This window comes from Hypanus sabinus, chromosome 3 (assembly GCF_030144855.1).
Source record: "Hypanus sabinus isolate sHypSab1 chromosome 3, sHypSab1.hap1, whole genome shotgun sequence".
Lineage (NCBI taxonomy): Eukaryota > Metazoa > Chordata > Chondrichthyes > Myliobatiformes > Dasyatidae > Hypanus > Hypanus sabinus.
Window position 1 is genome coordinate 102,438,140 of NC_082708.1, and position 213,436 is coordinate 102,651,575.

A 213,436-nucleotide genomic window follows, 5' to 3' on the forward strand; every position below is an offset into this window, starting at 1 on the left:
GTGGTGAAGAAAGCTTTTGGTATGTTGGCCTTTATAAATCAGAGCATTGAGTATAGGAGTTGGGATGTAATGTTAAAATTGTACAAGGCATTGGTAAGGTTGAATTTGGAGTATTGTGTACAGTTCTGGTCACCGAATTATAGGAAAGATGTCAACAAAATAGAGAGAATACAGAGAAGATTTACTAGAATGTTACCTGAGTTTCAGCACATAAGTTACAGGGAAAGGTTGAACAAGTTAGGTCTTTATTCTTTGGAGTGTAAAAGGTTGAGGGGGGACTTGATAGAGGTGTTTAAAATTATGAGGGGGATAGATAGAGTTGACGTGGATAGGCTTTTTCCATTGAGAGTAGGGGAGATTCAAACAAGAGGAAATGAGATGAGAGTTAGGGGGCAAAAGTTTAAGGGTAACACGAGGGAGAATTTCTTTACTCAAAGAGTGGTAGCTGTGTGGAATGAGCTTCCAGTAGAAGTGGTAGAGGCGGGTTCGGTATTGTCATTTAAAGGAAAATTGGATAGGTATATGGACAGGAAAGGAATGGAGGGTTACAGGCGGAGTGCGGGTCAGTGGGACTAGGTGAGTGTAAGCATTCGGCATGGACTAGAAGGGCCAAGATGGCCTGTTTCCGTGCTGTAATTGCTATATGGTTATATGTTTCACTCCTGGACAAGCATTCCTGGTGAGAGACGACAGAGGTGACCAAAATTGAGTACTTGGAAAGATTAGGGACAGAACTGGACCACTCTCCTACACAGTGGAGGTTGTGTCTGGTGTCATTTGGGGATGACATGTTGATAAGTTGAGGAGAACAGAGTCAATTGTTCGAGAAAGAAAGGAAATCAGAGCTAACAGAACCACTTCCTGCAGTTCCAGAGTCAGCTCCTACGATCACTACAGAAGAGGCCTCAGAATGTGAGATTGTTTCACACCCACAAATCTCACTGGCCAAGCAGAGTGAACCCCCTTGTCAGGAAAGATGTTATCCCATAAAATTAAGAAATTATCCACAGCAATTAAATCTTTAGTCCTGAATGGAAACAATTTAAAATTTACTATGTTGTGGCTGTCTATAAGTAGTTTAATTATATAGTATACTGTGTACTATATATAGTTGAGATGCATTTTTATATTCAGTTTTTTACCTACCTCGTAATGGGTTGAAAAGGACCAGCAAAAATGGACACACATGGAGTCTGAATCTTCCGTTATAAACACTGTTTTATTAGAAACTACAAGATAAAGTAATATAAAGCAAGATAAGGTAAACAGATTAGCAGAGTATATGCATATATAAGTGAGTAATAAAGTTCCCAAGCTTCCCAGCTCAGGAGGTTTGGGGGTATAGTCTTACGGTGGTATGGTAAGAAGTCAGTTCAGTTCTGGAATTTGATTTGAGAAGAGTTGGAGAGAAAGAGATAGAGTGCTGGTTTGTCTTCCAATGCCGATGCTGATCCTCCACGTCGTCCTCCTGTTCCCAAAACTTATTTTAAAGTCACCAAATTGTGACCACAAATTGAGGAATGCTGGTTTTCCGCAGTGAGCTATCAACCCAGGTGAGGGTTAAACACACCGATAGCTCCCCACCAGTCACTTCTTTGTCCACACTAAGAGCAAACACCCCCACCCTTGTCGCGGGCACGCAAAGCTCACCAATGTCCTCCTTGCCTTTGGTGTCATGTGTCTGATTAAAAAGTCAACTGACCTTGTATATATCTCACTAGTGCGGAACACCAGCTGTCTATCATATCGCTCAGCCTTTCAGTTTCCAAGACAAATCACAGACTTTCTCTCTGTCTCTGCTGAAGTAGCACACAAGTGGTTCGCTCCCTCTCTCTCTCTTGTTAAAGGAACAGTCCACTTTAGAATAATCCTTCAGCTGTCATCACAAGTTGGAATTTACAGCTAAGCAGCAAGAAATGTTGTGTATTTCAGTAATATTTGAGTGATATTGTAAATATATCATTATATTAAGCATTCCTTGTTTGGTTAAATAATTCATTACAGGTTAAATGTAACAGTATGTGAATGGCATACATCATTGTGCTACTAGGTCGTAAGTGCCTGACTCATTTAAAGTAAAAATGAAATTTGCATGCATTTAGGCTCCTGTGTTTTTCTTTCAATCAGTTCTATGTTTTGGAGTCACAAAACATCACAGTTCAAGCTGGCAGGAAGGCGACACTAACTCAAATAATCACATATTACAACAGTGCTGTACAGAAGAGCATCCGTAACTGCACGACATATTAAACGTTAAAGTTGATGAGCTACAGCAGCAGAAAATCATAAACATACAGATGTATAATCAGTGGTCATTTTATTAGGTAATTCCTGTATTTTTGCCACTTGTGATACTAAATTTTAAAAAAAACTTTGTTAGAAATTTTGATTTAGATTAGAATTGTGCACAATTAATTATTTTTCATTCTTTCTCAGGGTAGGATCTGTAGATTTCTTTGGTATTTGTTCCTGTACAATCAGGCAGCTTTGGTAGATTAACAATAAAACAACTTTTATTGGAGATTGCTGTTTTCATAATACATGACAATGTCTGCTACAATATAGTATCAAAATCATTCTATTCAATTTTTAAGGGTATTCACATTCATATGTATATATTTCATGATTGACTCTTTAACCAGAAATAATAGACCCATGAAAATGATCAATTATACAGAGACATATCCGTGGGGGATTGGTTCCAAGACCCCCCGCGGATACCAAAAAAATGCAGATGCTCAAGTCCCTTATTTAACCTGGCTCAGTGCGGTGGTCTTTAGGACCCAGTGGAACCCCGGACTTTATTTAACATGTTTCAGCGCGGTAGACATTAGGACCCAGTGGTTCAGCTCTGAATCCGCAGTGTTTCTGTTCACGAAAATAATCATGATCATGATTGAAAATAAGGTGGAAGTAATAAAGCAATCAGAAAGAGGTGAAACGCTATTGGCATTTAGAAAAGTGTTAGGCTACAGTCGGTCAACGATTGGAACAATTTTAATGAAGCATGTGAAAGGCCCTGCCCTGATGAAAGCTACAAATATTAAAAATGGTTTAATTATTCAAATACGTATGTTACTTAAGTGTTTTATCTGCATAGAAAAGTAAAATATGTACTATATTCTAAGAAAAACGTTTTACTGATGCTAAATAATACCGGATGTACCTGTTCCGACTTCAAATCCGGTTGCTAGAAGCCACGCATGCGGAATTCGCGGATAAGAAGGGCCGACTGTATATATTTTCTAACTTCCTTAGGCTCCATACAAAGCTCTTCAATGCACATAGTGCTTCACATCACTGAAGTTATCTATTTCAGAAATCAGTGATTCAAGTAAACCATAGTTTCATGTATTTGGTCTAACAATAATTGTCAATACCTTCTTAACTGAGAGTGAATTGTGTGCAATCCATACGTTCTGAAAAATTTAGCAGAAACATTAGTAACTAAAACAATCACAAGTTATACAGTGTATTTGACAAACTGTTAAATATCTTAAGCTTGAAAAGTCTGTACTATGGAGTTCCTTTGTAACTCAGTTTTTTAATGATTTTATTATTTATATGCTTGTTTGTTCGTTTATTCATTTTATTTGGAGATGTAGCATGAAACAGGTCCTTCCAAGCCACCAATTTACCCCTAGCCTAATCACAGGAAATTAACTATGACTGATTAACCTACAAACCAATAGGTCCGTGAACTGTGGGAGGAAACCAGAGCATCCAAAGGAAACTCATATGATTCATGAGAAGGATGTACAAACTTTCTTACAGAGGATGCCAAAGTTGACCTGAAAACTCTAATGCCCTGAGCTGTATGTAGTAACATCACACTAACCACAATGATACTGTAGCACCCTATCTTCTTCACTTAATTTTCATTTTTAGAATCTGTTTTTTTTTTGCATTTTCAAATCAAAACATTCTCTGCTTTGAGCTGATTTTCATTTAAAGCTGCTAACATGCTGGAACATTGTCAATGCTGGCATTCTGTTTGCACTTGTCACACAAATGGCACCTAACAATGGAAATAAAGTGAAAATAAATTCATACCCCTTTGTTATGTAGAAACAGAGATGATATCATGGTGTTGAAATTCAGAGAAAAAATCTTATTTTACTAAACATTTTTAGCTTCAAATGAACTACTTCATATGAAGTTGGAATGTCTTGAGAACAGTTCACAATCTTAAGGGTAAGAGCTCAAGTAATGATTCCAAGTTATGTAAGCACACATGCTTTGCCTGATAATCTTGTGACTGGACAAAGCAACGTTATATGAATTTATTATGTAACTGTATTTCCTGGTGTCCATGTTTTGAACAAAACACTCAGGCCTGAGCCATGAGGAATTATTTTCAACATTTAAAATTAATTCAGACTTTCATTCTCCTGTACTATTTCCTAAATTGTTTTCTCACTTTATTTCCTTTTTCAGCTTTTCCCCAATAGCCTTCCACTCTTTTCCTTGTGGAGACATAATTTGGACTTTGCCTCCACTAGTGGCTCCATTTCTTACTGAAAGAACTCGTGGCCCATTGGTTGCTTGGGACATAACTCCTTCCTGGATTTTGAATTAAACTACTTGGTCTAACTTTGCATGCTACTTCTTTTGTGGATTAATTGTATAACTGATTAAAATTTCCATGAGTATCTCCAAACAGACATATGCAGCAAGTAAACGGAATGGTGGGAGTTATGGTCTATGTTCTCATTCTCAGACTCTTGCTTGCACTGTTTTGTTTTCATCAACTTCTTTCTCATCTTGTGCCATCAGAATCATCATCTGTAAGTGTTGTTATAGTTCATAAAGGAGAACATCATTTTTGCATTAACATTATGCAAAAGTTTATTCCTGATTATTGGTATAGTGTTTGGCCAGCCTTAATAATCATGGAATGCTTATTTGATACTAATCTCCTTGCATACTTTAAAACATTTTTCACTCATGTTGTATATAATTATTGGATATTTTACATGAAAGTCTAGCTACATATATTCATTATTTTTAAGAGTGTATAACTTACTGATCAAAAGTTTGCTGCATTAAGTACTTGTGGTATTTTTCTGATCTCTCTGTTTTACTTTTAAGCAACTGTACGTGTGAGTACTGCCCAATGAAGCACCCAGAACTTCAACTCTATAATCTGACTCCTGTGTTCAGTTGAATGGAGTTTGGTTTAATACTGAATTGTGTATTTTCTACTTCACACACACGGAGAGCAGTGCAGTGAAAAGACTGGAAGACAGCTGGCCAAATAGCATATGAACAGTCAGTGGTAGTGAACAACTTGCATTATGGATGAGAGGTACTCAAACACATACCACAGGAAAGAGAAGGCAAGTGAGACAGAGCTCTTATCCCAGGTCTTTGTCATTATGCAGATCATCAGTAGATGCTGTAGCAGCACTAGAGAGAGTGAAGGCAGAGGCTCCGCGAGCACGTTGCACATTGCAGAGAGGGAGATCGACATAAGGGCAGATAAAGCTCAGCTAGAAGCTAATTTGGAAGCCCTGCATCTTGAAAAAGAGGATGTAGCTGCTATTGCTCAGGCAGAGGTATTGGGGGCAGGTGCAGGTCAAGAGGGTGAGGAGCTTTGCAGTTAAAAAAAAGCCGCCCAGCAACAATACAGGGCACACATGAGTGTGTGAGCAAATATATATCGAGGACCGAGCCAGATGTCTTAGCCAGCAGTCCGAGTCTGCCTGCTACACAACACAGGATCAAAAGTCACAATACTCCATTCATTTGACCTCTCACACTGTAACGTTCTCCTTCGGGTGTAACGAAACGCCGAATTTAACGTCCGGATAAACCACAGTTAATAAGAACCAGATCGCAGTAAGATTAACCATTTACTGTTCACTCTTCACATTAACATATGGTGAAAACTGTTGATAAAACAATACAAGATTGATACAGTATTTGTTCCTTCCTTAATATCACATTTCAAGTGTAAATACTTGCAAAGGTGACTATAACTACATTACACTAAGGTGCAGTATACAGGGAGAGTTTACCTGCTCCATTGACTACTTTAAATACACTTCCATGCAAACTATCCGCGACTCTTTAACTAACGAAAGCATAAACATTATCTACCGTCGTTACCTCTAACAGGATCAGCATTAACATCTTAGTTCAATATATCGATTATCTATTAACTTACAGCGTTGCTCTCACTGTGATTTCTCATGCCTGCAAAACTACTTCTGCTCAGGTGAGCCTCGTGGAAAGCCCCCACCCTCGCGCTAATTTCAAACCGGTGTTTTCCCACAAGACGCGGCGAAACCGGATGTGACGTCATCGCATGCCGATATATTTTACATGCAATGAATATACTTTAAACACTTCTAATTCTAACTAGAAAATACTATTGAATGAATTACTAAACGAAAATATTATAAACTAAATAACTGTCGTAAAGACAGCACACTCCCCGCTTGACCTTCGTAAGGTCACAATGAGCAGAGTACAAAGCTTAGTCTCTTAATCAGTCATTGGGTAGAAGTAGAATAACTTCTGTAACTGGCCCTTGGTAAATTTTCACATCGCCTTGGTCGGTAGTCTTCAATTCGATCTTCCTGACATGTCCATCCTCGCTAGGGAATGTAACAGTGATTCTGGCCGTTGGCCAGATTCCTGTGGGGTTCTGTCCACTTTTGTCTCTGTTGCAACAAAGGTAGATATTTTTGTCTCCAGCGAGGCCAGAACTGATTTGCCAGAGCCTGGACTTGTCTCCATTGCTTTGTGCACAAATCCTTGTCTGAGAAGTCTCCTGGTGGAGGAGGTGCTCCTGCCTTCTGCGTAAGGAGCGTTGATGGCGAAAGTATAAAGGGGTTTTCTGGGTCAGAAGACACAGGTAGGAATGATTGTGCGTTTATAATGGCTGTGACCTCTGCCATTAGGGTGCACAGTACCTCGTGAGCCAATAGGGTGTGTTGCTGCATCTCAGGTTTCCTTTTCCGGGTTTTCCGTAAGGACGTGAACTGTTTGACTGCCTGCTCTTTGTTATCTGGTGAGTGCTGGCATGGTTCTCTGATTGGCAATGGGGCAACCCCATTATTTGCTTCATCTCTGAAGACCTTGGTGTCTTTGGGTTTTAAAGAAATGGTATCTTGAGCTGATTGTGCAAGTTTGTTTCCGTGCTCGGTTTGAACGAAAACTGACTGACCTAGCGTCTCGTCGGTTACTTTACGCTTGGTAATGTCTTGTTGTGCTTCTTTGATGCACGGGACACTCGGGCAGGGTTGAAAGATTGAATGGCGGCCACTCTCTAGCACATTGGTCTTGAGTGTGTTAACCATCGGTTTGTGTACGTCACCGAGACACACCTCTCCTATCACCACCCAGCCCAGATCCAGACGTTGCGCGAAGGGGGCGTTGAGTGGTCCATTGATCTGCTGCCTAACCTTGTGTACCTGGATAACATCTCTTCCTAATAGCAGGAGTATTTCCGCTTTCGGATCCAGCTCTGGGATGTGTTTGGCGATGTGGTGGAGATGCGGCTGGTGTAGCACCGCACTTGGTGTCGGGATCCCAGCGCGGTTATTCATGATTTCATTGCACTCTAAGAGCGGAGGGAGACAGATGACGACTTTACCATCCAGGGACTCGATCTGGATGCCTTCTGCCTTCCTTCCTTGGGTTTTCATGTTGCCTGAGCAAGTTTTGAGGTAGTATGGGAACCGCTCACTCTCAATGTTGAACAATTTAAAGAACTCTGGACTGACTAGTGAACGATTGCTCTGATCGTCCAGAATCACATAGGCTTTGATGGCCTTGTCTTTGGCTCCTTTAGGGTACACCTTAGTGAGGCAGATCTCGGAACAAGAACGGCTTGACTGAGTTTGACCGCAAACTTCTGTCCAGTTCGAGCTGACAATTGTTGTCCCGGAGTGAACCTCTCCCTCCCCGCCGTCCTGTTGTGGGGGTGAAGGAGCGTTGACGGTTCTTTCATTCTTGACTTCATCACGGAGCCGTGAGGGTAAATTTCCTTCCTCGTATGGATGTGGTGCAATCGTGACTCTCTGAGGTTCCTCGTAGCTGGGGAAGTTATTGAATACGTATGGAGAGGGGAGACGAGCCTGCCTGTCTATTTGAGATTGTACATAGTCGCTTGTGCGTTCCAGTCTGGTCCTTTCTAAAGTAGATCTTACTGCGGTCAGATCACGCGACCCTTCAGCTTCTTCTATGTACTTTGCTTCCGCCATGGCAGCTTCTTCTTCTCTTTCTAGCTGCAGCACTTGCAACTCTGTCGATATTTTTGCCATTTCCAACTGGATTTCGGCTTCTCTGGCGGCCTCTTCTCTTTGTCTGGCAGCCTCTTCTCTTTGTCTGGCAGCCTTTTCGGCTTCTCTGGCGGCCCTTTCTTTCTGGATTTCGGCTTCTCTGGTGGCCAGTTTCATTTTCAAAACTGCTTCTTGTTTGGCGTAATTCAGTCGCACCTTGGCGGCTTCTGCCTTGGCTCTTGCCTGGGTGGACTTACTTGATGTCGGTTTACTGCCCCTGTCGCTGGGCGGCGTCGACTTGATGCTGGATTGAGCTGACATTGCAGCACTTGAAACACCTGATAATGCCGCTTTTTCACTGTAACGTTCTCCTTCGGGTGTAACGAAACGCCGAATTTAACGTCCGGATAAACCACAGTTAATAAGAACCAGATCGCAGTAAGATTAACCATTTACTGTTCACTCTTCACATTAACATATGGTGAAAACTGTTGATAAAACAATACAAGATTGATACAGTATTTGTTCCTTCCTTAATATCACATTTCAAGTGTAAATACTTGCAAAGGTGACTATAACTACATTACACTAAGGTGCAGTATACAGGGAGAGTTTACCTGCTCCATTGACTACTTTAAATACACTTCCATGCAAACTATCCGCGACTCTTTAACTAACGAAAGCATAAACATTATCTACCGTCGTTACCTCTAACAGGATCAGCATTAACATCTTAGTTCAATATATCGATTATCTATTAACTTACAGCGTTGCTCTCACTGTGATTTCTCATGCCTGCAAAACTACTTCTGCTCAGGTGAGCCTCGTGGAAAGCCCCCACCCTCGCGCTAATTTCAAACCGGTGTTTTCCCACAAGACGCGGCGAAACCGGATGTGACGTCATCGCATGCCGATATATTTTACATGCAATGAATATACTTTAAACACTTCTAATTCTAACTAGAAAATACTATTGAATGAATTACTAAACGAAAATATTATAAACTAAATAACTGTCGTAAAGACAGCACACTCCCCGCTTGACCTTCGTAAGGTCACAATGAGCAGAGTACAAAGCTTAGTCTCTTAATCAGTCATTGGGTAGAAGTAGAATAACTTCTGTAACTGGCCCTTGGTAAATTTTCACATCGCCTTGGTCGGTAGTCTTCAATTCGATCTTCCTGACATGTCCATCCTCGCTAGGGAATGTAACAGTGATTCTGGCCGTTGGCCAGATTCCTGTGGGGTTCTGTCCACTTTTGTCTCTGTTGCAACAAAGGTAGATATTTTTGTCTCCAGCGAGGCCAGAACTGATTTGCCAGAGCCTGGACTTGTCTCCATTGCTTTGTGCACAAATCCTTGTCTGAGAAGTCTCCTGGTGGAGGAGGTGCTCCTGCCTTCTGCGTAAGGAGCGTTGATGGCGAAAGTATAAAGGGGTTTTCTGGGTCAGAAGACACAGGTAGGAATGATTGTGCGTTTATAATGGCTGTGACCTCTGCCATTAGGGTGCACAGTACCTCGTGAGCCAATAGGGTGTGTTGCTGCATCTCAGGTTTCCTTTTCCGGGTTTTCCGTAAGGACGTGAACTGTTTGACTGCCTGCTCTTTGTTATCTGGTGAGCGCTGGCATGGTTCTCTGATTGGCAATGGGGCAACCCCATTATTTGCTTCATCTCTGAAGACCTTGGTGTCTTTGGGTTTTAAAGAAATGGTATCTTGAGCTGATTGTGCAAGTTTGTTTCCGTGCTCGGTTTGAACGAAAACTGACTGACCTAGCGTCTCGTCGGTTACTTTACGCTTGGTAATGTCTTGTTGTGCTTCTTTGATGCACGGGACACTCGGGCAGGGTTGAAAGATTGAATGGCGGCCACTCTCTAGCACATTGGTCTTGAGTGTGTTAACCATCGGTTTGTGTACGTCACCGAGACACACCTCTCCTATCACCACCCAGCCCAGATCCAGACGTTGCGCGAAGGGGGCGTTGAGTGGTCCATTGATCTGCTGCCTAACCTTGTGTACCTGGATAACATCTCTTCCTAATAGCAGGAGTATTTCCGCTTTCGGATCCAGCTCTGGGATGTGTTTGGCGATGTGGTGGAGATGCGGCTGGTGTAGCACCGCACTTGGTGTCGGGATCCCAGCGCGGTTATTCATGATTTCATTGCACTCTAAGAGCGGAGGGAGACAGATGACGACTTTACCATCCAGGGACTCGATCTGGATGCCTTCTGCCTTCCTTCCTTGGGTTTTCATGTTGCCTGAGCAAGTTTTGAGGTAGTATGGGAACCGCTCACTCTCAATGTTGAACAATTTAAAGAACTCTGGACTGACTAGTGAATGATTGCTCTGATCGTCCAGAATCACATAGGCTTTGATGGCCTTGTCTTTGGCTCCTTTAGGGTACACCTTAGTGAGGCAGATCTCGGAACAAGAACGGCTTGACTGAGTTTGACCGCAAACTTCTGTCCAGTTCGAGCTGACAATTGTTGTCCCGGAGTGAACCTCTCCCTCCCCGCCGTCCTGTTGTGGGGGTGAAGGAGCGTTGACGGTTCTTTCATTCTTGACTTCATCACGGAGCCGTGAGGGTAAATTTCCTTCCTCGTATGGATGTGGTGCAATCGTGACTCTCTGAGGTTCCTCGTAGCTGGGGAAGTTATTGAATACGTATGGAGAGGGGAGACGAGCCTGCCTGTCTATTTGAGATTGTACATAGTCGCTTGTGCGTTCCAGTCTGGTCCTTTCTAAAGTAGATCTTACTGCGGTCAGATCACGCGACCCTTCAGCTTCTTCTATGTACTTTGCTTCCGCCATGGCAGCTTCTTCTTCTCTTTCTAGCTGCAGCACTTGCAACTCTGTCGATATTTTTGCCATTTCCAACTGGATTTCGGCTTCTCTGGCGGCCTCTTCTCTTTGTCTGGCAGCCTCTTCTCTTTGTCTGGCAGCCTTTTCGGCTTCTCTGGCGGCCCTTTCTTTCTGGATTTCGGCTTCTCTGGTGGCCAGTTTCATTTTCAAAACTGCTTCTTGTTTGGCGTAATTCAGTCGCACCTTGGCGGCTTCTGCCTTGGCTCTTGCCTGGGTGGACTTACTTGATGTCGGTTTACTGCCCCTGTCGCTGGGCGGCGTCGACTTGATGCTGGATTGAGCTGACATTGCAGCACTTGAAACACCTGATAATGCCGCTTTTTCACTGTAACGTTCTCCTTCGGGTGTAACGAAACGCCGAATTTAACGTCCGGATAAACCACAGTTAATAAGAACCAGATCGCAGTAAGATTAACCATTTACTGTTCACTCTTCACATTAACATATGGTGAAAACTGTTGATAAAACAATACAAGATTGATACAGTATTTGTTCCTTCCTTAATATCACATTTCAAGTGTAAATACTTGCAAAGGTGACTATAACTACATTACACTAAGGTGCAGTATACAGGGAGAGTTTACCTGCTCCATTGACTACTTTAAATACACTTCCATGCAAACTATCCGCGACTCTTTAACTAACGAAAGCATAAACATTATCTACCGTCGTTACCTCTAACAGGATCAGCATTAACATCTTAGTTCAATATATCGATTATCTATTAACTTACAGCGTTGCTCTCACTGTGATTTCTCATGCCTGCAAAACTACTTCTGCTCAGGTGAGCCTCGTGGAAAGCCCCCACCCTCGCGCTAATTTCAAACCGGTGTTTTCCCACAAGACGCGGCGAAACCGGATGTGACGTCATCGCATGCCGATATATTTTACATGCAATGAATATACTTTAAACACTTCTAATTCTAACTAGAAAATACTATTGAATGAATTACTAAGCGAAAATATTATAAACTAAATAACTGTCGTAAAGACAGCACACACACTTCACCTCATCTTTTGAAAAAAGAAGCAATCAGCAAGCTGTAGCCAATGATCACCCTTCAGTACGTTGCTTACAGCAAACCTTAGAAAACTTAATCCACTACATACATTATACAACTCCTATTTACCTGGCCAGAGACAAATAAGGAATCCTCAACTGCTGAAATAATGCCAAGATAATGCCAAAATTTGACAGTAACGATCCACATTAATAGCCATGGTTTAGCAGCCTTAGTATCAAGGCAGTTTACCAGTAGGCAAACTGAGTCTTCAGTCATGATGGGTACGGCAAAGTAACAGCCACACACAGTGCTCATGAGCACCAGTCTATCACACTTTGATAACCGTCCAGTAAGTTATAGAGCATGGAAATCATTCTATTAATACAATCAAAGACCTGGATCTTCAAATTTCAAATCACAAACAAGACAAAATCTGTATTTGCTGGAAATCTGATCAACACACAACATGCTGGAGGAACTCAACAGGCCAGGCAGCATCTATGGAAAAAAATACAGTGAACGTTTCGGGCCAAAACCCTTCAGCAGGACTGGAGGAAAAAAGCTAAGGAGTAGACTTAAAAGGTGGGGGTAGGGGGGAGCGAACCACCAGGTGATAGGGGAAACCTGGTGGGGGAGACCATAGCTCTCCATACCCCTACCAGCCATGTACCTATCCAAACCTCTCTTAGAAGTTGAAATTGAGCTCGCATGCTCCACTTGTGCACCCCATCCATGCAGGCATCTCATTCCACGCTCTCACAACCGTCTGAGTGAAGAGGTTCCCCTCCTGTGGAACAACGCAAGGCATGATTAATAGAGAAAAATAAATAAATAGTTTGATAGTTCTATTTAGCAGTGGGCTAAGCACACATCCCATATGGTGCGCCAGTGTTGATCATCAGCAAGAAGGAGGTGTTATTACCTATCTGCACAGATTGTGGTCTTCCAGTTCGAGGATTCAGAGGGTGGTATAGAGGCCCAGATTCTGCAGATTTTTGATCAGAACTACAGGAATGATGTTAAACACTCTCCTGTAGTCAATAAACAGCATCTTGACATAGATATTTATATTGTCCAGGTGATCCAAGGCCACAAGTAGAGCAAATGAAATTGCATCCATCGTAGACTTATTGTGGTGTCAGGCAAGTTGCAATGGTCCAGATCCTTGCTGAGGCAGGAGTTGGTTCTAGCCATAATTAAACTCTCAAAGCACTTCATCACCGTAGATGTGAGCGCTGCTGGATGATAGTCATTAAGGCAGGTCACGCTACTCTTCATGGGCCCTTTTGAAATAGGTGGGAACTTCTGACAATATCAATGAGAGAGTAAATATGTCTTTGATGAATGCAATGACAACAGTTACTGTATGCTGCAGCCATACATTGAAAACCTTGTGTATATCCTAAGTTTTAGATCGCACTTAGAGCACAGTGGTGAGGAAGAGGAATAAACTTTGCAATCTGTGAACTCTGTATACACAAGAGTTCTGTAACAGCACTCTAGTCACAAAGTCCTGTTCCAAGGTATACTTAGTTAAAGTGCATCCAAAAGGGCAATGAGAGAAAGTTTTCAAGCTGTACGCCTTGCTCAGTGACCAGAGCAACAGATTATTAGTCTGGTAGGAGTTGTTTGGCATCCCATCCATGGTGATTTATCATCCTACATCTTGAAGGCCTGTGCTGGCGTAAAGGAGAGATCGGGTAGATGAGTGACACGTTAGCAGATTGACGCCTGGAATGGTAGCATTACTCTTACACTTCCAACACTAACTGAGTGTAATAGCATTCCAGACAATGGCCAGGAATACCAACTCCTGAGGCTGCTCTCCATCACACCCACCACAAGTGTTCCACCTGCAGATGATAAAGCCCAGGTCCTACTTCGCTTAGGAGAGACTTCCTCACAACACATAAGGTCAGGAATCATATCAACAGTCCTGGTAATGCAACGTCTCACAGAAGCTTGACCTAGGATGGATCCTTCTTGGTGATACAGTCGGCCCTCCTTATCCACAAGTTCTGCATACGCAAATTCAACCAACCGCGAATCAAGAAAACCCAGACGTTCACTTCCAGCACTTGTTGTTCGAGCATGTACAGACTTTTTTTTCTTTTCATTATCCCTAAACAATGCAGTATAACAACTATTTTACACAGCATTTACATTGTATTAGGTATTATAAGTAATCTAGAGATGATTTAAAGTATATTGCTTCCGAGCGCGCTCTCCATCCGTGCCGGGTTGGTGTGGAGGATCAAGAACCCAAAACCCCAAAACCCAATAATTAAACCATTGTGTTGATTAGTAATAATTGTAACTTTCATCGGAGCAGGGCCTTTCTCACTTTATCCTTTAAAATTGTTCCGATCAGCGACCGACTGCAGCCTAATACTTTTCCAAGGACTGATGGTGTTTCACCTCTTTCCGATCACTTTATTATTTCCACTTTATTTTCAATCCTGATTGTGATTATTTTCATGAACAGAAACACTGCGGATTCAGAGCCCCGCCGCCAGGTCCTAATGTCCACCGCACTGGGACACATTAAATAAGGTCTGGGGATCCGCTGGGTCCTAAGGTCCACCGCATTGCGACAGGTTGAATAAGGGACTTGAGCATCCATGTTTTTAGGTATCTGTGAGGGGTCCAGGAACCAATCCCTCACGGATAAGGAGAGCCAACTTGGTATGTTTCGAGAATGTCCACAGGCCTGCTATTCACAGCATTAAGACAAACATTCTGGAACACTGGAGGATTTCATTGTTCAGCCCTTGCATACGCTTAAAGAAAAGATCAACACTTCACAGACACAAAAAGGTCTCTCACAAAGCGTCAGTGTCAGAGCAGATGATCAGGAAATTGCTTCACTTGTTGCTGGAAATCAGTCACAAGATCTATCCAATCAAAATCCTTCAGAGAAGGCAAATGAGGAGCCGGAAGTGGCTTCAGAAAATAGTGACTTTACTGAGAGATGAGATACAGAGAACAGAACATTCCAGTATAACCTGCCTCCTGAGCAAGATGTAGCAGACATAAACCTGTGCAGAGAAAAGACTTAGCTAAATGCAGTTCCTCTGGCCAACCCCCAATTGCTAGGCAAAATCACAGGGCAAATCCAGAGTATAGTGGAAAATCTCCAGAATCTAATGAAGCATGTCCCAGAAGCAAAAAGACATCTGGGCAACCAGCAAGAAATAAAAGGCATGCAGAGAAGCAGCAGTGAGATCAGACAGCAGTGAATGGAGGGGTGTATTGTGCAGAGTGCGTAGTTCCAAATGACCCAGCAGCTGTGAAGGACACATCAAACTAAAAGATGGAAAAGGATGTAAAATCTGGTATGAAAAGCCAAAAGAGAAGATTGATACTTTAGCACAGTTTGATCTAAATAAATACACAAGCATAGTGTTTACTGATGATCACCCATCTGTAGCTAAGGAAGAGCAATAGTCCATGTCAACTGTAAATGATGGTTTTACTGAGGATATCTCTGAAAAGCACTGTTGTTTGAAGAAGAGTGTAGGAAGAAAGAGAAAACTTTGCAGGAACCTAGAAAATCACAGGACGAAAAAAACTGGAGATCTTCATCCAAGTTTCCCTCTCGTTTTGTTTAAAAGTACAAAGATTTGAGCAAATCAGAGAAAACCCCATTATTTGCCTATTAGGTATCACATCTCCATGTAGCTCATTTGCTACAGTCCTGAAGAGGTGGAGTATGAAGGACGCACACTCGTGGAAGGAGACTTCAGAGCTGCAGTTATATGACAAGAGACGCTTACCTTACAGTTTCTATGGTTGTGCCACTTGTCACAAGCTGCAGGGCAAACAATGTCAGACTTGCCAGAGGACCAACTAAACATCTCTCCACCCTTCACATACACTGGTCTGGATGCCTTTGGTCCTTGGACTGTGGTTAATAGACGTAACAAGAGGAGGTCTAGCTCACAGCAAGCGATGGGTGGTGTTCTTTACTTGCCTGAACACTCAAACTGTTCACATAGAAATGATTGAGTCCATGGATACATTTAGCTGCATTAATATACTGAGGTTTAAATGGCACTAATGAGACACAGTGACTCTACTGGCAGCTATCAAATCAACTAACTACTCCTTTTGAGAACAATAATCACTGCAATCAATAGCCTGTCACTTCCCTTTCGGGATTGTGCTTTGAAATGCCTGTATGACCTGGCATTTTTGTGGTGTTCAATGGGACTCAGTGAACTGATGTCTCAAAGGTGCAGTGCGGCAGAGTGGCAGGTATGGGACAAATCAGAGCGGCAAGTCCTGGGCCCAAGAGCAAGGAACAACGGAATGAGCCAAAGTTTGCCCCTGGCTGGAGCAGACACAGTTAAATTGAAGCAGCAGAAACCTGGGTCTGAAGTAGAGAACAAGCCGATGTTCAGCTGATTTAAGTGCAGAGCTAGATTGAAAAAGTCAGGGCGTCAGAGTCAGAGTCAGATTCATCTGAGCACTGAACTGAGGCTGTGGCCTGCAATTGACAGGCTCCTAGACCAGCTGCAGCGATGAACTCATTTCATTGCTGTGGACTCACTTTTGTAAACTTTAGTTGCAAGCTAATTGCAAGCTTCCTGAACTTATTTACAATAGTGCAAATCACTAAAGCCCATAGTTGCCTGGATTGCTGTGTGCCAATTAACACAACCCCATTGTCTGATGCAAGTGCAAATGTCTTCTGGTCACCATTTTGCAAATTATATCATAGTCTGTGGTGCTTAACTTCAGTTCACAGCTTTCAATTTACAATAAAAACTAAAGACTAATTGCAAGCTTCCTAAACATTTACATTTTCAATAAGAACTGAAGCCTGGTTCTTGTTTGAATTAACATCTGCTATATTTACATATTGGGTGGTGGGGTGGAGATACATCTCTACCAAAGGAGGTTGAAGGAGCTCCTTCCTTCCGCTAGCCTGCAGGTCAGCCTTGCACAGGGTATAGCACCTGCTTAGGCATGAAACCTTGGGAGTAGGTGGTGAATGGCCCAATGAGCAGCTGGTGCATATCACTTGTCGTGGTTACTGTATGTAATCACTGATGCCAGGCAAATAATCTCTGAAGTGTATTGATAATGGCTGGGGTCATTCATCTTGCAAAGACACTGCCCAGAAAAAGGCAATAGCAAGCCACTTCATTATGCTGATGAGGATATTCACATAACTGCAGAGTACTCCCTCCCTAACACAGTCTATAAGATCTCCAGTGCAATGATATACCATGATCTTCATTGTCATCATTATCTCTTACGTTCCCACTATTCTCTGGTCAGGATGATGGTTCTGGGCTGGAGTAAAGCAAAGGGCTTCACCTGCATGAGATTTGTCTTGTGGAATCATACAGAATCTGTTTTAGGCTTTTGTGAACATGCTCCTAACACGTTTGCAAATTGCATTTTAGACAGTTTTCATGAACATTTGCATGGGAGCCATGTTCTAGGGCAACAAATGGATGCAGTTCAATTTATAGGCAATGGTTTCACAATTTTCATTTAAATATAAATACAATGTGATTCAGTTTAATTTATTCTACTTTCTATTGAGGACATTTCAAAGCAGAACGGTTTAAAATTCAAGAACTGGTAGCAGCTGCATAAAAATTAACAGGACATTAGAAAAGAGCAGCTGAGTAGATCTAATTAGATAGCCCTTCTAAGATCTAATACCGACACTGTAAATTGAATACACCTTCAATATTATAAGATTCAATGATGATGATAATGGAGCTGGTCCAATCTTCCTAGGCATAGTTAAGAAGGCAACAATGAATTAATCATATCTGTCTAGAGCTACAGGAAATAGTGCCAGGGTTCAAGAGCATTGAGTATGCAGATCTCTACCTGGATTATATTAATGATGATCAAAAATAGGAACTACCATTATTATATTTTTAATAATTGTTAAAGGTGCAAATGGGGGTTTTGTTTATCGGAAGCAATAGTGAATTGGCAGTCTTTTTTGTAATTCAATCAATTTTTAAATTTAATAGGGAAGAAAAGAGTATAAAGCAGGTTGCTATTTTATTATAGCCTTCTTTGTTCTTCCAATGAACACAAAATTGTACATATTTCTTTTAGCTTGTCAGTTTAATAACTTTAGAATTACATTAGTACATAAATTTTAATTGACTTTGAAATGAGATTGACATTCCCCAGCTTTACATTTTGCAGATTTAAACCCAAAATGAGACACAATCTTTCCCTTTAAATTTATTTCTGTTTACTCTATGTATCATGCCTATTTTTTGTTCTTTATTCCTGCATCATTGTTTGTTGGGCCTTGGTGAATTTGTGACTAGTACTTCTGGGATGTTAATTCGAATTGAACTCAAGCTGATGACATAGATGTCTGTTGGGAGAGAACTTTTACGGGAAATTATCTCAGATAAACCCGTTTTAATACACACGATCAACCACACAAAATCGGATTCGCGTTGGTTTGGTAGACATGTAGATGTAGGTGAGATACGTATCAGCTATAATAGGAAAATAACTTAACCATTGTATTCAAGGTGACCTGGGGGCAGATAATATCAGACCAATGTTAGATGTCTATATAACAAATTATTTCACTGTTTATTTGAAGTAAATGCATATCTCTTCCATTTATTTTATTATCATAATGTTGCAATTTTCTTACCTGTTCCAACAATATATTATGATAATTACTTTTACAGGCTTACTGATCCTGCATTCATTCAACAGTATTTTAATAGTGTTAGATATGTGAGAGTGCTATCACCACACAGACTGCAGTGATTCAAGGGAAAGACCCACAGCAACACCCCTGAGTATCTAGGGATTGATTATAAATGCTGTTTGTCAGTGATGCTTATATTTCCAAATTAGTGCATTGAAACACCATAACAGCATGGACATTAAATTCCACAGAGATCCTGTTAGATTCTCCTGCCATAACTCCAGCCTGACACTGGCTGAATCTCTATTGCATTGCTGGGCTCATATATCAGAATAAAAATACTCAGAGAAGGAAAATATAGCTTGTTATGTCCTTGCTTTTTTCAGGACATGGAACTGTTATTACATTGTTATTACACTAAAAAGATTAACTGTTCAATGGAAATGAAAATTTTGAGAGTGCAATATCTTGCATTGCATGGCTTCATACAGGCTTTTCCTGCTCACCTAATACTCTTTCTAAAGCCAATATGGCATTCCCTTGGGCATATACTCTATAGTATTGAAATGGAGGAGCAGAAGGAAGAAGAGGAGGAGGGGTGGAGGAGGAAGTGGAGAAGGGGAGGAGGAGGATGAGAAAGAGGGAGAGTAGCAACAGATATATGAGAGAGAATAAGCAAGCTTGACAAGGTTGGAAGGTCCAGCTGGGTCATTCTCTACATAACAAGGATGATATATCCCTGATGATGCTGATAATCTGTTCCTTTTATTTCAGTTTTTTCAAGAGAACTAGGCAGCCTCCCCTTGTGATATTCATATCTCTTTTGCTCTGCATTGTCCCTTTACAATGCTTCTAGGGGTACTATTGGCCTAAGACCATTCAGGATTCAGGCAATTGAGAGTGGATGCCTCTAGAGATATAATAAGAACCAAATGAAAGAAGCATATAGCCATTTATTTCTCTTGCTGCCTTAAGAAGGTAACACAATAGTCACTACATAGAGGAAGGCCATCCACCAAGTGAATCTGTTCATCTCCATGTAAGAACAACCCAGCTAGAGCCACTTACATTCTCTCCACATTGCCATGGAATTCTTACCCTTTAGATATTTAAACTTTTAAATGCTTCCAGTAAATCTATCTCCACTGTTACCCCAACAGTGTATCACTGACCCTAACTAGTTACAATGTAAACAGGTCTTTTCCTCATGTTACTCCAGCTTCTTTTGCCAGTCACTTCCCAATCTGTATTTCTGATTCTTTATCCCATTCACTATTGTTTTTTCTCCATCACTTTGTCTCTACTGTCTGAGATTTAAATATCTCAACCCTGGCCCATCCGGTTTGTCTACTTAACCAAAATTCCACAGGAATTACTCTAGAAAATTACCTCTGCACCTTCCGCAAAGCCTTTACATGTTGACCCATCTTGGTACCCAGAACTGGACATGGCCAAACTAGTGTTTGATAAAGATTACAATCACATCCTTACTCTTGTGCTCTTTTCAGAGGATGTTTGCAGAATAGCAATACTGAAGGTTTACCAGAGCTGCTCTGAGATAACCCTGGTTTCAAACTGCTCATTATATATATTCCACCTCTGTTTGCTCCAAGTAGAGCAAAGAGCATAGAGCGTCCTCTGCTGGTGAATAGCATAGGCTTCAAACGGTCCAAAGAAATTCAGACCCACTGAATATTAGGAAAGAACTACTGTATGTAATTCAAGCAACATTATCAAATTAACAGTAATTTTTGATATTTGCATTATGATATTCTTCCAAATTCTTCAACTAATTCAACTAATTTGTCGAACATTTATACTAAAAGTAAGCAATATTTTGAATCAACAAAAATTAGATTTATGCAGCCTTAATTAATATGCTGAGCATTATAACTTGCATGAAATTCCATAGAGTTTCTACCTGTCTTCTCTTGCATGTCTAGCAAACACATATGGTGAAATACTGCAGCTGTGAAAGGTCCATTGCTGCTCATTCCCTGAAGGTCAGTTGCAATGGGAGACCGATCTCTTGTGGAATTTCATGTAGATGTCCCTCAGTTATTTTACTTTAATTAAATCTTCCCAAGCAAGTTAAGAAGTAGCATCAATTGGGTGATTATTAATATCCAGGGTGTCCGGTGCTATTTTCCATTCTAATTTACTCTTCTGAAGTAGGGTAATTCTGTTTGTAAATATGGAGACTGGAGTCCATTTATAATATCCAAACCTAAATCTGGTTTGCATCGAGAAGGTACTGTGACAGTGAAGACAAATGGGAAGTGACCTAAACAGACAGCATTAAGTTTTATGTGAGATAAGGTTATGGAGCCAGCATAAGTTTATGTGTCGGTATCTTACCTAAGGATCACATCAGAAATTATAAATCTCTTTTTCTCTAATTTGTTTTGCAAAGCCTTTTTTACAATTAACCTGCCTTGCTTCCTGTTTCTTTAGTATCATCTAAATCACCCTATCCCGACACATCAGCCAACTTGCCAGGCTCCACTGGCATTTCGTCCATTTCTAATCAGACTGCAAACTAGTAGCATTCCAGTGGAACACTATTTATAAAATTGCCTGACCTTCAGGCATGTTTACCAATCACCTTATTCAGTCCCACTCAAATCCAAATCATTAGCATTTTCACTCAAAGTTGGATTTCTAAGGTGAAGTAACCATTGAAGAAAAGCTTATTCACAATTAGGAATATTCTTGTACCTTTAGGCCAGAGCAAACTTAGGAAAATGGAAATATCCAGAGTAACATGGGACTGACTGCATTGGTGCACCTGTGTACAACTCATCCATTTTATCTCCTTCTTTACCAACTTCTGCTCTGACCTGACATTCACATAGACCATTCCTGACACCTCTCCTCTTTCTCAATCCCTCTGACTCCATAGCAGGAGACAAATTAAACAACAAAATTTACTAAGACCCCACTGACTCCCAAAGTTATATGGATTACATTTTCTCCCATTCTGTCTCTTATAAGGATACCATTCATTTCTCCCAGTTTATCTGTCTCCACTGCATCTGCTCTCAAGATGAGGTCTTCCACTAGACTAGAGGATATCTGGGAAGTCCTCCTTTTTCAGAAGTCAGGGTTTCCTTCCCACTGTTTATCAATGGAGCCCTCACCCACAACTCCTCTATTTCCCACATTTCTGAATTTATCCCACTTCCCACCAGACAGGGACAAAATTTCTCTGGTCCTCAGAGCCTATGCATCCAGCATATCATTCTTCAAAGTTTCTGTTAGCTACGATGAGATCCAACACTAGCCATTCTTTCCCCTCACACATCTTTCTGCTTTCCACAGAGACCACTCTTCCTGTTTCCCCCAACCTTCCTTACCCACCTGTCCTTCCCTTGCAGGAGACAACCACAGGAGGTGTAACTTGTCCCTACACCTCCTCCCTTACCACTTAAAAAGTGGTTCATTGCATCCAGTGCTCTCAATATAGCCCGAGCTCCATCTGCCATGCCCCCCCAGAGCTCATGGGTGCTAACCATTTTAATTGCTCACCCCTTTCCTATGGAGTTCTGCTTATCCTCAACCTACTCCGCTACCAGATTGAGACTAAATACAAACCGTATGTTCCACCTGGATAGTCTACAGCCTAACACCATAAACACTGAGTTCCAGGGCAACTCCTGTGCGCAGCTCTGATGGAACCCATCAAGCACTCTGCTACAGCTGAGAACCACAATGACATCCGAGGTCTGTATGGTAAGTAACATTGTTTTAATGCAATTAAAAAATCTATCACTACTTAAATTCGACAGAACTTGAATGCCATGCTTTCCCTTTATGACTGCAGAACTGGGGATGCCTATCTGGATTAAAAGTTTGCTTAAGGAAGTGTGGGTTTTGACTCCCAATACCAACAATCTTTCTGGCAAACATATAGACTCTAGTATTGAGGACCTCAGAGCTAGGGTGCTGTACCAGACAGACATAAGGACCACTTAACTGTTTTCCTTTCTTGGTTAACCCCTTCCATCCCATACACAGTGATTCAGATTGATGGGTTCCCTATACTCAGCCAAGGTAGGACTGCTGAGTCTTTCAAAGGCAGGGGTGGAGGAACATGCTTCGTGACCATCTCCTCGTCGTGTACAAACATGTTCACCAGACCTGGAATATCTTACAATCAAGTGTTGTCCATTTTATCTACCGTAGGAGATTTCAGCCATCATCTTGTGTACATCCCACCTCAGACTAGCAAAAAACAAGATCGAGATCAACTAAGGGATGTAATCAGCAGGCACAAAACAGCACATTCTGATGCCTTCCCCGTCATTTAACCAGGCCAGTTTGAAAAGTCTTAAAATACTTATTCCCAGCAGATCACTAGTAGCACCAGAGGAACCAACACACTAGACTACTGTTACACCACCATCAAGAGGTCTTACCTTGCTATTCCATACCCTCACTTCGGAGAGTCTGATCACCTGGCTATACTTCTACTCCTTGAGTCTAGGCAGAGACTGAAGACTGCAAGACCAGCAGTGAGGTCCAAGAAGGTATGGACAAGGGAGGTGCCAGAGAGCTTACAGGACAACTTTGAACCTATGGACTGGACCGTGTTCAGGGATTCATCTTCGAGTCTGAATGAGTACACCGCAGTTGTCACTAACTTATTTAAGACCTGAGTGGATCAATGTGTGCCTACAAAAACTTACTGTACATACCTGAATCAAAAATCGTGGATGAACCATGAGGTTTGTAGGGCTGAGGGCTTGATCTGTGACATTCAACTCTGGTGACCCAGTCTGTACAAGAAAACCAGGCAAGACTTACGGACTGCTGCTTGAAGACCCAAGGAAAAAGCCTGAGTGAGGTTGGGGACAACATTAGATGCACATCAACTCTACACGCCATTACTTCCTGCAAAGTGAAACTCAACATCATGGATAGCAGTGATGCTTCGGTGCCAGATAAGCTCAATGCCTTTTTTGCACACTTTGAAAGGAGAATAAAACTACAGCTATGAGAATCCCTGCAGCACCCATTGACCCCGTGATCTCTGTCTCAGAGGCTGAAGTCAGGCTGTCTTTCAAGAGGGTTCATCCTTGCAAGACAACAGGCCCAGACGGTGTACCTGGTAAGGCTCTGAAAACCTGTACCAACCAATTGGCAAGGGTGTTCAAATCATTTTCAATCTCTCATTGCTACAGTCAGAAGCTCCCACCTGCTTCAAAAGGGCAACAATTGTACCAGAGCCAAAGAAGAGCAGTGTGAGCTGCCTTAACGACCACCATCCAATAGCATTCACACCTATGGTGATGAGTTGTTTTGAGAGGTTGGTTATGGCTAGAATCAACTCCTGCCTCAGCAAGGACCTGGACCAACTGCAATTTGCCCATTGCCACAATAGATCAACAGCAGACGCAATATCATTGGCTCTCCACACGGCCTTCAATCACCTGGACAATGCAAATACCTATGTCAAGATGCTGTTTATTGACTACAGATCAATGTTTAACATCATTCCTGCAGTTCTGATCAAAAAGCTCTAGAGCCTGGGCCTCGGTACCTCCCTCTGGATCCCTGGACTTCCTAATCGAACCTGGACCTAACTTATTGATGCAACTACAAAGAAGGCATGACAGCGGCTAAGTTTCATTAGGGGCTTGTGGAGATTTTGTATTTCACCCAAAACACTCACAATTTTCTACAAATGTACCATGAGAGCATTCTAACTGGTTACATCTCTGCCTGGTATGGGTGGTGGCTATGGCACAGGATCAAAATAAGCTGTGGAGAGTTGTAACCTTAGCCAGCTCCATCATGGGTGCTAGCCTCCATAGTATCCAGGACATCTTCAAGCAGAAATGCTATAAAAAGCAGAGTCAATCATTAAAGACCCTCATCACCCAGGACATGCCCTCTTCGCATTGCTACCATCAGGAAGGAGGTACAGAAGCCTGAAAGCCCACAGGTCAATGATTCAGGAACAGTTTCTTCTTTTCTGCCATCCAATTTCTGAATGGACATTGAACTTATGAAGACTACCTCACTACTTTTTTTTATTTCTATCTTTTGCACTACTTATTTAACTATTTTTTATTCACAGGCCTTTTTCTCTATTATAACACATTATACTGTTGCCACAAAGTTAACAAATTTGAAGATTCTGCTTCTCCAGTTTCAGGTAACTTGCTTTCATTCTGACCTTTTCTTCCTTATGATCTACCCAGTTCTTTCCACACACATTCCAACATCCCCATCACCCCATTTCTTTCACTTATTCCACCCCTTCCATGGGGTCTCTCCCCTCTATGGTTCCATCTGCCCATCCCACATTCCTCACTTGATTTCATGCTCCACCTGAATTTCCTCTCAGATTTCATCACCTGCAACCCTTTGTTGTATCCCCGATCACTTCCCTGCCTCAGTCATTACTACACTTTTCCCTCCTCCATCTGCCTATCACCCTTCCTCAGATGAATCTGCTATTGCTTGCCATCACTTGCTTCAACCCTCCCCAAACCTCTTTAGTCTAACTATTCCCTCTCTGTCTTTCATTCCAGATGAAGTGTCTTGACCTGAAATGATACTTATCCATTTCCTTCCACTGGTGCTGCCAGACCTATTGAGTTCCTCCAGTTTGTTGAATTATTCAAAAAGTCTGATTCTGTGTGTGTGTGTGTGTGTGTGTGTGTGTGTGTGTGTGTGTGTGTGTGAATATTTAATCATTGTAGATGACAGCTCAATTTTTTTAGCTCAATAAGTTAACTGATATCAAGAGTTTGAATGTGATTGTGCATTATAAGTAGCAGTTTGTGTACAGTCTTCCAAATGAAGAAGTTGCAGATAATGAATCCCAGTATGTAAGGGTTCAGGAATTGTTATAGATACAAACACACTTTATTTCTAAACTATTCATGCTCCAAATTATATCCTGCAAAATTTATAACAATGATAATTTCACAAAGTATAATGCAAACATTTTGATCTATCAGTTTAATGTTCAATTTTTGAAGAAACTGTTCAGTGTCCCAATTCCTTGTCACTTACCTGTTATTTATCTTTAATTTTAAACAATTTCAATTTTTCTCACTGCAATGGATTCTCCTTCCACCAGTGTTTCTGACAGAATAGTCCTCTTAACTCATTTTATTAAAAGGAAATATCTCTTAATTCCTTTTTTTTTGTTCTATGACTAATAATCATAAGTTTGATGAAGTTTAAATGAAAGTCCAGATGAAGGGTCTTGACTCAAAATATCAACCTGCCATTTCTCTCCTCTCCACAAATCCTGCCTGACCCATTAACTTCCTCCAGCATTTTGTTTGTTGCTTCAACTTTTAACATCATGTTTTGATCAGAGACCTCCAGGCTCTGTCACTCCTCCTCTCCTGAGTATTAGTTGGTTATTTTCACCCGTGTCTTGTCTTAGTTATCAATGCATCTGTGCCTTCTTTAGTTTCTCTAATTAAACTTCCTCTATTATGTTTGTCTTTCCTGTGTTTTGAGTTTACCTGCCCTGTGTGCAATGATCCATGATTCCTAGCTGTTGTTCTCTACAAACCAAACCTTAAATGCAGATTCTTCGTTCAACTCCATCTTCATCTCTGCTCTCCACTACACTTGGGTCTACCTAGTCTACATCACCCCTTGTAGTCCACAGGTTAAAAATACAAGAGCTTTACTATAATAAGCCTAATTCAACCCAACCTGGAACCAATTCCATTACATCCAACATCTGTAGCCTCTTGTATCCCAATCATAAATGTATATCATTTCGTTACTGATTCAGTCATAGGTAAAATAATTTTCCCTAACTTTCTTTACCATATTCATTGAAAAATCATTATATTAACAATAAGATTCAAAATGTTATTAATCTCCTCTTATAAATGTAATACCCTGGTTCACATCTTTACTGTTATGCTGCAGGTATTTCATTTAATAGTTCCGTAAGGGCAGTCTGTTCTGCTTTCAGCCTGCCTGGGTTATTGTTGAAAGTAAGGGATGATGTGGAATGTGTGTCATTCAATTAGGGGGAGGTTTTCTTGGTGAGGAACTCTAAGGTTGGACTTGGGTTTTTTTGATTCTGTGGGCAATGAAGAGGGAAGATGCTGGGGAGAACCAGTGGTAGGATTTGATCCAGCGGGAAAGCCGTTTGTTTGAGATCGACTGCGAGTGATGTTCCAAAGGTGTTGTGTGCTGCCACGTCAACCAAGGGCCCAGTACATGTGTGACAGAGAAGTTCATGGTGAGCTCCAACTTATGCACATTTGACTGTTTAATTAAAATAGACCTGTTTCTTTTTGTTTTTCTTTACTAACCTTTTAGTTAAGATTCAAAAATATAATTCCTTTAATTGTATGCAGTGTACTGTCTGTTATTTTGTGGCACTAATTTGCAACAAGGTGGCAAATTACACAGCATCCACACAAACTGGGGTTTGGGGCAGTCTCACCGGGACCGGAGAGTATTTTCCCTAGATTTACACAGCCAAGAAAACAAGAGGGTTTCATAACTCAGCCTTCTCATGTTTCAGTACTGGAAGCTAACTCAGTCTTTCCATTATAAGATGACTTCAACTAGAAAGTCTTGATGGTGGGATGAATGAAAAGGATCACACTCTATTTCAGTGATGAAGAGGCTACGACAGTTTTGATGGCCCTACTATATCTGGTCGGTAGGTGAGCTGCAGGTTCGTTTAACTGATGCCCCAAGATTAAGCTGGCACAGCCATGAACAAGATTGTGAGGATGCCGGAATAACAGGAATTATTATGGGCTGTGGGGGAGCAGAACTATTGAGGAAATGCAAAACAAACCAGAAGCGATTTGCTTGTGTTGCTGCTGGAACAGGTTGGCATGCACACCAACTGGCTCTGATGGATCATTTGGCACTAATTTCCAACTTCTACATTGATATCCTGCTTACAACAAACTTGCAGAGAGATGTTCAGTTTTTTCTGTTTTTGTTGGGGACTATTTTTACCAAAAACAACTAGCAAGCCAAAATAAAACAGCAAAATCTCTACAACATGCCAGTTTATTGGTTTACCATATTGTTGAATGTTTTTCCATGTTCTCTTGGCCAACAAGCAAACTTCACATCATTGACACCTGGCCAGGGAGATTGTCATATGTAATGATTACAAATGAATTAGCAGTCTAAATTCAACAAATACATACCGAAGTACCAATATGTCTGGGCAGATTGTAGAATACTGGGTTGCTCTGCATGGAATGCAGGGGAGCCGATGGAGGTATTTAACATCAGGAAGGGTAAAGAATAGATTGAAAGAAACTTTTGGTTTAAGTAGAGGGAGTAAGAACTAGAAGACATGAAATGAAGATAATTGACAAAAGAACTAAATATTACATGATATATCTTTTGCTAAAGATTGAGTTGTTACAGCTAATACAGCAGATTTATATATAACATTTAAAAAGGGCTTTTCCTTCTTCCTGAATTATGGGTTATGTGTTTTTTTAACCTTTCATGATATATACAATTAATATTAGCACGATGGATAAGTCTATTAATTTTATTTCTTGGAATACTAATGGTTTAAATCATCTGATTAAATGTAAAAAAATATTTAAAGTATTCCATAGACTAAATGCTAATATTATCTTTGTACAGGAGACCCATATTAGGAGGGAGGATAATCAACACTGTTTTAGGTTCTGGAAGGGTCAACAATTCCATTCGAATTGTACTGCTAAAATTAAGGGTGTGTCTATTTTTATAGACCCCTCAATTTCGTTTATACATCATGAAATTATATCTGATCCACAGGGCAGATTTTTGTTGATTACTGGTTCACTTCTTAACCGAAAAGTGGCTTTAGTTAATATTTACGCTCCAAATTTTGACTGCCCTGATTTTTTAAACGTTTATTTACTGCCCTTCCTAATCTAAATGAATATATGTTGATAATGGGTGGAGATTTCAATTGTTGTTTGAATCCTTTGATGGATAGATCTAAACCTATTCGAACTCTTCTGAATAGATCAGCTTTACTTATTAACTCTTTTATGGTTGATTCGGGAATTACTGAAATATGGCGGTTTTTGAACCCTAAAGATAAAGAATTTTCGTTTTTTTCACATGTATATCATAGTTATTCTAGATTCTGATTATTTTCTTATTGATCATCGTTTATTAGCAGATGTTATTGATTGTAAATATGATTCTATTGCTATTTCGGGTCATGCACCTTTGAAGTTATCTATCAAGATTTCGGATCTTTCATTAATACTAGATCTTGGAGACTCAACGCTACTTTGCTTCAAGATCCAGAATTTATTACCTTCATAAAACAGCAAATTGACTTATTTTTTTTCAACAAACTATACCGAAGAGGTTGACAGAGGAATACTTTGGGACTCTTTTAAGGCTTTTATTCGTGGACAAATTATCTCATATTCTGCTGGTAAAAGAAAACAAAGATATTTAGATATATTGGTGGATAAAATTAAAGAAATTGATCAGATTTATTTTGTTACTCCTACCAAGGAACTTTATAAGAAGAGAGTTGAACTGCAAATGGAACATAGCTTACTGTTATCTTCTTCAATTGAGAATCAATTAATTAAGACCAGGGCTCAATTTTATATCCATAGTGATCGAACTGGTAAATTGTTAGCTTATCAATTAAAAGCTATTTCGACTAAGCGACAAATTATTAAAATTCGTAAACAAGACGGTAATCTGACTACTGATCATAAAGAAATTAATAATACTTTCCAAGATTTTTTATAAATCTTTATATCAATCAGAATTTGATGGTGATCTGTCTATGATGGATAATTTTTTTAACAATTTGAAAATTCCCAAACTGACAGATGAAGATCGAAGTTTATTTGATGCTCCTATTTCTATGGCTGAGGTAGAAGAGGCTATTTCATCGATGAATTCAGGGAAAGCTCCTGGCCCTGATGGTTATATTATAGAATTTTTTAAAACTTTTTCTTCTTTGCTTTCCCCTTGGCTATGTGAAATCTTTAATGATGCATTTATTAAGAAGAGACTACCCCAGTCCTTTTATGAAGCTACTATTTCTTTAATTCTTAAAAAAGATAAAGACCCTACTTTATGTGCATCTTATCGCCCTATATCGTTACTAAATGTAGACTCTAAGATTCTTACAAAAATTTTAGCTATTAGGTTAGAAAAGGTACTATCACAGATTATTTCAGGTGATCAAACTGGTTTCATTAGGAACCGATACTCCTTTTTTAATGTTAGAAAATTGATTAATATAATTTACACTTCCTCACCCACAACCCCAGAATGTGTTATTTCATTAGATGCTGAAAAAGCTTTTGATAGAGTTGAATGGACATACTTATTTAATGCCTTGAAGAATTTTAATTTTAGTTCTAATTTTATATCATGGATTAAATTAATATATTATAAACCTGTTGCTTCTGTTCTTACGAATAATTATAGATCCTCTTTTTTTCAATTATCTCGTGGTACGAGACAAGGTTGTCCCTTAAGTCCTTTATTATTTAATATTGCATTAGAACCTTTAGCCATTGCTATTCGTGAATCCCCTAATATTTTTGGTATTACCTGTAATGAGAAATTATTATTGCTCTATGCTGATGACTTGTTGTTATATATTTCTGATCCTGATAATTCTATTCCCACTATTCTATCCTTGTTGATTCAATTTGGTAGTTTTTCTGGTTACAAATTAAATTTGGATAAGAGTGAACTCTTCCCTTTAAATGCAAAAACTTTACTGAATGACAGGATACCATTTAAAATTGTTACTGATAATTTTATTTACTTAGGTATAAAAATTACCAAGAAATATAAAGATTTATTCAGATTGAATTTTTTACCTATGCTTCATCAAATTCAACAACTTACTACTAGATGGTCTCCTTTATCCTTATCATTGGTTGGTCGGATCAATGCTGTTAAAATGCTGATTTTACCGAAATTTTTATATTTATTTCAAGCCTTACCAATTTTTATTCCTAAGTCTTTTTTTGATAGCATTGATTCAAAAACTTCCTCATTTGTGTGGCAAAATAAAAACCCCAGATTAAGTAAAAGACAGTTACAGAAATCTAAAAAAGATGGTGGTTTAGCTTTACCCAATTTTAGATTTTACTATTGGGCGAATAATATTCGGAATTTATTATACTGGAAATTAGATTTAGATTTACCATTGTGCCCACAGTGGGTAAATTTAGAATGTAATGGTACACAAATATATTCTTTATTTTCTGTTCTTGGCTCTTCTCTCCCTGTTGATTTAGTTAAACTTAATAAACAGATATCTAACCCTATTGTCAAACATACATTACGAATTTGGTTTCAATTCCGTAAATTTTTTACTCTAAAAAACTTCATTCTTGATAGCCCTATCTTACTTAATTTTTTCTTTAAACCCTCTTTAACAGATCAAGCTTTTAGTATATGGAAAAGGAAAGGTATAATATGTTTTCGCGATCTTTTTTCTGAAGGTAGTTTGATGTCTTTTGATCAACTTTCTAACAAATTTAAATTACCTAAACCTAATTTTTTTAGATATTTACAAATTAGAAACTTTTTGTATAAAGTTTTACCATCCTTTCCTAATTCAACTTTGATAGATTTTTCAGATATGATTTTTACTTTAAATCCCTGTCAGGAGAGATTAATGGCTCTTATTTATAATATGATTATGAAGATACAACCAGAGATATCAGGTAGAATTAAACAGGAATGGGAAAAAGAACTTCAATACAATATTTCAACGGAAAAATGGGAAAAAAATTTACAAATGGTTAATTCTTCTTCTATATGTGCTAAACATGCTTCAATACAATTTATGGTTGTACATAGAGCTCATATGTCTAAAGATAAGCTTGCTCGATTCTATTCTCATATTAACCCTCAATGTGACAGATGTCATTTAGATGTGGCTTCATTGACCCACATGTTTTGGTCATGTCCCACTTTACATAATTATTGGAAGGACATGTTTGCTACCATTTCCTCAATTTGGAATATTGATTTACAACCTCATTTTATCACTGCAATTTTTGGTATACCAAATGAAGATGATAGTCGATTCTCCCCTTCAATTAGACGAATGATTGCCTTTGTAACATTAATGGCCAGGAGATCTATATTACAAAATTGGAAAGAAGTAAATCCTCCTACCACATTTCAGTGGTTCTCTCAAACTATTTCTTGTTTAAGTTTAGGAAAAATTAGAAGTACTATTTTTGATTCATCAATTAAATTTGAAGAAACTTGGGGACCGTTCATTCGACACTTTCATATGAATTAATTTGACCTCTTCCAGACCTTTACACTTATTATTCTTGTTCTGGTATGGAGTTCCGGAGTTTTTGGCACTATCATATACTTATAAACTATTATTACTGCCCATGTTAGTTTAGGTTTTTTTTATTATTTCCTTAAATATACATTTTTTCTTATATTTTACACTTTTTTTCTTTTGATGATTATTTTTAAACTTTTCATGTATAATCAATATAGATTAGATTGATATTGTATGATCCTTTTTCGCCGATAGTTTAATAAGATATTGTTATCTTGTTACTAACTTAATTTCAAATCTATTGTATTCATAACCTATTTAATATAATATTGTTATGTTCTTTTTTTAAAAAAAAACTAATAAAAAGATTGAAAAAGAAAAAGAGCTTTGAGTACATACCTGAAAAAAAAAAGTAGACAAGACTATGAGGATATGGGTCTAGTAGAGATGGAACAGAAAGAAAGAGTGAAGTGGCTTCTCTCCATTCTAACCACTTTTGTGATTTGTTAAATAATTAGCTGCTTATATTACAGATTTCACTTATTGGTCAGGAAGTGACTTTACTATAATGACATGAAAAGGATTTTCAGAGAATTTTACAGTGATCCAGAGAAACAAGTACTTTGTTACAGTAATGTTACAATAGTCATGAGGGATTTCAATATGCAGGTAGATTGGGAAAATTAGATTGGTGCTGGATCCCTAGAAAGAGAATTTGTAGAATGCCTACAAGATGTTTTTTTTTCAAGCAGCTTCTAGTTGGCCCTGCTAGGGGAAAGGCAATTCTAGATTGGACTTTGTGTAAGGAACCAAATTTGATTAGTGAGCTTAAGGTAAAGGAACCCTTAGGAAGGAGTGATCATGATATGATAGAATTCTGTTGGACAGTGATAATGTAAGTTGCCTGTTATCATTGTCTGGTGGAGGAACAGTCAACATGGGAGCTGTGTAGCCGCATTTGTAGTGAGGAATTAAGCCTCAAGCCTCAAGCCTCAGACTTGCCTGCTGCTGTAGATCAGATGAGAGATGTGGAAGCACTACAGCTTGGTTGAGCTCAGCTTGTGCCTGACCTCTCCCATCAGCGCTGCCCTCTTGTGTTCATGTGGTGGGATGACAGGCTGGATTTCATGCATCTGTCCACTGCCAGGAGACTGTACCATCAATTGCTGGACATTGTCATTCAGGATCTTGTACTATATCTGTTGTTTTATTTTTGAGAAAATATGCTTGTTTACTTGATAGTTTAATTGTTTCTCCCTATCTTTGAATGTTTGCTTGCTATTTAGAATGTTTTGCACCTTGAGCCCAGAGGAACAATGTCTCATTCAGCTGCATCTATGTATGGTTTGAATAATGATTAAATTTGATTTGAAATTAATTCACCCTGCAGTTTGAGAAGGAGAAGAAAGTCAGATGTAATCAGTATTACAGTGGAGAAAGGAAATACAGAGGCATGGGAGAGGAGATGGCCAAAGTCAATTGGAAGGGGATACTAGCAGGGATGATGGTCAACAACAATGGCTGGAGTTCCTAGGGATAATTCAGAAAGCACAGGATAGGTACATTCCAAAGGGAGGTTAAGGCATCCATGTCTGATGAGGGAAGTCAAAGACAGCATAAAAGCAAAGGAGAAGGCATACAATATAGCATAACTTAGTGGGTAGTTAGAATATTTGAAAGTTTTTAAAAAAAACAAAAGAAAGCAACTAAAATAGCCATAAGGACAGAAAAAAATATGAAACTAGCCAATATCATAAAAGAGGATACCAAGAATTTTGTTCAAATACATAAGCAATTAAAGAGATATGAGAATGGATATTGGACAGCTGGAAATAATGCTAGAGAGGTAGCAATGGGGGACAAAGAAATGACTGATGAACTTAATAAGTATTTTATGTCAGCCTTCACTATGGAAGACATTAACGGTATGCCAGAAATTCGAGAGTGTCAAAGGGAAGAAGTGATTGTTGTTGCAACTACTAAGGAGAAGGAGATTGGGAAGATAAAAGATCTAAAGGTGGATAAGTCACCTGGACCAGATGGACTATACCCCAGGGTTCTAAAGTGGTAACTGAAGTGATTGTGGAGGCATTAGTAATGATCTTTCAAGAATCACTAGATTCTGGAATGGTTCCAGAGGACAGGAAAATTGGAAATGTCACTGCATTCCTTAAGAAAGGAGAGGAGCAGAAGAAAGGAAATGATAGGCCAGTTAGCCTGACTTCGGTGGTTGGGAAGATGTTGTCCATTATTAAGGGTGAATTTTCAGGGTACTTGGAGGCACGTGATAAAACAGAGCAAAGTCAACATTTTTTTCTTAAAGAGAAATCTCGTCTGACAAATCTGTTGGAATTCTTTGAGGAAATAACAGACGTGATAGACAAAGAAGAGTTAGATTTTCAGAAGACCTTTGACAAGGTGCCACAAATGGGGCTGCTTACCAGGAGCCCATGGTATTATAGGAAATCGTAGAATGGATAGAAAATTGGCTGACTGCAGAGGGCAAAGTGAGGGAATAAAAGGGGTCTTTTCTGCTTGGTTTCCGGTGTTCTGCAGCAGTCAGTTTTGGGACCATTTCTTTCACGTCATATTTGAATGATTTGTATGATGGAATTGATGGCTTTGTGGCCAAATTTGCAGCCAATATGAAGATAGATGGAGGGACAGGAAGTGTTGAGGAAACAGAGAGTCTGCAAAAGGAGATTGGGAGAATGGGCAAAGAAGTGGCAGATGGAATAAAGTGTAGAGAAGTGCATGGTCATGTGCTGTGGTAGAAGGAATAAAGGTGTAGTCTATTTTCTAAATGGGGAGTAAGTTCAAAAATCAGAGGTGCAAAGGGACTTTGGCATCCTTATGCAGAATTCCCTAAAAGTTAACTTGCAGATTGAGTCAGTGGTAAGGAAGTCAAATGCAAGATCAACATGCATTTCAAAAGGACTGGAATATAAGAGCAAGGGTGAAAAGCTGAGATTTAATACGGCATTGATCAGACCGCAGTTGGAGTATTGTGAGCAATTGTGGTCCCGCACCTCAGAAAACATGTGCTGGCATTGGAGAGAGTCCAGAGGAGGTTCACCAGAATGATTTTTGGGAATGAAAGGGTTTAATGTATGAATGGCTCTGGACCTGTGCTCATTGGAGTTTAGAAGAATGAGGGAGGATCTTACTGAAGCCTATTGAATATTGAAAGGAATAAAAACACAAAATGCTAGCAGAACTCAGCAGGCCAGACAGCATCTATGGGAGGAGGTAGTGGCGATGTTTCGGGCCGAAATCCTTCATCCGGGTTTCGGCCCAAAACGTCATCACTACCTCCTCCCATAGATGCTGTCTGGCCTGCTGAGTTCTGCCAGCATTTTGTGTTTTTATTTATTTCCAGCATCTGCAGATTCACTTGTGCTTCCTTTGAATATTGAAAAGGCTGGATATAGTGGATGTAGGAAAACTGCTTCCTATATAGTGGATGAGTTTAGGACCAGAGAGCACAGCCTCAGACTACAGCGATTGTCATTTACAACAGAGATGAAAAGGAATTTCTTTAGGCAGAGAGTAGTGAATCTGTGTAATTCATTGCATTAGGGGCTGTGGAGACCAAGTCAGTCAGTATATTTAAAGTGGAGTTTGATGGTTCTTGCTTATTCAGGGCATCAGAGATTATGGGGAGAAGGCATGAGAGTGGGGTTGAGAAGGATAATTAATCAGCCATAATGGAATGGCAGAGAAGACTAGATTGTCTAAACAGCTAATCCTGCTCCTATGACTTATGGTCTTATGGAAATATTTTCAATGCATCAGATTTTCCAAGAACTAGTTAGAAATCTTTGAACCACACTTACCAGTCAAATGTTGCCCTGTGCATTTGGATGTTCCCAAGCTCTGTAGATGAATAGCTGACAAAGGGAAATGATCTTTACTGTTGTAGTCTGGACAAAAGCTTTGACACTGGACTGTTGAGCAGAAAATCATGTGGGAAACACATGCCAGGCCCACAGCAGAGCCTGTCCCATGTTTCTTCCATTTACCCTAATAGAACATATTCCTTTGATTAACTGAGGGATGAAAAGAAAATTAAATAATCTTCCATGGATAATTTCCTCCTCTGTGCTCCAGTTAAGTGATGCCTTGCATTTTAAAAAATAAAGATGAAAACCTACCATGTGACTCCTATTTAGAAATTGTTCTTGTTTTGCTTCTGCTGCTCAAATACAGGAGAGACTTCACGGCACCTAGTATTTGTGTTAACACGGCAAAAATATGATGTAGCAATTAAAAAGAAAATGTAGTTCGGGGTGACAGTTGTAAAGATCTGTCACCATTAATGCTTGTTAAGGATAAATGGTGAACTCTTTTGTGATTTATTCCTCTTCAGGAAGTTGGTTCTTCAGGCTGTTAGTAATCCAAATCAGTCTCACTGCTGCAACCGAGAAGGACTTCTTTACACAAAGGAACAATAATCAGTCAGACTGTAAAAGCAGCTGCTAAAAGCTGAGAAAAATTTCACTTGGGGTTTAATTTTATCGATTCTTTGGGGATTATGAACAAGAGCAATAAAAAGTTCCAATTTTTAAATGAGCCTTGGCTCCTGTTAAAATTGACAATAGGAAAAAGCTGCACATTGATGAATAAATATTTCACATCATTCTTTGATGTAGGCTTGCCTATCAGAAAGTTTCATATAGCTCAGAGGGATCTGTAATTTATGCATAATTCCTCAGATAGTGCGATGCAACATGGACCCAAATTTGGAACAATGTGACCAGATGTAATGGTGGAAAAAATGTAACATGTAGTTTTTAAGACCATTAACTTGATCATGGTATTTTCATCAATTCCTAGTTCAATATACAAAACTAGTAGCCTGACTTTGACAGTGCAGTAGAACACACTCTAGATAGACCTCAATGAGGGGTCAATGGTAGAAAAGGTGAGCAGCTTCAAGTTCCCGGGTGTTGACATCTCAGAGGATCAACGCTTTGATATGGTCATGAAAGAGACGCACCAGTGGCCACTTGGAGTTTGAGGAGATTTGGTATGTCACCAAATACTCCTGCAAATTTCGACAGATGTATGTTGGAGAGCATTATGACTCTCTGACTGGTTGCATTACAGCCTAGTATTGAGCCTCCAATGCACAGGATTGCAAGAGGCTGCACAGCATTGTAGACTCAGCCATTTCCATCATGGGTACAATCCTCCTCACCATCGAGGACATCATCAAGAGATAGTGCCTTGAGAATGCAGCATCCATTATTATAGACTCTCATGCCCTCTTGTGTGCTCTTTGCATTACTACCATCAGAGAGGACGTACAGGAGCCTGAAGACCACACATAATGTTTTAAGAAACAGCTTCTTTTCCTCTACCATCAGATTCCTGAATGGTTTGTGAACCCATGGAAACTACCTTATTATTTGTCTTTTGTACAATTTACTTATTTTTGAACTTGCAATAAGTTTTGTCTTACATTCTATGTTGCCAAGAAAACAAGTTTCATGTCATACGTCAGTGATAATAAACTTGATTCTGATTCATGTCATAGCTGATCCTTTCCTGAGCAGATGAAAGATTGGATTTTTCTCCTGTCTATCAAAGAAGATGAAACTAACTTTGGAAATAATAAAATGCTGTGGTTGTAAGAGTTCTGGTAATTTAGAAACATCAGGGGCAGCATGGTTGAGTAGCATAATAGAGTAACACTATTTCAATGCCAGCAACCTGGGATTTGGGTTCAATTCAACCACTGTCTGTAAGGAGTTTGCATGTTCTCCCCATGGCCACATGGGTTTCCTCCGGGTGCTCTGGTTCCGCCCACATTCCAAAGATATACAGGTTAGTAGGTTCATCGGCCACTTGGGTGTAATTGGGTGGCGTGGAATTGTTGGGCCATCAGGATCTGTTGCTGTGCTGTATCTCTAAGTAAGTAAATGAATAAACAGAAGATTTATAAGCATTTGAGATCCTCTTTTCCAAGACGGTTAATATCAATTTTGTGTACTCCCTCAATAGCATGAATATCTTTCCTCAGATTTGGAGACCAAAACTGTACATAATACTCCAGGTGTGGTCTCACCAGGGCCCTGTACAACTGCAGAAGGACCTCTTTGCTCCTATACTCAATTCTACTTGTTATGAAGTCCAACATGCCTGCTGTACCTGCATACTTACTTTCAGTGACTGATGAACACCTAGATCTCATTGTACTTCCCCTTTTCCTAACTTGACACCATTCAGATAGTAATCTGTCTTCCTGTTCTTGCCACCAAAGTGGATAACCTCACATTTATCCACATTAAATTGCATCTGCCATGCATCTGCCCCTCACCCAACCTGTCCAAGTCACCCTGCATTCTCCTAACATCCTCCTCAAATTTCACGCTGCTGCCCAGCTTTGTGTCACCTGCAAATTTGATGATGTTACTTTTATTGTAGCTATATAAAATTTTGTCAGGTTGCATTTATGGAACTGTGTGCAATTCTAGTTGTCCCATTACAGGAAAGATATTGAGGATTCGGAAAGGGTGCTAAAGAGGTTTAGCAGGATGCCAAGTGCATTAGAGGATATGAGTTGTAAAGGGAGTTTGGAAAAACTTGGTTTGTTTTCTCTGCAGTGACAGAGACTGAAGGAAAGCCAGATTGAGGTTTATAGAATTATGAAGGGCATAGATCTACCCTTTTTCCCGGGGCAGAAGTGCCAAGTACTAAAGGACATGCACTTAAAGTGAGAGGGAGAAAGTTTAACAGAGATGTGAGGGGCAACTTTCAGACAAACTCCTGAGAAACTTTAGAAATGCAGACTGAAATTTTCAGGTGAAGGGTCTCAACCGAAAGTAGCTCTATAGACACAGAGTTCTTCCAGCAGTTTGTTTTGTTTTGTCTGGGACAGTAGTTAAAGCAGATGCAATAGTGGTATTTAAGAGACCTGTACATAGACAGATGAATATACAGGGAACAGAGAGAAGTAGTCTATGTTACAAAGGCAATTTAGTTCAATTCAGCATCATGTTCAGCTGAGGGGCCTGTTCTATGTTGTATATGTTCTATAAATTGTTGTAAAATAAAATAATTTGGCTTCCAAAGTTTGTATTCATTTGCAAAACAGATGACAATTCCCCTTAGTTTCAGTGTGGATAAGTTGCTAAATCCAACTGCCATGGAGTTTGATTTAGAGCAGCTAAAGTTTGCATTGATGTTTGTGGTTAGATTGGTCAGCTGTTGTACCTGAAGAGTTATCACATTCCCTTTTCATTTTTCCAGGTGGCAAACTGTCGGCTGATAAATGACAATGAGGGAAATTCCAGAGACATGAAAACCTGCAGATGCTGGAACCTGGAGCAAAAGAAGCAAACTGCTGGAAGAACTCTGTGTCTATAGAGTCACCTTCGGTTGAGATCATTCATCTGGACGTCACCTGAAAATTTCAGTCTGTATTTCTTAAGTTTCTCAAGAGTTTGTCTAAAAGTATGGCCTACACATGGACATGGCATTGGAGTGGGAGTGAATGTGGAATGGAAGAATGCAGCAATGGTGTAGGGTAGCGATGGTATGGCACATTCTGCACCCATCTCTACAAATGAACGGGCGACCATGAGAAATTTGGGCTGGGACCTTTTCTAGTATCAGTCATTCAAAGACTCTGTTGGATCTCTGTTTAATTTCTGATTGTTCGTGTTTTTCTGGAAGTCAAGAACGATGAGCAGTCTTAATTCTAAGATTTCTGTCTATTTTAGAGTACAAACAACCATACAGGTACTAAGCAAACTAATGGGAAATGATGCTGAGAGATGTATAGACAAAAGAATAAAGATGGCAGTTCTGAAAAACCTATCATTTTTATAGATAAAATAAAGAAATTCCTTAGATAGAGGTAAATTACTTAATAGGTTACATAATTAAAACAATTAAATCACCTGGTTAATGTGCTAATAATTAGCCAATGAAAAATGAGGAAGGTGATAAACCATTAGTTCAGCTGCTATACTGCTTTCTGCCAATGAGTGTGAAAAATATGTGTTTGTTAAAAAGTGCAAAACTTATAAAAAGTATTAGTCTAACAAAACAGCAGTTTCCAACAAATCAAAGATTCAAAGTAGATTTATTATCAAAGTACACATACAATATACAACCCTGAGACAGTCATAAAACTAAGAAAACCATGGAATCTGTTCAAAGAAAAATATACCAAAAAAAACAAATTGTGCAAACAGGAAAAAACAATGAGTGAAAAGCACAAAATATAAATCACAACATTAAAAAAAATCCAGGCATATTCAGTTCCGTTCAGTTCTAGTTTAATCTAGCACAGTGTCATTCATTATCTGCAAGCTGCCCCAACAAGAATTGCTCAAAATAGCAACAAAAGAAAAGAAGTGGCTAGAAACCAGAAACATATCCTAACATGTCCTAGACAACAGTATTGTGTTGACGTGCTGGCATTGGAAGACGAGGCTAGGTTGAGTAATTGCATATCTTTGACACCAGGTCTTCCAAGTACGAGGCACAGTAGCCACTGAAAGCAGATAATCATTAGTCATTGCCAACTAGAAATATTGGAGTGAGAGCCAGAGTCAATCTTTCATTAATATCTCAGCAATCTTTGAACTTACATTGTAGCTGGTTGAGATGAAGCTGAATTACCCCTCCCTTTCATTCTATAATATGCAGAATTATATCACAGACATTTCAGTACATGCAGTTCATAAACAACAAAAAGCGAAATATTTAAAATGTAGAACAGCATCCTATTACTCTTTTGCACTATTTATTGATTGTAATGTGTAGAAATTCTTATGTATTGCATTGTACTGCTACCACAAAACATCAGATTTCATGACAAATGTTGGAGGAACTCAGCAGGTCAGACAGCATGTATAAAAATTAATAAGTAGTTGACATTTCAGGTCCAGGCCCTTCTTCAGGACAGGGAACAAAGGGAGAAAATGCCAGAATAAAAAGATGGAGACAGGGAAAGGAGGCTAGCTAGAAGGTGATGGGTGAAGCCAAGTGGGTAGGAAAGGTAAGCAACTGGAGAAGAAGGAATCCTATAGGAGAGGAGAGTGGACCCTAGGAGAAAGGGAAAGGGGGGTGGATCCAGGGGGAAGAGATGGGCAGATAAGAAGAGGTGAAAGGCAAGTGTGGAGTAGAGAAAGAGGGGAAGGGGAGGGAAAAATACCAGAAAGAGAAATCGATACCCCTGCCAACAGTTTGGAGGCTACCGAGATGGAATATAAGGTGTTGCTCCTCCACCCTGAGGGTGACCTCATCATGGCACAAGAAGAGGCTATGGTCAGAAAATGAATGGGAATAAGAATTAAAATGTTTAGCTACTGAGAAGTTCCGCTTTTGGTGAAGTAACGTGCTTGATGAAGCAGTGCTCAATTTACAACCTTATTCTCAATGCAGATTGATCCTGCATGGGGAGCCCCAGACACAACAGATGACCCCAGCAGATATTTTATGATATTTCATGTCAGTGATGTGTGGTGTCAATATATCCTTAATACCAAAACCATAACTTCACTACCTGGTCTCAGCACTGAAAACACACCGATATTTAAGGAATCATTTAAATTTCACAGAAGCATAAAATGCAAGCAAACAATGATTTAAAAGTCTTTCACAGAAAGTTAAATGAATTGCAAAGTAAAATGTATGCCTTATATTGTCTGCATTGATATTTTTTTGCTGACTGCTTTTTAGCGGTGACTGTATTTCTTTACTCAGATGGACTGTTGACAGTCCTTTTGTGTGGTGTGACTACGGAATGTAGTTCTGATAGTGTTACCATGAGCCTGTCTCATTCAATAGTGATTCTGTGTGTCGTTAGTCTGCTTCACCAGCTGTAGAAGTTTTAGCATCAATCAAACTTCAGATCAGAAAAGCCAGACAGTCCACAACTTGGCATCTCTAGTCCTTGATGGATCTGTAGACAAAGTCAATATTGACTGTAGTGGCAAATTATTAAATTTTTGAACACAAAATCTTCAATTAAAATTACAGAAAGCCAGCCTGTAAATGGCACTATCTGATATTGACATTGAGAAAGAAAACCAATTAAAATGACTGATGTACTGATCTCTCTGAAATAATGCCTGAGTAAAGCAGTGGATCATTTAAGTGGCCCTTTTCAATTGATCTGACTTTTCAAAAGTAAATACTTCTCCAAATACTTTAATTGTGTTCTGCTCTTTTATTTGCTGTCAAAGGGGCCTAATAGGTTTCATGGGTTAGGATGTATTATTGCGGATGCTGCAGGAAATCAAGCATGACACTTTTGGGAGTTGACTGTCATCACAGACTCACTGATACAGGTAAATACAATGCATGGATGTCAAAAGTTTCAATGTAAACAAGTCCAATAAATACGCAACAGAGAACGTATTGGCTCTGCTAATAGACTGTTAGATTTGGTTACTTGAAATTTTATCAAGTTGTGAAATTAAGCTCAATGTGTATGCAGAAAATAAAATTATAAAAATTATTGTTTTTGAAGAACTTGCTATTCATTTCTCATCTCAGAATCAGAAACAGTTTTAATAATATCACCGGCATGTGTCGTGAAATTTGTTGTCTTTGCGGCAGAAGTACAGTTCAATGCGTACTAATAGAAAAATTATATTAAAAATTGTAAATATGCAAGTATTATTTCCTTAGCCCACTCTGCAGACTCTCCACACATGACCCCTGTCCACCTGTACTTAATCTGACCAGAGACATGCGGATGAACTAGTTGACGAGCATCCTTAGATTACACCACACCCACATCATCTACGACCTAACAACCATCCCACATCCCAGATTACACCACACCCACATCCCAGATTACACCACTCCCACATCATCTACGACCTAACAACCATCCCACATCATCTACGACCTAACAACCATCCCACATCCCAGATTACACCACTCCCACATCATCTACGACCTAACAACCATCCCACATCCCAGATTACACCACTCCCACATCATCTACGACCTAACAACCATCCCACATCCCAGATTACACCACACCCACATCCCAGATTACACCACACCCACATCATCTACGACCTAACAACCATCCCACATCCCAGATTACACCACACCCACATCATCTACGACCTAACAACCATCCCACATCCCAGATTACACCACACCCACATCATCTACGACCTAACAACCATCCCACATCCCAGATTACACCACACCCACATCATCTATGACCTAACAACCATCCCACATCCCAGATTACACCACACCCACATCATCTACGACCTAACAACCATCCCACATCCCAGATTACACCACACCCACATCATCTACGACCTAACAACCATCCCACATCCCAGATTACACCACACCCACATCCCAGATTACACCACTCCTACATCATCTACGACCTAACAACCATCCCACATCCCAGATTACACCACACCCACATCCCAGATTACACCACACCCACATCATCTACGACCTAACAACCATCCCACATCCCAGATTACACCACACCCACATCATCTACGACCTAACAACCATCCCACATCCCAGATTACACCACACCCACATCATCTACGACCTAACAACCATCCCACATCCCAGATTACACCACACCCACATCATCTATGACCTAACAACCATCCCACATCCCAGATTACACCACACCCACATCATCTACGACCTAACAACCATCCCACATCCCAGATTACACCATACCCACATCATCTACGACCTAACAACCATCCCACATCCCAGATTACACCACACCCACATCCCAGATTACACCACTCCTACATCATCTACGACCTAACAACCATCCCACATCCCAGATTACACCACACCCACATCCCAGATTACACCACTCCTACATCATCTACGACCTAACAACCATCCCACATCCCAGATTACACCACACCCACATCATCTACGACTTAACAACCATCCCACATCCCAGATTACACCACTCCTACATCCCAGATTACACCACACCCACATCATCTACGACCTAACAACCATCCCACATCCCAGATTACACCACTCCTACATCCCAGATTACACCACTCCTACATCCCAGATTACACCACACCCGCATCATCTACGACCTAACAACCATCCCACATCCCAGATTACACCACTCCTACATCCCAGATTACACCACACCCACATCATCTACGACCTAACAACCATCCCACATCCCAGATTACACCACTCCTACATCCCAGATTACACCACTCCTACATCCCAGATTACACCACTCCCACATCATCTACGACCTAACAACCATCCCACATCCCAGATTACACCACACCCACATCATCTACGACCTAACAACCATCCCACATCCCAGATTACACCACTCCCACATCATCTACGACCTAACAACCATCCCACATCCCAGATTACACCACTCCCACATCATCTACGACCTAACAACCATCCCACATCCCAGATTACACCACACCCACATCATCTACGACCTAACAACCATCCCACATCCCAGATTACACCACACCCACATCATCTACGACCTAACAACCATCCCACATCCCAGATTACACCACACCCACATCATCTACGACCTAACAACCATCCCACATCCCAGATTACACCACACCCACATCATCTACGACCTAACAACCATCCCACATCCCAGATTACACCACACCCACATCATCTACGACCTAACAACCATCCCACATCCCAGATTACACCACACCCACATCATCTACGACCTAACAACCATCCCACATCCCAGATTACACCACACCCACATCATCTACGTCCTAACAACCATCCCACATCCCAGATTACACCACACCCACATCATCTATGACCTAACAACCATCCCACATCCCAGATTACACCACTCCTACATCACCTATTACCTGAGAACCATCCAATGAAGTGGTTGAACTTCATTAAACCATGACATTGAGCTCTTTTTCTACTGCCTCCATCTCTGTGCCTAGTTCTTTAGCAAGGACTCTCCAGACCACACCGATGACTCTTCCTCCTGTCTTCAACTCTCCTTCTCTTCCTGGACATCCTGCTCTGGTCTTATGCCTGTCTGGATAATTTTATTGCTAACTGCCAATGAGACATCAACCATCTCAACTTTACCACTCCTCTCTCCAACTCTAACCTCACTCCTTCTGAATGCACTGCTCTCCACTCTCTCTGCACCTAATTTCAGCCTCACCATCAAACCCGCAGATAAGGGGGCGGGGGGTGCTGTAGTAGTCTGGCGGACTGACTTCTACTTTACAGAGGCCAGGCAACAAATCTAAGACACCTCCTCTTACTTACCCCTTGCACAGGACACCACTAAGGAACACCAGGCCAGTGTCTCCCACACTATCATCAACCCTACTAACTCTGGAGATCTCCTATCCACTGCCACCAACCTCATAATTCCCTTACCTCACATCTCCTGTTTCTACCTCAAACGCAGATCTATAAACCTGCCTGTCCAGGCAAACTCATTGTTTCTTCCCTGCTCCTGTCCCACTGAACTTGTGTTTGCATTCCTTGACTCTGTTTTATCCCCTCTGGTTCAGTCCCTTACTACCTCTATCCGTGACAATCTTGATCTTTTCAATGATTTCAACTTCCCTGGCCCCCATCATCTCATTTTCACTATGAATGTCCAGTCCCTCTACACTTCCATCTCCCATCACAGGGGCCTTAAAGCTCTCCTCTACTTTCTGGACAACAGACCCAACCAGTTCCCCTCCACCACTACTCTCCTCCATCTGGTGGAACTAGTCTTCACCCTCAGCACTTTCTCATCCAGTTCCTTTAAGTTGGAAGTGTAGCCACAGGCACTTGTATGGCTCCTGACTAGGCCTCCCTGTTCATCAGCTATGTGGAACAGTCCATGATCCAAACCTACATTGCCATTGCTCCCAAACTCTCCCTACGCCATCAACAAGTGCATTGTTACTGCTTCCTGCACCTATGCTGAGCTCGTTGATTTCATCAACTTTGTCTCCAACTTCCACCTTGCCCTCAAATTTACTTGGTCCATTTCCGACACCACTCTCCCATTACTTGATTTCCCTGTCTCCATCTCTGGAGACAGTCTGTTGACTGGCATATTTGATAAACCCACTGACTCTCACATCTATCTGGACTATACCTCTTCCTACCCTGCCACTTGTGAAAATGGCATCCCCTTCTCGCAGTTCTTCCATTGCTGTTGCATCTGCTCTCAGGATGAGGCTTTCCATTCCAGAGCAACTGAGATGTCCTCCTTCTTCAAAAAAGGGGCTTCTCTTCCTCCACTATCAATGCTGCCCTCACCCCATCCTCCCTCTGCCACACCGGGGATAAGGTTCTTCTTCTCCTTGACTACCACCCCACTGGCTTTATGTCCAGCGCATCATTTTCCATTGCTCCTGCCATCTCCAACAGGATCTCACCACCTCCTTACCCCCCCCCCACCCCACTTTCTGTTTCCCACAGGGATCACTCCCAATATGACCCCCTTGTCCAGTCGTCCTTCCCCACTGATCACCTGCCTGGTACTTATCCCTGCAAGTGAACCGAGAGCCACCCTCTCCTCCCTCACCACCATTCAGGACTTCAAACAATCCTTCCAGGTGAGGTGACATTTCCCCTGTGAGTCTGTTGGGGTCATCTGTTGTATCCAGTGCCACCAATGTGGCCTTTTGTATATCAGTGAGACCCGACGTAGATTGGAAGACCGCTTTGTCGAGCTCCTTCGCTCTGTCTGCCACAGAAAGTGAGATTTCCCAGTGGGCACCCATTTCAATTCTACTGCCCATTACCACTCCGACTTGTCAGCCCATAGTCGTCTCTGCTGCCACGATGAGGCCACACTCCGGAGGGAGAAACAACCCCTGCATGTTCTGTCTGGGTAACCTCCAACCTGATGGCAGGAACATCAATTTCTCAAATTTCCAGTATTCCACACCCCCACCCCCCACCACCACCATTCCCCATTCCTGTTTTCTTCTCACTTTATCTCCTTCGCTACCTATCACCTTCCTCTGGTGTTCCTTCCCCTTCCCTTTCTTCCATGGCCTTCTGTTCCCTCCTATCAGATCTCCCCCTATCCAGCCCTTTATCTTTTTAACCAATCAACTTCCCAGCTCTTTTTTTCAGCCACTCCCCTCTCCCAGTTTCACCTATCACCAGCTACCATGTACTTCTTGCTCCCCTCCTCCCACCTTTTTATTCTGACTTCTTTCCCCTTCCTTTCCAGTCTTGTTGAAGGGTCTTTTCCCAAAACATCGACGGTTTACTCTTCTCCATGGATGCTGCCTGGCCTGCTGTGTCTTGTGTGTGTTGCATCCAATGAAGTGGAGTAAACTCCAAGTAGTAAGGAGGCATCTGGGGTTATACTGTGGGACTCTGTACCTGGAATGCCCTGACTGCTCCAATCAGAATCTGAATCAGATTTAACGTCACCAGCATATGTCATGAAATTTGTTGTTTTGCAGCAGCAGAAACTCTAAATTTCAATGTATATAAAAAATAAATAAGTAGTGTGAAAAGAGAGAAAATAAAAATACTGAAGAAGTTTTCATGCATTTATTGTCCATTCAGAAATCTGATGTCAGAGAGGAAGAAGCTATTCCTGAAACATTGAATATATGCCTTCAGGCTCCTGCATCTCCTCCTTTACGGTAGCTATTGAGAAAGGGCTTGTCCTGGATAATGGAGGAACTTAATGATGGATGAGTTCTGACTGCGGTCTCCTGATGAGGAAGTCAAGGATCCATTTGCAGAGGGAAAAACAAAGGCCAGGTTTTGGAGCCATAGAAAGTGAGATTTCCCAGTGGGCACCCATTTCAATTCTACTGCTAGAACTGAGAGTATGATGTGTTGAATCAGTAAATAGCATCATGACATAGGTATTGCTGTTATTCAGATGATCTGAGGCCAATTGGAGGGCCAGTAAGATTATATCCACTGTAGGCCTATTGTGGCAATAGGCAAATTGCAGACGGTCCAGGTCCCTGCTTAGACAGCAGTTGATACTGGCCGTGACCGACCTCTCAAAGCACTTCATCACAGTACAGCTGGGTGATATTCACTGAGGCAGCTCACCCTGCTCTTCTTGAGATTGTTACCTTTTCAAAGCAAAAACATAGCACAACACTATTTCAGATGCAGAGCTGCAGCACAAGGACTTCATTATCCACCGCAAAGACGGAACAGCTGAGTCTTTTAAAGGTCACGGAGACAATGTGTTTCAATTGTGGTGCAGATCTGTCTCAGTCCTGCTCATCCAACCTAGAGCACCTATCAGTTAAGTATCATCCTTTTTATCTGCCGAGGTTGTTTCCCTCATGACAGTCTGGTATAGAGGTACCACTGCATAGAAAGTTGCAAACTCACCAGCTCCATCATGGGCAATAACTTCTCCAACAAGAAGGATATCTTCAGAAGGCAATGTCTCAAAAATGCGGCACCGATCAATAAGGAACCCCACCCCCACCCCATTGCTCAGGGCCAACCCTCTTCTCATTGCTACCATCCCAGGGGTGGGGGGGGGGGGGGTATTTAATTATTAATTGAGATACAGGGTGGAATATGCCCTTCGAGCTGCACTGGCCGGCAACTCACCTATTTATCCCCAGCCTAATCACGTTACAATGACCAATCAGCCTACTAACCTGTACATCTTTGGACTGTGGAAGGAAACTGGAGCACCGATAGGAAATGCACGCGGTCATGGGGAGAACACACAATCTCCTTACTGACATTGGCAGGAATTGAACTCATCTCACTGTTACTGTAAAGCGTTGTGCTAACCACTGCACCACCATGCTGGCCTTGGAGTTACAAGAGCATAAAGACTTTACTTTATTGTCACCAAACAATTGATACTAGAGCGTACAATCATCACAACGATATTTGATTCTGCGCTTCGTGCTCCCTGAAGTACAAATTAAAGTAAATATAATAAAAATTTAAATTATAAAACATAATTTGAAAATAGAAAAGGGAAAGTACGGTAGTGCAAATCAGGTCCAGATATTTGGAAGGTACGGCCCAGATCTGGGTCAGGATCTGTTCAGCAGTCTTATCACAGTTGGAAAGAAGCTGTTCCCAAATCTGGCTGTACGAATCTTCAAGCTCCAGAACCTTCTCCCGGAGGGAAGAGGGACAAAAAGTGTATTGGCTGGGTGGGTTGTCTCCTTGATTATCCTGGCAGCACTGCTCCAACACCGTAAGGTGTAAGGTGAGTCCAAGGATGGAAGATTGGTTTGTAAGGTGTGCTGGGCTATGACACACAGTGTTTTAGGAACAGCTTCTTCCCCTCTGCTATGAGTGGCCAATGAACCTATGTACACTACCTCACTATTTTCCTTCTCTTTTTGAACTTCTTAATTATACATGTATATATTTATTTATTATTGTAATTTATAGCATTGTTATTACATATTTTACTGCACTGCTTCCATAAAATAACAAATTTCACAGATATACCAGTGACATTAAACCTGTTTATAATTTTGATTTTGACTCCAATCCCTATCCAAGGCTGTAGCACAGGTCGGGGAGTTGTGGTCATTGTCCACCCTCTGAACAGTTTCAATGCCTAGTATGGCCTCACCTCTAGTCGGCTTGTCCACGTACTGTGTCAGGAATCCTCCCTGGACATACTTAACAAATTCCATCCCAAATGAACCTCTTGCACTGAGGAGTTGTCATTCAATATTAGGGAAGATGAAGTCATCACAACAACAACCCTGTTATTTTTGTACCTTCCCAAACTCTGCCTTCTGATGTGCTCCTCAGTATAGAAGTGGGGTGGGCTGAGGGATAGGGAGTGTCTATAGAATATTCCCAATAGGCTGATTGCTCCCTTCCTGTCTTTGACTTCCACCCACAGTGACTCCATAGATGAACCCTGCACAACATCCTCCCTTTCTGCAGCAGGGATACTGTCTCTGATTAGCAAAGCCACTCCCATTGTTTTATTTCCCTCCTGTCCCTTTTGAAACATTTAAACCCTGGAGTATCTAGTAGCCATTCCTGCCTTTGTGACAGCCAAATTTCTGTAATGGCCATGATGTTATAGTTCCATGCACTAACCAAAGCTTTACTCTTGTTCTTGATACTTCTTGCATTGAAAAAAGATCAGTATTATGCTAGCAGTTAGTAATGAATAGCTCTGGAATAGGCAATAGGTCAGAGGGAGGGGTTGGTGTATATGGGGAATTCTGATAATGGGACTAAGAGTTCACAGTCTTGGGTGACGATTCATAGCCAAAATATGAGTGTAGAAGTAAAGATGTTGGAAAAAGAGTTCAACTATAAGTTTAATTGTCAATCAACCATATATGAATACAACCAAACAAAACAGTGTTATTCCGGTGCCAAGATACAAAACATAGTACCAACAGTCACACATGGCACAAGGCACATATAGCACATATAAGGTAGCAAGCACATATATGTAAAATACATTCACACAAAAATAGTAGTCCGACCCTGAGTCCATGAATTTTGCAGCAATCTGCAGTTTGGCATGTCTTCTGCCAAATGAACACGGGGGGGCAGCACTCACTCCAGCTTGGACATACTGCCTCTGGTGGAACGCATTGACTCTGATGCCTCTTTCCTGGGCAGCAGTAAATAAGTGACACCACTGCTTGAGGCCTAGTCCTTGCTATGACTGAGGCCATGCAGCTCCCCCTATCATCGGCTCCTGTTGGCCACCAATAAATCAGTGAATCAGACTTGCAGCATTCCACATTAATAATATCCAACAGGTCTTATGATCCCAAGAAAAGCAACTAAGATGATCACCTGTTGTTAGGCTGCATACTGCCTTCACACACCGACTCCTCTGATGCCTCTTTAATGTAGGCGGCAGCACGATCCACACCAAGTCCAGCTCCCTCAGTTTCTTGCAAACAGGCAACTCGCTGATGGGGTAGACCTAAAGTACTTTAAGTTCTGAATGTCCAACAGGGTCTTGTGATTGTAAAAGAATACATTTAAAAATGGCAATAACATGCTGTAGAAGCTGTTGTGATTGAATGAGTCACCAGCTTGTCAGTAATTCAACATCGTGCCAGATGGCTTGGTGAAGGTAGCAGAACAGTTAGTGTAACATTTCACAGCACCAATGAGTTTGTATATTCTCCCCAGAACGTGTGCTTTTCCTCTGGTTGATTCAGTTTCCTTCCACATTGGAAAGAAGTACAGGTTAGGGCTAGAAAGTCATGACAAACAAAGCAAACCTAATCTCTAAATCTTTCGGCTCAGAATTCATTGATAAGGTGACTTAGGTGGCTTGGAATTACTGTGCAATAGCTGATCAAAACAGCTAAAAACCGAAGAAGGCAAGATTGGTCTGAAGACAGTTGCCTTGGAAGAGTCCTCTTCACAATGCAGAACTCACAGAATCATATCTATACATACTTTCCAAGCACATCACATTCCATTCGTTAGACAGATCAATTAGAGCAGGCATTACAATCAAGAAGGAACAGAAAGGGGGGGTGGAGGTGTGATAATCAAAAAGATATATAAAAACAGAAAATACTCAGCAGGTCAAGCTGCATCCTGGGGGAAGGCAAACAGAGTGAATATATCAGGCTGAAGACCCTTTGTCAGAACTGAAAAAGAGAGAAGATGCTTCTTAAGCGGCAAGTTGGGTGGAAGGGGGACATGCCTCTGATAGGGTAAAACCAGGGGCAACCATGGCAATTAGCTGTAAAAAATAGGTTTTTGTGTCATATTAAAATTTGTAAAACATTGAATGGATGTCTGAATGGTTCAAAATGACGATTTAATTTTTTCTGGACCCTTAGCATGTAGGGTGTGGATGTCTGTTAATGCGTAATATTTGTGAAGTGTCTGTACGGATTAAATACTATTAATGTCTAATGTTTGCTAATAGCAGCTGAATTCTTTTAGTCTCAGACATCATTAAAATGCCAATGTCTGTCAAATTGGCTTGATGGATTTCTTGGGGAGTTTGGGCTTATCATTTATATGTAATATTTCTGTTCATTAATATTAGACTATTAAAATCTCTAACTGAGGGTATGATGAACATTGTGTTAATGAACACGGGATGTAATTGAAAGAAATCATGCTGTGCTGATCAGAGTTTGTGTGTCTCTGTGTGTCCCTCTTATAAAACTCGTATTTATTGGGGTGCCCTTCCTGCGTTCGTTGGACTTCAACTAAATAGTGCCAGAGTTTGAGCCAGAGTTGGTTTCACGAGTGAGTCAGAATTCAGAGCTCCCCTGACAACAGTAACAATCAAGTGGTGACCAAGAATCGTCAGCCCTGAAATCTTTGTGGAAATCCTTTTGACTTACTATGTAGTATTTTATGGTTTATTTATGCTTTGTATTTTATGATAATAAATTAGGCTTAGGTTACTTTATAGTGCTTGTAGACTTACGAACACATCTCCTAGACACTGAAATAGTTTAGGTCTGATCCATTACAGTTTTATGGTGAGTAAGTAATGAGAACATAGATAAATAATGCAGGAGGACACAATGCAGATCAGGAAGACATGCCAGACAGTACTGGGTAAGTGTGTCTTCCACTCCCAGGACTAGAAAATATGTGGGGTAATATCACACATGGATGACTGATACAAATGGAAATATTAAGTTATAGAGTCCAGAAAGCTGTAATGTGCCCAGACAGAAAATGTTCCACAAGTAAGCCTCATTCTAAGAAAAGAAGTGGCCACCAACCAATTGGGGATGGGGGATGCAGGATGCAGTGAGTGAGAGGTGGACATAGTAAAGTGGGAGAAAAGTGCAGTGGGCAGAGAGAAGGCATTGGAGAGAGTAGGGAGGGAGGTTGAAGAGGGAAAGAAAGGGATAGGAGAGATGAGGAGGAGGGAAGGAATGGGATATGGCAGGAAAGGAAGGGAAGAAATAGGGAAAAACACAGCAGAAGGGAATAAAATGAGAGGTAGAGGAAGGGAAGAAATGGGGATAAGGAAGAGAGAAAAGGCAAAACAAGAATAAAGGAATAGAAAGAGATTGGAAACAGAGAGGCCGAAGAAGGTGCGGGTGAAGAAGGGAGAGCAGAAAAATGGATTTCAGGAATGGAAAGAGAGGACAAGAGGAGGATATGAGTATGTGGTGGATAGTAAATGAGGAAATTAGGGTAGATGGAGAGAGGGAGGAGAAATAGGAGAGTTGCTAACAATCCAGCATTGGCCTTGCATCGAAATGGAATAAGAACTTTGCTGTTCATGGTGCTTTCTTTCTCATTTAATTTTCCTGACTTACAAAGCATGTGTCTCAGGCTTTGTCTCAGAAGTATCTGCCCTAGAATCAGTCTAAGACAATAGTCTGGAATTCTAATTAACACTTGCCTTGGATTGTTCCTTCCAGCAGGAATTTCTCGGAACCTCCTTAACTAAAGGGAAGCCAGCCTACCTGCATCAAATCCATCCCACAATCTCTTCTTTAGTTTTGTAGCACAGTATTGAGAATCATGGAAGTGGTGGCATCAAGAAAATTATGGCATGAACACAAATCTTAAGTTTCAGCAAAACTGGAAACAATAAAATAGGCTCTAAAAATGTCTGGAAAATCCAGGTTAATAAAGTGATAAATACTGTCGGTGACACATGCAATAGCACCTGGTTGTTATTGGATTTTGAAAAATGCAGTAAAGGGACCAATGAGACCAAAAACAACATGGCTCCTCAAGGCTCTTCCTCCATTCAATAAGATCATAACTAATCCTGAGCCTGCGCTTCTGGAGGCTCAGGAGAGGTTTTACAAGCCTATTAAATTGTGACTTACCTGTAGTTAACCATTTTCCGTAAAAGACTAAACAAATCCATTAATGTCTATTGCCAAATAAATTATGTGTAATCAGTGAAAGAGAATGAGATGCACCATCTTCCCTTGTTTAATTAATTCTTAGCTATTGTCATCCATTCACTTTAGAATTCATTTCTGAGATAGAGAGTTCATGTATTTACTTTCCAAGCCTGAATGATTGGATAGGCTCAAATGTTCATGACTTGCTGAAGAACTAACAATTAATAGATTAACATTATCCCACAGCAAGTTCACATGCTGATACAAAAGCAATCACAGTTCAGTATGCTGTTCAGTAATTGGGAGGTCTGCAGCAGAAAGACTCAATTGACTATAATCCAGCCACAGGAAATGTTTAGGACTCAACTTTAATCCCGTTTTGCTTGTTGTGCTTCTGGAAATCACATTAGTCAGAATTGGAAAACCTGACTCATAGTGTTTTGAACAGCAATCTCAAGGCAAACCAAATCCAAACAATTAGGAATTCCTATAAGGAAAAACAAAATAATTATGAAAGTATGACAGGCAGAGTTTGTGGAGAGGGAAATAGGTTAATATTTAAAATTGATGATCGCTGCAGAGTTATTATAAATAGCTATCAACCAAAATATGTTAATTCTACCACCAATCGAAATTCTGCCATTACTGCTAATACTGACATTCTTTGCTGATGCTTATCCATAATATATATTCATTACTACATACAATTTTAAACAGATTTACTTCAAAGGAAATAATTGATTCTTTAGGCACCCAGTTATATTACAAGAATTGACAGAGAGGCATAGAGAGATTCCTTATTTACTGACAAATAACCTTTATTTTTCTCAACTAAAAAGCACATGGGTTCACAAAATAACTACCGGTGTGCACAGCCACGAGAATTCCCTGACCTTCCACAAACAGTCATTGAAGAGAAAAAGTATTACCAGGAAATCAAAACACAGAAATGCAAAGGGATTTGGGAGTCCTTGTGCAAGATATCCTAAAGGTTAACCTCCAGGTTGAGTCAGTTGTGAAGAAGGTGAATGCAATGTTGGCATTCATTTCTAGAGTTGTAGAATATAAGAGCTGGGATGTGATGTTGAGGCTCTATAAGACACACGTGAGACTATACTTGGAATATTGTGTGCAGTTTTGGGCTCCTTATTTTAGAAAGGATATACTGACATTGGAGAGGGTTCAGAGAATATTGACAAGAAAGATTCCAGGAATGAAAGGGTTACTGTATGAGGAATGGCTGGCATCTCATGGGCTGTATTCCCTGGAGTTCAGGAGAATGAGGGGGGGATCTCAGAGAAAAATTCCAATGTTAAAAGGCTTGAACAGGTTAGATATAGCAAAGTTATTTCTCATGGTAGGGGAGTCTAGGACAAGAGGGCATGACTTCAGGATTGAAGGACGTCCATTTAGAACAGAGATGCGGAGAAATTACTTTAGACAGAGGGTGGTAAATCTGTGGAATTTGTTGCCACGAATGGCTGTGGGGGCCAAGTCATTGGTGCATTTAAGGCTTAGATAGGTAGTTTCTTGATTAGCCAGGGCATCAGAGGGTATGGGGAGAAGGCAGGGGAGTGTGGATGACTGAAAGAATTGAATCAGCCGAAAAAAGCCCACAGCTCGATGGGCCGAATGGCCTACTTCTGCTCCTATATTTTAAGGTCTTGTGGTCTTATGGAAAGGAGTCTATGCTGGCCTGGATTTCCTCTGGGTCCCAGTCTCCACTTGCCCATGGGATCTTCCTCATCCGAGTTGGTTGGTCTCTGGTTGCTGGAGAGTTATCACCGTTAAATATTTGGAGCTCCTGACTCTTATAGAATGTATACAATATACAACCTGAAATTATAGGGGAAAAGCTACAATTGTAGCAGTCTGGATTTCTAATACAAGTACCTTTACATTTTCACTATATTTAATAAGTCAAAAGTAATTAATCATAGAATATAATAGTTCATCACAGGCACTTGGCAGGAAAACATTGTATCAAACAACAGGCACTCTGTTTCTTTTGAGATGCACAAATGCAAGCATCAATAATTGCTTCTGTGCCACCAGGCAGTTTGCTAGGATAGATAAAGCATAACAACAAGCCATTTAGTCATTGAATCTTCACCAGATTTATGTACTTCAGCAAATCCCACTCCCCCACAATTAAAACTTTCTTTTCTTTCAAATATTTACTCAGCTGCATGCTGCAAGCTACAGTTCAGTCTGGTCTTTCCTATCTTCCCTATACATTTCTATAATGTAACAGCCAAAACTGTTACTATAGATGTTAAGTTTCAAAACCATAAACCCATAAGACAAAGGAGGAGAATTACTCATTTGACTCAGAATCTGCTCTGTCATTCATTCATGGCTGATTTATTATCCCTCTCAAACCCATTCTCCTGCCTCCTCCCCATATCCTCTGATGTCCATACTAATCAAGAACTTATCATCCTCCACTTTAAATATATCCAATGACATGACAACCACAGACGTATGTGACAATGAATTCCAGAATTCACCACCTTCTGGTTAAAGAAATCCCTCATCTCTGTTCTAAAGTCTTGTACTTCTATTCTGAGGCTGTGCCTTCTGGCCCTAGACTCTGCCACTACAGGAAACATCCTCTCCACATCCACTATCTAGGCCTTTCCTCCTCTGAACCCTCTCCAATGTCAGCAGAGTCTTCCTCTGATAAGGGGCCCAAAATTGATCACAATACCCAAGTACAGTCTGACCAATATCTTATAAAGCCTCCACATTATATTTTTGCTCTTATATTCTAGTCCTCTCGAAATGAATGCTAACCTTGCATTTGCCTTCCTTACCACTGACTCAACCTGCAAGTTAACCTTTAGAGAATCCTACACTTGGACTTCCAAGTCCCTTTGCAACTCTGAATTTTCTCCCCATTTAGAAAACAATATACACCTTTATTTCTTCTAACATATTGAATGACCAAACATTTCCCTACACTATATTTCATTCTTTGCCCATTCTCCTAATCTGTCGAGGTCCTTCTCCAGATTTCCCAACAGTCAGTAACCATCTTTCACAATGAATCGCTCTGTCTCACCAAACTACCCAAAAATATCTGGTACTTTACCAAAACACACATGCACACACACCACACTTTTATATCTACTGGTTCAGCTCTCTGACCAGGCTCTTTAGTACTTTGCGATCCTGTGGTTGTTGACCTGGGCTTATCTCAGTGGTGGTGTTACTCTTAAGAATACAAACCCCCTTAGACTGCTTAAGTCACTGACCACACAGTGAGTCACGATCGTTTCCTGGATGAACCCCCAAATGTTGTAACTGTGTGCTGAGTCACTGGAGAGACACTGATGATCTCAAAGTATTTATTCATCACAAACGGGCACTTTTCTGGAGACACTCATGGTAGAGTCTCACAAGCCTAAAAGTACATCACATTTTTATACCTTAAGGTCAAAGGTAACAAAGGCCAATTCAATACAATTTCAATCATTATAATCACATTATTTGCTTCAATATGTTGGATTGACAATACTTCCTTTGAATTGCATATCTACAGAGGGAGACAGCTCTGAATCTTCAAATACCTTTTCTAATTGCAAGCTTGCCTGAACTTACTTACAATGGTGCAAATTACTTAAACCCATAGTTGCCTGGTTTGATGCAGGCCAACTAATGCAACCCCATTGTCTTATCATTTGGCTAATGCATATCCAGACACTTTATGGATATGCAACTGTGGGCCAGTTTATCTTCAATTTACTGCTTGAAATTTGGAATTTATACCTTATTTGCCCGCATTGAATCCGAGCTTGTTTTCTGTGATCAATCCATACTTGCTCAAGTGACTGTTAATTATACATCTAATTTTTGCTTTCAGAACATTTCTTGCCACGAAAATTAATATGACTTGTCAGTGGCATTGCAATTGTCCTAGCTTTAGTTACTATCCGTGAAGGTAATAGTCAGGTCTCTGCAATTTCTTCATTTACTTCTCCCAATAGCAGTTAATGAATTAATTAGTGTTAACCTCTCTATTACTAATCCTTGCTTGACCAAGTCAGCTTTTGTTTTGCTCGATTATTATTTCTAGAACCTTCTCTAGCAACGGCATTACTGCAGCTGCTAGATTTAGCTTTCAATCGTTCTGTTTTATTAATGAGCATGTAATACTTACAATCCTCTAATCCTTTGACACCTTTGCTGTACAGAGGATTGGAAAATTATGCCAACAACTGCATAGTATTCTCCTTTATTTCCACAGCAAACTCAATTATTCTGAAGAGGTCCAGGCAGCTTGTCAGTTTTGAATCAGGACTGGAAAATGTTCAAGTAACAGTAGTTCATTGTAAATGTTCACAGAAGAAGAGAAACAAGAAAGGAAGCAAAGGGAAGAGCAAAACAGGATATCAGAGATGGTTTGGAAAGTAGGAATTACTGGGACTGACTGAAACAGCCACGCAGAAGCTAAATCCAGAAATATAAGTCTTTATTCACAGCAAACTCTCAGGAGAGAGAGGGACCAAGAGAATCCGAGAGAATCTTACTTCTCTGACACAATATTTTTTACTTCTTCAGTACAATGATAACAATAAACAATTAACTACAGTTCCAATCATCATCATTATCAACATAACTTTAACATTTTGAATATATTCAGATAATGTTGCAAGGATGTGGCTGGGGACAAACCCAAGTTCAGGACACAGGTGCAGAGACAGATTCATGAGGCATTAGCACCATTGCAAATGCGGAATAGGTATCCAGGAGAGTCTTCACACAGAGACAAGGTTTACATAGAATATCCAGAAAACAATTCAGAGCTTAGAAGTGCCAGTCCTAAGGAATCAGGAAACAAGGTTCACTCACACTAGATTCAACCAACAAACTGGCAGCCCATTGCTGTGACTCCAGAGTTCTTATCCTGTGTTCACTGATGGAAAGCAGCTGTGCTGTAATTAATGGAGCTGGGAACAACTGGGAATCAAACAAGGGGACTAAGGCCCAATCAAGGAGATAATAGCAAGCTGGAAGATTGCCGGACAGGACCATGACAGGTAAATTTACAGAATTACAGATTAACTTCTAAACTTGGACCTTTGTACCTCCCTCGGCAGCTGGATCCTTGACGTCCTCATCAGAAGAACACAGTCATACAGATCAGAAATAATATCACCCGCTCACTGACATTCAAGACAGATGCACCCTCAAGAATGCGATCTTAGCCCGCTGATCTACTCCCATGACTGTGCAGCTAGGCACAGCTCAAACGACATCTATAAATCTGCTGATGACATGGCTGTTGTTGGCAGAATCTCACAAGGTGATGATGAGGAGTCTTACAGGTGTGAGATAGATTGGTTGGTTGAGTGATGTCGCAACAACAATCTTGAAATCAATGGAATCATTGATCATGGAATCTATCGTGGATTTGAAGAAAGGGAAGTTGGAACATACACTAATCCTCTTCAAGGAGTCTGCTGTGGAAACGCTGAGCAGCTTCAAGCTCCATGGTACATCTCTGAAGTATGCTAGTGGCTTTTTTAGGAGTTTGAGGAGATTGGGTATGTCACCAAAGATTTTAGCAATTTTCTACAGATGTACCATGTAGAGTATTCTGACTGGTTGTAGCACCATCTAGTATGGAGGCTCCAGTGAACAGGATCAGAAAAAGCTGCAGAAGGTTGTAAACTCAGCCAGTTCCACCATGGGCACTAGCCTCCTCAGCATCGAGGAAATCTTCAACAGAGAAGCCTCATGAAGGTGACCTTCATCATTAAGGTCCCTCACTATCCAGGACATGCCCTCTTCTCATTACTACTATTTGTGAGGAGGTATTACAGCCTGAAGACTCACACTCCATGTTGTAGGAACAGGTTATTCCCCTCTGCCATCAGATCTCTGAATGGGCGATAACCCCATGAACACTACCTCTATTTTTGAACTACTTGTTCATTTTTTAATATTTTTATTGTAACTTAAATGTAACTAATGTATTGCAATGCACTGCTGCCACAAAGCAACAAATTTCATGACACCGATCAGTGATGAATAGAACCTGACTCTGATTTTGATTCTGAATACAATGGCAGTACATCCCAATGAGCAGAACCCCTTTGAATACTCAATACAGGTGTCTGTTTCGAAAGCCTTTGAGTGCAAACTCTAAACATCCAACATGCACCACTTTTATTGCTTTGTTGAAGGATGATTCCATGAGCATACAACAAATGATTAGTCATGTGGGGCAGCATGGTAGCATAGTAGTTAGCATGTGCTATTACACCTCAGGGCTTTCTGGAGTTCGGAGTTCAATTCTGGCGCTGTACTGTAAGGAGTCTTTGCAAGTCCATGTGCAATGCATAGGTTTTCCGTGGGTGCTCTGTTATCGTCCCACAATCAAAAGATATATAATTGGTTATTGTAAATTGTCCCATGATTAGGTTAGGGTCAATCAGAGTTGTGGAGTTGCTGGGGTGCCTGGCTTGAAGGGCAAGAAGGACATACTCTGCTCTGTATCACTATATAATAAATAAATAATCAGTAGGTTAAATGACAAAACAGGTATTTCCTATACTGGGCATTAAGTGGCAGGGGTCCAACTTCAACAATGTGCTAAGAGCACAAACGATCATCTGCTGTCTTCCTCCATGTAGTTTCAATGGGACAGAATTAGAATGGCTCACATCCAACAATTGTTTTCACTAGTCACAAAGCATCAGCTAAAAATTAAGTTGTCTACAGGTTTTATTTCCTGAAGTCTGATTCTCATTCTAGTTAATCCATAATTATGCAACCAGTAATGTAATAACTCCAGATTGATGCCTAACAGGAATGACTACATGGCAAAGGATGATGAACTGAAAAGTGGTGGTGATGGTTTCAACTGAAGAAATTAACTCGATGAATGGTAAATAAAAGCACCTGCCTGTGGAGAAGTGGAAAATGGCTATGATTTCAAAGTATTGAACTTACTGTGAATAGTGGATACTGTAATGAGTTTTATGGAATGCTGAGGTCTGTTTCTCATGCTAACTAGTTATGTCTGACAAAGGTCAGTGAACTAAAATGTCTCAGTTTTTGTCCCTACAGCTATAGCTGCTTATCCCTTACTGCTGTGTACTTCCAGAACTTTTTGCCATTCGGAGTGTCATTGACATGCACTCATTTGCAATGGGGAAAAAAATTGTTAACTTTGATGCTGGAAGCTATTTCTCACTTAGTCATAGAGACATAGAAAAGTACAGCACGAAAGCAGGTCATTTGCCCATCTAGACCACGCCAAACCATGTAAATACCTACTCCCATCGATCTGATCCAAGACCACAGCTCTTGGGGACCATAGCTCCCCTACCGTCCATGTACCTATCCAAACTTCACTTAAATGTGGAAATTGAGCTAGCATGCACCTCTTGTACTGGCAACTTGTTCCACACTCTCACAACCTTCTGAGTGAAGAAGTTTCCCCTCATGTTCCCCTTAAACTTTTTACCTTTCACTCTTATCCTATGATGTCTAATTGTAGACTCCCCAACCTCAGTGGAAGAAACATGATTGCATTTACCCTATCTATACCTTCCACAATTTTCTATTCTTCTATCAAATTTCCTCTCAATCTTCTATATTCTAAAGAATGAAGTCCCAACCTACTCAATCTTTCCTTATAACTCAAGTCCTCCAGTCCTGACAACATCTTTGTAAATTTTCTCTGTACTCTTTCAACCTTATTTACATCTTTCCAGTAGATAGATAATCAAAACTGCACAAATGCTCAAAATTAGGCCTCAACAATGTCCCTAAGATATAGGAGCAGAATTAGGCCATACAGCCCATTGCGTCTGCTCCGCCATTCCATTACAGCTGATCCCAGATCCCACTCAACCGCACACACCTGCCTTCTCGCCATATCGTTTGATTCCTGATCGTTTGATCAGGAAACGATCATCTTCTGCCTTAAATGTACCCATGTCCCCTCTAGACTTGGCCTCCAGTGCAGTCTGTGGCAGTGATTTCCACAGATTCACTACACTCTGGCTAAAAAAAAGTTACCCTTACATCTGTTCTAGAAGGTCACCCTTCAACTTTAAGGCTGTGCCCTCTATTTCTGGATACCCCCACCATAGGAAACATCCTCTCCACATCCACCCTGTTTAGTCCTTTCAACATTTGGTAGGTTTCAATGAAATTCCCACGCATGTATTCTTCTAAATTCTGGTGAGAACAGACCCAAAGTTGCCAAACTCTATTCGTAAGTAACCCCTTCATTCCCAGAATCATCCTCGTGAATCTCCTCTGGATTATCTCCAATGACAACACATCCTTTCTGAGATATGGGGCCCAAACTGTTAACAATACTCGAAGTGTGGCCTGACTAGTGTCTTATAAAGCCTCAGCATTATCTCCTTACATTTATATGCTATTCCCTGGAAATAAATGCCAACATTGCATTTCCGAATCAGGTTGATTATCACCAGCATGTGTCAAGAAATTTGTTAACTTAGCAGCAGTAGTTCAATACATAATATTAAAAAAAAAGAAATAAAATAGTAATTATACTAAATAAATAAACAAATTACAGTTTACATCTATTGAATAGATTAAAAAACATGCAAAAATCAGAAATAATAGAAACATACAAACATGGAAAACCTACAGCACAATACACAACCTTTGGCCCACAAGACTGTGCCGAACATGTCCTTACCTGAGAAATTACCTAGGGTTACCCATAGCCCTCGATTTTTCTGAGCTCCATGTACCTGTCCAGGAGTCTCTTGAAAGACATTCATATCTGCCTCCAACACCTTCGCTGGCAGCCCATTTCATGCATTCACCACTCTCTGCATAAAAAAACTCATCCTCCATCGCTCCAAGGAAAAAAGGCCAAGTTCACTCAAACTATTCTCATAAGGCATGCTCCCCAATCCAGGCAACATCCTTGTAAATCTCCTCTGCACTCTTTCTATAATTTCCACATCCTTCCTGTAGTGAGGAAAACAGAACTGAGCACAGTACTCCGAGTGGGGTCTGACCAGCGTCCTTCATAGCTGCAACATCACCTCTCGGCTCTTAAGCTCAATCCCATAATCGATGAAGTCCAATGCACCATATGCTTTCTTAACCACAGAGTCAACCTGCGCAGCAGACTTGAGTGTCTTATGGACTCAGACCCCAAGATCCCTCTGATCCTCCACACAGCCAAAAGTCTTAGCATTAATATTATATTCTGTCATCATATTTGACCTACCAATGTGTCATTCATAATTTAAAGTTAAGATGACATGTCAGTCCTCTGCATGTGATCCTAACATTCAGGCTGAACAATCAAACAGCTGGTATCCTTTTTTCACAAACCTGGCCAGCAGGAGCCATCTCTGCTCTTCAAGACTGCTTTGAGCACACTGACTGGCACATGTTCAGGGAGGCTGCAACCGATGGCTACTCTACCAACTTTGAGGAGTACACAGCATCAGTGACCAGCTACATCAGCAAGTGCATTGATGATGTTACTCTGTCCAAGACCATCACTATATGTGCCAACCAGAAGCCATGGATGACCGCAGAGGTGCGTGCGCTGCTGAGGTCCCGCGACTCCGGCTTCAGAGCAGGCGACAAGGCAGAACTAATAACAGCAAGGTCTAAGCTGTCACGAGCCATCAGAGGGGCAAAGCGTGCACATGCCCAGCTAATCCACAGTCACTTCCAGGACAGCGGTGACACGTGGCGCATGTGGAAGGGCATCCAGGACATCACCAACTACAGGACAACATCACCTGACTGTGCAGGTGATGCCTCCCTCCCAGATGTGCTGAACAAATTCTATGCTCGTTTTGAGGCAGAAAATGACGTGGCAGCGAGGAAGTCCACCCCTCCTCCAAATGACCAGGTCTGTGTCTCACCATGGCCGTTGTGAGAAGAACCCTGTGCAGGGTCAACCCACAGAAGGCTGCTGGACCCGACAATATTCCTGGCAGAGTGCTTAGAGGATGTGCAAACCAGCTAGCAGATCTTTAACATCTCCCTGAGCAGCGCTGTCATTCCAACATGCTTCAAGGCCACCACCATCGTCCTCATGCCGAAGAAGTCTTCAGTGTCCTGCCTTAATGACTACCGTCCCGTTGCACTCACATCCATCATCATTAAGTGTTTCGAGAGGCTCGTCATGAGGCATATCAAGACCCTGCTGCCCCCCTCACTGGACCCCCTGCAGTTTGCGTACCGTCCCAACCCTTCAACAGATGACGCCATTGCCATCACCCTCCACCTAGTCCTAACTCACCTGGACAAAAAAGACACATATGTACGGATGCTGTTCATAGACTTCAGCTCAGCATTCAACACAATCATTCCTCAGAAACTGAATGGAAAGCTGAGCCTATTGGGCCTGAACACCTCCCTCTGCAACTGGATCCTAGACTTCCTGACTGGGAGATCTCAGTCAGTCCGGATCGGGAGCAGCATCTCCAACACCATCACACTGAGCACGGGGGCTCCCCAGGGTTGCGTGCTCAGTCCACTGCTGTTCACTCTGCTGACCCACGACTGTGCTGCAACACACAGCTTGAACCACATCATCAAGTTCACCGATGACACGACCGTGGTTGGTCTCATCAGCAAGAACAACGAGTCAGCATCGAGACGAGGTGCAGCGGCTAACGGACTGGTGCAGAGCCAACAACCAGTCTCTGAATGTGAACAAAACAAAAGAGATGGTTGTTGACATCAGGAGGTCACGGAGCGACCACTCCCCGCTGAACATCGACAGCTCCTCAGTAGAGATCGTTAAGAGCACCAAATTTCTTGGTGTTCACCTGGCGGAGAATCTCACCTGGTCCCTCAACACCAGCTCCATAGCAAAGAAAGCCCAGCAGCATCTCTACTTTCTGCAAAGGCTGAGGGAAGTCCATCTCCCACCCCCCATCCTCATCACATTCTACAGGGGTTGTATTGAGAGCATGCTGAGCAGCTACATCACTGCCTGGTTTGGAAATTGCACCATTTTGGATCGCAAGACCCCACAGTGGATAGTGTGGTTAGCTGAGAAGATCATCGGGGTCTCTCTTCCCGCTATTACAGACATTTACACCACACATTGCATCTGCAAAGCAAACAGCATTGTGAAGGACTCCACACACCCCTGCCACATGCGCAAGAATTTATTTGTTTTTCATGCCACAAGTTTAAAACATTAGCTTTATGATCAAGATGTATTCACAATAAATCCCTCAACATAACTTTTTTGCTTTGATATGCTATATAGGAATATATTCATCAATGCTAGGTAGAGCAATGAAAATGCTCATATTTACTCCAATGAATAGCTTATTTTATCCCAGAAAGTAGAAAAAAATTCTCATTACATCACCAACAAAACACAAGGACTGTCTGAATGGTCAATCTCTTACAGGTATCAAAATTAGAATCAAAATATATATTAAAAGGTGAGGTAGTGTCCAAAGCTTCAATATCCATTTAGGAACCGATGGCAGAGGGGAAAAAGTTTTTCCTGAATCGTTGTGTGTATGCCTTCAGGCTTCTGTATCTCCTACCTGATGGTAACAATGAGAAACAGGCATGCCCTGGGTGCTAGAGGTTCTTAAAAATGGAAGCTGCCTTTCTAAGACACCACTCCTTGTAGATGTCCTGGATACTTTGTGGCCTAGTACCCGAGATGGAGCCGACTAAACTTACAACTCTCTGCAGCTTCTTTTGGGCCTGTGCAGTAGCCCCTCCATACCAGTCAGTGATGCAGCCTGTCAGAATGCTCTCCATGATACATCTATACTGTAAAAGTTTTTGAGTATATATGTTTGCATACCAAATCTCTTCAAACTCCAAATGAAGTATAGCCCCTGTCTTGCCTTCCTTATAATTGTGTTGATATTTTGGGACCAAGTTAGATCCTCAGAGATCTTGACACAGGGGAACTTGAAACTGTTCACTTTCTCCATTTCTGATCCCTCTATGAGGATTGGTATGTGTTCATAGAAACATAGAAAACCTACAGCACAATACAGGCCCTTCAGACCACAAAATTGTGACGAACATGCCCTTACCTTAGAAATTACCTACGGTTACCTTTAGCCCTCTATTTTTCTGAGCTCCATGTACCTGTCCAGGAGTCTCTTAAAAGACCTTATCATATCCGTCTCCACCACCGTCGCCGGCAGCCCATTCCATGCACTCACCACTCTGAGTAAAAAACTTACCCCTGACATCTTCTCTGTACCTACTTCCAAGCACCTTAAAACTGTATCCCTCGTGCTAGCCATTTCAGCCCTGGGAAAAAGCCTCTGACTATCCACACGATCAATGCCTCTCATCATCTTATATGCTTCTATCAGGTCACCTCTCATCCTCCATCGCACCAAGGTGAAAAGGCCAAGTTCACTCAATCTATTCTCATAAGGCATGCTCCCCAATCCAGGCAACATCCTTGTAAATCTCCTCTGCACCCTTTCTATGTTTTCCACATCCTTCCTATAGTGAGGCACCAGAAATGAGCACAGTACTCCAAGTGGGGTCTGACCAGGGTTCTATATAGCTGCAGCATTACCTCCCGGCTCTTAAACTCAATCCCACAATTGATGAAGGCCAATACACCATATGCCTTCTTAACCACAGAGTCAATCTGTGCAGCTGCTTTGAGCATCCTATGGACTCAGACCCTAAGATCCCTCTGATCCTCCACACTGTCAAGAGTCTTACCATTAATACTATATTCTGCCAACATACTTGACTTACCAAAATGAACCACTTCAGACTTATTTGGGTTGAACTCCATCTGCCACTTCTCAGCTCAGTTTTGCATCCTATCAATGTCCTGCTGTAACCTCTGACAGCCCTCCACACTATCCACAACACCTCCAACCTTTGTGTCATCAGCAAACTTACTAACCCATCCCTCCACTTCTTCATCCAGGTCATTTATAAAAATCATGAAGAGTAGGGGGTCCCAGAACAGATTCCTGAGGCACACTACTGGTGACCGACCTCCATGCAGAATTTGCCTCCTGTGGGCAAGCCTGTTCTGGATCCACAAAGCAATGTCCTCTTGGGTCCCATGCCTCCTTACTTTCTCAATAAGCCTTGCCTGGGGTACCTTGTCAAGTGACTTGCTGAAATCCATGTTGGCAGAGACTGAAGACCACAGCACCAGTAGTGAGGATCAAGAAGGTATGGATGAGGGAAGCACAGGACCGCCTACAGGACTGCTTTGAATCAGTGAACTGGACAGTATTCAGGGATTCATCTTCGCACCTGGATGAGTATGCTGCAGTTTTTATCGACTTCATTAAAACCTGTTCCTTCATCTTACCCTTCCTGAAGTCCACAATTTGCTCCTAATGTTGAGTGCAAGGTTTTTGCTGTGACACCATATCTTGCTCAAGTACACCCTCTCATCTCCATCTGAGATTCTACCAACAATGGTTGTATCATCAGCAAATTTATAGATGGCATTTCAACTACCCTAGCCACGCAGTCATGGGTATATAGAGAGTAGAGCAGTGGGCTAAGCACACACCCCTGAGGTGCACCAGTGTGATCGTCAGTGAGGAGGAATGTTATCACCAATCCGCACAGATTGTGGTCTTCTGGTTAGGAAGTCAAGGATCCAATTGCAGAGGGAGGTACAGAGGCCCAGGTTCTGTAACTTCTCAATCAGGATTTTGGAGATGATGGTATTAAATGCTGAGCTACAGTCGATGAATAGCATCCTGACATAGGTGTTTGTATGGTCCAGGTGATCTAAAGCCTTCTGAAGAGCCATTGAGATTGCATCTACCATTGACCTAAAGGGCGACAGGCAAATTGCAATGTGTCCAGGTCATTGCTGAGGCAGGAGTTCAGTCTAGTCATGACCAACCTCTCAAAGCATTTCATCGCTGTAGATGTGAGTGCTACTGGGTGACAGTCATTAAGGCAGTTCACATTATTCTTCTTAGGCACTGCCTTTTTGAAGCAAGTGGGAATTTCTGCCTGTGGCAGTGAGAGGTCAAAAATGTATTTGAATACCCCCGCTAGTTGGCTAGCATAGATTTTCAGAGACTTACCAGGTACGCCTTCAGGACCTTCCACATTGCGAGGGATCTCAGGGTCACCAGGAGAAGCAGGGATCTCCACAGCTGTTGTTATATTCTCCCTTTCAAAGTGGGCATAGAAAGCATTGAGTTCATCTGGTAGTGAAGCTTCGCTGCTATTAGGTTTTGCCTTGCAGGATGTAATGTCTTGCAAACCCTGCCAGAGTTGTCGTACATCTGATGTTGCCTCCAACGTCAGTCGAAATTGTCTCTTTGCTCTTGAAACAGCCCTCTGCAAATCATACCTGGTTTTCTGGTACAGGCCTGGGTCACCAGACTTGAATGGCACAGATCTAGCCTTCAGCAGACCATGTACCTCCTGGTTCATCCATGGCTTTTGGTTTGAGAATGTACAGTAAGTCTTTGTAGGCACACACTCATCCACACAGGCTTTAATAAAGTCAGTAACAACCGCAGCATACTCATCCAGGTGCGAAGATGAATCCCTGAATACTGTCTAGTCCGCCAATTCAAAGCAGTCCTGTAGGTGCACCTGTGCTTTCCTCGTCCATACCTACTTGGTCCTCACTGCTGGTGCTGCAGTCTTCAGTCTCTGCCAATACTAAGGGAGTAGAAGCCTTCTTTTACCACGGAGTCAACCTGTAAATTAACCTTCTAGGAATCATGCACGAGGACTCCTAAGTCCCTTTGCACCTCTGATGTCTGAGCCTTCACCCTAGTTAGATAATAATCCACACTATTGTTCCTTTTACGAAAATCATTATCAAACACTTACCAATACTGTAGTCCACTTGCCACATTTTTGCCCATTCTTCTAATTTGGTTATGTCCTGCTGCAATCGCATTGCTTCCTCAGTGCTACCTACCCTTCCACCTATCTTTATATCATCCACAAACTTCGCCACAATCCCATCAATTCCATTATCTAAGTATTTGGCAAACAATGTAAAAAGTAGCGGTCCCTCTACTGACTCCTGAGGAACACCTCTAGACACTGGCAGCCAACCAGAAAAGCCCCCTTTTATTCCCACTCACTGCCTCCTGCCTGTCAGTCATTCTTCTATCCATGCCAGTATCTTTCTTGTAACACCTTAGGATTTTAACTTAAGCAGCCCCATGTGTGGCACCTTGTCAAATGCCTTCTGAAAATCCAAGTAAATGACATCCACTGTCTCTCCTTTGTCCACATTGCTTGCTACTTCCTTGAAAAACTCTAACAGATTTATCAGGCAAGATTTCCCTTCACAGGAATCATACTGACTTTGACTTATTTTATCATTAGTCTCCATGTACACTGAAACCACATCCTTAATAATAGACTCTATCACTTTCCCAACTGCTGAAATTAGGCTAACATGTCTATAATTTCCCTCTTTTTTGCCTTCCTCTCTTCTTAAAGAGTGTCATGACATTTGCAATCTTCCAGACCTCCGGGACCATGCCAGAATAAAGTGATTCATGAAAGACCATGACCAATGGATCCATTATCTCTTAGGCAACCTCTCTCAGGACTCTAGACTGTAGTCCATCTGGTCCAGGTGACTTATCCACCTTAAGACCTTTGAATTTGCCTTGCACTTTTTCCTTTGTAATGGCAATAGCATTCACTCCTGCTCCCTGACACTCACAGACCATTGTCACACCGCAAGCATCTTCCAGACTGAAAAGAGATGTAAAGTACCCATTATTTTCATCTGCCATTTCTTTGTCCGCCATTACTACCTCAGCATTATCACTTTCCAGTGGTCTAATATCAACTTCCCACTCCCTTTTACTCTTTATATAACTGAAAAAAAAACTTTTGGTATCCTGCTTTATATTATTGGCTATTCTGCCCTCATATTTCATCTTTCCCTTTGTATAGCTTTTTAAGTTGCAATCCACTGGATTTCAAAAGCTTCCCAATCATCCAACTTCCCATTTACTTTTGCTAACCTATATGCCCTTTCCTTGGCTTTTGGGCAGTACTTAACTTCTCTTGTGTCACAAATCAACAACAATGAATATATAATTGAGGCAGGCTTTTTATAACAAATAAACATTTATTAAATGCTGCTAAACAAAACCCAAAAGTAAGCAAAGGACTAACTTAACAGGAAGTCAGCTGCTGTGCAGCAGCTCGAACAGTTCTTAAAGTGGTAATGCGAAAACATTCTTAAAGTGATATGCGAAGGTCCAAAGTTTTACACAGTCAGTTAAAAGAAGAGACTTCTTGAAAGGTGTTAAATTCTCTTTTGTCGCGTTACTGCAGTATGCTTTTCCCGGAGGATTTATGATCGAAGGAAATAAACAGCTTAAAAGGCACTGACCTTTCTTTGGCGAAAACTTGTATCCAACTTACTGTTCCTTTTTGGCAAAGCAGGAATTATCACGGACACAAGTTACTACTTCCTCATGTGAAGATTAAACAGAGGTCGAATCTGTTTCATCGTCGACATTAACTTTCCAAATCCTTCAATATGTCCGAACACTGACGAATCTTCACTCTCCACTGACTTTACTGGCAGTATTGTAGCGAAACTGCCAGCAATAACCTTTGAGACTTAAGGCAGAAAATAAAGCTCCACTTTAAAATAAACCTGTGTCACAACATTGGAATATGCAGCAACGTAGAATCACTAGTGAAATCATCCACTGACTGCCCTGCGTCACAGGAAGGGGTTCTCCTTTTATACCTTGTTGAAAAAAACTATCGCATGACCTCTCACTGGCAGGAAAATGACATCACTCCCCCCTCACGAGACCATTACCTCATCTGCAGTACAGCCTCAATTACATCACGGTGACGTGACAGGTACAAGATACCCATGGGTACGTAACACTTGTTAACCATGGTTGCCTACCCCAGTCACTTGAGAACAACTTCTTCTGTGGGACATATCTATCCTGGACCTTGTGAACTGGTCCCAGAATCTTCAGCAATCTCTGCTCCACCATCATCCCCTCCAGTATCCTCTTCCAATCCACATGGACAAGCTCCTCTCTCATGCCTCTGTAATTCCCTTTATTCCTTTGCGATACTAATACGTGTGACTTATGCTTCTCCCTCTCAAACTGCAGTATGAATTCAACCATATTATGATCACTGCCTCCTAAGAGCTCCTTTATATTAGCTCCCATATTAGATCTGGGTTACTACACAACACCCAGTCTAAGAAAACATTTCGCCAAGTAGGCTCAAGTACAAGCTGGTCTAAAAAGCCATCTCATAGGCATTCAACAAATTCTCTCCCTTGCAATCTGATTTTCCCAATCCCCTTGCATATTTAAGTCCCCATTACACTTGTGACATTACCCTTATTACGTGCCTTTTCCAGCTCCCTTTGCAATCTCAACTCCACATCTTGGCTACAATTTGGAGACTTACATATGATTCCCATAATGTTTTTTTCACCCTAGCAATTTCTTAACTCTACCACAAAGATTCAATATTCTCTGACCCTATGTCACCTCTTTCTAAAGATGTAATTCCATCTCCCACCAACAGAACCACACCATTGTCTATGCCTTCCTGACTGTCCTTTTGATACAAAGTGTATCCTTTGAAGTTAAGCTCCCAACTATAGCCTGCTTTCAGCCATGACTCAGTAATACCCACAACGTCATACCGACCAATCTGTAATTGTGCTATGAATTCATCTACCTTATTCCAAATCCTATGCACATTTAAATGCAGCACTTTCAGTCCTGCATTCTTCGCCCTTTTAAATTTTGCCTCTGTGGTACAATTTAATTCTTTGCTCTGTCTGCATTTGTACCCAGTCATTGGCTTGACTTTCCTTGCATTCTCGTTACATCCATCAACTGCTTGTAAGCTTGCTGGCTCATCCTCAGCTCTACCATACTGGTTCCCATCCCTCTGTCATATTAGTTTAAACCACTCCCAACAGCTCCAGTAAACCTGCCCACAAGGATATTGATCCCATTCAGATTCAAGTGCAGCCCATCCCTTTTGTACAGGTCACACTTGCCCCCAGAAGAGGTCCCAATTATCCAGAAATTCAAATCCCTGCCCCTGCTCCAGTTCTTTAGCCTCGTATTTATCTGCCACCTCATTCTATTCCTATCCTCACTGTCGTGTGGCACAGACAGTAATCCTGAGATTATGACCCTTACAGTGCTGCTTCGTTCCTAACTCCCTGTATTCTTTCTTCAGGACCTCCACCCATTTTTTTACCTATGCCGCTGGTACCAATATGTACCACGACTTCTGGCTGCTCACCCTCCCCTTTCAGGAAATTGTGGATGAGTTCAGAAACATCACGGACCCTGGCACCTGGGAGGCAAACTACCATCCGTGTTTCCTTTTTGTGTCCACAGAATCTCCTATCTGTCCCCATAGCTATAGAATCCCCTATTACTGCTGACATCTGCTTCAGTTCCCTACCCTTCTGAGCCACAGGGCCAGACTCAGTGCCAGAGGCACGGCCATTGTAGCTTCCCCTAGGCAGGACCCCCCAGCAGTACTCAAAATGGAGTACTTACTGTTGAGAGGGACAACCACAGGGGTGCTCTCCACTATCTGACCTTCTCTCTTTCCTCTCCTGATGGTCAACCATTTATCTGTCTCCTGTAGCCTAGGGGTGACTACCTCCCTGTAGCTCCTGTCTATCACTGCTTCAACTTTCCCTAAGAAAGCCAAAGGCCATCGAGCTGCAGCTGCACTTCCCTAACACGGTCTCTCAGGAGCTGCATCTCAATGCATCTGGTGCAGATGTGGCCATCGGGGAGACTGGAAGGCTCCCAGATATCCCACATCTGACATCCAGAGCAGAACACTGGCTCTGTAGACACACACCTTATTCTCTCAGGGTTTAAATAAGAATTAAGGATTGAACTTATGCACTTACTTTTCCTCCATCTGTCCTTGCTGAAGCTTTGTCGAGCCAAAGCCTTACTACTCTGACTCAGACTACTCCAACGATGACCACTCCAACCACGACCACTCCGCTAAGCAGTACCTCTCTTTTATAGAGACTGGGTTTTTAAAACTCTTCACCGACTGTCTGGGAATGCTTCTGTTGTATCAGCACGGTACTCCTATACAATTTCAACGTAACATCCCACCTCCTATACTTAGTACCTTGATTGATGAAAGCCAGTGTGCCAAAATCTTATCTACCTGTGATGCCACTTTCAATGAATTATGGACCTTCTTTCCCAGATCCCTCTGTTCTACTGCACTCCTCAGTTCTACTCTTCACTGTATAAGACCTGTTCTGATTGATTCTACTGAAGTGCAACACATCGCACTTGTCCGCATTAAATTCCATCCACCATTTTCTGCCCATTTTTCCAGCTGGTCTAGATCCTACTGCGAGCTCTTATACTACACCCACAATCTTGGTGTCTTTCACAAATTTGCTGATCCAGTTAATCGCATTATTATCCAGATCATTGATACAGATGACAAACAACAATGGGCCCAGCACCAATCCCTGTGGCACTCCACTAGTCACAGGCCTCCAGTCAGAGACGCGACCGTTTACTACCACTCTCTGGTGTCTCCTACGAAGCCAATGTCTAATCCAACCTGTTACCTCATCTTGAATGCCAGGAAAATGAACCTTCTTGACCAACTTCCCATGCGGGACCTTATCATATGTCTTGCTAAAGTCCATGTAGACAACATTCACTGCCTTGCCTTTATCAACTGTTAACTTCCTCAATAATGTCTATAAAATTTGTTAGACACTGTGTGTTATGCTCAAAGCTATCCTGACTATCCTTATCTGTCAATATCTATCCATATCTATCCAAAGACCCACATATCCAGTCCTTTAGAATATTTTCCAATAAGTTCCCACTACTGTCGGTCTCAGTGGCCTATAGTTTCCTGGTTTATTTTTAGAGCTTTTCTGTCTAAAATGTGCCTTTCCTCATTTGTGACATCTTCTGTGGCAAGTTTCTGATTGTTCATATTTCTCCCATGCCCTTCCTCTATTTCTCCAAATAAAACAACTTTAGTCAATCCACAACTATTTACTATGAAATGATAAAGCAACTGGCCCTTGTAAATAACTTGGCTTCATTACAAAAAGCAGGATTCATTCTACTGATGAAATATCCTCCTTGAAATAATTTTTCTTCTCAGGTTCTGACAATTGAATTTGCAAAAATTTTTATGTTTTTATACAAGGATTCTAAATACAATAAAGTTATTTTTCTCATGTTATTATTTTTATTTTGTTCATTTGATCTCAGAGCAAATAGTTAAATAAATGGTACTGAAGCTGAATGACAGAAGTGAAGAGGTGGCACCACTAAAGAAAGATTGTATCTCAGGGTTATCTGTAATAATTGAGCAGGAGCTTTAATTGCTTTTTTTTTCTCTGAAAAACTAATTTCAAGGTTGCAGAATGTCTATAAGTCAGTCAAGCATAATTATTATTCCACAGCATGTCCAGAAGCTCTTCAATTATGAACTATAACTAGTGGACTTTTTCACTGCATGTCACAGAATAATTAACTTAAGTATTACATTGAGATGCTGGAATTGACTCACTGCAACAATGAACCTGTGAAAATGGGTAAAATGCAGACAGATATAAATTAATGCAACCATTTTTTTGAATAAGACAGTGTACGTTTAAAGTCTTAGTTTATAAATTATTTTTTGTGCTTCTGCTGGTGGAGTTGGGGTGGGGGGGTGGTCACTGCTTTTGCTAATGCTTGTGCAAAGGCAGGGAGTAGGGAGGCTTCGATGCTTCTGTTGTTCTATGGGGTTTCTTTGTTTTGTGGGCCTCTGTTAAGAGGTCCCTATACTGTATGCCTGCTCTGATATTAAATGTACTTTGAAACTTTGGTTTATCACACACTTGTTCTTTAAAAATAAAATGAGGGGCACTTTAGAAACATTAATATACACACCCCATTCTCTCAGGGTCTATTGTATCTTTCTTGGTATGAAATTAACTTCAGTATGTTTTCGTAATATAAGCAATCCCAATGAGTCAAAGTTGATTTACTTTTATTAGATTTTGTGGGATTTAAGGCCAATTTAGGAACCATAGACTCTTCCATAAATGGGGCCTTTAGTGGCCAATAGAGTGGATGTGTGGTAAGTCCATGAGGGGGTGCATTCTCTCCACTTCTTTCACAGGGTCTCTATGCATTCCTGATGTTCTCAATGTCATCTTAAATGCTTCTTCTCCATGTTCAGCAATCATGGTGAGAAAGCAGAGGGGATGTTGTATTTCTTCAAGGACACATTGAGAACATCTTGAACCTCTTTCCCTTTCTGCCTGGTTATCCCTTCCTGTGTCTGCATGTGAAACCCAGTGCCAGCCAGGAAAACCTATATGGCCTACCCTAAGTAACCAAGCTCCTGTGCCTTATTTGAGCCCATTAATTCTTGGGGGAGAAATTCCTTGAGAAGCCTGGGTGGGTAAATTCCAAAATGGAGGGAAGAGAAGATTTTGCTAAGGGTGAAAATTAGGTGTTGAACGTAAAGCAGGTGAAGTGATTTGAACCAAAATATCAAAGTGATAAAAGTAAACATATGAACAAACAAAATAGTAAATTTTAAAAGGAATAAAATCTGGCAAATATGGGAATTATGATGGTGTGTGTGTATATATATATAATGATGGGACAGTTTATATCCTCTATTTCAACATCTGTTTCATTAAGTCCAGGGCTCTCGTGCTAGATGTAACCATATAAACAGTACATTCCTTGAGCATAGGATCAGGCTTACTGTGTTTTTCAAAATTGTATTTAGAGATATAACCTGGTAACAGCCCAATGAGTCCACACTCACTGTATCCAAGTAACGAATTAACCTACTAACTTAGATGTCTTTTGAATATAGGAGGAAACTAGAACACTCAGAAGACACCCATGCAGTTATGGGGAGAATGTAAAATTCCTTACAGACAGTGGTGGGAATTGAACCCAGGTTGCTAGCGCTGTCATAGAGTGATGTGAAACATGACACTACCATACCATACCACAAATAAATAGATAGATAGATAGATAGATTAATTAATTAATTAATTAATTAAGCTTTTTTTGAAATAACAATATAATGTCACACAATGGACTTCTTCGGTTATCCTGACTTAAAAGCTGCAGGAAATATAAGCACAAACCTCTCATCCGAATTCTGTCCCTCACTGTACTTTATCCATGTGCTTTTCTCTTTTCAGGTAACTGAAAGTCCACAACTAGCCAGGCAAAAGGACTGAGTAGCAAGTAATAATGAACAATGTGTTCTCCCACTCTGTCTGAACTTTGCAATCCCCAGGATAAAAGTGGCATTTTAGAGAATGCAAAGGTTACCTTGTAGGTGGGATCAGCATGTGGTAGATCATAAGGCATAAGTAGGTTGTGGCCATGGCAGGCATAGCACTTGTGTCAGCTCCACAGTGAACTCAGATGAGGTCTTCAATGGAACAGATGTGAAAACTATTGGATGTGTACAGCAAAATGTTTGGTGTTGCAACAGGTCTACCAAAAATATAACATAAAATATCAAGGGTATATTTCATGGGACTTGAAGCTCAGGGTCCATCTGATCTGGAATGGAAATGTCCAGCTACATTTCAGGATGTCCTGCCTTAATCATCAATGAGTGTCACTGTACAATATCTCAGCTTCTATTGTAGCACAGGAAAGAGCCAGCCAAAGAGACTGTTGCAATAGAAACCTAGCATCACAACCAGGTAGCAGTGTTTATAAGGCATTGGTCAGACCACTTGTGGAGTATTGCGATCAGCTTTGGGCCCCATATATAAGAAAGGACTTGCAAGCATTGGAAAAGATCCAGAGGAGCTCAACAAGAATGATCCTGGAAATGAAATTGTTAACATAAGAGGAACTTTTGATTGCTCTGGGCTTGTACCCAGGGGAGTTCAGAAGAATTGACAGGGTGTGGGGAACAGGGTGGAAATCACAGTGAAATCTGAAAATTGAAAGGCCTGGTGTTACGCGGACATGGCAGGAAGAATGAACCCAAGTGCAGGACTCTGACACGGAGGCAGGATCAGGAGGCAGAATCTCCGTAGTGAGTGCAGATTCAAGACCAGGCTGAGTCAGGACTAGGGAGGCTTGATTCACAAAGAGATACAGGGTTGAAGACTTGAAGCTAGGTTCCTCTCTTTCTGAGAGTCAGCCAACAATCTGGCAAGGGCTGATTGGAGCTGTCAGGGTCTTATCCTCCGGTGGCTAATGGAAACCAGGTGCTCATGATTGAGAGGAATTGGGAAAGATTGGGAATCAAGCATGGGGATGAAGGACCAATTAGGGAGGAAAGGGAAAAGGTGGGAATTGCCAGCCAGGACCATGACACCTGGATAGAGATGACTAGGAGAGGATGTTTCCAGTAGAGAGAGGGCACAGCCTCAGGACAGAAGGATGTCCTTTTTGAACAGAGATGAGGAAGAAGTTCTTTAGCCAGGGGCTGGTAAATATGTGGAATTTAGTTCCACAGATTGCTGTGAAGATTACGTCATTGGGTTTTTTTAAGTAGACTTTGATGGTTTCTTGTTTAGTGAGGGCAGAGAGAGGCAGATTACAGAGAGAAGGCAGAAGAGTGGGGTTGAGAGGGAAAATAAATCTGCCATGATTGAATAGCAGAGTTAGTTCAATGGGCTAAATTGCCTTATTCTGCTCCTATATCTTGTGGTCTTATACAAAGGGGATTGGTAGCTGAAGTAGCTCTCCTCCGCCAATGGGGTTATTGTCACATTGTTTCCATTTGAGGATCTATTACTCTCCCTCAGGATTCAAGTTTCTACCATTGTTGCTTTGCATATGCACATGGTATTGTCCTTCAGCTGCTCTTGGTGAGAAGCCTAGACTTTTTGGTCAATCCCAAAAAGCAATTAGTAACTTCCTAGACCACAGCTCAGTGACCTCAGCAGTGTGAGGCGCTGGTTATACCATTGTACTACTGAATGGATCTTTCCTGAATGTTAAGTTACTTTGGTTTTATAAACAGCTGCACACACGATTATCAAGAAGAAAGCAAAGCTTAGCTTTATTTTATCACGTTTATGCAGTGAAATGCACTATCTGTATTAATGACCAGCACATTCTGAGGCCAGGCTGAGGACAGCCCACAAGTGTCACCATGCTCCCAGCACCAGCATGGTATGTCCACAACTTACTAACCCTTACTAACGCACCTTGAGGAAACTCACACAGTCACGGGGATAATATACTAAGTCCTGTACAGACAGCACTGGGAATTGAACCCAATTCCTGGTGCTGTAAAGTGTTATGCTAGCCACTATGCTACCTTGCCACCTGAAAGGAAATTTTATTGTCACATTTGAGTCATGATGAATTCTCTGATTTTCATTTTGAAAATCATTAAAATACAATGAATTGTAGTTCTTCAAATCAGCTGTGAGAGATAATAGACACTTAATTAATCCCAGCAGAAATTACAGAGTCACAGAAGCATTACAGGTGGACAGCTAAAAATATTAGATGAGAAGGAGGAAGAATAAAAAAGTAACTTACCACAAACAGTCTAACAGGAGGGGGTCATCACTTCCCCGGCTTTAGGTTGAGTCATTATAGAGCCTAATGGCCGAGGGTGAGAATGACCTCATATCGTGCTCTTTAGAGCAACACAGCTGTCTTATTTCTATGATTGAAAGTGCTCCTCTGTTCTGCCATTGCCCCAGCACACCAACGCAGAGAAGATTATACTGAAGTGAAGTGATTTACTGCTTGTACTCATTGGATCCAGGTATTGGTTGGATTTTGCTGAAACGCTATCTGGAGGAAAGCCTGATATATAATCCATTTGACTGGAAGCAGGGAGAGCAGTGTGACTGTATTTTACTGCCACCTTATATGTGCTTTGTGCTGTGTGTGACTGTTGGTACTCTGTTTTGCACCTTGGCCCCAGAGTTTAGATGTATTCATGAATATTCATGTGTGGTGAATGACAATTGAACTTGAATTACTGTGAGAAATGTTATGTATACATCTACTCCTTTCAGATTGACTTGGAGCTATTCCTGTACAATACCAGTGCAGTTTACTGTCATTTTCATATTTCTACCATCTGCAGATCATGAAGCAATTTAACGACTGACATAGACATAGTTAATTCTTACTCAGGGATTAAAAATGTTTATTTTAACTTGTTTACCAGAAAGCCTTTAGAAGGTATCATAATTTCACTTTGTCAGCCTCTCTCTGCTCATACGTATTCTGCCTCTACATGGAGATCACTCTGACTGGATGCACAATCACCTGACGCAGCGACTCCAGTGCACAGGATCATAAGAGGCTGCAGAGGGTCGTAGACTCAGCCAATTCCTTCAGGATCAGAATCAGGCTTCATTTCATTGACATGCGTTGTGAAATTTGTTGTTTTGCAGCAGCAGTACATTGCAATACATTAATAATACTATAAATTACAGTAAGAAATATGTACAAAAAATTAACTTAAATAAGTAGTGCATAACAAGGACAAAATATTTAGGTAGTATTCATGGGATGGCTCATTGACAGTTCAGAAATTGGATGGCAGAGGGAAAGAAGCTGTTCCTAAATCATTGAGTGTGTGTCTTCAGGCTCCTGTACCTCCTCATTGATGGTAGGAATAAGAAGAGAGCATGTCCTGTGTGATGGACATTCTGTCACCCAGGAACTTGAAGCTGCTCACCTTTTTTACTGCCAATTCCTTCATGATGCCTTTTTGAGGCATCACCATTTGAAGAAGCTCTTGATGCTGGGCAGAATAGTACCCATGGTGGAACTGGCTGAGTTCACAACTTTCTGCAGCTGTTACCAATCCTGTGCAGTGGTCCTTCCATACCAGGCAGTGAGAATGCTCTCCACAGTACATCTGTAGAAATGTGTTAGTCTTTGGTGACATAGCAACTTTCCTCAAATTACTAATGAAATATAGCCACTGACATCTTTGTAATTGACCTAGTTTAGATCTTCAGAGGAGTGGACGTCCTGGAATTTGAAACCGCTGATCCCTCAAATTCCCTTCACAAAGTCCTCAGTCAATTCCTTGATCTTACTGATGCTGAGTTGATGTGACACCACTCAACCAGCTGATCTACCTCACTCCCATTTGGCTCCTCATCATCATCAGAGATTCTGCCAGCAACAGCTGTGTCATCAGCAAATTTGTAGATGGCGTTTGAGCTGTGCCTGGCCACACAGATATGGGAGCAGAGAGGGCAGAGCAGTGGGCTAAGCACACATCCTTGATATGAGTCAGTGTTGATCGTCAGCGAGGAGGAAACCCTACACCCTGCACCAATTCTGCAGCCACAGATTCATCTGCTATATTCTTACCCTCAATGGCATGTGGCACAGGCAGCAATCTGGAGATTAATACCCTGGAGCTCCTGCTTGTTAGCTTCCTACCTAGCTCCCTATATACTCTCTTCTGGACTTCATCCCCTTTCTACCTGTGAGGTTAGGTAGTGGACAGGGCATAAATCCAGCTGGTTAGGTGTGTTGAAACATTTAATATTCAAATAGATTCTGCTCGTTAGGAAGTGCTACCATTGTAAAAATATAATTCTGTAAATCTGCGCAGTTTATTCCAAATGCTAAATTTAAGTAGGTGCTGACGGCAATTGAAACTGTAGTAGATCATTTATTGCTACCTTTGTGTTGAAGAAGTATAAAATATTGTGTCAGGAGAGTGAGATTCTCTTGAATTTTCTTGGACTCCCTCTCTCTCTCTCCTGGAGGTTTGCTATGTGAATAAACATTTTATATTTCACAGTTATCATTTCCTTGTGGCTCAGTTTTAGTCAGTAACAGCATTTGGAGGCTCCTCCAGGATATCTTCATAACTCACTACGTTCTCAGCAACCTCAGCAGTCTAACTGGCTGAAGTGTAGCACTGCACACTTGGATCTGCACAGGTTAATGACCAAGGAATCACAAAGTATCAAAGAACACACCAGAGAGCTGAAATATGAGTGAGAGAGAGAGAGAGAGAGATAGATAGATAGATAGATATCGAGATCAGCTATCAGGTAGTATTGAGTAGTTTGGTGGGACAGGGCCGCCAGTTACAAAAGGTGGTCACTGACCATTCAGGGTGCCAGATTTTTGTGGCTTTGGAAACCGGCCGATTCGAGCTGCTGCCTGATGTGCCATGGGAGTACACGGAAGATTGAAATCAGCAAGCTGGCTGCTGGCTGTTTGCCCAAAGACCCGAGTTCCTTGGGCACAGAGCTCAGAAAATGCGATGCAACAGAGTTTTAACACCATAAATCAGTGAGTTGATTTGTTACGTCTCCCCTCTCGCTGTGAAACTGAGGGAGAGAGAGAGAGCCTGAGGTGTGTCAAATCACTGAACGAGTCGTCTTTGGGGTACTGTAAGTCTGTGTCTTTATTGATGCCTTGCTGCACGCTTGAGTGCTCGGTGGGGGGTGCCGATGCTCTTTGCCGGTGGGGGAGGTGGGGTCATTGTTTTCCTGGTGCTTATGCATGGGAGGGCGGAGTTGGGGGTGCCTTGGGGTTCTAACATTTAACTGTCATTTATTCTTCGGGGCACTCCTCTGTTTTAGTGGATGGTTGCAAAGGGAAGGAATTTCAGGATGTATATTGTATACATTTCTCTGACATTAAGTGTACTTATTGAAACCTATTGAATGTATATGGGAAAATGTAGAGGTTTTTTTTTATATAGAGGGTGGTGGGTGTGTCAAATGAGTTGCCAGGGGTGATGGTATAGGCAGATCAATTAAAGGCATTTAAAAGACTCTTAGATAGGCACACAGATGAAAGAAAAATGCAGAACTACAGTAGGCCAGAAGGAGGATTAGATTGATCCTGGAATATGTTAAAAGATCAGCACAACACTATGGTACAAGGGTTTGTACTGTGCTGTCCTGGTCTCTATTCTATGTTCTATGGCAGGAATACAGATGACACAAAAACTGTGGATAACGGTTGCCAAAGAATTCAGCAGCATAAACCAGAGAGCTCAGCCGGCTGTACAATGAGAGGGAGTTGATTTAAAAGAGATCAACGAGTCCTGTTCCTTTGCACAAAGGCCGGTAGGTGCCTGGAGCATGCCGCAAGGAAGCAGTGGAAGCCAGTTCTACTGTGACATTCAAGAAGCATTTGGACAGGTACACGGACAGCTAGTGAATGGAGGAATATTGACCACATGCAATGAAATGGGATTGGTTTGGATTGACATTATGATCCAAATGATTGGGCAAAGAGCCTGTTCTGTGCTGTGCTGTTCTACACTCAGCGGTCACTTTACTAGGGGTATCTCCTGTACCTAATAAAGTGGCTTCTCTGCGTATATTCATAGTCTTCTGCTTCAGTAGCCCATCCACTTCAAGGTTTGTCATGTGTGTTCAGAGATGCTCTTCTGCACACCACTGTTGTAACTTGTGGTTATCTGAGTTACTGTCGCCTTCCTGTCAGTCTGGTATTTTCCCTCTGAACTCTCTCATTAAGAAGATGTTTTCAACCACAGAACTGCCACTCACTGGATTTTTTTGCTATCTGCATCATTCTCTGTAAACTCTGGAGACTTGTCTGTGAAAGTCCCAGGAGATCGAGGTTCTGAGATACTCACACCACCCTCTTTGGGACGAACAAACATTTCGTGGTCAAGGACACTTGGATCACATTTTTTCCCCCATTCTGATGTTTGCTCTGGATAATAACTGAACTTCTTGGCCATGTCTGCATTCACTTATGCTTCAAATTGCAGCTACATGATTGGCTGATTAGATATTTGCATTAATGAGCAGGTGTACCTAATAAAGTGGCCACTGGGAGTATGTTCTTTGCTTATGTTCTCTGTCCTCTCAAACTGGAACAACAACTTTAAACTCTGGCTACCTTGTCTTGTAATTCAGCCCATCTATTGCTGAAACCTCTTTCTTCTTAGGAAATTACTAATCTGACACTTGCATCTGACATCTCCCATCCTCCATGCTCGATGAAGTGAATGATGTCCCATGCTCTCCAATGACACATGTTCTGATATTGGCTAGAATCACTACAATTTAAAATAAATCCCCTTCCACTCTTTGTAATACTTCAGCCTCTGTGCTTCCTCAATTCTTGCTTTCTATTACCCAGTTCAGTATGATTTCTCTGACTTGACTGCACTCGTTGCAGCAATGGCTTCTCTGTCCTTTGTTGGAAAATTGTGATTTTAGAATCATTCAGTGTTTTGCTTATTCTCAACATAACACAGACTAGAATGATTTTAGTCATTGACTCAACCTGACCAATATGTCTAGAGCTTAGAAGGGTGACGATGTCTAACGGCTCTCCCTTGCTTGCATCTTCAGAAACAGCTTTATTGCTATCTTTGATACCTCTTTTTTTTCTTTTGGTTCTTTTGAAGACCCTGACCTGGAGTTACACACTGACTTCGGTTCTTTGCTGAAATGGGACCTGTTCTCAGGGCCTCACAATCAGCCGCTTTTCAATATGGTAATGATGCGGCCTGGAAGACTAGTGTGCCTTCAGGGTGCTGGATTTTTGAGGCTCTGGAGCCGGGCAGATTCAAGGCCTGCCTGATGTATCATGGGAGACGGAAGATCGAAAGCAGTGAGCTGGCTGCTGGCTGTGTGCCCAGAGACCCGAGTTCTTCAGGCACAGAGCTCAGATAAAGCGACAGAACAGACTTTTAACACCATAAATCTGCAAGTTGTTTTGTTATGTCTCCCCTCTCACTGTGAAATGGTGACACCTCTTCTTTCCTTATTAGGTAGAGAGAGCCTGTGGTATGTTGAATACCAGGTGAACGAGTAGTCTTTGGGGTACTGCAAGTCTGTGTCTTTATTGATGCTTTGCTGCACACTTGAGTGCTCGGTGGGGGGTGCCAATGTTTTTTATGGTTGTGAGGGAGGGGTGGGGGTTGTTGCTTTGCTGCTGCTTATGCATGGGAGGGGGCAGTTGGGGGGCTTTGGGTTCTAACATCTAACTGTCATTCATTCTTTGGGACACTCCTCTGATTTCATGGATGTTTCAAAGAAAAAGAATTTCAGAATATTGTATATATTTCTCCGACATTAAATGTACCTATTGAAACCTGTGCCAGAAGCTTTCTATTCAATACAAGTAAGTAGCTGACAATTCCAGCTTCTTACTGCCTTCTCCCCCAGCTAATGTGGTAATAGAATGTGTTCTGATTTAGCATGTTCAACTACTCTCAATCCAAACTTACCACTGTTTTTTAACACTTTTTATAAGATTTTTTGTAAGATTACATTATAAGACTAAAGTCATAGTTTAATCATAATCTGCACTTCTTTAACAAATTCATGTATTTTTCACAGTACTTGATATCTTGTCCCCACTTGTAGGAAGTGGTATAGCAGTTACATAATGGTTTATCACCATTCTCATTTTTCATCCGTCAAGTGTTAGCACGTGACCCACGTGACGTAATTGTGTGACTGTTGATTGGTTTATTCTTCTAACAAAATTCTCTTCTTCAGTCCTAAAGGTGATGGACTTTTCAGAGGCAACACCTTCTCTTTCTCTTTCCTTTCACCATCTTTGATTTTCATTGAATCTCTGCTTTGCTTCTCATCTCTTCACTTAGTTTCAAATGTCTGTATCTTTGCATAAACTTGAAAATAAATGATCATAACTACTCTCCATTCTTAACCCCTGAAAAACAAAGCAATTCAATCCCTCGCCTAAAACATGGTGAGCAATGAACCACCTGAGGAAAAAGACATGTTAGCATTTCACTGCGGACCTTTCAGAATCAGGTTTATTATCACCAGCATGTGATGTGAAATTTGTTAACCTAGCAGTGACAGTGCAATGCAATGCATAATCTATCAGAGAGAAAGAGAAAAAAAATAATAATAAATAAAATAAAACATAATAAATAAACAAGTAAATCAATTATATACATTGAATAGATTATTTTTTTGAATGTGCAGGAACAGAAATACTGTATATTAAAAAAAAGTAAGGTAGTCTCCAAAGCTTCAATGTTCATTTAGGAATCAGATGGCAGAGGGAAAGAAGCTGTTCCTGAATCGTTGTGTGTATGCCTTCAGGCTTCTGTACCTCCTACCTGATGGTAACAGTGAGAAGGACATGCCCTGGGTGCTGGAGGCCTTTAATTATGGACGCTGCCTTTCTGAGACTCCACTTCCTAAAGTTGTCCTGGATACTCTGTAGGCCATTACCCAAGATGGAGATGACTAGCTTTACAACCTTTTGCATCTTCTTTCGGTCCTGTGCAGTAGCCCCTCCATACCAGTCAGTGATGCAGCCTGTCAGAATGCTCTCCATGATACATCTTTGAGCATGTTTGTTGACTTGCCAAATTGCTTCAAACTTCTAATAAAGTATATCCATTATCTTGCCTTCTTTATGACTACATCGACATGCTGGGACCAGATTATGTCCTCAGAGACCTTGACACCCAGGAACTTGAAGCTGCTCACACTCTCTACTTCTGATCCCTCTATGAGGATTGGTATGTGTTCCTTTGACTTGCCCTTCCTGAAGTCCAAAATCAGCTCCTTTGTCTTACTGATGTTGAGTGCCAGGTTGTTGCTGCAGCACCCCTCCAGTAGCTGGCATATCTCACTCCTGTACGCCCTCTCGTCACCACCTGAGATTCTACCAACAACGGTCTGCAAATTTGTAGATGGTGTTTGAGCTATATTTAGCCGCACGGTCATGTGTATACAGAGAGTAGAGCAGTGGGCTAAGCACACACACCTGAGGTGTGCCAGTGTTGATCATCAGCAAGGAGGATATGTTATCACCAATCCGCACAGACTGTGGTCTTCCGGTTAGGAAGTCAAGAATCCAATTGCAGAGGGAGGTACAGAGGCCCAGGTTCTGCAACTTCTCAGTTAGGATTGTGGGAATAATGGCATTTGATGCTGAGCTATAGTCAATGAACAGCATCCTGACGTAGGGGCTTGTGTTGTCTAGATGGTCTAAGGCCGTGTGAAGAGCCATGGAATTTGCGTCTGCCTATTGTGGCGATAGGCAAATTGCAATGGGTCCAAGTCCTTGCTGAGGCAGGAATTCAGTCTAGTCATAACCAACCTCTCAAAGCATTTCATCACTGTTGATGTGAGTGCTATTGGGTGATAGTCATTAAGGCAGCCCACATTATTCTTCTTTGGCACTGGTATAATTGTTGCCTTTTTGAAGCAAGTAGGAACTTCTGCCCGTAGCAGTGAGAGGTTGAAAATGTCCTTGAATACTCCCACTGTTTGGCTGGCACAGGTTTTCAGAGCCTTACCAGGTACTCCATCGGGATCTTCTGCTTTGCGAAGGTTCACTGTCTTTAAAGACAGTCTAACAGCGGCCTCTGAGACAGAGGTCACAGGGTCATCAGGTGCAGCAGGAATCTTCACAGCTGTAGTTGTGTTCACCCTTTCAAGGTGTGCATAGAAGGCATTGAGTTCATCTGGTAGTAAAGCATTGCAGTTGCCCAATTTTGTTCTATAGCAATCTAAAGAACTACCCTTACATGTAATATAAGCAAGCAATAATAGTTGTGGAAAGCAGTTAAACAAAGGAAATTGGTTCACCTATTCAGTCAAAACCTAATATCCAGACTACTTCATCAGTATAATGTGCAAGGATTTTTAAAATGATCCCAAATAGTCTCTGGCTAATTAAACAATGGCCTGACATAGTCATGGTCACAATTCTATACCTTGCAATTTTCCAGATTGTTCTCCAAGGGACCATGGTAAGTCAGATCCTCCGGAGGGGGCGGGCATAGGGGTACACAGGAGAGAGGGAGTACCCCTTGGACTGCCCAGTATTGACCCCAGACTCCTTAAATTCATACAGCATTAGGTCAAACATGGGCAAAGAAAATTTCTGATTATTAATGACTATCCTCTCTCAGTTGATAAGTTAAGTCACCTCCATGTTGAAAACTTGGAAGAAGCAAAGGCTCAAAATGTATTGCAGGTAGGAAACTTCAATATTCATTATTAGAGTTGCTTAGTACTTAGAGTTATTTCAGGTTTTAAACAAATAATGAGTGAACCAACAAAAGGGTTAACCATACTTGATTGTGTCCTTATCAAACCACCTGTGGCAGATGCATCTCCATTGGCAGAAATGGCATCCAAACACTTCTTAAGGAGATACAGTCACATTTTCACAGCAAGAATGCCCACCATCAACACTTCAAACATGCTAAATGGAACATCTGTTAGCTCAAAACTATAGTGCTGTGAAGCACCAGCAGTAGCAGAAATGGCTTGGCTTTTCCCTTCCTTTGGAATGATTTATGATTTATCAGGCCAGAGATCAATTCTGATCCAATGAGGTGTGTTGAAAGTTATGCTGAGATCAGCATCAGATATACCTAAAACTGATGAAATAATACAGGACCACATGTGGCTAAAGATCACAATGGACAGGGTTTAGTGTTTTCATAAGCAAGTCACAGCTCTGCAGTCCTAACATATAATCCTGAAAGTTGGTAGCTAACAGGAGATGATAGTTCCAAAAATGTCCCAATCCTCACTGATAGTGGGACCAAACTTCTAAGTGCTAAAGAAAAGACTGAAGAACTTGCAAGCAAATGTAGTCATAGGTGACAAATAAAGTTCAAAGTGAAGTTTATTATCAGAGTACATACATTTCACCACATACAACCCTGAGATTCTTTTTCTTGTAGGCATACTCAATCTGAAGAATATTAACTGTAAACAGGATCAATGAAAGAGCAAGAACAGAGAAGACAATAAACTGGTGAAATGCAGCTATAAATAAATAGTAATAAATAATGAGCACATGAAATAATAAGATAAAGAGTCCTTGAAGTGAGAACATTGGTCGGGGAACATCTCAATAAATGAGTGTAATTATCCTCTGTTCATCAGGAGCCTGATGGCTGAGGGGTAGTGACTGTTCTTGAAGCTGGTGGTCTGAGTCCTGAGGCACCTGTACCTTCTACCTGATGGCAGCAGTGAGAAAAGAGCATGGCCTGGGTGAATAGGATCATTGACGATTGATGCTCCTTTCCAACAACAGCATTTGATGAGTCCAGGACAGATCCTCTGTGATGGTGAGAGCCAGGAATTTGAAAGTTACTGACCTAATAAGGGAACAGCTATAATTATGGGGGATTTTAACTTTCATATTGACTGGACTTATCAAGTCGGACACAGCAGCCTTGAAGAAGAGTTTATTGAGTGTATTCGGGATGGGTTCCTTGAACAATACGTTACTGAGCCGACAAGGGGGCAAGCAATCTTAGATCTGGTCCCGTGTAATGAGACAGGACTAATAAAAAATGTCCTAGTAAAGGATCCCCTTGGAATGAGTGACCATAACATGGTCGAATTCCATATTCAATTAGAGGATGAGAGGGTTGGATCTCAAGCAAGCGCACTGAGCTTAAATAAAGGAGAATATGATGGTATGAGAGCGGAATTGCTTAAGATGGATTGGGAAAATAGATTAAAGGGTAGATCGGTACTTGATCAGTGGTGTATATTTCAGGAGTTATTTTACAACTATCAAGAAAAATATATCCCACTGAAGAAAAAGGGTGTAAAAGAAAAAATAGTTATCCGTGGCTAAGAAATAAAGCAAAGTATACGACTAAAAAGAAAGTTATATAAGGTAGCTAAATCTAGTGGGAAGATTGAAGATCGAGAAACTTTTAAAGATCGGCAACAAATAACAAAAAGATTGATTAAGAAGGGGAAGATAGATTATGAAAGTAAATTGGCGAAAAACATAAAAGCAGATAGTAAGAGTTTTTATAGTTACATGAAAAGAAAAAGGGTGGCTAAAGTAAATGTTGGTCCCCTAGAAAATGAGACTGGGAAATTAATGGTAGGGGACATGGAGATGGCGGAAACGCTGAACAAATATTTTGTATCGGTTTTTACAGTAGAGGACACTCAAAATATCCCAACACTGGATAAACGGGGCTCTAGGGGGAGAGAAGCTAACTACAATTCAAATCACCAAGGAAATTGTACTTGATAAATTAATGGGACTGAAGGTGGATAAATCCCCTGGACCAGATGGGTTGCATCCTAGGTTCTTAAGGGAAGTGGCGGTCGGGATTGTGGATGCATTAGTGATAATTTTTCAAAACTTGCTGGACTCGGCAATGGTCTCGGCAGATTGGAAAAATGCTAATGTAACTCCTTTATTTAAAAAGGGCAATAGACAGAAGGCTGGGAATTATAGGCCAGTTAGCCTAAAATCTGTGGTTGGCAAAATGTTGGAATCGATAATTAAGGAACAGTAACAGGGCATTTGGATAAACATAGCTTAATAGGAAAAAGTCAGCATGGCTTTACAAAAGGGAAGTCATGTTTGACAAATTTGTTGGAGTTCTTTGAGGACATAACATATAGGGTAGATAAAGGGGAACCAGTGGATGTGTGTATTTGGACTTCAAAAGGCATTTGACAAGGTGCCACACCAAAGATTATTACTTCAAGTAAAAAATCATGGGATTGGGGATAATATTCTGGCATGGGTGGAGGATTGGCTTTCGAACAAAAAACAGAGAGTTGGGATAAATGGTTTATTCTCAGTTATGGCAGTTGGTGACTAGTGGTGTTCCGCAGGGGTCGGTGTTGGGACCCCAACTCTTTACAATCTATATTAATGATTTGGAGAAAGGGACTAAGTGCAACGTATCAATGTTTGCTGATGACACAAAGATGGGAGGGAGTGTAATGAGTCCGGAGGACATTGAAAACCTGCAGGGGGACATAGATAGGCTGAGTGATTGGGCAGACATTTGGCAGATGAAATATAATACTGACAAGTGTAAGGTCTTGCACTTTGGCAGGAAAAATAATAGAGCAAGTTATTATCTAAATGGAGAGAAACTGGGAAGTGCTTCTGTGCAAAGGGATCTGGGGGTCCTGGTGCAGGAAACACAAAAAATTAGTATGCAAGTGCAACAGGTGGTCAAGAAGGCCAATGGAATGCTGGCTTTTATTGCTAGGGGGATGGAGTATAAGAACAGGGAGGTCTTACTGCAGTTGTACCGGGTATTGGTGAGACCACACCTGGAGTACTGCGTGCAGTTCTGGTGTCCATATTTAAGAAAGGACATACTGGCTCTCGAGGCAGTGCAGAGAAGGTTCACTAGGTTAATTCTGGGGATGGATGGGTTGATGTATGATGAGAGGTTGAGTAGATTGGGACTCTACTCATTGGAGTTCCGAAGAATGAGAGGCGATCTTATTGAAACATATAAGATTGTGAAGGGGCTTGATCGGGTGGATGCGGGGAGAATGTTCCCAATGATGGGTGAAACTAGGACTAGGGGGCATAATCTTAAAATAAGGGGATGCCGTTTCAGGACTGAGATGAGGAGAAATTTCTTCACTCAGAGGGTAGTAGAGCTGTGGAATTTACTGCCCCAGAGAGCTGTGGAAGCTACTACACTCAATAAATTCAAAACGGAGATAGACATTTTCCTGGATAAAAATGGCATTAGGGGATACGGTGACTGAGCAGGTATGTGGACATGAGGCTAGGTTTAGATCAGCCATGTGATCTCCTGGACCAGTTTTCGATAGCCTGGATGGGTCGGAGAGGAATTTTCCAGATTTTTTCTCCTCAATTGGCAAATCGTTTTTTTTTTCCCCCGGGTGATCACATGGGTTCGGGCGGGATGAATAATAAAATAAAACGGGCGGCATGGTGCCCTGTTGGTTGGCACTGTTGCCTTGTGGGATTCGGTGATAACTAGAGTTAAGATTGGATCAGCCATGATCTTGTTGAATGGTGGAGCAGACTTGAGGGGCCGATTGGCCTACTCCTGCTCCTATCTCTTATGTTCTTATGTTCTCTCCTCCAAAGGGCTGGCTCATGGGCCTCTGGTTCCATCTCCCAATGTCTACAATTAGCTCCTTGGTCTTGCTGACACTGGGTGGGAGGATGTTGTTATTATGACACCACTCAGCCAACTTTTCAATGTCACCCCTGAATGCTGATTCATCTCCAACTTTGACACAGCCCACAACAGTGGTGCCATCAGCAAACTTGTATCAGGTGTTGGAGCTGTACTTAGCCACACAGTCATAGGTGTAAAGCAAGCAGGGGGCTAAGCACACAGCCGTGTGGTGCAGCTGTACTGATGGAGATTGTGGAGGAGATGTTTTGCCAATCCAAACTCACTGGGGAAATCTAGGATCCCATTATACAGCTTACTAATCAGTTTTGAGGGGATGATGGTATTAAATGCTGAGCTGTAATCGATAAAGAGCATTGTGATGTAGGTATCTTTGCTGTCCAGACATTACAGGGTTGTGTAAATAGCCAATAAGAAGGCACTGCTGTGAACCTGTTGCTTTGGTAAGCAAACTGGAGCAGATCCAAGTTGCCACTCAGACAGGAGCTGATATGTTTCAACACCAGCATCTCAAAACGCTTCATTACTGTGGATGCAAGTGTCACTGAGTGATAGTCATCGAGACAGGTTAATTCATTTGATAGTTGATGCATCTGGGCTTCATACTGAGATCCCCACAGTCACACAAGTCAGCGTCTATACAGTCAATTTGACTCACTGCATGAGATTTCAAGAAACAACCAGGAGCACTACATCCAGCAAAGTCTCTAGGACCTGACAACATTTTGGGTATAGTACTGAAGACACACACAACAGAACCAGATGCAATTAAAGTGTAATTCTTTTCAGTGTAGATATAAACCTGACATTGGAATGTGAAAAATTATCCAGTGATCCCCAGTTCACAAAAGCAGGGCAAATTCAAAGCAGTTAATAAATGCCCCATTGGCCTACAGTCAATCAAATGCAAATTGATTGAAGCTGTCATTAACACTGCAATCAAGCAACACTTATTCATCAGTGACCATAAAATCGTAAGGCATAGAAGCATAACTATGCACTTCGGCCCTTTAAATCTTTTCCACCATTCGATCATGGCTGATTTATTATCCCCTTCAGCACCATTCTCTTCCCTTCTCCGTGTAAACTTTTTTGCTCTTACTAATCAAGAACCTAGAACCTCTGCTTTAAACATATACAATGATTTGGTCTCCACAGTTGTCTGTGACAACGAATTCCAAAGATCCACCAATTCCTCTTTACCTCTGTTCTTTAGGCAGCAGGGTAGCATAGCAGTTTAGTGTAACACTATTTCAGCACCAGTGACCTGGGTTCAAAACCAGTCACTGACTGTAAGCAGCTTGTACATTCTCCTCATGACCACTGCATGGGTTTCCTCTAGGTGCTCTAGTTTCCTTCCATAGTCCAAAGACATAAAGGTTAGTAGGTTAATTAGTCATCTGGGTGTAATCAGGCAGCGTGGGCTCAGAAGAGCTGGTACCATGCTGTACCTCAAAATCTGTAAATCTCTAAACAAAATCTCCAAAAGCCCACTTTGTATTCTGGGGCCATGGCCTCTGGCCATAGACTCTTCCACAATTTGGTATTTCACTTGCACATCTGTTCTATCTAGGCCTTTCAATATTCCATAGGTTTCAATGAGGTTCCCCCCCCCCCCCTCATTTTTCTAAATTCCAGTCAGTACAGACCCAGAGCCATCAAACATTTCTCACATATTCACCCTTTCACTCATGAAACATTCTCATTAACTTCCTTTGGACCTTCTCCAACATCAGCATATCCATTCTTAGATAAGTGGCCCAAAACTTCTTACAATACTGCAGCCTGAACACTTCAGCATTCCATTTTTGTATTTATATTCTAGCTCTCTTGAAATTAATGCAAACACTGCATTTGCCTTCCTTACTGATTCACCCTGCAAGTTACCTTTTAGGGAATTCTGCAAGAAGATGCCCAAGTCCCTTTGCACCTCTAGTGTAAAATATGGTTTACACTTTTATTCCTTCTAGCAAAATGCATGACCATACACTTCCCAATACTGTATTCAATCTGCCACTTTTTTGCCCAGTCCCCTAATCTGCCTAAGTCCTTCTGCAGACTCCCTACTTCCACAACGCTACCTGTCCTTCCACATATCTTTATATTGTCTGCAAACTTGGCCACAAAGTCCTCAATCCTGTCATCGAGACCATTAACTTATAGCTTAAAAAGTAGTGGTCCCAACACCAATCCTCTGTAGAACACTACAAGTCACTGGCAGCCAACTAAAAAGGCCCAATTTTATTCCCACCCTTTGCTTCTGCCCATCAACAAAACTTCTATCCATGCGAGTATCTTTCCTGTAACAACATGGGCTCTTATCTTCTTTAGTAGCATCTTATATGGTGTCTTGTCCAAGGTCTTCTGGAAATCCAAGTAAACAACATCCACTGACTCTCCTCTGTCTATCCTGCCAATTATTTCTGCAAAGAATTCCAACAGTTACAGTTTCATACCTCCACCCACAAAGATTTGACATTCTCTGAACCTGTGTCACCTCTTTAAAAAGATGTAATTCCACCTCTTACCAATGGAACCACACCATTGTCTTTGCCTTCCTTCCTGCCTGTGCTTTCTATATAAAGTATATCATTTGATGTTAATCTCCAACTATGACCTTCTTTCAGCCACGACTCAGTGATGCCCACAAAGTCATACTGACCAATCTCTAATTGCACCATGAGTTTGTCCTCCTTATTCTGAATGCTATGTGCATTTAAATACAATACCTTCAGTCCTGCATTCTTCACCCTTATGAATATTGCCACTGTAGTACAATTTTACTCTGTTTGCTGTTGTACCCAATCATTCATGTTTCCTACCTTACGCTCCTTACATTCATGTTACATATTACATCATTTACTTGTAAACCTGCTGGCTCATCCTCAGTTCTATCATACTGGTTCCTATACCCCTGCCAAATTAGTTTAAACCACTCTCAACAACTCCAGCAGACCTGCCTGCAAGGATATTGGTTCTCCTCGGATTCAAGAGCAACCCATCAACTTCCTTCCTAACTCCTTGTATTCTGTTTTCAGGTCCTCCTCCCTTTATCTACCTATATCATTGATATCGATATGTACCACACCCTCCCTGTTCAGGATATTGTGGATGCATTCAGAAACTTCATGGACTCTGGCACCAGGGAAGCAAATTACCATTGTGTTTCCATTTTGCAGTTGACACTGCTTCCTTTGAATAACGTTTCTACAACGGGAAACACATCTGAGTATTCAAACACCCCTGCTGGGACAAACTAAGTAACACAGATGTTCTAAACAGTTCTGAAGACAGAGAGCCAGATGCCAGAGTGTCTGCTGACTCTCTGAGTGTACAAATATCCTGAGTACACAGATATCCTAACTATTGACCTGTGACCATCCTTGCTATGCTAAGTGAAAACATCACTCTGGTCTGCAAGCTCCCTTGAACTTGCTTACAATGGTGCAAATAAATTAAACCCACCATCAACTCTGCTCTTAAAAGCATTTTTCCCATTTCCCTCACATCTGCCCTCACCCAATCAGCCCGCCACCCCACTCGGGATAGGGTTCCACTTGTCCTCACCTACCACCCCACCAGCCTCCGGGTCCAACATATAATTCTCCGTAACTTCCATCACCTCCAATGGGATCCCACCACCAAGCACATCTTTCCCTTCCCCCCCTTCTGCTTTCTGCAGGGATCGTTGCCTATGTGACTCCCTTGTTCATCCACCCCCCCCCCAACCCCCATTCCTTCCCACTGATCTCCCTCCTGGCACTTATCCTTGTAAGCGGAACAAGTGCTATACCTGCCCTTACACCTCCTCCCTCACCACCGTTCAGTGCTTCATACAGTCCTTCCAGGTGAGGCGACATTTCACCTGTGATTCGGCTGGTGTGGTATCCTGTGTCCGGTGCTCCTGGTGTGGGCTTTTATATATTGGTGAGACCCGACGCAGACTGGGAGACCATTTCGCTGAACACCTACGCTCTGTCCACCAGAGAAAGCAGAATCTCCCAGTGGCCACATATTTTAATTCCACGTCCCATTCCCATTCTGATATGTCTATCCATGGCCTCCTCTACTGTCAAGATGAAGCCACACTCAGGTTGGAGGAACGTCTGGGTAGCCTCCAACCTGATGGCATGAACATTGATTTCTCTAACTTCTGTTAATGCCTGTCCTCCCCTTCTTACCCCATCCCTTATTTATTTATTTATTTATTTATTTATTTATTTGTTTGTTTGTTTGTTTGTTTATTATTTTTTCCCTTTTTTCTCTCTTTTTGCTCTCTCTGTTCCTCTAACAATCACTCCTTGCTTGCTCTCCATCTCCCTCTGGTGCTCCCCTCCCCTTTTCTTTCTCCCTAGGCCTCCTGTCCCATGATCCTCTCCCTTCTCCAGCTCTGTATCCCTTATGCCAATCAAGCTTCCAGCTCTTAGCATCATCCCACCCCCTCTGTCTTCTCCTATCATTTTGCATTTCCCCCTCCCCCTTTCAAACCTCTTACTATCTGTTCTTTCAGTTATCCTGACGAAGGGTCTCGGCCCGAAACATCGACTGTACTTTTTCCTATAGATGCTGCCTGGCCTGCTGCATTCCACCAGCATTTTGTGTGTGTTGCTTAAATCCATAGTTGCCTAGATTGCTGCAGGGCAATTAACATAACCCCATTGTTTTAATGACTGGCTGATGCACATGCAAGCATTTCATAGTCACCATTTTGCAAGCCATTTCTCTTTGTGCTCCACAGACAGAGCAAATTTGTGATTTTAACTTTAGTTTGCTCCTTGCAGTTCATAACTTACATTAAGAACTGAAGACCAGTTCTTGCTTGAATTAATATCTACTATATTCGCAGAAAACTCCCTAACAATTAGCACCCATGTCTCAACATGATTCAGATGAAGTCCATCCCACTGGAGCTCTCCCATTTCCTCCAATCCTGGTGCTAAGATCCCACTAAAGCTATGTCCACACTAGACCGGATAAATCCATAACCAAAGCTTTTTCTCTTCATTTTGACCCTCCGTCCACATTGAAATGTTTTCCTCCCCCAAAAAATGGAGCTTTTCTAAAAAGCTCTCCAGAATGAGTAAATTTGAAAACGCCAGATTGGGCAGAGTAATGTGGACTGGGTAACCGGATATTTTTAAAAATGCTGTCATGATGTGCTGGAACAGACAGCAGCATTTCATTGTTTTCTTGAACATAACCCCCACACAACCTAACAATTTCAGAACAGATGGCAACGAGGCTGAAGCCAGAAAAAGTTAGAAATTTACTCACCAAATAATTTGACCCATAAGTTACTGAATAAATAAATATACTCACTTTGCCCTGTTTTCTGTCCTTGCTTGTATGAAGGTGGTTTACCTATTTATGCAAGTACTTCTCTGACAGTAGATGTGTAACAGCCTAATGTAACATTGTATGGAAGTACAAGATAACACTAATGCAGACAGGTTTTATACATTTAACAAGGTGCTTTATTAATGCAACAGAGTTAGTCAGTTTTTCAATGTTCGTCATCAGCCGGGTCATACTGTCCTTGAACTGCCTGTCGGTGATGCACCATCAATAACTCTTGGAGACTGGAAGTGAATGATAGGCTTTTATTAACAGCAAAAAGGGAGCACGACATATCAAAGACTGAGGGAGGAGCAGTGTCCCCAATTGCTTTTATACAGGGGTCTATGGGAGGAGCCACAGGAGCAGTCAGCAGAGGGATGTGTCCAGACAGGTATACATAGTTTACCACAGTCGGTTACCTCCATATGCTCCAGTATTTGTTTTTTTTTAGTTTTAAGTCCTCCTGTGCAAAAGCCAACGGCTGTCCATCGTTTGGCAATTTCCTTTTAAGTTTTTTCTAGTCTGTAACTGCATAAACGTGTACATTCACAGTGAGATTCAACACCAAACATGTTGCTTGTTTTCTGTAGATGTACCCTGCGCATGCCCAGTAGGAGGAGATTCGCCCAAATACCTGCTTTAATGTGAACTGAGGTATTTTCTAAAATGCTTGGGGTGGACGCCTATTGTTCCTACGTGAAACCAACGTTTTCAATATTACCCGGTCTAGAGTAGATGTAGCCTAATTTAAACCCACTTCTGTGTTCAAGCCACACATTTAGCTCCCAGATCTTATTAACCCTGTACCAATTTGCATTTGGTTCAAGTAACAATCCAAAGATTGCAGAACCTTTTTGGTTCTGCATTTTAATTTAGTCCTTTGCTCCTCAATTTACCTCAGTAGATCCTTTCCCCTTGTTCTATCTACGTTTTTGGTATCTACATTAGTGTTTACTTATTTGTTGAGAGACAGCATGGAATTGGCCCTTCTAGACCTTCGGGCCACACCACCCAGCAATCCCCTGATTTAATCCTAGCCTAATCACTGGACAATTTACAATGACCAACTAACCTACCAATTGGTACACCTTTGAACAGTGGGAAGAAACTGGAGCACTTGGAGGAAACCCACGTGATCACAGGGAGAACATTGAAACTCCTTACAGGCAGCGGCAGGAATTGATCCCAGATCGCTGGTACTGTAAAGCATTGTATTAGCCACTACGCTACCATGCTGCCCCATGACAACAGGATATCTCCTTTGGTTAAGTGTGATCCTTTGCACATGTCTACATTGCATCACTATTCAGGCAGGTGGACCACTGTATGAGATAAATGGAAAATTTTGCAAAGTTGCTGATATAGAAGGGGGATGCTTTACAGTGATGTATCATGAGACCTTCATTTTCTGACAATGATTGCAGGTATCTAAAATATACAATGGCAGCTCATTGGCTTGCACCAATATCATTGACCCAAGTGAGTTGACCTCACATAATGACATGTGCTCGCTGTCCTTACAGAATTTAATTGCAGTTCCTAGCCTCAGGATTGAACACTTCAGGAGCACCGTTGTGGTTATGAGTCAGTGTGTCAAGTGCCTGCAGTTAAATAATTCTGCCCACCTCATTCACAACATCCCTATCATCACTCACATCTATCACCCACAATGTGGTCAGGCCAGTAAAGCTCCTGCTCCTCAGGCACTCAGCAGCTCTGAACCAGGAATAAGCTGACTGTGCCTCCTAATGCAGCTTGTAGCTCAGCTAATTAGCTATTTTTAATGATGGACTTGGCATGCAGAATATAACACCTAGAGTATTATATGACTTTTTACAGCAGCTTGCCAACTACGAAAAAAAGAGTAGAATAGATTTATCAAGAGCTGTTCAACCCTTCTGTATGTTTTGCATGTGCCTTCTAAAATCACCTAAAGCAAAAGTAAACACTTTTCCAGTTGCCCTTAAACATGACCACAAGGTGCTTACTAATGAAGGGCAATGTTTTATTTTATTCAATATTTAGGATCTGGGCATTGCTAGAAAAGCAAGTATATATTGCCCATTTCTAATTGACCTTGAGAAAATGGTCTCTTTCATGAACTGCCCAGTCCTGCTTGGGAAGGTACACATACAGAGCAGTTGAATAAGGTGTTCCAGGATTTAAACCTATCAATGATGTATGACTGGTGATATTTTTCCAGGTAAGGATAGTGCGTGACTCCGAGTGAGAACTGCAAAGTGCTTCCATGCACATGATGCCCTTGCCATTCTCAGTGGTAGAGGTTGCTGGGGTGCTGTCACAATAGTGTAGGCAAGTAACTTCTCTGCACTTTGTTGATGATATATACTGGGCACAGTATGCACAGGTGATTGAGGGAATTACCTCTAGGGTGATTGATGGGTTCGTAACAAATCAGACTATTTTGCCCTGGAATAGCATTGAGCTTCTTGGAAACTATTAGAGCCACATGCAATCAGGCAGCTGGAGATTATTCTATCATGATTATGTCCTGAGTTTTGGTGATTTGGGTGTCAGGATGCAAATGGTTCATTAAAGGATACCAGATCCGTGACCCTACTCTTGCTGCCATAGTGTTTATGTGATTGATCCAGTTCCATTTCTGATCAGTTCTGGTCTAGATGGTGATGGTGGATTGATGCTCTTCTTCTTCTCTTCGGTTGTCCATCAGAATCCGATGACGACATCCACTTCTTTAATGGTGAGATCTTTGATGACTATACAGTCCTATCCTGGATCCACAAGTTCTATTGCAGGTGGGACATGTATATGTGGTGGTGGTGGTGGTGGTAGTGATGGCAACCATGGCTGCACTTCTCCTGGTTCTCTTCTGCTGTCTTCTGGAAGTTCTTTCCATCTCCAGAATACGAACCCATCCCTACACAGCTATCGCCAAGTGTTACGGTCAGCAGCAACATTCTCTGGGTCCTCAGGTCTGACCTTGCACTTCCTTCAAGCATTCTTCATCTGATCCTGATAGCGCTTCTTCAGTCCTCCAGCTGAGCATTAACCATGATGTAGCTGGCCGTATTTCACTCTACAGACCACTCTGGTTGATGCAGACCAATAACACAACACCATTGTCTTAGTGTTTGGTTGATGCATATGCCAAGGTCTCATGGTCACCATTTGCAAACTGTTTCTCTTAGTCTGTGGGCCAGACTATACTCTGATTTCAATTTAATGCTTGCAATTTGTAATTCACCTTAAGAACTGAATTAATATCTGCATTTGTCTTTTGGGCTTTAACCAACAACTGTTATCTTTTAGGTGCATCTGGTGAATTTCAATAATTTCTTCAAGCTTGCACCAGAATTCTGAACTCCCACAAGTGGCAGCTCAGATAAAATACTGTTTCTCCCTGGGGGTGAAAGGTCTGAGAATGGTAGTAGTCAAGGTCAAGGGCCAGCTGAGGTCATCAGGATTTTTGAGTGTCATTGTCTGACCTCATTAGGTGCCATCCCAACTGATGTATCTGGGTATAAACTCTCCGTCTAATATCTCCACAGTATTTCCCCAAAATAAAAAGGATGGATAAAAAACAACCAGTACATACATAAAACCATGGAGTATGTATTCTGCAATCTTCCACTTTGGTGTCACTGAATTCTTGTCTGTTGTATTCCCTTCCATGTAAAGTCTGCTGCAAGGATTTAAATTTATTCTTAAAACACACAAAAACACACTCAACAACAAGTATACCAGTACATAGAGTCCCAAAGAAGTATACATGCTCCACTCTGGTGTCCCAAACAGGCAGAAACCACCTTTCTCAACTGGTAGTCCTGTCTCACAGAACTAGCCAAAAATGTCTAGTTCCTTCCAAATCCTCACACACTTTTTCCTCCAGCAGTTCAGTTTTCTGCCATGTTCTTTGATACTTTGTTATCCTGTGGTCGTTGACTTGAACAGATATAATTAAAAGTACTCACCACTATAGACTGCTTATGTCACTGATCGCACTGTTGATCACAGATATATCCCGGACAAGCCCCCAAATTTTGTGATTGCGACAGAGAGACACTGAAGCTGGTGATATAGAAGACTTTATTTATCACAACAGACATATCTTCTCTCGAAGACCCTCTTTGTGGAGTCTCCCAACCTCAAATTACATCACAGTTTTAGACAGTGATTCCTTTGTATTACGTATCTACAGTGGGTCACACCTCTGAATGTTCAAACACCTCTGTTAGGACAAACTAATTGAAACAGATATTCTAAAAACTTTTGAAGATGAAGTTCCCAGACACCTGAAATTAATGTTGTCAGGGTGTCTCTGAGTACACATATATCCGGAGTACTCAAAAACTTCTGGTTGTCTATATCTGTGACCATGTTTGATATGCTAAGTGATAACATCAGTCTGGTCTGCCAGCAGAAACACAAGGCACAATAGTGCAAATAACTTAGCTCATATTGCCTGGTTTGATATAGACCAATTAACACAACCCCATTGTTATAACAGCTGGCTGGTGCATATGTGATTGTCTCATGGTCACCATTTTGCAAACCATATCTCTTAGTCTGTGGGCCAGCCTGTGCTCCACAGATAGTGCAAAGGCGAATCTTTAACTGGAATTTACTGCTTGCAGCTTGCATTCCATATTCAGATCTGAAGACTAGTTCTTATTTGAATTAATATCTGCTATGTTCACGTATCTCCAGAATACTCCTGAACAGCACCATTGATAAACATGAAGCTCTCCTTGTAGCGGATAACTGTTTAATTGTCCAATAATATTCCCAACCAGATGCAGCATGACTGTGGAACTTTGACCTGATTCCCCCTGTGATATCTTTTGAACACTGTTACTGTTATTAGTATTTTTTTCCTGAGTTGCATTTTTACTGTATTAGTACCTCATCCTTTCCAGATATCTCACATGCTGTTCCCAGATTGTTCTACCCTCATCATTAACCCAGGTTTGATCCCTTAGTTAATATCAGCAGAGATCTGTCAGTAATAATAATAATTTTCCACATTTTTAAAAATCCACAATATTTTGTTTTGTGTAATTAGGGTGTGACATATTTTAAGTTAAAAGAAAATATTGCTGGATAATTTCTTATTCAAATACAATAACATTTAGACTTTGGTGCAACTACAGTAATGCTGACATTTAATATGACTGACAAGTATAACAGTCCAAGAAAATTTTCAGTGATTTTTCTTATTACTGACATGTAGAATCCAATAACCAGTTACCTAAATTAAAGTATGCTTAAACATAATTGGCATCATACATACAATCACTGAAGTAATATCATATCAGTCATCTGTGATATGCATCTTAAGATATAAGAGCAGAATTAGACCATTAGGCCTATCAAGTCTTTTCCATCAGTTCATCATGGCTCTTCCATTTTTCCTCTCAGACCCAATCTCCTGCCTTGCTCCTGTACCCCTCATGTCTTGACCAATCAAGAACCTATCAACTTCTGCCTTAAATATTCATGAAGAATTGGCCTCTGCAGCCACCTGTGGCAAAAAGTTCCACAGATTTACCATTCGCTGGCTAAAGAAAATCTTCCTCATCTACATTCTAAAAGCATGCCCCTCTATTCTGAGACTGCATCCTCTGGTCTTAGACTGTCACATCATAAGAAAGATCCTCTGCACATCCATTCTATCTTGGCCTTTCACCATTCGATGGGTTCCAATTCTTCTGAGTTATAGTGAATACAGGCCCAGAGCCATCAAACGCTCTTCTTATCACAAGCCATTCAATTCTGGAATCATCTCTGTGAACGTCCTTTGAATCCTCTCCCATTTCAGAATATCTTTTCTAAGAGGCTGAAAACTGCTCACAATACCCCAAGTGAGGCCTCACCAGTGCTTTGTAAATTCTCAACATTACATCTTTGCTTTTATATTCTAGTTCTCTTAAAATGAATACTAACATCACATTTGCTTTCCTTCCCACTGACTCAACCTGCCCCCACCAACTCAACCTGCAAATTAACCTTTAGGGAATCTTACACAAGGACTCCCAAGTCCCTTTGTGCCTCATTTTTTTTGTGTTTTCTCTCAATTTAGAAAATAGTCAACCTTTCCATCTCTTCTACCAAAATGCATGACCATACACTTCCTGACACTGTATTCCATCTGCCACTTCTTTGCCCATTCTCCTAATGTGTCTAAGTCCTACTGTAGCTTCTCTACTTTTTCAAAACTACCTATCCTCTAACTATCTTTGTATCATCTGCAAACTTTGCAACAAAGCCATCAATTCTGTCAACAAACATTAACGTAAATATAAAAAGAATTGGTCCCAACACAGACCCTGTGGAACACCACTACTCACTGGCAGCCAACCAGAAAAGACTCCTTTTATTCCCACTCTTTGCCTCCTGGTAATCAATCACTGCTTTATCCATGCTAGAATCTGTCCTGTAATACCATGGACTCATAACTTGCAGCCTCATGTGTGGCACCAGGTTAAAGATCTTGACCTAAAATATTGACTGTCCAATGAGACCCTTCAGCAGCACCTTATTTAGCTCCAATTCCCAGTATCTGCAATATCTTGTGTAGGCCTGGAGATTAGTGTCAGCCACCTGCATGTCTGAATAATACTCACCATGATTGCATGTTTTGTCTCAATTAAACAGTGACTTTTTACTTGAGGAGAAAGTAGCAAAGATACTTTATGGCTTCGCTTGTAATTATAGGTACAGAGCAGGGGTGGGCAAACTTTTTGACTTGAGGGCCACAAAGGGTTCTAAAATTTGACAGGGGGGGCCGGACCAGGAGCAGATGGATGGAGTGTTTTGGTAATACACCTCATAAGAGAAAATAAATATCATGGGATATGTAGAAAACATGTGCTTTAATTTCAATTGAAAATGAACAAATGTATTACAACAAAATATCTGTCTTTGAAGTCCCATGGTATTTAGCTATTTATTGAAATGACTTTTAAAACACTGAAAATTAAATGAATAAAATACAGCTTTTTTTAATAGTAACAGTTATTATTTTAAAGCACTGAAAATTCTGTTATCCTTCAAGATATTATCATCATCACTCTCCTCCTGACTGTCTTTATTTCAAAAACGGTAGGAGATGCAGGTCTACTTGTCCTGCTCCTTCTTATTCAATTGTCCCCTGTGCCAAAACTCAACAACGACCCGCACAATGACAGAGCAGTGAGTGCGCGCCGGTATGCGGAGCTCTGTGCTCGCAAATCCCCGCAGGCTATCTCCCTTAGCCGGAACGCTGGCTAATTGTGAGCCGGTTCGGATGTGCCAGGAAATGGGTCGCCACAAGGTCACAAAGTAAAGCGCAAATGTGGAGTAATACGCTGCACCTCAACAAAGGTCAATGTATATAGAGTGCGTCATCTATTGGGAAAACGCCAGAATTGCGGGGAAAAAACGTTAACAAGGTTTATTAATATAATTTCATCAAGTTCTGCGGGCCGGATTAAAAAGCTTAACGGGCCGCATATGGCCCGCGGGCCGTAGTTTGCCCATGCCTGGTACAGAGCATAAGGTTACATGGGATAGTACATTTACTTATATTGTTCCAGACATCTGTTCCACAAAAAATTGGCTACAAACTAAGTTGCCCTTAAAGTACCTGCCTCACAGAAGTTCGTTTAGTTCATTTGAAATAAAAAGTGTATTTCTTTCATCTGAATCATTCTTACCTTTAATAGATGTTGATTTCTCTTTATGACCACTCTTACAACTAAAGATGCAGACATCTCAATGACATTTTGTTGCCTCTGTGGTGTTTTAGCAAAGCATCTATTGTAGAATGTGCCTGAAATCAGTGGCATGAAAATCATAGAGCTTCTGCAATGGGTGGAAAACCTGTTCCTCCTCATTATTGCCAGTCATGGTGATGTAAAAAATCCGTCATATCTTTTTGAGCAAAATTATCCTGCAGGTTCTGAGGGCTCACCTTGTAATGTCCAACTGACTGCACCCCCATCAAACCCCACTCTCAAACTCTGACTTTGGAAGAAGAAGATGAAAAACTGAAAAATTATACAAAGAATCCAAATCTTCGTGTTTTCTACCAACTACCACTCAATGTATAATGAGAAATCAGTGTGAGATTTTTCTGAGACTGTTCTTATAACAGCATTAGCCAAAGCAAGCCATACAAAATGCTGCAGGATCTGGCAGGTCAGGCAGCATTGATGGAAATTAATAAATAGTTGATGTTTTGGAATGTGATCCTTTTTCAGGACTGAGAAGGAAGGGGAAGATGCCAGAATAAAAAAGTGGTGGGAAGGGAAGGAGTCTACCTGGAAGGTGATAAGTGAAGCCAGTGGAGAAGAAGGAATCTAATTGGAGAGGAGAGTGAACCACAGGAGAAAGATAAGGAAGGAGGACAGGATCCAGGGGAAGTAATATGCAGGTGAGAGAAGAGGTAAAGTGTCAGAGTGGGGAATAGAGGAAGAGGGAGGGGGTAATTTTTTTTTACCGGAAGGAGAAATGGATATTCATGCCATCAGGTCGGAGGCTACTCAGACGGAATATCAGGTGTTGCTCGTCCATCCTGAGGGTAGCCTTACTTTGGCACAAGAGGAGTTTGTCTTACATGTACTTCTGCATCGAGTTAATAAAGAAGATGTTCTGTGATAAATTGACATCATTTTAGGCATTACAACTTGACATAAACTTTTCCCCCCAATATCACACCCAGCTTGAGGTACGGACAGAAATGGAAAATGAGGGAGAATGGCCCTGTAAGGCAGTGAGTGTATCCAGCATTTACCTTCAGGGCTGCAATTTCCAACATATGAGTTTTGATTTTCAGAACATTTCTGTCCTGATCTCCCATTAAACTCATCACCATCCTTGTCAACTATAGCAGTGAGATGCAAGCTTCCAGTCCTTCATATTTCCTGCCTTTCTCTGTTTCTCCCAGTAATCCGAGCAGTGTCCGTATTTACCATTCCATTGATGGAAGGCCTACTCATGCTTCTTTCAAAAAGAAAGAGCCCATCTGATTGTGGATTTAGAAAGGGGATTTCAGGAAAATACACACCACTCCTCATTGAGGGGTCAGTCATGGAAATGGCTTTAAGTTCCTGGGTGACAACATCTCAGAGAATGTATCATGGGCCTAATACATTAATGTAATTATGAAGAAGGCATGCCAGTGGCTCGTCTTTATTAGGACTGTGAGGAAATTTGGCATGTCACTGAAGCCTTCCAAATTCTTATAAATCAGTGGTTCATAACCCTGGGATCCACAGACCACTCAGTTAATGGTAAGGTCCATGGCATTTAAAAGATTGGGAGCCCTTGCTATAGCTGTACGGTGGAGAGCTGGTTGCATTATAGTCGGGAACAGAGGCTCCAATGCACCAGATCACAAAAGACTGTAGACAGTTATAGACTCAGCCAGCTCCATCACAGGCACAACCCTCCTCACCATCAAAAACATCTTCAAGAGGCAGAACCTCAAGAAGACCATCTAAGAACACTCACCATCTTGGACATGCCCTCTTCTGATTACTAACATCGAGGATGAGTACAAGAGCTTGAACCCATGAATGCTGCCTCCTTATTCCTTTATTTTTGAAGTTATGGTAATTTTATGTCCTTGCATTGCACTGCTGTCACAAAACCTATTTCATATTGTATAAGACAGTGATACAAAGCCTGATTCTGACCCTAGTTCTCAATCTGAGGGGACAATAGCTTATCAAAGTTCAAAGTAAGATCTATTATCTATTTATTGAGTATGATCTTGCAGTCATACTCAATAAATTCATAATGGAATAATAACTATAATAGAATCAATGAAAGACCACACCAACGGCAGCATTCAACCAGTGTGCAGGACAAGCTGTTTATATACAAACAGTAAGAAGTAATAATAATAAATTAATAATTAATAAATATCAAGAACATGAGATGAAAAGTCCTTGAAAGTGACTCCAAAGGTTGTGCGAACACTTCAATAATGGGACAAGTGAAGTTGAGTGACGGGATCGCCTTTGGGTCACAAGCCTGATGGTTGAGGAGTAATAACTCTTCCTAAACCTGCTGGTGAGATTCCTGAGGTTCCTGTACCTGCTTCCTGATGACAGCAACAAGAAGAAACCACATCCTGGTTGGTGGGGGTCTCTGATGATGGATGCTGCTTTCCAGCAACAATGTTTCATGTAGATGTGCTCAATGGTGGGGAGGGTTTTATGTGTGATGGACAGGAAAGTATCCACTACTTTTTGTACGATGTTCCATTCAAGAGAATTGGTGATTCCATACCAGGTTGTGATGTAGCACGTCAATATACTCTCCATTACACATCTATAGAAGTTGGCCAACATTTTAAATGTCATGCCAGATCTTCACAAACTCCTGAGGAAAAAGAGGCATTGCGGTGCTTTCTTAGTAGTTGCTCTTACATGCTGGGCCCTAGGCAGTTCCTCCAAAATGGTAAAACTGAGGAATTGAAAGTTGCTGACCCTCTGATGAGGACTGGCTCATGGACTTCTGGTTTCCTCCTCCTGGAGTCAATAATTGGCTCCTTGATCTTCCTGACATTCAGTTAAAGGTTGTTGTTATGGCACCACTCAGCTAGATTTTCAATCTCCCTCCTATAGGCTGATTCTTTAATTTGGGCCACGACAGTGGCGTCATCAGCAAACTTTAGTATGGCATTGAAGCTGTGCAGTCATAAGTGTAAAGCAACTAGAGCATGCGTCTGAGCACACAGCCTTTTGCTGGCTGATGGAGAGCGTGGAGGAGAAGACTGGGGTGTGTAATCGAGGATCCAGTTGTACAAGGAGCATATCAAGTCCTAAAATAAGATCTTCCATCAGATGCCTAGGGCAATTTCAGCCTCTTCATAGCTTTTCAAGTGCAGAAATATTTCCATACCTAGTAATAAACAAAATGTTCTATTTTACATTTCCTTATGCCATTTTGTGGTATGTTCCACCTTAGTTCCAGGAGGTGGGTCTCACTTGTTGGATATGCATTTCTGGTTATGCAGCTCCAGTTGCAAACTGACCTGATGCCTGCAGTTCCCTTCAGGGAAGCAGTTTACAGCGTTACCTGAGAGCCATGTTCACACAATCATTGCCACTTTACTAAGATTATTTCTATTGGCTCCAGCTACTTGGGTCACAGGCAAAGCAGGTGCCCCTGAGGTAAATATCAATTTTACTTAACAGTGCAAAAAGGTGGTAGTTCTTCTGACAGCAGGCATATTTCCTGCCAACATCTAGTTTCGTAATTACAGCGGAACTGAATGTCCAGCAGTGTATGTAACTAACTACCAATACAATAGCATTCATTTACTTTTACACTACGTTTCCATGTCAATATTAAAAAGTAGATTTGCTGCTCAGTTACAAGAAGAATCAAAATAGTACAATATGTGAGGTGAGCAAACAGGTGGGATTATGGCTGTTGCTTATGTTAAGGATAAATAATTGCCTACTGCTATAATTTCTAATTGAAATTTTATTGAATGTAAGAATGTGAGAAAGTAAAATAAGAAACTAAATGGCAAATAAAGCTTATTGAACTTCAACAGGAATCTTTATCTAATTCTCTGACCTCTAAAATTACATGCCAGGTATCTTATCAGAGACTGAGTCAACATGTTATTGGTTTTCTACACATAATTGATATTTGCCACTCCTTATAATTTTTCCTTCTAGAACCACCCAGATTTCATGTTGAAGTGCTCTTGGAATTTCCTTTGAGGTACCCCCTCTCCTGTGCCATGACTTCAATAGAATTACTGTACAGTTGAAATCTTAGATACAGTATATCTTTACATGGATTGTTTTATCCTGTTCTACTAAGGAGCTCTGTGAAAATACCTGATGCAGGGATAACCTTTAGATTATTAGATCAAGGGTATAGTTTTGAAGGAGATTTTTTGAGCCACATGAATGCTTAGAGATATGGAATGAATATGCAACTAAACTGCTAGCCAAAGGAAAAATATCGATTTAATTTGCTTTGGAGTTAATTCTTCCACTTCTCAAAGTATTGACACTAATAAGGGAAATTTATTAATGGATGTTATTACATGTAGTCTGTGGCCTCTCCTGAGAGTTAATCTTAGACATGCTTTCCCCTGTAGAGGCACAATTGCTGATCCAGGTGGGTACTATTGGCACTGATTGGGTGCAGTGACAACCAATATACTTGCAATAACCCATCATACTTGTTGAGTTATTTATTTTTTATATATTTAAATATACAGCCCTTCCAGCCCTTTGAGACACGCCGCCAGCAACCCCTGATTTAACCCTAGCTTAATCACGGGACAACTTACAATAACTGGTACCTCTACAGACGGTGAAAGGAAACCCGAGGAAACCCATCCTTTCCAGTTCCACTTATCGGTGCTGAGAGAAGCAGCCGGGGAAATTATGGCTGCTACAATGTCAACAGAGCAAGTCTGTCAGAGTTTGTTGTTAGTTGTGTCTTTGAATGAAGTTCCTGCTCAGCAGCAGAAACTACTTGCATCAGTACGTCTCTCAGAAAAGCTGAACGCTATAAATGGTGACATAGCAGGACTGATTTTGTGATCCTGCAGTAACTGCAACTGTATTGTATGAAAGGGTGTGGAGTGGGTGGGAAGGGTACACCAAGTTCAACAAACACAAGCCTTTCTTCTAAATTACATGCACTCCCACACATGGAAAATTACACAGGAAAATGGACTTGAAATCTGAATGGCTATCTGTCAGTCAACATATGGCATTCAGAGGGAAAATATTCTCCCTTAAAAGAGAGAAAAAAAAAACCTTTGGTAAGGCAAAGCAAAGCAAAGCAACAATTGCTTGTTGGCAAACTATTTGGAAGTTCTTGTGTTGTTAAAGTGATAGTTCTGTTCTTTGGGTCTAGTGAGAATGCAGAAGTGTTCAAGTATTTAACAAGGTAACAAGAGTGGTCTTCCCCTACCTCACTGAATATTTCTGTCCTTTGCTCGAAAGAGGAGTTGCTACGCACAATCAGTCAGTCTCCTTTTCATACCACACTTGCAGGCAATACGAGATATAAAACACTTTTTCAATGGGTCCCCCAGCTCTCAATACTAATCCATTTCATCCATCTGAATCAACTCCCTTGATACACCAATTTCTGTACTGAAGGTAATGACTGCCACCCTTCTGCATAAACAGGTTAGCTTCTTTGCACAGTGTTGGTCCTGGGAAAGATACTTGACTACAGCAACTTTATAAAATGCTGTATGAATTCTTCTGATTTTCGCTGCTCCAGTTGGAAGCCATAGCTGCTGGAAAGGAAGGTCACACACAGTGGCACCAAGATCTACCATGGCCATTAAACTGTGAAGAAAAAAATGTATTTTGTTGTTAACTCACAAAGTGTCTAAAGCTTTTCACAAGGTTACTAAGGAAAGAAAAGAAAGGCCTGTGTATTTGTACCATAACTATCAGATACTCCTGAGCATTTTAAACTCAATTTTTAAACTATACTGTACTGTTCTATGTTCTATATAGTGACAAACACAGGGGTGTTTGCCATGTTAAAAGCAGTATGTAAAAAGATTGTTATGGATGCTTTGTAAACATAGTTACTGTTCAAATATAGAAAAATGTCAGCTGCATTTTTTGTGCACAGCAACGTGAAAAGACCAGCATTATCTATTTTATGAATACTGTGGGACGTTCCTTGGTTCATTCCTAATTGGAATTGTGTTGATGACCACAGCAAAGCTGGTTTCAACTCCCACCTGAACTGAAAATCTTGAGCAGCATTTTGCTATAATTTGACATCTATTGCTAAACTTTACCTCTGATTGTTCATTGTCTCAAAGAATTATTGAAAATAGAACATAGAACAGTACAGCACAAGAACAGGCCATTCAGCCCACAATGTTGTGCTGAACCAGCTAAAAGTAAATCAAAAAAACCCCCAGAACTAACTCCTCCTACCTACACAATACCCATCTTCCTCACATTCATGTGCCTATCTAAATGTCTCTTAAAAGCCTATGATGTATTTGCCTTTACCACCATATTTCAGGCATCCACCACTCTCTGAGTAAAAAAAAACTTACCCCTCACATTCCCTTCGGACCTACCTCCTCTCACAAATGCATGCCCTCTGGTATTAGACATTACTGCCCTGGGAAAAAGTTACTCCCTGTCTACTCTATCTATACCTCTGATAATCTTATAAACCTCGATCAGGTCTATCCTCATCCTCTGCCGCTCCAAAGAGAACAGCTTAAGTTTGGTCAGCCTCTTATGATAGCACATGCCCTCTAATCTAGGCAACACCCTGATAAACCCTTCTGCACCCTCTCCAGAGCCTCAGCATCCTTCCTATAATGGAATGAGCAGAACTGTGTGCAATATGCCAGGTGTGGCCTAACCAGAGTTTTTTAAAGTTGCAACATAACCTCTTGACTTTTGAACTCAATGCCTCGACTAAAAAAAGCAAGCATTCTATAAGCTTGCATAGCCATCCTATAGATCTGTGTAGTCACTTTCCTGGAGCTATGAACCTGGACCCTAAAGATCTCTCTGCACAGCAACACTGTTAAGTGTCTAGCAAAGCTATCCGCAATACGAAGGACCCCACGCACCCCTCGTACAAACTGCCATCTGGCAAAAGGTACCGAAGCATTTGGGCTCTCATGACCAAACTGTGCAACAGTTTCTTCCCCCAAGCCATCAGACTCATCAATACCCAGAGTCAAGACTGACATCAACATCATTTATTATTATATTGAAATTTGTCCTCTACTGTGCCTATTGTCTTGTTTATTATTTATTTATTAATTAATTATTGTACTGCCCTGCACTGTTTTGTGTACTTTATGTAGTCCTGTGTAGATCTATAGTCTAGTGTAGCTTTTGTGTTGTTTTACGTAGTCTACTGTAGCCACAAGTTGTCTCACATAGGCTAGTGTAGTTTTGTGTTGTTTCATGGTCCTAGAGAAACATTGTTTTGTTTTTACTGTGTACTGTACCAGCAGTTTATGGTCGAAATGACAACAAAAAAGTGACTTGACTTTACTTGAACAGTGTGTTGTCTCCTTGCACTGGGTTGAAGACTAGAACAAACTCAAATGTTTCCAGTTATTATCAGAGAATGTATACCTGCAATTTTTTTCTCTTCACAGACATCCACAATGAACAGAAGAATTGCAAAAGTATGAATGGCAGAAAAGTGTTAGAGCCCCAAAGTCCCCTCTCCTCCCTCCCATGCAGAAGCAGCAGCGAAGCATCAACCACCTCCCTCCCCACCCCCACTTTGGCAGGAAGTGTCAGAGCCCACACTCACCAAGCAACAGCAAAGCCCCCGAAGAGAGACCGTGATCTGCAGTCAACAGGCTCCCTTGTTCTTTCATTAACAAGGGACTGAGAGATGTCAGCCATTACACAGTAAAATGGGAGAGTGACAGCTGCTGTTACGGTGTTACAGCCTGCTGCATCACATTTTATTCCAAGAATCCTGAGAGAGAGATCCTGATGATCCACATGGCGGTGGCACCGACCTGGAATCTAGCAGCCACAGAGCCTGAAAACACCAGAGAACAGCCAGCAACAAGAACAGGAGCTCACTGCCATGAGCAGCTTGAGTGCCAGTGCAGATCAGACACCTTGACAGAACCCCAGCCACTTTGAAAAAGGAAAAAAAGAGACATGAAAGAGAGGAATTTAAGCTGTTTACATAGCATCGTAACTCCTTCCACTTTTCTTTTTCTCTTTTAAATAATGCTATGTAATCTTACATACAGAGGATAAAAGAAACTCAGGCAGGAGAATGGGGTTGAGAGAGATAATAAATCAGCCGTGATGGAACGGCAGAGCAAACTTGATGGGGCCTAATGGCTTAATTCTGCCCCTGTGTCTTAAGGTCTTATGGCCTATGAACTAAAAATTATGGCAATGAAATGAAGCCATCAAATTTCAAAGTTCTCCCCACCACTGAGCATATCTACATGAAGCTTTGTCACAGGAAAGCAGCATCCATCATCAGTGACCCCCATCACCCAGATTATGCTCTCTTCCCAATGCTACCATCAGGGAAAAGGTACAACAGCCTTAGGGCTCACACCAGCAAGTTCAGGAACATTTAATACCCTTTAACCATCAGCTCTTGAACCAAAAGGGAAAACTTCACTCAACTTCAATTGCCCCATCATTGAAATGTTCCCATAACCTATGGATTCACTTTTAATGACTCTTCATCTCATATTCTCAATATTTATTCCTTATTTTTACTAGTATTATTTTTCTTTCTGTATTTGGCCAGTTTGTGCACTTTTTCACACTGGTTGGATGCACAAGTTGGTGCAGTCTTTCATTGATTCTGTTATAGATTTACTGAGTTTGCCCACAAGAAAATGAATCTCAAGGTTTTATAAGGTGACATATATGGACTTTGAAAATACTTTGAACTTTGACTGCTTCATTTCATTGCCATAACTTTAAGCCATAAGACCACAAGACCCATGAGCAGAATTAAGCCATTCGACTGATTGAGTCTTCTCCGCCATTCTATCATAATGGATTTATTATCCCTCTCAGTTTCCTTCTCCTTCCTTCTCCCCATAACCTTTGACGCCCTGACTAATCAAGAACCTATCAACCTTTGTTTGAAAAATACTCAATAACTTGGCCTCCACAGCAATCTGTGGCAATAAATTTGACAGATTCACCACCATCCAACTAAAACAGATATCTGATCTACAAACGTAAATGGACTTCCCTCTATTCTGAGGCTGCTCCCTCTGGTTCTAGACTCACCCACTGTAGGAAACATCCTCTCCACATCCACTCAATCTAGGCCTATCAATATTCAATAGGTTTCAATGAAGTGTCCCCTCATTTTTTAAACTCCGGCGAGTACACACCATGAGGTTTCAAACACTTCAATCATTAATCATTTCATTCTTGAATCATTCTCATGAACCACCTCTGGACCCTTTCTAAAGCCAGCACATCTTTTCTTAAATAAGGGACTCAAAACTGCTCACAATACACAATACTCCAAGTGTGATCTGACCAAGGCCTTACAATGCCTCAGCATTATATCCTTACTCTTAAATTTTACTCCTCTCAAAATGAATTCTGATATTGCAGTTGCCTTCCTTACCACTGACTCAACCTGCAAGTTAACCTTAGGTAATCCTGCACAAAGACTCCCAAGTCCTTTTGCATTTCTGATTATTGAATTTTCTCCTCATTTATAAGAGAGTGTACACCTTTATTTTTTCTACCTAAGTGCATGACCATACACTTCCCTGCACAGTATTCCATCCTTCAGTTCTTTGCCCATTCTCCCAATCTGTCCAAGTCCTTCCGCAGACTCTCTGCAACAACACTACCTGCCACCCTTCATCCACAAACTTGACCACAAAGCTATCAATTCCATCATCAAAGTCATTAACATATAACGTGAAAAAGAGCAGTCCCGACACTGACCCCTGTAGAAAATCAATGGTCACCAGCAGCCAGATAGAATAGGCCCCTTTTATTCCCACTCTTTGCCTCCTGCTCATCAACCAATCTTCTATCCATGCTAGTATATTTCTTGTAATACTATGGACTTTAATCTTGTTAAGCAACCCTTGTCGAAAGCCTTCTGAAAATCCAAGTAAACATCATCCATGGATTCTCTTTCATCCATCCTGTCAGTTATTTCCTTAGAGCAACTGCTCCCATGTTTAAAGTTAAAATCGTAGTGTGTTGCAGGAGCCTGATCTGTGCAGCACACATGCTAGTGTCATGACAATTACAGGCACTTGCATGAAAGGCTGGAAAATTGTCATACCCACAATTAAATAATTTCAACCCCATCCTGAACCTTTGCAGAAAGATAAGATCTTCTCCGGTATTTTATACACTATTAAAGACAATGTCAGCAGCAGATTATTATAAATAAAATAGATCTTTGGTTGCACAGCTGAATTAAGACATGGATTCAAAACCCAGCATGTACTGTGTAATCAATTAGGGCAAGAATTAATGATACTTGTATCAAAATAGGCACATTTTCTTTCATATCAGAATGGTAAAAAGCCTTGAGACTTTTTCCAGCATTCAGACTATTACTGCTATTGTTAAGCAGTTTGTGCTTGAAGTGAATTCTAAACTACATGACAGAAATAATAAAATTAAACTCAGCCTATTGTTTCAAAAGGTATATTCATCCTTCTGGGCTTTTTTCCTCATTTTTGATTGTTGAAAGCCCTTTCTTAGTTAATGTGCAGAGCTTGTATTAGCCACCTGTATTAGGTGACAGGAATTGTGACCTTTCATTGCGTGGGCAACACAATTCCACTGATCAGTGACTAACATATTTGTAGATAAAAATACTGAAAACGATAGTGGTGAAAGAGACACCCCATTCTTCTGTTAAGCTAATGTTGGCACAAGCATAATTGTCAGTAATTGATAAAAATTGAAACCTTTATTAAAGGACAAAGATCACTCAGCACGCATCTTTTTTTAAGATGTCTTGTATGTATCGTTATATTACAAGCAGCAATGATAATCACCTATTAAAAGGTCTGGTGACATTAGCTGTAACTTCTCAAAGAAATTACTTGCAATATCAAATTGGAATGAATGCATTTGTGATTCATTATGCACTAAAATGGCTTCCAGTTTGGCAGAGAGCAAAGTGGAGTTTGGATAAAATACTGCAAATATATACTGTGCTTTGATCAAGACTGAGGCACAAAGAAGGCAATTACAAAGAACTTCACTGACAGGAATGTGGGCCATCACTAAGCCCATGTCAGTCAGTGTTTGATATCTTGTGTAATCACATTGAAGTGAAACTTTTTACATTGACGTCATAGTACTAGGTTTGATTTTGAAACCAAAAAAAGTCATCATATATGATTCATCAGAGATCATATAAAATATTAAAATGAGCAAGTTAGTAAAATAACTGCTTCAAAGCTGATAGAGAAATCATGGGGTTGGGCTCAATTCCCACCACTGCCAGTAAAGAATTTGAACGCTCTCTCCATGACTGTGTGCATTTCCTCCCACAATCCAAATATGTGCTGGCGGGTAGGTTAGTTGGTCATTGTAAATTGTCCTGTGATTAGGCTGGGATTAATTCAGGAGATTGCTGGGTGGTGTGGCCAGCCAGAAGGCCTATTCCATGCAGTGTCTAAATAAAAAGTTATTATTTTTTATTTTTCTTATTAATTTACAGAGACAGCACAGCAACAGGCCCTTCTGGCTCAATGAGCTGATTACACGCATGTGGCCAATTAACCTACTAACCATTATGATCTTGGAATGCAGGAACAAACCGGAGCAGCCAGAAGAAACCCATGTGGTCACTGGGAGAACAGACAAACATCTTACAGGCAGTGGGGGGAACGGAACCTGGGGGGAACACTGGTGCTATAATAACTGTACACTAACTGGTACACGACCATGCCACCCCAACATTCTGCAAGTGCTATAGATCTTCAGTGACACATCTAAAATGTTGGAGGAACTCAGCAGGTCAGACATGAGGGGACCAAAACATCAGCTGTTTATTTACAGGAATGCAGAGGGAAGTAGCCCATGTCATTGTACAGCTGCTGAGGACAAAGATGAAGGCTTAAACAATCCAGCCCTGAGAGTGATTATTGTTGTTCATTACTCCTGGCCAATTTGTTGACTGAAAACCAGTGGGTTTCTATAATATCTTGGCCGGAGCACTGGGCTGATCTTCTGTCACATTGTGCTGAGGACTTAAGGCAACTCTTGGGAAAATGCAGCTAAGCACTATCTGGATTCTGACTCCAGGAGAAGCATATCTCAAAAAGTGCTCATAATGGCTGTCAGAGAGTATTCCACAATGATGTGGGTATAGCAGAGATTAATTCAAACAAGAACCAGTCTTCAGTTCTTAATGTAAAGTGTAAGCAGTAAATTGAAGTTAAAAACACATCTTTGCAAATAAACAGTACTGTCTGTGGAGCACAGGCTGGCTCTCAGCATGGGGCGGGCAGCACAGGAGATGCAACCATAGAAAACAGGGTTATGTAAATTGGGCCTGGCATCAAACCAGGCAGCATGGCGAAATTATGTGCTCCATTGTAAATAAGTTCAACGAAGCTTGCTGACCAGGCTGATATTACCACTTAGCACATCAAATAGCTGATCTATCAACAAGTGGAGATTTTGTGTACTCACAGTGTCAGCATTAATTTTGGGTGACTAGGTTCCCTATCGCCAGAAGCTTTTAGACTATTTAGGCGAGTTACTTTGGTGTTTTGAACAATCGAGGTCTTTCCTACTGTAGATGTGAAATTCAAAGAAATCATTGTCAACCCAAAGTATTGAAGTAAATAATATCATTGTAAATTGTATTGAATCATCTACTGTTACCTTTGATTTTAAGGGTATAAAAATGTGATGTACTTTTGGGTTTGTCAGACTGTACCGAGAAGATCTCCTGAAGAATGCCTGCTTATTGTGATGTGGAGTTCTACACCACCAGCTTCAGTATCTTTCTGGTGACTTCGCTCAACACTGGCGCATACAGACTTCAGACTTCAGTCTCCTCTGTCATGAATAACTCACCTGCCTTACCAGTGATTAATGAAAGTAATTGTGCTGATCAGTCTGCTCCTGTGTCAATCTCATAAATCCAGGGGCCAGCCAAAGCTGTGAGAGCAGGCTGCTCCGGCAGTCGTCTGTAGCTATAGTCTGTCAAAAAACCTTTCAAGCCTCAGCCTTTGGAAGTCACAGCCTCTATCAACAACGCAGCAGTGTCTAGGGAAATAATTTGCACAGGAACCTCGAGCAGCAAATAGTGGACATCAAGCAGATAAATAGAGATTTTTGATTGATGGTCTGTTAATAAAATTTGGAAAATGTATTGTAGCTTCCTCATAGCTCCAGTGTTACCAGATATCTTCCCGACACTAGCCGATGAAGTGCTGTCGTGAGTCCTGCAGCCTCTGTGGATTGCCATAGAGTGCCTCTAATGTATTTGCCTCCACCACCATACCAGGCAGCACGTTCCAGGCACTCATCACGCTCTGAGTAAAAAACTTACCCCTCACACCCCTTCTGAACCTACCCCCTCTCACCTTCAGCACACGCCATGTGCCCTTCACGTAAAAAAAGAGCAACTGGGGTCACTCTTTGGGCAAGAGTAATTTGGACAGGCAATGGTCTGTGATTGGGTTGTGGAAGCTTTGATATCAAAGGAGATGGTGTCAGTAATAACTTTAACCGAAAACTTGAGTAGGATGTAAATTTGCATGTATACATTTGACTTCCACCTGTTTTAAGTAAGGCCACCATGCAAACAAATATGAAGCCAATCCTAAAATCTGATTAGCCATGAAATATACACTATTTTGATTTACTAGTGTAACACCCTGGGAAAGGTTTCACTGCTAACGTAATAGTCTTTCTGTAGAAGCAGTGTTAGGGTTGTGGTTAGAGATAATGGGTGCTTTGGAATGTGAGCCGTCCAATGAGGGGAGTGTGTTTTTCATGCTCCATGCCTGACAGCGAGGTGATCTGAGCTTTTGGAGATGGAGAGAGAAGTTGCCAGAAAGGAGAGGTTGTAGACACTAGAAAGGAGTGGACTTGGAGTTGATGAAACCCGGGGATATCGATGGAGGATCAGTGAAAGGGAAACCGTGAGTTCCAGCTTGTGCATGTTAGACTGTTTCATTAAAATGGGCCCTTTTCTTTTCTTGCTTTTTCTTTGCTAACTCTTCAGTCAAATTAATAATTATAAAGCTAAATTGTTTAATTGTATTCGTTCTGTTATTTCGTGGTACTGATTTGTAACAGGGTAATGAATCACGCAGCATCCACACAAACAGGGAGTATTGCAATTCAATTTCACACGTTTGGCAGGGCCAGAGATTATCTTCCCTAGACGTACACAGCCGACAGAACCTGAGGGTTACACTAGTTTGGAGCTGCTATTATCTCCAATTCACTTCTTAAAAACTGGAGCAGAATTTGTATCATGATGTGAAGGACTGGTCTTTCTTCATTTAAAAACAAACACAGAAAGCATCATCCTTGAGCCCTCTAATTCGCCTACTGAAAGAAGGTTACAACCCAATTTAGGTAGAGTTCCCAAAGACAAATCACTGCTCACTCATCTAGTGGCCAAGTGATGTGAAACTCAGGAATATCTCAAAAAGAGAGCACATACAATAAAATAAATTCAACTTTTAACATACAAAGAAGCATAATTTTAAACAACTCTAAATTCTTAAATGTAAAGCCAGTCATGTAATGGCAATTACTGTGCTGTGACATTCCAAGAATTTACTCCTTAATGATGCAATATTTATAGTGTTACCCTCATTAAATAGTAACAAATCCTTCCTGAAATATATTAATATGTTGCTCTGTCAAGATTTGGGACACGTAACAGTGATTGTGGTTAGGTTTCTGGGATAATCTTTTAAAAATAATTTTGCTCATATTATATATATATAATTAACATTATAAATGATAACTTCATACTTTGCAACATTTTGTAACATTTGATCTGATCTTTTACTTAGGGTGTGCCAACTTTTCAGGCTTTTACAATATCAAATGTAAAGCATATGTTTGCAAAACTGATGACATATTTGGTGATATGATTGTTAAGTAACTAGGTAAACTAATCAATACTGCAAAGAGCACTATTGAGAGCAGGAAGCTATTCAAATCCCATAACTCACAGCACCTCATCAGTCATGCATAGAAAATCTGACTAGTGACTGGGAAGTGTAATTTATTCATGACGTTACTATTTGATGTAAATCAAATGAGTTACTTAAATAGGTTGCAATCTCAAAGTCACAAGTTTAATTTCAGCTTGATTATATTACGGACCTGAAATCCTGAGACAGTGAATCTTAAACATGTACTGTGGCCAAATGGTAGGTGTGCTATTAAGCTTTTTTTATTCCTTAGAAACCATGAGGAATAGTATTGTGTGCAGAGACAGAACTTTTACACCACTCTGTGTTTGTGATTAATGCAATAGCATGACACAAATATCTCATTTCTGTTTATGGCAGCACACTGTTTATTGTCCGGTTAGAATGATGAGAGCATCTGATAGATTATATACTAGGCATATTCTTCGTATGTCTTTTATTTAATCTAATGTCAGAAGCTGCAAAAGAGTTTTGCCCAGATTATAGCTTCAACCTGCTGTATGAGGAGTATAAAGGTTCAAAAAAATGTAAAAATGTAACTATCAAATGTCTCAAAATTATAAAAAAAATCTTTAACCACAACATAAATAGTTAATATTATTTTCTAGAAGAAAAGGTCTATGGTTATATTCTGAAAGTAAATATTAACAAAGTTTAATTCTGTCGCAGCAGTTTTCCCATTTAAACTCGGTCATGTTATTATTGTTTCTTAATTTATAATACTATATTTCACATTTCTATTTAATAATAACTGAGCTAAAGCATCATTCCAGCTTAAAGGTGTTCCTTTACGTCTGTTTTTTTCCATTGATTACATGTGAATTTATGAAGTTTTTGACTATCTTTTATCCTTTGAAATGGTGCGAATGAAAGAGCTTCAAGTTTTCTTTCTTGGGTGAAGGTCAGAGATTCCAGGTATCGCTAACGTGTCATTTCCCCACCCTGAGAGTTGAATCAGTCATGCTTTAGCAGGCAAGAAACAGCTTCTTCTTTCACTTAGACCTTGCACCCACCAACCATCGGGAAAGAAGTCTGGAACTATGCAGAGAACTTCGTGTTCAGGTTTCTGGCCTCCTATGGAGCTCACTTTGTGGTGAATACTTGAAGGAAAATGGCAGTCATATCATACATGGGGGCAGTTACAATCTATTATGAATTTAAATGACAATTTGTTCCTGAAAGAATGGCTGTTGTTTGGCTTTATGGTCCACCATCATCTTAGCAGTGTAAAACAAACATGAGAGAATGCTCAAATCACCACTAAAGTGCAGGACTTAAGTGACAACACAACAAAGTACTAGGCAAAAGTGTCTTTAACAATATTAGCAGTGCAGGGATGCAGCTGGAATTTCGATATGGAGACACAAGAAACTGCCAATACTGGAAACTAAAACAAATTGCTGGAGGAATTCAAGCAGCATCTGTGGAGGCAGAGCAATAGTCAATATTTTGGTTTGAGAGTCTGCATCAGGACTCAGAAAAAGGAACAGATGATATTTCAAATCAAAAGCCTGCATTGGAGCCTAATGCTGGATCTTGACCTGAAAAGTTGACTATCCCTTTGCCTCCTTAGATGTTCGAAGTTCAAAATATTTTTTTAATCTAAGTATTTATCTGTCACCACATACAAGCCTGAGATTCATTTTCCTCAGGGCATACTCAACAAATTTATAGTATAGTAACTATAACAGGATCAGTAATGGATCAATCAGAGTGCAGAAGAATACAAACTGTGCAAATGCAAATATAAATAAATAGCAATAAATAATGAGAGAATGAGATAATGAGATAGAGTGTCCAAAGTGAGATAATTGGCTGTGGGAACATCTCAATGATGGGGCAAGTGAGTGCTGTTGTCCCCTTTCATTGAAGAGCCTGATGGTTGGTGGGTATTAACTGTTCTTGAACTTGGTGGTGTGAGTCCTGAGGTCCTTGTACCTTCGACCTGATGGCAGAGGCAAGAAGTGAGTATGGCCAGGCTGATGGGGATCTCTGATGATGGATGCTGCTTTCCTCTGAGAGTGTTTCATGCACAATAGTTGAGAGAGCTTTACCATGATGTACTGGGCCAAATCCACAAACTTCTGTAGGATTTTCTGTTCAAAGGTATTGGTGTTTCCAGATAAGCTATGATACTGCCAGTCAATACACTCTCCACTACACATCTCCAGAATTTTGTCAATGTTTTCGATGTCATGCCAAATCTCTGCTGACTCTAAGGAAGTAGAGGCTCTACCATGCTTTCTTCGTAATTGCACGTCTTGCACAGATTCACTGAAATAGTAACACCCAGGAATTTAAATCTGCTGACCCCCTCCACCTCTGATCCTCTAATGATGATGTAGTTTGACTTATGACAGTCCTCCAGCAGTTTGCTTATCACTTTGGAATTTTGACATGTTCTGCCTATTGCAAACTTAAGGTACATCATTGAGAAGAACTCACTCCAGCCTACCTCTATTATACAGACTCTTTTCCATCTATAGATATATTATTATTTTACTAACTTGATATTTATATGCATGATTTAGATTCTCAAGGGACCATTTTTGCTGTCTTTTGTTACATATTTTTGTACATTAAAACAAGAATTTCAGATACATTTTCACCGAATACGGTTTCTATTAATAAGTCACTTTTTTAGAAAATGGTAAAATATTCACAAATAAGTAATTTATTTTAATAATAATTTTAAGACAATTTTAAATTATACTCATGAAAACATAGGATGTATGAAAATATTGGAAATCCTGTTTGAAGTAGCACTGCTTTTACTATTTTTTAAGAAAACATATTGACTAAAATGTATTCTATTCAGTAATTAAATACTTCCCTTAAGTTATTGGATATTGGCACAATAAGCTAAAATTTACTGATTAATTTTTGGTTTAACAGAGAAATAAGACCTAACACAATGATCAATTTTGTACTGTGTAGTCTCCTTTAGTTTTTTGCTTATGTGTGTGAAATCATGAACTTTATTTCCACAGATTCAAGGGACAATTTTTCCATCAGCAGACTTTAATCCTGGTCAGGATGCAGAAACTTTGTTCTCAGCACTGCAAGGAATGGGTATGTAATAAATGAATTGGCATGAAACACCTTTAAAGAAATAGCCCAGACCTTGTCAGCTTGCAGCTCCATCATTCCAATAAGAGATTTAAGACCAATTATTAACTTAAAAGACTAAATTAAAAGAAAACCAGGGATAATTTTGGTAAAATTACCAAATTTTGGTAATAAGCATTTTGTGCCTATTTTAGCCATTATACAGACTGGATTTTCTTAATCAAGTTGTACTTCTTATAGATGGTGGGAAGAATTTGACAAACAGAATTGTAATAGAATTTTCAATAATGCCATCTCTGAAACACTTGTCATATCATAATGAATAACACTTAATAACTTGGCCACAATATTTGCAACATGTCACCATTTTAGAGCTTTCATACTAGAGCAAATACTCTCATAACCTTGCATAGCTGAATGCAATCCACAATGGTCACCAACTACATTACTTACTGCCACAAAGCCTACTCATGTAACATGGGTTGTTTGCTTGCTACAGGTACTGAATGGCACAAGTGCATCTAAATCGTCATAGTACAGTCAGTTAGCCAGCACATTGGGAAAGCAGGGTTTGTATGTGACGCTGGTGTCTTGCAGAAGAACACTGAGTTGGCAGATCACAGTGTCAATCAATGTAGAATAGCAAGGCTGCTAAATTGCTCAGTGCCTTCGCTGATCCCATATATTAGCATCATACAAATGAGCATCTGTTCCATAGCAAAAATAACACAGGGTTATAAATTCATACAGCACCAAAACAGACCTTTTAGCCCATTGAGTCTGGACTGATCATAAAATGTCTATTTGCATTAATCTCATTTAATTCTACCCACATTTTCATCAGAGCCTTCACCCTCCTCTATCAGATGCCTCAAAGCAGGTGGTCACGGTAGAACTGTCAGTTCCTTGGGAAGACTGGGTTGAGGAGGAGTTTGTGTGTAAGAGGAGCTTGTACAGCAGTGCTAGAGACAGGGATGGAGGGCACAAAGCAAGCCTATAGAGGTGGGGTGTAAAGAGGTTTTGTTGGCTGCTCGCTTTGCAGTATCTACTCTCTCAAAGGCTTTATGGAAGTTGCTAAGAGAGGAGCCATTAGGACTGTCACAGAAGCTGTTGAGCAAATCTCCGGTGGCTATGGATCAAGAGGTGTGACCCATGGACCAATGCTGCTGGGACATATGCTGGGGCCTGATCAACCTTGACTTGGATACCTGAGCGAGGATGTCAAATGCTGAAACACCCAAAACACTTAATGACCCCAAGTTACACTAGTGATGATGTGTCTCTGCATCACCCACCTACAACTGAGGACAATTCACAGAGATCAATTAACTAGACCATCCGAAGTGCCATTCTAAATGCTTTAAATGCTTTTAACCATATAACCATATAACAATCACAGCACGGAAACAGGCCATCTCGGCCCTCCTAGTCCGTGCCGAACTCTTAATCTCACCTAGTCCCACCTACCCGCACTCAGCCCATAACCCTCCACTCCTTTCCTGTCCATATACCTATTTGGAAAGCTACATGGATAGAAAATTTTGGAGAGGGAGTTGGGGAATCTTGGACAAGTGAAACAGCAAATAGTAACACCGAAAAAGTGAGCTGTTGGTCTCCACTTTTATTGAGAGACAGACAGACAGTGAGTGAGTGAGAGAAAGGGGAAGAGTGTGAGAGAGAGTGTGTGAGTGAGAGTGAGAGGGCATGTGAGAGAGAGAGAGAGAGAGAGAGAGAGAAGAAGAAAGAAAGAAAGAATCAAGTTTATTATCAGGAGCATGGGATGTGAAATGTATTAACTTATCAGCAGCAGTTCAATGCAATACATAATCTAGCAGAGAGAGAAAAAAATAATAAATAAAATAAAACATAATAAAAGTAAACAAGTAAATCAATTATGTATATTGAATAGATTTAAAAAATGTGTAAAAACAGAAATACTGTATATTAAAACAGTGAGATAGTGTCCAAAGCTTCAAGGTCCATTTTAAAGGAGAATGCACCCACTTTCGCTTTATCTTCCATGACCTACTTCAGACCACAATGTGCTTCTCCTTTAAACTGGCTTTAATCAACATAGGCTTTAATGAACTGGATTTGGAATTTTCCCTGCCTGAGTCAATCTGACAGTCCCGGAGGTGAACTAACTATGAACTGACCACCGAGAACTAACCCTACTGTGCTCTCTTCATCACATTCATTTCAAACCCCACTTCTCTATGGACAATTTGAATCAGAAGCTACCAGCCCACCTGTATTTTGGATGCAGCAAGGAGCTGGACCTCATGGAAGAAGCACACACAGTAATGGTGAGAATATATAAAGTCCACACAGACTGCAGCTGAGATGAAGACTGAAGTTACAAGGCAGCTGCTCTACCAGCTACAGGACTGTACAGTCCCAGAGGGCTGCACCCAGGCACAATCACTTTAATCAGCAAGTTGTGTGTACTTAGTAACTCCCTTCAATAGGGCAGTCATGATTGAGTTAGTCATATATCACATCTCTTTCGTTGACCTGTGGGCACATTTTGCTTGCTGAAGTCTGCAGGGAGTGGTGTTGAATTCAATGTTTGTTCTGACTTCCAGGCTTCTGAACGCACTTATTTCTCCCAAAGGTAAATACATGGGCTGGCTTCTACTTTACAATGCTGCAAGACTGAGAGAATGTACAGAAGTTCATAGAGAAAGTGAAGCTGGTTGAAAAAGAAAAGAAGGGAAAGGGCTCTCAAATTTTAAAAAAACTGCTATATCTATGGTACCAAGATGGTGAGAGAATATTCTGTACTTGAACATCAGAGGTAGAGTTGCTCAGACACTGGATAGTGAAGCACCCTTTCCTTTCTCTAAACAATGCAACTTCAATAAAAAAATATCAGAAAGAAAAGTCGCAGACTTCTTTCAAATTCGAGGAAGTTTACAAATTTCCTCCTGGGTCATGCACTGAAGAGCCAGGACACTGAATCTCTAACCAGTGTCCATGCACAGTGACTAATGTACTTCAGGACACCTACAAAAAAATAGAAAGGCAGAGTACAAAAGATGTTGGAGCCAGAAGGAGCTTGGTGTGTCTGCATATCAATTACTGAAAGCTAATGTAGAGGAGATGTTCTCCCCAGCTGAGTGTGAAGAACAAAAGCTGTCAGCCTCAGGATACAATGTAAAATGGTTCGGATTTGGATGAGAATACATTTCTACACTCATGAGGGTGGTAACTCTGTGGGATTCGGCACCATAGGTGGTTATGGATACAAAGTCACTGAATATATTTGAGAAGGGGATAAATCGATCTCTACACACAAAAGATATGAAAGGATATGGGCAGAAATGTAGACGTTAACCGTAATTATACTGAATGGCAGAGCAGTGTCAAAGATCAAAATGGCTTACTTGTGCACCTAATTGTCTGTGCTTCCAAATTCAATCTGCATTGGAGCTAGCATGCGAGGCAAAATGCTGGCCATTAAAAATCAAGATCTATCCGTCGACAACTCACCAATGACTGAGTCACAACACACAAACAAGTGGGTATTATGCATATAATGGAACCTTTTGCTACCAGAATTTTACAGAGCAGAATTTCAACACCATATTGAAACACCATGTCTGATTGTTGAACTACTCCTCACAGTCCAGGTGTATCTAACATCGTGCATGCTAAGATTCAGTGTGCTCTGCGTCTGCCAACAATCTCAGCATCAGATGGGCATTAGGAAGTATTTATTACAGGCAATATTAGCCAGATATGTTAACTATTCACCCTCTGCACTGTTTAGAGATGCTATTTGGAGTGCCTTAATGTTCTTATTTAATACTCCCTTCAATGGCTAGTGTAAGGCTGCTGATTTCCAATGAGAGGGTAATGAATGGTTGCAGGATGATCTCAAGAGATTCTTGTTATGTATTTAATATCTGAGTAATCTCGTGCATGTATTAATTGATTAAGCATTCTTGTTTGTTTAAATAATTCATTTCGAGTTATATGAATTGCATACATCATCATGCCACCACGTGATATCTGCATGCCTCGCTGAAAGTAAACAGGAAGTAGACCCGCGTTCCAGGTCTGCCATGTCTTCCTGTAAATTCATTTAATGTTTTGAAGTTACAACGATGCTGAGGTGAACTTTTAAATATTAGGTACCTTGACTGGGAAATGTTCAATTCATCAGCTGGTGGTGCGAGTAGTGGGATATGGTATGTTATGTGTTGGGCATGCTATGTTAGTGCCAGAAGCACTTCTGGGCTGCCCCGTATGTACATCCTTGGACTATATGTTTCGATGTGCATGTAACAAGTAAAGCTAATCTTTAAAAATCTTTAAAGTTGCATTGACTACTCAACCATTTTGGCCAGAAGGCTGAAATTCTTCAAATCAATCAAATCAAGTTTAATTATCATTCGAACGTACACAGTGACATGGAAAAGTTTAGGCACCCCAGTCAAAACTTCTGTTATTGTGAATAGTTAAGTGAGTAGAAGATGAACTGATCTCCAAAAGTCATAAAGTTAAAGATGAAACATTCTTTTCAACATCTTAAGCAAGGTTAGTGTATTATTTTTGTTTTGTACAATTTTAGAGTGGAAAAAAAGGAAAGGAGCACCATGCAAAAATGTGGGCACCCCAAGAGATTTGAGCTCTCAGAAACTTTTACCAAGGTCTCAGACCTTAATTAGCTTGTTAGGGCTATGGTTTGTTTACAGTCATCATTAGGAAAGGCCAGGTGATGCGAATTTCAAAGCTGACTCCTCAAACCTTGTCCCAACAATCCACTGCCATGGGCTCCTCTAACCAGCTGCCTAGCTCTCTGAAAATTAACATAAATGATGCCCACAAAGCAGGAGAAGGCTATAAGAAGATAGCAAAGTGTTTTCAGGTAGCGGTTTCCTCAGTTTATGGTGTAATTAAGAAATGGCTGTTCTCAGGAACAGTGGAGGTCAAGTTGAGGTTTGGAAGACCAAGAAAAATTTCCAAGAGAACTGATCGTAGGATTGCTAGGAAGGCAAATCAAAACCCCTATTTGACTGAAAAAGACATTCAGGAAGATTTAGCAGACTCTGGAGTGGTGGTGCACTGTTCTACTGTGCAGCGACACCTGCACAAATATGACCTTCATGGAAGAGTCATCAGAAGAAAACCTTTCCTGCATCCTCATCACAAAATTCAGCATCAGAAGTTTGCAAAGGAACATCTAAACAAGTCTGATGCACTTTGGAAACAAGTCCAGTGGACCGATGAAGTTAAAATAGAACTTTTTGGATGCAATGAGCAAAGACATGTTTTGAGAAAAAAGGGTGCAGAATGTCATGAAAATAACACCTCTCCAACTGTTAAGCATTGGGGTGGATCCATCATGCTCTGGGCTTGCATTGCAGCCAGTGGCATAGGGAACATTTCACTGGTAGAGGGAAGAATGAATTCAATTAAATACCAGCAAATTCTGGAAGCAAACATCACACCGTCTGTAAAAAAAGCTGAAGATGAAAAGAGGATGGCTTCTACAACAGGATAATGATCCTAAACACACCTCAAAATGGACTACCTCAAGAGGTGCAAGCTGAAGGTTTTGCCATGGCCCTCACAGTCCCCTGACCTAAGCATCATTGAAAATCTGTGGATAGACCTCAAAAGAGCAGTGCATGAAGATGGCCCAAGAATCTCACAGAACTAGAAGCCTTTTGCAAGGAAGAATGGTCAAAAATCCCCCAAACAAGAATTGAAAGACTCTTAGCTGGCTACAGAAAATGTTTATACTTGTCAAAGGGGGTGTTACTAAGTACTGACCATGCAGGGTGCCCAAACTTTTGCATCGGGCCCTTTTCCTTTTTGTTATTTTGAAACCATAGAAGATGGAAACAAAAAAGTAATCTTGCTTAAGATATTAAAGAAATGTGTCATCTTGAACTTTATGCCTTTTGGAAATCAGGTCATCTTTTACTTGCTTAGCTATTCACAGTAACAGAAATCTTGAGCAAGGGTGCCCAAACTTTTGCATACCACTGTATGGATACAGTCAAATGAGACAGTGTTCCTCTGGGGCTAAGATGCATAATATATATTCAAAATATTGAGAGAGAAAAAAAAAACACATATCATTATGCAAGATATGTATAACCCAAGTCCCTGAGCAACATGCAGACTGAATGGTACAGCTCCCAGCAATTCAGCCTGTTATTCCACCAATCAAACACCAGAGGACAGCACTGACAGGAGATGCCAGCTCCCAGCCGAGCAAGTGCTCCATGTTATACTGCCACCAGCATCATCTTGCCTGGACTGCAGTAGCATGCCAGCCTGCGGCTTGAGGCCTAGTCCTTGCTACAACCAAGGCTATGCTGCTGCCTCCTCACCTGTCTCCACCACCAAACAAAGGAACTAGGCCTGAAGCATCTTACATTATCAATGTCTATCAGGGTTTTGTGATTGCAAGAAAAACGAACAAGACAGTCACTGATGCTTAGTACACGCTGCTTTTGTGCACCAACACAGTAATATAACGTTTGCAGTTACATTTCTATTGCCTTGAAAATTTGAATCATAGACATTAGAATTCATCACAGCTGAGAACTCCTTGCTCTTCTATAGGTAGCTACCTTTCATCTCTCCTTTCCCCCTTCATTTTTTTGTGCACATGTCTCTTTGGAGGAGGTGAAGAGTGATACAAAAAGTTTTCATCCTAACTTTAGTGTGGCATGATTTTCTTACTATACCATTCACATGCCAAGCTACTTAGGTGGGTTTTGGCTTTTATTTGAAATATTGTGAACTGATATCACATTTTTAGTGTGGACTGATAAATGCTTTCACACAATTTTAGTAGTTTAATATCACTTCATTTTACATGAGAGAGGAGAATCTAATAATTCTCACTTACATTAAAACTCCTGTTCCGAATGCTTGAAGACGAGTGATTTGTGTTAATGCAAACTCTTTTAATTCACTGATCAGTTTCAAAAACCGTGAATATTATTTCACTAGTGATTAGTAAAAGCTAGCATTTTTTAAATTTTGTATTAATATGGAAGGAAAATAATTGAAATGACACTAGGTTTCTCAAGAATATACTTGACAAAGTTCATGAAGTGACTGCTAAATAGTGTAAATAGGTTTTTGACTGCAATTATGACCTGACAATAAATTACTATTAAAGCAGATCTCCCAAAGCATTCTAGAATGCATGAGAGATCATGTTCTTATAAATACAGTACTATAAATTATGATCTAATAAAGAGCCCATTTCATCTTAGTTTAAAAAAGCCTTAACTTCATTCCAATACTTCACTAAAAGTGATGCATTTCAGAATGGAATAACTAAATTAGTTTTGGTAAGACAGCTTTAATGTGATTTTGGTCTGGTTTTTGTTCTAGATTTGGAAAATTTTGATTCAAATATTGACTGTGAACCACTCAAAAGAAGCAACTAATCACTGATGTGGAAACTGAACTAACTCTATCAGTTCCATCAAAGGCGTTATATCAAAATCCACAGTGCCAAATGTAATTATCTATTCTTCTAGTAATATTCACAGCAATCACCTTTCAAGAAAAAGTATGCAAGAATGCATAAGTTGCTATAAAGAAAAATTGGTGCTAAAGATAATTATAGATGCTTTGGAACAACTTTTAATTACAGACAGAACTATCTCAATTGAAATTACTGTCCATGACCTTGTTTGACTTCAATCTGGCATGACTTTGGTTGGTCCCAGTACCATCTCATACTTGCATATTCCGCCTACATCTACAAAGTGCACAATGAGATGCTTAAAAATACTCCAGCTCCACCATTAGAAAGAAATGCATAGATAGGCCATGCTGTCCCTTGAGACTGCTCCCACTATTCAGTATGATCATGGTCAAGTTTCAACCACTTTCTTACTCAGTTCCCATATCCAGAACTTCTACAACGTCAGGCTCGAATGTTCAATGTTAAAGAGAAAATTCCAAATGTTTACAGTCCTATGAAATAACAAACTTCTCTTTATGCTGATGGAAAATGACTGAGCTCAGAAACTTAATGAGGACATCTGGCTCTAGATTTTCAAAGTTCAGAGTAAATTTATTGTGAAAGCATGTATACCATATTCAGGTTTCAAATTTGCCTCCTTACAGGCAGCCACAAAACAAAGAAATACAATAGAATATCTAGCCTGAAATAGATGCTCAGCGTCCACTCTCCAGTCCAGATGGAGCCAGTAAACAATGATTCCTTGGGCAACATTTTCCAGATAGTCATTCATTTTAATTTTACTACACCTTCTACTTATTCTTATTATCTTCATTTGGCTTTTGGAACTGTTGAAGCATGGGACTTGCAGTCAGCAGTTCGATCGAGTGAACCAGCACCCTTCTGTCTCCGAGGAAATTACAGAAGAAAAATGTGAGCTACCAGGAGGAGAAGACCATAAAGGAGAAGAGATATAGAAGCAGAATTAGGCTATATGGCCCATTGAGTCTGCTCCACTATTTCATCATGGCTGATCCATTTTTTCCTCTCTGCCCCAATTATCTGCCTTCTCCCCATATCCCTTCATGCCCTGACCAATCAAGAATCTATCAACCTCGACCTTAAATATAAACTTAGCCTCCACAGCTGCCTGTGGCAAAGAATTCCACAGATTCACCACTCTCTGGCTAAACAAGTTCCTCTTCATCTCCATTCTAAAAAGATGCCCCTCTATTCAGAGGCTGTATCTTCTGGTCTTAGACTCTCTCACCATAGGAGACAGCCTCCCCACATCCACTTTATCAAGGCCTTTCACCATTCCATACACCATTCCATACAGGACACCCCTCATTCTTCTGAATTCTAGTGAGTACAGTCCCAGAGCCATCAAATGCTCTTCATATGACAAACCATTCAATCCTGGAAGCATTTCCGTGAACCTTCTTTGAACCCTCTCCAGTTTCAGCACATCCTTTCTTAAGATAAGGGGCCCAAGACCACTCACAATAATCCAAGTAAGGCCATGCCAGCGTTTCATAAAGTTTCAACATTACATCCTTGCTTTTATATTCTAGTCCTCTTGAAATGAATGCTAACATTGCATTCGCCTTCCTCACCACAGCCTCAACCTGCAAATTAACCTTTAGGGAATCCTGCACAAGGACTCCCAAATACTCTTGCACATCAGTTTCTTTTGTATTTTCTCTCCAGTTAGAAAACCCTTTCATTTCTTCTATGAAAGTGCATGACCATACACTTCCTGACACTGTATTCCATCTGCCATTTCTTTGTCCATTCTCTTAATCTGTCTAAGGCCTTCTGTAGCATCTCTACTTCCTCAAAACTACCTGTTTCTCTACCTATCTTCATATCGTCTGCAAACTTTGCAACAAAGCTATCAATTCCATCATCCAAATTATTGACATATGATGCAAAAAGAATCGATTCCAACACAGACCCCTGTGGAACACCACAAGTCATCAGCAGCCAACCAGAAAACACTCTCTTTATTCTCACTCTTTGCCTCCTGCCAATCAGCCACTGCTTTATCCATGCTAGACTTTTTCCTGTAATACATAGGCTCATAGCTTGTTGAGCAGGCTCATGTGTGGCACCTTGTCAAAGGCCTTCTGAAAATCCAAGTACACAACGTCATCCAATTCTGCTTTGTTCATCCTGCTTATTATCTCCTTAAAGTATTCCAACAGATTTGTCAGGCAAGATTTTCCCTTGAGGATACTATGCTGACTATGGCTGTTTCCATTATGTGCCTCCAAATACCCCAAGACCCCTTCCCTAACAATTGACTCCAACATCTTTCCCACCACTGAGATCTGACTAACTGGCTGATAGCTTCCTTTCTTCTGTCTCTCTTCCTTCTTGAAGAATAGAGTGATATTTGCAGTTTTCCATTCTTCTGGAACCAATCCAGAATCTCATGATTCTTGAACGATCAGAATCAGAATCAGGTTTATTGTTGCCGGCATGTGTCATGAACTTTGTTAACTTAGCAGCAGCAGTTCAAAGCAATATATAATACAGAAGAAAAAAAAGTAAATAAATAAGTAAATCAATTACAGAATATGTATATTGAATAGAATAAAAATCATGTAAAAACAGAAATAATATATATTTAAAAAGTGAAGTAGTGTTCATGGGTTCGATGTCCATTTAGGAAATGGATGGCAGAGGGGAATAAACTGTTCCTGAATCACTGAATGTGTGCCTTCAGGCTTCTGTACCTCCTACCTGATGGTAACAATGAGAAAAAGGCATGCTCTAGGTGCTGAGATCCTTAATAATGGACACAGCCTTTCTGAGACACTGCTCCTTGAAGGTGTTCTGGGTACTTTGTAGGCTAATACCCAAGATGGAACCAACAAAATTTACGACCTTCTGCAGATTCTTTTGGTCCTGTGCATTGGCTCCACCCCACCCCCATACCAGTCAATGATACAGCCTGTCAGAATGCTCTCCATGGTACATCTATAAAAGTAATTGAGTGTTTTTGTTGACATACCAAATCTCTTCAAACTCCTAATGAAGTATAGTTGTGGTCTTGCCTCTTTTATAGCTGGATCAATATGTTAGGATCAGGTTACATCCTCAGAGATCTTTACACCCAGGAACTCAAAACTGCTCACTCTCTCCACTTCTGATCCCTCTATGAGGATTTGTATGTGTTCCTTTGTCTTACCCTTCCTGAAATCCACAATGAGCTATTTTGTCTTACTGATATTGAGTGCCAGGAAGTTGCTGCAACACCACTCAACAAGTTGATATATCTCGCTCCTGTACACCCCCCCATCTCCATTTGAGATTCTACCAACAATCACCAGCATATTTATAGAAAGTATTTGAGCTACATCTATTCATACATTCGTGGGTATAGAGAGAATAGGGCAGAAAGCTAAGCACACAGCCCTGAACCAGTGTTGATCTTCAGCAGAGAGGAGACATTATCATCAATCTGCACAGATTGTGATCCTCCAGTTAGGAAGTTGAAGATCCAATTGCAGAAGGATGTACTGAGGCCCAAGTTCTGTAGCTTATCGATCAGGACTGCAGTAATGATGGTCTTAAATGCTGAGCTATAGTTAATGAACAGCATTCTGACATAGGTGTTCGTATTGTCCAGGTGGTCTAAGGCCATTTGAAGAGCCATTGAGATTGCGTCTGCTGTTGACCTATTGCGGCAATAGGCAAATTACTAATTTACTCATTACTAATGCCCTCACAATCTCTTCAGCCACCACTTTCAGAACCTTGGGGTGTACACCATCTGGTCCAGGTGACTCATCTACCTTCAGACACCTTAGCTTCCCAAGAACTTTCTGCCTAGTTATGGTAATTTCCCACACTTCATGACCTCTGACACCTGGAACATCCACCATACTGATAGTGTTTTCCACAGTCAACACAGATGCAAAATACGCGTAAGGCTCTCAGTACCACTAACTGTGGTGTTAACTGTTCAGGCTAACAAAATGGCTTCTCTGTACTGTTATAATGATATGGCTTCTCTGTAATGTTACTTAATGCTGTAATGGGTTTCTGTAGCTGAAATGTTTGGGTTATAACTGCAGATAGGGGGGAATTAACCAATGGAGAATTGTTATGCTATCTTGTATGTGTGAGTTGAGTGGGAGTTTGCAGTCTTTTCTGGAGGCAAGCGAGGAGGACGGACCTGTGAGGAGCGGACAGTGGATACTGGACATCGGCAGTTCAGATGGTGGCTGAAGACTCGGAAGGTCGTTGTGGATGGAACCGTAGGCGTGAGCTCCAACGTATTAAAATATTATGTGCACAAACTGATGAACTTATTGATTTGGCACCTTAGGTTAACTGTTTCTACTAACCCAATGCAGTGGTCTTTAGGACCCGGGGGAACCCCAGACCTTATTTTACCTGTCTCAGTGCAGTGGACATTAGGACCCAGCGGCAGAGCTCTGAATCCACAGTATTTCTGTTCACAAAAATAATCACGACCACGCTTGAAAATAAAGTGGAAATAATAAAGCGATTGGAAAGAGGTGAAACCCATGGGTCATTGGAAAAGCGTTAGGCTACGTCGGTCAACGATCGGAACAATCGGAATAATTTTAAAGGATAAAGTGAGAAAGGCTCTGCCCCGATCAAAGCCACATTATTACTAAGCAACGCAGTGGTTTAATTATTGGGGTTTGGGGTTTTGGGTTTTTGATCCTCCACATCAACCCGCCACGGTGGAGAGCGCACTTGGGAGCGATCTGTCACTGGATCGAACTCAGGAACTTCGCAAGCCCGGTGCTGAAACATATGCTCTTAAGTGCTTTATATGCATAGAAAGGTAAAATATATACTATATACTAAGACAAACGTTTGACTGACTGACACTAAATAATACCAGATGTACCTGTTCCGACTTACTTAGTAAGAGAACTTCTGATTTTGATTTGATCCCGATCCATGATAACCCACGCACACTTTATACTTTAAATCATCTCTAGACTACTTATAATACCTAATACAATGTAAATGCTGTGTAAACTAGTTGTTATACTGCATTGCTTAGGGAATAATGACAAGAAAAATCTGAATCTAGACATATGGAACTCACATTGCAACTGTGTAAAACTTTACTTAGGCCATGCTCGGAGTAGTGTGTGCATTTAAGGAAGCATATAGAGACTTTGGTTGGTGTAGGAAAGATTCCTCAGGAGGATGTCTGGATTAAAGGGTCGTAAATATAAAGAGAGGTTGGACAAACTTGGATTGTTTTTTTTCTGCAGTGTCAGAGGAGAAGGAAAGACCTGAGAGAAGTATATAAAATTATGAAAAGTATAGATAGGATAGATATATTCCCAGGTAGAAACATCAAATACCAGACAGTATAGCTTTAAGGTGAAATGGGGAACATTTAAAGACATTCAAGGTAAATTTTCTTTACAGAGAGAGATGTAGGTGCCTGGAATGTACTGTGAGGGAAGTGATAGAAGCAGATATGATAGTGACATTTAACAGGCTTTGAATCAGGCATGTCAACAGGCAGGGAATGAATGGATGTGGTCCGTGCACAGATTGATAGGATTAACTTAATTCGGCATCACGGTAGTTCAGCATAGACGTGCTTATCCTTTACATGTTGCCTTTCAGTGTTTACGATTGGCATTTGTCCAGTACTCATTATTAATACCTTTGGACACAGGAAACTCAAATTAGCAGAGACAGGTTTCAAATGACCTATGTTTAAGCCAGCAAAAATGTAATAGACACCATGAGAAACTAAGGAGAAAATTGCCTTTCCACTTTTATATCCATTGCTTCCAGTTTAATATTTCTCTTGAAGGTGTTGATTCTTGGCTGGGCGGTTTCCAAATAGCTAGAAATCCTTTGGCTACCATTCAGTGGTGTGTGCATTGGACATGAAATTGATATTGTGACAAAGTCCAACATCCACTGAGTGTGGTGAACTATGTGCCTGTCTGGACACGCCCCCTTCTGACTGCTCCTGTGGCTCCTCCCACAGGCCCCTGTATAAAGGCGATTGAGGTCTGATCCTCTGCCTCATTCTCCAGGATGTAATATGATGGTCATTCACTGCTGGTTCCTTCTTCAGTCAATAAAAGCCGATATCTCGCCTTACGTCTCAGAGTGAGTTATTGATGGTGCATCAGTGAGAACAGTTTATCAGTCCCAGAGAACTGCCCTCAATGTCGGTCAGTGCTATGTTCCACAACAACATTGTGGAAGTTTATTATCTTATTTAATATTCCAGTTGTTTAACACTTTTTTGCTTTTGCATTCTTTCAGTGTTGATGGTCCTATCATCACACCTAACTGGACAGAATGACTAAACCAAATCTGTCCAGCAATGAGAATAATTATTCTATTTAAATAGACTAAATAAATCAATCAGATTCCGATGTTGGCTTCTTGTAGTTATTATTGCTGATCGCACAATAAGGAAATTGTTTTTACTTTAGTACACATTACAATCATTACATTGTGAACTTGCAATAATAACCATAATTCACTTTATGAGAGTACATGTTTAATAGGGAGAGGTACTTAATATTCACTCAGAATGTCAGCTTTCAAAGGGATGTGTGGTGCAGCATTATAAATTATCTCTATTGAAGAGGATTATATTTGGAACTACTTCAGACTTTGGAGCTATGATACTTACAAAGGCAGGGAGGGAAATTTAGTTGAGAAGAATGAGGGAGGATCTCATCGAAACCTGGGGAATATTCAAAGGCCTAGGTAGAGGCACACACTCATCCACACAGATTTTAATGGACAGTAATAACTGTGACATATTCATTCAGATTCGAAGATGAAACCCTGAATACAGTCCAGTCCACTGATTCAAAGCAGCTCTGTGCTTCTCTTGTCCATACCTTCTTGGTCCTCTGTACGGTCCTCAGTCTTCAGTCTCTGGCTATAATCAGGGAGTAGAAGTACAGCCAGGTGATCAGACTTTCCACAGGGGTCCAGTGTGTTGTTTCCTCTGCTACTATAAGTGATTTGTTGACGGTAATTATTTAGTGACTTTTTCAGGCTGGCAGGGTTAAAATTCCCCAAAATAATGGTTAAGGCATCAGAGTGAGCTGTTTTGTGCATGTTGATCACAGTGTTCAGATCGTCAAGAGCCTGGTTGTCATTGGTAACTCTGACATCATTTATACTACTGACAAGTCAAAAAAGTTCTCCCTTTCTTTATGTTGCTCCCATTTAAACTCTGGCAGTTCTGTGTTCCTCAGTCAGAATGCCATTGTTGTCTTCCATCTAATGTTTATTTCAATTCCTCTTTTTAATTTCAAAGGACTTCACAAAATCATATATGTTTGCCAAATAAATTCACACCAACTACTCTTAGTATATTTATGTCTTTCTATATTCCCCTTTACCTGGTTGAATCTGAAGTTATTGCCTCACCAAACAGTGTACATTTCATCCTGGCAGGAAAGAAGCCTTGTATTTGGTGAAAGGATTAGTAGATTGATTGATTTTTGGCAATCTTTTATACATGTAAGGAATACAATAGTCATTACAAATGTTCTTATTCTTTGTTTCTGTTTCCATTTAGAGTGCAACAAAGATGATCTTATTGATGTATTGACCCAATGCTCAAATGCACAAAGGCTGATTATTGGTCAGACCTACAACGCTATGTATGGAAAGGTATGTTTTGCATATTCCTAATACATTGGCAATGAGCTCATGTCCTCAGGTTTTTACACATTCATTTTATAGCCTTTTTGTGTCATGGCAAAAAAGTAACGGGGTTGGGAATATGTTAGCTTTACTAAGCTTTCTTTCTAATATTAATTTTCTGAATCTTCTCACTGTTGACTCACAATCAGCATGCAATGCAAAAAAGGAAGGGATTGGTTAGAGTAAGGGTTGTATAGGGATCCTACAGAAAGTACCAATGAATGTTCTCCAAGAGTCACTCTTTACTCACAATACCTGAAGTGAAGGTAGGATTCCAGGTTATCTCAGACAATGCCCTTCTACTAAGCAATCCTCTGAGGAAACCTGTGAGCTGGCGGTTGACATTTTACAGTCTTGGGCTAGTTCAGGACTTATTTGAGCCACGTTCCTGCTGATTTCAAGAAGTGTGTTAAAGACATAATTTTTCAGAGCTTTCAAGATGTTTCTTTGAGAGACTGTCTTTGGAAACTTATATTAAAATCAGTAAATGAAATAAAGCATATGGATTTGACATGTTTCACCATATTAATAAACATTTGGATCTAACCATATTTCAACAATGGAAATTATAATTAATGAAATGATATCTTGGCTATGAAATTAACAGGCAATTTAGAACAATAGATGAATGGATTGTAAAAAAAAGTACCCCAAAACAGAACTGTAAATGAATAAATAAAACATTATTAAATAAAATAATTTTGCCCTTCCTATCATATGGAGCTTTTTCAGAGCGTCAAAACACTCAAAAACCAATGATTACCTTTCATCTCTGTCACAGGCATCCTATGGGCAATGACAGCAGCCAATTTCATTGCAGTAAATTCCTGTGAATAGCAAACAGACAAAGGACCAAATCGTTTCTATTATATTTAATTACAGCGTGAGGGCATTGCTGGCAAAGACAGTATTTATTCCCTATTCCTGTTTGTCCTTGAGAATTGAGCTGCCTTCCCTTATCTGCTGCAATCCTTCTGGGGTTCTAGACCCTTGTCTACAGACGCAACAATGATCCATTTTCAAGCCAGTTCAGTTTGTGATTGTGGAGAAGCTGCAGATGCTGCTGTTCCTTGCCCTTGTCTGATATAGCAGAGGTTGTGGTTTGGGAGATGCTGTTGAAATATGTTCCGTGAATAACAGCAGTTCACTTTGTAACTGGTTCACACCACAGTCGGAGTACCAATGGTGGAGGACATGAGTAACCAGAGTAATGTTTGAGCTGCTGGTTAGATTTTGAAATGTAGCTTGAAAGAAAACTATTCACTTGAACTTTAGTCAAATGGATCACTTTTCCTTTAATTTAATTTAATTTAATTTAATAGAAACTTTTGACTTTTACCTGAGTAAACACATCACTCTAACACTCTTAAGCGAATGACAATGGATCAGAAATTTGTTCACATATATTTACATAGAATGGTTTTGTACAGCCGAAAGTCGGGTTAAATCCAGGAAAGTGATTTTACCCGCTTTTCTCGGTGCTGTCACATCAAGGTTTTCATTCTCCCTCTCATTTTCTCAAACTTAAAAATTCTTTATATGTCATCAATGGCACAACAGACACCAGGCAATTGCAGTGATAGTTTTAACTGGACTGGTCTTCAAAATGACATTTCTGATTTACCTGAAGAACATCGTTCCAGACTGCTGCAGCCGATCGTTCTTTATTCGCATTTTGCTCCTTGCTGCTACATTGACAAGGTCACTCAGTCTCCGTACTCATGAAGACTTCATCTATTTTTCTTCAGGCAACAGGATCATGTATAATGGACAGGAGTTCATAGAACGTAGACCAGTACAACACAGTACAGGATCAACCCTCGATTTGGTGCACTTTTAATCTACTTCAAGATCGACCTAATGCATCCCTCCCACAAAGCCCTTCATTTTTCTTTCACCCAAGTGCCTATCTAAGAGTATCTTAAATGTCTCTATTATTCAGTATTGTGCAAAAGTCTTCAGCACATATATATAGGTAGAAGGCCTAAGACTTTGGCACAGTACTGTAGTAATTTTATGTATTACATTGTACAGCTGCCACAAAAAGAAGACGTTTCATGACCTCTGAGAGTGATGATCAACCTGATTCTGACGTGGGTCTCTATTGTGGACTGAGAGTGAGAAGAGAATTACAGTTGGGAGAAGGGGGAGGGAGAGGGAAGTCCTCTTAAAATTGTGCGCTCTTACATTTTGTATTTCTGCCTTGGGAAGAAGGTGCTGCCTGTTCTCTCTGTCAATGCCTCTTATCATCTTATACACCTCTATCAGGTTATCTCTAATCCTCCTTCTCTTCAAAGTGAAAAGCTCTAACTTGCTCAACCTATCCTCATAAGATATGCTTTCTAATCCAGGCAGCATCTAGGTAAATCTCTTCTACACCCTCTCTAAAGCTTCCACATTCTTGCTACAATGAGGCAACTAGAACTGTAGACAATATTCCAAGTGCGGTCTACCCAGAGTTTCATTGAGCTGCAACATGACCTCACGGATCTTGAATTCAAACTCCTGACTAATAAAGGCCAGCACACATAATTCTTCTTAACCATCGTACCATCGTGCACTGTGACTTTGAGGGATCTGTAGACGTGAATCCCAAGATCCCTCTGTTCTTCCGCACTGTTAAGAATCTTGCCACTAACCTTATTTTGGCCTTCAAATTCGACCCTCCAAAGTGAATCACTTTACGCTTTTCTGGATTGAACTCCATCTACCATTTCTCAGGCCAGCTCTACATCCGGTCAATGTCTCATTGTAACATCAGACAAACTTCAATACTATCCACAACTCCACCAACCTTCATGCCATCTGCAATCTTACCAGCTCATCCTTTTGTTTCTGCATCCAAGTCATTTATAAAACTCACAAAAAGCAGAGGTCCCAGAGCCGATCTCTGTGAAACACCATTGGTCACCACCATCCAGATAGAATATGCTCCATCCACTACCACGCTCTGCCTTCTGTGGGCAGAACCCATTCAGACAAGTTTCCCTGTATCCCAAGCCTCACAACTTTCAGAATGAGCCAACCATAGTGGAATTTATCAAAAAATTTACTAATATCCATATATACCACATATACTGCTCTACCTTCATCAATTTGTCTTGTCACTTCCTCAAAGAATTCATCAGGCTTGTGAGGCAGGACCTGCCTCAAATAAAGACATGCTAACTAACCCTAATCAGACTACACTTTTCCAAATGCTCACAGATCTTGTCTCCAAGAATCCTGTCTAAAAGGTTGACCCACCACTCATGTATATGTTTCCTCTCCTATCCCTGATTGGTAATACCCTGACTCTTGTCATCCTCCTGTTCTTCACATATAGAGTGCTTTAGGGTTTTCCTTAATCCTACTTGCCAACACCTTGTTATGTCCCCTTCTAGCTCTCTCGTCTATTCTTAAGCTTCTTCCTGCCTAAATGTTCTACATCTCCATCCACCATAATTCCTTCATCCTACCATCCTTTCCCTGCCTCAATGGGACAAGCCTATCCAGAATCCCTTAGTAGGTGCTTGCTTGCAGACCCTGCCCCATCTCCTGCCAGGAATGCCTTGAGCCCTGAATGATCTCTGGCCTCTGGCAAAAGAAATTAACTTCTAACAATGTTTCTCACATTTTTCTCCAGGTTCTAGCCTGTTGGGTCAGTCTCACATTTGGGGTTATCTAGAATAGCTTAATGCTGTCCATGTCAGCTACACCGCCCTTATGAGTGCACTTTAAAAAAATTAAATAAATCGGTCAGATAGGACCTTCGTCCATCTGACAAAAACATGTTATCTTTGATCACTCTCAGTCTTTCCAAATGCAGTCTATAATTTTGGTCCTCAGAAGTTTTTCTCCCAACAACTTCCCCACCAGTATTGTTAAGTTTACTGGCTTGCAATTCCTTAGTTTAATTTTACTGCCCTTTTAAAATAAAGCTATCACATTCATTATCCTCCAGTCATCTGTCACCTCAACTGTGGCCAATCAACAGTGCCAAATAATTGTCTATTTAAGAACTGGCAGCAACACCACAGCAAGTAAGTCATCGCCCTGACACAGTGGTTTCAACAAAACAACCTCTCCCTCAATGTAGCAAAACAAAGGAGCTGATTGTGGACTACAGGAGGAATGGAGTCTGGCTAACCCCTATTGACATCAATGGATCTGGAGTTGAGAGGATGAACAGCTTTAAGTTCCTCAGCATCCACATCACTGAGGATCTCAAATGATCTGTATATACCAGCTGCATGGTGAAAAGGGCACAACAGCGCCTCTTTCACCTCAGACAGTTGAAGGAGTTTGGTAAGGGCCCCCAAATCCTAAGGACTTTCTACAGGGGCAAAATTGAGAGCATCCTGACGGGCTGCATCACTGCCTGGTATGGGAACTGTACTTCGCTCAATCACAGGACTTGCTGAAAATGATGCCCACCGCATCTGTGGATGTGAACTTCCTATGATTCAAGATATTTACAGCAACAGGTGCATAAAAAGGGCCTGAAGGATCACTGGGGACCCATTTCACCCCAACCACAAACTCTTCCAGCTGCTACCATCCGGGAAACAGTACCACAGCATTAAAGCCAGGACCAACAGGCTCTGGGACAGCTTCTTCCACTAGGCTATCAGACTGATTACTTCATTCTGATAAAATTGTATTTCTATATTATATTGACTGTCCTGTCGTACATACTATTCATTATAAATTACTATAAGTTGCACATTGCATATTTAGATGGGGACATAACGTAAAAATTTTTACTCCTCATGTATATGAAGGATGTAAGTAATAATGTCAATTCAATTCAATTCAATTCAATATGTTGAATGCTGACAACTGCAAGAACATCAATAAAGAATATCTCACTGAAGTTAGCATTGTAGCACTACACTAGGCAACTTGCCAATGCTGTTCTGTGAACCTTGTAATTGAGTTATCACTCTTTATGTGTCATCATGAAGACACACATAACTTTAATGCCCAAAATAATAGAGCAGAAAATGTTCTAGGTCCTGTGCTCAACAATAGAGTAGCTTCAATATTTAAATATGGCACATCTTGAACTGATGTTCTTGTAACATGTGTAGTCACATGAAGCCTACAACAAATCAGTACTGAATAAAAAGGAGTGTGAGTCTTTATCACAATTTTTGTGACTGATTCGTAACCTTAACACTTGCTATCTCTTCAAGTTTTGAGTAACTTTTCAGACAGAGTACAAAAAGGACGCAAGTTGAAGAGTGAGTCAGATTCTAATGTAAAGTGCACTGACATGAGTCATGCAGCACACAATAAAGTTCAATTTGATCTGCATAAATAATCACCTGTGTATGAAGGCCCAACCTCATAATCCAAATTTCATTCAAGTTAAAGGTCAAAGGCCATTCTATTTCAGCTTGAATAGCAATCACTATTTTCCTTCTTAAAATGATAAGCATTAAATAATATAAAGTAGCAGCAACAGGAAATCCATGGAGATATTACTCTAGAGAATATTAATCCGAAACCAGACACTGCTCGTCAGAGTGGGAGTGAAATACGTAAATGAATCTTGAGGCCTAATTGTAACACATTATATTCACCACCTAGGGTCCACAGACCCCTTGCTTAATGGTATTGGTCCATAGCATAAACAACGTTGGGAACCCCTGCACTATACTTAACAAGAAAGTTATAAGATGTAGACTTGTTAACATAATCTGACCTCTACCCACAGCCAATGAAACAGGCTCACCCCCTGATGGTTGCCATCAAAATTCATTCAAGAAGGAATGGGAAGGAGGTTAAACTGCCCCAGCACCAAAAGATGAATCTTACCACTTATGTTTTGTGTTATCTTACCACTTATGTGGCAGATTTCCACAAAGTAATCCTGATTGTCAGCTCTAACTCTCATAGGGAGCCTGGAGAAACCCTGAAAAATATTTAACAATGACATAGCACAGAGACATCCTTCACTTTAAAAAATGAGTATATTCCAAATGATTATATTCTAAACTTGTGTTTTCTTCATCCTTCTCATCAGCCCAAGCTTGCCTTCCCTGCATTTGTTAGGGTCAATTTAATTAGCCCTTATTCTTAACATCAATTGACATTCTCATGGGCCCAGTGCCAACAACAAAACTGTTTTAAGGAATCAGTTTTCTTCCAGAGTGACTTCATGTTCATTTAATAGTTCTTAAACAGAAGAAGGTGCAGATTATTCTCAACATTGCAAATTCATTTTAACCTAGTTAGACCTTTTATTTTAAGAGGTAGCAATGTTGCTGAGAAATCAGATCTATTAAAATCCTTTTTTTGCCATAGATCACAAACAGAAGGGATTTCTCCAGGGATAGATCACACATTCTTGGTGAACTTTTGTCCATCGAGTTACTTGTTCAATTCACCTTAGTGTTCTGACATTTTTTTCCATCATTATAACACATGGGGCTAATAGTTTCATTCTTGCCATCCACACATTTTTCAGGTGATCTAAAGAAAAATTCTTTTCACTCAGATATATGGTTGAAATTTAGAACAACAGAGTTGGTGGAGAAAGAAACTCATAAGAGTTTTTTAGACAAGCAATTGAATCACCAGGGCATAGGAGGTTCTGGGCCAGATGCTGGTAGATGCAATTAATGTACATGGGTACTTGATGTTGCCATGGGCACGGTACATTAAAAGCCTTTTTTATATGTTGTATGACTCTATAAGTATAACACAACACAAGCTGCTCAAACATTTTCCGAAGTTCTTATTATGTAAACTATCAGAATACATTTATCATGACATGAACAAAGTCACTGGAGAGACACTGAAGCTAATGGATATAAAAGTGTTTATTCAACAAAAATGAGCAATGGACATCCTATTGAGACACACTTGGAAGAACAGGCCTGCTTGACTCAATATTATATGACATTTTGATATGCTAAAAATCAAAGGTAACAGCAAGACAATGCTATAGTTACAATCTATCTACAATGTTTCCTTTGAATTAAATATAGATTTCAAACTTAGCCTTCCTCACATCCACACTCCAGACAAAGTAATATTTGTCTGGACAAATTAGCTGTTAAAATTAGTATTTGCTATAAACCATAACTCCAGAGTACGTTCTAACACTTCTTCCAGCATTTAGTTCTAGAGTTACTCATCCACTGGGCGCTCATTGCTGACACCTGACTCCATCATTGGAGATGTCATAGAGCAATGAAAAGTCGCTCATGGTGGATCAAGGACCTCTAGCTAAGAGGAAAAGATATTCCCAGCAGTAAGAAGCCCACTCCAACAAAATGTTTAGAGACACATATCATTCTTGGACCTTTATTATAAGCAAAGTAATTGCAATTTAAAGGTTTTGCAAAACTGAGATTCTGCAAGAAAACCCTTGGCACGACAGATCTTTCCCCAGTTTGCTGAGGCCACTCACACACTCAATCTGCAAGGAATCTGTGAAAAGGCACTGGGATTTTATTGCATTGCTGCCTTTCCACAAGTGCAGGCATGCATTGGCTGTCCTCCTTTGTGCATATGAGCTCCCTTTAGTAGTTTGATCCCTTTTCTCAACAGAATACTCCTCCCTCAATTATCAGATTTCTCAGACAGTAAGTGTAATATTTCTGGGCAGACACCTGATGTATTGATCCTCAGGAGAATCGCACTGGCATATTATCTCTGCATATGGCAATACCTGAAGGGCGGGATTGTGGGAGGGGGCAGAGTATTATCCTCATCTTCAATGACCTCACACCAATTAACAATCCAACCAAAGGTGTTGAGTGCCAATTCAATGAGAGCATTTAAAATCATAGAAAAATCGTAGCTAAGTCAATAAGACCAAGGAGCAGAATGAGGCCATTTGGCCCAACGAGTGTGCTCTGCCATTCCATCATGCTGATTTATTATCCCTTTCAACCCCATTATTCTGTCTCCTCTCCTTAAGCTTTGATGCCCTTACTAATGAAGAACCTATCAACTTTCCCTCTAAGTATACCCAATGGCTTGGCCTTCTCCACCGCCTGTGGCAATGAACTCCACAGATTCACCACACTCTAGCTAAAAACCTCTGTTCTAATAGGATGTCTGATCAGTAATATTTGAGTAATATTGTAAATATATTGTTTGATTAAGTATTCTTTGTTGTAAAAATAACTCATTATGGTTTATATGAGTGGCATACATCATCACACCACTGGTCATGCACGTGCACCTTGCTTAAAGTATAAACAAAACTAAGACCTGTTCTCCTGGGTTCCTGTCCTTTTGCTCTCAATTAGTTTTATGCTTTGGAGTTTCTAGACATAACAACGTCCTTCTATTTTGAGGCCCCTGAATAGAAGCAACATCCTCTCCATGACCACTCTACCTTGACCTTTCAATATTCAGTAGGATTCCACCTCATTCTTCTAAACTCTGGAAAGTACAGGCCCAGGGCCATCAAATGCATTTCATCATTAGCTCTTTCATTCCCGAGATCATTCTCATGAACCTCTTTTGGCCCATCTCCAGCTCATCCTTTCCTTACACAAGAGGCCCAACCCTGCACACAATACTCCAATGCCTTATAAATCCTCAGAATAACATCCTTACTTTTATTTTCCACTCCTTTCAAAATGAATGCTAACATTGCATTTGACTTCCTTTCCTGCAAGTTAGCCTTTAGGGAATCCCACACATGAAATACAGGAAATCTGAAATAAAGACAAAATTGCTGGATGCATTCAGCATCTGCAGAAAGAGAAAGGGAATTAGTGTTTCAGGATGAAAACCTTTATTCAGAGGATTCTGGTGAAGGGGTTATGACCAAAACTTTAACTCAGTCTCTCATTCCTCAGATGCTGTCCGACCTTCTAAGTGCTTCCTGAATGTTATGTTTTTATTTCAAGTACCAGAATAGATGTTGACAACCCCACTCATCTTCTAAAGATGAGATCCTGCAACCTTTGTCAAACTGGGGCTGCTCCTCAGTACACACACAGGCAGGTGTGGAGCCTTCATCGCTGGATACTGAATAACATTGCCAACTAAAGGAACAGCAAGATGCAGACCCAGAGCTTGAGGTTCAAGAGACGCAAGCTGAATATTACCAAGAGCAAGAGAAGCTGGAGGGGAAGAACGAAAACTAGCGATGTCCTGGCAGAATTGAATCAGCCTCACCTCCCAGGAAAGCAGCTGAAGGAGGCATTGTCTGCATGGACAACACATTTTTTTCAGAAGTGCAGCTTTCTCAGAATTTTTTGTTTATTATTTATGATAGACCACTTGAAGCTGAACACAAATATAAAATCAGACTATTTGTATCACGTACGAATTTGGAGAAACAAGACTAACTTTTATTGAATATCATGTGCTTAATGTATAACACTGCTGACATATTACAATAGTTCAACTAGGCTAAATCTGTTTTGTTGATGATTTTTCTTTGTACTCAGTGTTTGAGGCTTCTCACTTAAGAATCAACAATAATCAGCCAGAACTGATGGATTCCAGTTCCCTGTTACCATTTCTCCATGACCGCAATATCCTGGTGAAACTTTTTACCATGCTCGTCGCTGAGAGCACCAAGATATGCAGGGAAGAAGTCTAAATGGGAATGCAGAAAATGAATCTTTAATGATATGTTGCACTTCATGGTTTTGTATTCTTGAAGCACGTTGTCAACCAGCTGCATGTAATTTGGTGCTCTGTAGTTGCCAAGAAATTTTTCAAAAACATCCTTGAATGCCCTCCATGTGATTTTCTCCGGTCCCACTGGAAGTTCTTTGAATTGCCTTTCACTGATGACCTGTTTGAATTGTGGACCAACAAACATGCCTTCCTTAATCTTGGTCCCAGTTATTCTGGGAAACATCTGTTTCAAATATCGAAATCCTTCACAGAAATATATGGCTTTTCTAAAACTTTTCCTGCCATGCATCATCCGCCCTGCCTAAGCATGCCCAGGCAGGTCTGGGCAATCAGACTCAGGTTTATTACCACCAGCATGTGTCGTGAAATTTGTTTAACTTAACAGTTAGCAGTAGTTCAATGCAATACATGATAATACAGGAAGAAAAAAATAAATCAATCAATTACAGTAAGTATATATATATGTATATTGACTAGATTAAAAATAGTACAAAAGCAGAAATAACATATTAAAAAAGTGAGGTTGTGTTCATGGATTCTATGTCCATTTAGGAATCATATGCAAGGGGGAAAGAAGCTGTTTCTGAATCACTGAGTGTGTGCCTCCAGGCTTCTGTTCCTCCTTCCTGACAGTGAAAATGAGAAGAGGGCATTCCCTAGGTGATGGAATATTTAATAGTGGATGCCACCTTTCTGAGGCACCGCTCCTTGAAGATGTCTTGAGTACCATGAAGGCTAGTACCCAAGATGGAGCTAACTAATTTTATGATTTGTTGTAGCTTCTTTTGGTCCAGTGCAGCAGCCTACCACCCTCACCTACCGCACCCACCCCCCATGCCAGACAGTAATGCTGCCTGTCTGAATGCTCTCCGCAGTACATCTGTTGAAGTTTTTGAGTGTTTTCGTTGACAAAACTAACCTCTTCAAACCCCTAGTGAAATATAGCTGCTGTCTTGCCTTCTTTACAGCTGCATCGAATTGTTAGGACCAGCTTAGACCCTCAGAGATCTTGATATCCAAGAACTTAAAATCACTCACTCTCTCCACTTCTGATCCCTCTATGAGGATTGGTTTGTCTTTCCTGATTTGTCCTTCCCGAAATCCACAATCAGATCTTTCGTCTTACTGACATTGAGTGCAAGGTTGTTGCTGCGGCACCACTCCACTAGTTGGTATATCTTGCTCCTGTATGCCCTCATCTCCATCTGAGATTCTATCAACAAAGGTTGTATCATCAACAAATTTATAGATGGAATTTGAGTTATACCAAGTCACACAGTCATGGTTATAGGGAGAGTAGAGCAATGGGCTAAGTACACACCCCTGAGGTGCACAGTGTTGATTACCAGCGAGGAGGAGATATTACCACCAACCCACACAGATTGTGGTCTTCCAGTTAGGAAGTCGAGGATCCAATTGCAGAGGGAGGTACAGAGGCCCAGTATCTATAAATTATTCAAGATAGAAAACTTCTCAGCTAACATTGTGGGCAACATTTTAATTGACTGGACTTATGAAATGAAGTAATAAATCAAAGGTTTCAACGGTTCAAAGGTACATTTAATGTCAGAGAAATGTACACAATATACATCCTGAAATGCTTTTTCTTTGCAAACATCCACAAAAACAGAGGAGTTCCCCAAAGAATGAACGACAGTTAGAACCCCAAATTCCCCCCACCTCCCCTCCCTCCCACGCATAAGCGGCAGCAAGCAACAATATCCCCTCCACCCACTGGCAAAAAAAAGCGTCGGCACCGCCACTGAGCACTCAAGCGGAAGCAAAGCAACAGTAAAGACACAGACTTGCAGTTCCCCCAAAGACTTCATGTTTCACCCAGTATACGACATACCAGGCTCTCTCTCTCCCTAATAAGGGAGAAAAGGATGTCTGTGTTTTCACAACGAGCGGGGAGACATAACAACAACTCAATGTTTTACAATGTTAAAAGTCCATTACATCGCTTTTTTCAAGCTTTGCGCTCAAAGATCTGAGTAGATTTTCCGACTCCCCCGATGACACCCGGATCTCCTGCCATGACACCAGCCTTCGATCCACCCATCTCTAGAGTCCCGAGATCCTAGGCCTCCAAACAATAGGCAGCCTCTCAGGCCAAGCCCTTGCCGTGCCAAACAACAACAGCCAGTTATGAAACCCTGAGGGCGGGTCCCATTCCTACAAGGAACCGTAGTCAGCATGTATCTCCAGGTTATTGTCTTCAAAATAACCTTGAAAGGGAAAAATAAAGATATTAAAGATGGAAATTGAGGTGTTTCCAAAGATGCAAGCAAAGGAGTCGCTGTTTAGCCCCATCATCACTCCACTCTGCCTCCAATTATATATAGGCAATTCCAAAAATAAAGTGTGTGTTAGGGAAATATCTTGGTGATTTTCATGATCAACAGCCCAAAACCTATAAGGTACACCCAAAGATATTCAGGAAATAAAATCTTTGGTGTTTACTGTAATTAGAGATCCCTCCTAGAGAATGTTTTTCAGATGAAGCCTGTTCACAGATTGATCATTCACAAGCCACATAATAACCTACACACTATAGTCCTAACTCCAACATGCTTCAGCAGTAAGCAACTGAGGGTGATGAGATGAGATGAAATCCTACATAGACTTTGACAGCATTGCCTGCAGAGACCATATTGTGTCAATGAACAAATATATTATTGAATCAGCTCACACTAGCTATTTTCTCTTGTGTGTGTTTCCCCTGACATGTGAAATTCATTTCTGTTTTGTTCGATGAGTGAGATGAAGTAACTAGAGCTACCCACTGCTTGCCATTTCCTATAATCACCATAGTGCATCTCCGATCGTACTCTAGCAGCACACAGGACCTTCCTCACTAATCTCTTTCCTTCTCGTCTGCAGCCTCTGATTCCTCCTGCATAGGTACATTGTGCATTTCTAGTGTTTCAGAGGGGACTCTACATTTAAGGTCCAGCCCCATGTGAGATTGGTGTAAATTAAATATCAGCAGATGCACTAAATTTTATTTCAGTTTTTGTTCACCTGCATGAACTTAGACAAAATATAAACACGTAGGGCTTTACATTGTTATTACAGCCATATCTCTTTCCTTCCACATATGGCTTTATTTTTGTACTAACAAAACATATTGGGAGAGTTCATAGGGTTTCATGATAGAATGGTGACATTTTCCCAAGGGGTTCCATGAGACATGGGACCAAGTTAGGCATTGTTATTGCCAATTTCCTGTCAAATAAACGGAGACAGGTGGTAGAAATGTGTGATTGCTGAGTCATTATGTTGGCAAACATAGATCTTGGCAGATGCAACCTGCCAGAATTGAATTCCTGATCTGTCGCACCACCTAGTGGTAGAACTGAAAGTGTTGCATAAAATAAACACCCCAATTTAAAATCAGTATCCTGGAAAGTGGACATATTTAAGAACTGTAAATTCTACATAACAGAGGTTTCACCCAGAAATAATTGCATAATGATAACTTCACTGAACGTAAATCCAACCTGAATCTACAATCTTCGTACTAACTTTTAAGGGCTCTTTTACAACTAATGTTCTCAGTATTATTTTCTTTTTTTGCACACTGGCTGGTTGCAGTCTTTGTTTAATTTTTTTTTGTAGGTTCAGTTGTATTTCTTTATTTTTCCTGCAAGTGTCTGTAACATGTAGATACTTTGATAACAAATTTTATTTATCGAGACACACTGGGGAATAGGCCCTTCCAACCCTTCAAGCCGCGCCTCCCAGAAATGCCACTGATTTAACCCTAGTCTAATCATGGGACAAGTTACAATGACCAATTACCCTACCAACTGTTACATCTTTGAACTGTGGGAGGAAATCCACTGGGTCACGAGGAGGGCATTCAAATTCATTACAGACAGCAGCAGGAAATGGACGCGGGTTACCTGTACTGTAAAGCATTGTGGAACCACTACACTATGGTGCTTGCCCCATTGACCTTGATTTACTTTGAACTTCAAATATTTTTCCCCAGGTGAGACTGTAACCATTCAAAAACTCACCAGAGATTTCCCTAACTATTTGCCCAGCATCGTTTGTGACCCTGATGCTGGTCACACAACAATGGTTTCTTCCACAGCTGGTGGAAACTGAAGCAGTTACAGAGAACCTATGACAATCACAATTCAGACAATAGTCAGACTAACCACATTAGGCAGGGATCAGAAATGAAGATGGCTATGAAAGTGTCTGCACTGTCTCATTAATGCTTTCGTAAATAGAATTTGCCAGCTTCTGATATGTCTATCTCTGATGGTTTTTTATTGATCACTGATGCTTCATAAAAATCAGTACTGAGTTGCCTATGCCATGATCAGCCCACACTTCAGAGTGACTTAGACAATCAGAGCATACGAGTTGATCAGCTAGTGATGGGTGCATAGATACACTGAGAACGGCCATGCGCCCCACACCATATTTTCCTTTCCCTTTATGACAGCCTTTTCTGAAGCTGCACTGTGGCCTAGCTAGGGAGATTTCCTTAGGCATTGTCTTACTCCAAATGGTCTGTGCAGTGATGGTACTAGAGCTGCAAGCTCTTCATGCACCTCTTGTAAGGAACGTACAGATCCCATTTTAATCAGGTTTGAGGTCGCAAAATGTCACAGCACTGTTCTCAATTTTTTTTGCCTAATTTCAATTGGGAAAATTGGAACGGTTATGCTTATTGCTCCAAAAGAGGGAAAATCCTAATACTGTTTAAGGAGGTCCTATAAAGATTACAACCTTCTAATGTGATACTCCCAGAAACGCATATTTAGCCGTGTCAGTTTCCCAATGTGCTATACCTTTAATCTCCATTGATCAGTTGAGCATCTCATCTCATGACTGCCGGCACTTGACTTTGCAGCTACAATCCTGTAACTTTTACTTTTGCAAATGCACAACAAAAGCAGCACTCTTCCACCTATTGGAAAGTACTGCTAATTCAAGAATGGACATAGAGTGGTGGAAGAAATCAGGTATAGTACTCCAAAAACCCAGCAAGCAATAGTTTCTGTAAACCTTTGGTGGATGAAGCAGGACAGGCTGGTGGAGAACATCTCCTGAAAAAGGTATGTCCTTCACGCAAATTTGTCAGTCAGATCTCTGTATGGAGATGTGGAATTATTGAATGCTTGCGCTTGTGGGAGCCCTGCAAGTTTGGCAAATGCTGTGCCCTTCCTTACCTGCTCCTGTGCACTGAAGGAAAAGTAGATGAAGTCCTCTCTCTTTGACAGAGAGCTTGGGTGGCATGTCTAATGCAGCAGTGAGCAGCAAACTTTATGATGCAAATGGACTGGCTGCAGCCTGTGATGATCCTGAAAGTAGCAGGCAGAAAGTGAATGTGATCTTGACTTACATGGACAAAGCAATTTAGGCCAGTATTTGAGGTTACATGTCACAGATCACAATGAGGACGGTATTGGTGAACCCTAGCCTACATTTATATGTTGATGTTCAGAGGCGTCTAACAATGGGCATGGGTCATATTTACAGTTTCCCACTATTACCAGTGATGTTTGTAATGCCTGTCTTTGCGATCGAGCAAGGAATGTATTAAATGCAGATATTTCCCATAAACTTCAAAGTAAATTTATTATCAAAGAACATATATGTCACCATATACAACTCTGAGATTCATTTTCTTGTGGGCATACTCAATGAATCCATAATAGAATAATAACCATAATAAAATTAATGAAACACCACACTAATTTGGAGGTTCAACCAGTGTACAAATAGAAGAAAGAAAGAATAATAATAATTAAATATGCAATAAATATCAAGAATGTGAGATAAAGTGTCCTTGAAAGCGAGTCATAGATTGTGGAAAAATTTCAATGATGGGTCTAGTGAAGTTATCCTCTTTGGTTCAAGAAATCGATGGTTAAGGAGTAATAACTATTCCTAAACATGGTGGTGAGAGTCCTGAGGCTCCTGCACCTTCTTCCTGATGGCAGCAGCAAGACGAAAGCAAGTCCTGAGTGGCAGGAGTCCCTGATGATGGATGCAATTTTCCTGCAACAATGTTTCATGTAGGTGTGCTCTATGGTGTGGAGGGGTATATCCACTATTTTTTGTAGGATTTTCTGTTCAAGGACATTGGAGTTTCCATACCAGGCTGTGATGCAGCCAGTTAATATACTCCCCACCACACATCTGTAGAACTTTGCCGAAGTTTTAGATGTCATACCAAATCTTTGCAAATGCCTAAGGAAGTCGAGGCTCTGCCATGTTTTCTTTGTAATTGCACTTATGCGCCTTACGGACCTAGGAGTGGTCCTCCAAAATAATAACACCAAGGAATTTAAAGTTGCTGAACCCCAGTTGAATACCAGCCCTTGGACCTCTTGTTTCCTCCTCCTAAAGTCAAAATTCAGCTCTTCGGTCTTACTGAGTGAGAGGTTGGAGTTATGGCTCTACTTAGCTGGATTTTCAATCTCCCTCCTGTATGCTGATTCTTCATCGCCTTTAATTTGGCCCATGACAGCAAACTTGAATACGGCATTGGAGCTGTGCTTAGCCACACAGTCATAAGTGAGCAGAGCATGGGTCTAAGCACACAGCCTTGTGGTGCACCTGTGCTGATGCAGATGGTGGAGGAGGTGTTGTTGCCAATCCGAACTGACTGGGGTCTGCAAGTGAGGAAATCAAGGATCCAATTGCACAAGGAGGTATTGGCCAAGGTCTTGAAGCTTATTGATTAGTTTTGAGCGGACGATGATATTGAATGCTGAGCTGTAGTCGATAAAGAGCATCCTGATGTATGCATCTTTGCTGTCCAGATGAGGCAGGATTGAGTAAAGAGCCAAAAGGATGACATCTGCTGTGCTCTGGTAGGCAAATTGTAGTGGATTCAAATCATTTCTCAGACAGGAGTTAATATGTTTCATCACCAACCTTTCAAAGCATTTCATCACAGTGGGTGTAAGTGCTACTGGATGATAGCCATTGAGGCAGTTTACCACATTCTTCTTAGGTACTGGTATTATTGAAGCCTGCTTGAAGCAGTTGGGTACTTCAGAATTCTGAAGGCAAGGGGTTGAAGGTCTCAGTGAACACTCTGTCAGTTGATCAGCACAGGTCTTCAGTATTTAGCCAGGTACCCCATCTGGGCCGAATGCTTTTCATGGGGCTCACCCTTCCGAAGGCTGCTCGCATATTGGCATCAGAGACTAAAATCACAAGATTATCAGCCGCTGTGAGAGTTCATGATGGTTCCTCCATATTTTGATGATCAAAGCGAGCATAGAAGACATTGAACTCATCTGGAAGCGAAGCCCTGTTGTTGTCTATGCCATTTGATTTTACTTTATAAGAGATGAGATGATAGTATTCAAGCCCTGTCACAATTGGGGGTCCTTAATGATGGATGCTGCCTTTCTGAGGCACCACTCCTTGAAGATGTCCTGGGTACTACAGAGGTTAGTGGAGCTGACTAAATTTACAACTTCCTGCAACTTACTTCAATCCTCTGCAGTAGGACAAACCCCCTCTCATATCAGACAATGATACAGATAGTTAGAGTGCTCTCCACAGTACATTTGCAAGATGACATACCAAATCTCCTCAAACTTCTATGGAAATATAGCCACTGTCTTGCCTTCTCTCCATGCTATGGGGCTCCTCACCTAGGGTCCACGGACCTCTTGCTTAATGGCATTGGTCAATGGCATAAAAAAGGTCAGGAACCCATGCTGTATGCTTTCGCTGTATATCACACATCAAATAAAAAGTTGTTTGTGAAGTGGCTGGAATTTGATCTGACTGTTACTTTACAGCTAATATCTACATATCTCTTTCTCTTCACTGCAGATGGAAAGAAGCAATGTTCCAGACTGCCTTTTAGTCAAAGCACTATTTGACAGCCTTCTTCCACCAATCAATGTGCCAATTCCTTTAGCTATTTCATCAGAATGAGTGATAGGAGACAAAAGATAACTTTAAAAGCTAGTTTCCAGTATCAAGTTTATATCTTGAAATTCAAATATGAGACAAATTCCACTGCTATTTAATTGTGCTCATTCCATCCTAGATGGGAGTATTTCCTTGTGGTATTATGTTATTGATGTTGGTTTATTATTCCAAGAACCTAATGCCCATATGATCAGTTAACTCACTCATTATCTTTACCAAAAGTATAATAAATATTATTTTTTAAATGTACTTGCAAGCTTGTTGGACTGTTAAACACATAGAAATTGTGGCTAATAGCTTATTTCACTGACAATGAACCATGAGTTAGAAGCAAGCATTTGACATGATAGACTGAAACTGTCAATCACACCTGAATTAAAGTATCTTCGTCCTTCAAATACAGGATCTGGTCAGTGATCTTAAAGAGAGTTTGTCTGGACATTTCAAAGAAGTAATGGTAGGGCTGATGTACCCACCAGCTTTCTTCGATGCTCATGAACTGAGACATGCAATGAAGGTACTGTGATTAAACTTCTGTAACTTTGTATTAAGGATATTGTTGTTTGATTCTTCTAAAAGCACTTGACTTATTTAGTAGCACATTTACACAGGAAAGGGTAATGTTATTGCTGGCCTTAGGGTTTGAGTGGAAAGATGAGATAAAGTAAAGCAACAACAGTTTTAAAATTACTAATTGAAACGTTTCCTGCACTAAAGTTATTTATGTTCCAAATAATTTCCTTGTGTATCTTGAAGGTAATTAGATCAGCCTTCACAGCCAATTATTCCACAATTTCACTTATATTATGTATGTAGAATTTAGCAAGTTTTGTGTACTACATGGGAAAGGGGCATGTATGAACATGGGATTTACAGGAAGGAAGTTCTGGAAGAAGCACCCGTTTCCATGTTAGAAGAAAAATGGCCTGCAATATATCTTTGTATTTTGAGAAGGAGAGCTGATTCTATAAACTGCTGAATTTGAACAGAATCAAATTATTTAAATAATGCAATGACTTTACAACCTTTTCAATGTCAACTAAAATACTTCATATATATGTTGTGACTGAAGTAGACTGACACACACAGAAACTACCGGTAACTAGAAAATAGAAAAGCCTTTATTCACATTGCACAGCTCCAGGAGAGAGAATCCAAGAGAATCTCACTCTCCTGACACAATGACTTATACTCCTTCAACACAAGGTTAACAATAAACAATTAACTACAGTTTCAATTGCTATCATCATCTACATAACTAACATTTTGAACATACTCAGGTAAATTTACAGAATTACATACTTACAGTGGTAGCACATCACAACTAGCAGAACCCCTTTGGATATTCAATATTGGTGCTGGTGACAAAAGCCAGACACCCAACATACAGAACACATCATTAGTTACAGTGTTGAGCGATGGCTAACGAATATACTACCAGAAGGTTTAGAGACAAAAGCAAATCCTTCTTGCACTGTGCATTAGGTGGCAGGGATTCTGTGCCAACAGAAGGAACATCCTCGATTATCTTCCCTTATGTGGTGTCAATGGGACAGAATCTGAATGTCCTATTAAATTATCTACAGGTTTTATTGCACAAAGACTGGTTCTTATTTTAGTTAATCCATGACTGGTTATCCATAATGTCATTATTCCAGTATGATCCCTAACAGCATATATAAACAGATTTCTTAAGACCATAAGGCAGAAGCAGAATTAGGCCATTCACCCCATCGAGCATGCTCCACCAATCCATCATTGTTGACTTATCACCCCTCTCAACCCTAGACTCCTGCCTTCTCCCCATAACCTTTGATGCCCCTGCTAATCAAGTACTTATCAACCTCCGCTTTAAACATACATAATCACTTGGCCCCAAAACTTATTGTGGCAATGAATTCCACAGATTCTCCACTCTCTGGCTGAAGAAATACCTCTTCATCTCAGTTCGAAAAGGGCGCCCCTCTATTCTGAAGGTGTGTCCTCTGGGCTTAGACTCACCCACCATAGGAAACATCCTCTCCCCATCCACTCTATCAAGGCCTTTCACCATTCAATAGGTTTCAATGAGGACTCCCCTCATTCTTCTGAATTCTAATGAATACAGGCCCAGAGCCATCAAATGCTCTTCATATGACGTCATTTAATCCTGAAATCATTTTTGTGAATCTCCTTTGAACCCTCTCCAGATTCAGTACATCCTTTCTAAGATAAGGGGTCCAAACTGCTCACAATAGTCCAAGTGAGGCTTCACTAGTGTTTCATAAAGTTTGAACATTACATACTTGCTTTTAGATTCTTGAAATGAATGCTAACATTGCATTTACCTTCCTCAAAACAGACTCAACCTTCAAATTAACCTTTAGGGAATTCTGCTCAAGGAATCCCAAGTCCCTTTGCACCTCAGTATTTTTGTATTTTCTCTCCATTTAGAAAACAGTCAACCCTTTCATTTCTTCTATCAAAGTGACCCTACACTTCTTGGCATTGTATTCCATCTGCTATTTCTTTGCCCATTCTCCTAATCTGTCTAAGTCCTTCTGTAGCCTCTTTACTTTCTCAAAATGGCCTGCCCCTCTACCCATCATCATACTGTCCGCAAACTTTGCAAGAAAGACAAATCCATGTAACGCAATAAGAATCAGTCCTAACACAGACCTCTGTGGAACAACACTAGTCACCAACAGCCAACCAGAAAAGAATCCCTTTATTCCGACTCCGATTCTGATTCCTGCCAATCAGCCACTGCTTTATCCATGCTAGAATCTTTCCTGTAATACCATGGGCTTGTAGCTTGTTAAGCAGTCTCATATGTGGCAACTTGTCAAAGGCCTTCTGAAAATCCAAGTACAGAACATCAACCAATTATCCTTTGTTTATCCTGCTTGCTATTTCTTCAAAGAATTTCAACAGATTTGTCAGGCAGGGTTTTCCCGTAGGAAACTATGCTGACGATGGCCTATTGTATCATGTGCCTCTAAGTACCCTGAGACCTCATCATCTTTAATAATCAACTCCAACTTCCCAACCACTGAGGTCAGACTTACTGGCCTGTAGTTTCCATTTTTCTGCCTCTCTCCTGTCTTGAAGCTTAGAGTGACAATTGAAAATTTCCAGTCTTCTGGAACCATTCCACAATTTAGAGATTCTTGAAAGATCATTATTAGTGCCTCCATGATCTCTTCAGTCTCTGCTCTCAGAACTTGGGGGTGTACACCATCTGGTCCAGTTGACTTATCTACATTCAGATCTTTAAATTACCCTAAACATTCTCTCTATCTATGGTAACTTCACACACTTCATGTCCCCGATACCTGAAACTTCCATCATACTGCTAGTGTCTTCCACAGTGACGAATACTTATAAAAATATTTATTTAGTCCATCCGCCATTTCCTCTTCCCCCATTACTACCTCTTTAAAATAATTTTCCAGTTGTTCAATATCCACTCTCACTTCTCTTTTACACTTTATGTATCTAAAGTAACTTTTGGTATCCTCTTTAATATTATTGGCTAACTTACTTTCGTATTCCATTTTTACCTTCTTAATTACTTTTTTATTTGCCTTCTGTTGGTATTTAAAAGCTTCCCAACCCTCTAACTTCCCACCAATTTTTGCTCTTCTCTTTGGGTTTTATGTTGGCATTGACTTCTCTTGTTAGCCACAGTTGTGTCGTCTTTCCTTTAGAGTACTTCTTTCCTCTTTGGGATGTACAGTATCTTCTGCCTTCCAAATTGAAACATAGAAACATAGAAAACCTACAGCACGATACAGGCCCTTTGGCCCACAAAGTTGTGCTGAATATGTCCCTAACTTAGAAATTACTAGGTTTACCCATAGCCCTCTATTTTACTCTCTGTGTACTTACCCAAAAGTCCCTTAAAAGATCCTATCATATCCGCCTCCACCACTGCTGCCAGCAGCCCATTCCACGCACTTACCATTCTCTGCGTAAAAAATTTACCTCTGACATCTCCTCTGTACCTATTCCCCAGAACCTTAAACCTGTTTCCTCTTGTGGCAACCATTTCAGACCTGGGAAAAAGCCTCTGACTATCCACACGATCAATGCCTCTCATCATCTTATACACCTCTATCAGGTCACCTCTCATCCTCCTTCACTCCAAGGAGAAAAGTCTGAGTTCACTCAACCTGTTCTCATAAGGCATGCTCCCCAATCCAGACAACATCCTTGTAAATCTCCTCTGCACCCTTTCTATGGCTTCCACATCCTTCCTGTAGTGAGGCAACCCAAATTGACCACAGCACTCCAAGTGGGGTCTGACCAGGGACATATATAGCTGCAACATTATCTCTCGGCTCCTAAACTCAATCCCACGATTGATGAAGGCCAATGCACCGTATGCCTTCTTAACCACAGAGTCAATCTGTGCAGCTGCTTTGAGCATTCTATGGACTCGGACCCCAAGATCTCTCTGATCCTCCGCACTATCAAGAGTCTTATATTAATACTATATTCTGCCACCATACTTGACCTACCAAAATGAACCAATTCACACTTATCTGGGTTGAACTCCATCCGCCACTTCTCAGTTCAGTTTTGCATCCTATCAATGTCCCGCTGTAAACTCTGATAGTCCTGTACACTATCCACAACACCTCCAACCTTTATGTCATCAACAAACTTACTAACCCATCCCTACACTTCCTCACCCAGGTCATTTATAAAAATCACGAAGAGTAAGGATCCCAGAACAGATCCCTGAGGCAAACCACTGGTGATTGACCTCCATGCAGAATATGACCCGTCTACAACCACTTTTTGCCTTCTGTGGGCAAGCCAGTTCTGGATCCACAAAGCAATGACCCTTTGGATCCCATTGCTCCTTACTTTCTTAATAAGCCTTGCATGGGGTAACTTATCAAATCCATAAAAATCCATATACACTACATCTACTGCTCTTCCTTCATCAATTTGATTAGTCACATCCTCAAAAAATTCAATCAGGCTCGTAAGGCACAACCAGCCCTTGACAAAGCCCCAAATGTTCATAAATCCTGCCTCTCAGGATCTTCTCCATCAACTTATCAACCACTGAAGTAAGACTCACTGGTCTTTAGCCTTTGATGATGCAAAGATCATCGCCAGAGGCTCAGCAATCTCTTCCTTCACCTCCCACATTAGCCTGGGGTACATCTCATCCGGTCCCGGCAACTTATCCAACTTGATGCTTTCCAAAAGCTCCAGCACATCCTCTTTCTTAATATCTACATGCTCAAGCTTTTCAGTCCACTGCAAGTCATCACTACAATCACCAAGATCTTTTTCCATAGTGAATACTGAAGTATTCATTAAGAACCTCTGCTATTTCCTCTAGTTCCATCTACACTTTCCCACTGTCACAATTGATAGGTCCTATTTTTTCACGTCTTATCCTTTTGCTCTTCACATACTTGTAGAATGCCTTGAGGTTTTCCTTAATCCTGCTCGCCAAAGCCTTCTCATGGCCCCTTCTGGCTCTCTAATTTCCTTCTTAAGCTTCATCCTGCTAGCCTTATAATCTTCTAGATCTCTAACATTACCTAGCTCTCTGAACCTCTTGTAAGCTTTTCTTTTCTTCTTGACTAGATTTATTACAGCCTTTGTACACCACGGTTCCTATACCCTACCATAACTTTCCTGTCTCATTGGAACGTACGTATGCAGAACTTCACACAAGTATCAATAGACAATAGACAGTAGGTGCAGGAGTGGGCCATTCGGCCCTTCTAGCCAGCACCGCCATTCACTGTGATCATGGCTGATCATACACAATCAGTACCCCGTTCCTGCCCTCTCCCCATATCCCTTGAGCCCGCTATCTATAAGAGCTCTATCTAATTCTCTCTTGAATGCATCCAGTGACTTGGCCTCCACTGCCTTCTGGAGCAAAGGATTCCACATATCCACCACTCTCTGGGTGAAAAAGTTTTTCCGCATCTCTGTTCTAAATGGCCTACCCCTTATTCTTCAGCTGGGGCCTTTAGTTCTGGACTCACCCATCAGCGGGAACATGCTTCCTGCCTCCAGTGTGTCCAATCCCTTAATAATCTTATATGTTTCAATCAGATCCCCTCTCATCCTTCTAAATTCCAGTGTCTACAAGCCCAGTTGTTCCAATCTTTCAACATAGACAGTCCCACCATTCTGGGAATTAACCTTGTGAACCTACACTACACTCCCTCAATAGCAAGAATGTCCTTCCTCAAATTTGGAGATCAAAACTGCACACAATACTCCAGGTGGGGTCTCACCAGGGCCCTGTACAGCTGCAGAAGGACCTCTTTACTCCCATACTCAATTCCTCTTGTTATAAAAGCCAGCATACCATTAGCTTTCATCACTGCCTGCTGTACCTGCATGCTTGCTTTCATTGACTGATGTACAAGAACACCTAAATCTCATTGTACTTCCTCTTTTTACCTAACTTGACTCCATTTAGATAGTAATCTGCCTTCCTATTCTTGCCACCAAAGTGGATAACCTCACATTTATCCACATTAAACTGCATCTGCCATACATTTGCCCACTCATCCAACCTGTCCAAGTCACCCTGCATTCTCATAACACCCTCCTGACATTTCACACTGCCACCCAGCTTTGTGTCATCAGCAAATTTGCTGATGTTACTTTTAATCCTCTGAACATTTGCCACATTTCTTCCCTGAGAACATCTGCTCCCAATGTAATCTTCCAACTTCCTGCCTGATTGCTTCATATTTCCCCTTACTCCTATTAAACACTTTCCTGACTTGTCTGTTCCTATCCCTCTCCAATGCTATTGTAAAGGAGATAGAATTATGATCACTATCTCCAAAATGCTCTCCCACTGAGAGAACTGACACCTGACCAGGTTCATTTCCCAATACAAAATCAAGTACAGTCTCCACTCTTGTAGGCTTATCTACATATTGTGTCAAGAAATCTTCCTGAACACCTAGCAAACTACACCCCATCTAAACCCCTCGCTCTAGGGAGATGCCAATCGATATTTGGGAAATTAAAATCTCCCATCATGACAACTCTGTTATTATTACACCTTTCCAGGATCTTTTTCCCTATCTGCTCCTCGATATCCCTGTTACTATTGGATGGCCTATAAAAAACACCCAGTAAAGTTGTTGACCCCTTCCTGTTCCTAATCTCCACCCACAGAGACTCCGTAGACAATCCCTCCATGACATCCACCTTTCCAGCAGCCGTGATGCTATCTCTGATCAACAGTGCCAACACACCCATCTCTTTTGCCTCCCTCCCTGTCCTTTCTGAAACATCTAAAACCCAGCACTCAAAGTAACCATTCCTGTCCCTGAGCCATCCAAGTCTCTGTAATGGCCACCACATCATAGCTCCAAGTACTGATCCATGCTCTAAGCTCATTCGCTTTGTTCACAATACTCCTTGTGTTAAAATAGACACATCTCAAACCGTTGTTCTGAGCGTGTCCCTTCTCTATCACCTGCCTATCCTCCCTCACACATTGTCTCCAAGCCTTCTCTGTGAGCCAACCGCCTCTTTCCCAGTCTCTTCAGTACAGTTCCCACCCCCCAACAATTCTAGTTTAAACTCTCTCCAGCAGCCTTAGCAAACCTTCCCTCCAGGATATTGGTCCCCCTGGAATTCAAGTGCAACCTGTCCTTTTTGAACAGATCACACCTGCCCCAAAAGAGATCCCAATGATCCAGAAATCCGAATCCCTGTCCTCTGCTCCAATCCCTCAGGCACTCATTTATCCTCCACCTCATCATATTCCTATTCTCACTGTTGTGTGGCACAGGCAATAATCCCAAGATGACTACCTTTGCGGTCCTGCTTCTCAAATTACTTCCTAACTCCCTGTGGTCTGTTTTCAGGACCTCTTCCCTTTTCCTACCTATGTCATTGGTACCAATATGTACCATGACCTCTGGACTGTTCTCCCTCCCACTGCAGGATTGTTTCCAGAAATTCCAGCCATTGCTGCTCTGCTGTCTTCCTTGCCATTGTGCTTCTCCAATCAATTCTGGCTTACTCCTCTTTCATGCCTCTGTAATCCCTTTTACTCCACTGTAACACTGACAAATCTGACTTCAGCTTCTGCCATCTCGTAGGCACGCTAAAGATTCCCCTTCTTGTAATCCAGCACCAATCTGATTTTCCCAATCTACCTGCATATTGAAGTTCCCTATGACTATTGCAAAATTGCCTGTTTGGCAAGTATTTTCTATCTCCATTTAAATTTGTAGGCTACATCCTTACTACTGTTTGGGGGTCTGTATACAACTCCCATCAGGGTCTTTTTACCCTCGCAGTTCCTTAGCTCTATCCACCATGATTCTACAACTTCTGACCCTATGTCACCGCTTTCTAATGATTTGACTTCATTTTTCAACAACAGAGCAAACCCCCCCCCCGGCCCCGTCTTCTTGCCTATCATTTCAATACAATGTGTATCCTTGGACATTAAGCCCCCAGCTATCATCTTCTTTCTGCCATGATTCAGTGATGCCTACAACATCATATCTGCCAACTTGCAACTGTGCTGCAAATTATCTACCTTATTCCGTATACTGCACACATTTAGATACAACACCCTAGTCCTGTATTCACCCTTCTCGATTTTGTCTGCATTAAAGTTGCAACACATCCTGTTGGCTAAAATGTTGCCCTATTAACAGACTCTCCTTACTACACATTGCCTCCAGCTACCTCATCTTCAGCACTATTACCTGCCTTTCCTATGATACTTAGCACTAACTCAACCTGCAAGTTAACCTTTAGGAAATCCTGCACTTGGACTCCAAAGTCCATTTGCACCTCCGATTTCTGAATTCTCTCCCTGTTTAGAGAATAATCTATTCCTGTACTAGCCACTCTTTATTGGCCTCCTGTACCTTTTACAATTCATTTTAAAGTTCTGTTATGTGTTTTTAAAGCTCTTAATGGTCTGTGACCGGAATACGTCACAGAATCATTTTTGTTTTACCATCTTGCTCAAGCACTCAGGTCATCTTCCACTGGTCTCTTAAATTTAAACAATCCCCCTCAAAAGATAAATAGTTGGTCAGCTTTTTGAACTATGCTCCTAAATAATGGTATTCAATACCTAAAACTGTAAGGGATGCAGGCTCAGTTGATGCTTTTAAACATCAGCTCAAGGTTTACTTATTTAACTTTACTTTTAATTGACATTTTTTTTCTTTTATTTTCATGTATTCACTTTATTCCATGGTAAAGCCCTTTGAACTACATCTGCATGGAAAGTGCTCAATAAATCGTTATTATTATTATTTATTCCTTCTACCAAAGTGCATGACCATACACTTCCTACACCATATTCTATCTTCCACATCTTTGCCCATTCTCCCAATCTGTCTAAGTCCTTCTGCAGACTCACTGCCTTCCCAACACTACCTGCCTCTCCAACTATCTTTGTATCACCCGAAAACCTGGGCACAAAGGCATCAAATCTATCATCCATTCTAGCTCATGCCCTCTAATCCAGACAGCAACCTGGCAAAACTCTTCTGAGCCCTCTGCAAAGACTCCACATCCTATGTGTAATGGATAACCAGTGAATGGACCTCAAAGACAAGAGTTCACTATTGAGCAACTAGGACATCCCATCACTGGCATAGAATGAGAACAGAAGCATTTTCAACACCACTAGTCACCGAACAAAACCAGTCAAATAGAGAGCAGATGAATTTAACCATAAGCCAAAAATTTAAATTCAAGTGTATTCCTCTGCTGAATCAGAAAGTTATGTCCCCTGCAATATGAAAAGAGATCAAATGTAATGTTGCCAAAGTCCTAATATCACAGCAAATAATTATACATATTAAAGTCAAATCTTGTCTGAAACTATATTTAGAACTTTCAAAGCTGGTAGACATTTGAATTGGAAAACCACATGTAATATTGATGTCACGAACAAGAGAAAATCTGCAGTTGCTGGAAATCCTTTGGCAGGACGGAGGATCTATTGTACAATTGATGTGATTTTTTTTTACATTTTGCAGTTTCTATGTTTAAAAAATATGAAGATAATTTTCCAACTTCAAATTCACAACAAATGGTCTCTCTCCTGTCAGCAAATATCAGAAAATCTGGTACTGCCTCACATGAGTGCTCAGCAATTAATTTGAAATGGTTGAACTTCGTGGCCTGCTCCCTGCTTTATTCCCTCAGCTGCACTTCCTTTCTGCAGTGCTGCGGATCCAGTGAAGATTGTAAGCCTCTCTGATGCAACTAACCCGCAAGCAGCCGTCAGGTCCCAGGAGGTGGTTTCTGATACCCAGGCTACCATAATGGCTGTTTGACAAAGACCTTTGGTTTGCTTTTGAATGTCTCAGATGCTCAGAAACATTTTAAAAATAATTATATGAATAATTAAGCAAAGGAAATAAATATTTTAGAAACTTGAAGTACATTTTCTGAAAACACATTTAAGTTATAAATTAAGCCAAACCTTAATGGTCAAGTAAAATTAAACAAAAAGTTCGGAGTTTAGTAAGTTAGAAACTGAACAACTGCAGTGCACCTGCCAAGTGTGTTATTAAATGTGGTCTTCCACACTTAATCTACCACTATCCGAGCAAGACTTTAAAGATCTTCAGGGCCATATAGGAAGTGTAGCATTTTGGAAGTGGGAAAGACAGACACAGGTGGTGTGTGAGTCAGAATGAGCAATTGCTAGGCCTTGGAACTGGAAATGAAATATATGGAATTTACACTGAGTCTTGGGCCAGAAAGAAGTTCTCAAAGTTCAAAGTACAAAGCAAATTTATTATCAAAGTGCATCATATGTCACCACACACAAACCTGAGATTTATTTTCTTGTGGGAAATCACAGTAAATACAAGAAGCACAATAGAATCCCGACAGGACGGACATGAGCCAATGTGCAAAAAAAAGCACAACAAACTGCAACTACAAAAAGTAAGAGATAATAATAAAAAAAAATAAGCAATAAATATCAAGAACATGAGATGGAGAGTCCTCGAAAATGAGGCCATAAGTTATGGGAACATTTCGATGATGAAGTGAAGTTGAGTGAAGTTACCCCTTCTGGTTCAAGAGCCGAATGGTTAAGGGGTAATAACTGTTCCAGAACTTGGTGGTGCGAGTCCTGGGGCTCACTTACCTTCTTCCTGCTGGTAGCAGTGAGGAAAGAGTATAGCCTAGACGGTGGTGGTCCTTGACAATGGATGCTGCTTTCCTGCAACAGCACTCTATGTAGATGTGCTCAGTGGTGGAGAGGGCTTTACCTGTGATGGATTGGTATGCACAGTTTTTTGTAGGTTTTTCCAAACAAGGCCATTGGTGCAGTTACTCAATATATTTTCCACCACACATCAATAGAAGTTGCCAAATTTTAGAAATATAGAAAACCTACAGCACAATACAGGCTTTTTGGCCCACAAAGTTGTGCTGAACATGTCCCTAACTTAGAAATTATAAGGCTTACCTATAGCCCTCTATTTTACTAAGCTCCATGTACCCATCTAAAAGCCTCTTAAAAGACCCTATCCACCTCCACCACTGTTGCCAGCAGCCCATTCCACGCACCCACCACTCTGAGTAAAAAAACTTACCCCTGACATCTCCTCTGTACCTATTCCCCAGCACCTTAAACCTGTTTCCTCGTGTGGCAACCATTTTAGCCCTGGGAAAAAGCCTCAGACTATCCACACAATCAATGCCTCTCATCATCTTGTACACCTCTATCAGGTCACCTCTCATCCTCCTTCGCTCCAAGGAGAAAAGGCCAAGTTCACTCAACCTATCCTCATAAGGCATGCTCCCCAATCCAGGCAACATCCTTGTAAGTCTCCTCTGCACCCTTTCTATGACTTCCATATCCTTCCTGTAGTGAGGTGACCAGAACCAAGCACAGTACTCCAAGTGGAGTCTGACCAGGGTCCTATATAGCTGCAACATTGCCTCTCAGCTCCTAAGTTCAGTTCCACGATTGATGAAGGCCAACACACCACCAAGTTATCCCAAGCTTCTAAGAAAGTAGAGGTGCTGCCGTGCTTTCTTCATAATAGTGATTACGTGCTGGAATCAGGACAAATCCTCAGATATGACAGCACTGAGGAATTTAAAGTTGCTGACCTTCTTCACCTCTGATTCCCCCAGTGAGACCTGGATTATGGACCTCCAGTTTCTTCCTGCTTGCAAAGAGCTTGTTATTAACAAGAAATACATTGAACTTCTCATTAGCTCCTGGTTTCTTTCTCCAAGTGGTCTGACACCAACAGCAGAGCAGCATTTAGGTTAATGGAGCACTGTAAGTGAGGTACATATGATTGTGGCTCGAAATTCTCATATGATCACTGAATACATGTTTTATAAAGGGGGATGATGTTGATATAAAAGATGTTTACACATCAGTGAAGGAGTTCTTGCTGCTTTGTTGGACCTAGAAAATGTGACAGGATCATTATCACTATATAATGACTGAATCTGCCTCAATAATCAGGACTTTAATGGTAGGTAAACAGACCACAGGTGATTTAGCACAAAAAGCCCTATGAATTTCCTGAACAGTATTCAACTTCACAGCTGCTGCTGTTATCTTAAGTAGGAACAAAGAATACAGTTTAAAAAAATCAGCGTCCATTCATTATGTTGTACTGCTTGAAAATAGAATTAATTTTTTACTTCAGAACAGTAACAAATAACCTACAACGTCAATTCTCCACAACAGTTAAACACTAATTTGAAACGTTATCCCACATGATTAGTTATTTACATTACAGAGCTCAAAATCTCAGCCAAGCTTCCTGACACATTGCAGCAATAAACTGTAATTTGACAGACAGCCTGGTGAATTTAATTCCATGCCACTAATTAAATTTCAAAATGATGTCAAAAAACTTCATCAGTAACTGGTAAAAACACAGAAACCAATTTTTAAAATTCCATTAAGTTTAATTCATAAGTTTAAAGTTCATATTTATTTTAAATATTCTTCCACTCCTCATTGTAATATTAGCAACTTTTATATTGCCACAATTGTCTGAGGGCACAGTAGGTAATATTTTATTTTAAAACAAAATTATCATCCAAGGTAATTTGCTAGTAAAGGGAATGTATCAGAATCAGTTTTATTATCACTGACAAACAGTATGCCATGAAATTTACTGCTTTACAGCAGTAGTACAGTGCAATACCTATAGAAAATTACTAGAAATTACAATAAGTAATATAATACAAAGAGAGCAAAATAATGTAACAGTGTTCACTTTCCTGCAACATTCAGAAATCTGATGGTGGAGGGGAAGAAGCAGTTGATAAAGCATTGAATGTGTGTCTTCAGGCTCTTGTACTTCCTCCTTGATAGTAGTAATGAGATGAGGACGTGTCCCAGATGGCGAGATTCCTTATTGATGGATGCTGCCTTTTGAAGATATCCTGAATGATAGTGAGACTCGTGTCCATGGTGGAGTTGGCTGAGTTTATAAGCCTCTGTAGCTTTTTCTGATCCTGTGCATTAAAACCTCCATACCAGATGGTGATGCAACCAGTCAGAATGCTCTCCACTGTATATTTGTAAAAATTTGCTAGAACCTTTGGTGACAGACTCAAACCCCTAATGAAATATAGCTGCTGGCATGCCTTCTTCATAATTGTATCAATATGCTGGGCCCAGGATAGATCTACTGAAATGTTGACACCCAAAAACTTGAAGCTGCTCACTCTTTCTTCTTCTGACCCTCAATGAGGACTGGAGTGTGTTCTCCCAACTTCCCCTTCCTGAAGTCCATAATCAGTTCCTTGGCTTACTGAGTGCAAGGCTGTTGTTGCAACACCACTTAATCAGCCTATCTATCTCACTCCTGTTTGCATATGTTGACACATTTAACATACTTGTTTTGCTGATTTAATATTCTGAGCAATGTTTTAGTTTTCAAAATGTTCTGATACTGGCATAATAACAGAAAACTTCATGGCTCTCCATGTGCAGAATACGATTCAAAACCAACATTTCCTAGTGGACAATAGCATCAAAACATAATTGATCTGAAATCTGTCAGTAAAATGACAATTACCCTTTGCAAATAAGACCACCTGAAAAGCAATATATACTTTCCTGATGAACTAATTTATCTAAGTGAAAAAGGTTTAACTTTACATATGGTCTCTCTGCAACTTAGGAAGGTTCAAAACTATTTACGATCAATTGTTGAAGTGGGATGTCTGTTGCAGTTTAGAGAATGCAACAAATATTTAAAAATTAAAGGCAGACATATAAAGGAATCTATGTGATTTTTTAAAATTCATTTATATCCATGGAGGAAAACAGGTGTTTACGGGTGTTTGTTCCCATCTTGTTGCATTTCCAGTGTTCACTGTACACAGCCATGTTATGCACAAAAATGTGGCCCAGTACACTGATTATGATTCATCAGTAAAATTTGATTTATTAATCTGTAAGTATTGTATCTTGACCAGACTTGTAAATAACCAGCCTACATTGCACTGTCTACTGCTCTTTTCATTCAACTTAGTGAAGAATGAGTTAGAGGTAGTCCCTATTTGATTCTATTTCAGCTACTAGAAATCACTTCAGCATTTTTGCAATGATACTTTGCACGCACCATTTGCCCAGAGCCCTATAAGCATCCTAACTGAAGTAATCTCTCATAGCAATGCTTCAGTGTACTCAAGAACCAGATAACTTTTGTTTCTTTAAACATCCCCTTCTTTCTCCTGAATTTGTTCTCAAAGCTACTTTGCATGAAGATCACAACACAATATCTCTCACCTCATCTCCTTACCTGCCCATCACCTCCCTCTGGTGCTCCCCTCCCCTTCCCTTTCTTCCATGGTCTGCTACCCTCTCCTATCAGACTCTCCTTTCTCCAGCCCTTTATCTCTTTCAGCTTTCCTCTCCTATTAGCTTCCCAGCTCTTCACTTCACCTCCCCCCTCCCAGTTTCACCTACCATCTACCACCTTGTACTTCTTCCTCCCCTCCCCCTAACTTCTTGCTGTAACTTCACATCTGTTTTTTCCAGACCGGATGAAGGGCCTAGGCCTGAAAAGTCGACTGTTTACTCTTTTCCATAGATGGCCTGCTGAGTTCCCCCAGCATTTTTGTATGTGTTGCACAATATAAAAAAGTGCTGTTTTCAGAATGTGGGAAATGTTGATAACCTTTCTTCAACCAAAAACAATCAGCAACAAGTACTCTAGATGAATTGGTATACGTGTCTCAAATAATTTTGCAATGAGTCATCTATGTGTTTAAGTAATACAGTGGATTCTTGTTAATTGGGATGCATTAGGACCAATACATTTTGACCCAATTATGTGCAGTCCCAATGAGCCAAAGTTTTTGGAAATAGTTTAAAAATGTATCAAAGAGACAAACTGCCATTTAACTGTGTAACAAATTATGTATGTAAATGAAATACAGAACAAATTAGAACACTATAAATACTATTACAGTGTGTTCATTACTAATAGTTATTGATAGTATGCTGTCATGAATGGACCGCCTTCATACAATGTTTTTGACAGCTGCATCCTCCAGATCATCATTTCCATTGTAACATTCAAAATAATTGTTGATACCTTCAAATTCTTTGCAGTTTCTAACTTGTTGAAGTAGTGAGATTGTTTCATTTTCACTCCCAGCCATTTCTGGCATCTCCAAGCCTCAATGCTTAAAACCACAGTCAACAAAACAGTTCTGAATTGTCTTACTGCTTATTTCTTGCCATCATTGACAAAAATCACTGCTTTTTGACACAAACACACACACACAACTGATGCTGTTTAAAAACTGTTTGCTCTAAGCACCTTGTAATGTCTAACGGCCACACAAGTACATCCAATTGATGCTTGGTAGAAATTGTTCAGCAACAGCCTCCTGTCTCAATGAAGCAGCACAATGTTCCAAATAAACTAAGGGTATCCTGGCTATTTTCTCAATTACTTTTTGTTCTTTAAGAGTTGTCCTAAATAAGTGGCCCAATTAACCAAAATCCACTGTAGAAATTATGTTATATAAAATTATCAAGTCAACATTGCTACTATGTTGAATAATTCTAATAAAACAATACAGAGGAAAATTGGTCCATAAGTCCAAATGTATCGAAAGAAAACAACACAGATAGAAAAGGTGGTGAAGAAGGCAAATAGAGATCTGCCTTCATTTATTAGGGTACAAAATACGAGTACATGAAGGTTATGGTGTAATTTCATAAAAATTTGGTAAGCTACTGCTCTATACTCAATTCTGTCTTCCACATTATCAAAGAGGATGTAATTATAGTGGAGAAGGTGCAGAGGAGATCCATTAGCATGTTGCGAGGGGTGGAGTTTTTCAGGTATGAGAAGAGAATGGGTAGATTACACTTGTTTTCCATACAGAGGAGGAGACTAGAGGGAAACTTGGCTAAGGTATACAAAATCACAGGAGGCCTAGATAACGTGAACAGTAAGAAACCTTTCCTGGATAGGGTAGATGGAAGAAAATATTTCCCACAGCAGAGATTGTTAAAACTGCAAGGCATTGGTTTATAGTAAGGGTTAAGAGATTGAGTATGATCTAAGGAAGAACTTTTCATCTGGAGAGGGGTGACATATTCAAATGCACCACTTATATGGGTGGTGGAAGCAGATACACTCATAACACTTACAAAGTATCTGAACAACTACTTGAATCACCAGGCAGAGAAGGCTATGAATGAAGTGTTCATAAATTAAGTCACAATTTACAATAGATGGGTGGCCAGACTGAACATGATGGGCCAAAGAGCCTTCTGTGATGTATCAACCTATAACTGAAACAGTATCATGTCTGGTTCTGAAGTCATAAGCTTGTGTTAGCATATTAACATATTGGAGGAACCTTCCAGAGGCCAGCACGTAATTGTCGTCATAAAATAGGATAACTGTGCCTCTACTTTCTTAGAAGTTTGATAGACTGGACATGTCATCAAAAACTTTGACAAACTTACATAGCTGCACAGTGAAGAGCATTTTAACTGGTTGTATCATGCCTGATATGGAAACACCAAAGCCAAAGAATGGAAAAGTCTACAGAAGGTAGTGGGCACAACCCACTCTATCACAGGCAAACCCCTCCTCATCATTGAATACATTTATATGGAGTGTAGCCATGAGAAAGTAGCATCCATCATCAAAAAAAAACTTCTATTCAGGATATGCTCTCTTCTCAGTACTACTGTTACATTCCACACCACTTACTTCAGGAACAGTTCTTACCCCACAAACATCAGGATCCAGAACCAGCATGGAGAACTTCTAAACACAAAGTACACTGCAGATACTGTGGTCAAATCAAGACATACAAAAAAGCTGGTTGAACTCAGCAGGTCGGGCAGCATCCGTTGAAAGAAGCAGTCAACGTTTCAGGTCGAGACCCTTCGTCAGGACTTAAAAATCAGGACTCAGTCCTGACAAAAGGTCTCAACCTGCAATGGAGAACTTCTGCTTTGAGTGATTTTGTGACCTACAGGTTCATTTTCAAGGACTCTTGACATATTCTTAGTATTATGCCACTCCTTAAGTACCAATTTTGATCCTAATACCAGTGCTGTGATATCTTTCTCACTGCCATTAGTGCAACATGCACTATACTTTATTTCTTAGTTTTTTTATTAAGTGTGGATGGCACAAATTAACTTGTTTCATCATACTATTAAACTAATAAAAGTTATTTAATCTTATTAAGGTTATTTTCTCTTTTCATATGAAGGGTGCAGGCACAGATGAAAACTGCCTAATTGAAATACTTGCCTCAAGAACAAACAATGAGATCTATGCAATCAATGAAGTCTACATGATGCGTAATGTATTTTTGAAATTCTATTCAAATAATAAATACCAGTTAAGATTTACAAAAGCAGCAACTTCCAGTTTCCAAGGATAAATATTTATTTGCGCCTGGAATGAGGGTGACGGTAGTCAAGCCATATTTATTAATCAACACAGTTTGCCACAAGGAACAGTGGCCGTGACATAGTGGTTGAACAATCGCATTATTAATTTCTTTCTTTTTAAATCTTTTTATTCATTTTAAACAAACATAAATGAAACATTAATACAAAGTGTTTGAGAGTACATAATTAATAGTTTAAATAGACATTCATATAATAATAAAAATATATAACCTCCCAAACTCATAACATTGATGAACAAAGAAATAAAAGGGAAAAAAAAAGACCCCAGAAAAGAAAAAAAAAGAGAAGAAAAGAAAACACTAACCAACATGGGCCATTGAATAATGTTAAGTACATATACAGTAGTGCCAATAACTCCGAACCTCCATCCAAATAATTAAGGATAATATAAGTAAGGTTTAGGAAAAGACAATTCAACTTATATGAAAATGTTGAATAAATGGTCTCCAAGTTTCTTCAAATTTAACTGAAGGGTCAAAAACAACACTTCTAATTTTTTCTAAGCTCAAACAAGAAATGGTTTGAGAAAACCACTGAAATATAGTTGGAGGATTAATTTCTTTCCAATTCAATAGAATAGATCTTCTAGCCATTAGTGTAACAAATGCAATCATTCATCGAGATGAAGAGGATAAACAACTATCATCCACCATTGGTAAACCAAATATTGCAGTAAAAGGATGCGGTTGGATATTAATATTCAAAACTCTTGAAATAATACTGAAAATATCTTTCCAGTAATTTTGTAAACAAGGGCTAGACCAAAACTATGGGTTAATGAGGCAACAACAGCATTATTAATTTACTTCATTATTTACTGTCATACTGCATGGAATAGGCCCTTCTGGTCCTTTGAGCTGCACTGCTCAGCAATCTCCTGATTTAATCCTAGCCTAATCACAGGACAATTAACAGGAACCAAATAAAACTTACCATCTGGTACATCTCTGGACTCTAGGAGGAAAATGGAGGAAACCCATGCAGTCACAAGGAGAACATACAAACTCCTTACAGGCAGCAGCAGGAATTGAACCCAGGTTGTTGGTAAGCATTGTGCTAACTACTACACTACTGTGCCTCCACAATAACATCAATTATGATGTTTTCGGCCCCATGACAATGGTAAAATCTTGTCTTAACAACGGTGAAGAAGCTGTCCATATGTCCAATTAGGCTTGCTCTTTGTGGAAGTATTTGAAATCAATGGTGCAACTGTGGCGACCCACTTCCTAGCGCACTCGAACCGGCTCACAAATAGCCAGCGCGCTGGCACAAAGGCCAGTCCCAAAAGGGCGCCAGGTCTGCTTCACCAACAAAGGGAAAAGCCTGCGGGGGATTGTGAGTACGTGCCCCTACAGCATCCCCCTACAGGGGAGGGCGGGATCAGGGAGGCTTTAAAGCAAGGCTGTGAAGTTCGAATAAAATTTTCTTTAACTGCAGTTTGCCGACTCCGTGTCGTTATTTTAGCGCTGCGTGTAGCACACCACTACAATTGGTGACCCCGACGGCCCAAACGATTTTTGGACCGGAGATGAACGACACCGCATCTGTTCATGCGGTTTCGCTGAAACTGCCAAGCTTCTGGACACTGCAACCTCACCTATGGTTCCAGCAAGCAGAAGCCCAATTCCACGTTTGGCAGATAACCTCAGAGGACAGACACTACTACTATGTGGTGAGCTCCCTCGACCAGGACACAGCGGCCCAGGTTGAGGAGTTCGTACAGTCTCCCCCAGTGGAGGGCAAGTACGCGGAATTCAAAGCCCTGCTCATAAGGACTTTCGGACTCTCACGGCGCGAGCGGGCCGTCCGTTTACTACATCTGGATGGCTTGGGAGACAGACCTCCATCGGCTTTAATGAATGAGATGTTGTCTCTCGCCGGCGAACACACACCCTGCCTCATGTTTGAGCAGGCATTCCTGGAGCAGCTGCCCGAGGACATCCGCCTGCTGCTGTCCGACGCGGATTTCAGCGACCCCCGGAAGGTGGCAGCCCGGACGGACTTGCTGTGGAATGCCAAGGTGGGGCGTCCGTCACACAGATCACCAGGCCATGCTCCCAGCAGCAAACCAGACCAGGCCCGGCCACAGAGCCCACTAACCCCAGAGGCAGAGGTGAGGAGACCAATGAACAATGGTGCTTCTACCACCAGCGGTGGGGCGCAGAAGCCTGCCGCTGTCGCCCGCCCTGCAAGTTCCCGGGAAACGCCAGGGCCAGCTGCCGCTGATGGCTACGGTGGCTGGCCATCGGGATAGCCTCCTGTATGTGTGGGATAGATGGTCGGGACGCCGCTTTTTGGTCGACACCGGTGCTGAGATCAGCATCTTACCTCCGACGAATTACGACACCCGCAACAGGGCACCGGGTCCCCCCCCGAGGGCTGTGAACGGCAGCACAGTATGGACCTATGGCTCCCGTACGGTGCAGCTACAGATCGGCTCCAGCCGGTTCACGTGGGACTTCACACTGGCCGCCGTAGCCCAACCGCTTCTGGGTGCAGATTTTTTGCTGGCTCACAGCCTGCTGGTCGACCTGCCGAGGCAGAGACTGGTCCACGCCCAGACTTTTCAAACGTTCTCCCTGAGTGAAGCCCAGTTGCCAGCCACACACCTCAACTCCATCACGCTGTCCGCCAAAGACTTCACCAGAGTCCTGATTGATTTCCCATTGGTCCTGGCACTGTAGTTCACGGCAGCCATGCCCCGACACAGCATACAGCACCACATCCTGACCCAGGGGCCACCCCTCCACACCCGTGCTCGGCAGCTTCCCCCGGACAAGCTCCAACTGGCGAAGGAGGAGTTCAAGAGGATGGAGGAATTAGGGATCATCCGGCGGTCCGACAGCCCTTGGGCCTCCCCCCGACAGGGGGCTGGAGACCATGCGGCGACTACTGCAGGCTGAACGAGACTCCCACACCAGACCGCTACCCTGTGCCACACATTCAGGACTTTGCAGCAAACCTGCACGGCGCACGGATCTTCTCCAAGGTAGACCTCGTCCGGGGATACCATCAAATCCCGATGCATCCGGACGACGTCCCCAAAACAGCACTCATCACCCCGTTCGGCCTTTTCGAGTTCCTCCGTATGCCGTTCGGCCTAAAGAATGCTGCACAGGTGTTCCAGCGGTTAATGGACGCGGTGGGACGCGACCTGGACTTCGCATTCATCTACTTGGACGACATCCTCATAGCCAGCAGCAGTGGTCAGGAGCATCTGTCCCACCTCCATCAACTCTACGCCCAACTGAGTGAGTACGGCCTGACAATCAACCCGACCAAATGCCAGTTTGGGCTCAACACCATTGACTTCCTGGGCCATAGGATTACTAAAGACGGGGCGACCCCTCTGCCCGCTAAGGTAGACGCGGTCCGCCATTTCCCCCGACCCACCACAATCAAAGGCCTTCAGGAATTCGTAAGTATGGTCAATTTCTACCACCGCATCCTCCCTTCAGCTGCCCGAATCATGCACCCCCTGTTCGCCCTGATGTCGGGTAAGGGCAAGGACATTACCTGGGACGAGGAGTCCACCGCCACTTTCATTAAAACGAAAGAAGCCTTGGCAAACGCCGCGATGCTAGTGCACCCCAGGACGGACGTCCCTACCGCCCTCACAGTGGACGCATCCAACACGGCAGTCAGTGGAGTGCTGGAACAACTCATCGAGGGTCGCTGGCAACCCCTGGCGTTTTTCAGCAAACACCTGCGGCCACCCGAGCTCAAATACAGTGATTTTGACTGGGAACTGTTGGCGCTATACCTGGAAATCCGGCATTTCAGGTACTTCTTAAAAGGTAGGCCCTTCACCGTGTTCACGGACCACAAGCCACTTACCTTTACGTTCTCGAAGGTGTCCGATCCCTGGTCGTCCCACCAGCAGCGCCATCTGTCCTATATCTCTGAACACACGACAGATGTCCAGCACGTCTCAGGTAAGGACAATGTCATGGTGGATGCGGTCTCTCACCCTAACATTCATGCCCTTTCCGAAGGGGTAGACTTTGAGGCGCTGGCAGAGGCTCAGCAGGCAGACAAGGAGTTACAGAACTGCAGTCTCCGGTTTGCAGCTCCAGGACCTCCCCGTAGGCCCAGGTGAGAGGATCCTACTCTGTGACGTCGCCACCGGCCAGCCCCGTCCCGTCGTCCTGGCACCTTGGTGGCGACGCGTTTTCGACTCCATTCATAACTTAGCACACCCCTCCATCCGGACAACCATCTGGATGGTCTCCAGCAGGTTTGTTTGGCACAGACTCTGCAAGCAGGTCAGTGAATGGGCCAGAACGTGCATGCACTGCCAGACGGCCAAGGTGCAGCGGCACACCAAAGCTCTGCCGCAGCAGTTCCACCCCACCCACTGGCGTTTCGACCACATTCATGTGGATATTGTGGGCCCCTGCCAGTGTTGCGAGGAGCACATCACCTCCTGACTATTGTGGACCGGTTCACAAGATGGCCAGAGGCAATCCCGCTCACTGACACCACCTCCAGATCTTGCGCCCGGGCACTGATCGCCACCTGGGTGTCCCGCTTTGGTGTACTGGCCCACGTTACCTCCGACAGAGGTGCCCAGTTCACCTCCAGTCTGTGGTCAGCTATGGCCAGCCTTTTGGGGACACAATTGCACCACACCACTGCCTACCACCCACAGTCGAACGGCCTGGTGGAGCGTTTCCACCGTCACCTGAAGTCGGCTCTCATTGCCCACCTGAGAAGAGCTAACAGGGTGGACGAGCTTCTCTGGCTCCTACTCAGCATCCGCACGGCACCCAAAGACGATCTGCACGCCTCGTCGGCCGAGTTGGTGTACGGCGCGCCCCTGGTCATCCCCGGGGAGTTCATACCAGCCCCAAGGGGGCAAGAGGAAGAACCCGCAGCAGTCCTGGGCAGTCTACGCGATAGGCTTGGTGACCTGGCCTCCATACCCACTTCGTAGCATGGGCAGAACTGACCTGCATACCCCAAGACCTGCAGAACTGTAGGTTTGTGTTTGTACGAAGGGGCGGGCATCGGCCACCGCTGCAATGGCCCTATGAGGGGCCATTTATGGTGCTCAGGAACAACGGGTCCATGTTCATGGACGTTGAGGGGAGAGAGGAGGTTTTCACGGTGGACTGACTCAAACCGGCCCACGTGGACTTGGCGCAACCGGTCGAGTTTCCGGCACCGCGGTGCAGAGGCCGACCTCCCAAGCAGGGTCCGGCCCAGACTGTGGACATTGGGGGGTGTATCGCCGGTTCTGGGGGGTGGGGGGGGTTATGTGGCGACCCACTTCCTAGCGCATTCAAACCGGCTCACAAATAGCCAGCGCGCCGGCACAAAGGCCAGTCCCAAAAGTGCACCAGGTCTGCTTCACCAACAAAGGGAAAAGCCTGCGTGGGACTGTGAGTAAGTGCCCCTACAGCATCCAGGCCCGGGGAGGGCGGGATCAGGGAGGCTTTAAAGCAAGGCTGTGAAGTTCGAATAAAATCTTCTTTAACTGCAGTTTACTGACTCCGTGTCGTTATTTTAGCGCTGCGTGTAGCACACCACTACACAACTATAATACTGAAATTTCTACCATCCTCAGTTGCAGAGGTTGCAGGATAGGAAGATGCTCTTGATATAATTGTTATAATTTGTCTTAGAACAAGAATGATGCAATGTTGATGGAGAGGTGATATTCAGTCTAGTGCACATCAATCAACTGCTCTTTCTTGCATGGTATCTATTATTTTAGCTATTATTCTACTTGCAAGCAGACAGATGCAAGACTTGAAGTTTAGTGGGGAAGCCTGAAGACCCAAGTTATATCACTCATCATGAAAGTGCCCAGACTGTGTTCTATACTTATAAGAGTGTGTTAAAGTGGCTAGCCCAGTAAATCAACTACATCCAAATTTTAAATTGGGTTCCTTGGAGAGGTCACTTAAAACTTTACTTATTTTATTTCATTTGTGGCAGAAATGAAAATTGATATTGCTTCAGCACTAATTCATGGGATAATTACTGTCTTTTCTTTCTGGAATTCATTGTTGTCTTGCTATTTTGTTTCTAGCTGCATCAAAAAAAAAGGTTGTGGATGCCAAAACAAGGCTCCATGAAGCTTCTGACAATGTTTTACTGACAACAAACTTCTAAAAAGATGTTCATTTGTTATGATCACTGGTCTCTGATTGTTAACCTGAAACCATTAGACTCAAGGAGTCCAGATTGAATGGATATACCCCAACCATGTTCATACCAGACATATCCAAGGATGATGGTTCAACAGTCTGATATGTTAGTTGTTAAATATGGTAGCCACCTTTTTAGGCCTTTTATATCAATGTCTATCACTAGGTGTCCTCAGATGTTAATGATTTAGACTTTTAAAGGGTTAATAGGACTAAAAGCACCTATATTTTATCTCTGCTTAATACCTGACTAATTGCCAATAGCTACTTCCATATTCTTTCGGTTTTGAACTTACCAATTGATGCACCATCAATAACTCACTCTGAGACGTAAGGCGAGATATCGGCTTTTATTGACTGAAGAAGGAACCAGCAGTGAGTGACCATCATACTACATCTTGGAGAATGAGGCAGAGAATCAGACCTCGATCACCTTTATACAGGGGCCTGTGGGAGGAGCCACAGGAGCAGTCAGAAGGGGGCGTATCCAGACAGGCACATAGTTCACCACACCAATCTCTACAATGTGAGTGAACTATGCCTTTCATCCTCGCACCCTTTTACCACTGCTGTCTGTGGCAATGAATTCCACATATTCAACCCACTCTGGCTAAAGATTTTCCTCCTCATCTCTGTTCTAAAGTTTCATTCTTTTCTAATTTTGTGCCTTCTGATCCTAGATTCTCCACTGTTGAAGTCATCCTCCCTATCTAGGCCTTTCAGTATTTGGTATGCTTCAGTGAAATCCTCTCATTTTTCTGAACTCCAGTGAGTACAAGCCTAGAGCCATCAAATGCTCCTCATAGGTTAACCCATTCATTTCTGAAATCATTCTCATAAACCTCTTCTGGACCCTCTCCAATGTCAGCAGATCCTTCCTTAGATATAGAATCCAAAACTGCTCATGATACTCCAAATATTGTCCATATAAAGTCTCAGCATCACATCCTTGCCTTTATATTCTTGTTCTCCTGACATGCTAACATTGCATTTGCCTTCTGTACTACCAAAGCTACTTGAAAGTTAACCTTTAGGAAATCCTGCACTGGGCCTCTCCATTGTGCAATCTACAAATTTGAAAATTTCACATGGTTATCACAGTAATTTGTAATTTTTTTGTGTTTTAGAGTTTGGCATACAACTTCAAGAGGATATTGATTCAGAAACATCTGGACACTTCAGGGATTGTCTCATGCTGCTTGCACAAGTACTTTCTTTCTTATTAATATTGCCTACATTGTGCACTGGGTTTTGTGAAAGTACGTGTCATAATACCAAACCCTTTACACCGACCATGTAATTCTAACGATTTCCTGTGGTAAAACTCGTGAAATTAACAAATTCACTTTCTCATTTCTTTTCAATTGGAAATTAATCATGTTTAAGCAAAAGATCTCATGTATTCTATAAGATGATGTGTAATGAAAGTCATGTTATCTTATTCCTAACCAAAAGCTTTGGAAGTTACAAGGGCTATTTATCACAATTTTTATTGCATTCAAGCACCTGTAATACCCAAATGTTGTTGGACGTAATTCTTTACATTATGCTGAGAAGGGATGGTGGAACATTGCTTTGTTTCTCTTTCCCTAATAACAAGAAATCTCAATCAGCTGTATGGAGCCATTGTCTCAGTGAGTCCTCAGGAGCACACAATGGGCCTGTCTCTGTGAGACCTCAGGAATAAATGGAAGTTTCTTTCATCTTGGTGAAACCCAATGTCCTATCCCAATGCAACCCAGGTGGAGATAGGACACCTATCCCAGTGAGGACCCATGAATGACAGAGTGAAGTCTTAGACCACAGGGCAGTGTTTTCTGTTTCACCAAAGCCCTGAGAATAGAACTCCAATGTAGAAAAATGTCACTCATCAGGAAGTTCACTCATGGACTTTCTTGATTTAATTAAGCTCAATTTCCGCTGTCCAAACCCATTTGATCCATAGTTTAAAGAACTGACAAGTAACACATGAATAGACTAAAATAAATTACTTCAATGATTGCTTCAAATTCTTTACCTGAACAATGCACCTGAAGTTATATTACAAATTTAGCCATATATTAATTTGACAGACAAATTGGATCCAAAAGTCATAAGAGGTATACATCCAAAAAAGCAAATATGCCCACGCAGAATCATTTCAGAACCATACCATGGAAGTAGTACCACAGAATTTTACCATATGAAGTTAACCTGATCATGTCCAGAATTCAACCACATGAATTCCAGGCTTTGTAAGAGACATAGACTGGAAATCCATTACAATTAGAATGAGAGTGTTTATTAGGAGAATAAGAAAGCCAAGTAATGCAGGGGAATCGCAACATTGCTGAGAAGTGGACACACTGCTCATTAAAATGTGAGCCATTATAACCCACTGAAATCACTATATGAGATCTTGGACTTGAATCATCAACTGTTTCCCTTCCACAGATGCTGCCTGACCTGCTGAATGCTTTTTATTGACACATTTGCAGTCAGCATTGTTTTTGTTCGACTTTTTCAAACTGCTTATTCACTCTGCTATGAGCTGAATATTCCTTCTAGCAGTCCAGCATCACTGCCATAAGTTAACATGTATATTCCCCTTTCATAATATGCTAAAAACTAAAAGCAGCAGGATCTACCATGGCTAGCAAACTTAGGGGCAAGGTTAAAACAGCTATCAAGGCCATTTTAGGGTTCAGGACAACCACTTATTCTCTGAATATGCCTGCACTGAATTAGAATTGTTAATCAACTGGATCATGCTTTCACTTGGGAGAATCCATTCAGGGATATACTCTGAGTAAAACGGTATCTTCCCAAAGATAATATAACTAGTGAATTCAGTTACCTCACTGGCTGTGGAAAGGTCTGACCAATTAAACCAATGGCCCAGTTCACTACATACGTAGATAATCTGTGAGTAATAGAGAAGCCACATTAGTAAATGATGTGATTTTGTTCTCAAGTTTTTAAAGGTGCTAGAATGGAACATTAAGGTTTATCAATATCTTGACCATGAACATAACACATTGAAAAGAGTATAGTATATTTAAAAAAACGTTTCAATATTTTAACATTTCATTCAAACTTTTTCAAAACACTGCTTTATTCTGGGCACTAACAAATATTTTTATTTGTCAATGATGTCAGTTAATAATATTTTGTGACTTAATGTATTAATTATTCATATAAAATCCCAATAACAAATATCGCAGTTTGAAAATGAAACAGTTTGATTTACTGAATAGTTTTATGTATCTTGAGGTTGCAACTAAACAAGATCTGCTGCTAATATTGTATAAGCATTTGCTTTTGCTGTCCGAGAACAGGATCAATACTGGTCTCCAGCTGCAGAAGGAAAAACTGTCCTTTTCTCCTTTGCTTTCAAATGCCATTGCAGTGCTCAGCAAAATAAATAGCAAATGTTTAGCTCACACTATACCACTGGGGATAAAAAATGTAAAGGCATTCACATCCTTCTGGCTGTAGGTCAGGGTCACTTCTTTAAATGTACAGTGCGACTGAAGCTTGTTTCAGACAAGCTTAATAACAAGTTGTATTATCAGGAACCACTGATTTAAATTATTAATATGTGTGTCTAGGCATTATGAAGATCAATGCTTGGTCAATTTTGAAACTCCAAAATGGCCAGAATGTGATAAGGTTGGTTTATTTGTAAAAGGGCAGATCAATCCCGAAGCAAGACTTGTGACCTTACTTTCTATGAGCTAAATTGAATAAGCTTAGCTTGCCATAGAGAAAAAATTACTGAGGGTGTAGTTTCTTAAAACTGAGTTAGCTGTCAGTGGAACAATGCCCTTTAGCCTACTGCGCCTATTTGACTTCTTCCTATTTCTGATGAAACCATTGTGATGGTGATATGTGCTGTTTTTTAACGCAGGCAGAGTTACAGTAATCTCTAACAGAGTAAAATATAATATTAAAAATTGAATGAATTTCCATCCAGGTTCTCTGATTTGGCCAGAACAATTCTTTAAAAGCCTGTAAAATGTATCAAACATGTTCATATAATATTTATGAGTTATTTTGCAATCTTCTGTGGAAAAAATGTCAGACAAGTAGGAGATCCTCCAGAGAAAATCCCATCTTAAATGATAAATAAAAAGCTGAGGGTTAACATTTTCATTCACTTGCTTTTAATTATAATTTGGATGCTTCTAAATGGCAAACTGATTTTTTAATATAAAAATTTGCCTTTAAACTCATCCACAACATTTTGAATTCCGCACAATCATTACTTTATTTGAAATTGGCTTCAGAAATTGAAGTCACTGAGAGCAATATTGTGCTCAAGGCTCTACTGCCATCTATTGGTATGAAGATTTTTTTTGCAACAGGCAATGATAACTCGAGAAATTGATACCCCACAGCTGTGTTTTATCTAAAAGTAGCATGGTGTGCATACTGACAGGAAAATATTTCCACATCTGGGTATACATTTTACATTATTCATTTGAACAATAAGACAAAAATGGGCAAAGGTAAAAGAAGAACTATTCTTATAACTAAAAATTAAAATGAAGTCAAAAAATCTAAAATTATATTTTTCACCACATGAGAGCAAGAATAATAGAATAGGTGCCAAATTAGGGCAGGTGCGAAGTACAAAATTTAGAAGAAGACCGTAAATGTTAGACTTCATTTATTAGGAAAGAATGCTACCTGGATTAGAGGGTATGAGCTGTAAGAAGAGGTTGGACAAAGTTGTAATGATTTCATTGGAGCATCCAAGGCTGAAGGGAGATCTGACAGAAGTTGTAGGAGGCATGTATTCTGTATTGGGCATTTATTATGTGTATTATGGTAACTAGTCACATTAGTGGTGGTGCGGTAGAAGCAAAGGGAATAAGTTATGTGTTTGTGCTTATTTTGTGGCAGTTTGTAGCTTGGGGCTGGCGAAGGTCGTATTTATGCTGACTGCTGAGATAGCGCTCAATCAATAATGCTTAATTCTATGTTGGCTAATTGCTAATGAAGGATTGAAATTAAGAATTTGACTCTTTGGAGCAATCATTGGAGCTGTGGGCACGTCACGCAAGTATAACAACGTCTGGGGTTGCAGGCTGGCAGCAATTGTTTTGCTTTGATTTTCGATCAATTATTTTTGCTGCTACAGAAGTTGATAAAAATCATGAAAGACAGGGTTGGTAGTGCAAGCAGAGATGATAGTGGCATTCAGGAGGTTATTAGATGCACAAATAAATATGCAGGGAATGGAGGAATATGGATTATGTGCAAAAGAGATTAGCCTAATTGGCAACATGTTGAGCACAGACACTGAGGTCTAAAGGACCTGTTGCTGTGCTGTACTGTTCTACGAACAAGTTGTGTCTCTTTCTTGTGGAGCAATTGGATGAGACAGTGAAGGAAGAAGCAGATGGCGTTCACAGTATATTAGGTAGGTTGTGTCTGATTTGTTTTTTCTCTTCTATGTAATGAGATTCATGACTATCCAGCCTTGTTTCTGATGTTTCTGAATTTAGCTTTGTTTCTGAAATTTTTCAGGTGTTTCTGAATTTGGCCTACCTCTCTTAAAGTAAGAGGAAAGCCTATCTAACAAGTGAGAATACTACATTGTCACTCTGAAGGTTAAGTGTTCAATAGAAATAATTTATGAACATAATAAATGAGAATATCCTTTATGTTTTGTCCTTTAACGTGGTTGAATGAACTCAGCCTTTTCTCCTTACAGCGACGGAGGATGAGAGGTGACCATATAGAGGTGTACAAGATGATGAGAGGCATTGATCATGTGGATAGTCAGAGGTTTTTTCCCAGGGCCGGAATGGCTAGCACTAGAGGGCATAGTTTTAAGGTGCTTGGAAGTAGGTACAGAGGAGATGTCAGGGTTAAGTTTTTTTACGCAGAGAGTGGTGAGTGTGTGGAATGGGCTGCCGGCGATGGTGGTGGAGGCGGATACAATAGGGTCTTTTAAGAGACTCCCGGACAGCTACATGGAGCTTAGAAAAATAGAGGGTTCTGGGTAACCCTAGGTAATTTCAGTTTCAGCACAGCTTTGTGGGCTGAAGAGCCTATATTTTGCTGTAAGTTTTCTATGTTTCTATGTTAAGGCTTTACTAATCCAGCTCTCCTGAAACTTTGTTGGTGCTGAAGTAGCAGACTTTCTGGATTATTGGATGTTTTTTCCAGTATTAATTTGAAACATTTGGTTAAGCTGTTAAGTTTAAAGAGACTGTGGGAAACAAGTCTTGATAAACTTCAAGGGAGTTTTGGAGACTGAACCAGATAAGTTCTGGGGAAGCACAAGAATCTGGCTCCCATGGAGTGAAAATGACTGTGGGAATCTGGTCCTTGTCTGCATAGGAATCAGTATCTCCTGAGCCAAATGATGGCCGGTGAGATTTTTCAATGGTCAGATAGCAGATTATCGGTTTTGCTGTGGAAGACACCAGGGGAATGTTTTTACTTGTGGGAAGAAGCAAAATGAGAAGACATCGATATAAGATAGTCACAAGTCAACTAACTGCAAATTCAGGCCAATATTACAGCTTAAACAGACTCCCCTTCTTTGTTATATCTGATATCTCACAAACTAACCCCCTAATATTCATCACAATTTCTCTAATTCTAACTGCAAAGATCTTTAATTACCTCACTTTAGAGAATAAACCCCAAGTTGTGTGCTATATTTTTATCATCTGTTTCTGTTCTACACTCTACACCTAGCATTTCATACACATAGAGAATATTGTCATAACCAACACTTTTGAAGAAAACTGTATTTAGCAACAATATTCTTCCTTGTTCTTATTACTAATTTATGCCCATCAATGTTTACAGGGAACCAGGGAAGAAGGATATGGGTATGAGGATCAAGGCATGGCTGCTCAAGATGCCACGGTAAAAGGAAGTTATTTTGTACATTTGACTTTCACCTGTATATTGTCATTTCTATTTTAATTAACTCACTGCACAAGTACATTTGAAGAGCTGATAGGCAATACTGCTAATTTTTTCTTTTAATGATTTACGTTTCAGGCACTTTGGGGAGCTTGCCAAGATGAAACAGGGGAGAATAAAAAGATCTTGCAGTACATCCTATGTAAAAAGAGCTTTCAGCATTTGTGGATGGGTAATTATAGCTTTTGAATGATACGACCAAGAGTATTAGTAAAAGAAAATCACAGAGGCATAAACGCTTTCATTCAATGTGCATCAGAAAACACAAGACCTATATTTGAATATGCTTACTTAGACTTTCACATTTTTTAAATTATTATTTCTATTCTTTTTCTAAATCAGGAAAACAACTCATCACTTCCTGCTCAAACACATTCATGGATAAACACAAAAGCTGCTCTTGCCAATGAAGGCCACATCAGAAATCAAGAATTTCCCAAATACAGTCCACTATTCCCTGTGCTCTGAACTTATATTTCCATGAAAGAAGTCACTAATGGCAAAATGAGACACCACTACTTAGGCCAGTGTATAGAAAGAAGTGATGAATATCTACATTAGTTTAAATGTGTCTTCATCATAATATCATCATTCCATGTTACTGAGGGTAACCACCATGATAAAAATCACTGCAAGCAAATTGTGGGTGCAGCATCTAATTTTCTAACCATTTGTTTCATAAGACTGAGAACCTTAAGCAATACTGTCATTTCCCATGGTATATCCTTCACACTGAGAATATTGAATGTATTTTTTCATAATCTTTAACAGCACAACACTGCTGATGCCAATTCAGTGCAAGTTAAAGTAAGAAATATCAAGTAGCCAGAGAATAAAGGAGAATAGAAGCTAAATTTAATGAGTAAATTTCCATACTAAAGGTATGAGAATATTTAAAGAACTCCCCTTCTGTCTAGTTCCTCAAAAGCAGTAGTTTCTTTATCCTTCAGTTCGTTTGCAGTCCATTCACTTTATTTTTCTTTTACTTTGAAGATGGACATAAGTGTTGTGACATCTAAACCAGGCAGAAGCAGCTGAGAATAAGCACTTACTACTGGACAGGATAACCACTTGTTCCATAAATAGCACATTGTGTATATATTATCTATAGGATTTCCTACAGAACTTCATTTGATCTTCTACAAGAACAATTTGCACTTCTAAAACTTTCCTACAGAAGACAACAACAGCAGTGTTGTAGGATTTTCCCTTTAAGTTTCATAATACCATTTTGTTTTAAATCACAAGTCTGGGTTTGATCATATATAAGACTATTGTTGAAGAACCATTGTAAAGACCTTGCACCTATTCAAATAGATTCCTGCTATCAATTTCATGACGCAGCTCAGAGCACAACCTTGCCAGCAATTTTCTTTTATGTAATGCTCTGAAACAAGACTCCTGTCACATTATGGGAGCACAAAAAGCTTGCATCATTATCATGCTGAAAGGTAAGTAAATATTGCAAGTAAAATTATGTTTAGAAAGCTATTGGTTGTGCAATTGTTCAGAATATTCTACTTAATCTTTTATGCAAAATTAGGAATGTGTATTGACAGTAGGAACAGTTGACCCTGAGAAAAGTTAATGACAGTTGTTCGATTCAGAGGTTTTTGATTCAAGGTTCTTTTAGGAAAAAGGCACAAAACCTGTTGCTTCATGATTGTTTTATTAAGATTTGATAGAACAGAGGAAAGTTGAATAGACAATGATAGAGAAAGCTCAGATTAAAGAAGCTAAAACGATTAGAATGGTGCTGCTTGGTGTTTAGCTATTTATAGCTTTAGAGATAAGAAAACTTCCATTCAAATCTATGGATAAGAATTAACCAATTAGAAAGCACATCGAGTATTGCAATACCAAGTTAATGAGAAACCACCTGCTCAAATAATGCAGAACAAAGAAACTTTCAGAGCTTTCCAGAATCATATTTTGTATAGCCACTATAACATATTGAACTTGCATTTACATTTAAGAACTACTTACATAAAACACAGAATAGTACAGCACATTACAGGCCCTTCAGCCCACAATGTTATGCCGACCCTCAAACCCTGCCTCCCATATAACGCCCCACCTTAAATTCCTCCATATACCTGTCTAGTAGTCTCTTAAACTTCACTAGTGTATCTGCCTCCACCACTGACTCAGGCAGTGCATTCCACGCACCAACCACTCTCTGAGTGAAAAACCTTCCTCTAATATCCCCCTTGAACTTCCCTCCCCTTACCTTAAAGCCATGTACTGAGCAGTGGTGCCCTGGGGACGAGGCACTGGCTACCCACTCTATCTATTCCTCTTAATACCTTGTATACCTCTATCATGTCTCCTTCTCTCCAAAGAGTAAAGCCCTAGCTCCCTTAATCTCTGATCATAATCCATACTCTCTAAACCAGGCAGCAAACTGGTAAATCTCCTCAGTACCCTTTCCAATGCTTCCATATCCTTCCTATAGTGCGGCAACCAGAACTGGATACAGTACTCCAAGTGTGGCCTAACCAGAGTTTTATAGAGCTCCATCATTACATCGAGTCTCTTAAACTCTATCCCTCGACTTAGGAAAGCTAACACCCCATAAGCTTTCTTAACTACCCTATCTACCTGTGAGGCAACTTTCAGGGATCTGTGGACATGTACCCCCAGATCCCTCTACTCCTCCACACTACCAAGTATCCTGCCATTTACTTTGTACTCTGTCTTGTAGTTTATCCTTCCAAAGTGTACCACCTCACACCTCTCCGCGTTGAACTCCATCTGCCACTGCTCAGCCCACTTCTGCATCCTATCAATGTCTCTCTGCAATCTTTGACAATCTTCTATACTACCTACAACACCACCAACCTTTGTGTCGTCTGCAAACTTGCCAACTCACCCTTCTACCCCCACATCCAGGTCATTAATAAAAATCACAAGAAGTAGAGGTCCCAGAACAGGTCCTTGTGGGACACCACTAGTCACGACCCTCCAATCTGAATGTACTCCCTCCACCACAACCCTCTGCCTTCTGCAGGCAAGCCAATTCTGAATCCACCTGGCCAAACTTCCCTGGATCCCATGACTCCTGCCTTTCTGAATAAGCCTACCGGGTGGAACTTTGTCAAATGCCTTACTAAAATCCATGTAGATCACACCCACTGCACTACCCTCATCTACATGCCTGGTAACCTCCTCAAAGAACTCTATCAGGCTTGTTAGGCACGATCTGCCCTTCACAAAACCATACTCACTGTCCCTGATCAGACCATGATTCACTAAATGCCCATAGATCCTATCTCTAAGAATATTTTCCAACAGCTTTCCCACCACAGACGCAAGGCTCACTGGTCTATAATTACCAGGACTATTCCTACTACCTTTTTTGAACAAGGGGACAACATTCGCCTTCCTCTAATCCTCCGGTACCATTCCCATGGAGAATGAGGACATAAAGATCCTAGCCAGAGGCTCAGCAATCTCTTCCCTCGCTTCGTGGAGCAGCCTGGGGAATATTCCATCAGGCCCCCGAATGTGTTTTAACAACTCCAACACCTCCTCTCCCTTAATATTAACATGCTCCAGAACATCAACCTCACTCATATTATCCTCACCATCATCAAGTTCCCTCTCATTGGTGAATACCGAAGAGAAGTATTCATTGAGGACCTCGCTCACTTCCACAGCCTCCAGGCACATCTTTCCGCTTTTATCTCTAATCGGTCCTACCTTCACTCCGGTCATCCTTTTGTTCTTCACATAATTGAAGAATGCCTTGGGATTTTCCTTTACCATTCTCACCAAGGCCTTCTCATGCCCCCTTCTTGCTCTTCTCAGTCCCTTCTTAAGCTCCTTTCTTGCTACCCTAACCCTTAATAGACCCATCTCATCCTTGCTTCCTAAACCTCATGTATTAAGTACCTATCTGCTTAAGATAGATGTAGATAAATAATTGCTAAACTGCAAAGAAGATAACAATTGAACATTCTAATCTAAGAATTAAACAGTTGAATCTAACATTGACAAAAGGAGACAGAGGAATTAGATTATGTAATCAACTGGAGTGAAGCTCATTTGAAAACTATGACCAATTATCTCCTCCTTAGATATATTTTGGAGCATATTCCCTGTCACTGGATCTAAGTCCTCAAACTGCCAAATAACTATATTCTTGGTTTACCTTCAACACAGAGGATGGGAAGCAGGCATCATTCCTTTCCAAAAGCATTCTTTGACAGGCAATAAATTCAGCCCTCAAACATGTAGGCCACATTATGACCTGCTGCAGCATGGCCTGTTGCAGACTGCTGGTGTTCACTTTCATTTCATTAAGCTGTGGGGTGATATTATCATCAAGTACTTTCTACCATGGTAAAGTTTGTCATCAGAATTTAATGATTTGGCTTATAATTTCCAAGAGTGAAGTAGCTAGAGTTAAAATGAGGCCGTAGTTCTGAAGATCAGTGTGATTCAAGTAAATAGTGAACTTAAATGCTGTTAGCATAAGCTACAGTCTCTTTGGCTGACTAAAACTGAGCCACACAGAAGCTCTAACTGGGAAATATTCACAAAACAAGCCTTCAGGAGTGGGAGACCAAGAGAATCTCTCTCTCCTGTTATGGTACTTTATACTTGATTTATTTAGAGGCACAGCACAGATAGGCACTTGTGGCCCTTTGAGCTGCACCACTCAGCAAACCCCGACAACCCCCTGATTTAACCCTAACCTAATTACAGGACAAATTACAATGACCAATTAACCTACCACCCAATATGTCTTTAGACTATGGGAGGAAACCCACCACACATTCCACGGGGAAGGTGTTGTACAGTCTCCTTACTGAGGATGCTAGGATTTAACTCTGAACTCCAAGATCCTGAGCTATAAACCACTACATTGCCATAGCACCCAAATTCTTCAATTCAACGACAACAATATCCAGTTAACTACTGTTTCAATTGCCATAATCATCTACTTAACTTTAACATTTTGAATACAGTCAAGTAAATTAGCAGAACTACATCTTTACAATGGTAGCATATCCCAACTAGCAGAACCCTGTTGAATATTCAATACTGGATGCAAGAGGTACTGCACATGCTGGAAATCTAAAGCAATACACACAATGTGCTATAGGAGCTCAGCAGGTCAGGCAGCATCAATGGATGGGAATGAACAGTTGATGTTTCAGACCAAACCCCTTCATCAGATGAGCTTTAGATGAGTTTTAACAATTGGAATAATCATTTTGATAGTTTAAAAAATCCACAATGTCTTTTGCCCAAGAGGTGTTTTGATTTGCAAAATACTTTCTACTGTTTTTTACATTCTGCCAAATAATTCTTCTGTAAATTGATAATCTGAGAACTCTTTAGGTGACTTGCATTGCAGAAGCAAAGCTTAATTACATCACATCACATTTTATCCTGCAGAAGCTTAACCTCACTGCAGTTCATATATACCTGTCTGCATTTGAATTATCAGATGAATTGTTGTCCTTGTCTAAATCAATTTTTACTTATACACCTTTGTTTAATGTCAGCAGCTTTATTAGGACCCAATTTAAACCAGACTCAGAAATTGGGCAAGCAGTGCTTGAAAATAAATGATAGACAAACCATCCAGACTTTGAATAAAAGCAAGGAAGGGTTGGATTTTAAGGATCCTCAGCTTCATATAGAGGTTTCCACTCTGTTCCCACCAAACTCCAGCAGAAATCAACATTTGGTCAGTAAATGGATGTGCAATGTTGGGGGCAATGTTTAATATAAAATAATTGTCATCTGAAAAAGGATCAGGAGGCACCCAAACATGTGAACAGAGGTCACTACACACTTCCAGCAGAATAGCACTGAACTAAAATGTGTGGACTTACGTCACATTGAATTATGTAAACAAGCAAAGAATGCTTCAAGTATATTGCAATATTATTGAAATATTAAATAAATTACAGACACAGCTTGACTAAAAAAAATACTACAGGTTTTGTAATAAATGTGTAACTAAATATGACTATCATGGGAGGGCATAGTTTTAAGGTGCTTGGAAGTAGATACAGAGGTAAGTTATCAGGGGTAAGTTTTCTACGCAGAGTGGTGAGTGTGTGGCATGGGCTGCCAGTGGCAGTGGTGGAAGCAGAAATGATAGCAACTTTTAAAAGACTCCTGGATAGGTACATGGAGCTTAGAAAAATAGAGGACTATGGGTAAGTCTAGGTAGTTCTAAGGTAAATACATGTTTGGCACAGCTTTGTGGGCTGAAGGGCCTGTATTGTGCTGTAGGTTTTCTACGTTTCTATGTTAAATATATTTAAATAACTGTCAGATGGGCAAAATCTGGAAATGAAGTAATTGAAATGTTTGGACATAGTTATATTCCGCCAATGAATGCAGTAGTAAACAAATACCATGCAACGCTAAATCTTTTCAGAATTAGAATCAGAATCAGGTTTATTATCACCAGCATGTGTTAAGAAATTTGTTAACTTAGCAGCAGCAGTTCAATGCATAACATAATATAGAAAAATAAATAAATTACAGTATATTTATATTGAATAGATTAAAAATCGTGCAAAACCAGAAATAATATATATTGGTGGAGGCAGATACGATAGGATCTTTTAAGAGACTTTCAGATAGATACATGGAGCTTGGTAAAATAGAGGGCTACAGGTAAACCTAGTAATTTCTAAGGCAGGGACATGTTCAGCACAACTTTGTGGGCCAAAAGGCCTGTATTGTGCTGTAGGTTTTCTATGTTTCTAAAAAACTGAGGTAGTGTTCATGGGTTCAATATCCATTTAGGAATCGATGGCAGAGGGGAAGAAGCTGTTCCTGAATCATTGAGTGTGTGCCTTCAGGCTTCTGTACCTTCTTCCTGATGGTAACAGTGAGAAAAGGGCAAGCCCTGAGTGCTGGGGGTTTTTAATAATGGACACTGCCTTTCTGAGACACCACTCCATGAAGATGTCCTAGGTACTTTGTAGTCTACTACCGAAGATGGAACTGACTAAATTTATGACCCACTGCAGCTTCTTTGGTCCTGTGCAGCAAGTCCCCCATCCCCATACCAGACAGGGATACAGCCTGTCAGAATCTCTCCACAATACACCTATAGAAGTTTTCAAATGGTTTTGTTGAAAGACCAAATCTCTCCAAACTTCTAATGAAGTATATTTGCTGCCTTGCCTTCTTTATAGATGCATCAATATATTGGGACCAGATTCGGTCCTCAGAGATCTTGACAACCAGGAACTTGAAACTGCTCACTCTCTCCACTTCTGATCCCAGTATGAGGATTGGCATGTGTTCCTTCATCTTGCCCTTCCTGAAGTCCACAATCAGCTTTCTTGTCTTACTGACGCTGAGTGCCAGGTTACTGCTGTGACACCATGCGACTGGTCGGTATATCTCATTCCTGTACGCCCTCTCGTCTCCTTATAAATGCACCCGGTAATGATAGCTGGCCCTGAGTTTAATATTTGTCTTTCTGCACTATATAACCTGTAACTTATGAGACAGGGTGTCCTCATCAACTGTAAGAAAATATGTCTTTGGAAATCATATCTTGTCAAAGGTACGTGGCATGCAACTGGATACTGGGTTAGCATGCAGGCAAAATATTTCCTTTCACTTCTTGGCAGCAGTGACCTCAACCTTGGTGATTTTATTTAGTTTATGATCAGAATTTCACTCACTTATGTTTCTGTGTGGTGTGATAAATTGCAAGCAATCTGTCCTTATATTGCTAGACATAGATTAGTAGAACATTGCTAATAACCTTCTTGATTTTCCTTAATGTCATATCTATTTGCAGCCTTTCAACAGTTCCAATTAATGTATGGTAGGGATATTCAAGAAGCAATAACCAACTGCTATGAGGGACACTTTCAGCAATTACTTGTAGCAATTGGTAAGTAAATTAGCTGAGTAACATTTATTAAATATTAGGTTCAAATTTTAATTTTTAATTCTAGTTACATATTACATTCACATTACATTCCAACTTTAAGTTCATGTTCATGTTTATCTTTGTTGTCACAATGATTAATCTGTAATTTTTATTTCATTTCTCCAAGTCCTTTGTGTTAGAGACAAAGCTTCCTACTTTGCATACAAACTCTACACAGCAATTTATGTAAGTAACACATTCTAAGCCATTGTTTCAAAAACAAATTTAAAATTTGGCTTTAATAAGCACTGTACTGGTACTGGTGCCATCTACTGTCCTCAAATTAGAATTACAGAACATGAAACTCAAGACAGAAAAATGAAAGATAATGTTTGATCAGGGGAATGGGGTGATGTGGTGGAAATTGACAGTCGTAGAAGGAATGTATGCACAGTATTTTTTAACATGACATGATGGCTTGATGAACTGTTGATGCTTAAGGGTGGAAATGTGAAGATGGAAATCATAATTACATTTAAAAAATATGTACATGAACATGAGAGAGCTCTGACCCACAAGGCTTAAGCTGGCAATTGAGATTAATTTAAACCCATTCTTTGCTGAGCAGGACATGATGGGCCATAATATTCTACAATTCCTGTGAACCCAAATTTTATTAATAGTATTGGAGAAAACAAATACATTTTAAAATACGTTATTTTAACTACAGTTAATGTACAGTAACCAATTCTAGGCATGTAAAGGGTAGAGAAGAGGTTTATTTACCTTGGCCCCATGGAGGGGAAATTATAGTAACGTGGATAGAATGGAAAAAAGAGTTGTTTCCTCAGGGAAAGCTAAGAGCAGATTTGATAAAGGTCATTAATCCAATGTGAAGTACAGAAGAACCTCCTATGCACACAGGGTAAACAAAATGTGGAAATCATTATCACAGGGAGTAGTTGAAGCTAATGACATAGCTAAATAGAAGGTGCTGCTGGACAAGCATATGAGAAGAGAATAAAGGGTTACACTAATAGAGTTAGTTGAGTGAATACACTAGGAAGCTCATGTGGAGTTTAAATGAGCTGTTGGGCTGAAAGGAACTGCATTGTCCCATATATTTTATGTATGTTGCTACTCTCCAGGAATGTCAATTCAGTGACAATAAACAAATTATGTCAGTGAACTACTTTTTAAAGGCCTTGCTAGAGTATCTGCAGTATGCACAACAGTGGACTCCTCACCCAACTGGTAAACAGGTATCTCTAGTGCAAATCACAATTTTCTCAGTTGTAAATGTGGATACCTACGCGTTAAAGTTTCCATCAACTGGATAGATGAATCAGGTAATGCTGAATAAATAACTGGGGGTTTTCTTGAGGAGGGACCAATCTAGATAAAGTCTCGTTATTTGCAACTGAGGTAGGGATTATATTTATCTGTCACTTGGGTAATCTAGGCATTTCCCAAGCAGTACCAATATCTGACTTTGAACAGCTTAAAGGGACACTGCCTCAAGTAATTTATATAATACCCAAAGATGTGGTTCTTTGCTCCAGCAGAGGAAATTAGTAGTACAGACATAAACACAAAAGGTTCTGCAGACAGTCTGGTTATCCTCCACCCTGACAGCATAAACATTGATTACTGTAACTTCAGGCAATTTCTCTCCACTCCCCCTTCTCTCTTCTTCCATTCCCCATTATGGCTTTCTTCTCATCTCTTCTCTTCTCCTTACCTGCCTTACATCTCCCACTGGTGTTCCTTCTCCTTCCCTTTCTCCCATGGTCCACTCTCTTCTCCTATCAGATTCCTTCTTCTTCAGCCCTTCATCTTTTCTACCTATCATCTCCCAGCTCTCGCCCACCCAACTAGCTTCCCCCTCAGCTGGCTTCACCTATCACTTTCCATCTTGTACTCCTTCACCTCCCCCTCCTTCTTATTCTGGCTTCTTCCCCCTTTCTTTGCAGTTCCAATGAAGGGTCTCAGCCCAAAACATTGACTCTATTCCTCTTCATAGATGCTACCTGACATGTTGAGTTACACCAGCATTGTTGTGTAATCTCTGGTAGTACAAGCACCAATTGAGATGAATCAGTAAGGTACAAATACTAAATTTTTAAATCTATCAATAAGAAGAATGGTATGCTTCAAAACAAGAAACATTATTACTTGGTTATTTCTAAAACACTGAAGGAAAATAAAGGTATTTTTTATTTCAAATGGTTATTACTGATTGGGTTTCTTGATTGAACAGTGTTAATTAAACTGCACTGGTGCTGCTATCTGACTTTTATTGATGTTTTAGTGTTTCTTGATTTTATGACATTAGGAGGAAATGGGCAGCAGTAAGTAATATACCTCTTGAATTAGACTTTGTTCAGTCAACAATTATGTGAGTGTAGTTTATCATTTATGTTGAACTGAGATACATCTAAACTCACAAGAAATGTGCATAACACAAAAGCTATAGGAACTATCATCAATCAAGTTAATTTTATGATTTAGTTTTTGCTGCAGGCTGTGCGTAAGAGTATTGGCAACAGAACCTAAACTGTTCCTAATCCAATATAAAAAAGAAAATGTTCCAAAGTGAAAGGTACTCCCCACAGAGCACATCTTGCCAAAAAACAAAATGCATTCTCTATGAATGCTGTTACCTGCTCAAAGCGTGATATTGCCAACTTATCCCGACTGTGAATTTTTAATGTTTATATTTACCTGAAAATTAACATGACTATTTCAGAAGGCATTAACTGCACAATGTTAAGAAATAATATTTAAATAAGCTTCAATAGTATGGAACACATTAATAGATAACCCATGATATTTATAACTTAATTTAGGACTACGGCTTTCACAACAGAACTGTTATAAGGATCATGATTTCTAGGAGCGAAATTGATCTGATGAACATCAAAAGGAATTACAAGGTCAGCTATGGAAATTCACTACACCATGATATCAAGGTATGAGTCATTCATTCTTCAGCATATACACTTGTAGAGACCAAGCATTTACCTAACAATCAGATCAGAACAACACATGCAGAATCAGATTGCTGGCATCTGAGTACACTCGTGGCCATTAATGTGAAGACTTCTTTCTCCAAAATGTAACTTTAAAGTTATTTCCTTTTTTTTTACACAGGACAACATATTTTTTCAAAAGTGTTGCTTCCTCAGAATTTTTTTTTTGTTTATGATACAACACAAATATAATTTCAGACTTCTTGTATCACATAGGAATTTGGAGAAACAAAAAATTAACTTCTATTGAATATAATGTATTTAATTGCATAATAGTGCTGATGCTTTGCAATTGTTCAATTAAGTTAAAAATGTTTTGAGATGATTTTCATTTGTACTCAGTGTCTGAGGCTTCTCACTTAAGAGTTCAGCAATGATGGATTCTGTGTTGCCCTGATACCAGTTCTCCATGACTGTAATGTCCTGGTGAAACCTTTCAACATGTTCATTACAGACAGCACCTTGATTTGCAGGGACGAAGTCTAAAAGGGAAAGCAGAAAATGCATCTTCAGTGACATATTGCATTTCATGATTTTGTATGCATGATGCATGTTCTCAACCAGCTGCATGTAGTTTGGTGCTCTGTAGTTACGAAGAAAATTTTCAATAACATCCTTGAATGCATTCCATATGATTTTCTTCAGTCCCACTAGAGGTTCTTTGAATTGCCTGTCATTGATAATTTGTTTGATCTGTGGACCAACAGAAATGCCTTCCTAAATCTTGGCATCAGTTATTCTGGAAAACATCTGTGTCAAATATTGAAATCCTTCACAGAAATTTATAGCCTTTCTAAAATCTGTCCTGCCATGCAGCATCCGCCCTGCCTAAGCATGCTCAGGCATGCAGTGAAAAGATAGAAAACTTTTCAGCTTACATTGTGGGCAACACTTTAATTGACTTAAATTATGAATTGAGATAATAAGTATAGATGATTTTTTTAAATGGCATGTGATAGGGAAATTTCATGGTGAATTTCATGATCAGCAGCCCAAAATCCATAAGACACACATTAAGGAAACAAAATCTGAGTTTTCCAGTGTTATCGGGATGAATCTAACTGAAGTTGTTTCACTGCCCAAGCTGCTTGTTGTTCTGACTTCCCTGGGCAGAATGCAGACAGCTTTTGCAAAATTGACTTTTTGCATCCAGGATATGTTAGGTGAGGCAGAGTAATATTTCAGTGGTGCACTGCCTGCAGGCAGTGAACTGCTGAGATACTGTGTCTGCAATACCCAATGGTCTCTGATAAGAGGCCGGGCTAGAAACAGAGTTATGTCTTTTATCAAGGCCATCTTGATTTTATATGGAAAAACTACTGGAGGAACTCAAGGTGTCAAGCTGCATCAATGGAGGTGGAGGTAAACGAATGGCTGATATTTACAGCTGGGATCCTGTATCAGTCTGATAGGTTATAGTTGTCTCTTACACATCAGCATTTACAAAAAGCAAACTCTGTTTTAAGCAATTAAACAACTAAAGTGATAGTCTTAAAAATGCAATTAGTAAAATAAAAAGAAAACTTACCTTTTTGCTCCTAACCTCCAGACCATAAAATGCCACTCAATTGATTGGAATCGCCACCCCCCTATGCCAGCTTCAATCTGGAATGGGATCTGAGAGGCCAATTTTCCAATGTACTAATGAACAATCCTGGCTTGACTAGATAGCACGATTCAGCCTGTTGTATTAGGAAAAAAAAACTTTACATCTTTCAGTAACACAAATCCTTCAAAATACATGAATTACTCTTGATGTGTAGATAGTATTGTAGTTACTATGAAGATGTCATAGTCATCCACTGCAACCAAGGAAGATCCCAGTTTGTGACATTTGTTTACACCACTGGACCTGGACTTCTGAGGCTGAGAGAGTAAGACCACCACAGTGCAATAGCTTTTGCACTTTAAAACTCTCCTGCACATGGTTCCTGTCATCATCGGACACAATGGATAACCATCAATATGAAACTGGTTTGGATTCAGAGATATGATAACATGTTGAGTATTTAATTCAACTAATAATCAGGAGCCCAGACTAGTGATTTGAAAGACATAAGCTAAAATCCCACTCTGCCATCTGGACATTTGAAGTCAGCTCAATAAGCACTTCTCGACTGCCAAAGGTAGAATCTGCAATTAAACTTTCAGATTGTTCTGCAAAAGAAACTTCAGTTTCACTAATGCCACATCCTAAGGTGACAACCTAAAACTCCTAGAACACCTTAGAAATCACGAACTTGCCAAACACGGACGGAGAACTATGCAAATTAATTTAAATGGTTTTAAAAACTAAACTATTAAAATAAAACAAATAAACTTTATTAATAAATAATTAACAATATTTAAATACATTAAAATGTATAATGCACTTTCCATAACATAAGGAAATCTGCCATCCTAGACACTCTGAACTTTATAGGTCAAGATACAACAACATTGTTCTGGCCCTCTGAAATGGCTTGACAAGTCATTCAGTTCAAGACCAATTAATAATTGACAATGAATGTCAGCAACATCAGCAACACCCACATCCATTGAATAAAGAATCTAGTAACTTATAGCAATAATCTGGTAGTTTTATTGATGATTCTACTTTTTGTTCCTAACTTATTTAATTAAGTAGAAATAAATTCAACAAAGTTACTGCAAATACAACAAAAAGTCTAATTTTAAGGCTGAAGTTTCAGGGTACTTGGAGGAACACAATAAGACAGGCGGGTCCATAAGATATAGGAGCAGAAGTAGGAAATTTGGCTCATCGAGTCTACTCCGCCATTCAAACATGGGCTGATCCAATTCTTCCAATCATCCCCACTCCCCTGCCTTCTCCCCATATCCTTTGATGCCCTGGCTAATCAAGAACCTATTTATCTCTGCTTTAAATGCACCCAATGAGTTGGCCTCTATAGCCTCTCATGGCAACAAATTCCACAGACTTACCACCCTCTGACAAAAATAATTTCTCTGCATCCATGTTCTAAATGGATATCCTTCAATCCTGAAGTTCTGCCCTCTTGTCCTAGACTCCCCTACCATGGGAAATAACTTTGCCATATCTAATCTGTTCAGGCCTTTTAACATTTGTAATGTTTCTATGAGATACCCCCTCATTCTCCTGAACTCCAGGGAATATAGCCCAAGAGCTGCCAGACGTTCCTCATACAGTAACCCTCTCATTCCTGGAATAATTCTCGTGAATCTTCTCTGAACACTCTCCAATATCGATATATCCCTTCTAAAACAAGGAGCCCAAAACTGCACACAATACTGCCAGTGTGGTTTCACAAGTGGCTTATAGAGCCTCTACATCACCTGCTCTTATATTCTATACCTCTAGAAATGAATACCAACATTGCATTCACCTTCTTCACCACCGACTCAACCTGGAGATTAACCTTTGGGGTATCCTGCACAGGGACTCCCAAGTCCCTTTACATCTCTGCATTTTGAATTCTCTCCCCATCTAAATACAGTAACAGACTGCCCATTTATTTCTTCCACCATACACTTTCCAACATTGTATTTCATTTACCACTTCTCTGCCCGTTCCCCTAAACTATCTCAGTCTCTCTCCAGGCTCTCTGTTTACTCAACACTACCCACTCCTCCACCTATCATTGTATCATCAGCAAATTTAGCCACGTCCATTAATCCCATGGTCCAAATCATAAGATGCAGCAGTCACAACCACCGACCCCTGTGGAACTCAACTGGTAACTGGCAGCCAGCCAGAATAGAATCCCTTCATTCCCACTCTGTTTTCTGCCAATCAGCCAATGCTCCACCCATGCTAGTAACTTCCCTGTAATTCTATGGGTTCTTATCTTACTAAGCAGCCTCATGTGCAGCACCTTGTCAAAGGCCTTCTGAAAATCCAAGTACACCACATCTACTGCATCTCCTTTGTTTACCCTGCTTGTAATTTCATTAAAAATTCCAGTAAGTTTGTCAGGCAAGACTTTCCTTTCAGGAAATCATGCTGGCTTTGGCCTATCTTGTCATGTGCCTCCAGGTACTCCGTAATCTCAGCCCTAACAATAAATTCCTACAACTTCCCAATCACTGATGTCAGGCTAACAGGTTTATACTTTCCTTTCTGCTGCCTCCCACCCTTCTTAAATAGCGGAGTGACATTTGCAATATTCCAGTCATCCAGTATAATGCCAGAATCTGTCGATTCTTGAAGGATCATTGTTAATGCCTCCACAATCTCCCCAGCTACTTCCTTCAGAACCAGAGGGTGCATTCCATCAGGTCCAGAGGGTTTATCCACCCTCAGACCATTAAGCTTCCTGAGCACCTTCTCACTCATTATTTTTAACTACACAAATTTCACGACACTGACACTCTTGAATGGCCAGTACACTGGAGATGTCTTCAACTATGAAGACTGATACAAGATATGCATTCAGTTCCTCTGCCATCTCTGCATCTTTCATTACAATATCTCCAGCATCATTTTTTATTGGTCCTGAATCTACCCTCAATTCTCTTTTACACCTTTATATACTTTGATAGTATATAAAGTATATAAGCTTTTAGTATCTTCTTTGATATTAGGCGCCAGCTTCCTTTCATAATTCATCTTTTTCCTTCCTAATGACCTTCTCAGTTTTCTTCTGCAAGTCAGCATGGTTTCTTAAGGGAAAATCATAAATCTATTGGAATTCTTTGATGGAAAAACAGAGAGGAGAGGCAGCAAGTGTTGTTTACTTAGATTTCCAGAAAGCTTTTAACAAGGTGTGGCACATGAGCCTGCAAATCAAAAGCCTGTGGTATTACAGAAAAAAAAGATACTATATGGACAGAAGACTATCTGACTGGCAGAAGGCAAAGATAAAGGGAAGAGTTTGTCTGTCTTTATGTATAGAAAAATCTTAAAATTCTGTTTCTTTAGTTTTCTGTGAATGTCTACAAGAAAATAAATCTTAAGGTAGTATACATACTTTGATAATAAATTTTACTTTGACTTAAATGGGTCTTTTCTGATTGGCTGCCAGTGTTCTTTAGGGTTCAGTGTTGGTTCCACTAATTGTCATATTATTTGCTAATGATTAGGATGTTTGTAGATGATACAAAGGTAGGTGAAGGGGCAGGTAGTACTGAGGAAGCAGGTAGTCTGCAGAAGGACTTGGAATCCCTACTGCAGGAATTGCTAAAGGTTAACTTGCGGGATTCAGTTGATACTGTAATAAGGAAGATTAATGCAATTTTAGAATTCATTTCAAAAGGACTAAAATATAAAAGCAAGTATGTACTGCCAAGGCTTTCTAAGGTGTTGGCTAGACTACATTTGGAGTATTTGGAGCAGTTTTGCATTCCATATCTAAGAAAGGATGTTCTGCACTGGAGAGGGTCCAGAGGAAGTTTATATGAATGATCCCAGGAATGAAAGAGTTAATGTATGAGAAGCATTTGGTGGCTCTGAGCCTGTACTCACTGTTGTTTAGAAGGATAGGGGTGGGAGGGTCTCATTGATACCTACCAAATATTGAAAGGCCTAAAAAGAGTGGGCATGGAGAGGATGTCTCCTTTAGTAGGAGAATCTAGGACCAAAGGGCACAGCCTCAAAATAGAAGGATGTCTGTTTAGAACAGAGATGAGAAGGAATTTCTTTAGAAGGTGGTGAAGATGTGGAATTCATTGCCATAGATTGCTTTGGAGGTCAAGACAATGGATATATTTCAAATGGAGATTGATAGTAAGGACGTCAAAGGTAATAGGGAAAAGGCAGAAGAACAGGATTAAAAGGTAAAATAAATCAGGCATGATTGAAGGTGGAGCAGGCTCAGTTGACCAAGCGGCTTAATTCTGGTCTATGGTCTAAGATCTTTCATCAGAAAATCAATACTAGCTTATATAGATTTTTAGACAACAAGATTATTCTTGACTAGGAGACTAAAAAAATCTTCCAGTCTTGTTTTAAATAACAGCATGACTAATCAGCTTCATAGGAACAAGTAAACAGTGCACCTCTGAAATAGTATCTTAGATTCTGCATACATATCGCTGCTCAACCCAATGGCAGTGTAGTGACATGCAGGATTCAGTTTTGTCCTGAATGTTACCCCAATAACAGCTGGCATATGAAAGGAGATGCCATCCTTTTGAATGGATGTCACCAACTCTGTAGACAAAAATATGTAGAAGATACTTACTTGTTTTACTTTATTTCAATGCAATTATGTTAGAACCATAGAACATTACAGCACAGAAACAGGCCTTTTGGCCCTTCTTGACTGTGCCAAACCATTTTTCTGCCTAGTCCCACTGACCTGCATGTGGGTCGTAGCCCTCCAAACCCCTTTCATCCACGTACCTGTCCAAGTTTTTCTTAAATATCAAAAGTGAGCCCACATTCACGACTTCATCTGGCAGCTCATTCCATACTCCCACCACTCTCTGCGTGAAGAAGCCCCCCCCCCCATGTTCCCTTTAAACTTTTCCCCCTTCATCCTTAACCCATGACCTGTTTTTTTTTCTCCTCTGGCCTTAGTGGAAAAAGCCTGCTTGCATTCACTCTATCTATATCCATCATAATTTTATACACCTCTATCAAATCTCCCTTCATTCTCCTATGCTCCAGGGAATAAAATCCTAACCTATTCAACCTTTCTCTGGAACTCAGTTTCTCAAGTCCTGGCAGCATGGCTAGATGGGAGATACCAGAGAGTAGTGGTGGATAACCATTTGTCAGGTTGGAGGGCAGTGACTAGTGGTGTGCCTCAGGGATCTGTATTGGGTCCAATATTGTTTGCATATACATTAACGATCTGGATGATGGGGTGGTAAATTGGATTAGTAAGTATGCAGATAATACGAAGGTAGGTGGCATTGTGGATAATGAAGTAGGTTTTCAAAGCTTGCAGAGAGATTTAGGCCAGTTAGAGGAGTGGGCTGAACAATGGCAGATGGAGTTTAATGCTGATAAGTGTGAGATGCTACATTTTGGTAGGAATAATCCAAATAGGACATACATGGTAAATGGTAGGGCATTGAAGAATGCAGTAGAACAGAGTGATCTAGGAATAATGGTGCATAGTTCTCTGAAGGTGGAATCTCATGTGGATAGGGTGGTGAAGAAAGCTTTTGGTATGCTGGCCTTTATAAATCAAAGCATTAAGTATAGGAGTTGGGATGTAATGTTAAAATTGTACAAGGCATTGGTAAGGCCGAATTTGGAGTATTGTGTACAGTTCTGGTCACCAAATTATAGGAAAGATATCAACAAAATAGAGAGAATACAGAGAAGATTCACTAGAATGTTACCTGGGTTTCAGCACCTAAGTTACAGAGAAAGGTTGAACAAGTTAGGTCTTTATTCTTTGGAGAGTAGAAGGTTGAGGGGGAACTTGATACAGGTATTTAAAATAATGAGGGCGATAGATCGAGTTGATGTGGATAGGCTTTTTCCATTGAGAGTAGGGGAGATTCAAACAAGAGGACATGATTTGAGAGTTAGGGGGCAAATGTTTAAGGGTAACATGAGGGTGAATTTCTTTACTCAGAGAGTGGTAGCTGTGTGGAATGAGCTTCCAGTAGAAGTGGTAGAGGCAGGTTCGGTATTGTCATTTAAAGTAAAATTGGATAGGTATATGGACAGGAAAGGAATGGAGGGTTATGGGCTGAGTGTGGGCCAGTGGGACTAGGTGAGTGTAAGCATCAGCACGGACTAGAAGGGCCGAGATGGCCTGTTTCCGTGCTGTAATTGTTATATGGTTATATGGTAACATCCTTGTAAACCTTCTCTGCACTCTTTCAACCTTATTAATATCCTTCCTGTAATTAGGTGACCAAAATTGCACACAATACTCCAAATTTGGTCTCACCAATGTCTTATACAACCTCACCATTACATTCCAACTCTTATACTCAATACTTCGATTTATAAAGGCCAATGTACCAAAAGCTTTCTTTACAACACTATCTACTTGTGAAACCACTTTTAGGGAATTATGTATCTGTACTCCCAGATCCCTCTGTTCTACTGCACTCCTCAGTATCCTACCATTTACCTGGTATGCTCTACCTTGGTTTGACCTTTCGAAGTGCAATACCTCACACTTGTCGGCATTAAACTCCATCTGCCATTTTTCAGCCCATTCGTCCAACTGGTCCAAATCCCTCTGCAAGCTTTGAAAACCTTCTTCACTGTCCACTACACCTCCAATCTTTGTATCATCAGCAAATTTGCAGATCAAATTTGCCACATTATCATCCAGATCATTGATATACATGACAAATAACAAATGACCCAGCACTGATCCCTGTGGCACACCACTAGTCACAGGCCTTCACTCAGAGCAGCAATCCTCCACTACCACTCTCTTCTATTCGCTTCTTCTATTGAGCCAATGTCTAATCCAATTTACTACCTCTCCATGTATACCTAGCGACTGAATCTTCCTAACTAACCTCCCATGTGGGACCTTGTCAAAGGCCTTACTGAAGTCCATGTATACAACATCCACTGCCTTCCCTTCATCCACTTTCCTGGTAACTTCCTCAAAAAACTCTAATAGATTGGTTAAACATGACCTTCCACGCACAAAGCCATGCTGACTTTTCCTAATAAGTCCCTGTCTATACAAATACTTGTAAATCCTATCTCTTAGTATTCCTTCCAATAATTTACGTTCTACAGATGTCAAACTTACTGGCCTATAATTTCCCAGTTTACTTTTTGAGCCTTTTTTAAACAATGGAACTACATGAGCTATCCTCCAATCCTCCGGCATCTGACCCATGGATATTGACATTTTAAATATTTCTGCCAGGGCCCCTGCAATTTCAACACTTCTTTGTAAGTTAGTGAACTTTTAATTAAATTGATTTTATTTGAATTGTTTAGGTATTATATCTATTTGAATATTTTTAGTTAGTTTTTGGCACTGTTGAAAATGTACAACATGATGCTCAAAACCTTCTTGCAGATAAATCCTACAAGCTATTATAACTACTCATCCATGAATTTTTGCTTAGTGAGCAAATTTTAAATTGGTTCTAAAATATCGTGAAATCATTAATTCCTTGCAAGTTTTTTTTCTGGCTTTATAATAATTTTCAACTACAATTGATTTAAGTAGATATTTGTACATTTAAAAGGTATGCGAACTTTTAAGGAATCATTTTAATTGAAATACAGTTTATCCGCACAGAGCATAAAAAATATAAGAAACTGAAATGATACTATGCAGCTATTAATTCACATGCAAACTTTCTATCCTAATTTAAGCTACGTTATTATTCATTTTGTTTTAGCTGGCTCAATGCATCATGAATTGACATTATATGTACAATAACATGATTCAATAATGTACAGTAAATCTTCAATAGCATATAAGAAGTTTATACCTTACCACCAGTGATGCAATAGCATAGCTCTTATTATGTCTATCTTACCGATCCAATGACCTGAGTTCAATCCTGACCTTTAGTGCTATCTCTCGAGTTTGCACATTCTTTCTCCAACCATAATTGTACTCTAGGTGATCCAGTTTCCCAAAGATGTGTAGAATGCTAGGCTAATTAAACACTGTAATCTGAGAGAGTTGATGGGAATGTGAGGAGAACATTGTCATAAACTCTGTGAGGATGCTCTATGATCTCTAACAGTTAAGATCATGAAAATCGTTTTAAACAAAAAAAAATATTTTGATTCCTTTCAGAAATATGCTTCGGGACACTATGAGGCAGCTCTCTTGGCAATTTGTACTGGTGATGCTGACGACTGTTAAATGAAGAAGATTCCACAACTAAAACTTAAATCTTATAAAACTCAACTCCATCCGATGAAATGCAGATTAAGAAGTCAAATTGTTATCTCAGATAAAGTTAATCTCTTTAGTTATCATAGATAAATCTCTTTTGTTTATCTACAGAGCATCTATGGAGAAATACTCTGACAGATTTTGTGAATTGTACTTCAATCTAAAGATAATTGTGATATTGTAGAACAAAATCTTAACACATTTTGGTTATATAATAATTATTTTAAATATGAAGTTAATTTGGGCAATATCAAGGAAACAGCTGTATAAACATTTGTTGTTCTTATCAATAACAAATTTCCAATGAATGCTCCAGATTCCAATTAGTCATTGCTGGAAAAACAAAGTATGTTCTCTGATAAATGAGCTTTAATTAGCTATTCTGTTCAGATTAATTTTACCAGTATCTCTTTTGGAACTGATTATCATGCAACTGATTTTATTCAAATTATTAATAAAGATTTTTCTGTGTAAGTTGCAATTATCTGGAGTGCATTTTATTCAGTTAAAAGGATAATCCTGACAATTGCAAAGCATGCTACATGAAAGAGTTGGTTAGCAGTATCCATCTGATCCAGTTATGAGCTGAAGTAGTATCAGCCATGGAAATTCCTGAATTTCATTCCTAACGCAATGGTCAAACTTGTTTCCATAAGAGGCTTGATTAAGGATGCAATAAAGTAGGAACAGGTGTACATCATCTGGCCCCTCAAATGTGCCCCATCATTCAATATGAGAATGGCTGCTCCATACTGACTTCAACTGTTCTGTGCCATTTCTTCATAGTCATCAATTTCCTGATCTTTTAAGAATTTATCTACTCTCACTTTAAAAACTGCTAATGATAAAAGATCTACTACCCTCGGAGGCTGAGAATTCCAGAGATTCACAAATCTTTGTGAAATGTCTATGCATCTCCATTTTAAATTACCATCCCCTTATCTTGTTATTATGTCTGCTTGTTTGAAGTTCTCACAGAAGTGAAAACATTTCAGTGTTTACTCTGTCGAGCCCCGTCTGGATGTTTGAATGAGGTTACCCTGCATTATTCTAACTACAAAGAATATAGGACCAAATTGTTCAGTTTATTTATAAGACAACCTTCTCAACCTAGGAATTAGCCTGGTGAATCATCTTCAGACTGCCTCCAATGCTGATATGTCCTTTTTTTTAGGTAAAGGGAGCAAATCTCTGTGTAGTAATGAGGAGTGATGTTTGGAGAAATTTCTTAGCAGTAATTGTTGAAGGTGAAATATGAAAATAGAAGTCCCTCAATCTCTTTTCATGTTTAAAATAGTTCAAAATGAAATTAAAAATGATATTCCACTGCTTGGTTTGTAATTTAGCACTGTTGTTCTCCCTTATGTTATGTGGCTTCAGATTCACCTGTTATGACAACCTCAACTTGTTATTCTCAGTTACCAACAGTTAGCAGCTACTGAAGAGTTTTGATTTATGCTCTGGTCTTCTGGAAGGTAAGAACTGTTCTCCTGTAGCGGTGTGCTACACACAGCGCTGAAATAACGACATGGAGTCGGTAAATTGCAGTTTAAAAAAAAGATTTTATTCGAACTTCGCGGCCTCGCTTTAAAGCCTCCCTGATCCTGCCCTCCCCGGGTGCGGATGCTGTAGAGGCACGTATTCACAGTCCAGTGCGGGCTTTTCCCTTTGCTGGTGAAGCGGACCTGGCGCCCTTCTGGGACTGGCCTTTATGCTGGTGCACTGGCTATTTGTGAGCTGGTTTCAGTGCGCTAGGAAGTGGGTCGCCACATAATCACCCCCCCAGAACCGGTGATACACCCCCCCAATGTCCACAGTCTGGGCCAGACCCTGTTTAGGAGGTCGGCCCCTGTGCTGCGGTGCCGGAAACTCGACCGGTTGTGCCAAGTCCACATGGGCTTGTTTGAGTCAGTCCACCGTGAAAACCTCCTCTCTCCTCCCAACGTCCAGCATGAACGTGGACACATTTTTCCTGATCACCGTAAATGGCCCCTCGGAGGGCTGTTGTAGCGGTGGCCGATGCCCGCCCCTCTGTACAAACACAGATTTACAGTTCTGCAGGTCTTTGGGTACGCAGGTCGGTTCTGCCCATGCAGCGAAGTGGGTATGGGGGCCAGGGTGCCCAGCCTCTTGCGTAGTCTGCCCAGGACTGCTGCGGGTTCTTCCTCGTGCCCCCTTGGGGCTGGTATGAACTCCCCGGGGATGACCAGGGGTGCGTCGTACACCAACTCGGCCGACGAGGTGTGCAGATCGTCTTTGGGCGCCGTGCGGATGCCGAGTAAGACCCAGGGAAGCTCGTCCACCCAGTTAGCTCTTTGCAGGCGGGCCATGAGAGCCGACTTTAGGTGACGGAGGAAACGCTCCACCAGGCCGTTCGACTGTGGGTAGCAGGCAGTTGTGTGGTGCAGCTGTGTCCCCAAAAGGCTGGCCATAGCTGACCACAGGCTGGAGGTGAACTGGGCGCCTCTGTCAGAGGTAATGTGGGCCGGTACACCAAAGTGGGACACCCAGGTGGTGATCAGTGCCCGGGCACAAGATTCGGAGGTGGTGTTGGTGAAAATGGCGGACCCTGTCTACCTTAGCGGGCTGAGGGGTTGCCCCGTCTTTAGGAATCCTGTGGCCCAGGAAGTTGATGGTGTCGAGCCTGAACTGGCATTTGGCCGGGTTGATTGTTAGACCGCATTCACTCAGTCGGGCATAGAGTTGACGGAGGTGGGACAGATGCTCCTGACCACTGCTGCTGGCTATGAGGGTGTCGTCCAAATAGATGAATGCGAAGTCCAGGTCGCATCCCACTGCGTCCATGAACCGCTGGAACGTCTGTGTGGGATTCTTCAGGCCGAACGGCATGCGGAGGAACTTGAAAAGACCGAACGGGGTGATGAGTGCCATTTTGGGGACGTCGTCCAGATGCATCGGGATTTGATGGTATCCCCAGATGAGGCCTACCTTGGAGAAGATCCATGCGCTGTGCAGGTTTGCTGCAAAGTCCTGAATGTGCGGCACAGGGTAGTGGTCTGGTGTGGTAGCCTCGTTCGGCCTGCCGCAGTCGCCGCATGGTCTCCAGCCCCCTGTCGCTTTGGGCACTATGTGCAGGGGTGGGGCCCATGGGCTGTCAGACCGCCGGATGATCCCCAATTCCTCCAAACTCTTGAACTCCTCCTTCACCAGTCGGAGCTTGTCCAGGGGAAGCCGTCGAGCACGGGCGTGGAGGGGTGGTCACTGGGTCGGGATGTGGTCCTGTATGCCGTGTCGGGGCATGGCTGCTGTGAACTACAGTGCCAGGACCAATGGGAAATCTGCCAGGACTCTGGTGAAATCTTTGTCGGACAGCATGCTGGAGTCGAGGTGTGGGGCTGGCAACTGGGCTTCTCCCAGGGAGAACGTCTGAAAGGTCTTGGCGTGGACCAGTCTCTGCCTCGGCAGGTCGACCAGTAGGCGGTGAGACCACAAAAAATCCGCACCCAGAAGCGGTTGGGCTACGGCGGCCAGAGTGAACTCCCACGTGAACCTGCTGGAGCCGAACTGTAGCTGCACCGTACAGGTGCCGTAAGTCCTTACCATGCTGCTGTTCGTGGCCCTCAGGGTGGGACCCAGTGCCCTGTTGCGGGTGTTGTAACTCGTCACAGGTAAGATGCTGATCTCGGCAGCGGTGTCGACCAAAAAATGGCGTCCCGACCGCTTGTCCCACACATACAGGAGGCTATCCCGATGGCCAGCCACTGCAGCCATCAGCGGCAGCTGGCCCTGGCGTTTCCCGGGAACTTGCAGGGTGGGCAACAGCGGCAGGCTTCTGCGCCCCACCGCTGGTGGTAGAAGCACCATTGTTCATTGGTCTCCTCACCTCTGCCTCTGGGGTTAGCGGGCTCTGCAGCCGGGCTTGGTCTGGTTTGCTGCTGGGAGCGTGGCATGGTGATCTGTGCGACGGACGCCCCACTCTCCTTGGCATTCTACAGCAAGTCCGCTCGGGCTGCCACCTTCCGGGAGTCGCTGAAATCCGCGTCGGACAGCAGCAGGCGTATGTCCTCGAGCAGCTGCTCCAGGAATGCCTGCTCAAACATGAGGCAGGGCTTGTGTCCTCCAGCCAGAGACAACATCTCATTCATTAAAGCCGATGGAGGTCTGTCTCCCAAACCATCCAGGTGCAGTAAACGGGCAGCCCGCTCATGCCGTGAGAGTCCGAAAGTCCTTCTGAGCAGGGCTTTGAATTCTGTGTATTTGCCGTCTTCCGGGGGTGACTTTATGAACTCCTCAACCTGGGCCGCTGTGTTCTGGTCGAGGGAGCTCACCACGTAGTAGTAATATGTGTCCTCCGAGGTTAACTGCCGAACATGGAATTGGGCTTCTGCTTGTTGGAACCATAGGCGAGGTCGCAGTGTCCAGAAGCTTGGCAGTTTCAACGAAACTGCATGAACAGATGCAGCGTCGTTCATCTTCGGCCCAAATATCGCTTGGGCCATCAGGGTCACCAATTGTCGTGGTGTGCTACACGCAGCGCTGAAATAACGACATGGAGGGCAGCGGGAGACGCTCATGGAGTGAGTACTGTTTTAGATTCGCTCCATAACTTTTACTTTTTCTAACCTTTGATCACCCTTATCCAACTTATTTTTACCTACACCAAAAGACTTTTGCTATTTTTTTGGACTTATTGTTAAGAGTTTATGGTGAATTTTTGAAGATATGCAAACTGAAATGGCTCTCAGATCTAAAGGACGAGAACCTGGTCGCAACCCGAATGGTAATGGAAAGAAGCAAGCTCATCCGCAACGCACTGAATTAACTTAGGAACTGTTTATGGAGGTTTTGGATAAAAAAATTTGATGAACTACAACAAATTTTTAAACAAGATATTAAGGCTTTTCAAGATTATATGGTTAAGACGGATTTAGTAATTAACCAGCAGCAAGTTCTTATCGCATCTCTGCAAGAAGTCGCTCGGAAACGAGATTTGACAATTGAAAAATTGCAACAGGATTTAATTTCGACCACTAAACTGGTGGAAACACTTAAAGCCAAGAGTGTTGACTTTGAGAATCGGTCCAGAAGACAAAACCTATGTATACTTGGTCTCCCAGACGGCTTAGAAAAAGACGACCCTTCGAAATATTTTGCTCAACTTTTAAAAGATGCGTTCCTGTCGGTTTTCCCAGATAACCCTCTGTTACTTGATCGCGCACATAGAATTAGGCATCGATCATCGAGTACTCCAGCTAAACCTTCGGTTGTAATTGGCTGGTTTCATTATGTACACAACAAAGAACAACTTATTCATGTGGTTCGGCGGGTAGGAATGGTTAAATTTCAAGATTACTATTTCCGTTTGGTTGAAGATTTTAGTCCTGAAGTTATGAAGAAAAGGCTTCTTTTTAAACCTCTGATGTCTGAATGTTATGAGAAAAATCTAAAACCTGTGCTCTTATACCCTGCGAAGCTTAGAATCTCTTCGCGGAATGCTCCACGCCAGATTTTCCTTTCTACATCTGAAGCGAGAAGTTATCTGGAGAACTTCCCTACTGCTACAGACTCTCATCTCTAATAAATGAGTGATTCTGATCATGTAAGATGGTTTTCGATTCCTCAAACCAGATTCAGTCTCTGGTTATTGGTGTAGGTTTATCCTATACTTTATATTTAAGTTAAAGTGTGTTTTCGTCATACTAATCCCTGTTTTATACACTTTAACCATTATACTATATTCTTGACTATTATTTTTGTTCCCTCTAAGGTGTATTTTTAACCCTTCGAAGGTGAATTCTTTTTTATTAAGATGGTGGTTTTTTGGAAAAATATTCCTGGTTTTGTTTAAGATGGCGTTATTTTTTTCTCTTTCGTCTTCTTCCTACAATGCATCCCTTATCATAGTTTAAATATTTCTTGATTTGTTTGGGTTATAACCCGATTTATGAGCTTTTAGTGATTATATTCTTTTTGTTTTTTTTACAACCAAGTATATTAAGAAGTGTGGTTTTAGTATAGTGATTATAATTTTTAAAGTCTGGGTGGTTTTTTTAATATATATCCTTTATATACAGAGTGGTCTTCCGCTGATATGGGGATAGAATTAGTGTCATTTTTTCCTTTTTCTAGCCATATTTTGGCTTTTTTTCTTTTTCTTGTGGGGGTGGGAGATGAAAAAAAATTTTTAAAAAAATAACGACACGGAGTTGGTAAACCGCAGTTAAAAAAAAAGATTTTATTCGAACTTCGCAGCCTCTCTTTAAAGCCTCCCTGATCCCGCCCTCCCCAGGCGCGGATGTTGTAGGGGGCACGTATTCACAGTCCCACGCGGGCTTTTCCCTTTGTTGGTGAAGCAGACCTGGCGCCCTTTTGGGACTGGCCTTTATACCGGCGCGCTGGCTATTTGTGAGCCAGTTCGAGTGCGCTAGGAAGTGGGTCGCCACACTCCCATATTTGTTGAGAGACATGATGAGCCGACATGCTCATATCACCTGTAGAAGGGACATCCTGTGTACAAGGGGCTATGCAGACCCTCTATGGCTACCTGCGGTTGTTACGGGTCGGAAGTTGCTTAAAGGGGGATTCTTCAGCTAAGGTATGGAGTGCTCAGAAGCATGCAGTTCAGAAACAGGCCCTTCTGTCTCTAAAGTCCAAGCTGACTGTAAAGCCTTCATCTACAATATATTAAATACATTTACCTTCAATTGGTCCATGCTCTTCTTTGTCTCATCAAGAGCTTGTCTAGATACTACTAAGTGTTGTGAGTGTACCTGCCTTCACCCAGTATATTCCAGATTTCAACCACCTTCTAAGTGAAAAAATTTCCTCTAAACTTCTTACACCTGACCTTATACATATAACATCTGATTATAGGCATATCTGCAGCTTGGAGGGATTTTTTACTCTCTGCCCTATCTATGCCATTCTTCATTTTGTATACTTCAACTCCCTACCTGGCCTGCCTGTCATCATCTTCAAGGTTATTTAGATTTGCACATCAATATCCCTCAGTTGTTCAGATCTCCACAGCACCATTTTGTATGTGTGCGTCCATGAATTGTTGTTCTGCCAATCTTACTAATTCACTAATATGGTCCTGTAGCTTAGGACTACCCTCAATATTAGCAATACTAATAAGACAGACTCTTGTGAATGCAGGTACTAGAACATGAAGCAAAAAATAAAACAAATTGCCAGGGGGACTTAACAAGTCAGGCAGAGGGATAACCAACACCTTGGACTGAGATCTTGCATCAGGACAGCTCATAGAGCAATGTTCTTTGCATCTCTGGCCAGTTTTGCAACAGGAATCATGATCTTGCAAGATTGGTCAGAGTGAGCTTTCACAGTTCATTATATTTACAATCTTATGCCAGTCACATCCCGTTAACACTATTCCTTACCAATATGTGCATGCTGTCATCACACAGTAAACCTGTTGACTCTCTTGTCCATCTCTC

The 213,436-nt window shown here is 40.9% G+C and overlaps 1 protein-coding gene across 1 annotated transcript; it reads left to right on the forward strand.

The window, feature by feature from the left end:
• The first annotated feature begins 5,297 nt into the window (after positions 1-5,297).
• On the forward strand, positions 5,298-206,047 carry LOC132390924 (annexin A10-like). Its single transcript, XM_059963458.1, has 12 exons — positions 5,298-5,586; positions 135,267-135,308; positions 136,682-136,776; positions 154,736-154,849; positions 172,054-172,144; positions 179,544-179,623; positions 185,227-185,286; positions 185,425-185,518; positions 193,136-193,231; positions 193,398-193,456; positions 196,060-196,182; positions 205,914-206,047. The coding sequence occupies exons 1-12, from the start codon at positions 5,298-5,300 to the stop codon at positions 205,980-205,982; spliced, it is 1,212 nt and encodes a 403-aa protein (XP_059819441.1). The 3' UTR covers positions 205,983-206,047.
• Positions 206,048-213,436: the final 7,389 nt, after the last annotated feature.

Excerpts from the sequence above, each read along its gene's own strand:
- LOC132390924 (XM_059963458.1), top strand. The coding sequence starts at position 5,298 with ATGGATGAGAGGTACTCAAACACATACCACAGGAAAGAGAAGGCAAGT. Across the intron at positions 5,587-135,266 it reads GGCAGGTGCAGGTCAAGAGG|TGAGAACAGTTTATCAGTCC; the intron begins GTGAGGAGCTTT and ends ATGGTGCATCAG. Across the intron at positions 172,145-179,543 it reads CAATGAAGTCTACATGATGC|AGTTTGGCATACAACTTCAA; the intron begins GTAATGTATTTT and ends TTTGTGTTTTAG.